At 38.8% G+C, this 273709-nt stretch overlaps 8 protein-coding genes across 10 annotated transcripts; 4 read left to right on the forward strand and 4 right to left on the reverse strand.

The window, feature by feature from the left end:
• Positions 1–55823: 55823 nt before the first annotated feature.
• On the forward strand, positions 55824–74552 carry rgs17 (regulator of G protein signaling 17). The gene is made up of 6 exons (XM_084735800.1): positions 55824–56339; positions 61315–61691; positions 65631–65761; positions 72117–72191; positions 72295–72526; positions 73459–74552. The coding sequence occupies exons 2-6, from the start codon at positions 61689–61691 to the stop codon at positions 73645–73647; spliced, it is 630 nt and encodes a 209-aa protein (XP_084591926.1). The 5' UTR covers positions 55824–56339; positions 61315–61688; the 3' UTR covers positions 73648–74552.
• Positions 74553–84380: 9828 nt separating this feature from the next.
• On the reverse strand, positions 84381–125067 carry pcnx2 (pecanex 2). The gene is made up of 40 exons (XM_084735965.1): positions 124599–125067; positions 121815–122017; positions 119716–119833; positions 119571–119610; positions 114592–115103; positions 114265–114459; positions 112951–113427; positions 112672–112849; positions 112254–112404; positions 111985–112127; positions 111611–111689; positions 111196–111331; positions 109484–109626; positions 108113–108266; positions 107745–107777; positions 106767–106938; positions 106518–106628; positions 105854–105945; positions 105345–105454; positions 103268–103376; positions 102580–102672; positions 102309–102459; positions 101476–101617; positions 101180–101357; positions 100444–100552; positions 100219–100348; positions 98324–98382; positions 97021–97236; positions 96688–96941; positions 95985–96218; positions 95480–95583; positions 94486–94630; positions 93550–93780; positions 91789–91946; positions 91498–91614; positions 88828–89006; positions 88364–88530; positions 88179–88253; positions 87161–87337; positions 84381–84835 (listed from the first exon to the last, which is right to left on the reverse strand). Exons 1-40 carry the CDS (start codon positions 124749–124751, stop codon positions 84662–84664), a joined length of 6402 nt encoding a protein of 2133 aa, XP_084592091.1. The 5' UTR covers positions 124752–125067; the 3' UTR covers positions 84381–84661.
• A 2743-nt stretch (positions 125068–127810) lies between these two features.
• Positions 127811–157374, forward strand: map3k21 (mitogen-activated protein kinase kinase kinase 21). Of its 3 annotated transcripts, XM_084735490.1 has the most exons (11): positions 127811–128780; positions 144872–145052; positions 145156–145304; positions 145831–146006; positions 149112–149352; positions 150252–150374; positions 151796–151891; positions 153072–153222; positions 153938–154032; positions 154328–155158; positions 155677–157374. In XM_084735490.1, the coding sequence occupies exons 1-11, from the start codon at positions 127988–127990 to the stop codon at positions 156045–156047; spliced, it is 3207 nt and encodes a 1068-aa protein (XP_084591616.1). In that variant the 5' UTR covers positions 127811–127987; the 3' UTR covers positions 156048–157374. The 3 variants fall into 3 exon arrangements, with proteins under 3 accessions (XP_084591616.1, XP_084591613.1, XP_084591615.1); XM_084735487.1 differs by lacking the exon at positions 151796–151891; XM_084735489.1 differs by lacking the exon at positions 151796–151891 and having other exon boundaries at positions 154331–155158.
• Positions 157375–160009: 2635 nt separating this feature from the next.
• On the reverse strand, positions 160010–163086 carry il22ra2 (interleukin 22 receptor, alpha 2). The gene is made up of 5 exons (XM_084735745.1): positions 162936–163086; positions 162476–162657; positions 161874–162016; positions 160799–160956; positions 160010–160148 (listed from the first exon to the last, which is right to left on the reverse strand). Exons 1-4 carry the CDS (start codon positions 163055–163057, stop codon positions 160807–160809), a joined length of 597 nt encoding a protein of 198 aa, XP_084591871.1. The 5' UTR covers positions 163058–163086; the 3' UTR covers positions 160010–160148; positions 160799–160806.
• Positions 163087–170556: 7470 nt separating this feature from the next.
• On the reverse strand, positions 170557–186193 carry LOC146315581 (uncharacterized). Its single transcript, XM_084736007.1, has 7 exons — positions 185565–186193; positions 176340–176457; positions 175042–175214; positions 173903–174102; positions 173566–173740; positions 172057–172175; positions 170557–171319 (listed from the first exon to the last, which is right to left on the reverse strand). The coding sequence occupies exons 1-7, from the start codon at positions 185626–185628 to the stop codon at positions 170960–170962; spliced, it is 1209 nt and encodes a 402-aa protein (XP_084592133.1). The 5' UTR covers positions 185629–186193; the 3' UTR covers positions 170557–170959.
• A 245-nt stretch (positions 186194–186438) lies between these two features.
• LOC146315582 (uncharacterized) lies at positions 186439–193705 on the forward strand. The gene is made up of 2 exons (XM_084736008.1): positions 186439–186632; positions 192660–193705. Exon 2 carries the CDS (start codon positions 192734–192736, stop codon positions 193550–193552), a length of 819 nt encoding a protein of 272 aa, XP_084592134.1. The 5' UTR covers positions 186439–186632; positions 192660–192733; the 3' UTR covers positions 193553–193705.
• Positions 193706–220451: 26746 nt separating this feature from the next.
• olig3 (oligodendrocyte transcription factor 3) lies at positions 220452–222303 on the forward strand. The gene has a single exon (XM_084735753.1). The coding sequence runs from the start codon at positions 220707–220709 to the stop codon at positions 221586–221588; it is 882 nt and encodes a 293-aa protein (XP_084591879.1). The 5' UTR covers positions 220452–220706; the 3' UTR covers positions 221589–222303.
• A 28016-nt stretch (positions 222304–250319) lies between these two features.
• LOC146315584 (amine sulfotransferase-like) lies at positions 250320–254951 on the reverse strand. Its single transcript, XM_084736381.1, has 6 exons — positions 254696–254951; positions 253619–253827; positions 253149–253275; positions 252320–252414; positions 251992–252166; positions 250320–251867 (listed from the first exon to the last, which is right to left on the reverse strand). Exons 1-6 carry the CDS (start codon positions 254844–254846, stop codon positions 251755–251757), a joined length of 870 nt encoding a protein of 289 aa, XP_084592507.1. The 5' UTR covers positions 254847–254951; the 3' UTR covers positions 250320–251754.
• Between the last annotated feature and the right edge of the window lie 18758 nt (positions 254952–273709).

Raw genomic sequence — 273709 nt, forward strand, 5'->3', positions numbered from 1 at the left:
CTGTTTATGTAACACATAAATACACTTATAGGACACACCAGTACAGAGAAGCATAACCTCTCTGTACTGCTAACCTTAATGACAGCATGCTTGTTTGCCTTTCAGCCATTTTTGATATTAGTTTTAAACAGGTGTACTTTCTGATTTTTCTTGCAATGGCATTCCACTGTTTTGTTTCTGTTGTTGAGAAAACAGTTTGACCACATTTTGTTGAACAACGTTTTGTATAACAGTCCCCCATTTTTAATGATCATCAACCGTTTTAATTAATTGTTTAAGGGGTGGGGGAGCTAAGGCATGTTGTAGCACATAAAATGAACAAAAATAATGAAAAACTCAAAATGATATTTTCCAGTAATATTGTATTGGTGATAGTATGAGCTCATTTTTGTAAAGTGCTCCATTATACAGTTCACAGAGTGGCTGTGTTGTTATAATAACTGTAATGAGACCAGATTTGAAAAATCTACTTTTTTCATGATAGGATATAACCAATGCTTTATATAATTCATGAAAAGTCTATCTGGCATACAGTTTTTAACGATGATTTATGGATTATGGAGTTCTTATTCGTTTTTATTTACAGTGAAAGTCCTCCATATGGCCTTTGATTCAAAATCATCAGCAACAAAACACAGCACAGTGCTGTGAGGGTAATTTGATCTGACCAAGTGTAAATGTTGAATATGCAAAGTGCATTTATTAGCATTGAAAATGTCTTGAAATGTTATGAATGAATGAAAATGAATGGGATGGAATGAAATATGTGGATCTGTGGACTTTTGTGGCTGCATCCATGTTTTACTATAAAGTGAGATATTTGTACTGTTTGATTTTGTAGCAATCTAAAACTAATTCAAAAGCTTTCAGATTAGATTACATTTTTGTATGCTCCCAATCATAAAACATGCAGTGTCATTTGCATTCATTACCTAAGAAATCTGCCCAACCCTGCTTTACAGTCACTTCAAGAAGGAAACGATAATAATATAATAGGGCAGCACTTTTGAGGAAACATGAAGTCATGTCTGCAGTGACATTTCTGGGAATTTAGTGGTTTTAGTTACCTGAGGGGAGTTTACATCCTGCAGTTAAAACTGACAATTTTTAGGCTAAATTTCAGAATTGTTAGACACAGCATTCTACCAGGATTTAATTTCTGCCAGTGTGGAAACAAATGGGAACATTTAACAAGTCAGTCATTTCGGAGGAAGATTTCTGTGAAAAATGCAATCCAATTATAGGAAGAATCAAGATTCAAAGATTTTTGTCAGACACTCATATTTTCAATGTGTAAAATATGAGCATGTCATACTCCAGAGGATGTGCTAAAAGGCTAATGTGCAATAATAATCCTAAGAATAAAGGAGGAAAGTTTGGGGAAAATACTGTAAAAAAGATAAAACTAAAAGCAAAAAAATACTGAAATATTAAATGATGTATTTCAGTCAGACTTTTGTCAGCTGTGTTTATTTTATAAGCAGCCGTTGATTTTAGAGGCTTTTAGAGGGACTGTTCTGTTTAAATAAAACTTGAAGGTAAACAAACAATGAAAAATCCTCAAATAAATAAAACATTTTGAACAGCTCAGTATTTTTAAAACCCTAGCTACAGCACTGAGACACTATAAAGAGGAGGAATGATTGTAGCAACCAGTAAAACCTTTATTGTACAGTACATATGGGACTGTGAGGCATACTTGAAAACAGATCTTCTAAGAGACGTTTAATGGCTTTGTTGCATTAAGTAAGAACAACCTTTCAGCCTTTGCTAAGACTAGTGGACTAGACTCTTGTAAAGTCTCATGTATAAACATTATTTGACCTTTATGACACTCATTCCCTCAGAGATACTCGACTTTGAAGAGAGAAGCTGTTGATGTTTTTGAAAAGTAAAATTCTCTCACTCTTTATAAACTCTTTGTAATATCACTGTTATTTCCTCTGTCGCCAGGTTGGTTACAGTGGCTGGAGGTTGGGGTTTCATCCTGTTGCCATGGTGAGGATGAAAATTTCATTTCACATGGGTAACACCTTCAGAGGCTCCACAGGTGAACTGGGTATGATTGTGTGATTGTTATTAACCCTGCAGTCACAGCATATAGATTCGATATGGATCCTTCAGTGGCTGTAAAAGTAAGATAGCTCAGAACTTCGCCTGCCTGTACAAAAAGGATGTAACTGCAAGTTCAGTCAGTGCAATATAAAGTCTGCTTGTCCTGGGGAGGGTTTAGACCAAATGCAGAGTGAACATTTTAGCTTGAATTCAAAATTCACACTTACCCAAAGAAGGTACAGAGATGGTCCCTGGTATTGATGGTATTCACCATTGCTCTCGTCCCTCGTTTCCTGTCCTCTTTCTACTGTCAAAATGCTTCAAAAATGAGAGAGACATGAAGACAAAGTAGAGGGAGTGGTGGAAAACAAAAGAAGCAGTTTGATCTCATGGTCAATTCTGATACAGTTTACACACACATGCACAAAGTTGTTAGCTTACAACAGCTAACCTCTGTGGCAAATAAACAAAGACTTAAGACTTCCAGTAGCCAGGTTACCATCCAAATATAGCTCAAATTTGAAGTGAATTTATGGAAAAAGAAAAGTGCAAATTAGACGGGAGGATTATTAGACCTAATCCAAAAAAATGTTGATCAGTATCATATGAAACATCAGATCTGTGTGTACCAATGGGGAGACTGTTGTGCAGACCTTTCCGTAACAGTTTAATGACCTCTGAGTGGAGAGTCAGCTCCACCGACTTATATCTGACCTTGTCTCAGGTCATGGTACTGGTCCTGGTTACTACAAACCAAGGGTTTGCTAAATGTGATTCAAAAATAATCGTTCTGGTCCTTTATTAACTCCAGAGAAATCAAGTTTTCCTTTTCTGTGTGAAATCCCATATGACTGACATGTTTTACATGTACTTTGACATGTGTCGCGCCAAGAATCAAGTCCCAAACTATAACTAAAACTGGCAGCAGTACTGGAAAATATTCGGGTAGGCACCGCCTTCCTGTGATTCGTGTCTGTTACCAAACACAGAAACAGACACGTGTATCACCAGATTCCTCTTAGCAGCCTCACAGTGTTTTCTCAAAGATCCCAGAACTCATATGTTTTTATACAAGACAAATATTTATTCATTCAAGCTGGCTTCACCTATTTGTCATATTGCATTTGATGAAATATGTTTCATCCGTGGATGTTTATGTAAGCGTCTTAAGGCACGAGGCGTCTGAATCACACATTGCATGGTTATTGTGACGTTATCTCAAGCAACGAGTATTTTGCATTTGGAACAAAGGCTCAAATTGAAGCATGTTTGTTCTAAGCGAGTACAAAGTGTCACAATTGATGTTTAGAGAGAGGAAGATTTTCCTTTCATGTCATGAACAGGATTGATGACGGGCGGAACATTTTAGATGTGGAATACAAAGAAAAAAAATAACAGAAACACTTCATGAAAAATGAATTCAACTCCAAATGGCAATTAGCAACATTTGTCAGCTATAGAAAAAAAAGTCAGCATAGCATTTTATATCTGAACCTCTGAACTAAAAGAGCTCTCATCTGTGCCCAAACAGGGAGTGCATCAGTCAAAAAACTGATGATTTATTTAGTAGGTCAAGAGGAACAGACAAAAATCATGATTGCATCTGACAAACAGCACTGACATGGAGGAACAATGGTCTTAAGTTAACCAAAGCATGAATGAATAAGTGGCTTTTCAACCAGAAGACCCAAAGAAAGAGAAAGAAAAAGCAAACTGTATCCTTGTGAATACTGCAGTATTATATGTACCTTTTATTTTAAAATGCATTCTTTGACGTAGCAAAACACTTAAGATTCAACGGGAAACTCTTCATACTAGATTAATTAATTTTTCATTGATCTCTTTTCTTGTCTTTTTTCTTTCTATTCTTTTTCTGTTCTGACTTGATGTTTTGTTTTCTGTTTTTATATTGTTATTCTATGCCAGCACATAAATGTACCCCTTGTGAAATAGCAAAAAACAAAAAAAAAAGAAAAAATTAAAATAAATGATAACCAGTGACAACATTGGTTATCATTTATTTAGTAAGTTTAGTAATGGTACAGAGATAACTGATCCAGAGTATTAAAATGTTTATAAGCTCCTTGCTTCTCTCATCTGGATAATGACAGCTGGACAGTTAGATGACTGTTTAGAGACATTTTTGTTGACTCATTCAAATTGTAACAATAAAAGTGAATTTTGAAAACAATAATAATATTTTCATTGTACACAGGATATGACAAACAATTAACTTGCAGTTTTCAGTAATATGACCCACCTGTGTTGTTATGTTTGCAATAGTTATTTCATTACACTGGAATTAAGGCCAACGTCAAATCATTTTTTTTCTAGGTCAAAGGTGCAAGCAGCATATTTCAACTCATATTTCCATCTATTGTTTGGCAGCGACCTCTAATAGGCATAGTGATTATGATAGGAGAAGAATAAAGAGTGAGAAAATCCACATGTGCAGGAGGTGAGGAGGATGGATGGCTCAAACAAACACAGGACCTTTAGACAGGAGAATAAAGTTCAAGTCCTGTGTGAAAGGACAGACAACGTGGAGTTATTATAAATTTTAAGTTACTTAAAGTTTGTTATGTCAGTGACTTCCGTTGTGTCAACCATGCTGTTTTCCTAAACTCACCTAAGTAATGTTGTTGCCTGAACCTATCAAGTAATTTCAATGTCTAAACCTAAGCAAACTGCAGTTGTGACCCTCACAGTAAACGTGAAAGACCCTATCTAGAGCCAGAGTTTGGGTTGTCTGTTGTGGGCTCCTGTAGAAACATGGCAGCCTCTATTGAAGAGGACCTCTGTGTAGTTATAAACAGCTCATTGTAAGGTGACAAAAAACATAGCTACTCTTATTTTCAGGTGATTTAATAAAAACATATGTACAAATTAGGCAAACTGTCTTCAATTTCTGACATATTCCACTAATAAATCCATGTGAGTCTTACACACTGGGCCTTTAAAGTAATAAAAAATAGCAGTTGATTATTGTTGACCTGTTACAATCTATTACAGTCATTCTTGGGGCAGTGAGGATGATGAAATCTGTTATGATTCCTGTGGTGATGATGATGATGATGATCGTGATGATGCTGAAGTCCTTTTGAAAGCCTGTCTGTCTCTTTGCCTCAGGCAGCTGACTTGCTGCCCCCCCCCACCCCCCTCGCTTCAACAGATTCATGGATCATCCCTTTGATGGTATATTTTACACTCTTCAAAGAGAGGGTGACACAACTTTTTGACATTGATAGCCACTGATGATTAAATATGTGACAGGCATATTATGAGCAAGGCTTTGATGAGAGAATGTGAGAGTAAGGAATGATGAATGTTAAAGGTGTAAATCCAAGGGTATTATATTTCATCCATGTTTCCAGGATTAAAAATGTTAGAAGTCACTGAAATGCAGTGTGTAAAATGTAGTTTTTACTTTGCAGTGTATAGTTTAAAAAAACAAAACAAAACAAATGACTGCTTTTATTTTTTGTTTTTTTTTTTAATGACAAGGTATAGATTTTTTTTTTTTTCTTTTGGCTCTGCAAAGTGTGTCAGAGAGTAGCTCTTTCATGGAAGTTTTTGATGTTTGAGTTGCCACTGTTGTTGTTTTAAGGTGCACCCTGAGGCAGGACATGGGCACAAATCTGAGGTGAAGTTATAATGATTTATGATGAGGTACCGGGGGGAAGGCGCTGAACTTGAGAGGAGATGATGGCTGGCAGGAGCAGACAACAGATGGATAATGGAGAGGTGCGGGGGATCACAGGCAGGCGAGCGGGCAGATGTGAGGAGATCCTGAGGCACACAAAGTAAAGACGGTAAATAAACAACTTGAAATGAACACAAATAAAAGTTCTCAGAACAGGTACACAGAAGAAGTCTTAAGCGTGTAGCCACCACATCAGTGGACAAATGATCTGGAGACGAGCAGGGGGGAGAGGAGGGGTGAAAGGAGAGGTGATGAGCTGATGGATGAGGACAGAAACCACACACACACAGAGAAAGACAGAGATTACAACAAGGGGACACAACAGAAGTGTGAAACACAGAGAAACACAAGGGAACAATACTGGAGCACGGCCATGGCCTGGCTGCTGCAACTGTAATTCTCACTTTCAGCTCTGTAGGATGATAATACACGCAGTAAGAAAAAAACAATAGTTTGTCAGTTAATATCCTCAAGCTAGGAACTTAACTCATTTTCTTTTCATGACAGCTGTATTGATATAAAACAGTAGGGTAAGCACAGGTGTTACCAGTCATGCTAATTAAGGTGAAGTTTCCAGTGACCCTGTCTCTATTTGACCTGAATGGAGTCATCGGTATCACCTGCATTTACTGTTTTGTGGAAAAATGGCTGCTGTGGAAAAACGTCTATTGCTCACCGGCACCCCAAAATGACTGCTAATTAAAGCTGTGTTAAAACAAGACTCAAGGGCCTTTAAAACACAACGCAATAATGAGACCGCTGTGCACTGTGCAGCGCGTAACTGGATGAACATGGAAAAGTGAGCGTTTGGCTGCCGGGGTAAAGGTGAAGCGTGTGGGCCCACCTCTCTCCTCTCCTCTGACACCAATCTGACGCTCGTCACTTAGCCAGCTCACCGCTTTTCACCTGTGCTCCAGTGACAGTTTATTTTGTAGACATTAATAACTGGAAACAAAACTTGGCATGGAAGAGGGGGAAACTTGACAGTCCTCTCCTTATAGCACTCAAAAAATATCTCTCTTCACTTCGGCGTCCCACATCTGCTCCTCATCGTCTCACTTAATTACTTTGGCACGCCCCTTTCCAAACTAGATAAGTCCTCCCCCTAGCCTGACAGCCAGTAGGAAGACATTTTGCCGTGACACAATTCAAACAGGTTTAGATATAATGTTAACCACGTAAACAATCTTAATTTAGCATTGAAACTGACTAACTGTAAAACAGGTGTATTGCTTTGACATCGGCTGCAACCTACTGTGTTTGAGTTGAGGGATAAAGAGCCAGCAAAACATGTTCATGCCTATTCGCTTCATTGTTAAGCTACTTTGTGGTAGCATGCTAACATTTTTAATTTGCACTAAATACCAAGAAGAGCTTAATGGGAATGACATTAGCTTTGCAGGTCTTTGGCCATAAAACAAAGTATTGGTCAAATTCAAATTTTGACCTGATGAGTACGCTAGTTGACCAAAATCTATGGATCACCAAAATGATTCAAATTCATCCTGAGGTGAACACGTGTGTAGAATACTTCCATCCAGTAGATGCTGAGATATAAAAACTTTGAGCTGCTGGTGGCGCTGGAGGAAAAGTCAGAGGATTGACCAAAGTCAGCAGGATTCAATCTCTGGGGACCTTGAATGTCTCTGTAATTACATGGTGATCCATCTGATAGTTGTTGAGATAGTTTAGACTGGACCAAAGTGGACTGACTGATCGACAGAGTGACATAGCCATCATTGAAAGCAGGTGAGGCATTCATAATCCTCTTGCATTTCCTCTGATTGTGGCTTATGACATATGTAAGAAGGCCGCCTCTGCAGTGCTTCCAACAAGTGTAAACAAGTGACACACAGGTACTTATTTGTTCCCTGGAGGAAGCCGCCTACATCAGTCTGTGTGCAGTCTTTGTCTTCCTGTAGTGTAAATATTGTCAAACAAAGCGAGGATTGCCGGAGGGGTAACCTGAGGGTCACATGTTGCTCTTCCTCCTCTTTCCATCAGTGTAAAGCCTCCAGTAAAGTGAAGCAGGAAGATTTTTGCCACTCTTCACTCCTGTTCAGCTCCATTTAAACACAGGTAACCTCAATTCAGTTAGACTCTGTTCATTTTTATACAGTTACATTCATTAGCAATTCAAATCAGTTAATTTCAGTTGAATGCAGTTTACTTCACTTTATGATGGTTTAATTATGATCTATTCTATTCAGTGCACATATTGCACATATTGAAATTGATCCAAGCAACCCATCTGGGTACTTTGCTCCTGTGTCATACCACCCCTTCTTGAATGAAAGCAACCATCTATTTTGCCTGTCAGTCAATACAAATTCCATGGTCTTTGCCATTTTAAACTCCATTGTCTTTGCCAATGATCGGCGTCATTACATGGAAAAGATTACGGGAATAGGGGTTGATGAGCGTCTGCCTCCATCAAAGTGGAAGAACGACTCCAGTGAGTGGTCAGAGGTGTTACATCCTGACGTTTATTGAATGTGTTTCTGACATCTGTCACTTTTTAAGACGCTGTTTTGCTGTTTTAGTCGTCCGTCCACTTGGGCATTATGGCAAACAATTTCACAATTGTTTTACCTCACAGAACATGGCAGTTGCTTGTCTACCGCTGCCTCGATCTCCTAGTTTGTTCATTTAATTTGGTGACTTCGGTGTTTTAAAAGGTTAATTCAGAATCTCTAAAGTCACAAAAAAAACAGTTGAGGCAGCAGCAGACTATTACTATAACTATTTTATATCTACCATGAAAAAGGTCTAAAAAATTATCTTAACTCAGTATTTTTGTATTTTCAAGGCCCAATGTGATCTGAGATGTATCACAAAGATGATTAAAAATTTAAAGCTGCACTAATCAATATTTTACCTCTCTTAACAACCTAGTTTCCAGCCACAGCAGGCTGCTCTTTCAGTAAAAAGCTCTTGTACACTGCTTGGCAGAGTAGTGGCCAAATGGCAGACAAACAATATTAACAACTAGCTGGTGAACGTAGTGGATCATTTAGCTGCTAAAAGAGTTGTGTATTTCCTTCAGGATTTAGTGGAGACCAAAAACAGAGCTAAAAGGAGAGCGAATTTTGGACTTAGATACATCAGGTGGTCAAATCCATGAAACCACATGATGCAACTGTTGCTCCATATCTGCTGGATATGAATGAATATGAATATAGTAACATTAATAATTAATAATAATTCAAACATGTTTCAAATTCAGAGAGAGACTGGGATCTCACCAGAGTGGGAGGTTTTAACTTTGCAGTGGGCAGAGGGGGGCGATCAATCAATTAACCGCAGGTCCTAGGATGTAGCCAGGCTCAACTGGATTGGATACAAATGTACATTTTACAACATCAGGCTGATAAAAGTGAGTGAGTGATAAAAGGCTCCACTTATGTAATTTAATTTTTTCCTCTTAAGGTGGGGACAGAAACATAACTGTGGAAACTCCTCAGGGTACCTTTAACTAAGCAAATAACTTTTACTGTAAATAAGAGCACACTCAGTCTTAATTATTGACATTACACAGGCAGTTAAACTCTCCAGTAATAATAAAAGCAGTTGAAACAAAACATGAGCACTTGCACCACGGCAGTCTTACATTTTATAGTCACATCTTGCTGTTATTCCTGCTGAGTTTTGATGGATTTAGTGCTTTGAATAAAAATATCTACCAAATGAATGTAATGTAAAACTTTTATTGGATTCACACTTAATTTTTCACAATGCGTATTTAACATCATCTGTTTTTCTCAAGGTCAGATGCCCCTGGGTTTTCCCTGTCTGAAAACAAATAAAGACACATGTCCATAACACAGCGATGTGAAATGCTAAACATGTGTTTTGACATCAGACTATGAGCGTCCCCTCTGCATGACTCTGTAAAAAACACTTCAGGGACAAATGGTCACCCTGAAGTCACTTGTTGTGAGTTATGGTTCTCTTTCTCATTAAGCTGCACATACTGTAAGTGTCATTGTGCTGCCGCTCTCCCTCTCTAAAGTAATGGTGCCCTTGATAAAGCCTGTTTCCTTGATAAATGTATTGAATTTCATTCTGTGAAACCGCCGCAGCCTTTGGTTTTTCATTTTTTATTTGCACCTAAAAGTGATGAAAAGAACGTGGTAAAAGAAAGAAGAGCACTATTTGTCTGCTCAGATCTCACTGCTGCTGCTGTAACTCTGAAGCCTCCCCAGAGCTGGGTGAGCAGTTTCTTTTATTTCTGTCTAAAGAGATAGAATAACTCCTCCTTATCAGTATGAGTTGTGGAGGGATAGCTACTTTAATGTAATTACACTGTGCAAGTTTGTTTGTGTACACTTCAAGCCAGTACACTGCAAAAAGTAAATCACACAGAAATTGACTTTAATCAACATCCAGTCAATCTTTTCTCATTAACTTAATGGAAATACAAGTTTTATTTATTCAAGTTAATTAAACTTCTCAAATTATATTTCTAGTATTTATTTTCAGAACACTGTAGAATGTATAAAACATGAGTTCTTCTAACTTGAAGTCTTTTGACTTGAAATAATGAGGTGAATGAATGTTCAATCAACTCATTAAATCAAGTTTCTAAAACAAACATGATCAGCATCTTTGCAGACTTCCCAGCATGCATTTCTTGAGAGTTAAAACTCTTCCCAGACCCCTCTTTTCACAGTTCAAAGAAAACATTATTAAAACTTGCTGCACGTCATGTTTGCTTGTCAGTAATGAAAACGCTTTGAACACGATGAAGGTTGACATTGAATTCAGTTGTTTGTAATGTTTGTCAGAGTGACTGAAGAGTTGCTGCTTCGTGTCTTAAGCTTGTTGAACATGTTATCTCAAGTGCAGCTGAATTAATATGAAGTTTATTTGGCTGGAAAAATTCATTTTTACCTCAACTTATCTTTCAGATTCTTCCAACCTAATTTTAAGGCAGCCTGGACTGTTTTTTGAGCGTCTATTTTTACAGTGCAGGCAGCGTAGACATGAAGAAGGACAATGGTAACCATAACTACACCAACAATGAAGCATTTAAAACTGGGGAAAACTGATCAATTTATTTCCTTTTCTGCTTAAAGAGATGAACAAAGGAGAGGCATCAAAGGAGTGTTATTTCTTTGTGTGAGATTCAGGCACATGTTGGAGGCAGGGGGTGTGAAAAATTAGATCAGCAAGCATGTGCGCACGTTTTATTCCACAAAGGTGTCCTTTGTTGCAAAAGAAGCTGTCCAAATCGGTTTCACCAGCCGTTCGGTTGCACACGTGGCCTTAAGGTAAACAGCATGATGACGGGATCAGAATGACTCATCCTGCGAATCCCTTTGGCATTGTTATTGCACGTACCTTGCGACCTTGTGTCACTATTATATACACAATAATAATTCATCTTTTGAGAATTGTCAGTGTGAATTTAAAGCAGCACATAAGACACACAGAGTCCCTCTTACTGTAACAGGTGATGGTTTTGACAGTGGCTATTGTTTAATTTTAATTATTTCACATATCAATGCAGCCATCAGCACTATCAGTGATTAAGTGAGACCACTGGACAAGCATCACCAGTTCTGCTGCTGGCTTGTGGCCCACATCCGTCAGTCTCTCCAATTACTGCTCCTCTGTGTAACAACCGAGCAATCAATTCAAGCTTCAGCTCTTTTCTAACTGCTCCCCTGTGTCCAGAAGAAAAGAAGAAGAAAAAAAAATATCCCCACTGTAACACAATAGGCAAAGTCTTGCTTTATTTGTCAGATTTGTGTTTAGAGTCTGATGCTGACAGTAATGTTGAACATTTTATAGACATGTTTCACGTAAAGTAATTACGACCGAACCACATCTCCTGAGATTATAGTTTCATACAATTAATTTGATCAACAAATTTATGCATCTGTTTTCTACCAGAGCAAAATGTTCAGACTGAACAAACTGTCCTCGGTGAATTTATTCCATTATCAACTGCTGGCAACTAAAACATGTTTTATTCACCAAACGTTTTTGGTTATTTGTAGAGTCTGCTGGACTGTATTTATTCTGAAACACTGGAGATGTTGTTGAAGGGTAGAACTGTTGAGGTCAAACTCAGACTGATTTTGAATAGAGTTATAAATATTAAAAGATGGACGTGATTTGAGTTTACTGTGTCTTCAAAAAAGAGGTTGAAGTAGATAAGTAAATATAGTTATTATGTACTTTTTTTCCCCAAAGGATGATGATAATGTTGTTTTGTATTTATCTTATTCTATGCTTGAACTAGCTGCTTCCACATTACATCATTTTGTGTCCTTACTTCCATTTTAGAGCGGAAGTAAAATTAGCCAGTCAGCATTTTTCTCTTGAAAAGATGTTTAAAAGATGATTATAGTCAACAGTTAAAAAGCACTGAGACATGGTTCAGAAATGAAGGTTTTTTGAACATGTTGATTGAACATTCACATTTAAACTATATTTAACCGCAACAGTGACATATTCATCCTCTATAATGTGCAAATAAAAGACCTCTGTCACTTTGGACCCTCACTAAGAAACTGCATCCAAATTCCTCAGTTCAAAGCCAGAAAAAACTGCCTCACATAAGACTCAAACCAGCTGCCTGGATGAAAGTCCTGTGTTCAACACATTCATCCACCACATCCTCCTCTTTGTTGTAATTTTTAAATTACTCTTTTGTACTTCATCCCATTGCATATACCAATATGCTTATACATGTGTGCTAAGTAACAATATAGTGATAGCAGTGATTAAATTACAGGAATTAATTTGCTTGGTAATGTTTCCTACTAATTAGCAGATTGGCTATAAAGACAGCAGCAGTAAAGTTAAGTACAAGCATCTCAGAAATGTATTTCAGTACTGTACTTGAATAAATATCTGCCACTGGAGTGGTGGACATTTACTTAAGACTTAAAGAGACCACATCTGAATCTACTAATTAGAGGAAGAAGAGAAGAAGAGCGATACATATAGACAGAGAGATGGATATAGACAAACCAAGAGAATCAGAAACACACAAAGCAGAACTTATTTCAGTACTGTTACACGGTGTTGCACCATCTATCTGCACCTCCATCATCCCTCCATCCATCATCATCATCATCATCATCATCATCATCAAGTATTCTCTCCTTTACCTCATCCATCCTTCTCTGTATTCATACCAGCACTGCACAGATGTACTTCTGAGCTCTTCAGTATTCTCTCAGTCACTTCACTTCAGCCCTGTACCTCTCCGCTTTTTATGTGCACACACTCCAGTGAAGGAAGGAGAAAGGAGAAAGGAGAGGATGAGTTATATCTCCATTTACAGGTAAAAGAGGCAGATGTGAGTGGACTTCACTCACTGTTCCCTGTGAGAGGACACCCAGACTGAGTCAGCATGTATAGGACGCTGCAATAAACCCTCATAGTGAACGAGAGTGCACCTTGAAACCATCATTAAACTCCTCTGATGTCAAATGAAATGGTTGGAGGAAGTTCCCTCTTCAAGAACAAGTTCACTAAAAAAAGACGGCTAGGACTTAAAACAGCTGATTATTTTAACTTTATTCTTGAAATCTCCCAAACTCTCTCTCAAACTCAAAATTTATTTTTATTTTACTGCATGTAGCTTCTCAAATTGCTTTAGTTTTGTAAAACTGTTAGTAATTGTTTGTGACATTCAGAAAATTCAAATTTTGCACTTAGATTATAATTACAATGTCAGTAATTATTATGATTATATTTGATTACATTAAAACGTGGCAATTTTAAAATTATGAAACTTTTTTCATTATAACTGGTGCTCTACTAACTCTTAGACAACTGCTGCACAAAAAAAGAACTCTAAGAAAACATGTATTTTATTTGAATGAAAATGTTTAAAGAGAAAAAAAGATATTGTGGAACTCAAATGTTTAGTATATTACAATATTTTCAATGTCTGATTTTGAAGTAATTCGAAAGTATTCAGATTTGGTCAAACTGTTGGATTGAACATTATGACTGAAAAATGTGATGGATATTCCTGTGCTCTATCATGTCTCATAAATTGTTGCAGCAATTTTCAAGTTGATACCACTGATTGCACAGTTTTGGTGTATAATTTAACCATTTTTGACCACTCAAGAATTCATAAAAATAGTCAAAAATCACTACAAACCACGTTAAGACACCAAGAACTTCAGGAACATTAGAGGAAAAAAAAAATGCTGTGATTTTGTATCACAAACATTTGACATTTAGAGATTTCTGTAAGAATTGCATTTTTGTGTGATTGCTTAGAAACCATCTTATTTTCAAAATATGCATAACAATTGTCTCTACTTTGTGGTCTGTAGTTTGTGGGTACAAACATAACATTGGGCTCTCTGAATCCATAAGAGTCTCAGTTTTCCAGTCCGATTCAATTTATGCAATTCCAACACTTTTTAGGGACCCCATCACGCCAGAATATTCAAATAGAATGGGTGAAAGCTGGATTTGCATGTCTGTAACTGAGCACAGTACAACCTCTGACAGATTGTAGTGCGGACAAAGATGAGGGCATCTCCATGGATTTCATCAATTCAGCTGTGAGAGGCTGTTTTTGTGCACCTTTAATATCAAGCGCCCTGTCTGTTGGCGGTGTGAGACTATATGCAAGAAGAAGGCTGTATTTTCTGCAGATGGTGCTATTTTACATCATAGAATCGGTCCTTACCTCCTCACTGATTTGTTGGTGTGGAAATCTCACAGCAATCAACTGGGAAACACTGTCAAGGCAGCTGTAAAAATCAGTGCTAAGCAGCAGCCTTCTGTGTCTGACATTTATAGCAGACAAGTCACACAGAAAGCTAAATCCATCATATCAAATCAAAGCCATCCTCTCTTTGAGGGTTTTGACATCCTCCCCTCTAGATGGAGATGCAGGTTTCCATGTGCAGTAAATATATCATGAACTGCCTCTTTGTTCAATGCACAGCTTAGCATTTTATGTTTCTTATCTTTATTCTTCATGCTGGAGCTTGTTGCTTGCTTTTGTCGTAAACCCTTTGTTTTATTCTGAATTGTGTACACTACACAGCACTTTTAATGTCTTTGTTTGTTTTGATTGTGTTTTTTATTGTGTTTACTGTGTTTGTCTTTTTGCAGCAAGAAGAATTTCCTCTTGAGGAAAAACAAAGATGTGAAGTGAACTGATAGAGAGACATGATGAGTGATTGAGGGAGGGATTTTGCACACTAGTTAGACTCTAGTCATCAAAGGCTCAACTCTCAACTTTGATCCTGATGACTTAAAAGGATATTTCAGATTTTCTGACATGCAGTTTTATGAGGCACTAATCCATATCTGTGCATTACCTGCAGTAGATGGCAGTCGACACACCAAACCGTTTGGAGAAGCAGCAGGAGGACTGGTATAGGAACCAAAACAATGTATTGCTGTGGACAGGGTCAGCAGCAGCAAAACACATTTCAGTCCCGTAAAAAAGGTCCACCAAAAACTCAATATCAATATGTGCTATATTAAGAATACTATCACTGCTTTACCTCACCACCAGACAACTTTTCCTTTGAGAAATTGCTGTTATAAGAGCCAAATCTCTCTCCAAAGCCAGCAGATATCATTCATGAAATCAGTAATTGTACCTTGCAAAACACTGGAGTTTGTTTGTGTTATTGTGTGACGTGGGTGAATCTAAACTAACCATTTAAAAAAAACAAAGTCGGGCAACAACACAAACAAACTAACAGACTGAGGCAGCAGTAAAAGGTAGCAGTGTTAAATTACTGATTTTGCCCATAGAGTTTAGTTGGCATGGAGAGAGCAATATTTGGCTTATATAACAGCAGTTTCCAATCAGAAAAGGCTATCTGATGACAAAGTAAAGCTATAATACATTTGGCTGCTGACCCTGTCCACAGCAGTACTTTGCTTAGTTTCCTACAGCAGTACTTCTCTCTGCTTCTCCAAAAACTGGGGCACGCTGACCGCCATCTACTGTAGGTAATACACTGACTATGGATGAGTACCTCATGAACATATGATCGAAAATGTCCAGACTATCCCTTTAAAGTTCTTGTACAACCACGCAGCCAATCAGCTCTTCATTTTCACAACAACAGATTTACTGAATCAATCCAACAGCAGCCAGTCGCTCTGCACCAGCAGGAGGGAAAGGTACGTTTTGCATTGCAGGCCAATAGACTGACAATCTATGACACCTCAGATTGTCACATTCAGACGTAATGTCATGCTACATCAAGTCCTTTGATATTTTTCTTGCAGCCACCTGTCACATTTCTCCCCTTCATTGGATCCATGTATTCACTCCTGCCTTTGTTCTGGGCTACAAGCTGTTGACTCTCACCTCTTTTCAGGAATTAATCAACTACAATCTGACCTTCGCATTCTCCCTTTATTCTCTCACTTTCTATCATTATTTCACCACAGCTTTTCATTTTACCTCTTTGGTGTCAGCATGTCCTTTGCTCAAAGCAATGGACCCGGTAACAGGTGGGTGTGACTGCAAGTACACCTGAAACTGTCTAAACACACGTCCAAACCTTCATCCACCGTCTATATTTTACTTTTCTCCACACGGATATTATATAATTGTTATCACTTCATTGTTATAATAATTTCTAAAATATTTTTTATTACTTAAAATGGAAAATCTCTGTTTAACATCAGAGTTACTGACACATCTGGCATCCTGGATCATTTCGTTATACTTAAAACTTGACAGTTTTTAGTATCCTATCTGACTTTTCCTTGACTCTACAACACACACACACACACACACACACACACACACACACACACACACACACACACAGAAAGAGAGATTGGGGCTTAACATACATCCTGTATCTCATCATTTTTTACAGTTTAATGAGTTTTAATTAATAACCTTTGAAAGAGTTTGTGTCCAGACGTGGTGCTCACCGTCTGCAGAACAGGAAGGACGTTAATTAATATGAACTTATGAACTCCACATTTCATTACTGTTCATTAAATAATTCAGTTTAACGCCGGTGTTGTCAGTGGGTATATAGGTGGATGATGACCACACATCACACAGACACCAGAGGGACTTCAATGAGCCAAACAGGCTTATTTTGAAAAATGATTCTCTAAATGGTTTCAGAAAACTGGAGCCCTCAATGAGCCCTTTAGCCAAGGTCAGTTTATTTGTATTCCGGTCCATAATTGCTCTCCGTAAATCTTTCCAAAGTCATTTTCTGCCTCGCAAAACAATTGTGTTGCACATTTAAAAAAAAGAAAACAACAATAAATTATGCCAGTCAAATATATTCAAAAACTCTAAAGACAGAATCCTACAGCTCGAGGTGGCACAAAGGAGAAAAACAATGGGCAATTTGTCATTGGCCAACTGGCATATCCATCTGGACCAATAAGATAATGGAACTGAGTGGCAGGCAAACAGCTTGGCCGCCATTTTGTATACACAAGGTAATCAGATTATCATCCACAACAACAATCAAGGTGTCTGGTGGTGATTTTTAAATGAGGCTTCCTAATGAAGCCACAGCAGAAGGCCTTCACTGCCTGCAGACAGCTCAGCAAAGTGTAACTGATTAAATCAGGTTGTTCTTTTACTGTTATTTATTAAATAAAATTACAATCTACACTCTAAACTGCTTTCCTGGATATTAAATATTCTGTCGGTTCATTTCTAATAAGGTGGAGAAATTTTGGCAAAATGAATTGGTTTATTGCAAACAGGCGTCTTTTTTCTGAATTAATACATCTGTTGTCATCCATTTTCACTGCCACACAATCAACTGTCATGGTCACTTAATGTCCTCCAGTAAACGCGTTGCTTCCCTCTGCATCTGCAAATTCAATTTACTTCTGAATCACGCTGCTGTGTTGTTGTTGTTTTTTTTATTTTAGCAAGGTTAAAGAATGATAATCAGTTATCCTTTGAGGCAGTGTTTATAAATGTGAAACCAATTTGGTGTACCCATGTTGAATCGTTTGCGTTAAATTACAACCACATCCTCTTTCCTTCCAGGAACTGAAAAGCACCTTTGTTGAGCTGAAACAGAGGTCAGTGACTGAGTGGAGGAGGTAAGATATCAACTCAGTTTATGTGGATAAAAGTCTGACGTCATAACTTTCTGCTAACCTAAAGCTACAATGCAGTTTAGCTCCTACCACCAGTATGCAGGGTGCGCTTTGCTGTTGCTTCTATCAGAAAACCATTCATCAGTCACACTGTTCCTCACTCAAGAAAATCATCTCATCTCTCACCTCTTTTCTTGCTGACTGAAACCACAGTGGTGGAGAGTGGATTATTACTGGAAAGAGGACTAGCATGACTGGAAAAAAGCTGGTCATTAGTCAGCGAGCAGATTTTATAGCTATTGTATTATTTCTGGACATTACTGATTACCTCCACCCAGCACCCTTTCACAATAAAACTACAGGGAAGATGAAACATTAATATAACCCTGGCAGAATATGATGTTTTTTAATGTAGCGCCTTTACTGTGGCAATTTTAAAAATTGTCTGCATTAAAACAGTGGGAACTGTTCTGATGGGGTTATGATTCAAAAAATCCAGTCTGAGTAACAGAGTAAAGGAATAATTTGGATTATCTGGTAGTATTATGTGCTCACCCATAATCAGTGTATTATCTACAGTAGATGGTGGTCGGCATGACCCCACTTTGGAGAAGCAGCAGGAGGACCAGCATGGAAGATAAGCAATGAACTGCTGTGGACAGGGTCAGCAACAAAAGGTACTTTAGCCACTTTAAGAGGGTCCATGTAAACAAAATCAATATCAGTTTAAACCGCTGCCATACAAGTCAAATATTTCTCTTTCTGAACCACCCAACTTCTACAGGCCAAAGAAGTAATTTTACCTTGAAGAACACAGGAGTTGCTGGTCAGCCTTGATTATTACTCGGTTTGTGTTATTGTGTGACTTTGGTGAATCCAAACTATCACCAAAGTCACACAATAGCACAAACTAACAGATCAAGGCAGCTGTAGACCATCATCTCCTGTGCTCTGTTAGGTAAAATTTGCCTAAAGAGAGTGTTATTTGGCTTGTAAAAATATCCCAAATATAGCGTACACTTAAACTGATATTGATTTTTTTTTACAGTCTAAAATACATTTTGTTGCTGACCCCGTCCACAGCAGCACACTGCTTAACTTTTTACTGGTGCTCCTCTCTGCTCCTCCAAACTGGGAGTATTTCGACCGCCATCTACTGTATGTAATACACTGACATCTGATAATCACCTCATACTATCCCATATCAAATAATGCAAACTCTCCCTTTAATGTGTGTAAAGGCTTATCAGACTCATTGTACAATGGTTTGTGACACGCACAGACGGCATTTTACAGCTCTGGAATGGCGGCAACTATTTATCTATCATGACAATCATGAGGTAAACAGCAGAAATACACAATTAACATTACAAAATCATCTACCTAGAAGATGATCTTGCATGTATTTGATTGGGCAATCTAGCACCTCGCCGGATGAAGAGATGTTGCAGCAAAAGTTGAGCCTGGTTCAACATTGTTTTGCTTCCTTACACAATAGCACTTAGCATTAAGGTACAGAAAAATGATAAAGTCCTCGCAATATGCAGGCTTATTTTCACCAGTATGACAATGTTCTCTTTTAGCATGCAGACTGGTTGGTCTCATCCTGTCTATGCCAAACTCAGTTTGCAGGCCTCTAGAGAGGTTGTAATGCTTTTTCCTTCACTTCACAACCATGTATTGTCACCAATTATGCTGGGATAACCCAGACAGAAATAATTCCTGCGTGAATTATATTTCTGCTGCTGGTACAGGCTATAGCTGCACCCACAAATGTACAGCGCTGTTGTGCTCTCCATACGTATGAATCACTTTGATTATATAGACAAAGACAAATATCAGGCTGTAAAAGCAGCAATAAAACTGCTTCCTGTCAGCTTTCAGCATATGCCAGAGTGTGATGAGAACGAAATGTGAGCAGATGATAATGAGAGAGAAAAGCCTCAGTTATATGTCAAACCGCAGACTGCAGTGTTATTTGCAGAAATGTGTTGTAAAAAAAGGACAAAGAGAAGGGCGAAAAGCCTGTCCCACATGATTATATATTAAATCTCATTGTTCAGATTTTGCTGAGTTTAAATGATATGTTAGGCTTTAGTGTTAGGCATTAGGTGGTTACATCCAGCAGGTATTCTGGTTATTTTGGCTGATTAGACAGTGCTAGATATTACATGCGGTCATCAGACTCTGAGTCTCATTTTGACATGTTGCTGTGGGAGAAGGTGTAAATACTAACTGAATCATGGCTGAGCCCTCGCACTTGAATAGCACAGAACCCTCGGTAACGTTATTACTAACACCTGTGCTCTTCCTAACAAGTTGAAATGTCTGCTGTGAAGAAGGTCTGCTCTGTAAGACACTCTTGATCTGAGCAGGTCTTCACTCTGGGAAGGGCTGATTAGTTGAGTGGGTTGTTGATGTAGATTATTGTCCCACAGCAAAAAGCATTAAGAAAATGAAGAAGCTCACAGCTGCAAATCATTAGAATAGATTGTGAACAGTGGAAAGATGGATCCAGAAAAAGTTTAGAAACAACAATAACAAAAATTAGATTTTTCTTTCTCTCTGTTAATTATAATTGGCTGTAGTTTTCCAGATTTGCAGTTTGTCTGACATTTGGTAGTTAACATATTGTATATTCTGTTATTATAAATAAGATAGATAGAATAATAATTATTATTATTGTTATTATTATTATTATTATTATTATTATTATTGTTGTTGTTGTTGTTACAAAGTACTACAAAGGAAGATTAATGAGAAAACTTGTTGAGCTGTACATGAGCAGTGCCACCAAACAAAGCCATGTGATGTACAGCAGCACAAACCGTATCCATTGCATTGCCATGGGAACCTCAGTTGCTGATGCAGAAAATCTTTCTATCCTGTTTGCTTGAGGTTGTATTAACACTATAAATTTTACACAGCATATCATCCACAGAATGACAAAGCAATTACAGACACTTTGAATGATGTTTTTAAGCTTGATCCTGATTAGCCGCCAAGTCCACTTTACACTGCTGGGACTGCAGCTCAGAACACTGATTAGAAAATTGATGACTCCCATTTATCACGGATAACACTCACTCAGAATAATCATCACAGTTTGATTTGGCCAAAAACTAAAGTGGCTTCCAAGTGTCATTCATTATGTGTCAGACTGATAAGATCATTTAAATTTGTTGTGTCAAGTTTAAAGTTAAATGTGCAGTTGTGTGCAAGAAATTCTCTCATTTTATTTGCAGCAGCAGTGTTGGTTTTTTACCATGATATATTTTTATAGTCTTCATAGCTCTCTGTTAATAACCTGTTTGTCTTGAATGAAATAGGCATTACACAGTCGGTCCATTTTCTGCAAAAGAAGAGTCAAATGATGCACCACATGCCCCTTTTTATATGAACATGTGCAGATCCCGAAGAAGAAACCCTCAGTTAACAATGCGAGTTGATAAGCACTGTTGTGACACTCGCTATCTCTGACTGGGGTTCTGGATTTTGTCGAGCAAATTCAGGCAAAGAAAGCCTGGATGTGTTGAGCTTCCTTCATAGCACAGTCCTCACGAAATGGCAGCCAGGAGCAATAAAAACGTAAAGCCACACAATATAAAGTAAGCTCTTACAGCTGGTGAGAAATTAACTGTGTCCCATATAATCAACATGCAGCATGGGTTAAAAGGACAGAAGCCTCATGCTGGGTATAAGTAAAGCTTTTATGTAGGAAATTTCTGATGTTTGCAGTGAAAATATTCCAAACACTAGATATGTGCCTGATGTCATACTAGCAGTTCAATGCAAAATGTCACTCATAATAAGATATGTTAATGCAAGAATTAGAAAGTATTATTGATCAGCCGCAGGGGATCATGAAACGAGATTCTGCACACCTGTTTGTGGAAAGAGTACTGAAAATCTCCAAGTGATGTAACATTACTAAAATATTATTCAATTACAAGTAAAAACACTGGTGTTTGAAATTACTCTTAGAAAATGTGCAAAGTATTCTCCTAAATAAAACTACTCAGTGAGTTTTTGTTTCTCCAAACCTTCTATCTAAATTACTCCCAACTCCTGCACTATTCTGGTCAGTATGAGTAAAAGTACTGAACACACTTGATTACAGTAATTTCAGTATTTGTAATTAATTACTTCCACCCCTGCCTGTTTGAGATTTGAAGTTCAACAGCATGACACATTTTCTTTTCAGAGCTGTCTGCACCTCTATCAGCTACTTAGTCCCACAATGAAACTCCAAAGTCATGTTACAGTTATCAACAAACTATTGATCATAGATCCTCACAAACTTTGGTGCAATTCATTCAACAGCCACAGTGTGAGCTATTTGACCTTAAAATAAGTGTCTCTTCCTCACATGCAAAACTATTCACTGTAAAACCCAGGGCTCTGACCACATAATGAATCTTTTACATGATACTGCTATGAAACAGAAGGGTACACACACAGGGGCTCCATTCCATTTAGTGTAGGAGAGTCTTTCTACTGAGCCAACATGCATAATAGCAACACCCTAACTTTGTCTGACCTGAATGGAACAGAACTTTACCTTAACATCAGTCACCGGTGTTTTCCCTACTCTTTCATGTCAAAGTGGCTGCTGCGAAAAAGTTCTATTACATCCAGACAGGAGCTAACAGAGAGGCTTTCCTCTTGGGATATTTATCATTTTTCAAGCATTACTTTTCGATTCCTGCAGTTTATGGCACAAACACCATGCCCTTGATCTCACCGTAAGCTCTCAGTCATTCTGGAAGTCATTCTCCCCTCTACCTGTGTGCCTGTCATACATAATGACATAGCTCAGAAATCCAGCCTATAATGATATTAACGGTGTTTAGCCTCCACGAAGCTAACAGGAGAGATGATAAAGCACAGTCTGCACACACCCACACAGTCCTGAGAAGAGGTCTAATCAGCCTGCATAAGTGAAAACATCTGTGTGGGTGTCACAGCTGTGCAGGGCCTTTAATGTCAGAGTACAGTGAGACTGCAGGGAATACAGGTAAGCAAACGTCCTCCTACTGTAAGTATATAAAGATAAATGGCTGTTAACAAAACTCTGTGTGTGTACCTGTAAATTGTCCATAAAGTATAATCATTCTTTGTATGTATGCATGGCTGCTGAGTTAATTTTAATTAAGTCAGTGATGTCGTCAGGGTGTCAGGATGCATTCCATTCGCCTCATATTTCCTGTGAAGTGGACTACACTGGGCGTTCTGCAATGATAAAAAAGTGCTACCAGAACCATAAAGGGTTATTTGGCTTGTTCCCTTAGGAGTCCTGCTAGAACTGTTTATAATGGTGCCGCTTAGGATGCTCTCAGAGAGTTTGAGGAATCTTTTTAGGTCCAGACGTGAGTGTATTTTGATTGGTCAACACATGAGCCAATACAGCACCAGCAACCACCATGTTGTTGCTGCATTGCATTGGCTTTTGTGTCTGCCATCTTGTTTATTGTTGTCATAGTAACAGTTGTTGTTGTATGTCGCCCAGAAGTGACAGTTGCTTTACCAGCCGCCATCCCCTTAAGTTTCCTGTTGACAGTGTGAATACAAACAGAAAAAAAAGTCCCTGAAGGTGTGTAGTTCTTAAGGAACTCTGTAATGGGTAATTCCTCCTTAAAGAGTCCTTAGAACGGTTTGGACCGAACACACCTGCAGAGGGTTATACCTAGAACCATCGGTAAAAGGGTCCATCCTGAACCTCCTATGGGAGGTTCTGAAGGAAAACAATGGTTCCACCCAGAACACTCTCTGGGAGTTCAAGGCAGAACTTCTCCACCTTCTAAGGGTGCTACCAAGAATCCTATGGAGAACCCTTTTATATTCCAGTGTTTTTACTTAGAACCCTTCTATATCACGGTACAAAGAACTCTTGACGAAAAAGTTGTTGATGAACTTTGTCTTCCAAAAAGGGTTCTTTAGATGAAAAGATTTCATAATGAAAGCAGTCCCAGTCCTGCAAAGAACCCTTGATGAAACATTCCCTCTGAAGCAAATGGTTTTGGGTAGGATCTCAGCCTTTCAGGAAGAACCCTTTCTGCAGCCCCTGTTTCCAAAAGTGTAGGGAGCAGAAAAGGCTCAGTTCAAAGAGAACTGTGAAATGTGTAGGGAGGAACTAAACCACAGTTCCTCACTTTGCTGGAAGTTGACGAGTAAAGTTACCCAGCAGTCACTGCACCAAAAACAAACAATGGATCTTACAGAGAAGATTATAAGTAATATAGGAAATTTATTTATTTATTATAGTTATTTATTTTCTCATTTACATTTCATATTTCTCTATAGTTTATATACGTCTGTGAGTTTGTCATCGTAAGTAACATTAGTCATTATTATCAAGTATGACATAATTGTCATTAAATAATCAACATAATATGACATGATAATCTGTAAATCTGTGTAATTTTGATCTCTTTAGGAATAAACAGCTTGTAAATGGATCAAATCTCATTTATTCACAAGTAACACACATTTCAACAGAATAATTTTATATCAGCTTTGTTTTGTTTGTTTTGTTTCGTTCATTATTTTATTTCAGAAGAATAAAACTTCCACAGTTGCAGCAGAATGTATCCAGATGCTTCACATTACCAGGGTAATGCAGGGAGGACAGATGTGTGTGTCTGTGTAGGTGATGTTACAGGGATTTCCGAATGGAGAAATTTATTCACGGGTCAAGTTCCCTCAACAACATTCCCTGAAAAGGGAGCAGGTAGTAGAACCGTTTATGTATTCTGTGAAATGGAAGGCATCTTCAGTTAAATAATCTTCCTATAATAGACATGAATGCTGGTTCCAGCCCCCTCTGACGGTCACTGTATGTAAATCAGATGTGCAGCTGATTACAGAAATCCTAAAGCTCCACAGTGCAAGTTGATTTTTCACCATGAAATTACATATTATACATCACCTTTAGTGTGTGTAGGAGGGTGTTATATAAATGTAAGTGCAGGCACGTGTATGTTGGTCTTGAAAGGCTAACTAGAATAACAGCAGTCACACAAAGAGGCTCTGATAAAATCAGTCTCAATAAGAACTGCAAGCTTTCAGTGTTGTACAATATATGCTCATGTGTAACACTCATGTAAAATGTATACAGATGGATGCACTCTACAAAAACATTCTCATAGAGCATTACAAAACAAATAAGCTGAGATATATTATCACAAATTAGTTTACAGTATAAAACTGAATCTCTCCTGCTGAAGGAAGGTATCATAATTCTTCTGCAACAGCAAACACAGGGGAGAGAGACTGAACTTTGCATTGTTTAAGCACTTTATCTCAGCTGTCTTCATTTAGCAACACAGCTCACCACAAAACACCTTATTTTCTAATTTATGATGCAATTAAATAATAAATCTAACATTATTTCCACATTCATTTCAGAAAAGCAAAGAGGGAAGCAGACCGGATTCTGGTTTCCGTCTCTGAAAGGATGGAGTTTTTAACAGATTGAACACATATTGTGCTTTTTTGCAAGAAACATTTCCGGATAATGTGTCCAGATCAATACTTCAGCAAGGTGCAGAAACACAAACAAAGGCCAAAGAAAGTGCCTACGAAGAGACTCACATTTTGTGCATATTTCTTTTTCTTGTTTTGTGCTGAGGTGAATATTGTATGTACTTTTTTCTCTACTTTATTTATTTAACAGTTAAAGCTATGTTTTTAAGTAACAATAAAAAAATGATAATGATCATCTATGATACAGTGTTATAGTTCATGTCCAACCTTATATATATTGTTTAAATTAGCTCCACCTAAATCAACTGCAACCTTAAAAGCTTTGATGCATATGCAGTGATTGTTTAACAGAAAACCTTTTTTCACAGCCACTGTATTGAAATAGTAAGGAAAACACATGCAGGCTGTAGCAATAACACCAAATAAGGCTCCAAAAATTGAAAAGGATGCACAGTTTCCAGTATTCAAGTCAACATTGTTGTCATATACTGTCATTAGAGTTGATTATATATTGTGATTATGGCCACTTTAAGTTAAAGATCTGAATAGTTATTTCATCACTGGCAGAGGATTAAAAACAGTCACCTTTTCTTTCTGGCTCAATCCACAAGGCCCCAGTTTGTAAATAAGGCTACAGGAACATGCTGGACCAAAGCAACACGAAATCTGCAGATGAAGACTGATCTGATCGTGCACGACTGTCTGTCTGCAGACTGCATGTGTGCAAAATCTTACTCTCTTATTTACCTCTGCACAAATACAGTTACAGCCATCAGAGCCAGCAAGGCCGTTTTAATTGGCTGGCGTGTCTCCATTCAGTTTGACCAGATTCTCACACAGACTCACTCGTCTTCTCTGGATAAAGGTTGATTTAATTCTACATCTCCAGCAGTTTCTGATGTGAACTCAAAACACTCCAGATAATGAAACATACCAACACGGGTCATCCGCCCCTTCTACATCCCTCTGAATAGTATGGTTATGTATCCATGGAAACAACATGCTGCAATCTCCCAAGCTCTTTTCCTGTTTTCTTAATATGAAGCTGATTTTTGGGCGGCGTTGTGTTCTGTACAAGTGTGTCATGGGACGTGTGGCTTGATAAACATGTCAGATAATAATAATAATAATAATAATAACAACAACAACAACAACAACAACAACAACAACAACAACAACAATAATAATAATAACAATAATAATAATAATAATAATAACAATAAAGGTAGTAGTAGTATTACCAAACTCAGCACACACACGCACACACACACACACACACACACACACACACACACACACACACACACAGCCAACACCTCATCTCGTTTTGTCAGATCTGTGGACATGTCAATCTGTCCTGTGGCTGATTGGAGCTGACACCGAGGAGAGATGAAAAGCCCAACAGAAAGCCTGGTTACATTTCCAGCAGGTAGAGAAGTCAATATCTACTCCTCACTGTTCTTCATTACTTTGTCACTTTCACTTCCTCTCTTTTTTATTTTTCCTCACTGCATGAACATATTCATGAGCCCTAGGCGACGGCTGGGGTTAATAATGGAATAAAACTGCAGTTCAAGAAAAATGTTCTGCCTTAAAAACTTTATTTTGAAAGCACATGTTTTATTGTATGGTACGTTATACATTCTGCATGACTGTATTAAATAAAAATAAACTGCAGTAGTAGCTTTCCAGCTTTTTTCTTATTACTGTACTACACTTTTTGAGTTCTTTTTGAGTTAGAGAAAACACTGCATCAGTGTGGATATATTAGCCAAAAGTCATTTCACAGCACCCCTCCATTTTCTGATATACTGCAGCAAAAATATTAATTTATTAGATTAAATCCAGCAAAACATGCGACTTAATAAACACTTTTGCTCCATATTTACAGTCATCCCCTCTGAGTTCACTGCAGCTTGCTTCTGTTCTGCTGCAGCGTTTAGATTTATGTTGATTCAGAATGTTTTTTTTTTTATTCAAGAAGAGGAAATACTCAAGGATGTCAGATTGTACTTAAGCACATAATGATGATTAAGTGTTTCATCTGTATACAATTATTATATTTATTTTGGACACATTTTCAGAAATGTGTTTTCATTTTAGTGACAAAAAGGTCATCAGACAAATTGCCCTCATTCATTTTAAAGAGGGAACCGTGTAAATACAGGACAGTGACAGGATAAATGGGCTCATATTGCGATCACAAGGGCACTCTGACTCATGCATATATTAATTCAGATTTATGAGTACATCTGTGCAAAGTTTTATGGTTGTAGCCTTTTGTTTAAGCTAACAGCCAAATTGATTTTTCCATTCAACTTCCAATATGTTGAATGCATTAATGATGATTAATGATGATGATAAAACATTTGCACTGCTGACAACGTGAATCCATAACACTGTGTAAGAGTCACAATGTCTTTGTTGAAGACATCTCAGTGAATCATGAAAATGTGGCAACTTTTTTTTTGCTAAAACTTTCTTCAAGTTTCTGTAAAACATTTCACATTTAAAACCCACAAGCTGCCGATTCCACAAAATGTGAATTAGTCTGGAATCTCCTAGTTCATTTTCAACTTCCAAGGGGCATTATCAACACATGCAGGCCAACATGCCTCTGATCACTGGATAGACCAGACCAGCCAAATGTGTGAGTGACACATGCAAGTTGGCATGATTGCTTGGTCCATTTTCAAGCAGGAAAAACTGGTGGCTTGGCAACAAACTTTCTCAAATTACAGCTAAACAGTTCACTAAAATGTGTTCAGTAATATATTCTTGATTCATATTTGATCATGACCAACAGTTTTATCTGAGTTTCCTGAGACTGGTGAGTTACACTTGAAACATGTTACTTTTCAAATCTGGACCGGTAAGACTTTTTTGCCAGTCACCATATCAAACACACCCTATGTTAAATAAATGGATTGATTGTCCCCAAGAGATCCAGGTGGAAATCCCTGGTCAGATTTCCAATCTGGCCAAAATAATGGAGGCCAGACGTATCAGCCAGAGCAGATGAAACATGAGCTTGCAGACTTGTCTGCTTCAGGCAGGCTAGAATTTAGGCAGAAATTGCTGTAAAATAAAATTCTAATAATTAGTGAACATGTAAGCCTGACTAATACCTTAGTTTATGATTAGTTTATTAGGATTCCCATTAGATAACTCCATGACATCAGCTAGTCTTCCTGGAGTCCAACTCAGGTATTATAAATTTACAAAACATTAAATACATGCAGCAACAACACAATACTTTACAAACAACATGAAACATGTGGGGTTTGTTCATACGGTTATTTGAGGGTAAAATAAGGGGCAAGTGAAGGGACAAACATAACTACTTCTAGCATAAATGTATCTTAAAAATTATATTTCAATCACTGAAAATGGAACTGTGCTTTGAAAGCTGCACTAATCAATATGTTTATATTACAATGGATCAAATGACCATATAAAATGAGACCCACAGATTATTATCACCCAACTTTATAGTTCCCCTCAGCTCTACAGAGCATTTTAGTGTCTTGTTTTGGATTTCTTTAATATTCTGGGATTCACCAATCTCACCAGTTGTTTTTTCTGCAGTAGGTACGTCTTTATAAAACAGCTTGTGATTAAATAAATAACTAGTATGTGGAATTTATCAACAACATATTTACTGTTCTAGTTGGATATTTAATAAAAATTTACTATACCAATTTCATGTGCTAAAACTCTCTTGTTGATCTCTGATAATTATTTATCAGCTAAAGAGACAGACACTTTCTTCAGGTGTTGGTGGAGACCAAAAACAGAGCAAAAAGTAAAGTGAAAATTTGACTCAGCTTCTTTCTGCAACCAGGCATGACTCCAGATGAATGCTAATGGGTAAACAGGCAACATGTTCACCATATAATCTTTATAATGTGATAATATATCATTGCTGTGTTTGCAGCCTGTTTTAGTATATAGTTTCAATATATTTCATTCATGTGGTAAAAGTTAAAAAAGATATGATAGACAAAGAAGATAAAATAGATTGATTATCCTCTTCTCTGTGACCCTCTCACCGTTCAGTCATGCAATTTTAAAAAATAACAGAAAGTAAGCATCATGTTCTTTTTCCTGGAGCACTTACAGTAAATACCTGCCTCAGTTTTAAAATATGTTGGCAGGACATGACGCAGGCTTTTATGCTGTGTGGGAGAGTCTTTTCATCACTGTGGCATCTGGGTCATTACAGGCTGAAGTCAGCAGCTACGGTTGTCAGGTGCAGAGTCATTTTGTACAATACAACCATCACACAGTGTCTGAGATTAGAGAGGAACAATAAAAACGGAAGGAGAGAAGGACATACAGAGCACCCAGAGAATATAATGACAGACACACAGTGAGATGCATGGATGTTTCAGTGAAATCTAATAGAGTTTTCCCGGCACCTACAACAATGTCGTCCCTATATGGACCAACAACATCCCTTCACACACACACACACACACACACACACAGATACAGACACACACGCACGCAAGCTGACTGTGTTCCAGGAAAACAGCTTCAGGGAGTCTCTCCTAATCACCTACGCAGCCAAGCTGAAGAGATGAGGGTAATAAAGCCCAGAGGATGCTGACTCATTTTATTGATGAACGTACACACACACGCACACGCACACACACACACACACATGCACACAGACAAACAATACTAAGAGCTTCTGTCTTTGCTTCTGTTATTGCTGATATTTAATCAACATGTTTTTGCCTGCTCATCTGAACCGCTGCAGTTGAAGGTGTGCAGGAGATTTTCATTGCTGTCCCAGCAGAATTATTTGTGAGTACAACAGAGGTGTAAACTTGGTAGGGAAAAGGAGACTGAGTGCTTATGTGAGGAGAGGTCTGAGGAGAGGAGACTGTCAACAGGATGCAGACTTTTCTACTTTAAACTATTTTCATTGGTCAGTTTGTGAAAATCAGAGGTGATCAAATACCAGTTTATAGAGATTCAGTCACATCAGGTCACTGCAGCACTGGTTTTCAGAAAGACAAATAAATACAACAATGTGGGGTTCTTACATGTGCTGGACATCCTTAAAAAACACTCGAGTTTTAATGCAAGTTTTCAAGTTTTCAAAAGTGCTTGTAAAATGCTTGAAATTGTAATTGTATCACTTTCATAATAAATCACTCTCTAAGTGAAAAGTCTGCATTTTAGATAAAGAAATAAAACAAGTCAGAGAGAGCCTGATTGCTTTTGCCTTTCACACAAAATCAGAACAACTCTGCTCACCTCTCTCGCTGCTGATCTGTCTTTGCTGAGGTGTGTCCTCTGATGGCACAGTGAGTGTGAAGCTGACCGACAACAATATACCAGGAGACTGCTGTTTCAATGAGCATGATGACAAAAAAGAAAAGGATTTTATTGAACTTGATGTTATTTGTCTGATAATTTTCTGAGTGATTATTTTATATTGTCTACTTACAGACAAGGGACATCTTTTTTTCATTACAAAACATAATTTTTGTTGCTCATAGCACAATAACATCTGATGTAAAAGACAGATTTAGTAGCATCTGGTCTTGAACACACTGATTGCAAACACCTTGTCTCACTCTCCCCTTCCAAGCGTGTAGGAGAAACTAAGGTGGCCATGAACCCGTGAAAAACTTGAAAGTCCGTAATTAGAGCCAGTGATTGTTCTTGTTTTTTTTTTTTTTTGGGGGGGGGGGGGGGGTTTGTTCTGGGCTACTGTAGAAACATGCTGATGCAACATGGTGGCCTCTGTCTGTGTTGTGGCAGAAAAATCTACACCTGATGTTTAAAGATAAGAGATACTGCAAATTTTAGTAGGACAAGTATGTAAAGTGAAATTATGCCTGAGAACTAGCCGAAATCTACAAAGACCGGACACATCAACAACAAACTGCACAGATTATTTTCTGTCTTTGACACTCAGGAGGGAGCACAAACCTCATGAGTAAATGCATCACTGATCAGTAACCACTGGAGTTCTGGCAGTAGATGCTCCCACAAATCCTGTGAGACCACAGCTTGTCATTTGTTCATGTACCAAAACAAACATGGACTGCAACTGGCAGCGTGCACTATCTATATGCAGAGCAATGCACGCCAAAAAGAGTTAAAGTGAGATCCTCGATGGGGAGCGTGGAGTGTCACAGTTCACACCTTCACAAGTCTAATTTTGGATTTCACAACTCCACTGTGTTGAAATAAGTGAGGATGGTATAGATTTTTAATCGTAACTGCTTTGACCATATGGTCTGTGTGTGTGAGTCTGCTTAATGTGTCATTATGACAATGATCACAAAACTAAATCTGAAGATCTGCTCCAGATGGCACAGGCCTGAAAAAAGAACTCTTTCTCCCTCCATGATTTCCTCAGTGTTGCACTGTGGCTTTTTGTACTGTTGCAATAATTCATCCTCAGTTTCTTTTTTTTGTCCCATTAGTAATTTCATATTATAGGTACATCTTCTGGATTTACTGCTTCACATGACATTTGAAGAGGTACACTGGCATTTAGGAGATCTCAAAGACATTTACCGTCTAGACGAAGAGGTCTCAGTAATATTTTCATTTATCATTTTACTTTTTAGCCACCTTGGCCAAATGGCAATTCCCATTGGTCAGTTGGCCCACAACTTATATATGTCTATAACTACTGGATGGATTGCTGTTAGGACAGATGGACTTTACAGATGGTAAACATTATATCTGCTAAACAGCAGCATGTTAGCAAAGTCATTCAGAGTGTATTCACATTATTTTTGAATTGTGGCCCATATTAGATCCCTGTGAGCAGGTCGCAGTGCTGAACCCACATGCACAAAAGAACAATAATGGTGTCCTTTAACTATTGCGGGGTGCTGTAGGATTCTGGCTTGTGACATTAAAATGCACAGCTGATAGGCTGAGAGATGGACCCATTTGCATAATTTCCCCATGATGCATTGCAATACTCTATGAACACCTCAGGTTGAACTCCAATACTGATTTTAAATTCAGTCAGCTCCATCTTCATTTATAAGTTTCATTTATAAGTTGATGTGCAGTGGAAGTAATAAAATTAATGAGAAGATGATGATAACGGCAACAGCAAGGAGAAAGACAAACAAATTTTTAATTACAGATTTTTGTGGATCAGTGGCTGTTACTTCTGCACTGAGGCATGTGTGGATGCAGATTCAGAGCTGAGAGTGGTGGGACTGATGTGAATGGCTTCACAGAAAGAGATTTCATCCAAAAGATCAGGCTGTCGATGGGCTGCTTTAAAATACATCTGGCAGTGCCTCGTCACAAATATTTCAAGACACCATGAATTTTAATTTGACTGTTCACACTTGAGGTCACATTCCAACAAAATTAAACCTGTATCTGATTCAGGATCATATATGAAAGCGGTCCAGATCTGATTTGAAAAAATCGGATTCCATGTAACTTGTGCTGTTTACACTGTCATGACCAGAAGAGATCTGGTTCACACAGGAAAAAAAAAAAAATCTGATTTGGCCCATTTTTGCCAACATTGTGAACATAGCTTTGGTTGTTGTGTTTCATCTGCGTTGACCTCTGTCCTCCACTGTCCTAAAGACATGTGGTCATCTTCTTACAATAGTTAATCAATCCAGAATTTAAACTCAAGCTTAAATGACTCCAAAGCAGTCCTTGCTGCCTGATTAACTGCACCAACTTAATGTGAAAGTGACAGATCAGTTAAGAGGTAAACACACTAATCTGTGAGCAGTTGTTTGCCACAACAACCCCTCTTTCGTTTACTGCTGCTCAAGCGTTGCATCTAATTATTCAGTATGGAAGTATTGTTATGTTGTTATGTGACATTCATCTTTTTGTGTTGGTGGAAAACAAGATGCATGTTGTTTCTTCATCCACAGTGTATACAGTTTTCACTTTAGTAATCTCACTGTAAACATGCATGGAACACAGCCATTCAAAGTCACTGGAAACAACAATAAAAATAACAAATCCAAAAATTATTGTTGCAATTTTCAGTTATTAGCTAAGATTTCTAAAATATTCTGTCTGTTTTATTGTTGTGCAGCTGACAGAAGGGAAAAAAGATTTAGCTGAGACACAACAAAGGCCTTTAATAAATATTCTTACTTGAAAAAAAAAAAGAAACAATAAAACAACACATAAAAACTGTTGTGTTTATGCATCATGAGTCCTGTGTGGTGCTGTGTTTAGTTACTGGAGAAATACACCAAGCAGCTCAGTTAAAACAGATCCTGCATTAATATTATACAAGATGATGTTTAGCAAATTCTCTCCTGCATCATCGTCAGTAAAACTGACAGTAAGGACTGTGTGTAAGACAATATTTTAATAGCTAAAAATTTCAGTAATGCATAAGTGATGCAATTAAATATGTTAATAAGTCACCAATAGATTTTTATTTTCCACTATGCCATCAGCAAACCAGTCATCTGTAATTAAAGAAGTTAATAACTAATTAATAACCAGTCCTTTCAATAAATGTTAAAGGAACACTTTGTCAATTTATAAACTATGTTAAACATTAAACTATTTTCTCATATTCTTTCCAAGTGTTCGATGAGGAGATCAATACTAATATCATGACTGGTAACTATTTATTGACTGGGTGCAGTGACCAGAAGTCTTGACCTGTTAGGGCGAGACGAATTACAGCTTTATTCATTCCTCTGGTAAATGAGATTTGGGACCAAATAAGGTCACCTGCGAGGGTGTTCAAAGGCATTAAATGTTCAACGTTTATTACTTCATCAGGCTGTTTCTCACCTGTTTCCAGACTTTATGCTAAGCTAGCATAATCTCGCTCCATACCTGACACAGAGACATGAAAGTGGTACTGATTTTCCATCTAACTCTAACAACTGTTCCTTTAATAACTTAGAATGAATTTAGATTCTCTGCCATGTTTTCTGCAAATTAAGTTGTCAAACTGACAATTTCTTGATTAAACAAAGAGCTAAAATGACGAACAGGGAACTGGGGCCCAGAATCTGTCAGGGGCCCATGTGCGCTGCCTCCGTGGCAGAAAGAATAGTAGAGCTTACTCAGGCAGGAGTTTGGTGATGATAAAAGTAAGAAAAACACAGTTTCATTTCAGTTCAGTTCAATTCAGTTCATCTTCATTGTCATTAGCACAATGTGAAGGCAGGTTGAATGTTTGACAGACAGCACAGCATCGGCAGCAGCACACAATGGACAGTGCAATTTTTGTGTTTTCTGTTGGGATCATTTTTCCACACTTTCAATCTGCAAGATCCCAACCACACTTGAGATCCAAACACGTTTTCTATTAATTGCCTATTATTGATCTACAAAGCATTCTTCATTTCTTTAGCTACCTTTAAAGTGTCCAAATCAAATCAAAAATTCATATTTCTCCTCTGGCCTGCAGTGCTATTCATCCAGGACTGTTTTTGTGTGAGTTGTGAGAGATTTCTGTCTTCTCTGCAATATAATGAGATACTAGGAAGAAAGTAGCAGAAGTCTGCAGGTTTTTATTACAATCCAGAAAAAGTCCCTCTGCTACTGTTGTTTCAGAAAAGATCATCCAACTTAAGCAGATGTCTACAGGTCAACCCTCGTTCTTTCACTTCTTCAAAGACTGTGTGGTGTGAAGACGACAAACCCGGCAGCTCAGTCTGAGGAGTGTGAAAGGTCTGATGTACAGATGTGCTTCTGACTGACTGGGCCTGTGGGGATTTCTGAGCTGAGGGGCTGCAGCTGGCCTCTGTGAATGATTTACTCATTCCCAGCATCCTTTGCGAGACATGTTTCCCTCATGAAGTAGTTAATTAGTTTGTTAGGAGTTAGAGAGACTGTTGCAGTGGATGCAGAGGCAGTCGCGATGATGGCTATCGACTCAATCCCACCTCGGCTCCGAACTCCCAGCAGAACGCCAGTCTGTCACGCTGGCGACAACCTCGCCACGAGAGGTTTCTCACGATTGCCTCCCTAGCCCTCTCGTCTCTTTCCCCCTGCTCTGAGTGGGCAGACAGGACTCAGAGGAAGATCATCCCTCTGGTTTTAATTAGGCTTTTTAATTACAGAGTGGAAATGCTTGTCACGGTGGCTTGCTATGCTGAGGTAACAGCTGAGCAGAGGCGATAGCAAAGGGAGAGTAACTGTATCACTGAACTAATAGATCGCTTGTTTTGTTTTGATGAAAAGACTTGGAAAAATCAATTCACTGCAGTCTAGGATGACTGAGGGGTCCTTAAGGGTAACAGAAAGGTAAAGGTAAAAGTCATTCTTTTACTTAATATCTGTGCTGCCTGTTTTAGAAGAAAGAAAAGTCCCTGAGGGGGAACAGTAGAGTACCTGACCCCTTCACTTTACCACCATCTCTGGCAGTGTCATGGGCTTTTAGTCATGCCTGAGTCATACCAGTACATACAACTTGTTCTAATCATGAGCAGTATGTTGCACCAGTAATGGACAGAGTAATTGAGCGTACGCAGGTCAGAAATTGTAGCTCTTAAATACATTTCCTGTCACGGGTGGATTACTGGCATATGAAATTTTCATAACGTGCTCTGTATTTTGCTTTTATGTTGTTTTATTTAGACTGAGGCACAGTCTTTAACATTTGATGATTCATTTACATCAAGTGCAGTTGTGGGGGACTGTAATTGCTTGATGTGATAGTAATTGCACCTTTTTGTGTGAAAGCAGCGCCTCTAAGTTGACTGGTGGTTAATGCAAATTCCAAGGTCTTTGCCAATTTCGTAGTAATAGTGCAGTGCCCAAAACACGCCTGTTTGGCCTCTGGTGTATCTGGAGAACAGCTCATCCAAACACTTCACATTCCTCACCGACTGTATAGGATTACGTTAACATTAAAACTCAAAGTAGATAATGCCTGGTTAGACATAAACAGTGCTGTAGAAAGACAGAGTTAACCCAGCCCTCTCTATATATGGTTTTGCTGGCCAATAAAATAAGCATATTGTAATGTTTTTTTTAACTATTAGAAGCCCAAACCCTATGGCCAGTCAGGCAAACAATTCCTTCATAATGTACATCATAGTGGTGAAAAAGTTTTTCTCATTTCCTATGTTTTGTCAGTGTTTAACCTTCAGTCTGTTGACCTCTGTTGGCCACTGTTGATTCTTGGGTAGGTCACTGTCCTCCAGTTCTGATACAAGTCGAATAAACCTGCTAGAAGGAGCATCCATTTTTCAGGCAGTAATGGTGATTGCCACTTGAGACAGCAGAGCAGACACACCCCCAGCATTTCAGAGCAAAAAAAAAATTATTTTAAATGCCAGTTAGTTTATGGCTGAGACAAACCATTAGGGCTGCAACTAATTTTAATTATCAATTAATCTGGATTATTTTCTTGGTTAACTGATTAGCGGTTTGATCCAGAAAATGTCAGAAAATGGTGAAAAATGTCCCTCACTGTTTCCCAAAGCCCAAGATGATGTCCTCAAATGTCTTGTTTACTGTCAAGTTTACTGTTGTAGAGGACTGAAGAAACCAGAAAATATTCACATTTGAGAACCTGAAATCAGAGAATTTGGATATTTTTTTCTTTAAAAAAAATGACTTGAAATAATTAATTGATGATCAAAATAATTGGCAACTAACTTAATAGTCAATTAATAATTGATTCATTGATTCATTGTTGCAGTTCCACATACCATCATCTTTCCCTAAACCTAAAAACAAGTTGTTTTGTTTCATAACCTAACCAGGTAGTTTGATGCCTGAAGCTAACCAAACTGCAGCTGAAAACTGACAATAAAAAAATAAAAATGTAAATAACATGTACCACTGACATGTCATTTCAGACCACTGTAATATCTTGGAGCCCCACTCTTACTTTTCAGCCCTGCTCTTCTGCAGGAAAGCCGTGTGCTTTGTCTCTGCTTATAGCTAAAATAAGGGGGTTGGGTATGAAGACCTGAGTAGCTCTCATGTGCCCATTTCTACCCAAGTGCAAATAGACTGTGTGTCTGCATGTATGCATCATGGGACAAAGTGCTGTGTTGAGTTATTGGAGGAATACACCAAGCAGCCCAGATCAAACAGATCCTGCATTAATATTTCATAAGAGGGTTTAGCTGCTCGGAGCCAAAATGCTATGTCAGACAAGCAATTATGTTATGTTGTTGCCGATCACTGATATGAGAAAAAAATGAAAGAAATAGGGGTTGTGTCCTGAGTGTCCTTTCAGTCTGCTTCCATCAAAGCGGACAAAGCATCTACATCTACCTTAAAGAATCTCCTGGTGATGTATTTCTGACGACATTACTTTGTTGTTTTGGTAATCTGTTCATAGACGTTATTTTAAACTAATTAGATCTCTGACCAGAACCACTGTCTTTATTTTGATTGCCTATGTTACTTTATGCTGTTTAGGTAGGTTAACTCAGTATATATGAATTATTAGCATTAAAATATCCTCTGTTCTCAGCAGTCTTTGGAGTAGACAGACTCTTAAACCAAACTCCATTCTAAAAGCAGGTGTTTTATGCAAGAGTAATATTTTTCACAGTGAAAACTGTTTGCCACACACAAATATGGGTCCCACAGTCTACCATTTCCCTCTCTGCAGATTGCCTGAAGCCTTCTTTTCCTGTCCTTTACTCTTTGGGGGAATAAAGAAAATTGTACACTGGGGATTTATTTTATTGTTTGACATGCAAAATGTGATGCAGATGCTTTTAAGCACGGTGCCACTAGTTTTTTTTTTTCAATTTGGCATTGGCACTTGTACAGTGCTTGTTTTCACCCAAAATGGACTGTGGACATTCTGACAGCGAGAAGTGATGTATGACTGCTCTCATGCATTGTATCATGTACATTCAAATAATGTGAAGGTCTGGCTTCAAAAAACCTCCTCCTGGCTGTGTCACACTACATCTCTGCTCTGAAGAACTCTCTTTCATTTGTCTTTGTAGCCTTGATGTGATTGTTTGTACTGATGAGAACAGCAGCACACACATTTTCACGGTTTGTCCTCAGAGGTTTTCCTGCTCAGATGTACAAAAGTGACAGAATTAAGAACAGCTTGAGAAAATAGTTTAAATCCTTCATACTTTCACATATCCACATGCTTGGTCAATCCGCTGTAGAAGGACTGACTGACGGAAATTGTCTATTTCGGAAAGTCACAAAAATTGCCAGATGCAGTCTACTGATTTCACGGAGAAAAGGGTGTTTCAGATGGTGTTAGATGATTCTTCAAGCACATCCTGGTGCTGTGTTTTTTGTGTCCACAGTCTCAGAGGTAATTGTGTGCCATGATTTTGCATGGTTTGCTTGTCATTGTCATTTTTGGCAGCATGAATGCAGGTCAGCCAATAAAGGGCAATTCTGTGTATTTATTATTTCCATGTTTGAAATCCACTGTATTAATATTAATATTGTAAATTCATTTTAATTTTAAACATTTTCCGATATTTTGCAGTTGTCTGGATGTTTAGACCAGATTTACAACCATTATCTCTAACCACCTGTTTTCAGTCAATCCTTTTTACACAATACTTTCTGACAAACTCTACTGTGGGTTACAGTAATTTCCTCACAATCTGGTAGCGAGGCAGAAAAAAATTAAGAATTTTGTTGAATTGGTGGAAGTGAGAGAAGAGCTGCCACATTCAGAGGAGGAAAAATTGTACCACTGTTGGTAAAGTATTTTTTTTTTTTACATCGAAAAGGAAATTTCTTCTTGTGTTTTCAGGTGATGGTTTGCCAGAGTTGGAGAATGCATAATGGATGAGAGGGTAAGGAGTGGGTGTTTCAGGTCTCAGGAGCCAGATCATCCAGATGTTGAGAAATGATATTTGGTTTGAAAGAAAGGAGGCTGTAAAAGCTGCTCTGAGGCAGGTAGAAATCGATATATGAGCTGGGTGAGGACTAGGCTGAAGAAAGGGGCAAAAGACGAGCACACTGACAAGAGGAAAAGATGGAAGAGCGTGTGATAAAGGGCACCGACAGGAGAGTGGAAGAGATGAGTGGGAGGTTGAAGCTGCACCAACAACAGATATAAACTTGACTGAAAAAGAAAAAAATAACTCAAACACAATGTCACATAAAATGTGAATACCAGTGAGGCTTTGTATTCTCTACACAACTGGTGCAAACAAAGATGAAGAGGAAACTATAACCCTGAAAAAGAAGAAATAATAACACAACGGCTGCAGTGAAGGTAATATACAATAGAAGAAGAAAAAAGAAAATGTGAATAGTGAAATAAAGATTAACATGAAAGCATCAGCATACTCCTGTTTGTTTATTTTCCTACATAAATCATATTGATTTAACTTTGTTTCAGTATATCTTCCCAGTTTGGGAACCACTGTTGGTATGGGATTTCTAAAGTTATGGTGCTGAAGATTTCAGCTTACTGGTGGTAACAGCTACTATAAAGTACAACACAAGAGCTACTGGTGTATCTTTTTACAGTGTATCTTTAAAGTTGTTTACCTTGCTGAGGAGTTGGAGCTCACTGTGGCTGCTCCTTCTTTCATTACTTCATGTGAAACTTAAAAATGAATGAAAGCTATCCTCTTTTCAAGTTGAATGTAAGTATAATGTATTGAAAAGTATAATGAAAAATGTCTGTCACTTCAGTTCAGTCATTTTTCTTTCTTAAACAGAAAAGTGACTGCAATCGACTTGTTCTGTTATCAAACTTGTACAATTAATATTGAAAGAGAAATGCAATGTACACTTACTGTATGTACTTTGGTCCAAGTAAATGAGAATATTCAGTTGCACTAATAATAACTTCAATATAGAGAGTAACAATATATAGAAAAACTCCATTGTCAAAGTCTTTAGGGTGACCCTTCATATTGAGTACATTGTGTGCTTATGACTTGAGGAGAATGGGGCATAGGTTTGTTTCTGCCTGTACTCACTGCTGTTAAAGCAACTACATTGGATTTAGAAATCCCTCGACGATCAGTAGGCAGCGAGATCTCCAGATGTCTGGTTATCGAGACATGAATTTTGACTGGACCAACCAAAACTTTGTTAAACTTACATCTGTCTGCTACATAACCAGACCATTTAAAGATGATTGCATATGAAATATTGTTCCCAATATGTGAATGTTAGATGTCAGATGTTGCAACTGACCCCAACCCTAAGGGCGTTTGCAACATGTTAAAAATACATCAAACTTCACTCATTAACTTTTGCTTTTTGACTCCTTAATATTCAAGTATTCTGAAAATATTTACTGATTTATAATAATATTTGAATGTTATTTATTTATAACATTTTGTATTTTGGGGAGTTATCCTTTTATGTACCCCTGTTGCAACTGTCCCCAGTCTACCCTACCATATAGGAAGGTAATTACTGAATGTAAATACATTAAATGGTTATCGCTGAAAAAATGGCCTCCGTAAATAGTATCAAAAGCAGGCTCAGATTTAATTAAAATATAAAACTTTAATTATTTCAATAATTATTAAATGTTCAGTGATAGTATTAACTGAGTGTGAAACAATTCATTTAGACCTTTAGAGATCATGTGACCAAACACACATAGGGGGGCGGTAATGTGTGAACAGAGCAGCTACATAATTTCCTCTGCAGGATATAATCGCAGCACCTCCAGCTCTGTTTTTTATTTGACCTTTTGCTCATATTAACCTGCCAAAATTCATTTCCAGAGCGAGTCATAAGTGTCAGAGGTTTCAGGTGAGGATGAGAGGACATGAACAGAGGAAGAGGGAGATATGAGAGAAAGACCTGAAGACCAGAGTGTGAGAGGAGGTGAAAGGATAATGGGCAGGAAGAGAGGATGGAGAGAAGGGGAAAAGGACAATTATTAGTTTATTGATGTGTTGTACCCTCCAGTTGGTGAGATAGGCATGAGCGTAGCCATGGTAACCAACAAGAGTATGAGTCATGGGTAGCAACATTAGGGTGGGGGGGTGGGCAGAGATTGAGCGAGGCTCAAATTATTATCAAAGGCACCATAAAACGAGTCGGAGGGAAATTATTGTAGTTAGAGTCATGATTCAGGTCTGTCCATGGTGTTTTCAGAACTTCAGTTCAGTATACTGTTTTTCATTTGGTTTTACAGATAAATGTGTCTCAAGGAAATACTGAATTTAATGAATTAAAAAATCTAAAAAGTTATTGCAAATTGGACCCTGTCATGCACCTCTGTGAGTTCTAACTGACCTAAAACATGTCAATTAGCAAAACATTTTAGGTAGGCGATAACGATTAATCAATGATCGATGAAATCGTTATTAAGAATTTTATTGATCAAGTAAAATCTAATCAATCTACTATCCAATAAAGATCTCAATGTTTCAAAGGCTAGAATATGCAATATGTTGCTACAGAGGCACCCAAATCCTCCTCTCCACACTCACTGAGCCTGGTATCTCAGGATCTGCCCTCTGCTGGGTCATGCCCCACCTCTCAGAGAGACATTTTGGAGAGGGGAAGTTTCCAAACTGCACAATTCATCCACAGTGGTTCAGCACGGGTCAGTGCTTGGCCCTCTTCTCTTTTCAAAATACACCACTTCACATGGTGCAATAATCCACTCCCACTCACCACACAAGACATATATATGTATATATATTTTTAAGAAATCCAATCTGTGCACATCGCCAGCTGCACTGCCTGTAGGCACATCATCCTGGGATCCTGTCAGACTTAATCATCCTGTCAGACTTAATCTTTGCTTCATAGCACTTACTCACGTTGTTCTCTCCTGACTAGATCCTTGCTTGTGTTGTATCAGCTCTCAGATGTACATCACATTGGATAAATGAGATTGTAAGATTGTAAGCAACAAGTGAGCTTAATGAGTGATAAAACCACACTTCTGTCATTATAATAATGGCTTCTTGTGACATAAGCACTGCTTAAAACTGAGTTGACATTTATTATACAAGACCTTGTAGAAATGTGACAGAAACTGCAATTTAAAACTCTCCAGACACATAATCGCACAAATAAACACTTAACAACTTAACATGTTTCCCTGATCTCTGATGACATATTGTGGCCATTTTATGATTTATTACAGTAAATATATTTCAGATTTATCCTTTAATGAATAAGCTTTTGAGCCAAGTCTTCAAAGCTTTTCATCCAGATTTATTTTGCAAAGAAAATTATGCGCCTTTCCAACGGAGAAAATGTGATTAAGTGCACTAATGGGTGACCTTTCGGCGGAAAAAGTGTGATGCAATGTCGTATATGCTGTAAGAAAAGGGTCTGGAGCTATTTCACCCGTGTTGCATTTTTGTCTGCTCTGTTTGGTGTGTGTCTGAAAAAAAAGGCACTGCATTAGAAAATGTCTGTGAACATTTCAAGAAAAGTGGAATTATATTTCCATAATCACAATGTTGAGGAGCAGTCTTATTGTGTTTTCTAGTTTATAAATGTCAGCTATAATTCATCTGCAGGCACCTGTCTGCAAAGTTTGTTGTTTCTTTAAAGTCACCAAAATGCAGTTAACAAAGTCTAAGAAAAAAACTCGCTCAGAACCCTCGCTTTGTTTTTTGAGATCCTCCCTGTATTTGAGATCTCAAGTACAGGTATATGGTGAAACAACTTGGGAATGAGAACGGGCTGCCGTATCCATATTTGCAATACGAGAGAAAGGTTGTAGTAAAAACTAAAGCATTATTATATGTTGCAGGAATCAAGGGATACAGCAGTGATGCTTTGGTTATATCTCCCTCTAAGTCAAATCAAATCATTGTGAAAAGGGGGCACAGCTCTGCTTTGGTTTTAACCATCACTTGACCTTTGCTGTGAGAGATTTTATAACTGGAATTAATTTGATTTCAGTTAGTCATGTGTTCCAGCCCTTCACAGCACTTTATGGAGAAAGCTGGTTGTCCAAATTTAGATTAACGGTGTGGTATTTTACAAAATGCCATTTATTTTTCTTCTCCTAGTTACTCTGTTACTGTCTTGTCTTTAAATAAATCTAGACAGAGGCTGTGGGGTAGGCTGCTGGTGAATTTGAAAATCAATTTAAGGAAACAAAAAAATGATGAAGCTGTCAGAGCTAAGTAGGTTGTATCATTCTTTTATGTGACAATGATGCCTTTGGACAAGTCTTTTTATTTCCGTGCCTGATTGTGTGAGGGTGTGAGGTGTCTGATTTTGGATGACATTCACAGCTCATCTTAATATTTGCAAAGACAACAAAAGGTCTCAAAATGTGGGGGAAGTTGTCTTTCCGAACAAAAGAAATAAATCAGATGTTCAGAGTTCCCGAACTCACAGAGTGTTGACTGCAGTTCTGCTCAACACACTGTTCAAGCAGTCAAGCATTACTGAAAACTTATTTAAAAGGAATAGTTTGACAGTTTGGGAAAATGTTCTCACATTCCACCTCCAAAGCTGAGTACCATCTAGTTCCATTATATTTGAGAGAAGGCAGACATCTCTTCACACCACACCAAAACTATCTAGATGGATAAACAACACTGCAAGCATGAGGGGAAAAAATATATTTTTAAATTTGGGGTGAACTGTCCCTTTAACGTGTTTTCTTGATCTTTAATGGCATATCATGGGCATTTTATGATGCATTACAGTAAACATTCAGGTCTCTCCTTTAAACTCTAGTCAAGATTGTTAAGTTTCCAAAGATGCCAAACGTGTCATGCAGAGAAATGTGGATAAAAGGATGGAAAAGACGGAGGTGGAGGATCAAAAATATGTTTCATTTATCTCTGAGTGAATGTGTACATTTGCATGTTTTTAGAGAATTCAAAGGCACTCAGAAGGAAAATGTTCATTGAGGCTGAATTTGTTAGATGTATCTGATATTTTGCATTTTGAAAGTTTAATCACGACAACAGAGATGTTTACCTCAGATAGTTATCGTCCAAATTTGGTAATCAGCCATGAGCAGATGGGAAGCCTCATTGACTTAAAAAACTGCTGGTAAATATTATCACGTGTCTGCAGGCAGACTCAATGAAGGATGAATTTGAAGCACGGCTTTGCAGCAGTGAAGATTAATAATTTAATGTAGTTTTAAGGAGGTTTGTCAGAGAGCCTCGGAGAGAGACAGGGCCAAATAGAGATAGTATATTAATGTGTGTGTGTGTGTGTTTGCATGTGGGTTGATGCAAGCAGAGAGGTTTTGACATTTCACTGATGAGTGATGAGAGGTGACAGCTCCAGAAGACCGACTTGTCTCGCCTTACTGCAGAGCTGAACTTCAGGAATTCTCTGAAACTGTGCTTCTCTGCAGCGTCGCTGTGTATCACTGACGTCTCCCGTCGTCAAAATGTCAGCTTTTTAGACAAAACTCAGTTTTAATCTAAGAATGACGCCTAGAACCGCTGGAGAGTATCAGTTCTGGGAAACACATGCATCACTAGAGAGTTTGCTCAAATGTCAACAACATGAACATAGAAAATATTATTAGATGTGTGTCTTGTTTTTTTAATGTAGGTTGGAATCTCCAAGTTAATTCGATATATTCCAAATGTTTGGATGATTCTTTTGGAGGTTCAGTTTGAGGCTGAGTATGTCTGATTCTAATCATTTGTTATTTATATTATGAAGATCAGTTCTCGCTGTCATCTGGTGTAAAACTGGTTGAATGACATTATGACATTATGACATTATGACATTATGACATTATTTGATTGATAGCCTAATCAGTGCAATACATGTGAAAACATATCAATAATACATATTTTAGAAAAGCAAACAGGACATTTTTAACAGCTAAAAAAGGATTTATAGCCTACATGACTTATTTCATCAGAATATTTTCATGGATTCATATGTAGTTCATACAATCTGTCATTCAGGATGTGGGACAACTGCTTGTAATTTGGGACCGTCCTGAATTTTTTCTATGTTAAAAATTCATTTATGTGTTTGAGACAATTCTTTTCTTAAGCCAAATAAACAATTTATAACTTCACTGGATCATCTGAGAAATGGAAAAGCTGACACCATGTCTGTTTTTCTTAACTTCTGAAAGTTGATATTTTGAAGATAAGTGTTTCACTGGACAGCAACAACATGCTGGGAACTATTTTCAGCTGCGGATTAATACACATTAGATGAGGTAGTTTTTGCAGCAGCAGGATGGTGTAACTACAGATATTGTTCGTAATGAAGAAACATATCACCCAGTTCACTGCCTTGTTTGTTTTATTTATTTATTTTTGTTGTTTTTTATGACAATTTTGGGTTTTTTTTTGCATTGTTTTCATTAATTTTTCTAATCTTTTGTTTTGTTTAATTGATCCTGTGTTATTTTAAATTGTTTGTTTTTACTGTTATTGTTTGTTAGTCTCCAAGATTACCAGACACTTTGTGGAGACTAATAGGCATAAACAAATCCCTAGAGCTTAAAAAAATTAAATAAATAAAAATAAAATACATATTACAAAAAAGATAATATGCTACATAATGAATATTTTGATTCCTCACCAAAACTGACTAAAAACATTTCCATCTGAAACAGTGCAAATTGCATTGAATTTAAAATTCTGATAAACATTTAACCTGATGCAAATGAAGAAACAAACATGTTGTACCACTTTTACTCGTGTCTCTGAATGTATTGTTTTATCAACAGATCACGTACCTGGATGTTGTATAAAGTTAGATAAAAGCAGCTCTTTAATGAATGTGCAGACTAAGCATGCACCTTTTGAGAAATGCATCCAGTTGCATGAGAAACACTGTGTAGGGCACACTTGGGCAAGGATTTATTTCCAAACAATCAGAACTTGAGCTAACTTTAAAATAACCGAGGGCAGCATCCATAGAAACTCATTTAAATTTCTAACAGTGCTGTATTTTCTGCATCCTGTGCTTCACAAACAGGTTGGGTGAAAAATGCTGCGTTCTGCCTCACCACCTCTCAGAGTAAAACTAATTCTCATGTGGGATAGACTGTGACCATGAACCTGCTGGTTCAACACACCTCTATAATCCTCTGTTTAATGCATTTCAATTCTACTTTGCATTTGAACAAGGCTGTGACATTAAAACACGACAATTCTACATGGTTTGTAGAGCCTTTAATCTTCCCACTTATAGTTTCAGCCTCTAAAGCACAACATGTACAGGGAAATTCTTTGCTGATTATATCAATTAACCATCTGCTCGGCTGCGTTGTCTGAACATCAGCATCATAATATGCTGCAGTTTTAGCATCAGAACAAAGTAATGATGGTTTGTGTTTGTGATGCAGAGAAACGCAGGCTTTGTACCCACCGAGGTTACACGCTGTCTCTCGTCAAGCATTTCTCCTCGCTGCTGCTTTATATTACAATGCAGAAAGTTTGATGCAAAAGAATAATCGCTGAAAGAGGACTGGAGGGTGTGTGTGGTAAGAAGATGTTTTTCCAGTCTTGAAAAACACCTTGGTGTTGTAGATGATATATTTTTTGATATGCGAGATGTCGTTTTTATCTTCCTCTGACCATTCCTCTCTCTCTGAAAAGTTTCTTAATACATTGTGGGAACCATGATTCATATTGTATTGTATTATTCTTCTATCAGCAGACAAAGAAGCAACTCAGACTTTCTTTTACAGTACACTAATAATACATAACAAGATGTGTTTTTTATCAAATTAGACTAGAAATAATATGTTCTTTATTAGACAGTATTAGGACCTTTTTTTTAGACCCCTTTTATTTGTTCTTAGAGGGTAATTAGGGGCCCATTACAACAGAACTGTACTTTAAACCAAAGTTAAAGTTAAAGTATTATTTCCAACTGTTAGACCCTTATTGAGATATGTGATTTCACTTGTGTTTGCAGTACCATTCAATTGTAATGTGCCCCAAATTACCCTATAATAAACTTTCATTTACAGAAGAGTTATTTTGTAATGGGTCCTTATCCTTTAATTAAGTCAAATGGGGTAATAAAGGTTCAAAAATTATGTCATCATCTTTTTTCTAGTTTTTGTCTGATTTCATACAAAGTACACCTTGTTATGTCTTATTGGTGTTCTGTAAAATAAAGTGTGATCAAGAAATAAGAATAAGAAATGTGTCTGTGCTTTTTCACAACCTTTACACCCATTAATGATCCTTTCATACTTCCTTTGTTGTGGACAATTCACAGGCCATCCCCATTTCTCTCACATAATAATAATCTCATCTTTAATTAGTGCTCACTTTTGACAAATCAGCTTTAACAGTCAGGCCTCCGGTCAGCAGCATGCAGAGACTCTGTGGGAGGCAGCGGTAAAATCCCGTGAAAGGGCAATTTCAGAGCTGTCACATTGCTTCACTCAGATAAGATTCCCACCAGGTAACTGCTGCAACAATTCTGCGCTTGAATCCAGCCTGGAACCATCGTTGCCTCGACCCACTATCAATCCTTTTGTCTGTGTCAAAGGAAGCAGAAATGCCATGGAAACCATACTTTAAAGGACATGAAATTATCTTCCCATTTCCCGTTGGAAAACTTCTTTCTAAAATGATCCTCTGTCGGAAATAAGGGGAACAGACTGTGATCATGATTATATGATTTAGAGTGTGAGCTGAAATGTATCAGTCAGTTAGGAAAATGACACATAAAACAGATGAACAATGACTTATTTAAGATATGAGTTTATTTTAAACCACTATGACCACACACATGATACGTTTAGGTTTGGTAAGAAGTTAATACAGAGGATTGTTCAAGAGGAGGCTGTACCACTGTATGTTTAACTACTGTATAATAAGGGACCACATTTGTAAAGGCTTGTATGCTCCATATAACCACCAACAAGGCACCAGGATTTCTGTATACCCACTTAAAAATACACAAAAATACATAACAATATAATTTTGCGACACAACTTTAACTTCAGCCATTTGTTCTTGCAAATACTGAGTTGTGAAATGTGACAGAAATTATTGCAAAATAGGACAGCAGGGACATGTCCCTATCAGTAGGGACTACTGTCCCTTAGAATAATTTTGATTAAAAGTGCATGCTGCAATTTCAGCCAGCACTCGTCTTACAGCAGCACATGTACCTCTGTGTCCCCTCACGCTGTGCGCTTCAGGCAGGAGACTGACAGCTTTTGCTATGTAGCTGATGACTTATTGTCCCCAACAACCGTGGCATGAAATATCCATAGTGACCATAATGCGCTAAAATTAAGGATGACATCATTGTGGGTTAAGGTTTTGTACTTCAGCGTAGTTTTAAAAAAAATGCATTGACCTTCACCATTCACTGATTTAATGCACCACCCAGCAAAATAGCTCAAATGCTCTCGATGGATCCTTCAGCTGTGTGCAGAGAGGCTGAGAGGACTGGTAATATTGGAACAGAGGGGCTAAGTGGACTGGTTTTACTGGGACGGAAAGGCTGAGAGGACTGGTTATATTCAGACAGGAGAGGCTGAGTATACCCACTACAACACTACTGCCTTATGCATTTAGAAAAGGAACCAGCAAAGAACAGTAGGAGGCGTGTTAACAGAAGTCATGTTCAGTTGCATTCAGGCTTGGGAGTAACAGGTTACAAGTAATGGAATTACATAACTAGGATACAAAAAAGGTGTTAAGTGCTGTTGTAATGGTAGTTCATTGTAGTATAACATTACAGTACAGTGCCAGTTCTGCTCTCCAGCTGTGAAAATACTATCATTCAATAACATTTACTTTACAGAGACATTTTTGCAGACGAGGGGGTTGGCGTGAAAGTGTCAATGAGGGGAGAACAGAGAAAAAGTCAAACAACGTCACCTGGGGAATTTCACCCCAGGAAATAATTTACAGAACTTTGAATGCTGTCTAGAAAATAGATTATAAAGCACACAGGGTCGTAAGAGACATAATTCATTCATAATTAAAGAAAATGTTTTATTTATAATAATCAAAGCAACAAATTTGCAGGGACTGGAGTTGCTGTGAAGGAAAAAAAAAGATTAACAGATAAAATAACCAAAAATGAATGTGGTGGACAAGATTACTTTATTATAAGTAATACTAAAAAGGCCTCAATATAAATTCTTAACAGTAAATGTTACAAAATATAACTTGGTCCAACATAAAGTAACAAAACTAAAGAAACTAAGCCGAGACCACTTGTTGAGAGAATTTTCACAAAAGTCATTTCATTGGTAGAGTTCACTGTAAAAATGAAAAAGTTGAGAAAACTCAAAATTTCAAGGCAAATTCTAAAACTCTTAAGTTCTGAAAGAGTTTTACCAACTACTAATCTTAATATTTTACTATTTTCAGTTAAAACAATCTAATTTTCAGGCACCCAAATACAGACAAAGCTCACTGTGACCATTTCTTGAAATATTTTTTTGGAGATTCAAGTTATATGAGAAAAATAAATTGTCTCAACAAAAGTGTTGGCAAAAGTTTTTTTATTTTGGTGTTATTTCAAAACTTACCAACTTGAGTCGGGCTCAAAATTCAAAAATAAGTAGTACTAAATTGCCTTGAAGTTTTGAGTTGTCTCTTTTTTAATTTTACGGAGTTGGCCGAGCTGTTGTAAAGCCTGATGGCTTGATGGGGACAAAGGATCTCTTGAAGCGTTCAGTCCTGCAGTGCAGCAGGATGATCTGTTTGCTGCAGCTGCTAGTTTAGCCTGCCAGGATGTCGTAGAGGGGGTGGCTCACATCGTCCAGCATCATGGCATGCATTTTCCTCCATGCGCATCTTTCTACTACAGTCCTCCAGTGTGTCCAGCATCCTGCCAAGCACTGGCTGAACCAACCTTTTTCAGCAGCTTTTCCAGCCACCTAGAATCCTTGTCTGTCAGGCTGCTTCCCCTGCAGACTGTGGCATAAAAGAGCACTTGCCACTATCGATGGATTTTGCATTTGCATTTTACTGCAGATGTAAAAGGACCTATAGGCGTCTGAAAAAAGAGCAGAGTCTTTTCTTTTTGGTAGAGATTTTGCAGGTATTTGGTCACAAACTAAAGCACTGGACAAATTAAAATGTTGACCTGATGATGACATTATATGAAAAGTTTATCATGAGTGGGACATGAATAGATGAATCAAATATATTGACAATCCATTCAACAACTGTGACATTTTCAATCAAAACCATAAATTCCCAGTTATTCCCTGACTCCTGTAGGGAGTAACTGGGAAAAATGAATGTCTGCACCACATGTAATGGCAATCCATCCTATAGCTGAGGTATTTTAGTCCAGACACAGTCCCCAAAATCCCTAGAATCACTATTCCTGTGCGACTAAAAAGATGAGCAACAGTGGTCTTCCTAAAAGTAAAATTTGTAAAGCTTCACATACAGTAAAGAGTAAATAGGGGAAACTTGCAACATACATATAAGGCAAACTGCAGCTTCACAGCTGGTTCATGGCCAGACGGAGGAGTACTAAGCCTTATATTATCAACCTTTCTCATGAAAAAAATATAAACTCTTCACACTCGCCTGGGCAGGCTTCAAATCCATCTCTGTGGAAAAGGGCTATATACTGAATGCATTACTGAACAGAAGCCTTCCAATATGACAGATTTAGTGAGAGGCAGCCTTTGCATCTTTAACGGCCATCTAATTTCTTTTTCATGAGTTTTTTTTTCAGTGTGATTTAAATGAAATTCAAAATATTCTCACATCTCTATGCTGAGCAGTTGAAAGGGAGGTAAGACATATGAACAAGGTTTTAACCGCTTATAATGACTGTAAATAAAGCAGTAAAAATACTCTAAGACAAGTGTTAATATATATTAAATTTGTGTTTAAAGAAGGATTCTTTTGTCTTGCTTAGCTCTTGTGCTCTAAAAACAAATGTTTTGGCTCAACAAACAAAAATTAATGCAAGTTTGAGTTTGCATCAATCTTTTTGAGTTGTGAAGTTATGTTTAAGCAAATAATTAGGAGCCTTAGAGTTAGGAGAACTTTTCCCCCACAATTAAAGGTATTTTTAATTACAGAGCAAATTCCAAGCACAAATTATGACACAATATTAAGTTGATTTTTTAATTACCAACATTAGTATATCCACGACTCATCAAAATAATATTGGCAACTTAAAAGATTTATTAGCTAAATCAATAAATTAGTATTTTTTATCTTGCAACCATGCATTTAGTTAAATGGTGGTTATACGTCCCCTGATTGACTTTTTAGAGTTGCATCTGGGTTGGACTCAGTTCCCCTTTGAGTTTGTTCATGGACTCAGACTCAACCCGGTAAAATCGTTTTTTTCTGGAGTTGCCAGAATGCACACACATACACACACACAAACCCAGAGAAGAAACCAGACCCTTGCTGTTCTCGTGAGCTATTGATTTGCCCAACCTGCTCTGCTCTTGTAAATGTGCATTCAGCCTCTGTGATTCCTCTGTGAGACTTTCAGACACGTGCCATGAGTACAACTGCAGGCTTCAACCAGCGTGGCTTCCCCTCTGTGTGCATCCATCTGTCTTTCACCTCCTTTCTTCCTGTCCCTTTCTGTATCTTGCTGATTCTCACACACACACACATAAACACACATGAACAACAGTCAAAAAAATTAACTCCAGAAAAGAAAAGTCCCAGATGGCTGTCTGAGCTCACCTTGATAAATCACACAAACACATTGTCCACAGGGTGAAAGACAACTGACAGACACGTCTTGGAGCAGAGATGGTATTATAGTCCGCAGGTTGACGTGTGATTGAGGAGACAACCTTTTTTTTTATGGACAGCAATATCAGTCTGTCAGTTGATCCACCATGTCGGTCCACAATATCTCAACAACTGTTTGACTGATTCCAAATGAACTTTGTTTACCTGAATATTGTTGTTTTACATAACCTCAGACTACACCAAAGGTCTGGCCAAAGGCATTTATTAGTTTCTGATTCTATCTTTAACCCCCCTCACCCTCTCCTCAAGGAGGCAAAATTATCACCCATAGCATCAGTGATCTCCATGGCAACAGCAGCACATGCAGATGCCACAGTCAGAGCGCCTTCAAACTTTGCTACCTTTGTTTTAATCTGTTATTTAGTCTGTTCAGGCTGAACTGAATGCCAATCCTGGTTAATGTCCAGTCAGGAAAATGTGGACGGCATGGGACTCAGACTGGCCAAGCGACAAGGAAATAGAGACTGTCGTGTCCACATCCAAGCCCTGCTCCACCACAACATCCTGGATCAAGCTACAGCATTTGTCTTCTGAGTTGACAGGACACAATACACAAGACTCTACCAGGACAGGAGGAAGTGGACTCTGGTTTGCATCAATGATGCTTCATGCAAAAGCACAGTCAAAACTGTTGGACAATGTTTCCCAGATTTTTTATGTGACCATGCCGACCATATTATCATCACTATTTTGTTTACACTGCCTGAAATTCAAAGAGTTGTTTCTATGAGCTGTATCTATAAGTACCTTGTTGACACCAAACTGCTGCCTCTACACATACTGTTTCTATAGTAAGCTTACTGCCCTGACACCTACAGTCTCTATCTACAAATTCTGCATCTAGTTCTGTCCCTAAGGTGGCTTTCTCCCACATTATTACACTGAATATTGTTTGTGTATTGATTGGGTTGGCACACCGCAATATAGTCAGCCCTGCGGCTTTAGTCTGTTCTCTTTACAGCCGAGAATGAACTGAAATTGTCCCTGTATCATACAAGTGTTCGGCTTTTCTTTTGGTTTCTTTGGTTATATTAGATTTTTATTTTGCTGTGTTCCCATTTGGTTAGTATGTGTGTTTTCTGCATATTCTTAGCAGTGTGGTTTTATTTAGTTTTTTAGTTTCAAAATTCATTATTAAATAAATATTGAACAAATTTATTTGGGAATCACGTATGTGAACCTGTGTGAACTTTTTGGTATTCTGAGCATTACATATACATATAAGTTTTTACCTAGGGTGCAATTCTCCAGGTGGCATTGTGGAAAACCTAAAAACTAAACCAATCCCCCTCTTTTTACATGAAAAAAGAGGGCTTGAAGAAGTTTAAACCCTGACCCCTTTCTTACCCTCTCATGCCTCACCGATCGCTTCATAATGTGGGTGTCAATGTTGCAGTGTGGGTATTGGAAAGTTAGTTCCTCCCAGTTCTGACATTGGAAAAGTGTGAGAGGGGAGGGGATTTCTAAAGCTGTCCATCCGACAAGCAATTCTGTTGAAGAATTGTGGTCCCCTTTCGTCTCTAAAATTGCAGCCACATATACATCAGTAAATACTTATCCCTTTTACGCACACATGCTTGCACTCATTTTTGATGATTAATCACAATCCATTACACCTGCAGAGCAAAGAAGTTCAGTTGCACAGCATGTTTGTACTCGTATTTTTATGCTCATGTCTTGTTTATTTGACTCTCCCCTCTATCTTCTCTGCAGAGAACTCACTGCTGCATGTTTGAGAGATGCAACGAAGCCGAGTTGTGCTTTTGTAGCTCCTGACCTTTTCACATGCAAATCAGCGCAACACTCCTCAGCGCGTGAAGAAAACAGGAGTTGATCCAGGCCACTTCAGATCCCTTTTAATGAGCCAACAGTGTCACGAAACGTACACGTGTTCGATCTCGGCTTCCCTCTCATGACCTTTTCATCATCCTCCCTCTGGAGAGTTCATTCTATCTACATACTGAGTGTGTCTGATGCATAAAGAAGGAGGACTACCTACCACATAAATCAACAGGTTAAATAAATAAATCCATTCACTTCAGTCACTCTACATACAAACAGCTGCCACAGGAAATAATTTTAAAAGCATCACATCAGGAGACGGCCTTCGTTTATGCACTCTGGTTTGTTATTTCTTGACAAAATATGTTATTTGTCAGCTAAAAGCCTCTAATTGTCACTGTGGCTGTAATAATGTTCTTGTCCTTTTCTTTCACGCAATCTGAACAAGCAGATTCAAACACTTTCAGATTTGTCACTGCTGCATCAGAGCAGGTGTGTTTGTGTGTATGTGTGTGTGTGTGTGTGTGTGTGTGAGAGAGAGAGAGAGAGAGAGAGAGAGAGAGAGAGAGAGAGAGAGAGAGAGAGAGAGAGAGAGAGAGAGAGAGAGAGCAGAGTTTTGGTGCCCCCCTGTGTAGGAAAATATAGTTTGAACAATCATCATCACTGATGCTTCCTGGAGGGGAGTCTCTGCCTCATACTCACTCTGCAGATTCAAGCTGAGTGAAACATCCAAAGAAAAACAAAAATTCAAAATTCAAATGTTCAAAATGTGATTTTTAAGTGAATAAAAATAGACTGTATACGTTACAGAAAGGTGCAATAAAGATGGTCTAGTTCACCTTGTGTAAACAGACTGATATATCACAGATAAATGAATGAATGAATGAGAGGATGAAGCGTGGAAACTGTACTCAGTTTCAAGTCATAAGTGATATTATTGATCTTCTTGGGCACTGGTTTAAAATATACCTTTAAATGTCTTAGGTTCTCATTGAATTGTACTGTATTTTCCTGCAGCTGTGAAAATTCTCCATTTAGATGCCTTGCTGCTTCACGTCAGACAAAGTGATGGGCAATTTAAAAGACATTGCAGAGAAGGTGTTTTTGTAAGAATCTTTACATTTTAACATTTTCTACTGAATGAAACAGACTGGTCTCAAGCTACGTTTAACTGGCTTGTAAGAGTGATACACAGCTCCATGCAGGTTATAATTACTGTAGAAAGAGAAACTAGGGAAATAGATGTTAGTAAAGAAGCCATGGACAGAAAGGAAAAAGTGATTTCATGTGAAATATTCTCTATTTCCATATTTAAAATGTCTGATCATCTGCTCTTGCCTGGATCCAGACCTTGAAATCCGCCCACTCCATGGAGTTGACTGATGGATGTGTGGATGGAGTGCAATGAGTTTACAGTTCAGTCTCATATCAGGCAATATCTGCTCACGAATGTCCTCTAATTCATGTACAACTACCGCAAAATAACTACATAATGCACCATATGACCATTATACAGAGAACGTGTTATAAAAATATTTTATGAAGTATAATAAGTTCATTATAAAGTCAATGAATATGCACTCTGATAACGTGGTCCACAACAATAGGAGTCTGACAAACAAGAGGAACAATACAAACATGTTGATCATTGTTTCCCAAAGCCCAAGATGACGTCCTCAAATGTCTTATTTTGTCCACAACCCACAGATATTCAGTTTACTGTAACAAAGGACTAAAGAAAGCAGAAAAGATTCACATTTGAGAAGCTGAAATCAGAGAATTTGGACATTTTTTCCATAAAAGAAGTGACTCACGATAATTAATTGATTGTCAAAATAGATGGGAATTGATGAAATAGTTGGCAACTAATCAATTAATCGACTTATTGTTGCAGCTCTACTATTTATATTAAGAAACAAGAGGAATGATAAATATTACATATTAAATCACAAAAGACAGCAACTCAACATTAAAGATTTAATGTTTATTGTCAGTCCAGTTATACAAGTACAAATATGTCAAAAACTCAAAAAACATTAAAGACAGCAAGTTATGTAACAAAAATAAAAATGATTTAAGTAATTAAAAACAGAAAAAATAATTAATATGATAAAATTATACAGTAATAAAATAAAATGTGCATTTATAATATAAAATATACAATAATAAAATAAAGTTATACAATTATGAAACAAACAAAAGCGACTATTTCTTACAGAAACTGTTCTGATGTAACAGTACAGCTGTGAGTGAAGTTGCAGGTGGTCTTCTTGAAATGTTTGGTAGGTTATAAAGGCATTTTTATTCTTTTTGTTGTAAGTATTTTTATGCATTTATGTCTTGCTATAGGTCATCTCAGTGCAGCAGCGCTTTTAAATGAGCATCCTTTGTTTTGAAACGTACTTGAGTTGTTGCACAGCAGCAGAGATGTAATGTGACCCTCTATGTGCATGTCAGACTGTATGTTGAGCCTCAGCAGTGCATCTTCTCACCGACTGCAGCCACAGAGCAGCGGTGGCAGCGCGCCTGCGCAGTGCATCCAGGGGCTCGGCGGCGTTCGGTGCTGAAGTGGGGCGGATGGCAGAAAAACAGCGGCGATGGACATTACACCGCAGGATTCCCATTTACGATGTCGTTAAACGAGCATCGGGACGCGGCGTTTTCACCCCTGTCACCCTAGGACACTGACAGCCCGGCAGAAAGCGGTAAGATGCTGATTATTGTGCGCTAATGCTCCACACGGGCTGGCTAGCTGCCGTTAGCACGGCGCTAGCTGCTGCTCAGCTGCCACCTCCTCCTCTCGCTGCCAGAGATAGCGGATCTGTCGGCTAAAGCTAGCGAGCAGAAAGTGGGTGGTGTTTGATTTGTGAAAAATGTCGGTGCGACAGTCAGCGCCGTGCAACCCTCTGTCTAATCGCGTTAGGGCTCCGCGGTGTGTATCAGCTGTGAGGGGATCTCCTCTGCCCTCCTCTCCTCCGCTCTCCTCCGCCTGCTGCTCGGACCTGCAGCGGCTGACTGAGCTCAGATGGGTCGGAGCAGCTACAGGAGAAACCATGCAAAAACAGCCAGCTAGCCAGCGCTGCTAGTGCACAGAGGCAGAGAACAGGGTCCGATGTGCCTGCCGACTTCTTATCTGAAGATATGCACAGGCCTCCAGGCAGATGCAACAGATCCACTGCTGCGACATGCATCCACCAAAACACTATCCTGTCAACTTCGGCGCTTTAAAGTTCATTTTGTCGCCGCTTAGACTCGTGTGAAGCCCTTTTACTCTGCTGTCATGCTCAGGAGAGAGATCGTGTAGTGCACAGCTCAGGCAGCACACTCACTGCAGTTTCCCATGGGTGTGTTGAGTCAGAGGAGCCCAGGTTATGTTGCCACTACATCCTGGAAGACTTCCTGATTCATCTCATTCAGCTTTAACTCCTCACTCACAGACGTTTTGTAGAAAACCTGCTGTCTTATCGACGATCGATGATATTTATTCGTAGGGTGGAGGGATTTCAACTGAAGATGAATAATTACCCAGCACTTAACTTGTCCCTAAACACACTGAATGATATCCTGATTGTTCTCATTGAAACTGTAGATTTAACATGACTAGAAGACTCAGATAGTTGTGACGTGGATTTATATTTGCTATAATCACCACTAACATGATTTCATGGTTTAATTATTTATTAGACAGAATTTGTCTTTACAGTTTTGTGTTTAAATAACTTTCACTGTCGATTAATCAACCGAATGTTGTCTTGATTAATTTATCGATGGGTTCTTCTGTAAAACAGGGGTTCTCAAAAAGTGGCCCATGGGCCAGTGGTGGCCCTCAGAAACATTTTGTGTAGCATATTTTAATAGTTCCTTTTCAGTACTTTCACCTCAGTCGCCTACATTTTATACAGTAGCATCTGTCAGGTTTGCAGTGACATCTTGTAGAAAGCTACTAGTTGAATGGGAACGAGCGGCACCTTGTGAGTGTCGCAGGAATTGTGTCTCGTCAAAAGTCGCCACGAAAAAAACACTATGGTTGAGGAGAAAAGGAGGTTTAAGGAAAAATGGATCAACTTTTGCTGCATTGGACACTTTATCTGCATACAGATGAAGTGACCTGCCTCACCTGTAAACAGGTGAATTCGGTGCTCATGAGATTTAATGTCATTATGAGGACAATCAAATCCTACGATGAGTTCATGGGTTGTCCTGTGCGGCCTTTGAGATGAAATGAAAAATTCCTTCTTAACTCTTTTAGATCATGTTGACCCTATTTAACCATATATGGCAAAAAATAATAGAAAAAACAATTTTTGTTGTATTTATTGTATTTTTTCCTCTGTAAAACAAAGGGTGTGCTTATGTGAGCTAGAAGCAACCAGTTTCAACCAATAATATCTTGGCATGAACCTGTCAATCAGTCTTCAACTTTTTGCGATGCAGAGCCATAAAGCTAAGATTTATTAGTTATATATGCAGCAGCGTGGTCCGTTCACCAAAATAATGTGGTTACAGACTGGCTGGCAACAGTTTATCCACTTTGGGGAAGGTGCTATCTGTGACAGCAGATTATGGGTGAAACTGGATATTTTATGGAGAAAATGATTTCTAGTTTTCCCTCTGATGTTCTCCGGCTGCTCATCTTCAACCCTGGGTGAGAGTTTCTGCAGGTGCTGCAATTAGCGGGTAACGGAACCAGACTCAGCAGCATCTGAACACATCTGGAGTGAGACTGAACACTTTCTCTGAGACTGACAGGGAATACAGTACCGAGGTCATTTACTGATATGCTTTCCTGAGCATCCTGTTACCTTTACTTATCGCTAAAGTAGCTAACTGCTAACTACCATTAGCTCAGTTAGCCATGCAGCTAAGTTAGCTGACTGAGCCCTGGGATGTTAGGAGCCAAACCTCACAAGCAAACCACCTTTGTGCTGTATTCCCTGTCGTCAAACCTCTGTCGGTTACTGAGGCGGTGTTCAGTCCCAGTCTCACCATGTTTACTGGGAGCTCCCAGTCCAGGAAGAGTCAGCCAGGTTAATGGACCACTGCGCTGGGAGGGGATGTTACATTAACATTTATTCAGCACTATTGCCTATTGCATCAAGTCCTTCCCTAAGTGCCTTTTCTCACAGGAAACACATAAATATCCAGAAGCAAATAGCACTATGATTTCCGTTTCATGTCGACTTTCAGTAATATGCTGGCTCCCTAAATTGGCACTCTGAAAATTGTTTTGTTTAGCCAGGTTTTCAAAACCTAAATATTTTCAGTTTACTGTCATATAAAGCAAATAGAAGCAGAAGATATCACAGTTTAATAGGGTCTGACTTTTTGTTTTTGCATTTTTGCTTTAGAAATTGCATAAACGATTGGTTGATGATGAAAATAGTTCCAGATGATTTTACTGTCAATTGACCGACCAGCATCAGGATGCTTTATTTTCTCTTCCACCTTGTCAGCGCCCCAAAAAACTTTGGTAATCCTTTTCTTTATTTAGGGAAACGTGTTACTAAAGTTATTCTTAAAGGCCATCTTGCTCTTGGGAACAGCCGGCTGAAACTCTCACAAGTACAACACAAAAGCCTTATCTTTGCACACAGCTATGCAAAATCACTCTTCATAGAGTTTTGATATACAAGGGACACTTTTGTTTTCAAACCAGTTTAAACTGGCATGAGTGCATATTGAAGCTTCTCTCTCTAAGGGAATGGTTTTACAGTAGAGCGGTACTGGCACTGCATGCTGTGTCATATGGGCCAGATGTTAGCAACGTTTCAACTCTTAGTTTTGTTACATTTGTGATACAATGGCTTTCTTCTTAATACAAATGTTTGATAGAATTTATTTAGTAGTAGTAATATTAAATATCTCTTATTATCATTGTCTTTAACAATGGAACCTCTGACAAGCCTAGCATATAGTATATCTAAGTACAGAAAACAGAAAAGGGGAAAAATGACCGTGTTGAAGTGTAATATAAGATAAATGGCCAAATTCCTGTTTGTTTTTATGTATTTATTAATAGGTATACATTCTCCATTTTTTCAACAAGTTTGGCTGTTGGGCATGTAAAACGTCTGCGTTGTTTGCTAAGGTGCCGAGCTTTCTCAGCTGTTATTGGAGCACAAAGCGAAACAAGGCGGGAATAAGGAAGGGTCAGTTGTTAAAAAGCAATTCAGAGATTTTCTGTTCTCTCCTCTGTTGTTCTTCAGTGTCTTTAGTTGCTAAATGAAGTCACTGGTTAGTGATAGTTTATTAGATAAAGAGTCTTCTAAGTCTGTTTATGAGTAAGCAACTTGTTGGAACTGTAATTCCTATGTGAAAACATGCAGCATTAGAGCAACCGACAAGCTTCTGTAGCCTTGAGGGTCTTACAGTTTTCAGCGACAAAATCCTGTTAATGGCATCTGACTGTGAAGTGTTTGGTTGTGGCAACTTTGATGGGTTTAATCTATTTCATGATGAGTGTTTAAGGTAATTGTAATGATGATGACAGTACCATTAATCATTTGTTGCATCCGGTTAATTTCCTGATTGGGTTTATTTTATCTTATTTTGACCACATCCTTTAGCTTATCACTGATATATCTGTGTCAGCCCTTAAACACTGTGGTCATTAGGATACATGTTTTTTCCACCAGAGACTGATAACAAGTTTATTTTTCAAGTGTTTCATGCAGTGTATGTGTATATAGTGTTATCAAGGAAATGTATTTCTCATTATACGACACAGGATTGTATAACCGAATGCAAGTTGTAGTCCTTTCATGCTGCACACATATAAAATATATACAAATATTTGCATTAATAGAATGCAATATAAAAAAAAATTATAAGCATATATACATAAATACAACACAGGTAATAATTCTGAATGTAAACAGCAGCAACAAGATGGTGAAGATAATAATTCACACAACAAGTCTGACATTTTGTTAAACATTATCCAGTAGCTTTTACTGTGGTTTTGCATAGAGAACCACCAGTGTAAACACAGAGTCCTCCTCCCCTCGTCCTGCTGGAGTCTCGCTTGTTGCATTCTGTCAGCTCAGAACTGCTCCACTTACAAAGTGCAATAGCTTGAGCTGTAACTTGATAACTTACACTGGGTGCAGACTACACAATATTATAATATCATCAATATGGTTTCTATACATTCTTGTTCCAGGAAGTCAGAACTGATGATGTCACATTGGTTTTGAAAAACAGCAAACTATGTGTGGTCAGGGGAACAGTGTGTAGACTGTGATTACGCTCGGCCAAGTCACAGCAAGAACTTGTCATTTTATAATCGCCTAACCCGACACATCGATCATCTTAACAGATAAAATATTGTGTCGTCTGAATCCAGCGTAAGTCATTTTTTAACAAATTTAAGGGATTCTTATCAAAAAGGTTCATGTTAAGAGGGAATGGTGGCTGATATATTGTTTTTGGATATGAAGGGTTATACTGGCCCTCCAAAATCTAGCGCTTAACAACCTATGGGCTAGGTTTTATGAGTGTAGTGGTATGAAGTGTATTGAAAATCAGGTTTCTGCTCTCACTGTTGCATTTGCTGGTGTGCACTTATGTCATTATATAAGCAGCAGATATATTTCCACACCATTGTCACTAAGGATGAATTACTTCACCTTTGGTAGATAAAATGATTCTGTGAAAGCCTGTCTTTGTTTTGTTTTTCAGATGCTGTTCTTTCACTGCTCCCTCTACTCTCAAGTCCATAAATGACCCTTTCACCAAGATCTAAGGAAGCCTAGGCGGTGACGGCGAGTGAAACAAAAGTGAAATAAGGAAACGGGGATAGGAAGCGGTTACATTTCACCTCAACTCTCGTGTCCCTTTCTGTGCCCGTCGGTCAGGGATGGTGAGACCAGTGACCTCTCTTCCCTGTGGTAAAAAGAACGCCCTCGCCTTGCGCTGCATCTCCAGTGAGCTACACAGACGCTCAGACAGTCCACCAGTCAGTCACTCCGTCAACCAGCCTGCTATCGTCCAGCAACCTATTACCTCACGCCATGACTGCTCTGTCTGACCTGTTTTTAGGAACTCACTAATTCATGGTAAGTTTGACTTCTGTCCAACATGATCTGTTGTTATTAGAGGTATCTGGATGAGCCGTAATACACTTGGTATTAAAATGTGACCTGTATCTGGATAAGTTTTCCACATTGTTGCATTTTCACCTACCTTAGATCCAAACACAATGCAGGTCAGAGTACCTCCAGATGTGGTCAGGCACATTCTGGTCAAGAGGCATTTCCGCCCATCTGGATAACTTATCTGGGTACAGATCACATTTTAATATCGGGCATCAACAGGGTGCAAGGTTATGTCGTTTGAATGAGAGTCTACATTGTTAGAATGAGAGGGAAGTAAGAAAGAGGTGCTTTATGTTTCCCTCTGCGAGATGTAAGATGTCTCATAACATAAAACACCATGCAGCTGAACTAACAAAGTAAAAATGTATATGTTAAAGCCAGTTTGAGTAGTTATGGTTGAAGTTCTGGAGGCTCAAATTTTCTTCAGAACAACCAACATTCCTTTAGTGCCGTTATTCCAGCCCAGAGCGAAGTTACAGAAGGAAACACGGCTGTATATCTAACCTGCTTCCTCTGATTAACGGGTCGGCCTGTACCCTACTCCAGGTGCTCTATCCATTAAAAAGTTTGTGACAGCAATCCCACAGTAATAAATTACATAGAGTATATGATACCATTTTCAATACCCGTACCTTTAAGTGATACCAATGCCAATAGAGTATTTCATTTAATACTTTTCTCAATACCCATCATCTTCATGATCAATGGAAGCATTCCTGAAATAATCTTTCCACATTTTCTGCATTTACTTTTATCAAACACCACAGTGGTGGCATGAAATGCAGGTATAGTTTGACCGGAGAAGTTTCAATAGTTATTTCACTCGATACCATAAAGTTTTGGAGTATCGATACACAGCTCTATATAGATATGTGTATGTACTCTCCTTCATAAAAATTAAAAGTTTGGCTACTTTTATGATGATTGGGTGAGTTCAAGGCTCTGATTGGGCTACTTTTTGTCCATCACATCTGGCAACACTGCTAGTAGCCCACAGTAGTGTGTAATCCCATGATGTAGTATGCTAAACAATACAGGCAAATTTTTGCCTGTGTGTTGTTACTCTATAACAGACTCTTAATATTATTTACTGCTCATTCTTATTGATTAATAACCTGATAGTGAAGCAAGGTGGAAGCTTTAAAGCAGAGCTCCGCGATTGGATAAATACGCTGCATGCTTTATGGCTGCTATGATGTCCTATATTTTGATAGAATTTAATTTAATAATAATAATAATAATAAATTATTATTTTCTAATGAATAAAACCAATGCATGAATGACCAGTCTTATAGCTCTCTTTTTCATCATCTCTTTTTTCCCCTCTCATCTCAGCGTATTTGTATTTCCAGTCCATATTTGCATGTCCTGTAAATGCGGTCTCCTTCTCCAGGTTTAGAACAAAGCCGTTCCCTTGCTGTCGTTTGCATCTCGCAGCCTGTTTTTCCACGGACGCTGCCTGGTAGCTGAATAACTGATGGCCACTCCACTGGCCAGGCGACGACATTTGCATATCATGCAGGTCGTCTCAGCCTTACCTGCCATGTTATCATCAGTGTAGTAAACGTGTGTGCAGAGTAGAGCGAACGGAAAAGACGGGAGAAGGTTCCTCTGTTGGTACACAGTTATTTTTATTTGGATTTTTAAGTCTTAAATGAGGAGTTTATTTTGAACCATGACTCTAGAGGTAAGAGTTCTATTTAATGTATTGTACTTTTGATTCCCAGATGACAAGACTGTAGTTAAATAGTGCATTTTTCACACTACATCTCATGGTGAAGTTAAGCTTAAATGCCCCAAATTGTGAAGTGGCGTCTCCGTTCATTAGTATCTCAATAAAAGAAGAATTATTGTTGACATGGCATCATCTTCTTAGCTGATTTTCATAGTATTTCCCAGTGTAGATTTTGGGCTATCTGTGGGAGAACTGTTATATTTAGAGCTCACTGCACAGTAAGATAAGGGTTTCCCCGGCCTATTTAGCTCACAAGTAGCCAACTGAGTGTTATTATCTTCTGCTTAGAAGAAGATGAATAATAGCATTACTAGACTATACTTTATGTTATAATCTCAGGTATTAAAATTAGTTCTGAGAGAGTGGTACTTCTATTTAAAGTAGCCTAAAGGGTTGGAAATCCCCATCAGGGCTGTTGTGTAGTGTTAAAGTGACCCTTTACTCGTCCTCTACATGCAAGGCCAAAGCCACTGGCACATTCACCCTCAAAGCCTCTCTAACGGCCAGGGAAAACAACAGGCGACTGCACAGGATAGTCCACAGCAGCTTTAAGGAAGCCCTTAAGGAGTGGGACTATGTAGATGTTAAGAAGGTGCACATTTTAGTTACTTTAGTTACTCATAGAAAATAATTGTTAGTTGCAGCCTGTAGTAAGATTTGTGCATTTTAGAGCTTGTTCGTGAAAAGACACGTTGCTTGTGATTTTGAGTGAACTGACCCTTTAACACTGACGCTATTGTTCTCAAAAGTTTCCACAATTTCAACAAGTATTGATTTTCATTAGGCCATCAGATAAACTATATATAATGTTTTGATCAAACCCACAGGCAATCAGCTTACAGTAATATGGAGAATGGAGCCAAATATCACATTATAGAGGATTAAACAATCAAGTGTTTTGAAATGGTTTGGCTCGAGGGATGCTGATGTTAGTCTGTTGGTTGGTCCACCATTTTGGTCCAGACAGGATGGACTGGCGTGATATTTGGTCATACAGACGATCGTAGTCCCCAGGTGATTTGTAATAATGACTTTTAAGTGAGCGCTGTCATGAGTGATTGGATGAGCTGAAATTATTTTGGTGATTCCTTCATTCTATCATCATTCTGTAGCGTCCCATTAGTGTTGAAACACACAAACGTTCAGATTGTTGTTGAAGTACCCACTGTGTGTTGTAGCGGCAAACTGCTCTTTTCCCAAATCTTCCTAAAACCATTTTCCCATGTGACCCGACCTAGGTTTCTGATGATGATGATGCTAGGTTGAGGGAGGGGAGGGCATCAGTGCTCCAACCTACACCATTGCATTTTGTTAACAGCTGATTGGGAGTTTCCAATTTAAAACCTGGAACTTTATGATCATGCACCTGCAAAACTAAGGACATTCCCATCAGCCTTCTCTGTACTTTGTGTACGTGTCCTGCAAGCAAATATTAGCATGTTCACATGCTCAGTGACAGTGATGCCCATGGCAAACACTGAACCTGCTAAACTTCAGCATGTTAGCATGCTGATGTTAGCATGAACATGCTCATGACCTGTTTGATTCAAAGCATCAGCAGAAACCACAGTACTCTGCATCTACGATGGAATGAAGTGCTGGTCTCATTTAAAACAAATCAAAGTCCTTCAAACAGCAGCAGTACATTCAGTGTGACCACAGGGCCAGTCTCTGAACGAGACACCACATTATTGAAGTTTTTGTGGTGTATCCCTGTTTAAATCCTCATTTCCTGCCTGTGTACAGGATGCTGCACGTTCTGAGGCAACATACAAGTGCGTGCGTGTTCATGAATTTGTGTATTTACCTCACACGTGTGTCTGTCTGTATGATGTGTAGAGCCCTTTTCTCTGTCTGTCTGCACCCGTTGAAACCTATGTGTAGTGTCCGTCAAAGTGAAAGACTCGGCTTAATGCCAGAAAATCTCGTACCATACAAGGAAGGGAATCCTCTCTGTCCTGCTTGAGTGCTCCTTCTCTCTCGCTTCATCACACACTCACTCACACACACAGTGTCTTTTTTTTCCCCCTCTAATAAGATATATGGCTGGTGAGCCATAAGTAAAACATGGGGACCAAATTAGAAACTGAACTCTCTGTTATATTATTATTAATTTGAATGGTATTTAACTGTGTTTACTTTGTGTGTGTGTATCTGCTGTGCAGCCCCGGAGTGTGAGTGGAGTGGAGATGAGAAAAAGGCAGGCGGCACACATCGAGGCCCCACCCCAGGCCCCTGGACAGCCCCGACCCAACACCTGCTGCCTCTGCTGGTGCGGCTGCTGCAAGTGTCTCTGGTAAGAAAATACTGTAACAACTATATTATAATATATACTCTGTGCCTGCCGAGTGAATACTACCTGACGTGGTTTTCAGGTAGACTGTAGACTGTACTTAAAGCAGCTGTAATCAATAAAATTAAAAGGACAATGTATCAAATGACAGTCAGTTATGAACCTACAGATGATTATCAACTGAATGGAGAGCTCCCCTCAGCTTTAAAGAGCTTTATTTGGAGTTTCAGCTCATTTTCTGGCTGCAGCTTTACTGTTTTGGTTCACTCTCACTTCTCTCATAGAGTTTCTTTTGGCCACAAAAGGCAGCTATTTTCAGCGAAAAAGCTCTAAAAAAAAAAAACCCCAAAAACCTGTACACTACCTGCTGAGCACCAAAGAGCAGACAGACACTTAACGATAACTCAAAAAGAGAGTTAATATTGGTCTCACATTCATCAGGTAGCCAGACACATGACTTCAAATGAAAGATACTGTTGTTCTGTAAATGCTGTATGTGTAAATAAGCAATGGTTTTCTAACACCTTTGCCACAAAATGTCAAGTAGCCCAAAGAAAATATTTTACTGCAAGCTTAAAGTTATATGTGATAACTTGGACAGAATATAAGAATTTGCAGCTTCAGACATTTTGTTAGATGATAAACAAGGGTATGGTTTTGAAAAATCTACCAATGTCAGTATTTTAGTATTAAGTCTCATCTCATCGAACCAGAAGTTGAAGTGGTAATCAGCTACACTTCTATGTAAATTAATGTTAATTTTACTGCACCACAGTATAACCAAGAACAGCTTTACCAACAGGCAACAGTGTGGCATGACATCATCTGGTGACTTTCAGCATGTTTTACAGCAGGCAGTAAGTTTTAACAACATTTAATTGGTGAAGAATTTACAACATTTCTTGTGGCTATAAGAAAAGGTGATGTTTTGAAGCAACGAGTATAAATTAAACCAACCAGACCAAAAGTCCAAATTAAACACATTTGATCATAAGCTCATATTAATAGATTCCCAGTATACAGCATCGTTAAAATTGCACTGTTGGACAACTTCTTTACTTTTGATTGTTTTTTTGTATCAACAATGTGCTAAAAAGTGGATCTGCATTCACTCTGCAATTTGATATCAACAGTGTTAGTTGTATTAGGGAACAAAAAAATACCCCTGGTGCCTGAAACAACAAACAGTTGGTCCTGCCCTTAATCCTGTTGCCTAATCTGTGATCTTTCCCTGATGTTGGGTTTCATTGACGTTCATTCTAACGCATTGCTGGTGTATAATCCAGAGGGTCTCAGAGCTAGTAAATCTTAAAACAGACCCACGTTTTAACAGCTTTCAGAGTTGAACAATTATGAAACCAGATGTTCAAATCAAGTAATTTGTATCTACATATTGGCCAAAATCACAAATGTGCCTTAAAGGGCTTCTGCTATCCAGAGACCCTCATTTTGAATAATGAAGACACAACATAGGTGGTGGTGGATCACATAATTTGTAGTAAGTTTAAACAATGTTTTCCCAGATATTACGCAATTATACAGTGGTGAAACCTTTTAACTTGCATTGAAAGAAAATTAGTCACCAAGTATTTGGATACTTGTTCATTTTTCAACAAAAATTTTCACATTTTTCCACATTTTCTGGTTGCAGATTCTTAAATGTCAGGATTTGCTGCTTTCGTTTGTTGGTTATGACAGTAAATGAAGAGTCTTTGGGTTTTAGGCTGTTGGTTGGACAAAATAAACAATTTGAAGACATCACTGTCGGCTAGTTTAAATAATCGGAAGATTAATCGATAGTTAAAATAATCATCAGTTGCACAACTAGAATGTTTGAAATGGTATTTGGTGCCAGCAGCTCCTGTACTGTCAGCCTGTCAGTGAGTCAGAGGTGTGTGTGAAAGGTAATTCTGGGAGTATACAGGGTGATTTTATTTTTTCACAACATATTTTATCAACAACCTTTAAGCCCACAAGGACGGTGACTTTCATTTGAAGTGACATGCTTTTGGGGAACTGAATGGAAACTATGCAAAATTACTTATATCAAGTACATCTGATAAGATATAATGTATTTGCTTAGTCTCTTGTTATAGGAAAATTTAGAGGGGCGGACATGCAGACCTCAGCACAGTGTCTTTAGTTCAAGGATGACCTGTCTGTCTACTTATTATCAGCATGCAGGTGTTTCACAGTAGGGTCGGGCGATTTATTAAAAATTTGTAATTGGCCTCTGTCACCTCATCAACCGGCGATTGGCGATATATTCATCCCCCATCCCACCACCACCCTCTCCTCCGGAGTCTCAGCTGGGAGATGTGTGTGAGCGGCGAGTTTACTATGTTACGTACGCTGCACTTCGTCCAAAAAACAAAATAATAATAATAAAACAAAATAATTTATTCAAACCTGACAGAAAAGCATGTAAAACTCACCAAAACCATCTTTGTTAGTTTTTCCACTGTCCCAACAATCACAGACTCTGTTTTAGTTTACATAAATTCTTATTTCACCATGTTAGATGTTTAACAATGCCCATAGACCTTTTTTATGGCAGACGTTGATATGAACTAGTAGGATAAACACAGGTGTTACCAATGATGCTAATTAAAGTCTCATTCCATTTAGTGTAGCAGAGCCTTTTCAGTGAGTCAGCATCCACAATAGCAGCACCCTGCCTCTGTTTGACCTGAATGGAACTGAACCTTAATTAGTATCATTGGTAACACCTGCGTTTACCACGTTATTTTTTGTTATGTTAAATTGCTGACCTTGAGCTTTGAAGGAAACCAGAATAATTTGGGAAATATGCTTTCTTGCTAAGAGTTAGATGAGAAAAAGTGATACCGCTCCCTTATGTGTGCATGAAGATGGAGCCATTAGCCGATTAACTTAGCTGAAGACTGGAAAGAGCTTGAGGTGAAGAGCCACAAGCGCACAGTTACACAAACAGGAAGGTAAAAATAAGCTTTGGATTTACGAGGAACCACCAGAATATCCAGGACAGTGACTTCCTGGAGTCACTGGTGGTTCCCCGTAGGACAAATACTAGTTCCAGACCGGCACGTAACTCCACATAAAACAAAACACACCTTCTAAAAATATGAATAGTTGTTTTTCCTTAGTCCTCTATGACTACAAACTGAAAAGCGAAACAAGCAATTTAAATATAGGAAGTTGTCTGTTTTCAGTTTGCCTTACAAAGATGAGGGGGCAGTGAACATGTCTTTTTAACTTATGAGCTATGAGGTATCAAAACGTTTGTTATCTTCTGTTATCCTGTCAAAAATAGCAATAAATAAATGTATAAATAAAGAAATATGTCACTCAGTATTTAAATGTATCGATAAATTGAGAAAATAACACAAATTAAAAAGTACACAGCCAACACAACAAAAATACAGACTGCACTGCAGGTCAGACGCAGATTTGCCCCTGAGCAAGGCACCAGAACCAGTCAGTTAGTGCTGTGTGGCTCCTGCAGCTGCCTCGCTGTGGCTGCGCTCTTTCCGGGAGAGAGCAGTGAATGAAACATTGTTTTCAGGCAGTGAATGGTGAATGTGCTGCTTCTTTCACACCACTTCATCTGAAGTGGTGGCAGCTTGTGGACCGGGCCCATAGTGAGTGCTCTGTGACTCCGCTCTGTGTTTCTCAATCAAACGCCGGTGTCAGAGGCTCCAGAACGAGCCTGGAAAACTGTCTTCAGTAGTCTGTGGATTTATTTATTTTCGTTTTAAAGCTGGGGGGGTATAATTTCACCACAGGTTTGTGTTGAGTTGCACATAAACCACTGAATGCTCCCCGTGTTGCTTTTTTTTTTTTTTTACTATCATGAGTCAAGCTTTAAAGGTAGTGAAGTTTTAGAGAGTTGGGGTGTATTAAAGCGTTAATGGGTCACGACTTTTTTGCTTTTTCTCTATTATCCACCCTCCCTTCATACCCTCTAACGCCTCCTAACCCGCCCTCACACAAGGCCCTTATCTAGCCGGGGTGCCTTCTATTTCCATCCACACATCACATGCAAAACAGCTGTGAAGAACAGCCTGTATATTTAGCCGTATTGTGAGGGCGCCGGGGGGCTGTGGCAAGCTTAGCCCATTACTGCTGCACAATGGGGACTTTGACAAGAGACAGCAAGAGGAAGGAAAGATCCTCCATGGCAGGACAAAAATAGATGGCTCAGTGTGTGTGTTGCATTGTGGACTCAGTAAGTGTGACTGAGCTACGATAGACAGAGGCTACCGTGTGTGTGTGTGTGTGTGTGTGTGTGTGTGTGTGTGTGTGTGTGTGTGTGTATGTGTGTGTTTCAAGTGTTTTCATAAAGGCTCTAACTGAAGCTTTATTGTTTCCTCGACTTTGAATATATGGCAGCATTTACTGTAGATTATTTTCATTGGTTGAAGCTCACACTGATATTTCCCACTGCGATTAATAACTGAAAGAAAACTGAACAGAGCTGCAACAGTTGCTTCTGTTATTGACTGAGTTATTTTCTTGATCAATTGATTTATCTTTTGAAGTATAAGATAAAATGTAAAATTGTAAATAAAAAAGTGTCTCAAATCGCTTTCTCTGTCTGACTAGCAGCCCAAAACCCAAAGATATTCAGACTGCCATGATATATGGCAAGTAGACGCAACAAATCCTCAAATGCAAGAAGCTGTAACTGGATAATGTTTGGATCTTTCACTTGATTAATTAATTGATTATCAGAAAAGTTTCTGTGAGCTGTGGATCAAAATCTTTTTGGGTAATGACTGTTTAATACTTAAGTTCCACATGACAGGCTACAAATAGTGGTGACCAATTTTAAGGTGTACTCCCGTAGTTCAGTACTTGCATAAAGTTAGGGAACTTGCAAGTGACTGATATATATTTTTTTAATGGTCAAAATTGATGTAACAAAGTCTGTGATATTCTCTCTAATAGTCCTCAGAAGGGGCCAAACTCTAAAAACACTGGATCTTTCCAGGATTTCCCATAATGCAACTCAATAGCAGGATGTCACTTGATCATTCATTTTGTCAGATTTTGGAAAGCTCCTCCAGAGCCACAGAAAGCATCATAAATCGATGAGTAGACTGAACTTCATGTCTGACATCGACGGACGAGATCACTTTCACCTTTTTAGTTTTTTTCATTATCAGTAGCCACAAGGCTTTAAAAATGTGAGTATTTTGCATGAAAAAGTAGAATTTAAATGTACAATATCTAAATATTGCCACAAAGTAGTGTGGGAGTTATTGTCTTCAGTGTTTAACATGAAAATCTATCTGAGGCGACCACTATAAGTCATATTCATGGACACAGTGATGTATTGAAGTCGTATTCATGTTGCACTTATGGTCGCTGACTTCTATCCACATTCTCTGTGACATATCTTTTTATTTTTAAAGTTATAGCAACTACTAACTAACTAACTAGCGGCTTGGTGGAAATGCACCATTACCTTGAATAAAATATGGATTTTTATGGATTTGAACATTATTGGAAACATTTTAGATAATGCAAGTACACATATACACACATATTATAACTATTATAAAAAAAGAAACATGTTTGAGACTAAGACCCTCATTATTAGCATAGAGGACAGGTGTATGAATGTGTATTATTAAGGGGTGTATGCAGTGAAGTAATGGTGAAAAAACAAACCAGTTGACACGTGTAACATCTATAAAAATGCCTGTTACTTCTGTTGTATATCTGAGTCCTCATCTAATATTTTTTATCATGAATCTCCCACATATCCCACTGTAGTTTTCCACATTGTGCACAGTGAAAATCTAGCTCAGTGTACATGAAAAACTAATGTAATTCTGAGCAGCTCTGTATAAAGTTAATGGGGCCTGCGTCATTGCTTTTGTTTTAGCTGTTTCCAATTTAATTTTGTATGTTGTGCTGTAGTATTTTGAATGATATCAGTGGAGAGTGAAGTTAGGAACTGTTGTGGTCTTAAGGTTTAGATGGTATATAGAGTGTTTATTATTATTATGCATGCCGGCAGTCACTGATGGACACTGTCAGTGCTGTGTATTTGCTTGTTTGGCTTCGTGGTTCACCTGCTCACGATGCCGTGCATTATGAAGTGATTCCATGGTCTTAACAGAGTGCATTTGTGTATTTTGACCGCTGGTGTAGCCATACAAAAATAGAAAACTCGACCAGCCTTGATACCAATCTTGATTTCCTCCAGACATGCCTAATCAGAGGAGAAATTATTAAGTTGTTTGACTTTTCTCCCTTCTTCTCTTATTGATCTCAGTGTGTAGTTGCAGCCTTAACCGTACATTAATATAGACAACGACCTTCATGTCAAATATGTAAATGAAAGTGATCCATCCTGTCTCCAATCCAGGAATGAAGACAGGATGGAGAGGAGTGAACGACAGACCTGCACCAAGATGGACAGTATTGAAGCTACAGAAGAACAGTAAGTTGAACCATCGTCCCTCTAGTCTGGCCTGTTTGTGTCAGCATGAGTGTGTGTTTGTGTGCCTCTGTCAGTCTGATACATGCACGTATTAATTTTTTAGACGCCCCAGTCTGGAGGAGGTGCTGTCGTGGTCACGGAGCTTTGAGTTGATGCTGCGCTCGTTGGAGGGCCGGGAGGTCTTCCGGGAGTTTTTGCGCTCAGAGTACAGCGAGGACAACCTGCTTTTCTGGTTGGCCTGCGAAGAGCTGAAGAAGGAGACGGATTCCTCAGTGGTGGATGAGAAAGCCAGGATCATATACGAAGACTACGTGTCCATATTATCACCCAAAGAGGTACCAATTTTTTGTGTTAGCTCAGTAGAAGAGAGTTGGTTTAAGATTGCTTGTGAAATCTATCTAATCTATCTAATCTAGTTTCCTCCAAGAGGACAAAAAGAAGCTTAAATCATTTTAACTGAGAGAGAAGAAGTGATTCTGAAGTGACCAAAGCACATGAAATTAAGACCTTGAACTCTCACAAAATACTCAAAGACAGCATTAACCATGCTAGCAGCGCGTGCTCTAGGGATGGCAGTTTCACTCTGTTGTTCGGTCGGTCCATTTTGTTGCAGGCTCTCACCAACTACTGGATGGACTGCTGTGAAATTTCATACAACTTTTCATAGTCATGCCACCCTGAGGTTGATTTTAAGTGAAAAGTCTGAGACATTCACGCCCCCCATCAGGATGAATTCTAATCTCGTCGCTGATTTCCTGACTTTCCATGTAGTGTTGTCATCATGTCGGAATTTAAATTTGTCCAATACATTGGTTCATCATCAAACACCAGCAAAACTAATAATGTTCCCATCAGCTTCAGCTTTGCTTTGTGGGAATTGTCATCTTCATTGCTGATCAGCCACCATTGCTCAGGCACAAATGTTCAGACAAGATAATGTATTAAAGTTTAATTCACATAACTTTTGTCATGTTCACTGCTTTCCTGCCTCACCCTCTGATGTGTCCGACGCAGCCAGTGTTTTCACTAAAGTTATAGCAACTAGCAGCTAACAGGAAATGCACTGTTACTTTGAATAAATTACAGATTTCTTTGGGTTTGAGCCTTGTTGCAAACATTTGAGATAATGTAAATGCACAAAATGTGAAAATGTTACATATTTATTTCCATTAACATGTCACATGGACCCTCGTGCATCCATGGTACTGTACAAACCACTTACAAAGCTGCCATTGTTTATGAATCAAGTTTGTTTACTTTACCGCAGGTGAGTCTGGACTCGCGGGTCAGAGAAGGAATAAACCAGACCCTGACGGAGCCCAGCAACCTGATGTATGAGGAGGCCCAGTTCCAGATCTACACCCTGATGCACCGCGACTCCTTCCCTCGTTTCCTCAACTCCTCTGTTTACAGAGACCTCCTGGCCAACAGGAGGCGCACCTGCCTCGACACCTAGACTCCTCCACCCTTCTCTCATCACCATCGTACGCCAACAAGACTACTACTTAAACTTCAAATACTACTATGGTGCCAGAAGTCGGGTTTGGAAAAATCTCTCCCTCTTTCTTGATTGAAAAGACTGAATGACATCTGAGATAGCTGGTTGTTTTTGTTATTTATATTTTTTAAGCAATTTATATCCAGTTGTCCACTGGAGCCAGGTCGGCCTTTGCTGGTTGGTTATTGGTCAGTTTGAGACCATTAATGCTGGCCAGTGATTGTTTTGCTAGCAATTTGTGCTGTTTGTTACGGTTGACTGGCCCAACCCAACGTGTCAGCTGTCGGTTGAAGTGTCCAACCTGATGGCCAGCTGTTGATTAACTGTGGATGAGGACTCCTCAGGCGGTGGGGACAGAAACAGAGAGAGAGAGAGACAGAAAGGACACGCCAACTGTTCCTGTACTGTAATATTTAGACCTCATGCTTTCTACCCTCACTTTAATACTCTCTAACTTTCATCCTCTTTCATAGTTTTCCGTTTTTCTACTTCTGTCCCATTCCTCAGATGTGTTTTAATTTCTTTACGGTCCAAACATGACACCTAGTTGTTGGTGGGAGTTGGGGCGTCTCTGCCCAGTTTAACCAGTAGAAGCACTGGCTCTTCTGCATGTAACTCTCTCTCTTTACAGTAGCTTGACGATGTAAGCCGCGGACTGCAACCGTTTTTTGAATATTGAGATGTATTAAGACGGGGGACGTGTCTCTCTGTCTGGCTGTCTATGTTCAGTGAAGGGAAAACTTCTGCCAATTTAAAGCTTACTGCAGTTTTTTTATTGAGGAGGTTTGATGGCTCCTGCAGCAAAAGCAGCAGCAGCACCTACACATCCATCCATCCACATGTCCATCCATGTGTCCGTCCGTCCGTCCGTCCGAGCACTTTCCTTCTTTAGGATTCTTTAACTGGGAGAAGTAAGGGCTAGAATTGTGGTTGGGCAGCTACATGTATTATTATTACATTACATGAACTTTAAACAAAAAAAAATCTCTCCACTGAGAAAATCACAATGCCTTTACGTGTAAGAAAAAGGCAGCACAAGCGCTGCTGCGGGAGTTTTTTCTGGAAAGCAACCACAGTTTGTCCAGCGATCCCTACGTCCCCATCTTTTTTCTTCCCTCCTCCTCCCTCCTACTCCTCCTCCTTCCTTCAACTCAAACCATCACAGCCTGACAAGCACAGGTGGGGGGGTAAAAAAAACACACCGCTGGAGAAAATAAAAAGACCCACATTGACTCCAAATAGTCATCTACATTTTGAAATTCTTGAGCAGAAAAAGAGGGTTGAACGATGAATTGTGGGAAGCTGGTTCTGCTCGGAGAACTAACGCAGCATGCACTGAATTAATAGAAAGGGCTTTTGAGCCCCGGCCTTTGTCTGTAAGGCTTTAGCTTTAGATGCTGTAGGTAACACGACAGTCCCCGGAGTTGGACGTCCAATATCACACTGCAGATTTGCGACCCGGGTGCCAAACATGATGTCAAAGATGCTGTGAAGAGATATTAGACACAACTCAATGATTCTGGTGCATGTCTGTTACTCCAGCAAAGGATGCTGGGAGAGGGTATGGTAGTCCTTCGGTTAGCTACTGACCATTAAAGACACTCGTTTTTTTAACCAGAGCTAGTGAAGAGGGTTGGTGTAATAATGCTAACATGCTGCCAAATCAGGCTAAGATGTTTGCATTAGCCATGCTATGAGCTAGCCCTTTCGACGAGGCTAACTAGGTTTCAGCATGCTGTAGGAAAGCGGTTAGCATGCTTGTGCTAGCCATGCTAATCCTCCATCCCACTGCCAGCCCTCACACACTCTGGTTTGTTTTTCTAATCTGACTTTGACAGCATGCAATGATAACAGCTATGTGTGTGTATGGTACAGTTACACACTTAACTGAAACTTTTAGAAAAAAGAAAAAAAAAATTTACGGGGGTCTTGCCAAACGTCCCACTAACATCTTTAGTATATAAGAGGACATTTTGTTTCTTGATGATGTGAACATTTGAACATGAACTTTGTTCCTGGCCTGTGGATGTGCAGTAGAAAGTGCATGAGTGCAGTATATGCTATTTTTTCTATTATTATTATTATTAACTGGGACTCCAAGTAAATTGATTATGTCACATGATGAAGAGCAAACCTCTTGTTTGGTTTGGTGGTTAGTGCAGTCTTAAAGTGTCAATGAAACAGTGCCACTCCTCACTGACAAATGTAGGCATCCACATTGCCACCTCCTCTAACTACCTGAAGTTCACGTGCCAAGTGTGGTCTGTATTAAATTTAAGAGTAGACACTGCAGGATATCCAGCAGACTATTGAAGTGCAATTGGATGTAGCTAGTGATTATTGATTGGAGTCTATTTGAAGCTGTGTCCCACTCTGGTAGACTGGTTTTGGATTGTAAACTACTAATCATGACACCTTACAGGATACTCAAAATGTTGCAATGCCACTGATAGCAGCTTTTCACACTGCATATTGTTAGCCCAGGGCTAAAGGTAGTCCTGGGCTAATTTTGTTCCCTTTCACCCAGACATTGTTAGCTGAAGGTTTAGCTAAGCCTGTGGCTATATGATTAAATTTTCATCGGTACAGCAACTGGTATGAACATTTTAGAACGTACCATGGCTTCTCCTTTGATCTTTAAGTCCATCTTTTAGCTGACGCTGGCAGGTTTTAGCCCTGGATTTAATCAGTTTTCAGGGGATAACCCCACAAGCTCCAGAGCAGGGCCAGCAAGCCCTAGACTAAAGTCAGGATTAGCCCACTTTGGAATATGCCAAGATTGTGCCAGAAAACTTTCTTATCCTGGGGCTAACAGCTCCCTCAGGCTAGGGCTAAGTCAATCGTGAAAAGCCCTATGGTTAGCGTTGAGTTCTGGGTTAAATGTCCGTTGGTACAGCAGCTCATGTGAACAGCCCAGTTTTACACTGGCACCTTTTTAGCCCTGGGTTTAGTTGATTTTCAGGGGATAGCTCTGCAAACTCTGGGCTAACTCTTCTCCAAAGTAGGGCCCTAGGCTAAAGTTAGAACATGCCATTGTGAAAGTAGAGTGAAAAGCCTTTAAAATGGCTGCCTCCAGTTAGTATTTGTGATTTTTACAAGAGAACGTAAAAAAGGAAACGTATCCCATGGAATCATGGGGTTTTGAGTTTTCTTTCAGACTTATTTGCAGTGTTAAAAGTGCTAGCTACATGGTGTTGCCAGTTCAAAACCAAGCTATCATATGTCTACAAAAGCTTCCAGTGGAGAAGTATTGATAATAAATCAGTAAAATTGACACTGTAAAGTAAAGTAGGAAAGTTAAAACCAGTAATCACAAAACAGTTTTGAAATAAACTATATTTAACCTTTGGCAATACAGTACACACATGCAAACTACATTAATACCCATGAGGTCTTGATAGATGTTGCTTAGCTGCTTTAATGAAGAGCTGTGCATGCATGCGCTCAGTTGATCAGAAACAGAGGAATACAGAGTAATTAATCAATCCTGATACTGAAGGATCAATTTTCACACTTACTCTTTTGGAGCAGTCTTTATTTCCAGGAAACATTAAGCATTTTAGATGTTGTATTTGAACAATTCTGTAACTTAATGACTCAGTAGAAGAATCCCTGTCACGCATAAAGCAGACAAATCCCTCTTCTGCACAGTTACAGCTCTGTTTCCTTGTTGCTGAGTCTATACAGTAATTAACATGAGAATGTTTCACCAAGAACCAGATAATGAAATCATGGTGCAATTAAATCAAGTTTACATTTGTAAATTGTGAGATGTGTTTTACCTTATTAAACAGGCGTAACAGCAGAGGAGCCAGCAGGTTTAAAGGCTGGCAGGAGACGCTGCCCTGTGCTGACTCTGTTAGCACTTCACAGGGTTTACAGGGAGGACAAACAGCAGAAACCCAGGTAACAGTGTTTTACAGGGAGGACAGACACAGCAGAGACTTCTGCTTATGTCCTTTCCTCTTAATTTATTGTGACTTTTACACAGTGGGGGGAAAGTACACGGTTGTTTATTTTTAATAACTGCATTTCAAATGTGGATTTTACAAGCAATGATGATGATGTGAAGTGATGTAGTGTCATCGCTGAGTTTAGATTTTTGTCTTTAAATTTACATGGGTACCAAGTGAGCGGGGGTTTTTTTTAAACGTGGCTGTGGTTTTATCGACTGAAAACAAGGTTGAGAGCTGAAGTGTCCTGATAGGTTGGAGGAGGTTTGCGAAGCTTTGGCCTTACTGACACGTTTTATTTTTTTTTCCTTTGTACAAAAAAACAACAACAAACGTCTCTGTAGGCTTTTCACTACCTCTCATGTTGGTTAATTTATTTCACATCTAGTTGTCAATGTACAAGTTGTTTTTAGATCTACTTGAAGCCTAACACTGTAAACAAAAATGTGCACAGAAAAATGACTATGTATATGACAGAGGGGTTAAAGAGAGCTTGGCCTAGTTGACATTATTTTTTGTTTGTATGTATGTTTGTTTTAATTGTGTTGAGCTGAAATAGATTTTGCATCTCTGTAAAGAATTCAGGAATCCACTGTCTAAGGGCTAATCCCATTTTTGCCTATGCAAATCTGTTACTGTGGGTGAGTTGGGAAAGGGCGAGCTACCGCACCTTTCACCTGTTGTAGATGGACCATGGTTTACATTGCCCTTTGCTGATATTCTTCAATCTTATTCAGCAAAAATGTACGCTTATTTTTGTTTCTATATAAATATTATATATATATATATATATATAAAAAACATATATATATATAAAACAAGTAATATACAGAGAAAATAGTATATGCCTTCGTGATGATAAAAAAGAAACCTTGCTGAAAACAAATAAATGTGTTGTTGTCTGACATTATGTGGCTGTGTGCTGGAGTCTTGGTACAGTATGATGATATAGACGACTGGAAATCTATGACGGTTTAAGCGACTGACTGAAAAGTTGAATGACTGAAGAAAACTCATTACTCAGACTACGACACAAGTAGCTGACTCTGTGCAGTATTTCCTAACTGAGGGGGAAAAAAACTTTATTTATTTAAGGAACTACCACATCATGACTTTCTGTGACAAATATTGTTATCCAGCCCCAGCCTGTGAGGTAAAGAAGGTATTCGGGCCACACAGTACTTGTCCTTGTCGATTTTCACTGTAATGATTGGTCATTTTTAAAGCAAGACTATGTAACTTTTGCTAAACAAAAGCCGCTGTTGCCACAGGTGACAGGTGAGGGATGAGGGCAAATGATAAAGTGTGTGAAAAGTAGCACAAATGGTGAAGTCATGAAGTCAGAAAACTGATGGGGTATGTCAACTGACCCTTCCTATGTCCTGCCCCTTTTTGTTCTGTGCTCCAATAATAGTTGAGCAAACTTGGTAGCTTGGTCAACTTACTCCTTTTCCTGTAAAAGCGACATGATGCATACTGTCGTATGCTGAGGCGAACATCTTTGCTATTGGTCAAAGCTGTGACTCTGCTCCCTCAAAGTCCACCAAAGTTTAACTTGTTGTGAATAACGGATGCAAATTCGTGGCTGCATGGCCGGGCCATAAAACTTCATAATTTAGTTAATAATTTACTTGTATACAGTTTGAGGTGTCCTCTCAACTTTATTTTACAAATGTCCCTTTTATAATGGTGGCTCATGGGGAAAATGCTGTTTGGGCCCCAGCGTAATTTTTCGCTGCAATACCGTGAGTCGCCAAAAATGGAAAAAATTGGAAGCATTTGCTTTTATACAGTAGGTCCTCCAGAAACATTTTAACCCGTATCAAAATTTGTTTTTCCTTTCAAGATAGACGAGCCTAGCACATAGCATATGCCTGTTTAAGTACAGGAAACAGTAAAGGAGGAAGTTGACTGAGGTATCAAGCTTGTTCAGCTGTTATTGGGGCACAGAGCAAAAAATTACATAGCAAGATGTGTGTAAAGTTTGCTAACATTAGCCTTCACAATCTAGCGGTCACACCAGACCATGTAAGGCTGCAAGTCAAAACTTTGGACATACTGAATTGAGCAAAAGTGTATTTTACAGCTTATGAATTTTCATTTGTAAGAGTCGGGCTGTATTATTTCTTCATTCAAAAGTTACGTAGTCTCACTTTGAAGGGCTGACTTGGAGCAAACCTGGAAACAAGCTAAGTTATTAATGGTATCTGCCTTTGAGATGTGCACTGTCCGAACATAATTCACATTTTATATCCAGTAATTCATTAATGAAATAAACAGTTACACTTGCCATGAAATAATTAACATTTTATGGTCATCATCTTTTTGTTGTTTGTCAGTGGGCTCTGCACAGCTGTTGTGAATTTGTAATTATTAAATGTGTGCAGCACCATGTCATCAGCAAACAACAGCAACTTATTTTTCTATTCTTCAACTTGTTCTTTTTGTAGCCACATCCAGTCAGACTATCACTGTGTTAATACAGTAGCGTTGATGCAGAACATATTAGCAGAAGTGTTTTTTTGTTTTTTTTTTGTTACTCTGCTGATGCGAGATGTTAAGAAAAGTCAGTAAGATAGTTATGAGACCATTCACTCAGCTCTTATGAGCCTCTTTTAGCCTAGACTTGAAGATTGATTTAGGTCTAATAATTTATTTTTATCTTTTTTTTTTTGTACAGAAAATTTAGCTCCTGGAAATAGGCGGGTTGATGTATAGATTTTTCCCACAATTCCTCACAGTGCATTATGGCTAAAGAAAGACAAGTTTATTGACTGATGTTGGTTTGAAACCTGCTTTGTGTGTTTCCCTCAGTTGGATTTGGTGCCTCTTTATGCTTCACAACAGACCTCAAGATCTCTTTCCGTCTCTTTCTCTGTCTGTCTCACTTTCTCTCTCTTGGGCTCTCACTTCCTCTCTCTGTAAAATCACACAGCGGTTAGAGCAGAGACGGCCCCGATTTACAGCAAAAATCACACTGATGTTCGTTCCTCCTACATGAATACTGTCACCCTCATTATATCGTCTCTTTTGTACCTCTTCCGGAGGTGTTTGTGCTACTTATGGAAAGAGATTATGTTTGTGCAGGTACTGGTTGAAGTTTCAACAGTTTTAGGCAATCACTTTTCTCTTTATTGATTTAGATGCCTAAGCCTCTTGGTTTTTGTCATGCCTTTGTAGATAGATCACAGTCGTCGAGAGATGATCCACAGGTGAAAATAAAAAGAATTTTACCGTCACTTTAGGTGATTTAATAAAGTGACTTTTTTCTATTCAGCATGCTTTTTGCTAAATAAATGAAATAATTCAGTTATTTGCTATAAACGATACTGTATGAGTATGTATTCAAGTACTGCAGTATGCAGACAATTAAAAATATAAGAAACTCTTTTGAGAGGTTCATATTTTTCTTCTAGTATGTTTCACTAATATTGACGGTTATGGGTTCTTAATTCTTGTTTTGAGTGTCTTATGAATTGCCAGAATGACTAAATGACCCTCTTTGTATTAACAAATATAGACTATGGTTGGTTATTTCCACATGCATGACTTGCAGAGCAATTTTACCAGGACAGTGCTAGTCCACCGGGCTTTGTAATCTAGAGTTCGGTCAGCCGAACTCAACTTTTCACTATTTTTCACTGGTTGCTTGACAACTTTTGATGACGACTGAGATCCTGACTGTTTTATTTACATCAAGGCAAGTGAAAGTGGTCACTAAGGGTCAACATCCCGCCACACAAAGCAAATCTGACCTCTAGTTTTCTGATTTAAAATGAAATGACGTCTGAGCTTCAAACATCTTCCAGTAAGAGTGATTTCATTAGACTGTGCAACTTCCTCAAACATCTCGGAGCACTGTGTCCCAAAACGTCAGGGTCGCGCTGCCCAAGGATCTGATTGCTTTTCGTCATGACTTTGAATTTTATCAAAGGAAACTGATCATCAATCCTTGATCCACAGTCAGTGGTATAAGTGCCCTGAGAGGCAGGAATCCCTGAAGTGTAGCACTGAAAAGACTTTTCTATCTTATTAGTCCAACTTTGACGAAACGCCGTCCTTTGTTGTGGAATAGCACAGGAGGGACTCGTCTCATCCAGCCTTGTCTTACAGGGAAGTAAAGCTCAACTTAAGGACAGAGCTGGTACAAAATTAACAGCACTGAGCATTAGCAAATTTGTATATTGTGACATTTAATTTTGTCGGTATTGACAATTCTCTGCATGATAATACAACACAGATGTGACTATAGTTTTCACCAAGGACAGTAGAACCAGGATTAAAAGAATATTAACACCCCAGTCTACTTGAGAAAATGTAGGCTTTTTTTCCAAGTTCATAAATTTACAGTAGCTGTGAAAAACTGTCGTTAAAAATGTGATGGTGTAGAGAGGTGTTAAAGAAATAGTGAAACATTTTTAGGAAATACACTTTCTTGCCCTGAGTTAGATGAGAAGATTGATGTCACGCTCAAAACTGTGCGCTAACTATAATGCTAAATTCAGCAGCCGGTTAGCTTAACTTAGCTTGGACTAGCTAGCTAAGAGGTGAAACTGCTAGCCTGGCTCTGTTCACTTCTAAAGCTCACTTATTTTATCTTGTTTGTTTAATAAATACAAAAACAAGTGCAAAAACAAGTTATTGTTTTATGAGGGGTTGTATGTCAGACTATTCCAGGATGGCTCAAGAAATAGTTTTGCTAGTTAAGCTAGTTGGCTGCTGCTCCAGCTTCATATCTTCTCAATAATGCTAACAGTAACTCTTGAGTGAAATAATTAAGCGTATTTCCTTAATGGCGAGCTATTCCTTCAAAAGAATATATGAGAAATAGTTGAGTTACATTAATTTTTATAAAAAAAAATAAGGAAAAACAAGGTTGAATTTGCCTGACACAGTGTTCAATGCGACTGTCCAAGTACGTACAGCAATGCTTCTTTGGTGGCTAGTATGTGCCAAACTTATAATCTACCTTTTGTTTCAGTGTAAAGGGGTCAAAAGAATTGTCGGAATATAAACTCACATGTTCTGTTGGACTCAAAATGTTCTTTACAAAAACACATTTTGTTATTTGTCTGTTTTTCACGTTGCTGTCGTGGGTTTGTGTCATCTCTCTCAGTCATCTGCTTCATTGACATGTAACCAACAGACGTGAAGACTTTGTAAACAGGCACTGAACATTTTGAAGTGTGACTGATGTGGACTACAAGCAACCATATCAGACACAACTGAAATTGTAACGTCGTCACAAAAAAAATGCTGTTCACTATGTTTTATTTGTTTTGTGTTAAATTATTTTAACAGGAGGCTTTTTTGAGTCATTGTTTTTTTTTTTTTTTTTGTTTTATCTCAAAAGACAAAAATTGTTGTTCATCAGCCTTTTACTTCATATGAATTACCATCACGTCAACTGCGTGTTCAGTTGTGGTATGTTTTGATCTATGGTTCAGTCTCTGTCTTTGTTTACACGACAACATCTTGCATTAAGAGAAAACTCCAATCTATGGTAACTGCCCTTGAATATCTGTAATTTAAATAGTGCTGCTAGAGAAAGAAATCTAAATGTAACAACTTACAATAAATACTTAATAGATTTTTGCCAAGTGTCACTGTGTCTTTCTTTGACATTTCCTCAACACTTTTATGAGCCAAAAAGACTTTTAGGTTGTGAAAAGGTAGCGGTATGACTCCAGGAAGGCTAATGTCTGTCTGTCGATCTTTCTATGCCACCTATTCTGTCCAGACTGAAACATCAAAACTCATTCATGGTTTCGTGGACATGATGTCAACTACTGACTTTTGTGATCCTCTGACTTTTCCATGAGGTTGACATTTGAGGGCTTTTAGTGAAATGTCTCTGTAAATGTTGGACATTGAATTTGGTCCAGGCACTAATGTTCCCTTCAGGTCAAATGTAACAACCTTAGGTCTGAATTACACCTGCAAAACTAAACTAAACTTTCCCATCAGCCACACCTGTACTACCATGTTAAACTAAGAACACATTAGTAAATGGTGTTTCAAAGCTTTTACCACATCATTAAATTCTTGGCAGTAATGCTTAACACTGTATTTATTCAATTTAAACAAGCTGAGTCTCCAAATACTAATACTGAATCTCCATGATGTGTAAGTTTTCAGACATGAATTGTATTCTGTCAGCTAAAACCTGGGCCTAATTGTAAAGTCCAAAGTTGATCTGGATATCAAGTTCCTCCAAAATATTTTTTATTTTTTTTAAGTTCCACTGAGCCACTGAGTAAAACTGTTTATCACAAGTGTTAATTGTCAAGGAGTAGTTTTCAAAAGTGTTTCTTTTGCCTCGGGGTAATGTGTTCAGAGGAGGTGAGGAGCTCGGGATGCTGACTGGAGGACAAAAGGTCTCAGAGATCACATCACATGCCGTCCCAAACAAAATAAATCTGGAAAGTTCCTAGAAAGCAGAAGCATATACAGCATTGTTTGCCAGAGACTGCATTGGAGGGTGTGTGCTTTGTATCATTTGAAATGATATAGGATGATTTAAAGTGAGACGTTCAAATCTAAAACCTTCCAAAGGATGATTTTTACCGAGTGGGTAAAACCACACTTCTTCTATAGTGTCTTAATGAACAGAAAATGGTCAAGAAATTTAACAAGGCCAACATAAGTATTGAACTATGAACCTCTCATCATAACACACACGTTTAAATTAAACCTCTTAACTATGTGTGACAGGACCAGTGGTAGAAAGAGGCAGCGTCATTTAAAAACGTCTTTATTTCATCAACCGGATCTGAGATCATGTTTTCAGACTTGTTTACATTCAGACAGACTGGGTGAGACCACATGCTGAGGACAGGAGACGAGGCAGGTTGGTGTGCATGGGTGCTCTCTCAGACAATCGTCTGCATGGACGTGTTTATGTGTAACTTTTCATACAGTCCTCTCTGTATATGGGCATGTGTGTTGGGCACTCTCATCTGTGTGTGTGTGTGTGTGTGTGTGTGTGTGTGTGTGTGTGTGTCTGCGTTCTCTCTCTCTCAGACAGTCTTTTGATCTGACGCCTCCGGAGCTGTTGAGGCAGATGCTGAGTCCTCCTGGGTCTTGTCTAATCCCTGGCTGCAGCCTCGGTCACCTGACTGCACGCCGTCTTTCACTGTGATGGCAGCGTTGGAATAGGACGCGTCTATACTCTCATGTGGTTCTGACGTCCACTGAGGAAAAAACACCGGAAGACAGAGGAGGCACATTAGAGAAATATTCCTGGTTAAAACTTAAACTTCAAATTTTCAGACAATGTAATAAGTGAGATACAGGTGCCATGTGACCTGTCTGAAATAGACAAGACTTTTAAATTTGAAGCCCCACCAGTGGCCCCTGGAGGCAAACATTAATTGCACTTCAACGTTACAAGTTTTGGATGGATTCAAAGAGCATTTTACCATTATAGGGTTAGAAATGTACATTTCATCTGGAGGTTTTACCCCCTCTGTCAGTTTGATTATGAGCCACAGTGATGTCGTGTGCAACACTGATATTTTGGTAGCATAAGAGGTTTGTGTTCTTTAACTGGAGAGCAAGACAGTTAGCTTAGCTTACCCTAAAGGCTAAACATGGAGGGAAACCTATGTGCATACAACATATAAAGATTTTAAACTATTATTTAATTTAGTTGTATAACATGGAGGTATATGAATATAGGCATATACCCACTGTATGTGAATATGAACGGGCATACAAACTATGATTTGCATCATTTTCATTGGTCATACATCTTTTTAAATTTTATTTTTATTGTGCTTTATGTATCATATATGTAAGCGAGTCAAAAAATAAGTCAAAGTGATGTCCACTTATCAATGATATGTACAGACAATATTAAGTTTGAAAAAAGTGTAGGGAAACCACCAGTCTAGCTGTCCCCTTAAGTAAAGAGAAAATGCCTCAAAAACCACTAAACTGAACAATGAAATATTGAGTGTTGCACTAAGTCAAAAAGTTGTGTTGGTAATGAAAAAAAAATAAACATCAAGTGCTCTTCAATGATAAGGCCAGTAATTATATGAAATTAAAACAAACAACGTCTGTCCAGTTTGCTGATAATGCAAGTGCAACGTAATAGTTATAGTAACATATATCAATGTTACTGAAGAGGAACGTTTATCGCCACTAGTTTATCCTTAATTTCCAGTCTAATGTGATTGTATTCCTATTTTTATATCTTTTCCTCTTTAGTTGACATGGGTGTTTTGTTTTTGTTGATTGACTCATATTCTTTTATTTTTTAATCATGCAAACAAAGTGCCCAACACTCACGGGTTTACAAGACACCAAAAACTACAGCTGCTCAAACAGTTTCCTTTCAGTACAAAATTACATCTTACAGCTCAGCCTCAGAATATTTTGCCCTCTTGCTCAAGCTTGACAAATAACATTTGCTACAAAAAAGGTTTTCGTTCTCTTTCTTTGCCAAAAGAAATCAACATACATAAATACAGGGCATTTTAGTAAACAGCACATCTCTTATGTCCTTGTAGGCAGGAGAGCAAAATAAAAAATAAATCTCAATCTCAATTTCACCAAGCTCACTTCGCTGAAGTGGCATTAAACTGGCAGGTCTCTAGGGCTCATGGGAATGTTCCTGAATGTTAACTGTGCACATGGAGAACTTTGTTTTTTATTTAAGTTGTACTTCACATACGGTTCTACATGATTTTTTTTTATACCACAGATCAACAGACCATTTGTCTCTATAAATGAGAAACATTTTACTCCATTTATCACCTGTCAAATAACAAGCAACTTGTTCTGGAAAATAAATGACAAATCATTCAAACGGAAAGATGATTTCATCTCATTAGTGCAGGGATGATAATGTGAAGTGTGCCACTCATTTTCTGTATTTGCAGACCAAAATAAATTCTAAATTCTAGAATTATAATCAGTATCACTGCAGTACAGTAATAAGTTTACAATTTGTTTGTTTCTGTCATGTGCGCTGCAGAACTAAAACATCATGTGACCAGGTCAAATGACCACTTGATGAGTTTTTTTTTTCATGTAACAGCTTGCTGTTTCTGCCCCGAAGAAGCCTGAGCTGAAACGCGTTGGCGTATCCATGAATTTATAAAGCATTTTTTACATTCATCATCAGAGCGCCAACTATTACTTTGCACTTTAATTATCAGTTAGTCATTGTTTGTTTAATTTTCATCAAATCTGCCTACTAGTTCCTCTAAAGTTCACTAATTAAGACGTCATATCTTGTTTGTTCTGTATAAACATTGACCAACTAGTTGTGGTTTTAGACGATTTTGTGCCAGACTATTTCTTGGCATGGAGCAGGTAGTGGCATCAATCTAACCCTCACCAAGAAAGCAATTACACATATTTCCCAGGATGTTGAACTGTTCCTTTAATGGATAAAAGGATTAGGAGGAGTCTTGCTTTTTATCTTTTTAACTGATCAAAATCAAGCTATTAGCTCAGCACTGTGTATAAAGAAACTTTTTATGTCGACCTGTTGATTTGTTTCATACCTGTGTGGCCCTGCTGCTGGACCTGTGTGACGGCCCCATGGCGATGTTGACGCTGGACGAGGACTGTGTATCGGTGGTGTTCCCCCCTTCAGCGGCGGACAGCCCAGAGATAACCAGACCACTGGAGAAACTACGCTTCCCAAACAGCAGGCTGAGAGTGGACGAAGATGAGGACACCTGGACGAAGACACCACAGAGGAAGACAAATACATCCTTTGCATACAGTTCTGTATGGTTGGGACTAAGATGGTGCATGGAAGCACAAAACATGCACAAACAATTATCAGAGACAGTGTCTAAGAATAACTTGTTGTCAATAATACACTATAATAGCACACTATAATCACAAGCTGTGGCCACCAGATGTGAAATGGTTTCTTGGATGAGTTGTTGTGATAATGACAAAGATGAAACCCTGAACCTCAACTTAAACTATGCAGCGATAAAAACACTGAATCGCTAAACATTTGCACAATCAAAATGCAGCGTTATTCATGGGTTTTACTGCTGAACATGGTGCTATTTTAACACACAAGACTGTAATGGCAACTGTGGCACATAAGTACATAAATCTTTTCAACTAAGGGACTTTTTATAAGTTCCTCTTAAAAGCTGAGGCAGTTTTCTGCTTTTCACTCCCTTTATGTTTCCCTTTATTATTATGCTTATGAAATAGGCACTACATGTCTCGGATGGGCCGTCTATTTATAGTTGTTTTGAGCAAAGATCTGATATGGAGCTGTATATGTTTTTGATATTTAAGTATAAGATGTTTTAAGTAAAATACATCAAATTATTAAGTCTGGTGTTCACTAAATCTGACTTTAATTTGAATAAGTTGCATGCAGTGTTTTCATTTTATGTGAATATGAACATTTCTATGTGGTTCCTGTTGTGTATTTGATTTTAGTCTCAGATCATTTATAACATGCTTTGTTTAGTTTTAAGTAACTATCACAACCTTGGTGTGTTGCCCAATAGAAAGTGTGTATGTAACAGAAGAGTACTGAGTTGGTACCTGGCTGGAGCGCTGCTGATGCTGCGCTGCCTGGAGCTGAGAGCTGATCCCACCGGCTCCTGAGAGACGAGGGACCTGAGGATGGACAAAGATTTTCTTATTTTTGTATTCTTTTAGTAAATAAAGCAGGCACACCAGAGTGAAGATGGCTAAACGTGTGTATGTGTGTGTGTGTTTGTGTTTACCTGGGAGAATATAGAGGCTATGGACGTGTTAAAGGACAGCTGACTGTTGGACAGGCGCTGGACGAGCCCATGGGTGGAGCCTGAGTCCAGGATGGGCCCTGACTGGCTGCTGACGGGGGGGCGCTGACTCTGAGGCTGAACTGAGCGACTGCGGTACTCTCTCCTGGCTGCAGAAATACACAAGAACACGCCCAGAAATACACACGTTTATAATACAATATAAAAATAAAAACCATACAGAATAAATCACATGATTAAATATATTTTATTCATGCTGAGGCTGATTAACCAGTACTAAAATATGATATAACTACATGAAATCAGACATATCAGCATATTCATAGCATATTCAACCAAAATGAGAATTGTTGTGTTTTCAGTATCAGAAAATGAGCTGGTTTCACATTTTTGCTGAGATTTTCCACAAGGATAGTGCTAGAGTGTGTGTGTGTGTGTGTGTGTACCTGCGTTGTGGTGTCTGTGGCTGTGTGTCGTCCGGGCTCTTTGCTGGTAGAGGCTCAGGCTGTTGGATGTGACGGAGGACGGCCGGTTGTGGCTCAGTGAGGACGAACCACCAGCACCGCAGTCCATGTCCTCCATGTTCACACCACTGTTACAGCTGGTCAGGTTGTCCTTACGCACCCTGCACAACACACACACACACAGCTCTGATTTATTTATTCATGTTTGCATCAGTGCAAGGGACACAAGCTGGCAAAGGGCCATCAAAAATTTAGCAAGGCCCGACTCTTCCAGCTGGTTAAACACACACACACATAAACTCACACTCACAGAGGGAGAGATGTTACGTAACTGTGCGAGCATATGTGACACACACTCGTGCAGTCTCCCTCTTAAATTAGTTAAGTGTGTTCTGGCTGACAAGACACGACCAATCTCCCCGCTCTGCAGCTACTTAGTGAAATTAAGACAACACCTTCAAGTCAAGGCCGATGAAACAGGATTAACAACCTAATCTAATCTGAAAGGAAAACTCAGCCTCCTAAAAAGCTTAGAGAGACACAAACACACAAACGCACACACATATACACACATACAAACCATTAGCTGACCAGCAGAGGTTAATGCACAGCCTATACATTAAGCTATGCTGATGGTAATGTATGAAAGATGGATTGGGAAAGAAAAAGAGAGGATAGAGGGAGAGGGGAAGAGAGAAAATGCTTCCTCTCAAGTGTGCACTCCCGCTGTCCCCGTACATGTATTTAAGACCACATTAAGTTGGCGGGGGAAGTCTGCACCAACTTCCACTAAGTCAATATCTGTAAATCCACTGAGAAGCACTCACTCAGCAGGCAGCCGGAGCATTACACTGCAGTCTGCACATTATCCACAGTGATTTACATCAAATACAACCAGCTGAAGAAGTCAACACTGTGAAGCTACCCTCATCTCATGTGTCATCATCACACTTTTTGCCTCGTAATCATCTTCTTAACTATAATGTTGCTCTTTCACAGCTCAAAAAACACACATAAAAGTTTTTTTTTCAGCCCAGCAAACCACTGTGGATGTGATGGACATGTAAGTATTGATGCTGCAGGTAATCAACTTTGGAGCAACCTTGTGACTCCAAATTTAACAATATTTTGTCTACCCTGATACGTCTACATCTATGGCCTCATTACAGAATACAATCCTAACTGCTTGTCTTATCTTATATCTAAGCTCTCCCAGTTTACTGTGTTTACCATTGTCTTATTATATTGTCTTATACTTCCCACATTGTGGCTGATTAATTGGTTTTTAATATTGTTAATTGTCCTGTTTTGTGCTACTGTCTTGTTTGTAAGCCATGTTGTTTGTGGTAAAGTCAAACACAATTTCCCACATTGTGGACAATAAAGTTTTACTTAACTTATCTTCCTATTACAGAAGCAATTCCTAAACTCATGGCTGTGTCCTGTCCGATCTCAGACTTTGCATATTATCTTAACTTAGTAAATCCTCTTTTGAGCTGTAAACTTGATTCTTCAATCTGTCACAACTCAAGTTTTTAGGCTGTTTTTTGTTTCATTTATTCATGTTGTGTTACCTGTTTTTCTTTGAATCTCACATCCCCTCTCATTTCAGATCATTTTACTTCCTGCCCCTGTGTTTTCCGTCCTTTTCTGATGACTTCACCTGTGTCTGATTGTCTGTCCCGCCCTGATTAGCTTCACTTGTGTCTTGTTATCCTTCTGTGTACCAAACTCACTTTTTGACCAGTAAAGACTGTGTAATTTTACCTCAACTGTCTCTAGGGTCTTGTGTTTGAGTCCACTTTCACCTGGTTCACCAGTTGTATCACAATCAACACTCATCTTGTCATGCCTGTATCTGCGTTTAGACATTGCACAAGACTGTCCGTAACCATGACAACGGCTATCAGGTCTTGAGTCACTTGTCACTAGCTAGATACCTTGCTGTAATGGACAAGATGGGTGTTCGAATATAGCTTCGATACGCCAGAGGCACTATTTTTGTCTTTGGAGGAGAAGAAACTTTAACATTTTGGAGAGTTTTCTTCCCAGTTACTGGTCCAGAATAAAGATTAGAAACAAATCTGTCAAATTCAAAATTAATCATCTTGACAGTTGATATATATCCATTAAGACACGGTCTGGGAAATCTGAAGAATCATCTTTCAGTTGTAATACTTCAGTGTTCGAGTTGTTTCCCATCTTCATTGCCATTGCCAGGGTCTACGCCATCCAAACTTAAGATTCCTAACTTAAAAAATTCTTCAATTGGGATAGCTCAATTCCTTTCTAAAGATAAAACGCAATTTTTTCCAAAATGCACCCCTGATCCCGAGCAGTAACCTTCAGCAGAAATTGATTACATATGGCTTCTGAGGCTGGATCACTGTTAGAAGTTTTTACTGCAAGTGTCTGCTCAGAATACTGACAAATAAATTAAGCTGAGTCTCTTATCCATCTCACTCAAGGACCCACAGACACTGATTCTTATTCCACTCCACCATGAAATTCAGTCACAGTATCATCTTTTTAACTACCAGACTGAGCTAAATAAAAAATGATCGGAGAGTCTTTTGTGTCTTTAGCATGTGAAGAATGTTAATTGAGAAGCTCAGTCACAGTGGAAGTAATCGAAGTTTTTAAATAACTGACCGTAACCATTTAGAGCAGAGCCAGGAGCGAATGACATCCAGGCTTAAAGCTCCTCCTCCAATGCTGCGCAGTGTACGGTGTGTTCCTGCGTATGATGTTGTTAGAGGTGACACATACCTAGAAAATGATAAAACAAACGGCAAAACTGTTAAGATGAGGAAGTTAAATTTGTCAGTCAGAACAGGAAGTAGAAGATTTTTTTGAATCATCAATGCAAACTTAAAATTCAGTCCTAACACTTTAATGCCATGTTCTACACAATGTAGTGGTGCAGCTGTGAAAGACACGTACATGGGGTAGCCCAGCGGCTGGTCGCAGGACGAGTTGACCATGTTCCTCAGCGCTTGCTTTGAGTTCTGGATGCTGCCACGTTCTGGGTTTCGGTTCCGTAAAAACACCAATTCCTGCTGCTGGCCGGCCCACAGTCCTCGCACGCACTCCTTATTGATCTGCAGACAGAGGAGATCAGATTACGCAGGAGTTCACAGTTAAACAAGAGGGAAGAAAAAGGAATTCCTGAAGAACATGACAGTGACATTATAGACAGCATGGCTGGAATATGAGGATGACAGCATGTATGAAATCCCTATTTTCTAATAAAGTTAAAGGGAAATGGTAAAGGTCAGATATGAAATTGAAGAGGTAATATATTGGCTTCATCCATGAGACTGGATATTTTAACTTTAATATCATCCATCCATCACAAGTGAAACTTAATGTAGCGAAGGATTATCAGGAAATGAGTGCACTTAAAGAAACTGCAGAGTCAAAAAGATTGATTAAAAACCCCATTAAAACCCACACAGATTGTGCACTGGGCTGATAAAAACCTTACTTAAAGGAACCCTTTGACATTTTGGGAAATAAGTGTGTTTGTTCTCTTGCTGAGACTCGACTGAGAAGATGGATATCATGCTGATATTTGTTGGAAAATATGAAGGTACAACTAGCAGGCGGTTAGCATGGTTCAGCATAAAGACTGGGAAAAGAGGGAAGCAGCTAGTCTGGCTCTAACCAAATGTATAAAAAAAACTTGCAATTAATTAACACATTACACCATGTCTATTTAATATGTATGAAAAGCAGTAAGTAAAATGACACATTATGGTGTGGTGGGATAATGGCTTGACTGAGCCAGGCTAGCTGTTTCCAGTTTTTATGCTAAGCTAAGCAAATTACTTCCTGTCTACAGTTGCATATCTAAAGGACAAAAAAATGACATTTTTTGAAATACATTAATTTCTTCTCTTACTGAGACTAAGATGAAAAGATGTATAGCACAGTATAAATATGAAGCTACAGCTAGCATGTGGTTAGCTTAGCATAAAGACTAGAAATGGGGAAACACCCAACCTGGCCTATTTCTGTCCAACAAGCTCACAAATTAACATGTTACATCTCATATGATGTCATATCTCATGTGTTTAAAGTTCTGGTAGGCAGATTTTATTCATTTGGACAGCGCCAGGCTAACTGTTACCAGTCTTTGTGCTAAGATAAGTTAGCTAGCTGCTGCCAGTACCTTCATATCTAGTGAGAAACATGAGAGTGGCATGGATCTTCTCTTCTACGTCTTCACTAGAACACAATTAAGTGCATGTTGGACTATTCCTTTAACATCATCCTTTAATGCGTAACAGTTCAAACTGTAAGTGCTCAGAGTTGAGCACTTAACAGCAGAGTAACTGCAGAGTCAGAAATATTGATCTTTCTGGTCATTTACAATGGGCTGAAAAAACTTTTATTGTGAAATTCAAATTTGCAAGCCTGCACTTTTCAGGAGACATGCATGCATGCTAGGAAACCAAAAGATATTCACATTTAAGTTGCTGAAATCAGACACTTGACTTTTTCCTTAAAAAAATACTCACACTAATTAATTTATTATCAAAATAGTTGGCAAGTAATTTAATAATCAATCAGCTCTAAACTGCAGGAGCTTCTGAACAAAAAGGCACATTTGTGTGATTCTGACCTAAAACTTGCAACCTGAAAATTGAAATAATCCCACATACATAAACTCCAGGCTCTTTCCACCCTCAGCCCTCTCACCTTGATGACCTTGAAGCTAAGGTGGCGTTTGTACAGCATGATGATCTTATACTCGTCCGTGCCGTCATCGATCATGTGTCTCAGTGTGAGCAGCGTGTCGCGGCTCGACAGCACCGCCTTACGCCAGGCGGGGTCACTCTCGTGGCAGATGACCAGGCTGCTGCGGTAGTTAGTGATGGCTTCGTACAAGATGGACGCCTCCTCCGTCTCCTCCAGACAGGTGAAGTGATCCTGAAAGGGAAGGCATGATGGAGGACTGCAGGATCTGATTAGATTTTAGAAGAATGTCTGCTGCAGGGTTCAATAAAGTCTTGTCTGAAAACTACAATAATATTCTGTATCATAAATTATTTGTTGACTGTGCAGTATTTTCTCAATTTAATCTCAATTGGCAAAATAGTTCATAACTAAAATCATAAAATAAATGCAGTGGAGTAAAAAGTACAGTTTTTTAAAGTACTGAAATGCTGAAGCACAAGTACCTCAAAATTTTACTGTAGTAAATATAAGACTTAAATACTTATAAGTAACAGTACTCAGTTCCTTTTCGCCACTACTCCAGGATTAGAAACATTACGGTTTTTTTTCTTAAAAAGAATTACTTAAGCGTATTAATTGATTAGCAAAATAGTTGGCCATTAATTTAATAGTTAACAACTAATCAATTATTCTTTATGGCTCTATACATGAGTAACTGTACTTAGTTACTTTCAACCACTGCTCCAGGGATGACAAATGATATCTTGATAGAAATGTTAAATGAAGCACAAATGTCTATGTATTTACAGAAGAGCAGATTTAGTGAAAATTTTCTTTCAAACTGCTCTGAATTGTAGTCAAAAATGTGGATGTGTCTGAGCAGGAGAGGAAACATCAACACAAAGACAAAGACATGAGGACACAGCAGCAGACATTTAAAATCACATTAAACTCTACCTGATGCAGTTTGAGGCTCATCCTGACAGCAGGAGCCACCACCTTCTGCAGGAGGTCCAGGTCAGCAAAAACCCACTCGTCTTTGGTGGCGATGCGGAAGTCTCCTTTAAACAGGGTGTTGAAACCGTACAGAAATGATTCCAGACTTCGTGGTGGCAGTTTGTGGAGAAAAAGACAGAGACATAGAGAGACAAAGCATTTTTAAAATATAAATCACACAAAAACCAAAAGTCATGAGAGCAGAGACAGAAGTCTGTTTGAATGATGTGTGTTGTTAAAGATTTAGCTGCTATTGCCCCCTTCTGGTGTATCTGCCACACTGCAGGAAAAAAATATTCTGATTTATAAAAGTGTTTTACAGGTTTTTTGCAGCAACTTTGCAACCAGCACCAGGATAATTAAGTGTATTTTTTCATTTATATAAAACATGAAACAGATATGTTAACTATTTCTCAATTAATTCCTTTATGTAGAAAAACAAACTTAATGCTAGATCCCATATTACTGTAAGTTTAGATTAACAGTATTACAATTTTGGTGGCATATTGCTATTTTCTTTGTGTTTTTTAAGTTTTTATTAGGGTTTGTATTATTTTTAATTATTTGCATTGTATTAATCAGTTCATCAATGAATTCAAGTTTTTTTTTAATATGAAAATCGCAAATTTGTCTCAGAGGGCTTCACAATTTGTAGAATATCAAAATCAAAGTTGCTTTTGTTGTCTCCTGTAGAAAAAAAAAAGTTTAACATTGAAGGAATCGGTGCATTAAAATATAAATGTCAGAAAAGAAAACATACCCCACCCCATAAATAAATGAAAATGATCTAACTTTTGAAACAGGATACACAATAAATTGAATTTGAAATCAAAAGTAATAAAACACATTCTTGCTCAGTAAAATATACTCACAGCCTTACTGATGGTGACAAATGTAACCAAATTAAACTACATGTCATTGTATCACTGACATGACTGGCTTGAGCAAAGTTTACCTGTTGGACATGTTGTGTGAAGCTGTGCCCAGAGATCTCCTGCCCAGGACGGACAGAGCGTAACACAGAGTCACCAGAGGAGAGTCTTCATCACTGTCCACAGGCTGGACACAAAGACAAACACAAAGACGGGGCAAACATGAAGAGACTGGTGCATGGGATGAAGATAATAATGAATCCAGATTCTCCTTCAATACAACTGACAACAGAGAGAAATTTTAATTTTATGATTGATTAATCATTCAAGTCGTTTTTCATGTGAGATTCACTGGTTCCACCGTCCCAAATGTGATGTTTGCTGTTTTTTCATGCTTCTATGACAGTAAACTCAGTATTTTAGGTTTTGGACAACCAATGTGAGCACTCAATCTGGCCTCAGGGAAATTCTGATGAGCATTTTTTGAAAATGAAAATAATTCTCAGTTGCAGTCGTGATAAACAGGAGTGAAAATCATTTTCTCAAAGCCCTGACAACATCTAACTGAATAATCTTTAAGTGACGTACCGTCTCCATCTTCCCAGCACAGTACTGGATCCACTCCAGGTAGACGTTGCAGAAGCTGGCACGCGTCACCCCCTGCAGGCAGTGCACGTAGTCTTCATCGATCTTCACGCTGAAGACCTGAGGGTCGCGCTCGATGTGGTGCCACTTGGTGTAAGACTGCAGCGCCTCCTGGACGCTGGCGTCCTTCAGCCACGTGGACAGTTTGGGGGAGTGGATCAAGTAGTAGATGATACTCTGAGAGGAGAGGAAGAGGAAGAAAAAGTGAAATACTAAACACAAGCAAAGCGAGAGAGAGAGAAGGACATCTGGAGTCACTGTTGGCAAGCTGCTGTTTGTAATTATGATTAATATATGAAGCACTTCATCTGCCAATCAAACTCTTTAACCCTCCGAAAGGCAAATCTTTAAAAGCCTAAGAGAAGTGGATTATTGAATTTTGTGTCCATCACTAGAGAAAAGTGAATGAATATGTAAAAAGTTGATATATAATATAATAAAAAATCAGCTTAAATACACAGAAAAGAAGTAAAAGGGGTCGCGGCACATCACATGTAGTTTACTCGGCTGTTCTGACTTGTTTTGATTTTTGTCAATTTTTTAATTGCATCATTTTTGTCAAACAGCTCTATTAAGTCAAAATTTGCACAATTTTCTGTAAAATGCACATACAGTACATATACAGATGCACACAACTGAAAGGTACCTTCAGGTAGTAGGTGATGAGCAGCTTTCGGAGGTCGTACACTTGCAGCATGGTGGCGGCGTTGTTCTCACTGATGCTGTAACCCTCCAGCAGGTACTTGGTGGCCATCACCTCCCAGGCCAGCCAGCGCAGGTTGAAGGCTGCGTTGCACGACAGCATGTGGGGCAAGTGACCCGGCTCGCAGCAGCAGCACGCGTCATCTTCCTCCACGCCCTCGGTTATGGCCTCCACCTCTCGCTGCTGGCAATATGTACCTGAGAGATTGAAGGGGAGTTGTCGGTTTGTCGTTCATGCAAAAAGAAGGCCGGAAAGTAGGTGTGTGTGTGTCTGTACCTCTGAACTCCAGACCCCTCAGCTGGAAGGTGACCAACCCGTTGCCGATCTCGATGAGGTGGACCAGGGCATTGAGGTAGTCAGACGCCAGAATGAAACAGTCTCCGGCGCTGTAGTTGCCCCATCGGCCCAGCAGGAGGTCGCCACAGAGTGAATGCTGCAGTGAGCGGGTCAGATACTCGTAAAAGATGGAGTTCAGGTTGCTGTCATCACACCCTGTGAGAAACGGACAGCAGGAGAGGGTACAGTCAGACGGATGGACGGGTGTCAAGACAGGACAAAGACAAAGTTTAGCTGCTTCTTTCCCTAAATCACAAGACATTCATTTATACGTTTTGTGCTGAGTGTATATGAAAAAAATGATATTTTCACAATATCAATGAAGATATCAATAGAATAATATATACAAATTTATTCTTGAGCTTCACAAGTAATCTTTCATATGTGACTAAATGGGCCTTATGCAGAAAGCAATATAAATAGAAATTTACTCTTTTGTTTATATCCAGTTTGTTATTGTTTTGTTGGTACCCACTGATATCTAGGATTCACAGATGTTTTATTATTTTTGATCTTCTCTTCAGTGAGAAAAGTCAAGAGCACTCTTATCAAAATAAGAAAAAAAACATCTTGTTCTCACAGTCCACAAATTGCTTGTCTAAGGTAAGGAAACAGAAGTTAAAATTATTAATGTATTTCTAATTATTGATTTACAATCTAAGCATTTGCATTTATATATTTTATATATTTATATAAAAATAAGAAAATACTAAGTGTTTCCCCCATGTTAACAGAATATCTGGACCAGTTTTTATCTCTTTTTTTAATATCTTAAATTTTAGTATTTCAGGGTTTTTAGACTGTTGGCCAGACAAAAGCAAGTAATTTGAAGATTTATGCAGCTTAGAAACTGATATAATAATATATAAATAAAAGGTCATTAGACATGTAAAAACTATAACTAAATACCTTTATAAATAATACTGTTAAATACTTGAAATGAAAAATATCAGAAAGCATTTGTTTAATCTCCCAACTAATTGAGCAAACACATTTAAGCTGAATTTATTTAACTTTAAGTCATATTTTTAACTTCTTCATTAATTTACTTCAGTTACTGTGTGTCTTACTGCTGACACAGAATTTATAGCATCACAAATGTTTTGCCGTTGCTGGGTTGAATTCTCCTACTTTTTCTCTTAACAAAAAAGACAATGTTGCTGCTCGAGGCCCAAGAAGCGAACAGGACATTTCAAAAAGCTGCAGCCTTTAACTGATGTAAGTGCAGGTAGAAAGAACTCACCTGTCTCTTTGTCCACCTGGGACACCAGTCTGCTGTTAGAGTTGTCAATGCGCTTTGTGCTGCACCAGACAGGAGACAAAAAACAGTAAAAACCATATGCGGAGACAGTCAAATCAAAAGGTACAATTATGCTGTGGTGATAAAACTTCCCCAAGTGTCTGTCATAAATAAAAACTATACTTTTGAAAAAGATGAAAGTTAAGTGAAACACTATTGTGTACATACAAAGCTAACCTAAATAAAATTAAAAAATATATATACAGGAAACGTCTACATGACTGTGAGTCAATTGCTTTCACAAATTGTTTTTGTGTTTGTTTTATAATGCTTATTCTGAACTTGTTAAATCTTGTTTTTAATAATTTTAATAAAAAAAACAACTGAAAATAATACTTAAAATAATAAAAAATTAAACTAAAATTAAAGATTTCAACAAGCAAGATCACTATGGAAACTAAGTGAAACTAACTGAAAAACAAAACAAAAACTGATGAAAAATAAAAAACTGTAATAACTCTGCTGTTGATACAGACAGTATATTATCCTCTTGAAATCCTCTGTGGGCTGTAATACAACTTTAAAAACAAATGTAAAATAAATGAATGCCTCCACAGGCACTGACACACCCAAAACTAAATATTTTAAGACTAAACTATTCTGTCGTTGTCCATGTTAATTTTTTGTTGTCATGTCTTGGTGTTCGCATTGGCAACCTGCCGAACTGCTGCCTAAAAACACAGAGATCTGACTCCAGCACAGATTATCCTGCTTCAGCTGTAAAACAAAGAACACCGTCTAAATATATTCAAAGGCTGCTTCACGTCAAATCTCTGAGATTTGCACAACAAAGCTACAGGAGTATTTTTGGATTGCTTTCAGCGAGCTAAAGCAGAAAACAGTCTCTCACATCAATAAATCAGAGGGAACAGAGGGGGTCACGTCATGTGAGGAGGAGGAGGAGGAGGAGGAGGAGGAGGAGGAGGGTCTGTCTGATCTGTCTGCTCAAAAGGATACAATTCATTTCTCCTTCAAGAAATTAAAGAAAAATACACACAAATGTTGATTTTATTGTTACAACTCATTCATTATATAAAATAAGTCGTTGGTCCATTTCTCAGTACTTTCAGACTTTCTTACGGTGCCTGTCGCTCTCAGCCAATTCATTTCTATTGAAGCAGTAAATATTTTAAAAACAGGTCATAAATATGTGCTTTTAGGGTTTATAACAGGCTTTCCTGAGCACACATTTGGAGCACTAATGAGTATTTACAGCAGCAGGACGGTGTATGTGGATTGATTTTAAAATAAACTACAGTGCCCATGTTCACAGTAATGAAGGAACATGTGCAGCAGTGTTGCTCACTGGTGTATTTTAATAGTTTTTGGATAGCAATAGAGATCTATGGCACAGAATAATAAACTATATCAAGTCAGCTAACACTTGTTACACGGTCAAAAAAGAGAAGAAAAGTTGAGAAAAGTCAAGCTATCAAGTTTTTAAATAAACTAAACAAGGTTTTGCTCACTTCATCTTTTGTTGAGATCATTTACTTTTCTTCTTCAGCTAAACTTGAGTCTTTGATTTTTAGAAACCCCAAAAAACATGTATTTAAAAAATTCACAGTAAGCTGTGAGTCTGATTTGTCATTACTTTGTGCTTGAAAATTAAATGGTTGCCATTGAAAGGATTTAATTATTAACCATTATTCACTTCAGTTAGTTTACTATTTTTGAAATGCAATTTTTTGGGGGAAAGTCAAGTTTAGCTGATTAAATTATCTCAGCAACAAGAGTTTGAGTCGAGATCAAAACTAAAAAAATTAATAAAGAAAGCAGTCTTTAAATTTGACATTTTCTCAGCTTTCTCAGCCAGTACGATTAACTTGTTGCCTTACTTGTAGTTTCGCTCCCAGAACTTGATTGGCCGCGGATAGGAGGAAATGAAGATGGCACTGCCCAGGAAAGGAGCCAGCGGGGTGTAGAAGACGGTGGTGAGCAGAGTCTGAAGCAGCAGCATGGCTGAGTCTGGACACACACACACCAGTCAAGGACAGAACAGCAGCTACTGACACACTCTCGATCACACACACACGCACACAAAGGTGTTAGAGAAAGGATACGAGGCACGGCGAATGGCTGAGCGAAGGCGTGGAAGGCGCTGCCCCAGGCGATCTGCCACGGAGCGATGTAAACAAGGATGAAATGGAGCTTCAGCAACAGCTCACGCATCTGAAACAACACACAGTCAGTCAAATAACCTTTGAAACAGAAATAAAATGAAGTGATATCTATTATATTCCTCCACATCACTATAAATGTTAATAAACCTGCTGTGGTCAAATGTCAGCATATAAACTGAATATATTCCTTTGTGTATGTAAGTGACACAAAACAAAATAAAACAAAAAGCAGTTCAGTTGAAAATGTCACCGTATAAATGAGAAAAAGAAAAGTTAAGAAAACTCGACTTACTTTCAAAGATTTTTTTTTAGTTTTGAGCCCAACTCAAAAGTTTTCTCAGCTAATAATCTTTTGTTGAAATAATTTATATTTCTTCTCCAGATAAACTTGAATCTTTAAGTAAGAGTAAACTCACTGCAACAATTTAACTGTCAACATAAAATAACAACAAATCTGGTTCTCAACAAAAAGATTATACGTCTGCAAGAGTTTCTTTTGGTTATGTCAAAACTTAGTTGTCATCACGTCTTTTTCTTGTTCTGTGAACTTTATGACCTCGTCTATTTCTGAGAATCTATCTTTGAGGCAATTTTTGTGTCAGGATGCCTTGTACACACACACACACACACACACACACACACACACACTGTGTATCGTCAGACTGTGTCCTCTCACCTTGTGGAAGACGATGGACATGATGAAGAAGTCGAGCAGGAAACTCTCGGAGGCGTGCGGGCAGTCGAAGTGGAAAAAGACGAGTGTGAAGAGCAGCGTGAGGAACTGGAAGCTGGGGTCGCAGAAGGACGAACGCAAGAGTTTGAGTCCAGCGACGGTCGTCAGGAGGACGTCACAACTGGAGGAACAAAGAAGACGACAGATTCAACAGGTGGTTAAACACACACACACACACACACACTCTGATGGACAGGCGCCGCTGATATGGGAAATTATATTTCTGTGGTTCCACTCACTGGATTCCCAGCTTCTTGCGGTGACTGAGGGCGAAGCCATCATTAGTGAGTGCACTCAGTATGATGGCGGGGTACACCACGTACTTCTCAAAGCACAGGAGCCCCACGTACAGTCGCTCAAACCACATGAGCACAGCGTCCTCTGTAACACAGGCAAGAATCACAAAATAACACAAGCAGATCAAAATCACAGAGAAACCATTCTTTCTAGAAATATGTCTTTTTTTGTTGTTTAATATAAAAATTCAGTTCAATTGACTTTTCAGTTAGGGAAGTCAGACTGATTCGTCATAATATTGACAACAAGACTCATTATTAACAAAGTATCTCAAAGACTAATGAAAAGATTGAGTGAGATTTGAAATTTTGGCAGGAGGAAATGAATGTTTGTATCAAATTTCAGGGCAAGTTGTTAAAACATTTGACTAAAATTCATAAATGTCAACCTCATAGTGGCAAAGGATCTTCAAAGTCATTAGGATTTATCATCTAAATGCAAAATGTTGTAGCAGCCCCTCTAGTAGATGAACATATTTCACTGGATAAGTGAAAACTGAAGGTTACTTAAGGTGCATTAGGAAAATAACGGGGTCACCAAAGTTGGTGGGATTCATTCTCCGGGCATCATGCACACATTACTGTCAATCGCTATGTGGATTTTTACTTTATGCAGATCAGATGCAGATGAAACATTTCCAAACGTTTTGTATTATCCACATAATACATTTGGAAAATTGTATGACCTTGATGTTTGTGTGTTCTGTCTGATAGTTTTCTAGCTGATCAAGGGGTTTACATACAACTCTGGACTATAGCACAGCAGGCATGCTGACCTCTTGGTTCAAACTGGTGGTACTCCTTGGTCTTGAGGACTGGATGGGAGATCCACAACCAAGGGTGATGCTTCCTCAGCTGGGGGATCAGGTAGTGGGTTACAAACCCCACCGTCCCCGCCAGAGCGTACAGCACGATGGTCACAAAGGGCTGGAGACACAATGAAAATTAATAATTAGACAAAACGCTTGAATTAGTATTCCTGCAAAATATGACAGATTAAGAGTAAAAGACAGTTAATAGAAAAGAGGAAAGAATCGAGAACCTCACCTTGAGAGACAGAAACACTGTGCTCGCAGTGATGGCGAAGGTTAAGATGTAGGCGAGGGAGCACACGACTAAATCCGACAGCAGAATTTCCTTCTGCGGAGACACAAAAGGGAGGGAGAGCTGCGATCATTAATAATCCACACCGAATGAAGACACATTTGTTTTGTCAGACTGATTTAGATGTGCGATTATTTCTGTCTAATCACTCTGAGCCTTCAGTTTTTGGAGATCAAAGACGCAGCAGCTGGAGAAGAGTTAAGAGCTTCACAATCCCCATTAATACTGTAAAAGACGGCAGGAGGCGTTTTTCTGCAATGCATAATTCCCTGTAATCACAGCCAGTGATCGACAGCAGACATTGTTTTATTATCCTGCATGCAACGCTGAGTTTAAAACCATGTGTATGAATTCCAAAACTCACGCAAAGTGCTAATGAGTATTGATTTTCTGAAGGTAATTAGCCTGAGCTGACTTGAGTTAATCTAGCTCTGGGCTGCTGCAATCAAAACAATAAAAAAAACTGTTCAATTAACTCTCAGAGGGTAAAATTAACAGTGAAAAAATGTGTTTATGCCTTCGCAGAGATAAATTATCCATAAGAATTACTTATCACCTTCAACTAACTACATTATTGCTCAAACAAAGATATATTACATCAGATTAGTTCAATATAATCCTCTTTAGTCACCATCGAGTTCTGCAGTTTCTCAGGCAGAGGGTCTTTGCTGTCCATGTCTTCCTCCTCCTCTTCCTCACTCTCCACCAGAGCGGGCATTATCTTCGACTTGATCAGTGATCTGGAATTACAGTGTGAGATGTGTCAGACAAGATGATGTTGTTTGTTAAATAACATGCACAGATTTTTATTGTTATAAACTCTAAAGCAACTGAAAGCGGGAAAAAATGGAAAAACTCTTCACCTCCATGGGACGGTCCACGTCCCCGGCCAGTCAGTGTTACTACAAACTATCAGTACCGTGTGAAACTATAGTACCAACCATGCTAGATTGTCTGGACATTGGCTAAATACCGCTCCAAGGTTGGGCTAAATTTTGTGAAAGACAAGCATATGTTGTGAGATCATTTTTTGAAACTTGATCTCACTGTTTAAAATGACTGATAGTGAGATCTAAGATAATCACAGCCTCATGAAACTTCACAACCACAAACTAGAGAGTTGAAGCATTCAGCGTACGTATGACTTTCTGAGGTATATTCACAATAAGGGGGTCTTAGTGTGGTAGTTTTGTGAAATATCCAATTCTTGAATGATGAAATATGGTTAATTTTGCACCAAATCTGTATCATAAATGGTATCATCCAAAAAAACTGCTGCAACGACTTAAAATACATGATAGAGCTTCAGTCATAATATTCTAAGCTGTTTTATACTTCAAAATGTTAGAGTTGCCTAAAGGAAAGCCAATGTTTATTATAGATTTATGACTAGAAAAACTTGGCACAGAGTGCTGAGCTGCTTTCAGATGACATTTAATACTTCTATGTGTGATACACTGCTGACCTGATATCTACACCTAAACACCCCTGTACCTCCTTAAAAATGACAACAATAAGTGTATGGTAGTGAGGGGTGGAAAAGGTATAAAGCCTCCTTCCTCATTACAAAACTCATACAGGTTTTTAAATGTGAAATATTTACATTTCCAATGATTTATGGAGGAACATCACGCATGAATTTCCTTGAAGTTTGACCTTCTATCATGTATTTCTCACCTTATCTTTCATTTCATCTTAAAATAAAACTGCTTGAGCTGAAAGAGTAACAGTGAAAAACAATCTTTATGAAGATAATTTTCTGATTGGGTGAAAATTACTCTACGAATAATTAAGTATACAACATTTTTCATCTGAAGCAGCTTATATACAGTACATCTACCATCTGCCTTCATTTTCTCATGTTGAATAATTCAGCTCTTTTTCCATGCACCACTCTCATCTTTAATTCAAATATTATTACAGACAATTAATTGTGTGCATTAGGGCTGCAACTAACAATTATTTTCATAACGCTTAACCTGTTGATCATTTTCTTGACTCATCAATTTGTTGTTTGGCTCAGAAAACATCAAAAAATGGTGAAAAATGTGATCAGTGTTTCCCAGAGACCAAGATGACCACAACACAATGTTCAGTTTACTGTCATAGAGGAGTAAAGAAAAATCACAGTTAAGAAGCTGGAATCACAGAATTTGACATTTTTGAGATCAGAATGATTAATCCCTAGATTCTCAAACTATGATCCAAGTACCACTGATGGTACTTAAGCTCCCTCTAGTGGTCGACTGGGGAATCTCCTAAAATGTAAAAAATTAAATAAATGAATTTAAATACATAGAATCAAAATACTATGAAATTTCCAGTGGAAATAAATACTCTGATATTACTGAAATGTAATTTTAATAGACCAATTAAATGATTAAATAGGTTTTGTCTTTCCTGTAATATTTTTGTTTCTATATCAGCCTGTTATGAAGTCACATTAATGCACAGAGCTCACAGTAGGCTACGTAATCCATGATCATTTATGAACTGTATTTCTACAGTATTTTAATGTTTTAATGGTGGTACTTGGAGGTGGTACATGGTGTAAAATGTCTGAGAAACACTGGATCGATTAGTTGACAATAGTGAATGAATAGTTGACAACTTATGGATTCATTGATTAACTGACTGATTAATCATTGCAGCTGTGGTGTGCATGCAAACTGACATGCACACACACACACACACACACTGGCACTCACAGTAGCACGGAGGGGTCACTGCTCTGTCGGCTGAGGTGGTAGGAGAAAACTACCAACAGGCCACAGAAACCAGAGAACAGAGCTGGAGTGTGCTGCTCATCCCACGGCTCCTGTAACCATACACACACACACACACACACACACACACACACACACACACACATACATCAGTGTGAATCATACCATCATGTACCTTTAAAAACAAGATTCTGCCTATTTTTGATCTTCACAGTTTAAAAGCATCTTCCCACAGCTGCAATGTTGTGGCCATTTTGAAGGAGGACTAACAACACAGTTTGTTTTTCTGCAGCTCCACTTTAACTCCATCACTGAAGCTGCCCGGCTATTTATAACTGAACTCCCCGTCTTCTTCTACTCCTTTAACCAAGAGGATGACCATGAGCACACATTCAAATCAAAACGCAGAGGAAAAACAAGAAGAGGAGAAAGGGTTATATTCACATCTCCTGCCTAAGCTCTGTTTTGTTTTATGTGCAGTTCATTTGTACCTTGAGAGCTCCAAAGCAGAAACCGTAGAGCAGAGACAGAGCGATCAGACTGCGAAAGATGCTGTAGACTGCAGAGATGAGACTCGTAGCAGCTGAGACACACAAATTAGAGTGAATGTGAAATATATGCAGAGAAACAAAGCAAAGCATTCACTGTAGTCTAAGTTTATGCTTTTTTAAACTAAGAGTGCTGGTTTCATACATAAACACACAATCTTTAGCCAAAGTAAGAACCGTTTGGATATTTTAATGGGGCATTTCTATTTTTATTCTTGGAGAAAGCTGACGTCACATATTTCCATGCACCAATTTAGCAACATTTGAATCAGAATCTAATGGACTGATCATTATCTATCAAATCTGATTAAATCACACCCACGTAGTCCTGACAAAGCAGGTTAGTCAGTGTGTGTCATGTTAAAATTCTTATTAAATAATAACTAAAGCCGTTTTTATTATGAATATTTGATGTTACAGAGAAATACTTAGATTGAAAGCCAGGTTTTCAGGGGCTTTAAACATTAAACACATTACACACACAGACATCAAAGCAGAGCCAGAAATGACAGTTGTTTGCAATAAAAACTTAAAACTTAAACAAACATCTGTCTATCATGAACAGATGCATGACTGAAATCATAAGATTAGAAACAGTTTTACCAACCTGTCCCTCCGAAAAGGTGCATGTCAATCTGCTCCAGCAGGTAGATGGTGAAGGTGTTGATCTGAGGGAAGAGGCCCACCAGGAAGGTGATTGGGAAGCAGTAGGTGAACCCTGTTTTGTGCATTAAACAAAAAGACATTTTTCAGTATCACTCATAAACAAATGGTGAAAAATATGTTTAACAGAAGCTGCAGGACTGTCTGAAACAAAGCCCACACAGAAGGTTACATGTGGTAGATTTATACCTACCCACTAGCAGGTCCCGTATGAAGTGCAGCGCATCGTGGCAGACGATGGTGACTCCATACAAGGTGGAGACGGGCAGGTCCTTGCTCCTCAGCAGCTGCTCCAGCACCCAAATCAGAGCACAGAAGATACAGAAGTAGGCCGCTCGGCTGTAGGCCACCAGCTGGTTGTGACCCTGAGGACACGAACATGAACGCACAGGAGAACAGTCAGGGGGTTTGATAAAACACAGCCGCTCAATATGTTATGAACTGCAACATAATACCACCATCGGTTGGAATCACTATTAAATACTGCTACAAAATTTGGGTCATTTTAGGCTAAATGCACCTTTACGTGTTTTTACAATACCAAAAACTCGAGGTACAATAATACTGATATGATAAAGTCATAATAGTCATAATACAATATATATCGCAATATTAAAAAACAAAGAAAAATGACAGCTTGAAAAAAAATTTTCTTAAATAATAAATCTGTGTACAGCATTTTTTGTTTTTCCTTTTAACTTCTGCTTTCCTTCTTTAATAAAATAAATTAAAATAAAAGTGGTCAGTTATGATCTAAGCATGTGCAAAAAATGTCATATTTCTTTGAATTACTTGAATTATGTGTTTAATTGGAAAACATCAAACAATGCAACAGAAGCAGTCATTTTATTAAGCAAAATAAAAAATAATAAATGAAACAATTAACCATGTAGTATCACTATATAATACAATATATTCACAGCCTGGTATGGTATTGAGACTTTTTTTAAAAGTCAAAACACAGCAAAAATTATTAATGTTGAAAAGAGAACTGTTTTCAAACTCATGACATCATGCCAGAGACTGACAGCATGCATCAGTAAAGAGGAACACCGGTCACAAGTAAATGTGGCATCATGAGTGTATAAGTTTCCAAAATATTGGTAATTATCATGCAAATTGATATGATTCTTTACTCTGGGACTCAGTAACAAAGTGACATTAAACTCACATGTGTTGGCGAGGCTGCATCTGGTTGAACACTCTGGAAAACAAAACCACAGAAGCCAAGAATGAATCACCATTTGTAAATATGAACACAAATGAAAATAACTGTGTGACTTCTTTAGCAGGGAGGAAGCGAGTGGGAGCAAACAGGAACATGCAAGTCTGAGGTCAGTTTTACTTTTCATCTGCATGAGGTCACCATGATAGCACACAGCCATCATTCTTTTCTCAATTCAGCGTGGTTTTAAGTGGCAAAATGATTTTCCTTTGACCAGTAAAGTGCAACTTCTCAACAGTGGTTGTGTTGTAATTCAGAGGCTAGGGATTACACGCTGCCCTTCACAGAGATTTTATATTTCTTTATTTTTTTACCTTGAGTAAGGAATATTGGCAGCTGGCGATGACAAGGCAGAACTGGAAGACCCAAAAGTCTTTGAAGCAGCCGTGATTGAGAAGCACAAAACCCAGGAAGGAAACCAGGAAGGCCATGAAAACTGCGACTAGATTCTCCAGAACGTCTTGGTTTCTGCACAAAAACGGAACATACAAAGACAGGTTACACTATTTCTTTGCTCATGAAGTGCATCCTTCCTATACAAAACTGACAGACAGACATTATAGCTGGGTTGCACCAACAAGGATTCATTTTTAAACAAGGTGAAATCATGGTTTAAATTTAAATTACATTGAACCAACTTTTAAACTACATTCAAATTAAGGATTAAATTAAGACCTCTATTTAAACTTCAATTTAGTTTTTACTCTAAACAGTTTAAATTTGTTTCTTTAAGCTCAAATTGAAAATGTTCCAGTATTAACGTTAAACTTACACTTACACTTTTTTAACTTTTAAAACCTTTTAAAACCTGAGTCAACGAGTTTTATAATGCATGATTTTTTTTTTTCAAGCCTTCATCAGTGGGCTAATTTGCTAGCATTACACAATTTTTAGTTAGTTAAAAATAAAGTAACATTTTGTTAACTTTTTAGGTAGCTAGCAAACAGTTTAACATTTTATTAAGGAATACAGAGCTGCCAAAGCTAATGCCTCCCCCAGCTCTCTTATACTCACTAGGTGTCAACAGCATTCAATTTTTTTATTTATTTTTTATGCATTTATTTATTTTAACTTGGGTCAGCAAGCATTTCCATATTGATTACTATTATTTAAGTTTGGTTATATCACTTAACTCGGTTTTTACTAAACCAAGATTAGTTTTCAATTGTTCAACAGAGCTCTGCCTAATATTGATCTGGATTTACTCACTTCAAACCCAGTTTTGCTAAAAACTAATTTGAACAAATCTGAGATTAAAGTAAGTGTTAGTGTAACCCAGTCTGAATTGCTGCTAAACAGACATGACATTGACAAAATAGCACAAAAGAACAACTAAAATGACCAAAAATTAAGCGATACTGATGGAAGGGATGGTTTTAAAATGTACAAAAGGTTTTTCAAGCGCAAGATGACAAACATCCAGTGACCAGCATTCTTGAAATCAGCTTGTTTATCAGAATTTAGAGGAGAATGGAGACAATCATGTAAACCACTAACAACATGAATGTCACATGTTGCAAAAAGTGAAACAGGAAGTTTTTTTCATTAGTTTCTCAATATCTTAAACAACATCTAATCTCAAGATTATGTTCAGAGTATGATCGTCCCAGCTGAAAAATGTTATGATTGAAAGTTTGATTTCTAGACACTGTAAAGAGTTTGCAGGGAGGTTGTCTGTATATTACCTGTCCAAAAGAGCAAGTAGGGTGAGTCTGTCATACAAAATGTTGATCCATTTTCCGGGAAAAAGTTTTAGTTTGTAGTAAATCTTCCTGGTGGGTTTCTCCTGCGTAGAAGTCTCTGATGACTCATCCAAAGAGTCCTCTTCCTGGAAGACACACAAACACAAATCATTTGTACCAATGTAAATTCAACTGCAACTGATATATAAACATGATTTCTCATGTAGGATAATTTAAAACCCAGTCAGGATCACTACAAATACACAGTCACAACATCTTTTTCACGTGGTGCAACGCAAGTCCACACACACAAAGTGGTGCATTAATGATTCAGCAGCACAGAGTCTGTGTTATTTCAGCTTCAGCGGCTGATCCCAGGCAGCTTATGTCAGCCCTGCTGCTCTGCATCCAGCAGCAGACTCATTCAGGACTGATCATTTGGTTCGACAGCAGCGATGACTCACATTTTTTTCTGTCATACAGTGTGATGGGAAAAAAAAAAACACTAATCTGATTTACCAGTTGGTAGATTATCCGGGAGACTCATTGTGTAAAACCTTGCCAATCAATTCTATGATGAGAACAGGTAGAAAATACAAATAAAAAGGGAATCAGCAGTGTAATTTCTTTGTTTAAAACCTGTATTTTTACATTTATTTGTGGATTCGACTAATTTGTAAACTGTGTTGACAATGATTGTTGTGTATGTATGAAGTGATTTAGATTTGGCCTGTTCTATTTGTAAATTAGTATCTGACCTGTCCTTAGCCCCACCCCTTTTTTGCTCTGTGTTCCCGGAAAAGAAGAAAGTTGACCGAGGTACTAAGTTTGCTCAACTGTTATTAAAGCACAGAGCAAAACAGGACGGGGCTTAAAAAGATTGAACTGCTAGAAGTTGTTATTTATGAATCCTGTTTTAATTTTACAGATTCATTTCATGGATTAATTTATTAATTTGTTAAATCTCTATTAATCCCTGTTTTAATTATTTACTTAAAGGTACCCTGTGGTGTCTTTTTTGGTAAACAAACGGTTATGTTTACATTCATAATTTCTCACCAAAACACATCATGTGTCCTTGAGATCTAACAAACACAGTGAAAACATTTCAACTAATTAACAGTTGAGGGAAAAAAAATTCTCAGTTCTCAATTAATTAAACTGCTGGTGAGCTGCTCAACTGTGCACCGCGGCTCAGCATGCTCTTGTCCTGATATTTGTTGTCTATAATGTTGCAAACGGAGCTGCTATTATGCAAGACAAATTTCAGACTTGTTCTGAAAATTAAAGTATCAGTCAATCAATCAGTCAATCAATTTCTGTCCTCATTAAACTTTGGCAAAACCAGCTTTTGAAAGAATCTGAATTCTGCATGGTTTACATCCATGTTTGTTTGCTAATAGTCTTCTTGTTCATCCCTTTTTCTTGGCACACTGCTACCTTTCTTGGCACATTACCACCACCAGCTGTCGATCGGTGAAACAGCATAAACCCATGGGGAGAACAAGCTATCATGTCACATGCATGTACAAAAAACTCACAAGGTACCTTTAAATATCACCATCAACCATTTTGAGGACCCCGACTCCATACGTCCACGCACACGTAGAACATGCATGTTTTGTCCTGTTTTAGTTTTGGCAAATCGGGTTTAGTAAATCATGCAGGCTATTGGTATGCAGAACAAGAAAGAAAAGGTGAAAGCAGATGGACACCTGGAAGATCTCTGGGTGCGTCCTTCGTGGTCGAAGCCTGTGCGCAGGGATGATGCGTCGTTGAAAAGGGCAGTCAGCGTGACCACCTGCCAGGCCGTCCTGACACTCTGAGTTTGAAGAAGTTGACAGCAGGTCACTGAAGACACACACACGCACACACACACACACACACACACACACACACAGACAAACAAGCAGACAAGCTGATGTTATTATGTGGAACAAACCTCATTACACAGGCACTGATGATAGTTTACGAGAAGACAAAAAACAGGGTAAGATGGAGGCAGCGGGAAAAAACATGCAGGTAGACAGAGCAGGAAAAGGAAGAAAATGAGATGAAAAAGAGAACTTGTTGCAAGTACAGGAAGAGATGATGAAGCAGGGGAGTGTAATAAAAATTTGACAGCACTACCACATGTTGCCCGTGATGAGCTCTGCTCCCAGCGGCAGGTTGAGCGCTCTCTCTGCGTACAGCTTGCGAGGCCTGTCTCCTGTTGAGACAGACAGTCAGTTTCTCTACGGATGGGTAATGCGCAATAACTGACATCCAACTGATGAGCAGTGAAATCCATTCTGGAATATGTATTTAGCGTTACAGGCAGACATCTGAACTATAGCTGAACAGCTGAACATCTTGGACCCGTTCCAGAAAAATGTCATTTAATCTCGCAGCTTTTTGAGCTTTTTCAAAAGTGAAGCTGCTGGCAGAGACTTCTGCACATACTGTATATTTTTTCAAAAGATCAAAATATTTCCAGCACAAATATATTCCTCAATCCTTCTTACTGTGCACAGTGTGGAAGGTGTAGGCTTCTTCTTTGTTGGTAGCCTCTGGTCTGCAGATCACCTGCAGCATGGAGCTCTCTGACTGAGAGGTTTGTGAAGGCAGAGAATCATAGTCTGGATCCTTCTCTCTGTCCGTCTGCGGACTGCAGACAGGAAACACAATAAACTGGAGATCCTGGACACGGGGGGCTCAAATACATGTGTGTGCGCGTTTGTGTGAGCTGTGTGGATATTTTTATTGAAGCATGTGAGTGTAGAGGCATGTGTACCTGTCAGGGGAGACTATAGGGATTTGTGTGGGCGGTAGCGCCTGTAGTGTGTCAGTAGGCAGACTGGTGGGTGGTTTGGGTCTCTCTGGTTTGTTGTCTGTGTTGGTCTCTGTTTTCGCCTCATCTGGCCTGGAAGTCACACTCAGATTCTCTGGAAACAGATCAAATGGAAGTGCTTTTGGTGAAATTAATAGAAACAGAAATTTATTTTGATTTTATTTTATATTTTTATTTGGCTTATATAACAGCAGTTTCTTATCAGAAAAGGCTGTCTGATGCCGAGGTTTAAGCACACTGGCTATCGTGAAGTATCTTATACAACCCCACTTCAAGTAATCTGAACTATCCCTTTAACTCTGACTCTATATATTATGTAGATAAAGGAGGTAAAGGATTAAACCCCTTTGCTGAGATTCACCATCTTCTGCAGTTCTCGCTTCTTCTTTGCGTTCTGGCCCCTCATCTTCATTTGCACTGGCACCTCCAGCTCTGGTACTGAGGGACCCCAACAAGGACACAAACTCCAAGAAGTTGGATTCATTGGGAATCTGGCCCTCCTTCGCTTCCAGATCTGACTTGGAACTGGTCATGGTGGTCTGATAAAGAGACAAATGTTTGTGTGTATGCATGGACAGATGGATGGAGATGACTACAATAAACATACAGAAATAGAAACAGAGCTAAACTGCCAACATACTGTGTTATGTGAGCGGTCTGAAAGCAGCACTGCATCTTTCCCACTGTCCATGCTCAGCCCGCGGATGTGAGTCCTTCCTCCAGGCCCATAGCGGGCTAAAGCTGGCGGCAGACGCAGGAAACCTTTTGAATCCACATTTGCATCCAAAGGGTCTGTGTCGTCAGGGTGGGAGTGGACGTCAATACCCGACGAGCTGTTATCATTGGTCAGCTGCGGGCTTGGCGTGCTGTCATTTGTCATTTGCAGGCCAGCGTGTTCCTGGTCTGGATCCGGACACTCCAGCATGGTGAACTCAGAACTGGTTGTTTCTCTACACAGGTGGAATTCCTCACTTTGGCTTGTTGTCTGTTTAAGCGTGGGGTCGTCCTCTGAGCCGGTCGCTTCTTCTCCTTCTTCCACCTCCTGCTTCTCCTCCTCAGGAGAGTCGAAGGTGATGACAGGGATCTTGATGTGACACTCTCCTGCATCTTTCTGAGCCTGGAAAGACCCACAAAGACATGACACACACTGTCTTTTCTAAATAGAACAACACAATCTTACCACAAGCAGCAGTCATGGAGACATGAGCCTAAACATCAGGACAGATGTGCTAATTTCTCCCACGTGACTATGACTGTAGGTTGTCATTTTAACCTGTGCTTTAAGCCAAAGTACCCACAAGTATTATTCAAGGTTCTGTTAGCCCATATGCATTTCCAAAGTGATTTAAAGACTCGCTAAGATTAGGACTACATATGAAAAAGCGATCACTATGTTCCTGTACTTTTAGAAAGCACTACCTCAATCAGGGACATTTTGGGAGGCAAAATAATGTCCCTAGAACTTAATTTGGTGGAAATGCAGCTTCAGACTCAACATTACAGCACTGGGGTGATTTGAAATACTGAACCTCCATATACACCAGGAGACTGTCAGACAGCATTACAAAAGATGTCTGGACTGTTTTCATGCTGTCCTGTTCAATCATTCATCGAGTCTGCGAGTAAGCTCACGCAGACTTCATTCAGACTACCACAGTATTTGGTGTTTGTCATAACCATGCCGACAAGTGAGGGCTAAATTTACACCTCATTTTGCATTTTATCTCCGCCTGGACTAATGACAGGGAACACCCGTAATAGAAAATACAGATCAAGCCTATTAAACCCCACTGACCTGCTGGAGAGTCATTAGTTAAACACTTGGGTTTTACACTCACCTCTTGGGTTTTAAATATTTGACTAAATATAAACATCATATATAGATTCAATGCAGATTATTGAACAGCTTTAAAGCTTCTTAATGGGGAAATACATGGGAATAACATATTCTTACCTGTGCGTTCTCCAGAAGGCTTTGCTTGACGCTCTCCTCCAGCTGAGCAGCAGTCTGAGGGTCACAGCTCATGGTGATGATGATCTTGACTGTGTCGTTGTCATCCAGGTGAGCCGACGCAGGCCCGGGGCCAGAGTTGTCTACAAGAACCACTTCGATCTCATCAGAGCAGTACGTCTCCTCCACTGCCTCAGCCTGAGAGGCAACACAAGAGACAGACGAAGGAAAGAGCTCTAACCACGATGAAAGTTTTATTGCCGTCTATTAAAATATTCAAATTCAAACCTCCCAAATATAACAACATATTCCTCTATCAGTGAGTCCTACCTGTGCAGGAGGCTCTGGGATGTCGATGAAATCCTCTTGGTGGTCCTGGGGTGTCTCCAGTGAGTTATTGTTGGCATCTGGGGACTCTTTTTGCCCCTCACTCTCCACCTCGCTCTCATCTTCACTTCCCTTAGAGGGAGGCAGACCTTCATCAGCTGTTTCCCTGTCTGTAACCTCTTTATCCTCATAATCTTCTTTTCTGTCCTGCTCTGAGTCTTTATCTGTTTTTCTCTCCTGCTCTGATTGTTCTCTGTCATTCCCCGTCAAAGAGCCCTGAACGTCCACTCCTTCTTTCACAGCAGCAGTTTCAATTATTTCCACATCCATTTTTCCCCGTCCCACCGGCGGATCCATCTCTTCTCTTTCAGCTCGGGATGGGGGCCTCTGCTGGGCCTGCAGCAGGGGGGCGGCCTGGTCGGGATTGGGACTGGAGAGGTCATCTGGAGAAGGCTCTGGGCTCGGCTGCAGGCCTCCATCCACAAGCTGCTCCTCTGCAGCACCCTCACCCTGGCCTGGAGTGACATGAAATGAAAAATGTTGAGTTAAAGCATAAAACTGATAAAACTGCTCTAATCGTACACTCTTAGAAATAAAGGTTCAAAAAGGGCTCCTCCTAAAGGGTTGAGGTTCTACCCAGAACCATTTGCAGTTTTTCAAGTACAGGAGATCTTTGAATCTTTTCATTCAAAGAACCCTTTATGGAGGAAAGAATTCTTCAAGGATTATTGAAATCTTTGCAAAAGTCTTTTGTCAAGCCTAATAGACCTTTTCCACAAACGAGGAACCAGCCCTGTTCCAGTTAAAGCACCTAATTTTGAACCATTTTGGGCATTGCCACCAAAAATGAATTGTTTTGGAAACGAAAAAGTTGGTTCCTAGCTGAACCATAAAACAACTGGTTTTCCTTGGGAACCAAAGTGGGTGTGTCATATTCTGCACTATTATAATGATTTCTCTCAAACCTGGTGGAAATGTGGGCTGGTTTACGAGACAGCACAGGTTCTGATCATCTTGAACAGAATCAGTTCAAGAACCACAAGTGAAGTGAATTGTTGGAAAAGGGCCCTGACAAGCCTTTTCCACCAACACGGAAGCGGTCCTGTTCCAGTTCAAACATATAATTTTGAACCGTTTTCCTTGGGAACCAAAGTGGGAATGTCATATTCTACAGGTTGCTGTGCACTGTGCAATGCCTTCTGTTGAGGACATTCTTGATTACAATGGTTCTACTCAAAATTGGTGGAAATGTAGGTTCACTAGATGACAGCAAGGTTCCAGGATTTTGAAAAGAACCAGTTTAAGAACCAGAGCTTATTTGGTGGAAAAGGGCTGTGAGTGTGTTCAAGATAAAACCCTTAGAAAACAAAGAGCTTCTCTGTAGAACAACCTGGGTGGGTTGCTGTTAGCACCATTAGGAGATGGACAGGTTCTGAATAAGACCTCCAGAGAGGGTTCTGGTCGGTACTATTGCACCACAGAAGGGTTCTATGTGGAACCGTGCATAGGGCATCCTGGGTGAGACCTTTCACAGATGGTTTTAGGTATAGCCCTTTATGCTCAGTTCTCAGTAGAGCTCTCTGAAAGGATTCCAAGTGGAAGATTAATAAAAGGTCCTACCTGAAACCAAAAAGGGTTCTCCTATGGACACAAGCTAAAGAGTGTAAAAATTCTGCCATGGACATTTTGTCATCTCTTATTTGGCTGCAGTGACACAAACAAACAGGGACAGATAAACATCTTCCCCTCACAATAAAATGAACTGCAGAAAGCGGAACAATCAGAATTAAACACAGTGTTTATATCCTATTTTCCCATAAGATGACTTTTTTTGACTAATCACCATTAGGTCATACTTTTACTGGAAGCAGTCAGCTGGTCTTGTTGGCTGGCTGCTAGTTCTGTGCTTGTCTGAGCTTATTTACAACAATGATGTGTTTGCAGAAAAGGAAGTTGTCAGTCTACATTGCCCAAGGAGCCATCGAGTGCATTAGGGAAGAGGAACAGAGTTGGCTTCCAGCTGAGACCGATTCTGACAATAAACAACACAGAACACTTGTTTCCCCAAATTACACACGAGGCCTCGGGAGCTGCAACAACTAGAGATTAAAGTGATAGTTCACCAAAAAATGAAATTTCACTCAATATCTACTCACCCCTGTGCTGATGTGAGGATGTGCTGCGAGAGCCTGTGTACCCGCTACAGGCATGTGCACGCGGATCCTGTCTGAGAGGCTACAGTTGACATTTAGGCTAAAAAACATGGTGTAAATGGTGTCTTTTTGGGTCAAATTTTAATGTCGCAGATTATGGACACTTGGCTTACACCACACGAGCAGTATGGAGACAATTTGTGCAGTTTTTGTGTTCTTTTTTTACATTTTAAAACTGGTCACCATTCACTTCATTTGTACTAAATTTGGCTGCAACGCTGTTTTCCGCTGAAGCTCCAGGAGTGTTTTGTGAACTGGAGATCTTCACCCATCCTCACATCAGCACAGGGGTGAGTAGATACTGAGTGAAATCATTTTTGGGTGAACTATCACTTTAATTGATGATGACCTGTGGGTGAAGTGTTGCTCTGCAGCTGGCTGTCTCTCTACATCCTGTCTTATCACTTAGTCATATTCTCAGGGTTATTTTTAGCATCCCACAGAACCACTAAGAAGTCATCTTTGGAGAAAAACTGCTTCATGTACAGTTCATTTGTTTCACCTTGGTGCCCAGCTGATGGAAACATTTTTGCAAGTTACAAAGAACATCAACAGCCAGATACACTTAAAGAGAAAATTCTAATTTTTCATCCAGGGTCTGATATCATTATGTACTACAGATATAAACATTTTTTGTTAAAAAATAAGATCATTTTGTTTACCTAGGAGGAGCTGTTATATTGCTCTCCTCAAAGCCACCAAACTAGTAATTTTACCTCAAAGATCACTGTAAAACACACTTCATTCAAACATAAATGTCTTGCTTCATCTTTTCACTGTTCTAACAATCACAAACTCTGGTTCAGTCTAAATAAACCCTTACTTCACAGGCTTGGATATGAAAATATTCTGTCACTACACACTGTTTCTCCCCACTGCCTCACTGATGCCTGACCTCCCTCTCACTCCTTTCCACTCCTTACCCACTTAAGTTTTGCTCCTTTTTGTTCTGTGCTCCAACACCAGTTGAGCAAACTTGGTACCTCAGTCAACTTTCGCCTTTTCCTATAAAAGCGACATTAAGGCGACATCTTAAGGTGGCTAAATGTTAGCAAACTGTTAGCTAACTAGCTATCTAATGGTTAATGTAGATTAGCTAGCAAGTTAGCTCATATTTTGTGAAAATGAGCTAATGTAAGATGTGCATATATGCCAATTTTACAGGTCCTGCAGCAACATCTTTTAACCATCTTCAGTAAAAACCCATCACAATAGGTTCCAGGTTTCAAAATACCAAAAATACCAAACCTTTAACAAATGCCAATGGAAGATTCTACTTTTGTAGGACCCCAGAAACATGTAATCCAATGTTTGAAATACAAATGGGGAGAAGAACCTCCACTAAGCCATAGTATTTCCATGTGTCTCTCTAGTGTGGCGTTTTTGTTTCTATTTCTGAAGTCTGATCAAGAACCAGATCCTTTACTAATCGACCTCAGCTCTTTTGAATCGATGCTAAACCACAGCCCAGAAACTCATTTGGTGTTATTCCCTCATCTCAGCTCAACGTATTAATACTTACATACAGCAAGACAAGTCCTGCATCAAGCTCAAAGTGTGGCTAGACAATTAATACCTGCTTTTAGAGAAGATTTGGTATGCTTAAAAAAACAAGTACTAATTAAGTACCTAAAGCTTGAAATTAGAAGACTTTATTTTACACCTTTGTAATATTTTAATTGGGTGGGTTAGGGTAACAGATGAATTATCTAGGCTCTATTTTCTTTTTATGTACTTTTCTAACAGATTTTTGGCTTGCAGATTTTTGGATTGTTATCTGTCTGTGATGCAAGCTACATAAAAATATATATAAAAACCTCCAAGGGCAAACACTGAGCCAGACAAACCTTCTACTGCATTAAATGCTTAATCAGATTATGCATCTTTATCTCATTTCTACATAAAGTCAATCATGCTGACTTTCACTTCATAGTGGTTTTATGGAAAATTTCACAAGAAATAAAATGAGGAATTATTTTTAAAATGGAGCACACAGTTCCATCTACAGATGGGAAAAAATGAAACGAAAAGCACACATTAAGTTTCTTAGGAAGGATTTTGGTCACCATGAGCTGTCAGAACAGATTCAGTGCTTCTTGTCTTAGTCTCACACTCTACTGGAGAAATGAATACTATTATTTTAAAATATAGTCCCTCCCTTTAGGTGATGGTGGTGAAGAGTGATTTCTAACATCTGTCCAAAATCTCCCATAGATGTTCAGAGGCCATTTTTACAAAGATATTCTAGACTACAAGTTCTCATGTGTTTCCCTTGTTGTGTGTTTGTTTTTTAAGGATGTTTTAAAGTTTGTTAAGTGCCTAATCCTGTCCCTCTATGTCTTAAAAGTCTTACGTTTATTGTGAACGTTGTCCGGAGTCACCGGTATTCCCAAATAATAAAGCCCACCTGTGAGTTTTTCCTGGGATTACAATGGAATACCCAGAAGATCATATTCACTCTCTACTGGATCATAACCTCATTCAGGATATATTTAATGGGACTGATGTTGCATGATGTCAGGAAATGATGAGAGAAAGGTGACGTGTCAACGCATCAGGAAGCAAAACCTTGGTCAGCAATAGTTTGAAAAAAATCTCTGCAGGTCTGTGCAATGGATGAATTTAGACGTCTATTAGTTGGAGCTAAGCTGCGATTCAGTCCATTCTCCCTATGGAAGCATTTGTTGTTTCTCCACTCATTTATCCATATTTTTCCTTTGACAGTTACCCATCTGTATCTCAGTCAAACCAAGAAAAGATCAGCATCACCTTCACCAGTCTTCACTCCCTCGTCTGACTTCGAACAGTCCTGCACGGAAGAGAATCCAGAGACACGTGAATAAAATGAGGACATAATGTAGGTTGACACTGTACGTTCACATTGGCAGGAGTCCATCTTTTTATTGTCACTCACCACCCCAATCAGTCCCGGGTCAGTTTCAGTCTGCTTCACTGTCACCTGGATCACCGGGCTGGGACGTTTCCGAGCCAACATTGTCATGGCAACACTGTCTGGGACTGTACTGCTCTTTCTATTGGACAAGGGGACAAAAGACAGACAAGAAATTAAATGACAAGGGAAAAAGGGACAGAGAGATGAGGAATATGTCACTTTCATATGAAATCATGTGACACTAAAAATAAACTGAGTTATAGAGAAGCACTAAAAATAATTGTGTCTGGACTTGCTGTTTCATCTCCGAACAAACATGTCAAAGATTATAAAGAAATGATAAGAAATACATTCATCTAGGGAAAAAGGAAGTGATGTGTCTTCTTTTATTAGTCTTTGAGCAGATCAAATGTGTCAGAGCGGACTGAAGATCACTGACCTCCCCTCATTAGCTCGTTCATTTCACCAAAGCTGTACCGAGTCTTTGAAATGAAGTGGAAACTGTCTGCATCCCACTCTGAGATACTTGATCTCCAAACCAATCAGATGTCAAAGAAATAGAGGAGGAATGAACAAAACAGACACATACAGAGAGAAAGCTGCGAGGAGGCTATAAATGGTAAAACAAAAAGAGGATGTGAAGCATGCAGTTATACTCAGTATTGTGGCATTATTCTAAAAGGAGGTGTCAGGCCTAAATGTACAATTTCATGTTAATAATTAAGTTGTATCATGAGGGATTTAGCCTCTGGCCTAGATTTTGTAATGACTAACCCAGCAGGGGAGCAACTTGAGGCACAAGGAGTAAAAATCTCAGTTTGTTGAATGTATATAATACTGTATATCTCTCTGAATGGCCTCTAGTAGCTGATTTGTTCATTTTTAACAGGGGAGGAGTCCAAAAGGGAACACCCTGGTAATAGAAGAACAGCTGTTTTAAGTAACCTGTTTCATTTTGTATTTTTTTTTAGTCTACAGTTTAAAGAATATTACAGATCCAAGGGGGAACTGACAGAACGCCTGGACTGAGAGAAAAATACACATCATAAATACATGGGCACAGTTAGCTACTCATATTTCAGAGCCATGGTCAGGGCCATAAATTCTAATTTGCACAAACCTCAGTCCGATAAAGGATCATTGAGTCAGACAAGACTGTTCGACTAAACCATAGTTGGCAGAGTAGGGTTGGGTGATATGACGGTGTGTGTCCATCGCTAGAAACTAGAAACCTAGAAACCATTTCCCCCGTGGGAGCTATTCACATGTGATCTTGTGAGATCTTGCAAATCCAGCTGCCTTCCAAGGTAACATGATTCGGGGAGCGGGACTGCTTACCATGTTCTTATGTGATGTGAGAGCAACAGTTGGTGGCAGTTGTGCATCTCTAATAGTGGAAGAGAGTGACAAGAAAACATGGACTCCAGAGCAGGAGGCATCCCAGCCAGGTTGGTATTTATTTGCACCTGTTCACTTGTAACACTTGAAATTATTGTTTTAACTGGGAACCTTAAAGCTACCCTTTTAAAAGCATGTTAGTTTTACTGTTTTGAGTCTTTAGTTTTTACTCAAGTGTTGTCTTATAAGAGGCAGTTTGCATGGAAGTTAAATTAAATGTGATGAAATATGGTGAAGATTATTATTTAGTTATTTCATCATATCGGGATACATGCCATTACGGTGATATAAAATCAAAATATGCCGTGACACAAAATAGATAACTTTTTGAAATGAAAAAGGGATGTGGGAAAAAACCCAGGTCTAAAGCATGTGATGACCCTGAATACATTAATTCTAGATTCATAATAGCAGTGATGCTGAGCCAACAGCAGAAGTGGGCCCTCAGTTACAAAAGGTTGACAACCCCTGATCTGAACAATCCTTCTGCCCCTGCACTCTCCCTGCTACTGGGGCATGGAGAGGGGCAATGGCAGGTCAACAAGGGGATGCAATTTGCTAACAAGGAGGATGGCATCCCCTGTCACCCCTCCCTCAAATGGCCTGCTGATGACCTCCAATACTTCTATAAATGTGAGACCACATCTGTAGTCTTGAACAGGAACTTTTCAATTACTTCAGATTGATCCAGGATTACATAAACGTGTGTATGTGGGGTTTACCTGATGCTGGCGGGCAGGCAGGTGTCCGAGGCGTTACTTTTCTTCTCCGGAGCCTTGCTGAGATCAGAGAGACTGCTACGCACCACCGCCTCGCCCTCATCGAACATCAGGTGCAGCCGGTAGTTGGCCAGCTTGATGAGGATGAAGAAGACAGTGATGGAGGTGCAGTAGATGCTTAAAGCCATGGTGGTCGGGGGCAGGGCCTGTGGAGAAGAGAGGAGAAGAAGAACCTCATCATATTCAAATCGACATTTCCAGAGTATCCTGCAGTAGCCAGAGAGGCACCGTCTATTTCTTTTCATCTTATTGTGCATAGATGAAATTCTGCAGAATCTAAAGCTTATTTGGTCACACGGCCAAGAATTGTTCCCTGAGTGTATTACAGGCTCAGTGAGCAATCAGATCTAATTTGATTAACTGGTGGATTAATGAAGTTTATTGATCCCCAGGGGATGAATAGCCCATAGCAAAGAACAGGGAGATTAAAGAAAACCCATCTGCATCATGCTGATACATGAGTCATACTGGTTTGGACAGAGTTCTTGCTACTTACTCATTAATATCTACAGGTACACATTTCTAGTCTAAATCTAATAAGCCCAGTGTCACTGTGCTTTGATTTGATTGTTCCTCAACTTTCTGCCACAATTTATCTTGCGCTGTGTTTTGTGTGTGTGTGACCTTCAGATAAAGTGCTCCTAAACTTGAAATTTGAAACATCTCTCCCTGAAAGCTTGTGTTGTTTTTGCAGGGGAAGCAGGGGGTGTTTTCAAACAGACTGTGAAAACTGTCTGCAACAACATTTTAATGTAGCTTCAGTGGCAAAGCTCTAAAAGGTCTGAGTTGTCACTCTCACAGCAGAATCACAATCTCATTTGTGGATGGCTAGTTTTTGGGTTACCTGAACACACAGCAGACGGACACACAATCAGCCCTGTTTGATTGTACTGAGACCGAAAAGCAGAGATGTATGAAGCAATCACATCACAGAATGATAATCTGAAACATTTAATATCTAATCTGGATAAAACTGGTGGGAGTGATGATAATACAAAAGCTGTCATTGTACTGTAGGCCAGGACTAGGGAGAGCCCCATACCACTTTTCCATGTCTGATACCGCAACCGTAAGTATCTTAAACAACTAAGCTGTTAATAATATATTTGTATGGATGCACTTTACTTAATCGTTCCATCTTAAGGACATCATACTCAAACTAGGAAACACATATTCTACTCCCATGAAGCAAGAAATACAGAGCCCACAACATGACTTACTTCTGCAATACTGCTGCTTCTTTCTAGTTTAACTTTTTTCACAGAGAACTTTCAGCAGCTTTTTTGGTTGATCTGCACCATTCAAAAATCCACAATTCAAATACACTTCTTTTCTCTATGGCATGTAGCTCAAAGTTTAGTTAAGTATTTACATGATAGATTAGGCTAATGGCTCATATCAAATAGAAATGAAAGGGTATGAACATTTCATATTGTATTTATAGTGACCAAAATTATCACGGTTATCATTATTATTGCAGTACTATTAAAATATGTTGAAAATGTTCAAAAAGTACTGATATACACACTGAAATCAAAAATTTTTATATTGAAAAACTCTCAAAAATTTGAAATGACACCATGGTCTTTGTGATGTTTTGATATTTTAATGATGCAAAACAAACCAATGTTGGCAAGTATTCAATATGAGGTTTCAATGTGTGGTAATCAAACAAGGTTATCACAGTAATTAAAATTTAAAACGTTGCTAATCATGTGGGATTTTACTGCGGTTTATCGTGAAACTGATTTTATCCCTAGTATGACATTATACTTTTTTTTTTCCTGGTTTTACCTCGCAGAATGCAGGAGATGCTGTATTAACCCCTGCCTCAGTCTCTTAGTTTGTGTTATTGTGTGACTGAATCTGAATTATCCTTTTAAAACACCTAAGTCACATAATAACAAAGAAACTAACCATCATCTCCTGTGTTGTGCAGGTAAAATAACTGATTTTGCCTTTGGAGTTTGGTTGTTCTTTCTAAGTAGATTTTTTTAAAGTGGCTAAAATACCTTGTTGAGGCTGGTCACCACAGTTTTTCCTGTTTTCCATGCTGATGCAAAATGTTCTATTCCTCCTTTTCACGGAAACCCCTACAACCCAATCAAGGACCCTTGTTGGTCCCCAGACCCTAGTTTGAAAACTGTGCATGTAATGCACATGGCTGCTGTTGCCATTATCATCTATTCATTTCAAGAATTATGCCACTTCACTGTGTGTCATCATTCACACGTCATCACAACTAAGGTCAGGATGTTTGACCTATAGCAGCAACTCTTTATCCATGCCATCATTCTGCAGTGAGGCTGTTATTCCCTCACAACTACTGTATCTCCACAGAACCGTCTTATGGGAGTTTCCCATCCAGGACATGAATGCAGTCTGTGTTGCAGCTATTTCAAAGGCCATGACATGAAAATGTGAGTGACCCACAGTTTCACGCCTCCTCTCCCACATCCAGGAGCAGCCATGCGTTCCGTCACCGCATGCAAGGAAAAAATACTGCGACAGTGTTTTTTTTTTTTCCAGTCTATATTTCCCTCAGTAGCACCCAGACAATGAAGGGAGTTAGATCCTTCCAGAGCCACAGCACGTTTACCCCAGAAAGGATAAAAGGGCGCATGACAGATAAAAAAAAAAGACGTTACCTAGGCTATAGGTGCCGTGAGCAGCGACCTCACACCCCCTTTGAGGCCTTGGACGTCATGTTCCCTGATAAAAACTCACCAGATGGAGAGACAGAGGCAACATCAGGAGAAATATCCACAGATAGAGGTGGCAGGAGTTGTTGAATTTGTTCTGGTCCGGGTCGTGGTACCAGCCCCCGGTCAGAGATGCCCAGACTCCCTGACGCAGGGTCTGCACAACCTGGGAGCCCATCTCTCCTCCTCCAGTCTCCTCCTCTCCTCCGCTCAGGTTGGACGGACGGATGATGCCGCTACTGCTGCTGCTGCTGCTAGGCTACAATGAAATGATCTCCTCTAATGCATGCTACCGTCGCTACGCCTCCATGTTGAGGCGATACAGCACGTCTCCTCCTGACTGAGCCCTCTCTCTCATGCCTCATCGGTCTTCCTCGGCGTCGTCCTCTCGGCTGCCTTTTCTCGCCCCAATGTCGATTCGTCCATTGCTGCTGCCGCGGTCCTCATCTTCTCCTGTTCGTCTCTCTCCTTCTCTCCTCTCCTCTCCTCTCTAGCTGCCTGTACAGATGCGCAGCTCCCTCCTCCCCTCCCTCCCTTCCCACTCCTCCTCTCTGCCTCCCCTCCCTCTCCATCCTTGCCTATTATATGATTCCCACCTTCAGTGTTGATCTGCGCACACACGCAGGCAAAATCAGTCACACAATGAAACCACATTGTGCATAGTAGGTTTATGATGACTTTATGCAAGCCTATGCATTTGTATAAAGTATTGTCACAGAGGTAATGTGTATGTACATGCATGTAGGCTCAGAGCGCATTTATATTGATAGAGAAACCCTAATTATTATTATTAGAAGTAGTAGTGGTAGTAGTAGCTGTAGGGAGACTGGGGGCAACTGTACCAGGGGCAATTGTAACAAACTCAAGCCCTCCAATCAGAGACAAGCTAGAGTGATGACTCCTACGTTGTGTCCGAAATCACATACTATGCACGGCATATGTGCACAATCATTCAGCATACTTTTGTGTAAATAAACAGTAGTATGTATCTTTTCTGTCACTCTGTTCAGCATGTATCATGTCACTTCCTGAAAGCCTCCTTGCTGGACTGAGACGTGTCACAATGGTAACCAGTGGCAACTGAAATAATTTTCAAAATATACTACACCTAACAAAGTGAAAACTTTGTCATATTTAAACTGAAGCATTACTGACTGCCTTGTTTGCTGTTCCATCTGTCTGGTATCTTGTCATTGTTGTTCACTGCTGCATTGCATTGTGGGATATTTACACCAGCACAATGTCTAGTACTGTAATATTTACTAATAGTATGCACCTTGCATGCTCTTTGGTTCATGGTTTCAGACATACTAAATATTCTCACAGACTGTTTAAGCCTACTAAATAGCATGTTAATATGAAATTTCAGATGCAGTCTTACTCTGCACATGCTCAGTAGGATTCTTTCTCTCCCTGTGGCACGGGATCAGTATCATTTCACCTTCAACAAAAACATTGATTTTGATGTGTGAAAGTTACTTTTGTACATTTTTTTTCTTCTGCTGTCTTAAGTTTAGAGGGCAGCAAATTTAAGCTCAACAATTTTATCTCAAGGTGTTTGGATAAAAATTAACATGAAATACTTCTGCTAATGGAAGTGTTGCCAGCTGGCATACAAGATTTCAATATGGCTGCAAGAAGGGGGCAATTTTAAAGATCCCTTTATTTGAAATACAGTGGATTAATATGACCTATATTGTCAGTGTTACAATTGCACCCCACCTGACTCTGACTTCTTGCATTAAATTTTATATTATAGTCTTGTCCTAATTATGGAAAACATATCAAATGTATTATTATTGCACATATATTTGTTATAACAAAAGATGACTTGTATATTTCAAGTAGTATGTGAGTTATGAAAGAAAATGTAAAGTTACAATTATAGTTGTAATATTATGTAGTAATCATAATTTATATGTAATTATAATTGTATATTGTATTATTGTTACTATTATTATTAGTAGTAGTTGTTGTATACTACTAATAATAATTGTATATGTATATGTTTATATATGTTTCAGGCTCTTTATATTTAACATAGTGGTCATTGTGGCTACTGTGTATCGTTTTGTACATTTGTTCTTGATACTGTGTGGGAACAACTACACTGAGAGCCACTTGACACTGGAGTCAAATTCCTTACAGGCCTAATGCCTAAATACGTTGCTAAAATCGTATAGCAGTAGGCCTAATGCAAGTAGTAGTAGTGATATTTTCATAATAAAAATTCCCTCTCTTGTTCACATGGCTGTTGGTGTTTGGAAAGGACTAAGAACCTGTGTGTGTGCCTGTGTGTGTGTCATGCTACACGGTCCACTATTCCCATAATTTCCCTGAAGGCGCGCTCTCCTCACACATTCCTATAGTAGCTCCGCCCCCCTCCCCCCTACTGCTGCGGCCGTCACATGTCACAGAATCCACCAATCAGAGCGCACCACAGCCAGCAGCGAGAGCAGCAGCGGCGTCCCCCAGATCTTCGGTACAGCCACTGCTGGGTCCGACTTCGTCTGGCGACAACGGCGATGGGGGGTTGTTTTGATTAAAGTTGACGATTTTTTTTGTCATGTTTTTATTTCGGTATTGTTGCAGTAAAATCCAGGATGTTTGCCGTGCTTTCTACGAGTTCAACCGTCGGCTGTTCTTCACGTCCCCGAAGGAGAGACAAAGTTGGGAATAACCGATCTTAAAAACTGAGGAGCAACTTTTCCAACTGCCTTACTAGTCAACGGGCTGACCTATGCTAAGCTAACCCGCTAGCCAATGCAGTTGAAATTCTTGTTAAAAGTCCACAAACGAGCAAGTGAACTTTATATCTCGGGATTTGGCGACTAGATGAGATTTACTGGTGAATTTGTAAGGGAAACCTGTCGCTCGGAGCCTCGCTTCACATTCTCACAGTGGACGGTGCAGGTGCACCTCCTGCGGCACCTGCGACAACTTGGTAACGTTAACTTAGCTTCATCGTTAGAGAGCTAACTTTAGCTTGTTCACGTTAGCGTTAAGCAGCAGAGACTAAATTGTTGACTAATGTCTCTCTCGTAGTTGAGATTATTTAAAGATATTCATGTCCAACTTGGTACTGTTGTTAAACCCGCAGCTCATGAAGTAGTGACATTAGCTAAACGTATTTCGGCTAACCGTAGCCTGGCTAGTTGTTGACCCTCATACAGTTTCACCGGAGTGGCGACGTGGATAACGTTACTGGGCTGCAGACGCTCTCTCTCTCCCACAGGACTTTGGACACGGTTTGACTCTGCCGTGGGGTGTACAGAGAAGTCTTCTCTCTTCTCATCGGCTAGTCTCGTAGATGTGACAGCATGAGGATTTCTAAAAGTTTCCTTTCACGGTTTTAAAGTTTTCATTTTGTTCTAAAAGCTCTGCACCCTATGGTGCCGCTACGGCCACCGAGAAATGGATGTCTCGCAGGCCGCTTTCCCAAACGGTGAAGGGCGGCCGGGAGGCGGTGGGACCGGGGAGCATGCCTGGACAGATTCCCCCACAGTCCGGGCGTGGGCTCACTCTGCCCCGCTGTGCCCAACTCGGTCCCTGTGGACAGCCGCGTATGACTACGAGGCAAGCGGCGAGGACGAGCTCAGCCTCAGGCGAGGGGACGTAGTGGAGGTGCTGTCCAAGGACGCAGCGATCTCCGGGGATGAGGGATGGTGGACGGGTAAAATCAATCACCGGGTCGGGATTTTCCCTTCCAACTATGTTACCTACCAGCCCGCTATTTACCGTCTCCCCGCCACGAGTGGGTCTGTGGGGGTACCAGAGCGAGTGCCGAGCTCGCCCGTCCAGATCCCTTTCAGTGAACTGGTGCTAGAGGAGATAATTGGTGTGGGTGGATTTGGCAAAGTTTACCGGGGCACATGGAAAGATCAGGAGGTGGCCGTGAAGGCGGCCCGGCAAGACCCAGACGAGGACATAACAGCCACAGCCGGCAGTGTTAAACAAGAAGCGAAACTTTTCTCCATGCTGCAGCACCCCAACATTATTAAACTGGAAGGAGTGTGTTTGGAGGAGCCCAACCTGTGCCTTGTCATGGAGTATGCCCGAGGCGGGACGCTGAATCGGGTGCTGACCGGAAGACGCATCCCTCCACACATCCTGGTCAACTGGGCCGTGCAGATTGCACGCGGGATGCACTACCTACACGAGGAGGCCGTGGTACCCATCATCCATCGGGACCTTAAGTCTAGCAACAGTAAGCAAAGATCCAAGTGTGTATGTGTGCCTGTGTGTGCTTAGATAGATGCTAGATAGATTAATTAAGAAGACCAATCTAACTTTCCTAGTTCCACCATCCACCTGTTGCACATGCAGCCCATCCTTCATAATTATTTATAGTTTCAATCAGGTCACTGTTCAGGTCTATTTGAGTAATTGTGAATATTAATGAACTCAATAGCCTCTTATAAAGCAGTTACTTTGTAAGACTCATCTATGCTAAGTAATCCCTCAGTTTAATTTGGCAACTGCACGTGTGAACCTGTCACACAGATGGTGATAGGTAACTGTCATATTAATGACTTTGTTTTAGAGCTGCTACGATTAGTCAGTTAATCAATTGGTTGTCAACTACTTAATTAATTCTCAGTTTATTTTGATAATAGATCAATCACTATGAGCCCCTTTTTTAAAGAAAAAATGTCCAATTTCTCTGATATTCAGCTTCTCAAATGTGAATATTGTCTGGTTTCTTTAGTCCTCTAAGACAGTAAACTGAATATTTTGGGTTGTGAAGAAAACAAGACAATTGAGGGTATCACCTCAGGGATTGTGAAGCAGTGATACATTTTTCACAATTTTCTGACATTGTATTGACCTAATTACAGTTGGGATATCCCTGGCAACTAATTTCTCTTTCAAACTGACATTGTAATTTGACTAGCTACCGAGTCTAAAGGTAAAAAGCACTCAAAGTCAAAATTGAGCACAGTTTGTTAATTGATAAGGTGAAAGTTATAAAAACGCATGTATTAAGAACCATTTGAAACTGTTAATTACGTCCCTCAATAACCAAATAGTTTTAAATGTCACTAAAATGTGTCTCTGTATCCTACATTATGTACATATTGCACATCATCCTTCAAAACATGACAACAACTCACTAAATGCGTCTTTTCAGACCAGCAGCCTGCTCTCCTTGAATTTGACCATGCATTGAGTGGTTGAGTGGTGATATGCTAGCTTACTCTGACATGGCCTACATACAACCTTATTTTCATATTCTAGATCAAAATACTGCCAAACAGTGCTGGTTTTATGACATGTTATCCGTCCCGCTTTCAACCTCTCTGGTTTACATCTGGGCATTAGTACAGGGAGTCGGGGTGACTGCTGTCTGCTGGAGCTGCTGCACCAACCAGTAGTGGGCGGCATAACATCTGAGAGGTAGCAGTTATATGGTGTTGTACATAAATAAAATAATTAATAGTTTTGCTGACTAGTATTTCCGGTGTTGACTAGCAAAGATTGTGACGTTTAATAGTTTAGTCAACTAATCGTGCACATTCCTAGAGCAAAAATTTGGTTGAGAACATTTTCAACAGGTTAATCGTTAATGAAAATAATTGTAAGTTGCAGCTCAACATTGTTTACCTCATTTTTTTATTATGAGGAAAACATTTTGCCATTACAGCCTAAATGGGAGGTTTCTAAAAACTCTGAATAATTCACATATTTCACAGCATCACTGGTGTAGCACTGCCCTTTACGCAGAATAGATTTAAAAAGGTGTAAAAGGTCTGTGGGTGTATGAAGTAGTGGGGGATACCATCAAGAGGATGTGAAATAAAGTCAGAGTTTGCTCAGCTGGGCTGCCCCCCCTGGACTCACTCATCCCCCTCATCCTTTAAAACACACACAAACACACCTTCCCAGCCCCCTCTCTCCACCCCAAGCTGAAATCTTGTTCAAATAAAGTCAGTGATTTACCAAATACATAACCTTCCACACTGTCAGGCCATGTGCTTGACCAACCAGAGGTAATACTAGAGGTCATAAGATAAAAAGGAGTCAAGACAACCTATCAAGTTAATAACAGAGAAAGTATGCGTGGGGGTGGGGGGGTTCTGTAGTGCAGGGCTGTAGGAATGATTCATGTTTGAATGAATGAGATTGAAATTAGATTAAGACTCTTGAGGTTTACTTGCAGTTCTCACTTTTGAGTTTCTCAGTAACTTAGCAGGATCATGTAGTTGGAACTTGGTTCAGTGCAGCAGGCCAACAACTGTGCTAGTTCCTCCGTGGACTGGTAATTGACAACAGGCCAGCAAACTTTAGTTTCCCAGGACTGAATAATGAATGGACAGGACTCGATGTGAAAAAGAGTCTGAGTCATATACCCTCTTACACATGCTACCCACTTCCACCCAGGTGTGTTTATGTGTGTAATGTGACTCCAAACACTATTTCTCCCTTTGTGACCAGAGACTCTTATCAACCTGGGGCCATGTGGGGAACAGCTCTGTCTACTGTTTATCTCCAGCTGTGAGAGTCAAAGTGTGAATGTAGAGACAAAACAAGATAAATCTACACAGACCAGACCTCCACCAGACTCAGACATTTTGATTGGATTTCAAAAAGATAAAGATTGTCTCTTAACATTTTTCAGATATGGGGGATAAGGGGTCATTAGTAGATTGACTATGAAAAATCTGTGCATTCAGGTTAAACACACGCATGCCCAGTGATTCAAACATTTGTGTTCTGCAAATTAGGGCTGCAACTTACAATTATTTTCATTATTGATTGATCTGTCTATTATTTACACGATTAATCATGATTAATTGGTTATCTGGTCCACAAAATGTCAGACAATGGGGGAAAATGTTGATCACTGTTTCCCAAAGCCGAAGGTCTTGTTTCATCCACAGCCCAAAGATAATCAGTGTACTTGCATAGAGGATTAAAGAAACCAGAAAATACTCACATTTGAGAAGCTGAAATCAGAGTCTTTGGACATTTTTTCTCAAAAGTGACACAAAGCTATTAATTCTACTATTAATATTGTCGATTAATAGTTTACAAGTGATTGATTGATTGGCTAATAATTACAGCTCTACTGCAAACATGACCTCCATACATGGTTATAGTTTCAGTTAATAAAGGCAGAGATAATGCAAGCTTGACAAAAAGGTCACACCTTGTCAACAGTCTACTTATCCTCAAAAGAAAATAGTAAAAACAATGGTGGTAAATCTAAAAAAAACATTGTTCAGACTTGATACCAATCATTTAGAATACATATTTTTAGTTGATAAGTAATTTTTCTAGCTAAGAATGAAACTGATTCACTCTCTGAAATGTAATTCATCATATGTGGACAATGAATGTGGACAATGAGTCATTATGTCTGGAGAAACTTTAAAGTCAGTGTACAAAATGCCTGGTGGCAATCATGGGGTGCCCTCTATGTAGTGCTCCAGTGTTACTGCTGAAGTCTTACACAGAGTGAATACGCAATATGCAAGATTTGGGTATTTTTAATCAAGTTTAACTGTGATGTCAAAGCAGAAAACAAATCCAAAGGTTGCACAGGAAAACATTAGCTTTTGCTAACTACATAACATTTGGATTGCAGACCAGAAACAACTGGGTATTTAATGACAATATAAGAGGAAACATAACAACAATATTTTTCTTTATTCATGGTTGTGAATAAATGTTTTGCAATTTGAATAATGAATGCTGGACAGAGTATGCTTTTAAAATACATTGTAGTGTCATTTTTTTGACAATTTCAGACCCCTGAGACCCCCTATATTGCACATCATGTTTGACATAATGCGTTTAACGTGAATGCAATGCTCCTGAGGCTATGAGATGAACAGTGTAGAAGAGCCCTACCCTAAAACTGGTCTTATTTAAGTTGGTAGATTTGTGTTAATTATAGGGCAGATGGAGAGAAAGGATTTAACTGCTGTTTAGATTGTGTGAGCTAATCGGATGTTTGAATGTGAACATACACAAACTCCCCCGAACAGACACAGTGCTGCAAACACAAGTCAGTGTGTTTATCCTGCCACTTCACTGTGACCTAGACACGGCATAAGCTTTAAGGAGAAAGAGGGAGAATTTAAAGCCTAACACAAGAGACCTTTCACAAAGTGCTTATTGAAGTTTTGAGAAATCAACATTTTACCTTAAGATAGTTGGCTAGTGAATAAAAGTTTTTCTGATTTTTTTACTGCACAAGAGTCTGCTGCTAAGCTATTAGCCTCAAAATTAGACCAAGAAAGACACTGAATCCAATCTGCTGGCGTCTGCAACACCACTGTTACTAGATGCAGGTAGTTGATCGCCCCAGGGTCAGAAGTCTGAACATCTGTAGTCAATATACAGTCTTATCTAAATAGAGAGAGAATGAAAGAAGCTGTATGTGTTTGCTTTGAACCAGGGCAGTGAGTTCACAAAGGACTCTCTCCTACACACAAACACACAAATGGCACCCCGTGGTGTGTTGGGTTGTTTTCCCAGTAAAAACCCAGAATAATGCAGCTTAGAGAAGTTGTTGCATCTGCTAGTGTGGGCATGTTGTCTGTTTGTCTTGGCGTTGAGTGCGTGTCAACCAATCTAAAAGGATAAAAGGGGTGAGAATTATCTACACAGGGGGTAAATATTAAAGGGACACATTGTGATAAGTTGTTGTTAATCAGCAATCTGTCACTTTTATTAATTTTTAATGAGAAAATGCCTGTTGGTGTGACTATCTCTGCTCTATTTCTGGTGGATATTTTCAAGTTGTTTCACTCCAGTATTTTTCCTCTCAGGGTAAACCAGGACATAAGACAGGTACATACTGTATGGAGAACTAAACTTCTCCATCTTCACTCAACTACTCAGCCTGTCATTTATCAACTTGCAGTGTACACATGCTCCACACAGACAAACTTACAGCTATTTGATCAATGATTAGCCTGTAAAGTAGTATGTTGGAAGTCAGCAAGATTTGTCCAATCTCTTTTGTGTTTTTCAACCTAATCTGTAAAATCCCAGCCTGCAGGGAGGAATGTTGCTAATGAGGGATAAAAGCTTAACATACGTTTGCACAATGGACTGGTCAAGCAGCGGTTGCTAGGCTACTGTGGCCAGAAGAATGGCTAGGACTCAGAGGGTCTCAAAGCCCTCGTTTTGTTTTGTTCCGTTCATATTTAATCTCCCAGAGAGCAGCGGTACTCTTTTATTGCCACAAACTGAGGGGGTTTCCCTTCTTACTTCGTTATTTTTCTTCTTACTTACCTTCCCTCCCTTGTTCCTTTCTCCTGCCACTTGCTCCTTATTATTTTTCATGTCTACTTTTTGGAGACAACACAATTTGCTAATGTTAAAGGATAATGCTGGGGTTACTTTTTTCATTTTAACATAAATCAACAAACTTTCTCAACACATCAAAACCAACAAAGAATTTATCCTGCTAACAAGTATTGTCTGTGTAGCTGCAGCCTGCATCTTGTGTGCCTGTGTGCCCTAGAGTTCCATTGTTATCCAAAAACTACTGTTTACAAATACCGCTGTATTGTTGTATTAGCATATTCATTCATTAAGACAAGTATGGGAAATATAGCAGTTTGTGCAGGTCAGTGGCTTCATGTCAGTCAGATGTCAGAGTTGTGGTTTCATTTGTTAGTTTGGCTGAGCTGAGAGGAGCAAACCACACTTACATTGTTCATTACAATGAAGGAATATGTCCACTTAATTGTTTTTAGTTGTTTTTAAATGTCAGCAGGGTCACATGGCATGAAAAGACAAGTTGTATCAGGCTCTGGCAATGCAGACAATATTTGTTAGAAGTATTTGATTCAGATTTTACTTGTTTTTTTTTTCTGTCTCTTTTTGCTTTATCGTTGTGTTATTGATTACATCCTCTCATTGACCCTTCCTTCCTTTTGATCTTACAACTCTGATTTAAACATTCTCCCTCAAGCTAGGAGTGGTTGTATGATAAAGATATGAGAAAGAAATTGCACTGAAACCTGGCCCTGAGCCAGTACGCATAACCCACATTAAGTTTGGAGTTTCACATCTTGGTGTGAGCGATAGTATGCCAGGAATGTGTGCTTGAACGCTACTGAAACTGATGGAGCTCTGTTTGGAGCGTGTGCAGCAGCATTCTCCCATCAATCTTAAGCTATTGTTGCACTTCATCACACTGTTCCTTCATTCCCCTCCCTCTCCCTGTCATTCTCTGCACACCCATCATTCTGTACATCTGTGAAGACCTTCAAAAGTCATAGAAACACTGAAAGGATGTCCTTTTGTCACTACACTGAAATTAGCACAGATAGTTTGATAACCAGTTGCAGCAACCAGGGCAAAGTCCTAGGGTATGTGCACCTGTCATTTCCATCTCTATTTGTGTAGCATACTGCATAAACATATGTTTACATTTAAATATAGATAGATTGGATAGGATTCTCAACCAGTCACATGAATCATCTCATTTCTATTAAAGGGAAACTGGTATTTTTCAGTCTAGACCATGTTTTCCAATGTTTTGTGTCTATGTGACACTAATGGGGACAACAGTTTTTGAAATTGGTCCAGTATTGAGCAAGAGTGCTGCAGCCAGTGGCCGTGGAACAGGTTGCAATGTAATCATCCAGAGATAATGTGCACCGTCAATGTATGTCCACACAAAGTGCTTGTTTTTGCCACTGACAGGATCAGATTGTTATTATAAGTGTCTGACAACATAATGGAAAGGACTCTCTAGAGAAATCTGTCATTTTTTTTACTTTTAACTTGAACCTGTTAATTATTGTGTCTAACCAAGTCTTGTTCCAAGATCTCGCAAGAGGTGACTTGTTGCAGGAAGACAATGGTGAAAATATGAGCAAGAGTTGAGAGAGAGGAGTGCCAGGAAGTTTGTTTTGGTGCACAGAAAGTACAGCTTTGTGTCATCTAAAAAATTTTTAATATCATGGTTGAATATTAAGCTGCAACAGCTCAACTCTCCTGAGACTTCAGAGCAAGATTTCCCAGTGAACAGACTTGGTTATCTATGATGAACAGAATGGATCAAGCGAAATGTGAAATGAGGACAGTCCAAATTATCAATGATATTGTTGTGGAAGTGACAAATGCACTTATTATAAGTCACTTTGGTCTAAAGTGTCTGCCAAATGAATGTTATGGAATTGTCCACAAAAGGATGTTCATGTGGCTTTATTTTCTTTCTCACTGTTTGAATTAAAACTGTCACTGTCACAACTTAGCTCTAGTTGTAATTAAAAATAAGCATTCAAAAGACAGAAATTAGGGACGCACCTATCACACATTTTATGTCCTGATACCCAAATGTAAAAAAAATAGACATGAATAGACAGATGAATGTTAATTTGCATCTTCCATTTCATTTCACTTGTCCTTCTCCTGCTGACCTAGTTATGTTATAGATTTGGGTTTCCCTGTAAACTAGGGCTGCACATTTAATTGAAATATTATCGAAAATGCAATGTGTAATATCCAAATCGCAGAGGATGTTTTTAGACACAGGTAAAATGTGTTAAATTGCATTATAATAAAGTACTGTAGTGCTGCAGAGATGTCCCGGCCTACAAATCTTGTTCCCAAGATATAAGAGAATATATTTGTATGACACAGACCCCAATAAGTAAATAATAATAAGCCCTACTGTTACCCACTCTGCGTCTGTGGGAAAAGCATTGCAAAAGAATACCTCTCAAACTCTTTTTCATTACTAGGTCATAACAAGTTCACTACATGAGAGAAAACAGTTAGGTTTGATGTAGCTGAGAACAAGTATCCCTCTAGAGAATCCTTTGTTTCCTCCTGTAATTTTTCAGTTGTATTGCTCTACTTCTGGAATAAGTAGAATCACAGAGGAAATGTTACCAAAGCTTGACTAGGTGTTGGGCAACTTTTCTCAGGCTTCCCACAATTACCCCTGGTGACACACAGACAGTTACTGCCTGTCTTTTCTCTGACGAGAGAATGGGCAGAGGGGAGAGAGGAGGAGTGGAGATGCTTTCACTGTGTTTTTTATGACCTCTCCCTGACTGCACCTATTGTTGCAGGGCAGGGTGAAAAGGAAAAGGGCCCACAGCTGAGAAGAGCTGCCTTCCGAATCAACCAATCCCCTCCGTAGCTCCCAAGCACGTTGATAGATGCTAATACAGCAAAACGCTGTGGCTGTACACCTTTAACATTTGTAATGTTTTAATTTGCCTAGTTATGGGTCAATTCAAGCTTATACAGACACAAGCTAGGAGAGGAAGAGGACAGACAAAGAGCAAGTGGCCCAGAGAGACGTGACCATGATAGATGGATTTAGCCAGCCATTAGCCCTGATCCTTTTCCCATCAACCAGAATGCCTGGGGGCACTCTCATTTCAACAGGGAGAGACAGACCAGTCGGGGAATGTTTAGCAGCCTTGTTTCTGCTTACTACAGGAAGCTCTCTTGCTCTCATGCTTAGTCTGTTGGCACAGTTAGGAAAATACTGCCACGTCAAGTTAGGAGGCTGCACTTTACACCAACCATACTACATCAATACTTAGTTATGTCACTAACAAAAAGGAGCCCCAGAATTATGCTGAAAATGTAATGCTTTAGTAGTAGACTAGTATACCATTTCTGATTTAGTTTTTAGAAGTTGTATCAAATTGTTAGAATCATAAGGGGCACAGTTTGCCACTTCACTGTTGCTAGAGAGAGACAAAGAGATTAATAGATTTAACTGGCTTTATGGTTTGTTGCACTAAATACTGCTTCAAGGCTTGCTCTTGCTCCTCTTGGCCATGCATATTTAATAGACAGATACACAGGCCAATAGTAAGTTAGATTGACAGTTAGTAGGGCTGAACAATTAATCAAAATTTTATCCTTGTTGCAGTGTGACATACTGCATATTGTTGCTTAAGAAAACATCTTTGTTTGGTACACATCTCTGCAAAAGTCACACCATAAGCATTTAAATATGGAAATGAAAATAAGAATGATGATAAAAGTTATGATGCCCTCTAATATAACAAATCATTGCAATTGCAATGTCAGCCAAACAATTATGATGATTTGGGGAATTCACTGTGTGCTATTTAGCATTTGTCAGATAAAGAAACACATTTAAACAACAGCACCAACAACAAACACCAACAGCAGACCTATCAAAGTGCAGTGAAATACTGGTATGGATGTTGTCACATTTGTCTCTAATACAAAGTACTAGACACATGATGGCAACTTTTATCTGTATAAACCTATTTTAAGACATATATATTGCTGAAAATGCAGAAGTAAATTGTATTGCAGCTGTGCTTTATCTTCCAAAGATTTTTAAAGCTACCTAAAATTTAATCACTGGTAGTTTGTGAAATTTTAGCTTCTGTAGAGTTTCAGGGAGTGTGTTCAAGATATTTTTAGTTTGTTGATGACTGAAGAAATGGTTAAGTTTTCCCAAAAAGTTAGTTTTTTTTCTTTTTAGCTTGAGGGAGAGAAAGCAATGGGAAGAAGCGTGGGATTTGCTTTGAAGGCAGCAGACCTGCTTCTGATCTTCCCACTGTTCCACCATGAAAGATGGGTCTGCCTGAAGATCCACTGTTGGAAAGGGGAATTAAATGGGGGTTGGACTGAGGGTGGGGTCTGCCTTGGAGGCATATCCATCTCCAATTGCGTTGCACTGTTGTCTGCTTCAAAACATTTTCTTTTCAAAAGAGTAAGAAAATATAGACTGAGAGAAAGCAGTGGAAGGACAGAAACAACATATAGTTTTAATCTTTTCAGACATGTTTTAGGACCTATTTGTAATGCTGATGACCAGTTCACAACAGAAAAACAGATTTTCAGTCAGTCTTAAAGTAAGCAGAAAGTAGAATGTCTGATCTATCTAAATATTCTTTATCACGCCAAACAGGTTTCACAAATTACCTGTAGCTTGTGCAGCTGGCAGCTCTAACAATCTAACAGTAATAATAACATAATTGTAGGCTACACACAGCTGCATTTTGTATTGTCAACTATAGTCAGTGTAAACACCAGCCTTGGCCCAAGTTTATGTATTTGAGGGTATCACCTTTTTATGTTTATGGAATTGAGTAGGACAGATGACAGAAGAAGACAGAAGAACAGACATGTTTTCATGCGATTGTTATAATCTTGGGCTGTTTTTCCACTGGCTTGTAGTAGTACTTAAGTATGCAGTTCTTTAAAATTTACTAGCATGACCTACTTAGACAGGGTTAAAATCATGAGATGCACAAGTAATAATTAGGTTACAATTACCCCACCTCCTCTTGTCAAACATCCTATCTGATCAGGCCTTAGATTGCCTGTAGGAGCAAAACAATACTCAAACTGACTAGCCACAGCTAGTCAGTGCATTAGCTTGGCTATGAAAGCTGGGTCTCTTTCTAATAGAGGGTGGGGTTTTGGCCTGGGGCTTGAGTTTTAGGATGACCCCAAATAGAAATAAAGAGCATCTTTTTCTGCTCTTTTTTAATGCAGTTTTGATGCTACATGTATAGACTCAGCACCGTTTTGCAGTTTCTGCATAATTACCTGGTTACAGAAGTGAAAAAGAAAAAACAAATGTCTGAAACCAGTGAGAAGTTTTAAAGTATAACTTCATCTCAACCTAAATGTTATTTTTAACCTGCAATGCTGCTTCTCTGCTCATCAGGTTTATGTTACAAGGTTAGACAAAATAACTTATCTATATGGAGCTTCTTGATCAAAAGCTACTGAGATTAACCTGTCTCAGAAAACCTTAGAAGTCAGAAGAGGGTGAAGAGGTCATGGGAGATGGACCTCAAAGAAGGGCTGGAGGTGAGCTGTTAGTCAGTGAAGAGGAGATCATGATGACTCTCTCCTTCACCACATTTCATAAAGTATAAGACCATGATGCAGGTCTTAGTTAAATGAGACTGGTCCAGTTTTATGATATTGCTTATTATTTACAACATTAAAATTTGTGATGTACAATGCTGTAAAAATGGTTTCCCTTCAGTTTGTTTATTTTGTTGAGCTGCTGAATGGCCTTTTGAGTCATATGCAAGTTTCAGTTATAATATCATTACCATTAAATCATGAACAGATGTTTGTTTCAATTTGACAAAACTTTGACAAACAAAAACAAAAAGGAAAAACCCCTGAACATTTTATTTTTCTGATTCACTGCTTTGATCTGGCTACCTGCATTCCCTCTCGTAATTCACCCTGTGTCCATCCTCTTTATCATTTGTCAAGCCAGGGAGGAGGCGCCAACTTTGAATGGTGCGTCTAGATGGTTTAGATGACAGATTTGAAACATTTTTTCCTGTTGTAATAATTCTGCTTTTTAGACAACAAAAGTTAGTAACTGATGTGAGTGGTGTGCGTGGATGTTTAGGCTATGGACACATTTAAATTCAGAAAATGTGAGATGTAGGTTATGAGAGTCATTTAAATATATTAATAATTAAATAGTAATTCACAAATCATGCATAAACTGCAACACAAAGGGGTTGGACTCCAAAGCCAAACATGGTTTTAATTCAAGGCTTTGAGCTTTAGGAAAGACAATTTTAGACAATTTTATTATTTCAAGACATTTTACAGAATAAACTATTAATTGGTAATCACTTTTTTTTAGTTGCAGCCCAAATAGCTTAATTTTATTGAACCTTCTATTGTATTTAGTGAGACTTTGTGTCATTTATTATATATTTATCTCCCATTCATTCCTTGGTAAGAGCACAGAGCTAGTAAAATACAAAATGTATAAATGGATAGATTTATACAATGGATTAATATGTGTAACACTATCAATCACATGACATAGAATCACCAGAATAACTAGCCGTTGCTATGTATTGTGTTTGTGTTATTAGCTGCTAATAGACTCAAAAAATGCCTGGCTGGGGTTCAAAGGTGTTTTTGTGGCATAACGTCAGCATGGAGTCATGTAGACAGGAGCTAGGTCTTTTATCAGACATTTCTAGAGGGCTGACACTGAAGTATCATGGAGCTCCAAAGAAAGTATTTGGCATGATATTCTATAGGCCAATCAACGCAGACGGGTTCATCCCAAAACCACTGTTCTTCAAGGTTGTGTAACTAAACCATCATAAGTCATTATGTACCTACAGAGCCTGCTGGAAGGAATCTATGGAATCACTGAGAGAGGACTTGACAACAGGAAGTAGGAGTATATCATTGGTCTAGTGAAACCTGTTTGTAATGGAATTCCTATTGTTGCAGCCTGGGTAAAGGATCCCCTCTGTGCTTTAGGCTAGTAATAGCACCAATACCCCTGTTATAGTGGAGACCTGTTGGAGTTACACTACAGTTCAAGTGCTGCTTGAAATCATTGAAAATACTTGTGGATGCCCAGAAAAAACTTAACCCACCCACACCCTCTCTAAAGGTGTCTCATATATTTTAATTGGGATTGTAGTTGAAGTAAAATGGTTGCTTTTCTATTTGCAGTTGTGTTTGCAGTACACAGACCAAATGTCCTGGGTGACTTTAGTCAAAGTGCTAAATGGATGAATGATGCATTAATGAATGAAGAAGAAACATTTGAAGAATACACAAACTTGTGAGGACAGCTGTAGTAATATAAGAGGAAAACATTTATGAACACATTTTATGTGCAACACTAATGTTTATATCATTATTCTAATTTCGGCTAGACTTTCGAATAGACTCTTGTTTTGGCAAGAAAGATGTTTATAGAGTATATCTCTGAGATGTGACAGTGCTGTGGGAATTAGAAAGGTGTCTTGAATTAGAAATGTGATTGGATTTAAGGCCTACCTTAAATCATATCAAAATCAATATTACTTTTGGGAGTACTGATCATGTATTCTGATCTGATGGATGTAATGAGTGACTAGTTGTCAATATCCAGTATAGTGAGACAACATGTTGTATTAGCTGTTTTCAATAGTGCTGCCTGCTTGTGTTGCATCTTGGGCTGCAGGTGACTCAATTTCATTGCCTATTAATCTTCTAATGTTTTTTGGGATTAGTCAATTGTTTGGTCTATAGAATTAAGGGTGTAGTCAACCCAAGAAAATCTTGGTCAACTGGCATCTACCCTAGTCTTGCTTGGGTGATGGGGGGGTAGTACTATGTTATCTTAACCAAATCAGACACAGTGTACTCTGCCCAATAACCTAAATTGGGGCTAATCAAAGTTACTAAGTCTACACAATTAATCTCAATGTTATTGAAATAGCAATACGGCCAAGTGCATACACAAATTGCAGAACCAAATCATTTTTGTTTGGTAGGTTGTTTTTCTGTTGCTGTTGTAGTGAAAGGAAAAATGTGGGATAAAACAACTTTATAATGAAGAAATTTTGTGCTACTGAGATGCCCTGACCCAAAAATCTTGTTTGTCAGATAAATGAAAACATGTTTGTTTGGTACAGACCCCAACAAATATCACATCATCATTAATATTACAATATCAGTCCAACATCGCCCCAGCCTGTGGCAGTAGCCACATCAGCAACATGCCAGCACAATAAACACAGGAACAACACAGAACAAGGAAAAGTGAAGTCAGGTCACACCTTCTTTAAAACTGTAACTATAGACTTATAACAACACAATCTGATAAGTGCCAGGACTGTGTAAGATTGGAAGTCTGCATGCTTGTTTCAGTTTTCGTCATACACAACACTTTGGAGTCTCAATTTTATGCATCTTCTGTTCCGTTTCTGACCACAGTATCTGTTCATGAAGTCAACTATCTTTCTCTCCACCCCGCCTACATTTTTCAGTTGATTAATTCCAGTATTGACACATTTGTTGTGTAATTTGACACAATGTATTCTTAACTAGGATTGAAGGTCAGTATGCTTAATGTAGGTAAACAATAGCAGCTGGGTCTCACATGGTTACAAAAGCAGTAAATAAGTGTAATATAGGTGCATGTTTGTGCATGAGAATTGTAGAAAAGGTGTGTGAGTGCGCATGCGTGTGTGTGTTGGCAGGTTTTAGTCTGGTGATGCTGTGGAGGAGTAAGTCCAAGGTCAGTGAGTGATACAGCAGTGCAGCTACTTTATTCAAGAAATACTTGCACACACACATTAAAGAGCCTCTGCTGAAAACTTTTAACAAATAGCCTTTAAACTTTATCAATACATCTTTTTTCCTGTGGGAATATTGCCACTGAGTGTGCCAGCAGTGCACTCTGGTGTTTGTTTTAATCCTTGCTGTTAAAGTGTTACACCTTAGTGCCTCTGTCAAACCACCTAAAAAGACATTTAGACTCTCATGTTTTAGTTCCTAGTTTAGTTGGTGGATTTGACGTGTTCATCGACCCGCAGTATTAGGACTGCATGTACATAATGGAATGGGGCAGTTTGTAATGTGAGGAGATTTTGGCAGAAACAAAAACAAATGTTGAAAATAATACGAAGTGGATCAAAGGATCAAAGAGTCTGTTTTGGCTGTTGATGCACCACTCGTGGAAAAGACTGTTTCTTGAATATTTGACCGTGGGTTTATTAGTACATAGAGAGTAGGTTTAGTCCTGTTGAGAGGGGACATTGGACAGCAGAAAAATGTTAGCCCACTACTACCTGCTCACCATGTCTTTAGTAGAGGAAGAATGATGTTCTGAACATCTCATTGATCCCTGTGTGTATTAATGATGTAAGGATAAGTGACCCGAGTTACTCCTCTGACCTGTTTGCTCTACTACACTGATAATTCACTGTGATGTTTGATTGTTCAATGATATTTTTGCTCATTTTTCTTTCTCTTGTCTCTGTATTAATCACTGAAATTTGTACAGCTGCAACAGTAGACCTCTTTCACATCAGCAATGCTGATATGAAATAGGGTAAACATTGGCGTTACCAATGAGACTAATCAAGGCCCCGTTCCATTTAGTATAACAGAGCTCTTCCAGTGAGCCAACGTGCACAACAGCAGCAAATTGACTCTGTTTGACCCGAATGGAATGGGACCTAGTAATTGGTAATTAGTATGAATGGTAACAGTTCCTTTTACTGTACTATTTCATGTCACAATTACTGCTGTGAAAAATGTGTAGTGATTAGTCAATCTTTAAAAAGTTTAATTGGAATTGAATCGTTTGAGTCTTGTCTTTTTTTCCTTTTGTTTTCTTTTGTCCTTTTCTTTTCTCTGTATGTCATTTTAAACAAAGTTATCTTTATGTTATAAACAGTTTTTTTTGGACTGTCCACGTTTTAAGAAATAACATTTTTCACATTTTCTGACTTTTTATAGAGCAAATAATCAGTTGATCAAGAAAATGATTGTCATTAATCAATAATGAAAATGATTGTTAGTTACAACCCTACATTTCACATGAATTTGATTCTTTCCTATTTAAGTATTATATTTTCTTTGTAGCTAGTCAGTTAAGAGTAGCAAACCTAAGTTTGTTGTATCGTGACTAAACTGAATTGAAGTAACGTATCTAGCTGAGATGAAACTGGTTGAAAATGATATGCATCCTTTTACCTAAGAGTACTGAGGGATTAGATACAATGAGATAAGATGAACCCTTTACAACATGAGATCCATTTTTTTTAAACAAATGATAGTGACAAAATAGAATGTTATATGTGTCATGTTGTTTCATGTGTTGTTTTGGATTTGGCACTGTACTAGTGTTTATTTTAATCTGTACACCCCTGTCCCTGAACAGGATCAGTTCAAGATCACATACTCTTTGACCTGAAAAGCAAAACTGACCTTGTTACAGCACTAAAAAAAGTGTTTAAAATCTTGCTTATCTGTCTCAAATTTATTGTTGTAGAGTCATCATGGGTTTACTGTTTTGTCAGCACCCATAACCAGTTAGAAAAATGTATGTGCATATAAATAGTTTTATGTTTTTCAGCACATGATTGGCAGAGGCTCTTCACACGTCAGTGGGTTGTGGCTTCACTGTGGCAGGGCTCTCAGGCCAGGTGTAGTGTTACAGGCAGGTTTGGAGGGTTCCGGCTGTCTTTAATGTGTTAAACAGTTTTAGGACCCGAGGACAGGTGCTTTGTAGCGCTGTCAACCTTCTGTTTCTACAGTAATAAATGACCTGCATACCTCTGTTGGCCCTGTTGAATATCGACTATCATCTCCTCACCTGCACGGTTGTCTTTTTCTCTGTCCTCCTGCTCTTTGTATCTCCCTTTCTCTTTCACTCATCTTTCTCTTTTACCCCCCCATCTGTCACTTTCATCCCATTCCTCTTTTCACTTTTCCTTTTTTTCTCAGTCACTCTTTGCTTGTTATGCCTTTCCCATCATGTATCTTTATTTATCTTCTTTTTTAATTTCTGATGTATCCTTTCTTTGTCCTCCCTCTTTTCAGTTTTATTACTTGAAAAGATTGAGAATGATGACATTGGGAGGAAGACCTTGAAGATCACAGATTTTGGCCTGGCCAGGGAGTGGCACAAAACCACAAAAATGTCAGCTGCAGGCACCTACTCCTGGATGGCCCCTGAGGTCATCAAGTCATCCCTCTTCTCCAAAGGCAGTGACGTCTGGGGGTACGACAAACAATGCACCACACACAGATCCAGAAAAATGAAATATCTACTCTCACTCGTTTGTCTGACATTATTTTCTGTTAAATATTCCTTCCTTCACCAGCTATGGTGTCTTGCTGTGGGAGTTGTTAACAGGAGAGGTGCCATACCGTGGGATAGACGGCCTGGCTGTTGCTTATGGTGTGGCAGTCAATAAGTTAACTCTACCAATCCCCTCCACCTGCCCTGAACCCTTCGCCAAGCTCATGGAAGGTAAATTAACAGACAAAAACATACCACTTTATAAAAGATCGTTTAAAGATTGTTTTTTGTCAGTCAGACTGCATTAGAGTCACAGGATGAAACGGAAGCTTACAAAAAATGTATTGTATCTTCAGTCTCAGCTAAATAACATGACAAGCAAAGCCTTTTCTCCTAAACCTTTCTGTTTCTATGGCTAATGGTAATGCACATAAATGTAACTGTACATGCAGGGATTTTGACTTAAAGTAAAATTCTGCTTCACATAAAGCTTTCCACTCAGTAATTACTTTGCATTAGACAATGTGTGTGTGGTAGTGGGTGTAATACAGACTCTCCATTACAGATTTTGTGGCGATAATATATAAAAATATTATCGTCTTACACATCTTAATTTTTCCATTGCAGTAATTACATGAATTGCTAAGTTCTTCTTTTAACAGGTTTTGACTCCCAAAGCATAGATGGAACAATACATTGATACATTGGTGACTTATTATTCATTTGTCAATCTATACATTGTAATGTGTGTGTCCAGAGTGCTGGGACCAGGACCCCCACGTACGTCCCTCTTTCTCCTGCATCCTGGAGCAGCTGTCTGCCATCGAGGAGGCGGTGATGGCTACAATGCCTCAGGACTCTTTCCACAGCATGCAGGACGACTGGCGTGTGGAGATCCAGGAGATGTTTGATGAGCTCAGGACCAAAGAGAAGGTTGGGCCAGTGATAAGACACAGAAACACACAAAAATATAAACATCCATATATGGAGCCACTGACATGACACTTTACACACAATATGAGGGCTGGCTGATAGTTGGATGCATAAAATATATCTTTTGTTTTCTCCTGACTCCCCACTGTCTCACACAGTGTGGGAAGTTGGAAACCTGGCATTCAGTATATGTAACAGACCTCCTATCCTTGTTCTATTCTCTGCTCTTTTATTTTTTAGTCATGATACATGTTGACTAATCTATTATAGAGATTAGATGCCAAATCATTTGGGACTGCTTTAACGGACTAAAAGGTATAAATGGTTACTTTGAGTGGACAAGCTAATCGCGCGTTTAACAAAACAAAGTCATTAATGCTGAGTTGCTTTAGCGTACTTCCCCTTGTTAAGACCTTAATCTGCTTCCTGCACAAGTCTCCCATCGCTGGCTTAAAGAGGAGGGTTAATTAGTGTTTGTAGAAACAGCAGGATCAGCACACAGAGCTGGGTTAACGAATGGTGAACTGAATGACACAGAGACTGAAGACTCCACAGGTGTCGTTTTTTGTTTTCAGAGACTTAATTTGTGCCGTACATTAAATTATTATTTTCCTTTGTTTTATATGTTGATATATACACTGCCTGGCCAAAAAAATGCCTCCTGGATTTAAATAACCAAAGAGGTAAGAGCCTTCCATTGGAAAATTACTGCAGTGATTAATATGTTTCAGCTGACATTAAGTTATTTAACCCTAACTGATGCAGTGAGTAGCTTCTCATTTCTTAAACAACCGTGTCAGAAGACATATCCAGTGGTCATGGAAAAGATGTTACCTTGTTTCTGAAGGGTCAAATTATTGTCCTGAATCAAGCAAAGAAAACAATTAAGGAGACTGCTGAAAAAAATTGGGTTAAGAACTGTCCAACACATTATCAAAACCTGGAAGGATAGTGGTGAGCCATCATCTTCAAGGATGAAATGTGGTTGGAAAAAAATCTTGAATGATTGTGACTTAAACGTTTGGTGAAGTCAAATCGTAAAAAATCAACAGCAGAACTCATGGTATGATATGTTTAATAGTGAGAGTAAGAGGATTTCCACATGCACAGTGTGAAGAGAACTCAAGGGATTGGGACTGAACAGCTGTGTAGCCTTAAGGAAACCACTTATCAGTGAGGCTAATCGGAAAAAAAGACTTTAGTTTGCTAGGGAGCATAAAAATTGGACTCTGGAGCAATGGAAAAAAGTCATGTGGTCTGATGAGTCCAGATTTACCCTGTTCCAGAGTGATGGGCGCATCAGGGTGAGAAGAGAGGTGGATGAAGTGATGCACCCATCATGCCTAGTGCCTACCGTACAACCCTGTGGTTGCTTCAGTTAGTCAAGTTGAGGTTCAGCAAGATTATGTGCCCAAAACATGAGGTCTGCTCACTACCTGAATATACTGAATGGGCAGGTTTTTCCATCAGTGACTTTTTCTTCTCTGATGGCACAGGCATATTCCAAGATGACAATGCCAGGATTCATTGGGCTCAAATTGTGAAAGAGTGGTTCAGGGAGCATGGCACATCATTTTCACACATGGATTAGAAGGCTTTGCACAGTGGTCTGACTCTCCCATCATCAATACAAGATCTTGGTGACAAATCGCATAAGCTTATTGAAATGATGCTATGGTGACTTTTTTTTTTCTTTCTGGTCGGGCAGTGTATATCTACCTGACTCTAATTTATCAGTTATACAAAACTATGTTTTTTAATATGTACCCTTGTGGGTTGTAACATTCAGTTATCATGTTAATCATTCAAACACTCAACTGATATTATCTGCAGCTGTCTCACTGCAACACAACCCTGTAAAGTTTGCTTTATAGTTTGATTTCATGAATCATGAGAAGAAAAAATATGCATCTTTGGGCATTACCTAACATTTTCCCATCACACATTTCATAAGATTACTTGCAGAATTAGCCCCTTCATCAGCAGATTTCCTGTAAACATCCCTCAGTAATCTGTGTCTAGGTGGGTGGTTGAAGGGGCTTGACTGTAAAGCTGCTTTATGGAAGTCATCCAGTAAGGATTATTATTACTCAGCTGAGAGCAATTAAAGAGAAAAAGTGGGAATGAAGAAAGCTAAACAGTCCTGTCTCCTCCCATGGCTTACTCCACGTTAAACAGCCTGAAACAGCAGGCAGTAATCTCCTGAAACCAACTTGTTTGAGACAGAGTTATCTAACTCACAGCTAATACTCCTGTTGTCTTACAGATCTATGTACAAGAGCTTCTCTCTTGTTTTAAGGGAATGAGGAGATGTATTTCCACCTATTTGTCTTTCTGCAATGCATTTTCTCTGTCTTAAAACAGCATAGTGTCTAATATCTAACAAATCCATGTGTAAACATTAGGAGGAATATTTACCCCTTAGGGGACAGTTCTGGCCCACAGGCCATATGTTTGACACCCCTGTTATAAATGTTTGTCTGCTAATTTCAAGAGTACTCCACAGACTCAGCACTGCACACCGGTAACACTGTCAGACTCGCAAAGGACAGATAATGTTAAAAAATGTATAACAAATTACAGCAGTAGGTTTTTGTCAAAATCTGGCACCTACATTACCCACAATGTAACTTGACAGGTGGTTGTTCAGTCTGAGTTTTTGGTGTATTATGCTGGTAGCAGCTAATGTAGCCTCGAGCTGTAAGCCTCAAGCAGAGATGAGGACTTGAGCAACAGACTTTTTAAACTCCACACCCCCAGATTCTCACCACTCCCACTGGAACCACAAAAGATGTTACACTTTTGTCACATATGTAATAGAACTCCCCAAATCTGTGGAGTTCCCCTTCAAGAGAAAATATTTTTAAGAGTGTCCATGTACTTCTATCTCGTCAGTCTGCTCTACCTGAAACAGGCCTCAATGGAGCAGAAGATGGTCTGTCACATTCTCTAAACAAATATTTGTCTACCTCTACTCACCTAATGTTGAAGTTCAATTCCAGATGACGCAAACTGATGCACATCATCCTTGAGCAAAAAAATCTTAGAAGAGAAGACTGTCTGCCAGTTTAAACATGAATGTGCTTTAATACCCGGTTCTTCCAGGAGCTACGTTCCAGAGAAGAGGAGCTGACACGGGCTGCCCTTCAGCAGAAGTCTCAGGAGGAGCTGCTGAAGCGTCGGGAGCAGCAGCTAGCGGAGCGGGAGATCAATGTGCTGGAGAGAGAGCTCAACATCCTCATTTTCCAGCTCAACAAAGACAAGCCCAATGTGAAGAAGAGAAAAGGCAAATTCAAACGTTCCCGCCTCAAACTGAAGGATGGAAACCGCATCAGCCTGCCTTCAGGTGAGCAAAGGTCTTCAACATAGTTATCTTGTGTGAGTGGTGGGGAAATAAATCTACTGTGACCGACCTTGAGATGGAAATTACAGGTAGTTAATGTGAGATGTTCACTAACTAAAGCAGTGCCCAGTAGGTTCCCTGCATAAGTAAATAGCATTTTCATGCTCCTTTGATTAGGTGACAGTATAGTTGACTGTGCCTCATCCCTTGTCGGAGACAGTCTACTGTATATCTCTGTTTTCTAGTGTACAGTCTGATTTAGCCCCTAAACAGCAATAATTTGTAAGGAAATACTTAAACTATTACTAAAAAAATATGTGCCACTCTGAGTGTCTTGTTCCAATGGTTGTATCTTCCCATAAAAAATGTTGAAAAACTGGACAAATTTGTGTTTTCCCCTATCAAATGGCCAATTCTGTAATAAAGACTGAATAAACAAAGTTTTTTATTGTCTCGTGCATACACTGGAATATGCAACACCGCTAATTCATGTAAGTCATACCCAGAATACTATGTACACCATACTAATGTCTTTTCAAATACAATAAAAAAGTGCAAAAGGTGACCAATTTCTTTAATTTTCCAGGTCAGAATTTCAGACATTTATATCTACATTTACATTTATATTAACACCCATACAACCAAATCAAACAACTACTCCGATGTTTGATCATAAAGCAGAATATTTCAGAGATTTGTTAAGTTCCTAAAAAAAATGTCACTGAAAGCATCATAGTATGTACAGAAGTATGTGTGCTCATGTGCTCTAGTTTGTTGTTTGTACCTGTGGTGCAGTATTTGCATAGTGTTGGACATTTTATGAAGTATACATGTTGCTGTGTAATCTCTGCAACTGTAATGATGTAATCCACCTGTCTATGTGTGCATGTGGCATTTTGCAGACTTCCAGCATAAGATAACTGTGCAGGCATCACCTTCCATGGACAAGAGGCGAAGCCTTCATAGCACCAGCTCCTCTCCTCCCAGCAGTCCCACACTCATTCCCCGGCTACGAGCCATTCAGCGTAAGTTCAGCTTTTTGTTTTTTCATGTTTAAGTTCTCCTCTGTGCAAGGTCTGATTGTGTCCTCCACATCTGTGTCAGTATTCTTTTGGCTATGAGGATTCTGAAGAAATCACATCATCTCTCTGATAGTTTGGGAACATGGGACAGTGTCATTCACAATGACGAGCTGTTGGAACAAAAGCTCCAGAGCCATGAGCAGTCAGCCAGTTGTTTGAACAGTTTGATAATGTTGTTAGTCACGCACCAACACCCTTGCAATAACTGGTACAAATTCCTCCTGAGCATTTCATGGTAGATCCTGGTATTCAGATAGAGGGCACAGACTGTTGCTTGAAATCACTGCATTTGTTGTGTTGTTTTTTTAATATAGACCCAACTATTTTTTGTCTTATCAGATGCTTTGAGTTACAAGATTACTTACATGGTTCTAAGAGGGAGATTTGTTGTCACAGCCTGTATATATTCCTCTCACACTTGATTAGTGAACAAGCCTTTCAATATGGATTCATTCCATGCATAGAAAAACACATTTCTACAGGAATTATGAAAAAAAAAATATTTTAACAACCATAAGATTTTTATTGTCCCAGAGAACATTTTGTTTTTCGTCTGTTTTACATACAGATACATGCAATGTAGACAATATACCTGTGGACATGAAGACATAAGAACACACATACATTCATGTCCTTACATATGTATATACCCACATGTACTTTTAAATTACAGTAATACATCTCAGCTAGGCCTGTGATGTAGCTGAGAAGTCTATCACAATAGTTAAGTTTCATATCGGTAAATCAATAATTATTGATCATGTAGGTCATGATTGGTGACATGTTGTATACCCAAAAGGGTGGAAGCAGCCAAAGTGATCAAATAAGTTTGTTGTATCACTGGTCTTAGTTGGGAAGTTATTCCTATAGTTCGCACATAATGCTGCTCTGGTAGTTGTCCATTCATCCAGCTGAGGGGTCAGTCACGGTAGCAGTAGGTGGAGCATGAGGTCCCTCTGTCCAGCAATGTTTTCCAGCTCCACTGCCCCAGGAGCGGAGGTGTTGAGAAGTTGTGTATGATACGCTGTTCATAAGCCAAGGCAGGAACACACTTGGGGTCTGTCTGTTAAATGATTGACTGTGTCACTTGTATCATTATCATGGGATATGACAATCCACTTATGAGCCAGTGTGTAGTTGTTATGTGCTTTCATGGTGGTTTGCATTTAAGTGAAAATGTCAAACATTTCATTGAACTACTTTCTTATTGCTGTTGATGACGTGTCTATCGCCAAAGCAGGCCTTTCATTTTAAGGTTAAATGTTCTGTTTCATAGCAGGTGCAAGTTAGGAACATGCCAACTCCAGTACTTGTTTCATAACGCTCATGTTGGTCAGAGGTAACATGAATGTTTCCCTCCTCAGTGACGTCCCATATGCGGAGGGACAGTTTGCATGTTTACCAACAGGATGTTGATCTGACCAGCGAGCTCACAACCTATTGTGGGTGCAGGAGGAAAGGCAAGCAATTGGTTACCCACATGCAGTGTGGGTGTGACTAACAGCACCAAGCGCTGCATGCGATGTTTTGCTAACTTTGGCAGTTGAAAGGGTTTGATGCCTGGCTTCCTGTCAGTGGAAATTTTTTGTGCTGACTGGGAAAGTTTTCCTGATGTGTGGATTATAACAAGACTTTGGTGTTTGCTGCTGGTTAAAACTGTTTCACAGTTACTCAACTTAACCTGAAAACAAACAAGTAAGTGATGAGGTTTTTTGTCACAGACCTGGGCCAGTCTGCTGCTTACATTTGTTTTCCAGTCATCTCATGTTATGTGGCTTGAAATGAATAATTGGTGCTATAAAAAAACACATATTAGTAGTAGTGTTCAACACATTTTCCTAATTGTGAGAGTTCTGGCCTTAGTCTGTTGCTCTGACACCTTTGGTGCATACTGCCCTCTCTTCCACCCCCATAACAATTTCACAATGACTAACGCACACCTGTAAGACGCCTTTAATAACAGCAACTTTTTGGGTTTTGCTTTCTGCTTTTGGGCACTTTGATTTTACATTGGTGGAAGTTAATACATATTGCTATTTTTGAGCATGAAAAGGTTCAAGGTGCAGGAAGTGATTCTGGGGAAAGACAGTTGATGGTTGAGTCTCATTCCCAAAACATCAGTATTGATGACTCAACAATCAACTATATTATCAGCCTGTGATTGGCAAAAGTCTCCTGTCACGAGCTAGATTTTCTGAAGCTAAAAGATTGTCAGGAGCAGAAGTCTAATTTTCTCTCAGACCACTTGAACTACATTATGCATATTATGGAACTTTGGCCCAAAAGATCCCAAAAACTTGAAATTTTCACTCTGAATCTTCCCAAATCAAACTTGTTAATATAAGTAAAGGCTTATATCCATCCAGCTCAGAATGGCCTTAAAATCAGTTTTTAATAAAGAAAATTCATGAGTTATTTAGACTTTTTAACAAGTCTTTGACTACAAACTTGGAGAGAGAAACAATATAAAAATAATAGCCCACCTATTGAAGAGAGAGATTACTCCTGGGATTTTACAGATGACACGACAGCTTTAATAGTTTCACTAACATGTCCACACCAGATCGTCTGTCATGGCAGAGAAAAGCTTGCTGCAGTTGTTTGAGTCTGTGGTAACACTTGTGGTCACTGTGTCAACAGTCACTCAAGATGAGAGCAACCGTACATGGGGCCGCAGCTCCCTCTTCAGGCCAGAGGAGTTTGATGATGTGAAAAAGGGAATCAAGAAGAAAGGAAGGACCTGGGGCCCCAGTTCAGTACAGAGCAAAGAAAGGCCTGCTGCTGCTGAAAGGTAGAGTTTATGCACACACACGGATAAACACAGAAAAAAGCAAGCTTGACAACTATACCATCTGTGTGTGTTCCTAAACAACAAAAGCACATACTCATGTTGAAGTGTTGATGTCTTTTTGACTCATCTCTATGTATTATACAATAACATAGAACATAAATATAATATACTACAAAAACACTGCACACTTATACTTAATTTCAAAAATAATTTCAATACATTTATTGTATATTTTCTGTTGCAGTTGGTTAATTCTAGATAGGTATCTGTTTGTAAGCCTCTCTGAATGATCACAGTTGGCTTACAAGAAGAACTCTGAAATGATCTGTTAGCTGTTTTTAGCTACATTACTTTGTGGAACTGTAACAGAGACCTAATTTGATACTCACAAGTAATTTAAAGATACTCAGTCAACAGCACCATGAGTACCTTGAGTATTTAGGATTAGTTATATCTGATCAGGACCTTTAAAGAACACTGTTGGAATTGTAAACAATAAACTTTGTTCTTCATTTGTCTTTCTAAACCTGTGAGGACCCTTGTTGTCACAAAGGCTAACCTCAACCCAATTCTCTCTGTAACCTCAAAACCAAGCCTTAACGTTCAAACAGTCGTTTGAAGTAGGTTTAAAACTGAAATTCAACCTCACAAAGATAGAATACAAACCCACAGACACAGACAGTCTGTTTCATGTTTTCTTGTCTGTGGTTTTCAGAGTGCGTCCTCTGTCAGATGGCAGTAACCCCTGGTCCACCAGCCTGGTCAAGTCCCAGAAGTCTGTCCCCCTCGCCGCCCTGTTTGCAGATCAAGGTGAACTGAAAATCCATTTTGATGTTGTATGTTTTTAAAATGTGAATTTCTAAAGAGAAAGTGTAGTTACTGTGGAAATGTGCTCAGCATTTTTGTTGACATTTTGTCTAAAGTGACTTAATAACCCTCTGTTTTGCTGAACAGGCTTTAAAAGTTTTTTGAGTGCTTGTTTACGTGTGAGATTTAAAATAAGGTTTAATGACCTCAACTTTATCTTTCAGTTTTAAGTGATTTGTTGTCAAGTGGCATTCGGTCATTTTATCATAATGTCTGATTTCTACTTCTATATTTTCAGCAGGGGCCGGTAAAGATGAGGCGTTCCCCCAGGAATGTCTTGACAGCAGCTCCAAGCCAAAGCAGCTGAAGTTCCCCAACCAGGTGTACATTGATCTACCTCTGTGGAGGGACGAGCAGCAGCCTCAGAGCCCTGGTGGGCATTGTGGGCTGGGAGATGCCGGGGTCGGGCCTGGAAGTCAGGCAGGCCTACCAGAATCCACGGAAGACCCCTACACCACCACATCCACCTCGTCCACCTCCACTACCCCACAGCTCACCCCCACCAATAGCCTGAAGCGGACATCAGCTCGACGCAAGACTGACTCTGTGCTGTACGGCTGCGGCTCGCTGCTGGCCTCAGTCGTGCTCGGTTATGACATCAGGGAGGCTCTCAAAAACTCTGCCCCTGGGGACGATTGCGAGCCCCAGCGTGAGGAGAAGGAGAAGAAAAAGAAGGAGGGCCTGTTTCAACGTGCAACCCGGTTCCGCCGCAGCACCTCACCGCCAAGCAGTCGCTCCCGCAAAGACGAGGCATCGTCAACCCACACATCCACCCAACCTGTTAATCTCCTCTCCATGTCAGCCATTATGGAATGCAACTCCACCAAGTGTCTCCTACAGTCTGAGGCGGAGGTGTCGGAGTCTAGCCCCGGGAAGCTTGAGCTTGTGACTGTCAATCATTACACAGAGCCATCCAGACCCGGCCCAGTAGCGTCTACAGAGGGGCAGAGTAACAGGACTGCAGCTAACACACAGACACCAGTGCAAACCCAAAGCCAGCCACCAGAGCAGAGCAACCACAACACAGGAACACGTCTACGCAGAAAGAAGTACACCACCAACCACAACAGTAAGTAAAGGGGTACAAGGGAAGTAAGCATGCATATATGGTCTGATTCCTTTTTTTTCTTAACTCATATTTAACCAGGATAATCCCAGTGAGATTAAAAATGTCTTTATCAAGGGAGAACTGGCCAAGACAGAAGCATAAATAAGGTCACAAACAACAATAACCACAATAAACATAGGATATATCCTGATGTGTCAACATAGTTAAAAAGCCTTTTCACATTAACAAGAACCAACCAGTTCTTTCACCACTGTACTCATAAGGGCTGTAACACCAGACAGCGAGATCGAGTTCAGTTTTTTAGTTCTTTTTGCAGGCTGTCTCAAGTTGGGGGAGGAGAGCACAGGAAGGTTTGCTCTCCCAGTTCCATCCATACACTTGAAACACAATGTAACTCTAAGTAATCTCAGCTTTTTAAGAATATGATGAACCTAGCAGGCATAGGACAGAACCTTGTGGTACACCATTACAAATATACCATTACAGTTGTTCCAAAAATGTATCTTCTCTGTTTCCAGCCAATGGCCCGCCCACTCTGCCTCCTCCAGCCACACAGAAGAAGCAGGAGAAGGAGAAGGATGGAGCATCAGAGAAGTCCTCCGGTGGGGAAGCCTTCTCCAGACCACGGCCAGTGTCGTTCCGGGCCAAACCCCACGCCTGGGCCCTGCTGCGAGGACGCAACAAGAGCTACTCCCTGGGCCACTACTCCGGAGAGAAGACGGCACAAAACCTAAACGTGATGCTGTCCTCAGAGGTGGGGATGGGCTGCTCCCTGCTGGACATGGACACAGAGGGCCAGAAACGGGACTGCACTGTGCCGCTCTGCCGCATTCAGAGCTCCCCGGCGCGGCCCTCCGTCTTTGAGCTGGAGAAAGAGTTCCTCTCTTGAAAAGTGTGCTGTGGTCGTAGTTGATCCCATACAATCTCGAGTGTTCCAGAACATACAGACAGAAATTTTGGCCTAAAACTCCTGGAGGGTTTAGAACCAGGCTGCCTTTTTTTCCTCTGTTTTTTTAAAGTTCTATAACATAGAACCCAGCCTTAGTTCTAGAACATAGTGATGTCAGTGTTCTAGAGCGTTACCAAGTCTGAGACTTCTAGGAGACATCTGTGTCACAGAAGTTCTAGAATGTGCACCCTCATCTCAGTGTGAGAAATGCCTTACACACTGCCTTGTCTCATTCTAGAACACACACACACACACACACACATACACTTACACATAGTTCTGAAACCTGGGCAGAACATTCCAGAGCTCAGTCAGCAGCTCTTCCTCTCATCCCTCGGTGCTCGACTGCCACCTTTGTTCACTCATCTCTCTCCTTCTCCCTTTGTTACCCTCTTCCTTTCTCGTTCTGTCGGTGCAGCTAAACGTTGACCGCTGCTGCAGCTTTTGCAACACAATACCCTCACCTTTTTATTTATATATATATTTTTATAGGTAATTTAATATGAAGAGACTTGACCTTACCTTAGCAACCAGCAGGACATACATTCCATGTCAGTTTTAAAGTTGTGCGATCACGCTTTTAGATTTTTTTTTTTTTTTGACTTGAGAATCATGCATGCATGTACCCTTAAAATGTTGAACAAAAAAAATTAATTATGCCTTGTCTGTAAATATTTCTTTTTATTCATTATCAGCCTAATGCTGGCAGTTGTTTTTTATTGCATTTATGCTGTTTTATGACTGTTTTACAAGTCAGCGATGCTGCAGTACAGTTTGTGTTCTGGGGACAGGTTACACACTGGATCATAGCAGGGATGCAATTGCGTTTTCCTCCCAGTATGCTCTGAAGATTTTAGAAATGCAGGTAGAAAAACACTGGAGGTCCCACAAAGCAAACATGGAATCTTTTCACTTAAAAGTTGGATCAAATTCTAAATGACCATTGTCGTCATGTGTTGCTAATATGGATTTTTCTAAGAGTATTTATAGAAATGTTTTTTGGTTACTATTTTCTACACTCAGCACACTGCAGCAGGTTAGGGGGACCACTTCAGCCACACATGTTAATGTCAGGAAAAGCTGCTCCAAATTAACTAATGTGTAATCTAATAATCCCCCTAAATGACAGCTGATTGGCTTGAACTGTAATGACACAGCATAATTTCAGATTTAATTTGTGGAAGGATTACTACGCAGCCTGGGAAAATTAGAGCCTGACCGGTTTTGGGGCTCTCAGGTAGATCTGGAGACACTGGAGGACAGAATTTGACGAAAGGGAGTGAAGACACCATTTACTTTTCTTTATCATAGAGCTAGTTGAAGTGCCTCCTCAGGACTAACAAAGGGCTTATTATCCTGTTTGTCTATCAAGTTTTTCTCCAGATCTCTGTGAACTTAGCAGCGTGGAGGTCTGACTATGCAGGATATACACTATACATACTTCCATGGTCACTCCCAGGCCCTCTCGCTAAACATTGAACAAATTAAAACATCCATTCTTAATTGTTTACTGATGATCATATTCCCCCAACGTTTTTTTCGCTGTCTTACTTCAGTCTTTGAGAAGATCATTAGAAAATGTCCACCTTTTAAAGGACAAAACAAGGGCTCATTCACAGCAATGATACGAATTCCCAAATGGTGTAAATATAATTGTGATTCCTGATACGTATATCACTGTGGCATCTTATGATGATTTAGAATGTGAAGTATCCCATGTTCTGTATTGTATGACCACTGACTGTCAAGCCAACACTGTAAAGGCCTTACTAATCATCAAGCTGTTAAAGGTGCAGTTTACAAGCCAAGACATTGCTGGATTTACCCATTTATGAGTTAAGGGTAATCTGTAAATACCATAATGCACTGGTTCTGTACATTCCCCTTAAAATATTGTATTTCAGTTTGAAGCTGAAGGCTGCAGTTTGTTGTCAACAGTCACAAAACATTGTTCACAACTGGTTACCAAAAAGATTTAGTCTATTAAAGTTATAAATAAATAAACATTCCACTACATTTGACAAACTGCAGCAAGGATATTTGTGATACCAGTTATTAATATGGTGCATTCAGGCTTCCTCTGGCTATGGGACCAAATTCAAGTCTACCAGCACTAAGGCTTCTCTGTCTTCAGGACCAAAACCACTAAATGAACTAGCTGCTAGTGAGGAGTTCTTACAAAGAAAACTACTCTGTATGAAAACTTCTCCAACAACCATAGAGGCGCAGTGCGGCGCTGTTGCTATAAGACCCATCACCTTCTGATCAAATAACGAGACTTCCTTTAAATCATTGAACATCTCTGTCACTTTGCATGTGTCAGATTTATCTTTGAGTACATCTGTTTCTGTGAATGGTTTTTGTTATCATTACAGTATTGGTTATTTTACACCTAATTGATCAAGAGTATCAAGTTTATCAACATTTTGAATAAAGTCAAAATCAAGACTAATGTTGCCTTTTTGTTTTTATTTTCAGGCTCAGTTACAAGTATTTGGTGCTCTTTTCTCTTAAATATAAAGCAATGGGGGGAAAAATATTAAAATTAGTTACATAAAGTAAAAGCAGCAATACCACAAGGTAAAATACTTGCAATGCAATAGTTCCTGTTATTGATATATATGACATTATTAGTTTATCAGTAGCGATGCATCAATGTGCATGTATCATTGTCACTGTTGAAGCTAGTTTCTGCAATTTGTTTGCTTGTGAATACAAAATATCTCACAGTAGATAAAATAATGTATAAAAGAAGTTATTCAACTCTTAAATAACATTTGATGTCAGCAGTGTTAAGGTTAAGCCTAATGATATTCAATATTTTTCTTAATGTCAATAAATAATGAAAATATCTTTATTTTTGTCCAAAACGCATCAATGATCTACACCACTGCACTTGGTAACATGCTGCTTCATTACCATAAACATTGGCATCATAGTTTGTTTTGAGTTATTCCCACATTCACTATTCTGCTGCCAGAAATACAAGCTAGTGCACCAAATGTGTATTCATCCACAGCTGAAAATAGTCCCCAAGAAATGCATTATCTTTCCCTGTTTTTGTGCAGTCGATTAAAAACTACAGTGCCCTGTTTTTTTTTAGAAAATATTTGAGAATGAAACTATATTTGTTGGCTGTATTGAGTCTTCAGAAGGAACCAGTGGGTACCACAGACATGGCAGGGAAGTCAGAAAGCATTAACAAACAGTATGAATAAAACATTTATGTCCTTTCATAGGACTGGTTCACAATAAGAAACATAGAATAAGACTATCCTTATATTACATTTCAACACAGTAAATAAAGGTTAACCTACACCTATGAGACAGAATTAACCAGTATAAACAGTGTCTTTGGCTTTTAGCCTAAATCAAAAGATGGAACTGGAACATGTCATTCATGTATTTCTGCACAAATGAACCTCTGGTGCTTTTCTCTGCTCACAGTAAACAGACAAAGATGTTGAGATAAAATAAAATAAGATTAAAAAAAATAATTTAAGTGGTTAAGTAGAAAGCTGAACAAGATATTAGTGTTTTTAGTATCTGTGATTCACTGATGTCACATGTAAATTCCTGGATATTGAAGTTGGTTGGAAGAATAAATTGAGTTCACTGTGTTTGCTGTGTCCCTAAAATTAAAGTTTAGAAATGACAGAACAAACCAACATAAAAAAAGCTCACAAAAATAATCTGAACTGAAGGTCCACTCACTAGGCTTTTCCAGAGGTTTGTGCCACATCTCACTGTCTTCATCAGCAGATAGACTTTTCTTAGTGACCCTCAAAAACCTGCTAATTGGACCTTGAGTTGAGATTGTAGCTACATGCATGCAGCTGCAGTGGTCTGCAGGCTAAAATCCTTCAAGTCAAAAATTTACAGAGACAGTTCACACCACATGCCAGATTCTTAAGCTTTTACTAATAAAGTGCATCACTTTTATTGGCACGGATATTTCTGGCTGCAGCCGTCGAGGTAGCGATGAATCATTTGAGCTGAACTGATGGAAAACAAGTCCAGTCATTTGTTGATGGAGTTTGTCTGCAGAGAATAGAGGAGAAAAAAGGCAATGGAGAAGAGGGAGGGAGAAAATTAATGAAGTGCACAAAGGAACAACTGTCCAGAATGACATTATCACCGTTCCACACATTTGTCGCAGATCTAAAAATAGTGAACAGGGTGGGGTGAGCAGAGGTAATTATAGTCATTGTGGAGAAACGCTCCTGCTAAGATTTCTCCTCCAGGAGTTTCATTTTCCCTCCCTCTTTCTGTCTCGCTGCCTCAGGCGGTTGTTTTGCGACAGCTGATACTTGACTTCTCATTTGGTAATCTTTTGTTACAACAGAGGTTTCCTTTCACTCGCTGACGATACTGTCCAGCTGGTCTGTGTGCAGCACAGACACACACAAAACAGACGCTTGTAACATATTCTCACGGATGAAGTGGCCTTTTTCCAGTATGGAACACATCGGCATGGAAGACAACACGGGCCTCATGTGAAAAATCTACTTGACCCCCAAGAGCAAAGTCAGAATAATAAAAAAAAAAAAATCTGTGACCGTCTAACTTAAACTCTGACAAACTGGAAAAACAAAAGAAATAATGAGAAAGATGTGTTTCTGTGCTGATGTTTCACAGCCACAGAAGAAATCAGCACTACAAAGTGTGGATGTGAGTGTGTAGGGTCACACCTGTGTGATCAGAGTGTAGTGGCACACTTCATCGAGCCACGGGTGCTACTCTTGGCCTGGTGGGGGATCATGGTCTGGGCTTGGAGGCAGTATTTCGTGTTGTGGTTCAGCTCTCTGAGAGTCAGCTTGTTGAGACAGCAGTCCAGCTCAAACACCTCCTGGAGAAGACAGAATCACACAGGAGACAGATCATCAGTTTAACCCCAGGACAGAAAAAAAAAAAACCTTAATCGTGCAGTCTGTCTGCAAAGTCAGCCTTAAAGGAGAAATGGAGGAAGTATATGCTAAAAATGCTGTTTCTTCATGTTGTTCTTCTCTTTCTGTTGTTGTTTCTGTTCTTGTTTTTGTTGTTCTCTTTCTGCCCTTCCTCTTACACCTCCTCACCCTCTTCTTCTTCTTCCGCTTCTATTGCATACCAGCAGCAGTGGCATTTAAATCTATTTTGTTTCTAACACAAACATGGAAGTGCTGAAGTGAAAATCCAGTCTAATAGTTTTTTCACTGTTAACAAACATTTAGAAACATCAGTTGCAACTTTGTAAAACTCATCCAAATAATGTTTATAGACGACACGTTCTACATTGCAGATGTGCCTCCAGCATTACTTTTGCATGTGCTGGGCTCTGCTGTAACATCAACAATAATAAATATGCAATATATCCAAACACAGGCACAAAAACTACTTGGTTAAGGTTAGGAAAAAAATATTCTTTGGGTTGAAATAAGTATGTTGCTTATTTAAGTTCACATTTGGAAAGTAATGTAAATATGTTTTATAATCATCAGCTGTAACTTTATAGTAGCAGCCAAATAATGTTCAGTTTACAAACTAAATCACAAATAACAAAGTGTTAACAAATTATTTTATATCACACAAACTAATGATATAATAACATAAATGACAGTCTCACCAATAATTAGTAAACTATTAATTAGCATTTTATTGTCTGTTATAAACTATTAAATAAAGTTCTTTATTAGTGATGGTTATTATAAAGTGTACAAATAAGAAATGTAAGACATATGATGGATTTTGTGTGTGTGTGTGTGCGTGCATGCGTGTGTGTGTGTGTACCTCCTCTCCATTGGTGTGTATGAGGTAGATCTTGTACTCCAGACTGCTGTGCATCTTCCGGACGTGCGGTTTGGGGGACTTCACACGGACCACAATCCCTTGCTCTGTGACGTTCAGCTTTACTACAGGAGGGCTGATTTTGGCTGCAGATATGAGGATCTTGTTTAGTTTTTCGTTTCATTCTTTCTTTTTTGGAACAATGACGAAGCACAAAATCAAAGTCACAAAAGAGTGAAAAAGGACTGCAGAAAAGACAGGAAGCTGAGGAGCTCATTTTGTAGTTGTTTTCAACATAAAGAAGGAAGTTGACCTTTACACTATGTATAGAAGTTCAACTACTACACAAAAAGCAATTACTACTACTGTGTTGTTTCATAATAAAGTAGTAGTGATTGATTCTTTTTTTTAAAATAAGCAGCATTACTTGCGTTTCTCTGGGAAATGCAACTTAATATTGTTGCATTGAATCTTCTTATTCTTGAGTCAAATACTTAATATTTTTCTAGTAAATCTAAATAAAGAAAACTAGTTTTATTAGTGTCTGTTTTGAGTGAACAGTGAAAACGGGATGTGTTAGGATGGTGAGGAGTATAAGCACTCACTGTCCCAGCGAGGGCTGAATCTCGGGGAGAGGGTCCAGGCTGATTTGCTGGATGGCGGAGAAGCAGCGTGCACTCTGGCATAGTACCACTCTCTGGTGTCAGAGGTCTCACTGCTGAGGTCACACTGAGGCTTCTGGATCCCCTGACAGCCGTCCACGTCCAACCACTGAGGCTCTCCATAACTGAAGTGTGGACACAAACACAAAAATGAAAAAAATAGCATAAGTAATGTACAAATACCTCAGAAATGCACTTAAACACAGTCCTAAAGGATTAGGACATTACTTTACACCGCTGCTTAACAAGTAGTTTGGTCTTAAACGTTCAAAACTTTATTTAAAAAGATTTGATTTATCACTGTGGTGAGATTATTCCTCAAGTTAATTTGATTTACTGTACTCGAATGCCTATAGTGTGTGTGTGTGTGTGTGTGTGTGTGTGCGTGTGTGTAACTCCTCACATCTTCCACTGGACGTAGTACTGCAGGGAGGTGGAGGAGGTGCTGTTGGTGGGTGAAGTCCAGCGCAGGATGTTTTTGTAGTCCACAGAGTCGAACCTGACCTGACTGGGAGGAGCGAGCATCACTGGAACTGAAGAAGTTATTGATAACGTGGTGATTTATGAGCAGATAACAGCATCAATTAAATACATAAAAAGAAGTGATTGATTAGTAAAATCATTGCTTTACTTTACAATAAAACTATAATAATAAATGATTCATAAATGGTTATAATTAATTAGGTTTTAAACTGTTTATAAATCATTAATAAACAAGTTAAAACACAGTTTTCATACATTTATGTGGGATCACTATTTAACAAGATCCAGCTGCTGCTTGCTACTAATTAATCTGTTAATGAGTTACTAACATTTATATCATAAGGTGTTCAACAGTGTTTAAGTCAAGATAAATAAAATACTGACAAAGCCTGAGTGTATGAATCTGGTAGTTTGATATTTTAATTTGATGCCAAATGAAAGTTTGAAGATTGCTGACAGTAGTTAAATTCTTGTAACTGACAGGTGTACAAGCTGCTGATGGAGAACACAAAGTAAACTCAGCGAGCATCTGAGTCTTAACTGTACACGTAAAGGAACAGGCTACTGCTGCCACCTTGTACCTAATGTGTTATTAAAGATTTATGAAGTGATTACAAGTTAATCTATAACCATATTTTACACACACACACACACACATACATATATATAGTCACATCGCATAAATACACCTACATACAGCAGCAACAACAGCATACTGTGCCTGTACCACATATATATATATAACTATAGTGATGGTCAATAACAACTCATATGGATTCTGTTGCATCCAAATAGCAACAGATTCCATGTGGGATCTGATATTATATGAATAATTAAACGTCTGGTTGGACAGATGTGAGCCTCTGAGTGACTATTGAAGGATATAAGACAACTTGTGGAGAAAAATGTCTGTTTTTTGAACTGTGGTCTTGGTTGTGAAATGATTTAGTCCACAATAAATACAGCAACATTTTCTTTGGTGTATTCTATTTTGCGTCTGGATCAAAAGTTTATCAATTATTCAGCTTTATGGAGCTTTTTCGGTGCTTAGAAAAGTTTTCAGACACAGCAGCTTCATCAGTGTGTACCATTAGTCCTAAAAACACTTGTCTTTTTTTTTTTTTCTTGGGCCAGACCTAAAATAACTAAAATTTCTACTTTGTTCTTACCTTTAACAAAGCAAAAGCTATTCCCTCTTTTGTTGGCAATTGATCATTACTGACATTTTGTTTTACAGTCTTAGAATGATTTAGGGGCTAAAACTTTCTAATTTTCTAATAATTTCTAACACTATTTGTGATTTACTTACACACTTACTGCTTCTTTAAGTCCTATTCTGATGCTTTTCATGTTGTTCTGTTGTTTTTTTTATTATATTTTATCCTTGACTGTAGTGTAACACAACACGCCATGATGCTTCAGTAAATAATAATAATAATGTTCAGATAAAGCAGCTGATCACAAGCGTGCAGAAACAAGTATTTATAACTTCTCTTATCTGTAGTTTTTATAACAGACCAATAAATCTGAAGGTATGTCCATAAATGTCAGCTGAGTGTTTTAAACTCAACAATGATTTCCAGAACAATAACAGTGATCTGAGAGACAATCTGGAGATTTTAAGGTGGACAGAAGTAAATCAGTGGCATCAAACCAGTGAAACAATAACAACACTGATCCATATGACATAAAACATACATTTTTTCAGAGGTTACCTTGCACTGTGACACCCAGGTTTCCCAGCAGCACGGCTCCAAGCAGCAGACGGGTCATGGTGTTGATGATGTTGGTGGACAACAAACAGGCCGACAAACACTGGACTGATGCTGCAGAGAGCACCGCCTCTTTAACGTGCCATCAACTTCCTCTAAAGTCCATTCCACGAGGTGCAAATATGTCCATGTAAGGTATGGATGACATAACAACACTGTGACATTATATTCTTTCTCTCTCGTACATATTTTTGACAGAAGTACATTTTTGTGCAATTTACACGTGACAGGTGTCGTTACAAAAGAATAACGGATCACTTTACTAATGTTCCAACCTTATCTGTGCCATCAAATACTGTTGTGATGCATTCACTGACTGTACTGTAACACCTTTTTCTACTCTCAGTCTCCTGTTTATCTGACCTAGACATCTTGGAGTTGACTGACTCCTTGTTTATGTGTGTCTTTGTGAATACTGGCAGGTGTAACAGTTAAAACAAACTATGCATGTCACACAATAGCATACACTAAAAAAAGAGAGAACAATGAAAACTGGCAAATAAAAATGTAAAAAATGTGTTTATTCATTGCTCTGCATGTTGGTTCTTAAATGCGATCTGTCACATCCTCCTTTGAAAGCTGAACAACACGTAAAATAAATCAATTTATACTAACCATTTAAATGGAAAACTACTGACATAACAAGCTGTGTTGTAATTTCATATTATTTGATCACATTCCCCCTCATCTGTTTGTGTTAAACTTTGTCCAAATTACCTCATTTTGAGACACAAGGTTTTCCTGTTAACACTGACCATCAGAGCCAAGAAGGTTCTTCATAGTTTGTTTTTTACTTTATTAGCATCACTTGTTTTTCTCATCTCAGGTGGGAAAATGTCACATATGAAATAAAATAAATAAAAGTAGGCATGAATGTTTTTCTTTTTCACAACAGACATTTTGGCTTGTCACAGTAGGAAAAGCACAGGTACTAATAACATTAATAATGGCTCAGCATGTACAATGCAGGGTCCCTGGAGCTTAAGTGGCTAAATGCAATTTAACCATCTTTAGTTTTATTACTTACTCCTGCGCTTTCCTAACTGACAAAATGTCTTCTACTTCATTCATACATTCATAAATGTTTCTCTTAACAGCCCTTTGTTTGTTCTCTGATGGTCAGAGGAATTACTACACCGTGTTTGTTACTGGAACAAGTGATACCTGTCTGATGTCCAAACATTTTACTGGAAACATCAACAGTTTACTGGAAAGGTGTTACATAATCAAACTCAGTGACAGTGCAAAAAAAAAAAAAATACTGTTAATGTGTGAGTGAGAGACAGAGAAAGAAAAGAGGAGGGGCGACATCTTATCTACCTTTTACTGACTTCATGTTTCCACTTCATGTTAATTATTAATTATATTGTCAATGAGTTTATAAATAACATTTACAGAAGCTGCTGAGATTATATTGCTATTGTCATGTCCTGCAGAATATGAGCCTAAATCCTGACTGAGCTCTCACACTGACTGTCAGAGTAAAGACAAAAATGCTAAAACCTAACATTTAAAAAAGAGTAGTGTAGTGTAGTGTACGAAAACTACCTAGTGAATGAGGAAGTCTAACCAATAAGCTAAATGTAATTTTTCAAACATATAAAATAGCTTGCCAAAAGTAAACGGTGAATGTTTCAAAACCAAAATCAAAAAGTGAATAAATGGTTAAGAAATGAAGAAATGGATATGGATATTTAAAAATATAACAAAAAGTCACTTGTTGTTGACATTGCTAGCTTGGAGCAATGGAAAAATGAATAAAATTCTTAGCTAAAAGTAGTGGTTAAATGGCTAAAATATTGGCTAAAGAATAATTAAATGGTTGAAACTTCACTAAAAGTATAATTGATGATTTATGGTTAAATCATTTGTGTTAAAGGTTAAAAAAAGGTTAATTAAAAGTAGTGATAAAATGTCAAAGAAAGGTCAAAGAAAAGGATAAATGGTTGAATAGTTTGCTAAATTTAGGAAAAGGATTTGAATTTTTGGCTTAAACAATGGATAAATGGTTGAAATTGTTAGCTAAAGTAAAGAATAAATAAATACTTGCAACTGTTAACTAAAAGTAGTGGATAGATGCTTAAATCGTTAGCTAAAAGTATGATTAGTGACTGAAATCACCAGCTAAAGTAATGGATAAATGATTTAACGATAGTTAAAGCATGTGACTCCATGTGGCTCAACTGCATTATACAATGCATTTTAACAACAAACATATTAATAACTTTAAATAAACAGCTTAAATTCAGTTCATATGAGCACATTGTGACTGGTGGTGCAGATGAAGAGGTACTTGATTTCATCTAACAGTTATCAGAGAAAAGAGGTCGGGAACCACTGCTGCAGATTACCAGAAACCCCGAAGTACCGAGAACCAGTTGAGGATGCACAGAGACTAATGAAGCCTGTTACTGGAAACACAAAGGTATAGCCCACATACTCCCACACACACAGCAAAGAGGAAGGAAGCGTAAGTCACAGACATCTATGCAAACAAACACACAAAAGAGGTCTTCCTGCTGGTTCCAGAGGACGGAACAAAGTGGACTGCTCAAATGTCACGAAGCATCATGACATATGCGCTTCTTCCCTAACTACATGACAGAACCTGACGAGGTGAAACGAAAAATGGGTCACTTCACTCACAACTCACTGTTATTTGCTTAATTACGCCGAAGTAGCAACTTCCCTTCCTTTCATGAGCAGAATTTCACATACAGTAATTTAATGAACACAACATAAGATTTGGAAAACTCATCTTTGAGTCACCAACTTCAGTTCACATCTATCACAACTTCTTGTTTTTATCCACATCCTTCATTAAAACAGGATACAAACAGAGAAATATACATTTTAATCTTTATTGAAATGGTCAGACAGAACAAAAATGTTTAACAGAACAGGACACATTATGTGGACAAAGGCACAGAGATGACAAGATGGATACAGCAACAAGACAAGTTGTAACCGAATTAGAGATTGAAGCGTTTGAGTTTAATGGCTTGGCCTCTTTTCCAAATCCAAACATTAACTAAACAACATATTTTATCACACACTGAACAGAACAGGCCATTAGATGGTTTTTTTTGCCAATTTGAAATTGGTGAACAAACATTTTTCATATACAATTCACATTTCCCTGCTTCATTGTCAGCATAATTTAAAAAACAAAACAAAACAACAACTGGATTACATGCTCACAGAGCTTAATATATGAATACAAAACAGCTCTACCATCAAAATAAAAGTAAACAACATGTATGCAACTCAAAAACTGACCAGCGTATAAGGCACAACGTCAGATTCAACAGATTATCCTTTGGTGCAAGAGCCACTCATTTGATGAGAAATTAACTGCAGGTCTCAAACTGCAATACATGTATTTAAAAGATCAAATGTAACTAAAAACACTGTTACAGGTTATAATCCTGTGTCCCCCTGTTTACTTTCTAATTATATCTTATGTGCCAAATAAATGTCAATAATAATTTTTGATTTTTTTTTTTTGACAACTCATCTTGTTCACATTAAACAAATGTAATTTGACGCAGTAGTTAATTCACACATCCTAAAAACTGATCACATACGTTTTGTAACTAAAACGACCCCAAATATTCTATTTCACTCAGAAACATTTCACATTACAGAAGTTAGGCTTTAATTACACTTTAATTTCAAGCACACGGAAGTGCAAATAAGCAGCATTCATAAGGCATACACAGATGACCATCGAGCAAAGTGACTGACGAGTATATAGTATTAACAGGTGCAGATGGATGAAGTATGATAGATATTTATAAAGAAGTGTCTGAATATTATTTTGAGTCACCGTGTAGGATTCACCAGAGTTGCGTTTGTACATAGAATCGGGATCGGTTATATTTTTTTATATATATATTTATATATATATTTTATATATTTTTTTAAGCAACAGCTAACTTAAGAAAAATGTCAGAAATGCTTTATTAATGACCTCAACACGCCATCCTGCAGCTCAGCATGTCCAAACTCACTGATGTCTCATGTACACACATGCAGTGTTGGGTGGTAACACCTCAGTAAGTCGTTACTATACCATAATATTAGGACTTTACCCAGTAACGAGTAGTATACGGGATTAGAATCCAAGTAACGCTTCATTGTGATCCATTTTTTGTCCTAAGAGGTAGACTTTGTTTCCACCACAGCAGACTTCTGGACGGCAAACAACAAAAGCTTTGTGTGTGTAACAGTTCACTGGATCAGCAACAAGTCTGACAACAAGGTACAAAAGTAATATTGTAATATAACGAGTAACACAACTAATTACTTTTGCTATCAAGTAATAGGTGAACTAAAGGAGTAATAATGTAATTCTAGGCTCGCAGTTGTACGTCTCCACCAACCAGTACAGTTCCACTTTACATCCACGTCTGTCAAGACTCATACAATGTATGTATTTAATAAAAGGTATAAAAGTATATTTTTATCACTATATTGACATGTGACTCCAGTGAATAATGTCCACAGAGAAACATGCTGACTTCACTTTAAAAAAACCCAAAAAAAAAAACCCAGAGGAGTACGGTGGGCTGATAGAGAGCTGAGAGGGTGAAGTTGACCTTTGAACTTCTGGATATAAAATGTCACTTCATCATTTTATCCTCTTTGACATTTACGTGAAAGTTTGTCAAAAATTGGTGTATGAATTATTGAGTTATGGCCAAAAATGTGTTAAGTGAAGTCACAATGACATTTGAGTCCCCAAATCTAATCAGGACTTTAATGCAAGTGCATGTTTGTTCCAGATGTCATGTCATGAAATTCCCTCCAGGCATTCTTGAGGTACCGCGTTCATGAAAATGGTGATGAATGTGAGGTCACGGCGACCTTGAAATCTGACTTTTAAGCACCAAAATCATAGACGTATATATGCAGACGCAGCACTGAACCATTTTGGCTTGTCGTTGCATTCCATCAATGTCACAACCATTTTCGTCAAGTCAACACTGATCTTTGAACAAATGGGAAAGCTGTGTTTTTTTCTAGATGAAAAGTACTATAAAGTTTATTCCTCAATGGATCTCAGTGAGTTCATTGAGCTCACGGGGGTATGACCTACGTGGACCAAGTAAAAAAAACATTTCTTTCTTCTTTAGATCATAAACCCACGTTCATGAGAATGGGGCAAACAGAGGGATGGACAAACTGAAAACATAATACTTCTGGCCATGGCTGTTACTGATATGGAGGCATAAAAAGTAACTTCCAGAGCAACTTGCCCACCACTGCACACATGTACATAATGACCCAGGAAGGCAGGACTGGGCAATATGACTTATTACTAATATCGTGGTATTTTTTGGCTATACTGATATATAGGATATATATCTCTCTAAAATAACATCACGTAAATTCATAGATAGCACATACATATGATGACGCGATATTGCAACATTATAGTAATAACAACTATTGGCGTTTTCACAAAATATCAACACAATGAGATTTTTGATAATGATCAGAAATGTGGATGTACTGATTAAATTGCTAAAGGAAAATAATAGAACATCTAGAACAGTCTGTAAGTTTAAAAAAAATTACATCACTTCACTGTGATGCAGCATCTATTTAGTCAGAGTAGGAAAAGACAACACTTAGGCCATATCACCATATAACACAACTCAAAATCTGAGACAATATGTCATGTCTTATTGCCCAGACCTGCTGTTATTCATCCAAAGTTTGTGACTGAAGCAGAATCGATCACAGGCTGCAGAGGACGAAACACACACGTTAGATTGACAACATATCTACACTGCTAACATTCTGGTGAGTGATCTGATTTGGCCATCGCTTTGATCGATTTTATCTCACAACAACAGTCTGACTCTAGTTGCAGCTGTTCTTCGACAGTAAAAGAATTGCTAGTTGTGTTCCCTAAACATATTAATGTAAAAAACAAAGAAAAATGTAACTGATATCAAGGTAGACTAACAAGTGGCAAGCTCCTGATCCTGCTTTTACTTGGCATAAGGAAAATCACAAACCTGAAATTTGTAACTACAACTCCCCTACAGGTTGCCATTCTGATTAATATCATCCTAGTCTTCTGTTTTAGTGGATGCAGGCTTGCAGGTGTTTGACATAATGTCAACCATTCAGTGTCCCACAACACTAAATGGTCCAGCCTTCAGCCCCGGTAGCCCTTAGCCTGATCATCTGGAGCTAACTCCACAACCAAATCACGTTTCTCATAACCGGAGGAGGGTGGTGGCAGCTCATCTTCCTCTTCCAAGTTGTTGCCTGGCATGTACCCTTGTTGTCCTTCATCATTCTCTCCCTCCACGTCTTCGGACACGCCTTCATCCTTGGCCGGCACTCCGATGGGCAGGAAGTCAAACTTGCTAGAGGAATTTTCGGCAGGTGCTGATTGCTCCATCTCCTCTGTGGTTGTTAGCAGAGGTGTGGGTGAGGTAGGCTCCATCGCCGGCACAGAGACCACCTCTTGATCCGTTCCAAAGGTCATCTGCCTCAGTCGATCTTTGAATGTCTGAAAGACACAAAGAGGAGCTGTTAGGCTAGTGCTGAAATTTAAAAGGGACAGTTCACGCCAAAAATAAATATACATATTTTTCCTCTGGCCTGTAGTGCTATTCATCCAGCGAGATTGTTTTGGTGTGAGTCGCTGAGTTGTTGAGATGTCAGCCGTTGAGACATCTGCCTTATCTCCAATATAATGGGACTAAATGGCACTTCTGGCGCTCAGAGTGCCAGAAATAAAAATTCAAACACTTTTCAAGCATATTCAAGGAGCATTTTACAGCTGCGGTAAATGACATATTTGCATGCATATACTTCGAATGATTATTTCACTTCTTCAACACATTAAATCACATGCTACTGTGCTGCAATGAACCAAAATTATGTTTTGTAATAGAATTATACAGAAGGGTAACAAATTAGAAGAAAACACAACAAAGTTTCATGTTTCAAAATGTGTCCTTTGTCTGTAAGTTGACTTGGAAACCTATACAACCTGGCTAAGCCAATATCCAACTTATTTATTTCTTTATCTAAAAAGCAAACTATTTAGTTAGGTAGCGATATAGTAGGAAAGTACAGTATTATGTACTGTAATTCCAAGTAGTTTCAAGCGCCTTATCCAAAATCCAAGTAATTTTCAAACCTTGAAAACACTACATTAAAATTCAAGGATGTTTTCAAGTATCATTATATTCAAAACAAAAGAAACAAACATCAAATAAAACCAGAGTTGAACATACGTACCATAGAGGTTGGTATAGCACTTTGGGGTTTGGTCTTTTTCTTGTACACCATGTAGAGGATAAGAGCAAACACAAACAAGGCCAAGAAGACGACCACGGTGATGTAGATATAGGTGTTATCTAGACAAGACAGATGGACAAGTAAATACACTGACAGACAGACCAAGAGCCATCAGCACACACACAGTCTAACCAAGGATACCAGAGCTCTGATTCACAATGATTTACTGAATCACTACACCCAAACAAACACATGAACAAGGCCCTCTATAATCCCATTTGAATTTCGTTACTTATTATTTTTAGGATTCAAATGATATTCAAATTTTAGTTCTCAAATTTGTGAGGGAATTTACCAATTTTAGGGATCATACAAAGGCTTGGAGTCACTCAGAAGCCCGCTCTAATTCTTAACAGACATATAGTCTCTCTTCTAAACAATAGACGCAGCTGTTTTCTCCTTTCAGATAAACAAGGAAATAACCTGATAGTGTTGCTGTGGCGGCTAAGGTCGGAGACGTGTTTGTCTTGTCCCTCTGAACGGAGAAGACGTAACAGTAATCTGGTTTGGATAACACCGATCCTGAGCTGAGCTGTGGTCTCAGACCTTGTGTATTCATAATTCCTGTGTTTGGATTTGCAGACCAACAGGCTGCTTCTAGATGCTGTAATGTGTTCGGTCTGGCCTTATTTGGGCGTAGGTTCATCAATGACCCATGACTCACCTCATCTGTGAATCTTTAAAGACTATGCTGGAGAACTGAAACTCCAAAATTGAAGGGAACATGAGGACCAAGCGTGTACTGATTTATTTCTTCATTCTCCTTGGCCAAGTATTATTAAACCAGTTTCAGTGTAAGACATATTGGACTCTTGTGCACTTCCTCCTTTTGATGTATGGGCAAAAGATAAAATCTATGGCAAAATTTATCATATCATTAATACTGACTATGTGCATAAGCACTGCATACACAGGCTTATGTATTGCTGAGGCCACTATCAACATGTGGTTGTTAGATGTTCTGTCCACTAGAGGTCATTCTCTCATTTCCAATAAACACTTGTAATTACCAAGAGGTGGTGGCTTTCCAGATGAGCCTCATGATGAGGGTACTCGAGTGACACTGCATATTGTCAATGTTGGGCTTGTATCTCCAAATTTCATCCGTTTTTTCGTAAACCAACGCAACTGATCACGCTTTACGTCCAGTGAGGGTTTTACAAACATGAGACCAATGAAAAGTATTTTAAAAAGCTTGTGACTACTAATCTCATAAACCCGTTGGATCGTCAAAAAATGCAGCAAAACCTCATATCTCCACGCCTCCATCTCTACACATTGTACAAACGGAGGCGTACACATGATAGAAGCGCTCATTATTTTCCACTAACTGTCGACAAACCATAATTCTCTAAAGCTGATACAGCAGCATGAATGTTGTGTATCATAACAATCTTAAGTGGAAAAACAAACACACCAAAAATATGAAATGAATAATAAGTACTCAACCGTTTGGTTTGTGTGGCGTTATGAATGGCAGGGCGCAGTAGTCTTGTGTGGCTCGAATTGACATTCTCCTCATCTCTCCTGTGATCATCAGACAGGGTTTCTCATGCGTAGGCTCCACTCTAAGGGTCCCGTTACACACCATCTTATCACAGGTGAATCCCTGGTGTCCGTCCGACTGCAACACAACAAAAAGTGGGTCTCCTTTTCAATAAACAGTAAGACAACCGACTGATATTTACATGAGGTAACTGACACGTCTACATCTTATTCCATCTGCAGTTGTTGTTTCATGAATGTTACGACAGACTATTGAAGATGTTAAACTGTGCAGTCTGACCTGGTTGACGATCTCTACGTCATACTTTAATTTAGGCAGCGGTTCCATGATGTGTGTGTCATGGTTTTTCTTCCGCCTGGCATTTCTCATGGGACCGCTAGAAAACTTGTGGTGGTACAACAACCAGGGATGCGTGAACTGGATCTGGACCTTGCCATCCTGTTGGGTAGTGACGTTAACTGCTGGGAAGTCCAGAAAACCTGAAACCAACATGAACATGAATCTCAACATCACGTTGAGGGCTGAGACGTACTGTGAGGGTGAACAGATAATCTTTACAGCTGAAATATATGAAGCACAGACATAACATGACGTGCATGTCATGTAGTTTAACTAAAATGTTAAATATTGTCATTGTAAGCTTGATGAATACTGACATCACTACCAGTGTTGTTTTTGCCAGCCATTTTTGATTTAGTTTTAGTCTTAGTCTTTTGGATGAAATGCTTATTAGTTTTGGTCACATTTTAGTCATTTCTATCCTCGATAGTTTTAGCCGATGAAAACTAAAAGGGTTTTAGTCCAGTTTCAGTCATTAATTTTAGTAAAAAAAAAAAAAAAGACTTTAAAACATTAAATTAGGCCAATTCAGATATAGGAAATTGTAATTGAGGTTGACAGGTTGTGTTGCAATTCATAAAGCAACAGTTAACACTTTTGTATAATAACCAGATTTCTTACCAGTTTGATAGCGCGAGCTAGTTTTATTTTCTACTGGATTATGTGTAAAGTATATCCATAAATCATCACGTCTTTTCCGCCCACATAGCCCTTGTGCTGACGTTGCCGCCATGGTTCATGAACTGTGTGTGTGACCGGCCCGGTGTGCACTGTGCCCGGTGGTGGGCGTGAGCAAACAAGGACGGGATGCAGGTGCGTTGCTGATATCTTCAGCATTTGGCAGACAGATTGCACGCACAGTTGGAGGAAATGCATTTTGATAGTCCTATAGCCAACCCACAAACATTTTCATCTCGTCTCCTCTCGTCAACAAAAAAAACCCAGATACGTCTTGTCATATTTTCGTCATCAAAGAGCTATGTTTAGCTCGTCACCGTCTCGTTTTAGTCATGAAAAAAAGGTGCATTAATGAAATCATTTCGTCATCGTTAAGGAAAACAACACTGATCACTACTTACATATCTGAGGTGCTAGAGAGTCCATGTAATAGCTGAATTTTATTCTAGTGTCAGCCTTAGTTTCATTCTCTCCAACCACAGCAGCCACAGAAATAAGGTATTCCCCTTCTGGATCAAGAAAGGAAAGATCAGCTTGCAGGGTTGGTGGATTCACCGAAATCTCGCGAGGAAGACTGGAGAAACAAATAACACAAGAGAAACTTTGTCAGCCTTTGTCAATACAGAATAATGAGCAAAAAAGCAATTATCAGCAAACAATCCTGATAATGTAATACTAAGTTCTCAGTTTGGGCTTGAAGTCCCAAATTTATTTATTTACTTATTTTTTTACATTCTGGGCTTCTTTTGAGGTTTTTGAAAATGAACTTTAACATATTTCATGATGTCATCACCCTAAAAAACAGTGAATAAAGTGATTCATCTGAATATTATATAATTCATCAACATAAATATAATTTCTAGTATTGTTAGACTGCCCTGCTAACACAGGTGTGTGCAGCAAGCGGGAGAACCTACTGCAGTGAAAATGTTCTTTTTGAAAGACTAAATATCAACAAATACAGATTGGACAAATATTTCATTAGATTAAAACTTTTTTTTGTAAATAATTAGATATTTCATTCAGAAAATTTTGACTTTTGGACTTCACAGTGCTCTGGAGTTATTGGAAATGTACTACACTGACTGGTCCGCCTCCTCTAGCTATGAATTATTCCAGCAGGGTGCTGTTGGACATTGATTATTTACACAGCAAACCTGGGGTGTCACAATTTCAATATTAAGTTGAACATTGAATGAAATGAGTTTTCAATTTCAATTAAAAACAAACAAACATCAGAATCAGTGATTTCCAAGTATGTTTTATATGTGTTTTTTTTCTCTCCACCGCCACCTACATGTTGCGTCTGACACCTGTCAAAAAAAAAAAAAACCTGAACACTTCAAAGACGACACAGCGTAGCTTAAGAGCTGTTATATCACTTGACACCATATAGATTTTCTTTTTAAATAGGAATTTCTGTTGATCAGATTCAATAGTCAAATCAGGATTCAATAGTCTAACAATAAAATAGTCATTAGTGCTAAAAAAAAAATGTTGAGAAATTGAATTGAAATTGAATCATGGATTTGGAAAAGTGTGACACTCCTACAGCAATGTCAGTGTGTATGATCTATTAACTGTATATTTAGCCTGAAGGCCTGATCCAGCATTATTTAGTTATCCGGATAAAATTCAAACATATAGCTTTAAACAGGCAAACATAATGTGTACAAAGAGAAACCAATTTATATCTAACCTTGAAATAGAGCTAATTCTGACTTTAAATGTAAGTCCAGGCAAGAATTGGCCGTAACTCCACTCCAGAGTGTTGATTAGATTGCCACAGCGAAGACTCACGTTGGTCGGGGGCTCAACTGTGGAAACAGAAACACAGATATGTCAAACAACAGATATTCTGAGTCGTTCAGAACATCAGAAGAGCTTTCAGCATCATTTAGGTTGTTTACAGACTCTCAGCTCAACCCTCACACTGCCCGTCTTGTAAGTCTGTCAAAGTTAGGGATGCTGCATATTAAGTACAATGACTTACTGATAGAGGGCACTGGTACACAATATATACCCCTTGTGAACTTCTGTCAGCAGGCAGCTTCACTTCTGTATTGGATTCTTTAATATACTACCAAAAACCTTATGTGAAGTCTCTTTTAACTGGGCATGAAATGATCTGATACTGGCAGAAATCACTGGGTTGGATTGGGGATCCAGCCTAAACTATCATAAAAATTGTCTTCACTAAACTTTGAGTGACATGCCATAAAGAAAGACGTGGCACAAGTAAGACAGATAATAATTAATTTTGAATCTTTTAATGGTGCCAACCAATTAGTATCAATATTGGACATGGAAAAGCCATCCATACTTTAACACTGACTTCAAAACAGAAAAACAGAGAATGAAAAAAGACATTTCCTAAATGTCCTCTCAGTGCATGCACTTCCTCAAATCCAGAGCAGCAAAAGCAGAGCACAAAAACAGTTTTTTGTTTTTTTTGTCTTTAGAAATGAATCCTCACTTCACTGCAATGACTTACAGTTTAATTTAATTTCTGCAGCGTAACATGAAGACTTAATGAACTTAATGGCATCAGAGCTGTGGCTACCAGTTCTTTATCCAGTGCATGTTTAGGCAAGCCTGACATTTCATCCTTTACAGGAAGGACATGCTTCATTACCTGCACAGTTATAGTGCCCACACACTGTAAACATACATACACACACCAGTGATTCCTCTGCTTGTTTTGTTTTGAGGTCTGTTTTTTTTTTTTTGTTTTTTTTTGTTTTTTCTTAACCAAGAATCAAATATAAACCCTCCAAAAGTCTTCCTCTTATTTTCACTTTTTGTTTCAGAGATAAACACAATTTAAAAAGCAATACTATTTCATATTATGATAGATAATAAAGCCTTTTTATCATTGTTTTCTTGTGGTTAACTGAGGCAATACTGCTATCATGTTTGCACATGAACGTAGAAATGCTTCTGCATGTAGGCACTGTGGGGCTTGTTCTTTTAATGTTTCTGTCGGTATAAACAGAACCAAAGCAGTTGGTTAAACACTACACCGGCTCAGACATCATCAGACTATCACACTGATGATATGTTCTCTTGAGGTGTTAAAGAAAGAAGAGAGAGAGGAGGGGAAAAAAGAAAACTGTCAAACTAGGCAGTGCTGATCAAATATTGATCAAAATGATCTTGCTTGAAATGTCTTCAGAAAAATATTATTAATATGAAATAAATAAAAATAATTAATATGATTAATATTAGCGACAGTTTAGCTGTAAGACAAGAAAGATCCTAACCAGGTGGCTGTCATTATGGTTCTCATGTCTAAAAGGGAACCCCAGAGAGAACTTGCGAGAGTATTGTCTTATTATTAAACATAAATCATTTGTAAGATGTGCACAATGAATAAACAGTGCGTATAAATCTTCATGATGAATCATGACTTTAACAAATGGATTCCTCTCGATACACAGCTGAAACTGAAAACTGAAACAACAGAAACTCCTGAAACTCAGATCAAACTGTCAAACTAAGCAATGTTAATTAAAAATGTCTCAAGATTATATTGTTGTACCGCCTATTTCTCACCTAAAATGTTTTCAGAAACAGAGAAGCTCAAATAAAACGCACACACACACACACACACACACACAGGGAGTGTGATGCCATAACTCCACTAGATCTTTACATAGAAAACAGTTGTTTGACATCTGTTGATGCTGAATGTTGTATTTAGGTAGAAAATGTGAGACTTTGGTCTGATGTTTCACTTTAGTAAAGGTTTTAATAAATCTTTTTGGCTCAGTTACTGAACACACCTTCACAGATACTTATGAGTCACCTCTGTCATCAAACACAATCATCAGGAAAAAAAAGTACATTTCAGTTTCGTTTCCTCTGTGAACACTCATTTACGTGCATGCACGTGATAACATAGACACACTCAAACACAGAGAGGCCCAAGAACAAACTGACATGTGAGTAAAACAAAAATCACAAATGGAAACACGCACTGTAAAGAAGTGATAACCGCAACAGCAAAATTGGTCGCTGAGGGTTGTCACCACAAGGTAGCTGTAGGCCCCCACATACACACACACACACACACACACACACACACACACACACACACACACACACACACACACACACACACACACACACACACACACTCACACTCATATACACCATTTCACAATTTTAACTTCCGCTTTTATCTTCGAGCAGTGTGACAGACGTTTCTGCGCAAAAGTTGAAAGTGTGAAAGTAATCATATATCAGGTTAACCATTCGATAACCATTATTGATTACCTAGATTTATAATTGGGGAACTGATTTTAATTCAAAAAAAATTTTAAAGTCAACTTTGGGAATGAGTTCAGCCCCCAAAACTGAGGAAAAGTAGAAATTATCTACTAAACACTAAGCTTGTTTATTTCAGTGAAGCAGATTTTAATTGTCACCTTATGAAGCCAGAAAACAGAAGCAACAGCAGCAAGATTTGTGCATACAAAGCAAAAACCTCTCACAGAAGCAGGAAGAGAGAGCAGATGCTATCAGGCTTATAAACCAGGTCAATGGAGTTGTGTGTATAACATATGCCATTTAGTGTGCATAATAATGCACACTAAATGGATGAAAATGTTTGCGGGTGCTGCTACAAAATTAGTTCATAAACCTGCATATATGCACAGTATATGAACATTCATTTTGCACAGAAAGTAGATGTGAAAATAAGTCAGACAACATGCAGTGCATTAAAATGTACAGTGATGGGGCGGCTGTTCAGCTCCGTTGGTAGAGCGTCTGCTGTCAATCCTCTGCAGCAGCTGCATGCAATTACAATAAGCTGACAATATCTAACACTTCCAATATGCCTTCACATTACAGTACTTTTACTTTTTAACTCAGTACAGCATTTTGATATTATATTGATATTAAAATGATAAAAGCCTGTCTTTCTAGATATTACTGTAAATTGTACATTTGCTATTTTCTATTCATATTCTTGTATAATTGAGTACTTTCATATAGTTAATTATACAGAAACTGTGCAACCAACTGGAGATGCAACTCTAAATTTCTTCTCCTGATAACTGCATCAGAATGAGAATTCATCTCAACCACAGCCACCCACAGTGACGCAAAATGCTTGACGGAAGAAGTGAAATGGAAGAAAACAGAAGAGATGGACAGGATGATAAGGACACGGACACACACTGCACGATGCAGAAGTTCACAACATCAAGATAATGCCAAAACATCAAAGACATATTAAGTACTTAAAATCATGCGTTAACAGTAAGGCCAGTTACACAACACACATAGCTTTCCTGTCACTGCTGCATCTCAGCCATATGAAGTTTGTCAGCCATAGACCTTTATCACTGCAGGCCTTTTGACTCATAGCATGAAAAGCACTGGTATAATTATTAACATCAGCAGCCAGAATAACAGAATGCAGCTGTTCAGATGTACCAGGGACCAGGGCTCCAACACTGGCTCTGTTCCATTAAGTGTCCCAGTAAGGTATCAGTCAAGACCCAGTCTAAAACCAAACATGTCCTTCCCATCCAGCCATGGCAAAGCCGGCCAGCTTGTGACCTAACTCCCAAAGATGTGTATTAGTTGCTATGACGTAAGCAGTTAGCATGCTAGCTAGCACTGATGTGTTGATTGTCTAAACACAAGCAGATGCACAAGATTTTTGCATAAATAAAATTTGTCCAGTACAGATTAAATTTAAAATAAATCAGCAACTCTGATCAAACAGAGTATCAACAAGATTACTGACCTAATTAGACATTTAAAGCCGGCTTTCAATAGTTAACACTAAGGTTGCAACTAACAATTATTTTTATAATGATTAAAAATGGCCACCAACAATTTCTAAAGCCCAAGCTGAAAATTTAAGATTACTTGTTTTGTGTGACCAACAGTTCAAATCCCAATGATAATCTAATTAAGATATTAAAAAACAGAGGAAAAAAAGAACCTCTTCACGACTCAAAAGCAGAAATTTGGTCATGTTTGGCATTTTTATTGAAAAAAACTTGAAAGATCAATATCATAATAGATGCTGGTTCGTTTTCTGTCAACTAATTCGTCAATTAAGCAACTATCAGTTTCTGTTCTACTTGACCGTTTTCGTTTTTGCGCAGCGTTAGAAGTTAGGATTCCCACCCACCCTCAATTTCACTTCTTGTAAACTGTCATGCTGGTAAACTGACATCTGCTCAATATGTCATTAGTTGCTTTCATTGTCCTCCTTCTCATGCTGCAAGTCTCCACAACAAGCACTGTGGTGAATTATTAGGTGAGACATATTGTTCCAAGGCATAAAGGAAAGCAAACTCAAAGCGTTGGTGCATATATCTCGGAAAGCCCCACTGGCTGTGCTACTGTTTACAGTGACTCATCACCATTATGTACATGACTTCAGGGGAATGCATTCAGCTATCTCAATACTTTTATCTCAACCACACATGATTTAAATGTCAAGACACAAAATTCTCACATTTTATGACCTTAGCTGCATAAACACACCTGGAACTTGTGAAAGCCACAGTGCCACAGTTCAAACCCATGCAGTTTTTTTTTAATCATATACCAGAGGTGCACAGATCTGTGCCCACAAGACCCCCTGTACACAGGATACAATAATCACACCATTGCCACAACACACTGTATCAGGTCACATCACGAATGACAGGATGTTGAGGAACTCTCAGTCTTACAAACTGTGTAATTACTGTACACCGCTCATCTATGCATGAATGCAGAGTGATTTTTCTAAGTTAGATTTACAAACTGCACTTACCCCTAATCCTAAAAGTATGACCAAAATATGTCACTGTGAGAATTTATGAATTTATCCAGAATGTGTTAACATCAGATAGGATGAAGAGCAGGTCAAAGCAGGCCAGGAAAAATGCTTTCTGGGTACTTCTAACAGGATTTCAATTCCCCTCACAGATTTCACTTCATGTGTCTGGAAACTTTAACCGCTGTTGTGTTAAACAGGAAAACATACACTGGCCATGGAGACAACTATTTCACCTAAGGAAGATATGCTCATTAAAACTTTGTCAGACATGTTTGATACTGGTAAACTGTCATGTATGTATGTCTGTATATCAGGGCGGTACTGGGACGATAAGACATTTGGACAACTCAATAGAGAGACAAATACACCCACAGAAATATACATGTTCATTGTTAAATTAAGAACAATATGTCAATGGTTCACATCCAAATATATCACTGTTAAAATCACGCAACTGTGTTGGAATTTAAAGGAATGTCCGTGAAGAGGGTTGCCATTTTTTGTCAATAATATGGCTGTAACATTATTTTCATGGCTCACATTTGAGAGGCTAGCTGTAAATTTGACTTTGATGATTAGTCTATTTTCAAAATGGTTGTTGACTATTTTTCTGTCAATTAAATAACTTAAGTAGTACACTTGAAAAAAAAATGATAAGAGGTTCTTTGAGGTCATCGAAGATAAATGTGTGCTCACACCACTCTGCTGACCGCATACAGGCTGCCGCGTACTCGCCATACAAATGTATTCTTAATGCAATCTGGATGCACTAACACTTGTACTAATAGCTCTTTGCCTCTGATCACAACACTGAAGATGCATTTGAGTATCAAGTGTGAAGCACAAATACCACAGAGAATCCATATATATTCACTTGATGTCTCTTTAATGCTAAAGTAATACACTGGTTATGTTCCAAAAATGGTCATTAAGGGTTTTTTTTTCCATCAGCAACAGCCCATGGCCCTGTTTCAGGCATCCAAGCACAACAACAGGTATAAGAGCATAGGGCTGACGTAAGGTGAAATGCTAGTTTGATCAGAGTGTACACCTTTTATACAGAAGCCATATTGACATGAGACAGTAGGGTAAAGACAGGTGTCATCAATGGTTCTATTGAAAGGTCCCGTTCCATTTAGTGTAGCAGAGGCTTTCCAGTGAGACAACATGCACAATAACAGCAGCCTGACTCTGTTTGACTTGAACAGGACAGAACCTTAGCTAGAATCATTGGTAACACTCTTTTACTCTACTATTTCATCCGATTCATAATCTTAATAAAAAACTATAATAAGGCCTGGCTGTAACCTGGAGGACTTTGGAGAAAATTTAAATAGTATTTAATGAATATTTAATAGTCAGTGTCTTATTATGAACATCCTATTTAATTTTTTACAAGAAAAGTTGCAAAAATGTTTGTGAATGCTGTCAATTACAGTTCTTAGAAAGACTGAAAATCGGAATCAGACAAAAACGGAATCGACAGGGCACACCCTTCAAAAATTGAAATCGGTGCATCTCTAGTAAACATCCTCCCTGATCTATGTTGCTTCCATGCCCCGAGTTCTGCATTTTGTTTTCATTTGCCATCCACCCTCCCCCCCTATTTATGAACTTTTCTGTGCAGAGTTCCTACACATTCTCCAATGTCAAATTCAAGAATTTTTCAAGCTTTTTTAAGGTGCATTTTCAAGCTTTTCCAGCACCTTACAGCTACAAGCTGTAAGATGCTGCAAGAGAGACATGTATATGTGCTTTATAAATCATTTTAATTTTTTTCACTCTCTCTCTCATTTTATTTCTTTATTTTAAAAAGCTAAGTTTTCTTTCAGAGAGTGGTATATTTTGAGAGCAATGCAATAACAATTTCAAGCAGTTTCAAGCACTTTATCCAAAATCCAAGCACTTTTCAAACCTTGAAAACACCACATTACAATTCAAGTATTTTCAAGGATTTCCAGCACCCACAAGAACACTGTCTGTGTGTCTTGAAGCAAAATGACAAAGGTGAAAGAAGTGTTTCCGATTTTGAGCCATTTCTAAAAAGGAACAAATGCGTGAATGTGAAACAGATGTGTCAGTTTGAAGTAACATGTGTGGCTTATCCTCATGTTGTCTTAGTTAGAAAACTGGAAATCTCTGCTTGAAGAAATGCATCATACAAAGTTTCTTGGGTAATACTAAAAAGTACAAAGAGGAAATATAGCAAACCCTAAAAAGAGAAGGCAAATTTGCGTCATCGGGAGATTTGTTCAAGCAATCACTCATACGTGAGCTTATACATGCATAAGCCTATCTGATTAAATGACGTTGAACATAATTTTGATGTCTGTCAATTCATTTATGAATATGTGGCATATTAAGAAGTTCACTGGATGTTCACAAGGTATGCAGACAATGACTGTGCAATATATTAATATTATATTGATTGTGATGAGTCTAGATATCATCCTAGATTTTAAATAACATTATATCTAGATATGGCATACGATGACTACCAATTCTTATTAGTTAAAACTTTGATGGTATTAATATTAAGTACAAATAGTCTTCCTACAATACTGTTGCAGTTAGGCTTGAGTGGTATCAAGCTATTGTGGTATATCAGGGTATTTAGAAATGCCAGCTGTATTATTTTGAATACAGTAATTGTGAATGAAGTTATCTGAAACACAGAAGTTGCAACATTTTTTTTAATGGAAAATAAAGATATAAAAGGACATTAATTTACTACAATAGGGACCTTAGTCAACAGAAGTATTATTTGAAGGTAGAAGAGAAATAATTGTCTGGTTATTTCTGCTCTATAACCTGTGTCTCCTTGCTAAATAATTAAACATGACAACATGAAAATATTTAACTTCATATTTAACTTAATTTTGACATGAATCAATTAATCTTCCAACTATAAAAGCAGTGTATTAGCCACATGATACATCTGTAAATCGTTCAATCATTCATTCAGCTGATGTGTTGGGATCTGCAGCAACAAGTGTCATTGGGTTCTTTAGCAAGAATCAATGGAATAAGGGTGTTTATTTCCCATCCATCCATTGGTCTATGGGCCGTAAATATTAAACCCAGCAAGACTTGTCTCAGAAGGCTAACTACAAACAAACTACTGTAGGTTAGACGACGTCATATACAGTACAATAACCTCTATCACAGCTTTAAATGATTTGTTTTTTCACACAAATACCATTATATACCGTGTGCCCCAGTGAAATGTCAGAAAGGTATGAAAAAATAGATACTGCATCACGTCTAGCTGCAATATCAACAGAGGAGTTTGGTCAAAAATGTCGTGATAGGCCTATTTGATTTTGTTCATATCACCCAGCCTCCATTTACATTCTTTGGGGTAGTTTAATATACGACAATGCATCCCAATCAATAAGATCATCACTATTTGAGAGTTTATGGTATGTTAATCTAATTTAATTTAATTTAATTTAATTTAATATATATATATATATATATATATATATACACATATATATATATATATATATATATATATATATATATATATATATATATATATATCTTACATCGGCTTACAATATTATATGAGGCATACAACCCAGCCGTTAAACAGACTTGCTAAAATGTGAGATTTTCTTATGGCTGCTCTGTAACCTAATTAGACCTTTTCCAGTTGTTTACATGCTGAAACATACTGTGCTGTAATAGGCTATAGCACAGTATGTTAGCCGGGTGGAGCCTCACAATACCAGCCTCGCTTGTTGTTGCGTCTTGACGTGATAATAGCTAGGAAAGGCTTGTCGTGAGACTTATAATATCATCTTAAGCTTACAACAGTGTGTTTAAACAGCAGGTTGAGGCGGTGTGTTACAGGAACCCCTTTATCTGCCTGTTGATAATGAAGACTGGCGGAGCGCTGCTAGTAGCTCACTGGGAATCACCGTGTTTCCCAGTACCGCTAAGGCTAGGACCGTGTCCTCATCTCACCTTCCCACACAAAACAGCACTCATATGCCGCATACAAGCTGACACTGAAGCTGGAATGATATTTCGTGAGTCGTGCGGCTCTGACGTGTGAAACCAGGTTAATATAGTGATTTTAGCACGTATTCATCCAGTGTATGAGGAGTAACGTAGCTAACTTACCTTGGGCCGCTGCAGACGGGAGCCAGACGAGAAACAGGAAAAGAGGAAATCTCACCATATCCATTGTTAACCTTTAACCGAGTGCTAGCTGTTTTTCGTCAAGGTTTTATTAAAGATGGAGATTAATGAAAGGTTTGTTCAGTGAAGCCGCGCTGACGGAACAACAACACGTTTCCCAGCCGCTCCTCTTTCCGCCTGATGTCTGCTGCAGGACGAAAGGACTGCCTTTGCTGCCTATCCGGGTCGTCGGAATTTTTTTTTACCCTTGCAAATACATCGCACGTCAATTTGCTGTCATTTCATTTGAGAGACTAGGTCGCATTCACCTGAACACCAATCGTTAATTCGTCTTGTCCGTCAACAACTGGGGTGCGATTAAAGCCCCGCCGTCAGGTCGGTTTTTCACTGTGTCTGCGTCACTCATTCGCGCTGAAGTCCAAACACACATATGTCCGACAGTTTTTGAATGCCGCTAAATTGGCTCATGCTGATATGACGAAACCGGGGAATTGCAGTTCCTCTAAAGCTTTTTCTTTGCTCGAAAAATGCCTCCTTATCCGGTTAGGAAAGATACTCATTCTCATGGTAGCACAAACTAATGTGTTAAATGACACGGATAAATATTGACGGACACATTGTTAATACATACATTATATGTAGTTACTGTGGTAAATATAACTTTCATTTATAGGATGGAATATGTTTTAAAATAAATTTTAACAAAATGCTATTACATGACCCTGTGATTTCTATTAAACAACCTTTTGACAAATAAATAGCCTATATGAGATTATCTCTATTGTACCATGCAAACTACTACAAGACTATTGAAAATAAAGTCTGTGGGATCCTCTTTAGTTCACGTTTGTTCTAATTAGAACAAACATAAAGTAGCCTATGCTTGTATGCAGCATTTGAAGCTGAACTCAGTCTGCACTTGATGCTAGTTACAGCTTTGTCTGTGGGATACTTCCCACATCCTGACGTCAGCTGGATGTGTGATTTTTCCTCCCCATCCCAGCCTCAAACTGACGCATTCCCATATCAGCTCTTCAGCAGCAACTTGGGGTGAGTTATACACCAGAAAACTGGGAATCTTACTGTATACTACCATTTAAGACTGTTTAGTGTACTTTAACAACTGTTAAAAATGTCTATTTGTGTTCTGCAGTTAACTCTTGTAATCTGTAAAAAGGAAGAAACAGACAAATCTGCTGTATATCCTCATATTACATTACATAGCTTGTGCATTCCTGTGTTTGAGTTATGTAAGAGAGACATTCTCGCAAATCTAGTCTCGTAAAAAAACGTTTCAAGTGCTTGTGATGCTGGATGAAAATCCTCTATTTAACTGTTGGGTGTTACTTGTCATCCAGTTGTGAATGTATTTTCTCCTGAGATTACATGAGAGTGAGTAGAAGTGGAGAGTGAGCTCATTTCAGTGATGTTTAATAAGGCAAACATCACCCCTGACCCAAAAAAATTACTCGATAGGCTAATATTTGAGGTTTGAGGCGCAAGTCCAAGACAGTGATTCATAGCTCAGCCAGATATGTGGTCAGACACTCATTCATTTTTATCTTAATGGGCAGAGAGTTTTTTCAGCCAGGACGTGGAAAGAAATATGTTTCCCCGTGCAGGACTGTGATACTTACGTTCTCTTGACTGGAGAGTGAGCAATTTTGGGGCCTGAGGGAAAAGCAAATAGTGGCACTTTGAATCCTGACGCTCACCCTTTTCTGTCCACCAAGTTGTGTTTTAATGCTGGTTGGCATTTTCCTCATTTTTTTAAATCTGACCTATGCTCTCAACATTTGTTGGCATACAAACATACATAGACTACTATGTATGTGGCTGTGATTAGTAGTGAAGTTTTGTTTTGATAGAAACCCCTCATAAACACTACAAGCAATTCAGTTTTTTTTTCCATTAAAAAAGGGTCCAAAAACTTGTATCAACTTATGTTATAAAAGCATAATTATCTTTGATTCGTTTGTTCTCTCTTTGCTACTTGGATACTTTTTCCCTCATGTCATTCCTCTTAAAGTTCAGTGTTGCCGCCGAAGACAAGTGCATTAGCCCAGGATAGCTTGACTGAGTAAGGGAAGGATTTCATTAAAGTAATTTGTTTTTGCAAAAACAGAGATGTTTTTCAAGGAATAGCTTGACATTTGGAGAAATATGCTTATTCTTTCATGCCAAGATGGTTGATACCCCTCTCATATCTGCCTGTATAAAGCCTGGAAACAGGAAGACAAAAAGTGACAGTTTTACTGGGCGTCACATTCTGGACTATTCCTTGGCTGGTAGCAGTAACTTCCTGCATTCTCCACTGGTTTACTCCCAAAACCACAACTTGTGACCTTTTTCACTTCACCTTTTTTTTGTGTGGATTGACTTTCACATGTTATGCTGTTGTAATAACAGTTTTCTGTGGTGGATGTTCTTTCTAAGGAGAGATGGCACGAGGAGATCCGTTCAGCAGTTTATTACAGGCCTGGGTCACACAACGTCGAAGATGAACAAACTGTGACAAAGAACTTTTCTGCAAGTACTACAGATATAGTGTAAAGATGTCTTAACATCTGGCAAATATCATATTGCCTGTTCTCTAAGGTATCCCTTGCTAGGAGTCACCTAATCAATTATTCTGTCAGTGGGCTCAAACTCTATGGTGCCATGGGCCCCCCAACTACCTGGGCACATGTGGTTTTTCTTAAAATCTAGTATAAGCTTTCTCAACTTTCTTTTTGTGTTTTACCACAGACAGAATTCATTGTTAAGGCTTTCTCTCACATGCCCTTGCTTCTAGTCTTTGTGCTTTGTGAAGATAATCACCTCCTGGTTAGCTTGCTTACTGTACAGACCTAGGATTGATATCTCTTCTCATCTAACTCTCAGAAAGGAATAAAATTAGTGTATTTTTCAAAATGTCAAACTCAAGCAACAAGTCTACCAACATCAAAATACATCTTGTTCATGTTCTCCAAACACGGGCCACAAATATACAGTAGAAGTCCATCTTTTAGAAAGGGTTACTTGTTTTTAAAACAGCATTAAATCATTACTCAAACAGCAGCAAATAGTACATTTGTCAGGGAATATTTTCATCTACACATTTGGTACACTGGTGAGTAATTGAGACAGCAGTGTGGTTTATGTGGGATCGACTCAAAATAAATGTTAGTGCCTGTGTTCATTGTGCTGTGGCTCAGTTGTGTGTTTTTAATAGTTTTGGGTAGGTCTTTCAGATAAATAAGCTTTGCCTACACAGACTGTAAGACAAAATCCTTTATGTTTTGCAAGAGTTGTTAACATGACAGAGAAATACAGATCATAATTTGATTAATCCTGTAAGCACAACTAATTACATAATGCACATAACACTGCAGTCATCTTATGACTGTAATTGGTTTAATAGCTTAATTTTCATTATTATCTAACATTTCCTCATACTCCATTTGATCTGCTGAGATATTTTTATGAGGAAGCAAGCAAAACACAGAAAAATAAAGAACCCCAAAAGCCCCTTTAATTCCACTGGTGGTTCAGTCAGTACAAATTCATGCAGTGCAGCCAAACAATGGTCAAACCCACAAAACTGTTTTCAATTTTAGTGGAGATCCCCAGTTTTTCAAATATACCGGACTGAATTTTGAATGCGAGTTATACCAAGCCACAATCTATGTTTCCATTTCCAAAGTCCAAAATTTTAGTCAGTGTAAACAGCATAGAGCTTCAATGAAGAGCTGAAGTGAAATGATACAGAATACATACTGATGCTACTGTCAGACAACATGCATTTTTTAAAACTCTGAGGCAAGATAAAAAAAAAAAAAAAGTGGAAAAGTATGTTAAATATACTGTAGATGATCATTTTCTTCTGTTTAATGTCACACCAGGCCAAAGGAAGAATGTGGTGGTCAGCTGTGCTTCAAAATGAGGCAGAAAGTCATGTCCCTGGTCTGATATTACTGCCAAACCATAAAATCTACCCAGACTTTTATAAAAAGCCAAGACTTCAAAACAATGTTTTCCCTGGAATCTCAGAGCAAAATCCACAGTTATAATTTTCTAAGTGTGTGTGTGCATGTGTGTGTTGGTGAAATTCAATGTGGGCTTCCAGTGCCAAACAATGTATCCTTAACTGTAGCGCAGGAAGAACACACCCATCACAATGTGTGTGTGCGCTTGTGTGTGTGTGTGTAACAAAGTCCTGATCCAAACCAGCTGTCATTATGTCCACATCCCTTCTCTTCACGTCCTGGTAAGAAAATACTTAATGGATGAGAAACGCACAGGGGAGCGACCTCACAGTGATTCACTCCAATAACAAGAGTCTCCTGTATGAAAGATGACCTGAGCTGATGAAAGAGGGTTGGGTCTATTTACATGACCCAGGCAAAGCATTTTATTTTCATATAAACACTGGTGGAAGAAGTATTCAGATCCTTTACTTAATCCCACACTGAAAATACTCCACTACAAGTAAAAATACTTTATTCAATGCCTGTAAATATGAAAAATAGAAGTACTACCTAACAATCACTAACCTGGCTAGCGTATTTTGCAAATACAAACAGTGCTGCAACATGTCCACAGATTGAACTTGGACTGCATTGTGTGTACGACTGATTTAATGAGACGCACATTAAGAGAGAAGTGCTAATAAACAGTATGCAGCTCACTGTTGTGGCTGAGCCATCTTGGATTTTGAGGTTGGGGCTGGTGAGGTTCATCCAACTTTCTGAATCAGAAATCCAACTTCTGTTCCAGTTGAAATTTCCAGCTGGTAACTCTGGCAGCAAGAAGCCATAACAGAACACTTAATCATTCTGTTTATCAGAAGAAATCATATTCAAAATCATGAAAGCTGGAGACACAGGAAGAGCATGAAAACTGTAATCTGACTAGATAACAAGTACCTAAATCTGTGAAACACATGTAGTGGAGTAAAAAGTACCTTAGTATAAGGAGTATAAGGTTGGATAAAGTGAAAATACTCGTAAATTATCTCAAGTTTGTACTTAAGTAGAATACTTGAGTAAATGCACTTAGTTACATTTCACCGCTGTATTTCACTCCGTCATGCTGGATTTAAGCAGTTCCAGTGTGAAGCTAATTTTATTTGATTATGTGAACAACCCACAGCAACATGGAACAAGTTCACACCTGCTCCCTGAGGTTTGTCAAAAGTTCTAGTTGTGAATCATTACTGCAGTAACATTCAAGGGTGAAAAGACATTCTGAGGACGAACATGTTACCAAAAGATAAAATTATGACATAAAATCACTCCTGGAATGCAATGAACAGCAGTGGAAGAAATATTTACTTAAATGGGAATTTCGCAGATTTCCGCAGATCAGTCTGGGGAGTACTACTGCATGCATGAAAAAAGTTGTATGAAGTCTTGGTGTAGAGTTGGAAAGAAGTGACTTTACCAGACCTTGGTTGAGGCTAATGGCTCAAGACTACAAGCATAACCAGGATCAGAACTGGGTTTACTGTCAAGTGGGATGTCACATACAAGAATTTACCTTGTTATGTTGGTATGTAACATATAAATAAACATAGTAAAATAAAATAAAACAATATATAAAGCACATACTGCAAAGTAAAAAGCTGTATAAAACCTATATATATCCCATACTGACTGCTGACCACTAACACTCTTAATTTCTTTTAACCAGCTGGTAGGGGCTGCAAGAGATCAACTGCTGTTAGGTGGAAAAACAAGACTTACCTACTTACAGTGTTGCGGAGTAACTAGTTACATAATTAAGTTACAAAATAAATTATAATCTGTTACAGTTACTGAGAAAAATGCGTGAGTAAAGCACAGTTACTAATCAAAATGTTGGTGATTAAAAAGGGGTTAAATCCAAATATTTTCATGTTGCCTGGTGGAGATCTGCAACCTGATGAGTGACCTCCTCTAATTTATGTTAAAATAAGATTCTACAAAATAACTGGTCCCTACAGGTATCATTAGAGGAGTAAACTATACAGTATGCCTATATATAAAGTATCATACTCATACTGATGATGCATCCACTACAGTTTTATATCCACAAAGGGTCAAACATCAACACAGAGACTCACATCTCACAGACAAGAAAATAAAAACATTTATCTGACGCACATAGAGCCTGATTAACAATTTGAGATTCAGTCAGGCATCAGAGAGCTTCACATCACAACAGGCAGTCCGAACTAATGATGACAAATAGTGTCTGTGTGTACTGTCGGCTCCATGTCAGTGTTCCTTATAGCGCTGGAGGTTTTGGCTGATATAAAACGAGGGCTTTTATAATCTTGCCATGGACAAATGTCAAATCTCTAAGAAACTGCCAAGAAAAAGCCACTGAAAAGAGTAAACAAGAATCTTAGTCTGTCAGTAACAGGCTGCAAAACAACTGTAAAAAAAAAAAAAAGCCTTTTCCAAAACTTCCAAAACCACACCAACAAATTCTCATTTTAGGATTTCTCAACCCCGCCACACATGAAGCAGACTTTTGTATTTGCAGTTGTGGCTGGCATAACAAAACTTTTTTTTTTTTTTTGCTCTCTGCTTCTGTGTCCCATTCACTTTCTTTATCTCTGTGTAATCCTTCTCATGTTCATTAGTCCAAAAAAAAAAAAAAAGTAAAGAAATGCATGCAAATGTAAGATGAAAGAAAGGCATATTTTATCAACCCCTCTTGGGCAAATTTACTGCAATTGCTGGAAAGGCATCAGGAATTATACTTTCCACAGTCCCTTATTAAAGCATTAACCATCATTAAGACCATTTAACAAAACAACCTTAAAAGTGATATTCTGGACAATGAGCTATTTTACCTCAGACACATTTTTTTGTTGCAACACTTCTGTACTGGCTCCAAAATAAACAAAATATTAAAGCTCCTTGTACTTGCTTTAAATGTAACCTTTACTTGTAACAGGTATTTTTACATTGTGACATTACTACTTTTACTAAAGTAAAGGATCTGAGTACTTTCTCACCACTTGTTGCCTTTGCATACACCGCAAACTTAATGATGAATGACTCAATAATGTGACTTTTTCTGATATTGTATTCTTTTTTTTTATAGGCTCAGGTGTACATACCTGCATACCCACACACACATCCACACATGAGTACCAACAGTATGTTCCTGCAGCAGTGATGTCTGCCTTCAGCCCTCCTGCCCCTCTCCTCTGCGTGCTGCTGTGTGTGTCCATGGCTCTGCAGCGCTCTGACCTGCGCCTGGCTTATGTGACCCACAACAGCTTTTTCTACTACTCCTGCAGCCAGGATCCGCAGCCCTGCAGCGTCTCATCACTTGCAGACTGCAGATGCAAGGACATCCAGCTGTCCACGCTGCACCGTCCCCAGTCACACTCGTCTCCTGTTTTCCGGATGAGACGTTTAACCGTTTGGTTCACGTCACAGTTAAACACGGCACGTCTGCTCAACAACTCAGAGGTGAGGCACCTTACCCTGATCCACTGTGGCCCCGGGGGGTCCAGAGGGACACCGTCATCTTTCCTGGAGGGACACTTTGCTGTGCAGCACCTGGAGAGGCTGACGGTGGTGAACATGCCACTGAGGCCGGTTCACCACTGTCCAGATGTGAACAAAGCCAGGAACACAGACTCACTCAATGACCCAGACAGAGACAATGGTGCACATTTGGACACTAATAGATACAACAGGGACAGAGACACAAACATGGACCTGATTGACATGGACATGAAGAGTGATTCCTTGGCTTTGTCCTCAACCCAGGTCCAAGACCTCTTATTGGGCAGGGAGCTGGGAGCAGCGTATCATGAACAGGCCAGACTGGGAATCATTCACAGCTCTGTGCTGGAGTGGGGAGCAGTGGTCAAAGCCTACACAGTCCAGACACACATTGACAACGACGGCGTGCTGCCTTTCCCCGACCTACACCTGCCAAAACTACCAGAGACATCTGTCATATATGTCAGCTTTGTCTACTGATGTTACTCTTTGAGGAGGGAACAGGAGGGAGATGGAGTTCAGGACCAACCTGCAAATAACAATTTTCTTTTTTCCCTGGGATCATTTGGACTATATGAATAATAACTTTATTTGTGTAGCACCTTACTTACAAGAAATACAGCCCAGAGTGCTTTAGAAATTAACCAAGATCTTCTAATAAAAAAGAACTTAGAATTAACGTAGAAACTTAGTGAGAATGCCATAATTAATGTAAAATAAATACATAAATAAAATAAATCATACAAAATAATAATAATAATAATAATAATAATAATAATAATAATAATAATAATAATAATAATAATAATAATAGAGTGAATCAAAAGAAGTGCAGCAGTGCATAAGTGTGAATCAAAGTGCAATAAGAGTTTCAGGGCCATATAAAGAAAGTCATAGTTTGCTAAGGTTAAACAGAAGATTGTTGCAGGCCTGTACCTCTGATTAACAAACCTCAATTTTGTGTAAAACTTATATAAAAGATAATTAAATGATTTTCAAATACTTAGTACTAGATACTAGATACATATTTAATTGAATACAGTACAAAAACAAGATATTTATGTTCAAAGTTTCTAGATGTTGTTAATATGTAGCTTTTGCTTTGCATGGTAGAGTCTTAAAATTCATAATGACTGTTTTCAATGCAATGTCACTTGAGGGGTCAAAGGTCATATCAATCAGTATCAGTCTTTTAATTGTTGTCTTTTGTTCACCCATTACATTTTTTTTAAACATGTTGCAGGCATCAAATTAAGAATGAGTGAATATTTTTACAAAAAAATTATAAGTTTATCACTTTGAACATTTCTTATATTGCCTTTGTACTGCACTCAACTGAATATAGGTCTACATTGCATTTGTTTTCACTCACAGTGGTCATTAGTTTACAGATCATATTGCATTTAAAGTTAGACTCATGTTTCTTCAGAGTGAACATAAAGATACAACAAACCTGATCAAGGAACATCTTAGCCAGTTTTAGATGCAAAACTGCTGTGACTTTCTTGAATCTGGGAGATTTGTGATTTGTTTTTACTTGTGATAACACCAAAGTAAAAGCATAATAATCAGAATTTTCCCAAGCAGCACAGCTGTTTATCAGCATGTCAAAACAAAATGTGTCAGCTAATGAGAGACCCTCTGAGGGACCAGAGTAGCCTGCCAACCCCCTCTAGCTTGAAAGCCCTTTGTTTCCAAATGTTGTTTATGTTAGATCGATGGTGTTACCCCCAAATGAAATGAAAGTTGTGGTTTGTTCCTGTGTTTTTCCTGATTATCACAAAGATAGAAAATGTGAAATATTCCATCATGAAGTACATCCCAGCAGTTACACTGCATACTGGTGATGACTGATTCTTTCCAGACTGATATGTTTGTTCTACTTTTCATGATTGTGATTATTGTTGTGGAAAAGATGCAGTGTCCAATGTATTTGAGTAACAAGAGTCATGTGTTAAATTTCCAAACATGAGAAAAAGATTTTCATGTTGACAAAGTTGAACCACAAGATGGCAGCAGATACATTGGACTCCAAGAGCAAGAAGTGAACTGAAGAGGACTGAGCTGACTGACAGCATGAAGAAAAAAGGTTGTTCTTTTCCTCTTACTATTTAAGTTATGTAAAACAAATCCAATGAACCATAAATCTGACAAATCTCAGCACTTTAAGAGCGTGTGAGGAATATATTTTTTAGGACAGAGGTACTTTTTTGAGAGCTTATAAACTATGGCCTAATATTTATTTGTTATTTTAAAAAATGAAATAAAAAATGTCATCACTTGCATTTGTTTACAACAACAAAAACAGAAATAAATGAATTACTTATCACTAATGGCTTGTGAATTTAAGATCATGACTGATTATTTTTTTTAAATGTTGTGTCTGTACTTGATTTGTGCAAATTAAATAACCAACAAGAGTAAGAGACATATAAGATTTGAATTTAAAAAGGAAAAAAAAAATCCTATATTTGACCATATGATATTGTAGACATATATATATATTGACATATAAACCACACTTATAGTGGATTAACTGTTCATAATATGAAGTATAACAGCTTTGTATGGGTCTGTAGTAGGGGAAAATCTATGTAAAGTCACGCTTTAAAGGTGCTGCCAGTCAGCTGGAAGGCTTGATTTGGTTATATGATTTTTTTATTTTTATTATTAATGGATACTTGTATTACATCAGTGGTCATTATGATGTACAGCTGCATTTGTCAGGTTAAAACCTCCTGTGTCTATGGTTACATTAGTCGATTTGACAATAATTGCAGTCCTGTTTAAAGACACTGCACGCGAGCATACATGTGAGCGCGTGCATGTCGCGAGCGCACGCGCGCGTGTGTTGAGTGTGTGTCTGACACCTGCCAGAGAGCTGCTTATTTGCATGATAAACATGCAGCCCATCTTGTTAAGCAGCCTGTGAATGCAAACTGATGTCGCCTGTTGATCCTGCACCTGAGAGGTCAGCACCCACCCGAACACACACACACACACACACACACACACACACCGGGGGCAATTACCGGAGGAATCACCGGGGGCGGTGGAGGTGGTGGGGCAGAGGGTCTCCTTATGGAAATCAGGCCTAAAGGTCGGTGTGAACCATGACCTCCACTTGGGCTAATCTGAAGACAAACTACCGCCAGTAAAAACAAATCAATTACACGTTCAGTGTGATACTCGTGATGTATAGAGCTCTCTGAATGCACACTGTAAATATTTATGTCAGTCTAAAAAGGTGGACAGGCCGAGACTAAATTGGATTGATTTTAGCCGGGCTCTCCCTCCTCCGCACCCCTCCAAGTGAGTCTTTAACCACGCTGCCGCCGTCTCCTCACCGGCAGTTTAGCAGTAAAACATTTTTATAATCAGACGTTATTGTTCACCGCCTCCTTGTGGGAGATGCGCCCATGTTCATTTTTTAAAAGGGCAAATCAGCCATAATTCAGTTTATAAACTGCAGCGCGCAGGGGAGAAATGCCTGGATGAATATTCATTAGAGTCGGCCTGAACTGCCACGCTCCGTGATTCATTGGGCATATGTAAATATCACTCACTTTAATTGCCCCTAAACTGACTCAACATAATGTTGTCATTAGCAAATTATTACTTATTTGTGATACTAATGGCACGGTATGGCGCGCAGTGCTGAGGCTCCACATATATGATTGCAATTACAGCTCTTTTTATTCACAGGGTGACTGCGGAATCTGATGGATCTGCTCTGTGTGTGTGTGTGTGTGTGTGTGTGTGTGGCGAAGGTGCCAACAATTAATTTCACTGACACACACATGCACATTCTTGAGTCGATCCAGCCATTATACACAAACACAAAACACATCACACACACACACACACACACACACACACACACACACACACACACACACACACACACACACAAACTGAACTCGGTTTTATGGATGTTTTAATGTATTTTTAATGCATCCATATCATCTGGACTGACTTCAGAATTAACGAGAAATTATTTCTTCCTTCAAACTTCTTAGGCCTAAATTCAGTTTCTTATATCAGTAATTATATCACTATTTAAATTTATTTAAAAACGACAAAAAATAAGGTTAATCTAATTGATTTCCTTTATAGAAGAAATTTATTTCAGTATATGCCACAAGGAACACAAAACATCATGCCGGATAAAAGCAAAATGCATTGGTAATTTTGGGCATTATTAATACATAAGAAAAATATAGTTTCCAAGAAAAAAAGATAGAGAATTAAAATGTTTCTCTTCTTAAATAACCATGAATACAATACAGATTTTGCACTACAATTTCTAATACTGATTTATGCATCTAAATTATTCAGGAACTGATGTTTAACTGAAGTCCTTTAAAAGTGCAGTTCAATTAAATTTAACTGGAATCTGCATTAAAAAGGCTTATGAATTAAATTACTCTCAAAGAGGAACAAAAAACATTTTGATCATGCACAGTCTGATATTTATTTGATTGTAATGTATATCTTGAATGAATCTTCATCAAACATTTGGACAGAATAAAATGCACAAGAAAAAAGAGAGTTTTCCTCCCCTATCATGCAAATAGTGTGCTTGGTCCTGATATTACTGGTCAAATACAGTGGGTTTACTTTTGGTCAATTATGAGCAGGTTACCAAAGACAAGTTTACCCAGAGTCATGGGTACAATCTTAAATACTGTGCTAATATATCTTAAATCCATTCAGTTCTCCTGAAAAAGTGACATATTTTAAATTAATTTGAAGAAAAACTGTCAGAGATTGGTACTTTGTGGGTTTACTGTTGTGAGATTTATTCACTTACACACAAAGAAAAGTTTAGCTTCAGAAAACAAAGCCCTGCATCAGTTTTCTGACATTTACCTAAATCCTCTGACTCTAAACTCCTCCATGACTCATACTGAAACCACAGGCTGTCGCATTTTTTAAAGAATAAACTACCGTTTTCTTCTTTTTAAAAAAAAAAAAAAAAATCCCTCCCTGCTTGTCACAGTGTGCACAACACGCCACAGTTTGGAGTTGTTTTATAGAGGCAGCAGCAGTTTGAAACAACAACCATGACAAAACAGGCCCACAAAACAGAGGGAGAGAGAGAAGGACAGGCAGAGACAAATAATGGTGTGTGTGTGTGTGTGTGTGTGTGTGTGTGTGTGTGTGTGTGTGTGTGTGTGTGTGTGTGTGTGTGCGTGTGTGCGTGTGTGCATCTGTGAGAGAGTGTGAGGGAGCTAATAAAGTAATGTGATGGATGATCTCCTTTCTCCCAGAGGGACCAGCACCATGTAAATTGGCCCACACAATGCATTATGGATAAGGCAGTTGAGATTATAGCTTGTTAATGTGTCCCTCCCCCATCCCCTCCCTCTCCTCTCTCCCCTCTCTTCTTGCATCTCTCTCCCACTCTCTCCCTCTCTCCATCCCTCTGCTTCAGCTCAGGCAGTGACATGGTCACCTCATTGTCGGGGCGCGTGGGTCTTTTAGATGCAGATGGAGAGGGAGAGGAGCTGTACTGCAGCGATCTGCCAAGCTTAGTGGAGTAAGTTTGTGTATCCGTGTGCGTGTATGTGTGTTACATTACTCACACTGTGGAAAAACAAATGTGTTCACACACCTACATTACGAGGACCCACCTCCAATCATTTGGGGACAAAAATCAGGTCCCCGCAAGGTAAACTGCAAATTTGTAGAGTTAAAAGAGCAATATGTAGCAAATGTGTATCCAAAAATGAGTACTGCTGTCCCAGTAATGAGTTGTAGCCATAGATGATATAGACAAATCCAGCAACCGATTTGTGTGTTCTGACATCTGGCGGCGCCACCATTACTGTGGTGGCATGTCGTAACGTCTGTCACTCTGTGTCTGCTGGTCATGTCTCGAAAGGGAAACCAAGATTTGTGAAACTCTCACGAGGTTTGAGTTAAAATTGCTGGATCTTTTGCAGGTCTAGGGTTGTAACCCTTCTAGACATCATGTCTGCCATTGCCTGTGGACAGTAACAGCATGGACAATTGGACTGACGATGTTAGACTCTGGCCCTCAGTCAATGATGCCCCCGTCCCAATTAACTTTTTTGGTTGGCAATATTAACGTTCTACAAATTTTGTAGTAAATGTTTGTTGTGACAATAGCCAGAAACAGATATATTTCTGTTTTCTATTTATATAATTTATATGCAGGCATTCAAATGCTCAATATTTCTTGGAACAAAGTCCTTTCTCTTATAATATTTTGATCCATCTCTGGCAAACACCCAGGGAATCTATGTAGAGTGTAAGATCTCAGACAGGGGCACGCTTCATGAAGTAAAGGCTTGCGTATTTTGCTTTCCATTTGTTCCAAAGTTTAAGTTTTACACTACTGGTGGAGCAGCTGAGGACTGCAAAGGTTCTTCCTGACTTCCTATTAAATTTACACTTCTTATGACAGCTCACATTCCAGCAGGCGTATACTGGAGGGAGATGCCACCAGAGCAATGGCAGCTTGTTTACTTCCAGAACTTTAAATAGGCACAAGTATAGACCGCAATAGAGATTTCAGGAGAACATGCTGGCTGTAGTGTTGTTGTCAGAGAGCCGAGTATTTCAACTTCACGTTTCCATAATCCCTGATAACATATCATGTTCATTTAATGATTTATTACAGCAAATATTTCACAAATTTCTCCTTTAAAATGTGTTTTTTTCTGGTTACAGTTAATGCAAGTCAATGCAATGTCCTCCAAAGTCACAAAAACAAGTTTTTGTGTGTGTGTGTGTGTGTGTGTGAGAGAGAGAGAGAGAGAGAGAGAGAGAGAGAGAGAGAGAGAGAGAGAGAGAGAAAGACAGCAAGCCAACCACCAGGCAGCCAGCAGAGACAGTCCGTCGGCAGGGGCCAGGGCTGTGGACATATGTCTCCTCCATCCCTCACCCACCCCACACCCCCCTCAGTCCTCCTAAGAGGGTGCCAACCCCCCACAACCTCCCTCCGTCCCCCTTCAACTCCCCCATACTCCCACACCCCTCCCCTCCCTCCACCTTGCAGGCCTGTCCAGGGACCTGTCGGGCCATCTGTTGAAGCAGGACTAGAGAAGCTGGTCTAGAGGAAACGCTACAGTACCATGGCTATGCGGTTAGCCTGGCTGTCGCTAACTAGCAGGGATATTTTATGTGTTAGTGTGTGTGTGTGTGTCAGGACATCCCAGGGTGTCCCTGACATTTCTGTCCAACAAAAATAATTTTTTGTGTATTTTTGGGGGGACTTTTATCCTCTGAGCTTGGTCGTAAAGGACCATGTCATTAAAAAATGTGCCTAGTAAGTTATTAATGAATAAACAGCACATTATTTCTCTCTTGTATATGGAAATTTGAATTTATAAGCAATTAAACACAGAGATAAATTTAATATACTTTTTTACAATCCCTGTCAGACATGCACCTCATTATGAAAATCAGATGATGACTTAATAAGTCAAGTCTCAGGTCTGAATAATACCATAGTCAATTTTACATACCCCAATTCCAAAAAAGTTGGGACACTCTGTAAAATGTAAATACAAATATAATGCAATGATTTGCAAATACCAATATATTCAATAGTATATGGCAAATATATTTAATGTTCAAACTGATAAACTTAATTGCCTTTGTACACATACAGTCATTCTGAATTTGATGGCTGGACTGGTGCATGTTTACCACTGTGATACAACACATTTTCTTTTAACAGTCAGTGTTTGGGAACTGAGGACACTAATTGCTGAAGTTCTGAAATTCTTTCTCATTCTTGCGTGATATGCAACTTCAGGTGCTCAACAGTCTGAGCTCTCTGTTGTCGCTCCACGCATAGACAGTTCTGGACTGCTGGTACTGCATTCTCTTTTTATTAACATTTTGCATAGCATCTGAATTTTTTTTGGAACTAGAATGTGTATGTAATAGTCACGCTGGCAATTTTGGGTCAGACTGAGGAACCTTTCATTATCACTTTAAAGCACAGCACAAGTCTGAAGACCTGAATGTCAGATTAACGTAAAGGCTGCAGCAGTACCAGGTTAAACATCCAAATTAAATTGTCTCATGTGTACAAAATCTATTAAATAATCAAGGAAACACTTTGAAAAAAAGCCAGTTTTAAAGGACCAGTGTGTAGGATTAAGGGATATCTAGTGGTAAGTTTGTAAATTGTCCGAGACAACTGATCAGACCAACTTCGGTGTGTGTAATCTAGAGACATTGGTGGTGAAAAGCTATTAAAAGCAATGCGTGGTTGTTGTGTGGCACTCAATTTAAATGTTTCAACATAAAAGAGGAAGTTGTTGTAACATTGTCCAATCACCCAAAATTGCATGTGTGATAAGAGTTGTGGCCTGAGAGCATCTACATGCCAACAGTCATAGTGCCACAAACTGCCAACAGGAAGTAACCCTTGAGTGACAGCCATCATTTAATTACCATGAAATTTTCATATTGCGGTTTATACTTGATATACTGGAATATAACATATAATTAATGGGTGTTCTGTAGTGCCACCTAGTGGAAACAGTAAGTGAACTTAGTGCAGAAGTCTTGACTCTTAAAATTAAAAATTCAAAACCAGTTTATTAGTGGATCAACTGATGGAAGAGAACAGAACAGAAAAGCTTAAGAGAACATCACACTGACCTTTTCATCACTATCACAGTGTTAATGACGTTACCAGTCATTTTTAATAAAAAAGTAAAGAAAAAAATGTTAAATAACATAATTTTACAATATCCTACTTGTAATTCTGTGCCTCAAACACGATTACGATTTTTGGAAATGACATTCTCTTATGACACATAAAATCAAGGCCAAACTCTACTCTCTTCCATCCATCCTGAACTAAAAAACAGGACCATCTGCATCCACGCAGATGGTAAACAGCAAATGGAATTGGAGCTGAGGAACGCCTGTGTGTTGTGGGGTTACAAAAACTATATGGGAATGAGAAAACGAGCACTTGAAGCATGATCTGCTGATACCAGCCGGGCAGAGGTGGACTAAAGGGAGAAGATGGAGAGACTGGAGGGAAGCTTTCCAGAGGGATCACAGTGGCTTCGGCCACGGTGCACAGGTAATCAGACGGTTAGAACTGGAAAAAGACAAGCAACAGAAATATTCTTCAGTAACACAGACATGATTTCCATGTCATGGTCCACTGCTGGTCTGTTTATGTCATTTGTATGAATGTGTGTGGATAGAAGTGGTGCAGCAGATTTAAGCTCATGTAGATCCACAGGCCTGTTGAAGAATTTCATACACAGTCACATTCATTGTACAAAACACAAAATTCCTCTTCCTTTCTTTGATAAAATGTCTGATAGATTAAGATTAAAGGGGCCGTCCACCAACTTTGAACATGGCACTCTTCAGTGAGGACTCTGTTAATCTAGATTCAGATTTGACATGAAAATCACAAGCATGCTTTTTTATGCACTGTTTCCCTCCTTTGGTCCTAACTTTGGGCAGTTTAGTCCACAGGCCAGACAAGGTGGCAATACTTACTTATAATTCATGGAAATATACAAGTAGCTTTGTCACAGTAACCAGCTCATGAAGGTAACTCCAGGAAAAGATGCACCTTAGATGCTGGTGTCTATCCTGTTTTAGGCTCATGGTAAAAACCTTTGTCAATGTTTTTGAAATCATTTTAAAAGGCACCCTATTCAAGTCCGGTTTTAAACCATCATTCATTATTAAAATTATTTTCTCCACATTTTTTTTACCTAAACTATATACACACTTTCTTTTAACCATGCAGTCTGTAAAAATATCCCAAAATACAAAAGCACAAACTAGAATACTTACAGAGATCAAGGAAATGTAGAAAACTGACCTGCATTATTCCAGAGGTGATTGTGGGCCTTAAATTAGAAGAATGACCATGGTAGAAATATCATAGCACTTATAAACATATGTTTTCAAAATAAAACCAGAAATAAATTTCGTTGCCATGACTGGTACCAAGTGAAATCACAGAATGTATATTATAAAGCTTATATTGATTGAGAAAAGCTGGAAATAATTAGCTATTATTTTGTAGTTGTTCATCGTGAAAAAGTGCAGGTCAATCATCAGCTAAAATATCAAAATAGAAAATTTACAAGTGAAAAAGAATAATAAAGAATAAAATAATAAAATAGAATTAAAGAAATAAAAGATCAAATATTAATGAACTAAATTAAAACATAATTAAAAAATAAAATAATAAAGAAATTCAGAGCTATAAGCTATATTTAAATACTTTATGAAGAAATATTATGTTTTATTTCTTATGAATCAGTACATTTTGTTATTAAGCTTTCTTTTCTTGTCATTTGTTTCTGAAAAGCTGATGATACTGAACTTGGTATGTGGCATGCAAAGGTATTTTTAAGCAGTGTCCAGATTTCAAAGTGACCTGTCCCTACTGATCAAATTTAGGCAGATTTCTTTGATCAATTTAATTAATTCTTAATGTTTTCATTGATTTTAGGTTGCCAACTTTACATCTGGCTAATGAAAACAGCCTTTTGGCTAATTCTAGCATATTTACAGTAATGTTTATTAATATGCACTGTCTCTGGGAAATCAATCAATTAATTATTTTTAATGAATTAACCCCACACCCCTCTCACCTGGCCATCCTGACAACCAATCACTTACTGACTTGTTGTCAAAATTTAGAGCCGATTAGAGCCTGTCAGCTGGTTGATCAGGTGACAGGCAGACTGTGGCGCCTGGCTCTAAAAACTGCAAGTATATAAAAAACTTTGGGCGCCTCGGTCTCGTGAGGTTATCGTTGCCCACGTGTGCAGTGACATCTAAGCAAGTCGGGATCAAGTCGGTTTTTGTGTTACCTTGTGGACTGAATTACACGGGACTGGACTGACCTAGTTTTGTGTTCTTTAATACAACATGTGAAATTTAAACTGATGTTGTGGGTTGTTTAAAGAGGAATTAAATAATTTAGGAAATTTTTGAGAATTGATATTATGTGCACCAAACATTATATGTTTGATAGGAGTCCCACCCCGCACACATCTACATGACAATGAGGACACAGTCGTATCACCACCTAGTGGACATAGGCAGTGACATTGAAGCATGAGAAAATTCAGCACCTCGTACACCACTTAGCATCTGGCAACACGATCATGGTTGCAGCAGCCTCCGATGGGCGTGTGGGTGTGAGATCCTGTACAAGGCTGGTTTTAGAGGTTCAATAAAAACATCATCAGCTTTATGTGTCCACTAATTGTGCTAAGTGAGACAGAAAAGTTATTTGTCTTATAATAAATTGCAGAATACAGTATAAATAAACAGTGATGTGATTTCCTTAAAGGAAAATCATTTTAATTTTCTTTTGGCAAAACACACTGAATACAATTTGTATTATTTCAAAGACAAATAAATTGTAACTTTCAGTGACTAACTGTATGTGAAAGTAAACATTATCTATGTTTGGAAAATCCCTGTTTAGCCTTCAATATCCCATTTGTACACATCCATAAAAATGATGATGTGTATTTTCAAACATAATTTCAGACAAAATTAAATTAAAAACAAAAACAAATCAGTAACTGAATACGCCATAGGGGTCACAGACTCTGTGTTGACGACCACTTATGTTTCCATGCACACTAGTGTTCCACTAATATTCAAAATATGACGATATTCTGAATTTGACAAAGTTCATGTAAACAGCATATTCTGGTTGGATATTCTGAATCAGGCTTTATTCTGTATGGAGCATATGCTGATTAAGACGTGGGATATGCTGGTATTATTCTGGTTTTAGGAGCATTCTTTGGACATGTAAACCGAAAATCCAGAATATGTGTCTCAGATGGGGTTTTACAGCAGTTTGTGACACAGCCTCTTCTGATCTGTGCTGTAAATCAACCACATAGCCAACAGTTTGCAGGACTGGGGTTGAGATACCTGCATAAAAGAAAATCTCATATTTGTGATCGGTGGGAGAAACACACCTACTTTCAAATATTATTTTAAATAATAATAATAATAGACATGTTTTTGGATATGCAACATATTGCAGTGCTTTTCAAGAAGGTGATATAATGAATGACAGATGGAGGCTGAGTTTACACACTCAAACATGTCCGCCACCAGTGGAAAACTTTGAAAAAAATACTATTTTGGCAGAAAAAAAGTGGCCACAATCAGAGTATTCACAGCTGTATGACTGAAAAACAGACACTTACTCACCCAGAGACCATTCAGCATTACTAAAACTAAACTAAAACACTTACATTTTTTATATATATACTTAAGTATTTAAAGGTTCAATAAATTGAATAAATACATTTTTTTTTTAAATAATAAGAATTTAAAAAGTCTTCATTCAGTGATGCCTTTTGATTTAGTGTTGATAAAAAGTACAGCATGCTGATTATTACAACAATAATTACAGTACTTTGATTATTACTGTAACAACTTACAATACTGTGAAAATGACTGTAATAACACTTATAGTATAGTGGAACTGTGATTAGATTTACAGTAATCATACTGTAAAATGTATTTACAAAAGCATACCTCTGAGGTTAAAGCATCGACTGAGTGAAAAGCCGATCTTAAAACTTGCATGACTTGGGAAATGGTCAGCAGGGATGTGAAACATATGCAATGTGTACTCAACTGGCCAACAACATTCAAAACCAGCTGTACGGTCCTTTAAGCGGTCTAATAAACAAGTGCACAGGAAGCTGCAGGAAAATGGCCGAACGATCCCACTGAGAGCTCGACACCTGCACACACTCAGCTCTCCAAAACAGCTGCCAGATACACTGCAACGTTCTGTCCTCTTTTTGAAGATCTGCTCGGTAGATGCTGCTGTGTTTACTCTGTGTGACTTCAGGGCACAAAAACATGATCACTTTAAATGTTTATATGGGATATTTAAGCGTAGCCATGACATTCAACAGTCTCTATACATTTTAGATTATAAAACAAACAAACAAAAAAGTTGGGGCATGCAAAAATGTTAACAATCTCATGTGAAAATAGACTATAGAGGTCATTTTGTAATGATTCAAAATAAATAAACTTTGCTAATCAAATATACGTGACATTAATTCAGTTGTACTTGAGAAAACATGTTCACTAAGCTTAAGATATTAAATTGAACCAACAACTGTTCAGTCACACTGGCAAACATCACAAGTTGTATGAGAGACCTACAGCATACATCATCATATTTGTTTTCTTCAAACTATAAAAAAAAGTGTCAGGAGAGTTTTAACTCTCATACAATGCATGCTGGGAAGTCATATGCTATTCATGTTTCTGTAGGAACTTAATTTAATGAGTTGATTAAACTCTGTACAGTACATTCATTCAACTCATCATTTAAAGTGAAAAGAATTCAAGTTAGAACTCACCTTCATAAAGTCTTAAGTGTTCTGAAAAAAATTACTAGAAATTTCAAGTTTAATTAACTTGGATATAATGTTAAAAGTAAAGATTAGTTGATTCCACTAAAATTCTGTATGATTTCACAGTGTCAAACCTCACAATTACATAGCTGTGGTTAATCAACTCTAAAGAAACCAAACAGGAATAAAGACATTTAAATACTAAAACCCTAATTTTCCATATGTAAAATGTCTCCAAATTGTTTGTTTTCTTGGACCAAATGACATAAATCAGAGGAAAAAATGCAAATCTCAGAACCTGCAACCAGAAAAATGCGATTTCACATTTAATTGATTATCAAACTTTGTGGCAAAAAGGTTTCTGTCAGTTGACTAATGAATTGATCAACTAATCATTTGAAAACCAGACAAGTGTTCTGACTGTCAGGGCCTTGAAAACCAGTTGATAAGGGTCATAATGGGGGTTTAAATCATGCAGCATGTTCCCGACTCAGTACGTCTTATTCAGGCAATCTAGACTATGCCAAGGGAGTTTAGTGAGGTCTGGTGTGTGTGTTTGTGCGTGTGCATGTGCGTGTGTTGGCTGGACCCTCCGCGGCTGTGTGTGTGGGTGGTTGCCTCCACCCATTAGAACGGGTCATCTCTCCCTCATGGAAAGTTTTCACGGCTGTGGAGCGGATTAGGAGCAGGCAGAGAGAGGAGGAGTGAGAGGAGGAGAGATTATTGGGCAGGCTCGAAGGAGGATGGAGAGAATGACAAAAAGAGAGCATTAGCATCTACACTTCAGCATTTGTTTGTGGTATGTAGCGGACACTCATCCAGAGTGTCTGGGTTTACAGTGGGTACAAATGGAGGAACAAGTAAATGCTGGCATCTCATCACAAGTGGCCTTTTTAACAAAGACGGGAGAGGAGAGAGGAGAATGTTGGGTTAAAGAGAGACTATCCTAACACAGTTATAATTACATATTTACACAATAGCACCACAAGTGAAAGGAGAGGGAAAAAAAAAGATGGATGTTTCCATCCGACTGTCGGGTTACCTCTACAGAAACTTTAGTGTGTGACCATGTTTAATGCTTCGATTCAAAGTTCAAAGCCAAAGAAATGCTGCAAACAATTATGTGTAATATTCTCACAGTTAGCTATGTGTCCATGACATTTGTTGAGAATATTTTAAAGGATTTTATTTATTAAAACTAATTCATCAGGCCATCACCATTATCAATACTAATTATCAATCAAATATATTGTTAAATGCTGCTAATGTACTGTCATGTAGGGGAGAGCGATGTGCCATGATTTATGAGTTAAATGTGTCATCAGTATACTACATCTAAATACAGTTTACAGCCATTGGCTTTTAAGGAGAGAATAGGGAGCAATTGACCCCTCGTAAGTCCCGCCCCATTTCACTCTGCAATCCAATGACAGCTGAACAAGCTTGGTACCTCAGTCAACTTTCTCCTTTCCTGTTTCACGTACTTAGATATGCTATGTGCTCGGCTTGTCTATGTTGAAAAGAGAACCAAATTTTGATAGCATTTTGCTAGCATTAGCTTAAGACTGTATGTCACTTTGACAGGAAAAGGAGAAAGTTGACCATCATGATTTTACTTGTGTCAGGTAAGATAGATTTCCATCTGCTATGGTGATTGCTTAACAATGATGACAACAGCTCCCATGATCCCTCGGCTTTGTTGAAAGGTCATGAGAATATATCGAATATGTGGTTTGTAATTAAGTATCTAAACTACATAACCTAAAAGTACTGAGAAAGTAACCAAGATATGAATGTAGTTAAACTAACACACAACTACTGCAAATTGTAGTTAAACTAATTGACATACATCCCAACACTGTCTGACGCTGTGCTGTAGTGCTGATACAAAGCCACATTATGCCCGTATATCCTTTAAATACACTTTCTCACATATACACATGAGAAAACACCTGTCACCATGCCACATCACACAGTTCTCTGTAAAAATAAATAAATAAATAAGTGACAAAACCTTAAAGTGCCATCATGCCCCATCTATATTCATAATGAATTGCTGCTGTGATTTTCAGAGCTGCTTTAACGAGAATATACGACTTTCTTTATGGAATGTTTACTTCACATCTTAGTGGGTTTCTGAATTGAGCCTGAAGGTGATTAAGACTTAAAGTGAACCAAACATTAAACCAGACAAAGTTTCTCATTTACAATTAGAGTTTGAACTATAGTCTTAACTGCTGTCTCTCTCGTTCACACGCACACACACACACAAACAAACACAGACACACACATATACACACACGAGGAGCATCAGCCGCCAGTTGGTCTTAAAGAGCCAAATTCCTCCGCAGCATTTTCTCAACATCGTAAAGCGTCTGCCGTTAAAGCAATGTTTTTTCAATCCGTCTGCTCTCCCTGACATTTCCAGATAATGCTGGCGTTAGGTTGATTTGGGGGAATTTGCACACCATATGCTGCTGTGTCAAACACCTACATTTAAGCAGGATATGGCTCTGCATTCCCTAATAGCAGCATCATTGGAGCTTGTTTATCTAATGCGCCTGTTAATGTTATTTATTGGGAGTCTGCCCGCTATCCAGCTCCTCCATGCATGCTAAGGAGACAGACATAAGATATGCAAATGCTAACGTCGGCCCAACTTCACGGCAGTAAAACAGAGCATTTGCATTTGATGTAGCACATAATAAACTGGTTATTAGCATTTTAAATGCGTCAAACAAACTTGAAAAATGTGGCCTGTGCTGGTGTGGTTTTTATTATTGCTGCGTGCAGTCAAAACACACATACACCCGCCACACGTGCCTTCAAACACGTAGAGAAAAGTGTGCATGAGCAGACGCATAAATATAAAGCTGCCGTACACAAGAGTCACAAGGCAAAGAGTCACAGGACAGATGATGAGTTTGATGAAGTTGTTTCTTCGCTCTCTCCGTCTCTTTCTCTCCCCGCACCATAAACTTTCTCTTGGAGCGTTAAGATATGCAGACGATTCATAACATCCATGATTTGTCCTTCCAGCCCCAGCAAAGAAGGTCTGGCTTCTGCTTTGACAAGAAATGAGGATGAACAGTCTGAGTTGATAGTAACTACTGCTGCCTCTGTACCACAAACCACAGGGCCTGCTGCTGATTCATTAATAGGTCAACATCAACCTCTGGAAAACTGAAGAAAGTATGACATCCTCTGAATAGAAAAGCAATTCAAAATTGTTTTTTTTTTTTATTTAATACACACATGGAGTACACAGCATACACATACATATACAGCATTTCTATGGGCTGCTGGTTGTCCACATCCTCAGAAATGAGCTCAAGAGTGGAAAATGTGAAGTAAAAATAAATGATCAAGTCCTATGATAAATGTGAATATTGCATTTATTTATTAAAACTCTGTCTGTAGTGGTCATGTTGGTCAAATATCCACCTCTTACCTGAGCATTAATGTTAGCCCCATCAACAGCACCGTCATACTGTACCATCCAGATAGACATGTCTGTATTTCAGTTCATTTGCAGATAACATTAGCACCAGCTGTTATTTCTTCATTATCAGGGACTGGAGAAACTATTAGATGGTCTAACTATATTTGAGCAATATTTAAGTCTTCTTTTTGGGACCAAAAATAAAGTCAAAGTAGCAGTAAACAAGATTTGCAAGCTTATCATATAGCACTTCATGAAATAAAGCAACACACAGCTTCTCTCTGTTTTATACACTTTTCTAGGGGAGTGCCATACTGTATCATTCATGATAATATTGCCAGAAGTTGTTTTATGATTACACAAAATTCATATAATGAAAATGGCAGAATTTGTTTATAAAATGGTATCATACCATTGGCTGAAAGTGATAGTAACATTGCTACCGGATTCACGGTGGAGTTACTTCCAAAAGGGGAGTGACTTCAGTATTGTGGAAGTATTTTTGTCACAAAAGATCAGATGTACAACAAACCCAAGTGATATGTAAGAGGCGCAAGAAGACTGTCTGACAAAAGGAGCAATACAACAAATTAATTTCACCACCTCACACAGAAGCATCCAGTTGAATATGAGGAGAGACAAAAGTCCTGCAAGGAGAGCTCATCAGCTAGTTCTAGTGAGTTTTAAAACCAAAAATACTTTTCAGTTTTGTGTCATATCATCAAGAATCTCATTTACACAGAAATGCCCTTTTGTCATATTACTTTGGGGCCAAATATCCTAAAGAATAATCATCATGGTCTTGATAAAAAGAAAATAGAAACAGACTTGGCAAATAAATCAGGATATACCTTTTCAGAGAGAGATTAAAAATAGTGACAGATGAAAATATCAGATCTGTGTGGACTAAAGAGGAGCCCGTCCTAAAATAAATACATGAAATAAACATAAATGTTTTATACATGGTTGTCCATCATTTGAGATAACTGGTTAATAGCACCTGACTTGAGAATCAGCACCAATGTTCTCATAACGGTAGTGGTTGAAAATGCCCATTAATTCACATTTTGTCTTGCTGAGAAAGTTGATTAAAGTTTGACCTACATCAGGTGTAAGCTTGCCTTCTCTTCATGTACTCCATTTAATAGCTGGTTCTCTTCTCCTCACCTGCCACACTGATTTTTTCTTGTCTTACCAGCCAGCCCTGCTCTTTCTGCAGCTTTTAGCTTCTTCTTCATTATACCCATTCATTTTTTTTTAATCATCAACTTATTTAAGCTGAACTCTCTCTAAACATGGTGGTGGAAAGGCTTTTGGTACACACTGAAGTATAAAGGACACATTTTATGTAGTGCTTCTTCTTGTATAGTTTTCTATTCCTGTGTCTGTAACATAACTAATTCTCCCTGGGGATCAATAGAGTATTTCTGATTCCTAATCTAAAACAATTTAGAGCTTCAACTTAAATAACAAAGATGCATGGATAATTTATGTTTTATTGCCCCTGTTAGTGAGAAAACCTCAGACTGAGCCAGAGAAAGCGAGCACAGAGCGCAGGAGGAGAGCCGTCTGAATTGGTTTTTCATTAGCAGTTAATGATGTGATAATCTCTCTAACAGTAACCAGCCCTCAAACCCTGCAGCCTCCAGCACTCCTCTAATGGAGTGTGTGTGTGTGTTTATGTGTGTGTGCAGTCCCACATGTATGACAGTAATGTATTTGTGCATGTGCATGGTTACAACCCTGTGTGTGAGATGATCTTGTTAGATTAAGATTGAGATAGACGCACACACACACACACACACAAACACACACACACACACAGACCTGATCCAAACTTTCCTCTCTACATGTAACCCCACTCACACACCCTCACCCCGTCTCACCAGCTTAAATCCTACATGTTAATCTCTCTCCTTCTCTGTCTCATTCTCCCAAACACACACAAACATACTCCCTTTCATTCTCCGCTTGCAGAGACCCCTGCTTCATTTTCTGGTCATGTGAACCCATTGCGAGGGGGCGAAGCGGACACAAAGTGACACAGGGAGCAGTATGGGGAGGAGGCGGGGTGGTGGAGCTGTAGCCTGAAAGGAGGCGATGGGAGGTGTCTGATTGTCTCGCGCTGAAAGGGACAGTTAAAAGGAGAACCTTGTTGCAAAAGCTGGTGGGCCGGGCTGGAGGCTGGTTAAGTGCTGGTGGTGTGTGTAACTCTGCTCTGTCTGTGTGTGTGTGTGTGCGTGTGTGTATGTGTGTGTCTGTGTGAGTGTAATGAGGAGGAGAAGGGTGACTGATGACCGAGGTGAGGATGATACTGGAGATGACAATTAGAAAGGTTAAAGTAATAGTTTAACAATTTGGGAAATACACTTTTGCTTATGAAAAGATTGATAGCACTTTGTATTTATATGGCTTTGTTGAATACTCGATTCTGATTGGTCACATACAGATGTCTTTTTTCTGAATGGCAGACTGCTGCTATGGATTCAGTTCTGATCATATATTCTGGAGGACTTAATGGAAGCAATAAAGTCATATTTAGATCAATATTTTGTGTCAAATTATCAATTGTTTTTAATAATAATAATAATAAGGGATAATGTACTGTGATTGGGTAATTATGGTGAAATAAACCCAGAGACCATGATGCAGGACATGAAACAGAAGTGTCTTGAATACTTACAGTTGTATTCAGAGAGAGATTAAAAATAGTGACAGATCTTGTTACCAGAAGTTATAATAAGCTATTCCCCCCTGTTTTCAGTATTTGTGTCAAGCAAAACTGCCTGCTGCCTCATATTTAATAGACCGACTGGCCCGTTCTCATTCCCAACTTGTCAAATGCTAGATTTTATATTTTAGTGATGTCATGAGAGCCTACCCAAGCACAACGTTGATTACCTATTTTTTTAATCCTCATACACTAAAGGGTACTTTGTGATTTTGTATATGATACTGACGAGCAGTATCATTGGTATGTGACAAGTTGAGATGAAAATGTCCTATATTGTAATCGCTGTGAAACAATCAGAAAATAATGTTGTATTTCTGTGATTCACCAGCTTCCTCGCTACCACCTCTATTCATTCTCTCTCTACCTCGCTCGATCACCTCTGCTTTCTCTCTCTCTTGAACAAACAAAAGTTGTACAGATCAAACAAAGGAGATATAATGTTTTTAGAAGTGCTGGTAGGTCATTTGACAGAGCTAAACTGGCTACTTAACCTTGTTTTCAGTCTTTATGCTGAACTAAACTAACCTAGGCTGCCGGTTGAGATTCTAGTTTGACTAATAGGTGTAAAATCTGACCTTTAATCTGGATTTGAGATCTTGTGGTGGCAAAGCGTAGATCTTAAACTAAACAGTGACTTTTCACAGAGCAGTAAATATCTGTCTTTTCAAAAGACAATCGCGAAACAAACACCTGCAGTTGTGCATCGGGATGAAAAATCCATAACAGAAAACTTCACTGCTTCTGTTTGATAAAACTCATCATCAACATGCTTCAGAAAGCTTTTAGATGCCGAATTTGTATCAGAGCGCGTTCAGACAGAGAGAAATAAGAACATGAAGGTATGTTTCTTCATTACTGAAATGTTAATTTGACTTGTTTTTGCCTAATTAACGCCAATGTCTTCCAAGAACAAAACAGCCCCACAAATATTAATTAGGACCTCAATATTCATGTTGGCGGAGATGGTTGTGAGGTCTGTAATTAACGAGCTTTTAATTGTTTGATCGTCTCCTTAATTAAAGGCTTGCTATAATTTGAAGGTTTGTTTACTTTTCACAAAACAGGAAATCTTATTGATATTCTCCTTTACCCAGAATTCATGCAAAGAAAACTGAGAAGGAAAAATAAGGCTTTTAAAAGTTACCCAAACATTTCTGAGAGGTGCAGTACGTCTTTTTACTTTTCAAATGTTAAAGCTTTCATTAAAATAACATAAATCTCAGAACTACTTTTGACGGAGGCCGGACGGGTTCTGCTCGGCTTCACTCTTAGATCTCAGTATTCCTGTTGCTGTCTTCCATCTGCCGTTCGAATGCTTCAACCTTTGTGAAATCTCTCTTTGTGAAACTTCAAACTGTGGTTTGAAGGCGTCTTTGATGGGCAAAATGAAAGAAGTACAGATCAACAGTTACACATGCCTTTGACACAATATACTGCAGGCCTGCTCAAGACTCAGTAGAATGATGTGGATTTTATTCCAACAAGTACAAGAGTGGGAAAAGCCTTAAAATTCAGATTTCAGGTAAACAACACAACCTCCGTCGAAAAAGACCTCAAATATCCCTACTGTACAGCCCAGTCCATTTTAACAGGTTACTCTATGTCTTTGGATCACAAGTACACATTACTTTATTTTAACAGGTCATAAGCCAAAAAAGTTTAAAACAACTTCTTGGTGTCCGGACCATCCTTCAAATAATGGCAGCAACAAGTTCCCCTAAACAGCAAGTAAATGAGAAAGTAAGGTGACATTATTATATTAATACATAGTACTTTTTTAAGCATGACTGTGTTGTTCTCTAAGTTTAATAACCAAATCCATATTTATTATAACCAAATCCATAATCTTAACCTAAAGCTAATCAAGTTGTTTTATGCCCTAAACCAAATCAAACTTAAACCAAGTTAGAGTTAACGTTGTTGGATTTATGGAGCTTGCTGTCTAAGTCTCAACATTTAGCCTGTATGTCTGTTTTGAAAGGGAACATGTTTACTCCCTCCTGCTGGAGCAACTACACAATGTAGAGGAAAAACTTTCTGTATAAAGACATGGACAAACAGACTGTTCAAAATGTGAGCGATTTAGACGTTTGTATTAGAGAGGATGATATTAGAGTTTAATGGAGTTTTATTTTCAGTGTGATTACACAAATATGGTGAAGACAAATCACTAACACAATCAAACTCCAGTAATAAAACAGAAAGAATGTGCTTGAATGAAATAAGTTCCACTGAGACACTTTTCACATTTATTGGATCCTGATTGCCGCAGATGATTACTGAACTCATTTTCTGTGGATTTTATAATTATTTCCAAGATGTGTGAATGTGACAGATAATGTTGCAGTTTTTATAATAGTTACACTTATAAAGCAGCACTGACACCTTCGGCTGTGACCTGGACCTTTGTCATATTGTCTCCTGTCAGCTCAGAGAGTTTGTGTCCCAGTGATAGTGAGACGGCTGCTGTTGACTTCTGTCTACACATACGGTTGGAGGGACTCGTCCGTTGACTGTTTACTGCCCTGAGATTATCAGAGGACCCGGCCCACCCAGGAGGGAGAGAGAGAGAGAGAGAGAGAGAGAGAGAGAGAGAGAGAGAGAGAGAGAGAGAGAGAGAGAGAGAGAGAGAGAGAGGAGATTGGTTGTTTCTGAGGAAAATAGGTTCATGTACTTAAATATTACATGCATTTTCTTTACACTTTTTTTTTTCAATCATGATGCCCCAGAATCCTAAAACAATGACAAATAATGACAACATTTTTTAGATCTTATGCCTTACAAAATAAATATAAACCCCCTCATGTGTGTCCCTTGGAATAATTTGATGCAGCCTATTGTTTTTTTAAACTTCTATTCCAGATTTAAAAATAAAAATATTATTTATTGAACAATGAGACCCCTTGGAAAATAAATGAGTAAATAATAGCTTTTTATTTTCTTTTTAAATATCATGGTAATTTAAATGAATGCATCTGCAAACTTTTCACAGATGCTCAGACAGAGCACAATGGACCTTTGGAGGTCCCTGGACCCCTGTTTGAGAACCACTGTGTTAGATATATGAGAAACTGCTCTGTCAGCACTGTCACACTCATAATATAATGTTCATTTTCAGAGTTTCTGTCACTGAAATCTGCCAATATTCAAGTCTTACTGAGATCATATATGTTGTTCTTCCTTTTTGTAGTCTAAAATAATTTCAGCATTTTAAGAAGATATATTTATAGCTGATTTAGATTTTTGTTATTAAAGAAAGCAAGATCTTTGTCTGTTTTTGATTGACAGCAGCTGACAGGCTGAGCTCCAGTACTGAACTCCAGCAGGTGAACAAGAGAAAAAGTAAATAAACTTGTGCTTTAGTTAACAAATCATGTGCAGACAGCATGTTGTTAGCGGTAGCACTGAAGAGTTATAACTACGCCAACATCACAGGTAAGTTTACATGCTTTTTAGTGTGTTGCAGCTGATCAGCTAATTAGGTTCCTAGCCTACAAACTGATGTTAGCGGTGCACTTTTCCCCCAGTAATTGTTTGTTTGGCAAACCATTCAACAAGATGTGTGTTCATATTTGTAAGTTAGATAAGAAGGACACTAGTCCAACATCCAGCAATTATGGAGCAACATTATAATAAATTTGGAGTCATGTTTCTGTCCAGTAAGTCCCATATTTTAGCAATAATTTCATCATGTGATTGTGCATTAATATTTAGAACACTAATTCACATTCAGTATGAACAACAGTTACTCCTGTGGTGGAATTATTATCGGGATGACGGTTCTTAAGATGGAGAATTAAATTTGTTGAAGGACACCGATCCGGCTCCTCCATGCGCAACTGTTGCTGAATAATCATTGCAAGTAGCAACTTTACTCTGTTTTGGACACTTAAAAAAAAAAACACTCCTCATGACAGACATACGTGTGTCACATTGAAATAATTACAGCATCATCTTATTTGTCTGTCATGTTGGCAGAAAAGGTCATTCAAATGTTCAAATGTTGCCCGAAGGGTCACAAGAAAGATCGGAGATGTTGTGAGATGATTAACAGGTTTGTTTGTTTTGTTTTTTTTAATCTGAGTTAGTGGATAATGACTAACATAAAACAAGTCACAAAAAAGTAGGAATTGCTTTGTTTTAAGGGAACCATGTGGTCTAAATCACATTATTTAGCCTGAACTCAATTAAGACTGTGTCAACATGTTTATTATATCTTGGAGGAGCACATCACCATAGTGAGTAAATGCTCACTATGGCAATGTTGAGGTAAACTTTACCCAGCATCCAAGGATTTTTTGACCCACTGTTACTGTAATTTTCTTTATGTAACTATTGGGTAATTTACCCAAACTACATAAGAATGTGATTAATTTGACCCCGTGTTAAGGATTGGTATCAAAAAACAGTACTAACATAAACAGCTGACAGGATGAAACGTTCATGTGACGTCACTACTGAATTTAGGCCTAATGAAAATGCAGCTCAATGCAATAACTCTGGAAACAAATTTACTTGTCACTTTTGGAAAAAAGAAGTGAAGTGAAACTTTTTATATCATGTCTGTTTTTTGCATCAAATTATGGTGAGTAGTGTCAAGAGGAGTATCAATAAGTATCAGTGTCAATACAGGTATCAATAAAATCCTACCAATACTCATCCTTACTCAGTGTTACACACATCAAGCTCAGGTTTTACCTCATAACTGTCACAAACAACATGCACATGACATTCAAACATGGAATCAGTAACAAAAAATGACCCGAAAGTTTAAAAAGAGCTTGATGATAACAGTTGACCCTGCAGTGACATAAAACATAACACAAACTCTGAGTCAAAACCCAGATTTTTTTTTCCCATTTTGACCTGGTGACTTTCAGTGAGTAACCAACTGTCCTTTTGCTGCCCAGCAAACTGATGTGAAAGGGCAGAGAGCCACTTGTGAAAGACAGAAAGATAAAAAAGTGAGAGGCTTGCAAGAGAAGAAGAAGCCAGCAGAGCCAGGAGCTGGGGAGGAGAAAGCGTCGAGAGTGTGAGAGTGTGTGTGAGAGGAGGAGAGAGGGGAAGAGAGATTAAAAAAAAGACATGAACAGAGGAATGAAAGGAAAGCGAGGAGCTTACGCAGTGAAAAGAGCACATTAGGGGCGACCTGCTGCGACAGTAGTGTGTAGAACGGTGAATAACTGCCTCCATTTAGACCAGTGTCCTGGTAGTGTGGAGCTGGGGGCCTCAGATGGACACACACACACACTGAAAAACACCAAAAATACATAAATAAATCAAAAGAACCCAACTGAAAAGCATGTGTTCCTGCACAAATTGATACCTGACACACACACACATGCTCCCACACACACCTCCTCCTAGCTCTGTCCCCTCTCATTCACACATTTCTCCACATTGGCCGGATTAGGAACACTTTCTCTTGGGTGTGCGAGGCTGCCCCGCACACAAAGAAACACTTGGGGACAGGATTAGTAGGCTTACAGCGGATTCACATATGTCCAGTTCAAGCAATTGGTATTCAAAGCTTTACACTTTCAAATGCCACCAAGAGAGAGCAAAGCCGACCAGCGCTTTTCTTTGCATTGGCAGCACCTTTATGAGGAGGGCTCTTTTGCTGGGCCAACAATGAGGCCGTGAATACACATTTTTACTGTTCTACCAGGGGGATCTCATTGGAGAAGGATCGAGAGCGCCGAGAAGAGTTTGAGACAGACTTTATTATTTGAAGTGCTGCAGGGTGGGTGGGTGTGCAGACGGACGGATGGATGGATGCATGGATGGTTGGAAGGATGGATGGATGGATGCTGAGGTGGTGGTCACACGGAGGAAGAGTGCTTCTTCTGTTACTTCCACATGTTATTGTTTGTGGCCCGTTCCTCCACTCCACCTCCACAAAACAGATCTGGAGTAGACTCTTCAGAGTGGAGAGAGCACTCTCAGCAGCTCAATATACACAATACTGACTCAATTTAACGCTTTCATTCCAATAATTTAATACAAAATCACCTTTGGAGATCTGTCTGTTCACTTAATCAATCAAGAAAATGTGTTTTATGATAAATAAATGTTTGTATTAATGCCATAAATTGGTTTTAAAATACAGTTTATGGCTCATTTTGTATTTTTTCTTAGTTTATTTTGTTTCTCTTGTTGAAATTCATCTGTATTTTAGGATGTGAAACAATCCTACTTATGTTGCATTTTTTGATGGTGTGTATTGGTGTTTGCCTAAAATGTAAAGTATTTTGAACTAAATTGAATTCTAGTTACTCTTTGACTGAAATGACAGTATTGAAGTACTACTGTATTGTATTGCACACCATATACATGACATGATATTATTGTATTGTATTTTAGTATTGTATACACACAGTTTTGTTTATTATTTTGATTGCCATCTGATCACATTTTTTATATAATTAAAAGCTGAAAATTATACATAAAGAAAGAGTCCCCCCCCCCCCCCATTTTATCTTCTGAGATAAAACTGTGAAAGAACAGAATTATGTGCAATCAAATATCTTCCTACTTTCCAAATTTTCTATTATGCAACATGGGCATAGTAATGGAATAATCTAGAAAAATATTTTAAAATTAGACACACTTGTATGCACTGGTGAATTTAAAGACATAATAAAGAATGTGTTTTTTCTTGAGAGGCCATTGTGTTTGAAGGGCTGTTCTTGTTTTGTTGTGGATTTTAGAATATCATGTTTTTTGTTGTTTTTGTTTGTTTGTTTGTTTGTTTTTTGGTTTTTTTTGTTGGTTTTTTTTTTGCATTTTAATATGCTGTGATTTGTACGGCTGCTATTCGCCAGAGATTTTTGGATCTCAATAGTAAAATAAAAGTCAAATATAATGAGATAAATGAGAATTATTATTAAATCAATACTACTACTACTAATAATAATAATAATAAATACAAAACTGAGCCTTCAGTAAGGCAAGGAAGCGATGAGAAGTTTTAATTCTGACGGACGCCCACATGCTGCCATATGGCCAGCAGAGTGCCGGAGTGTCGGAGCGGGCATGTTACCTCTGTCCCAGCGGAGGCCGCGCTCCCCTGCGGCACCGGGAGCCGCTGAATGGGAAACCAATTTCCCTTCTCATTCCTCCTCATTCCCTCAGGCAACCAGCGGCCGGAGCGCGGAGAGGTTGGTTTAAAATTTGACTGTCCGATAATAAAAACCCTGTGAGAGGCTAACGAAGTTTTAAACACAGCGTGGTTTCCATTCAAAAAAGAATATGTCTGTCACATAAAATAAATTACATGTTTTGTGATGTTATAACAATATTTTTTTGTGCGTAAAATGTACATTTTTACGCACAAAATGTAAATGTACAGCTCCTAAAATGCTCAACAAACAAGACAGGCCACGAAGAATGAAAGAAAGTGTTTCGTTAGCTTTTTTAAAGAATAAAGTATAAGATGCTCTCAAACAACTTCTATGACATAAACATAAAATAAGCATTAATAAAACTGACCAGCTCGTCCCAGGAAGAGCAACTTTCTGATCCACGAGAAGAGGAGAAGAGAAGAGAAGAGAGGAGAAGAGAAGAGAAGAGAAGAGAAGAGAAGAGAAGAGAAGAGAAGAGAAGAAGAAGAAGAAGAAGAAGAAGAAGAAGAAGAGAGCAGGAGATGAGAGGCGCGCTGTGCCCCCCGACAGTGTCCTGACAATGGCAGTGAATGGTTGCGCACCGCGGTCACTGGGACAGTCAAAGCACACCGCCCCCTTTCTAACGGGCACGTCATCCTCCTAACGAGGCGTTATGAATAGGAAAGGCGCTTTTGTCTGCCCGCATGTATAAATACCCACAATCAGTGTCCTCCTCACCGCAGAGACACACAGGGAGAGAAAAGACAGTCGGCAGAGGCAGAGTGGTCACCGATGTGATAAGACGGACAGGAGCGTGGGACAGGAGGCTTCAGACAATATCAGGTGACTAAAGAAAGACAGACAGAGAGAGGGGGAGTAAAAAGAGAGAGTGAAAGTGAGGAGAGAGTGAGAGAGTGAGGGAGGAAGCGGCAGCGACCTCCTACCCATCAACCTCACCCAGCGAACCCATAAAATGAATTCAGACTCCAGCCCGAGCAGCAGAGCCTCTTCCCCGGACATGGACGGCATGTTTCTCCGAGACCACCACCACCACCACAACCATCACCACCACCACGTCGGATCCTCAGTGTCCTCCTCCACGCAGGGCGGCGAGCAGCAGCGGCAGAAGATGAGCGGCGGCGGCGGAGGAGAGCACCTGCGCTCTGGAGACGCCAAGTCCGCGTCAGTGGGGAGCAGCAGAGACAGCAGCAGCAGCAACAAGTTCAAGATGAAGAAGCAGATCACCGAGGAGGAGATGTACCACCTCCGCCTCAAGATCAACGGCCGCGAGAGGAAGCGCATGCACGACCTCAACCTGGCCATGGACGGCTTGCGCGAGGTGATGCCCTACGCGCACGGGCCCTCGGTGAGGAAGTTGTCCAAGATCGCCACGCTGCTGCTGGCCCGGAACTACATCCTGATGCTCACCAGCTCTTTAGACGAGATGAAGCGGCTGGTGGGGGAGATTTACGGAGGCCAGCACTCCGCTTTCCATTGCGGCACGGTGGCGCACGCCGCTGGGGGACACTCCGGGGGCCCAGCGGCTGCCGCTGCTGCTGCGGCGGCTGCAGCCGCGCACCAGGTGCACCCTCTCCTCGGGAGCGCGCTGTCCTCCTCCACGTCCTCCACCCTGTCGAGCGCCCTGCCGGGGCTCACCTCCATCCGAGCGCCCCATTCCCTGATGAAGGGCTCCCCGACCGCCCCCCCAGCCTTGCAGCTGGGCTCTGGCTTCCAGCACTGGGCCGGATTGCCGTGTCCCTGTACCATCTGCCAGGTGCCCCCTCCTCCACACGTCCCCATCACCTCCACCGGCCTCACGAGACTCACAGTGGAGGGCAAAGACGGGATGAAATGATGGTCGGAGCGTGTGTGAGACATGCAGAGACTGAGAGACGTGGCGGTGTTTGTAAATAGAGAATTCAGGGCATGAGGGCGGGTTTGGCCTCACTGGTGCATGTTGTTGTTTAGTCTGTTTTCTTGTTTGGCGTATGAGAAAAAAAAGTGTTATTTTCCTCCTTGTAACAAGGACTTATAAAGACTGATGGTTTTGCCAGTTGAAGGTAAAAAGAAAAAGTTGTGTGTCCTGCAACAAGATGCAGTTTTAGTCTCACACCACAGTGTGAAAGGTGAAGGAGGCTGCATGAAGATTTTCAGTTAATTTTCCTTTTATTTTTAATATCAGGCGTCATTTTGTGAAAACGAAGAATGCTCTCTGTGCCTTGTACCAAGGATTTTAAACTTGAGTTCTATATGAAAATAATGACGTTAATGTGTTTGGCTAAAATGACTCTGCCACCGCGGAAATTTGATTTCAAATCTAAGTTTTTTAGATTTATTTTGTGGCTCACTGTACGTCAATTTGTGCTCTGATTTCCATTTTTTAATTTGTATTTTTTTTCTTTTGCATGACGGTATAATTATCACAGCATGATTGTTTTTGCTGAACTGAATTTGTTATGCCCAGAGACCCCGTGTCTTTATTTTTGTACATTGTTGATGACTGATGAAATATTTATTATCGCCCAGCGTCCCTGGATGAAATTTCAATAAAACTGAAATTATGGATCATATTTACTGTCTTCCCCCTCTTTTTTTAAGCATTCAGCTGGGACTTCAAAACATTACAGACATCATTTATCATGTCAGCTCTGTATTAAACTATTATACTACTATATTATTTATTCAGATTTATTTACTTTTTCTTTTAAATGGGTGAACATTTGCAACTCATGTAGTCCCCCAAATACACAAACTTGGTTTAAATAATTTGAAAGTAAACCTTTATCTCTCTAAATCCACACATTTATTTTAACCATAGCATATTTAAATTTTCGCACATTTTTCATAATTTTTCATCATTTAAATGTTATTTTAAACACACTTTGACACATTTTTGCGTAATACTCTAATACACTACAACAAGGCCTCAGTGGGACAGAGACACAATATGTTGACTTTTGCAGGGTCCATGTTTCGTTTTTTTTTTTTTTTTTTTTTTTGCTTATTTCCTTATTTGAAATAAATGAAAATAAATATATTAACATACTATACAATATTTTAACAAGAAATTGGTCAAATATGTTGATTATTAGTATTTAAAAGAAAAAGTAAAAATGACTCAGATGTCTGGCTTTTTTTCTATTTAAAATATTCTTACCGATATTGAATTTCTCTGTTTATGAATCACTTTAAAGATTGTGTGTGTCTGTCTGTTAAACCAAATATTACATTTAAATATTAATATTTAATAATTTAATATTTTAAATAGGCGAGACATCTAAAATTAATTGAAGAAAGCCCAAAAGCTACATAGGTGGATCTTCCTCATTTAAACTACTTTAAAACAATTTCCAGCCTTATTTTATATCATGTGGTAATTTTTATTTTCCCCTCTGTCCGTCTCATCCTCGCACCCACAGGCCTCATGTTGCACCATCAGCTAATGATGAGTTAAAACACACACACACATGGTCAAACAGCATTTATTTAACATTTCCGAGCAGCTCGCAACAAATGTTAAGAAGCAGAAAACGAGGATGAAATGAGGGAAATGAGGGACTGGGCTGCAGCTTAATGGAGCCCAGTTGAATTGTAGCAGCTAGAAAGTGATCCGCCTCGGGGAGCGCAGAGCAGTTTGTCCGCCGGGTCCCTTGGGCGTTCCTCCGTCTCATCTCTGCAGCGACAGAATGTATGTTTGTGGAGATTACAAGTTAATTGTTCATGGGGGACCGAGAGGAGAAAATCACATCACAGAAAGGCGTCGGGATTACAGGCTACTAAATGCAGAAGATTATACATTCAGACCCCCTCCCTCCTCGGCCTCGGCCGCATGCAAATGAGTGTGTGGATTAAAAAAAAAAATAAAGAAAAGACAGAAAAAGAAAAGGAGAAGAAGCCCTTTTGTAACTTATTTGGAGGGAAGAAAACACAAGTTCTGTGGCGAAGTTGAGAAAGAGTGAAAGAGTTCATTTTACACTTCTTTTTTTTGTCTTTAGGAATGAGTATAGCCTGTCTGTCCCTCGCAGGCTGCCAGATGGGATGTAAATAGCTGGGTAGCTGCAATGGCCTTTTAACCACACAACACTGAGGAGGATGTTGTCAAGGGAAGCTGGCGGTTTGCGAGTTAATAGTCATGAGTTGGGGTAATTACTTAAGGTTTATTATGCTCTGGTTTCAAAGGAAATGGACTCTTCAATGGGCCGAGAAATACTTCTTAATTCTGGCTAATTAGGAGCTGAGCAAAGCAGAGACAACTGCTGCTGCTGCTGCTGCTGCTGCTATCAAGCACTGCTACATTCATGGAGGGCCAAGCCACAAAATAATGCACAAAACAATCATGCACATGCAAATAACATGCACAGAAACAAATGCAAACCTGGGCAGTTGCATATTAAAGAGGCGATTGTAAATCACTGCCTTTTCTGTTTTACTCTGGGAGTGTAAATCTGGTGGATGCACACCACAACAGGAGTATTTATTACTACAGGTTTGCACACTGAAAATTTCTGCTGTAATTCAGCTAAAATCCTACAAGTAAATGAAAAAGTAATTTGCACTCTTGCAAACAATGATTGAATAATGCATTTCCTGTCACTGTGTTTATCATGGCGGGGCTTATCTTCCTAGCAGGATTCACAAAAATCATCCTCATTAGACTCAGACTTTTATTTATACTTTTACCTAATCATGTAAATCCCACTGTGATTCAAATTCCTCTTTTTTATTAAGGGAGGCCTAAGTTGGTGATAATGATAATGATGCAACACAACAAATAAAACAAAGTAAAAAAAAAACAACAAAAACAAAACAAAAACAGAATATATTAAATTGAAGATTAAAATACTGATTAAAAAAAAAGAAAAGAGATGTAGAGAGCTGTGGAAAACAGCTATAAAATGCAGAGATGTTTAATTTCTTCACAGGTAACCTATTTGAGCAACTTTTTTGTCAATTGAACTGAAGAAGCACTTATTTGGCACTTTTCTTTCCATCAGTTCTGGTTTGTAAAGTTTCAGTTTTGTGTAATGCAGTGAGCATCAAAACCTTTCACAGATAGATCAGTTTTGAATGAATAATGAATGAATAATGCAAAAGGACAGACAGGACAACATTCAACACAACAGAGTAACACAATCATCATACACATTGTGCATGAGGTAAATAAACAAAAATATAAACACAACAACAAAACAGAATGGGTATTTCATATATGGCCACAGATACAATTTTTTCTCCCAGGAGGGCAAAGTCATGGTCTTCCCTTCTCTGTCTCTGATTGGTTTACACTCATATTCTTACCTAGCAAGTACTAACCAATCAGAGATGGAGTAGGGCAGGTCCTCACTTTGCCCTCCTGCAATAAACATGTGGTATCTATAGAGCTCTGTGAAATAACCAATGTTCAGTTCTGAAATGTCTTTTTCCAAGACAAAACTGCACATTTTAGAGTGGCCTTGTATCGTCACCAGTCTGAGGCACATCTGTGCAATAATCAGGCTGCTGCATCGCCGGTGGATCGATTATCTCGGCAAAGGAGACGTACTCAGGGGAACAGGTTTCAACACATTTTTTGAACAAAATTTGAGAGAAATAAATGTTTCATGTACACAGAAGAAATCTTAGTTTTTTCACTTCAACTCATAAAAAATGGGAGCACAAAGAAAAGTCTTGCATTTATATTTTTGTTGAGTGTACATGGATTTAGGATTGTATTAGGATGCCGATTAGCTGTTGCAGAATATCAGTTACGCAAAACATTAAAGCATGACAACAGATAAGACACTTACAGAAAAAACAACCATGCTATTAAAACTCAAAAAAGTGTAACCACTCTTTCTCACATACTTACTCTTATTCAGATTCACCTATACCTATACACTAAATTCTTCAGCTCTGAACATACAAAGTGAAATCTTATACGATATTCATGCACACTTTGATACTTCACTATAAAAAACATGTAAGAAGTCACATATGCAAAACATCATAATAATTACAAAGACAAACATAAACTTAAGTAAAATACCTTAAAGTGTTCAGGAGTATCCCCAGGGAAAGCATTTCTTTTAAGATTTAAAACAACATCCTGCATATATAAATAAGAAGGGACTGACACACACACTGTGAATCAAAAACATAAGTTCTCCTGCTGCCTTAAAAAATGTGAATTGACTGAACTTAATTTAAATAATCAGTTCAAAGTTATCCCCTTTGTTCAAATTGAATTTTATACGTTGAATGAACTGGGCCATGAATTTATTCAACTCATCATTTCAAGTCAAAAGACTTCAAGTCAGAACAACTCATGTTTATAAGTTGTGGAGTGGTCTGAAAATAAAAAGTAGAAATTTGAAGTTGAATTAACTTGACATTACTTTTTTTTGTATGTTTATGTCAACTTAATGAAAAAATATGATTTGACTCCACTGAATTCAGTGTAGGGGATTGTAATTTATCCAGACATCCTGTGTGTTTTGTTCTTTGAGGCCGGTCAGTGATGACTGAATGGACTTGTGGCCTTCAGCTCCTCTTTTCATGAGGTTTGACAAACGACTGGTCCTTCACAGAGCACACACCTGTTACTGGGAGCCACTTGAGGTTTATCACTTAAAGCAACACTGCTTTGTTCACCCCCTCACACACACACACACACACACACACACACACACACACACACACACTAACAGGCCCCTTTTCACACTTTAAGACACAGATGCTAACAAGGCAACAAATGCTGTCAGCCTGACTTGGTGGCCCTGTGACCGAGCTGCCTTTTCCAGAAACTTAACCTCAAAAATCTGAAATCTGTAAAGTTGTTTTAATCAATTTGCAAACTTGTTTTAATTAAAGCTCACAGATAAATGACGCATAAAAGAATGTTAGTGTCTGTGCTGCCTTAAAATTTTAAGTTGGTCAAATTTGAAAAGACAATTTGAGGTAATTCTGTAATGATTCAAAGCAAATAAACTTTTCCAGTCAAACAAGCATGATATCAATTCAGTTGTACTTAAGAAAATATGTTCAGTAAGTTGAACATATTAAATTGAACCAAAAGCTCTTCAGTCTCACTGATGAATATTAACACACTGACACTTTTAATTAACTAATTAAATTCAATACAAAACTTCATCATGGTTGTGGTGTTTTCATAATTGTGAATACATGCAACCATGACTTATCTTAAAGTGTGTTAGAGACACACAGCAAGTTTTCATCATCAAAAGGGGGGTGGTGGGACTTAAATCTGAAATATTGCATGGCTGGAAGTCTGCTAATATGCTGATCACGTTTATTTAAAAACTTAATTTAATGAGTTGATTGAACTCTGTACAGAACATTTATCAACTAATTATTTCAAGACAAAAGACTTCAAGTTAAACAAAACTAATTTTTATAAATTCTGACATGTTCTGAGAATAATTTCTCAAATTTTTAAGTCGACTTAACTTGAATAAATAAAACTTGTGTATTCATGTTAAAGTAATGAGAAAAGACTAGTTGACTCCAGTTGGATTTTTCACAGTGCTCTTGGACACGGATGCTAGCAAGGCAACAATGTCAGCTTCCTTTTCCAAAACCTGACCTCAAAAAATCTGAAATCTCCAAACTTGTCGTAATGAAAACACACTGATGAAGCTCGATCAGAGAGTTACAGAGCTGAAAATATAATGCAGCTTTTTAGTCAGATATGTACAAGTGGTTTAAGGCTTTTATAACTCCACAGTTTGTATAAACATCTCGTTTGGCAATCGCAGACTGTTGTTGCATTCAATCTGTAGAGAGTGAGTGTGTGAAGTGAAGTGGTGCGCTGCTGGTTTGTTTACTTGCTCGGTCAGTGAGCTGCCACAGGGCCGCTGCCTGAGGGCAGCAATTGAAAATAAATTTCAGTTGAATAAGGGGCAGCGGCCGCATCAGCCGAGCTGCTGCTAGAACAAAAGCAGTTGAGGGGATAAGTTATTGACCAGGCTGACAGGCTGAACGAGGCTGATTATAACTGCCTGGTCCTGCTCTGTGTGTGTGTGTGTGTGTGTGTGTGTGTGTGTGTGTGTCTTAGTCATAGTCAGTGAAGCAGGTGCAGGGGCCATTCCCTCTCTGTGTCTACCTCTCTGTCTCTCTGTCTCTCTCTGCCCTCGGGGAAGCCTCGGGGCCCTCTGCCCTCCTGTCCTCAGCTGATTCCACAGACTAATGTTTAACCCATACTGCCAAAACAGAAAGCATATTTCCATCATAAGAGCGCTTTGCCATCGCCATTAGCGACTGAGCTCATTTGCATGTTAATTGTGCAGTTAGAGAGGTGGTGTTGACACTTCCCTTTGTCCACGCAGGGTCGCGGGAAGTGAGAGGATGGGTTTGCAGAATGACGTCCATGTGCATTATTGTTTTAGGCTGGTTGTATCATCTGTTACCAAGAGACTTCCAAACACAATGGAAATCACATCACATTAATTTAATAAGTTCTTAGTTGTTCTGTAACATTCAGCTAAAAGCTCATATCCGTAACATATCTAATATAAAAAATATGAAACTTGTTAAGCTCAAGTATTTTTTTCCAGATATAAATGTGTTACTATGTAAAAAAAAAAAAAGAAATGTAGCAGTAAAATAGTACATGCACTCAAGTACTTTACTTATGTATAATTCTTTGTACTATATATATATATATATATATATATATATATATATATATATATATATATATATATTCAACTCAATGCTATGCCAAACTTCTGTTCCAGTATATTTCAAACACATTTATGCACTGAAAACTGTAAACATAACTAGCAATAGTAAAATGTACTTACAGTGGATCAGAGTTGCCCTTACATTATCATATATTATAATATTTGATGCATAAATGTATAGACAGTATTTTACTGCTGTAGCAGTCAAATTGGAGCTACTTAATATACAAGTAACTATTACTTACATATAAACATGTGTGGGGTGAAAAGCATCATTATTTGTATCTGTATCTGTATTTATCTGTATCTGGTCGGCCAATAAAATGATCTGTCTCTAAATCTGTATTCGGTTAGTAGACCAGAAGTGGCAAATCTCTTATATCTAACCTTATATTCATTGGCACTGAAATTCTTGTGGCTTCAAAGAATCAAAACCATTTAATATTGGCATAGAATTAATTATGAAATATACTATACTTTTTATCCCTCTCTATTTTTTGTTTGAGCTATACTAAGTTTTATGAACTGTCTGAAGCACACCATCACCTACCCTTTGACTGGGGGGATACTGAAAAATTAGATATACAAGTACATAAAAACATCCCTCAGTTTAAAGCAAAAATATTAATGCATTAAATCAATGATTGATTGGACTATTTTTTAAACTATGCCCAGGTAATCATGGAACTGATTTTATGAAAAATAATGAACAACTTAAGATAGAATAAATATCTGTTTCCATTGAATTTCTACTGCCTATAAAACGGCTAAAATTACCTCCCCCTTGATCAGCTGCACATTAAACTGATGCTTGAATAATAATCCAGTAATATGCTTAATTCAGTGTTTAGATGGTAACTTAACAACAGACACAAGATAAATTTCCACAAAAAAATTCACAAAAATGCCATAGATTCATTTCTTTCAGTCTCTCAAATGCGAGTATTTGGTGCTTTTGTCATTGTTATATAACTTTAAATTGAATTGTTGAGTTTTTCGCCTGTTGGTTGAAAAAAAAAAAGGTAATTTGAAATCCTCACCTTAGACACTGTTGTTTTATTTTTTAGGGGGAGCTATTCTCTTACATTGTACATACTAAAAGAACAAAAGATGAATCAATAAATAGAATAAAGATGCAGATTTTCATATCTATCATAATGTAATGCATAATGAGCACTTTTAGTTTTGATACTTTAAGCAAAAATTGCTGATTGATAACAAGAATTTTTACTCAACAGAGTAATTTTAAATTATGGTGTTGCAATTTTTAATTGAATAAAATGTCTGAGCTCTTCCTCCAGTAAATCACCACGTGATCCTGATCATTATCAATATTATTAATCATGGGCCTGTAAAATAAAGAAAATATAACACACAGACAACCCTACCGACCAAACGGACATGCTGTGTTTACACAGCATGCAAAATATGCACAAGAAGACAAATACACACACTCCCACTTTCATTTGTTCACACACACACACACACATACACCAGTTTTGGTGTGAATTTTGTATAATAGATACAGATTCAGCCAGACAGAGAGAGAGAGAGAGTGTGTGTGTGTGTGTGTGTGTGTGTGTGTGTGTGTGTGTGTGTGTGTGTGTGTGTGTGTGTGTGTGTCAGCAGTAATATCCTCCTACAGTGACTGACAGATGGCGTTCAGTGTTTGGCCGTAAATGTGCTCTCTGAGTGTTTGTCTGTGTGCCAGTCGCCTGTAGTTTGGAGACTCCCCGTGAGAGTCTAACTGTCCTGACACTGCTCAAAACCAACTGTCCTTGATTGTCAACCATGGATGAACCGCAGCGTATGTGTGTGTGTGTGTGTGTGTGTGTGTGTGTATATATGCATGTGTGGGTGGGTGTGTGTGTGTGCAGTGGCCTTCTGGAGAGAGCGGAGCAGGCCAGGGGAGCAGATGTTAATGGGAGAGATATGTCTATCTAAATCTCTGGCCACCACATGCTTCAAATCTGCCCGGAGGAACGAGTCTCTCAGCAAGATGACATGGGGAAAACAGAGCAGGAGAACTTTTTTCCCTTAAATATAGGAGACGAAGATTTTGTGTGTGTGTATGTGTGTGTGTGTGTGTGTGTGTGTGTGTGTGTGTGTGTGTGTATGTGTGTGTGTGTGCCAGCTTCGGGCCTGGCACAGTGCTGGGTGACAGTCCCCTCTCAGCAGGGAGAGTCGGGCGACAAAGTGAAACATGGTCGTGAGGAGAGCGAGCCACGACTGAAGCCAAGAACAGACAACACAAATAGAGAGATCAGACCACCTCTTTGTGACGGTCCAGTCCAAAATGAAATAAAAACCTGTTTGATAATGTTCCTTCACTGAAAACAAAATGAAAACAAGGGGAGAAAAAAAAAGTTCTGAATTGAAGGGAGTTTGAATGTGGACCAAGTTGTTTTGGCTTTGAAGGCAGCATGACGTCCTTCTGTGGTTGATACAGTAAATGTTTTCAGTGGTCGACGGTCATTAACACAGACAAATTTCACTCTGTCTTTGCCTGCTGTGAAATTATTTTCATGGTTGACACTTTCAAACAACCTGTGATTTTCCACGACACTAAATTTAACCATTTAGCTTTTTTTAATCAGACATTTTAACACAGCTGCTATGTTGAAATCATCATTAATTTAAGTTTGCAGTCAATTATACCAGTGAGAGTTTAAGAATAAATCTGCTTGATTACAAATCAGTTCCTTTTTTTTAGTTTTAGTTTTAATTACATTGTATTCACATAGTTAATTGCTGAGATCTGGGAATATGGCAACAACAGTGTATTGAGGAGCATACAGGTTGTAAACCAACCTGTTATCTATTCAGATACCAACGACTGATCACCGCCCCTCACTGATTCATACAGATGCACACAGCACCCGTCAGTACCAGGCTTTCAAGTCACCCATCTGTGACTGTATGAAACACACCAGGTTTTAGAGGTTGTATAAAAAACAACAAAGTCTACTTCTGGAGGAGGTGGGGTGCATGGATCGCTCAAACAAACACAGGACTTCCGATCAGGAGACTGGGGTTTGTGTCCCATGCGAAACCAAAATGTTATTAAAAGTTTAATGGTAGATAACATTTTAAGGTAGGTAACATTACTTACCAACCCCCAACATGGTCTTGTCCTAAATGACTAAACCTAACCAAACTGCAACCGTGTACAATGTTCACCACCTGTAAAAAAATTAATAAATAAATAAATAAATTATGCTTTAAAGGAGTTGTTTGACAATGAGGGAAATGCATGTATTTCTTGCTGAGACACAGATGAGAAGATGCTTCATCCAGGAGCTTAAACTGAAAACAGAGGAACCAGCTAGTTGATTAATGGGTCTAGAGGGGTGTTTTATAAAGCAAGATGAATAAATCGGCCATTCAGGAAATTTTGTTTCATAAGGAAGTTCTAAATCAATCTAGCCTAAGTTACCATGAAAATTTTATCCTTTACACATCCCACTGTAGTCTTTAGAAGTTAACTTACCCATTTACACAAACTTGGTGAAAAAGCGCTGAATCTTTATTGTCATCTTCATCACTGAATCAGCATTGGGTACAAAACCTTTTTGTTTTTTTGGGATGTACTCAATTACGAAAGTAACATTATTAATTAAAGTTAGGCATTTTTTGTGTTATGAGAATTTTCAAATTTCAGCATAAAAATCCAAATATAGTTCTTCAACTTTTAAATTGACTCCCACCTTCATGTAATCATGTCATGTAATTATGTTTGGACTATGGTGGACTTTTATTATGTATATACAGTATATTTTAGCTTCTCTTTGTTTTGCAGCTGAACACAAAAAAGTGCGATTCAAACAGGCCTTTGGGAGTTGAACAAGCATCTCTGCTGGCAGCAGTATAAAAGCAGACATTACACCCTCTGACTCGAGGTACGTGGCTTGGCATCAGCCCACATTTACACCCTGCAGCCAGTCTAACCTTCTTGTGTATCATGAATGAGTTAGCGGTGTATAGATTACACCTCTTTGCTCTCTCTCACTCTGTCCAGATGTTGCTTCTCTTCCAAACGCCAGCTGATCTAATAAAAGCATCTCTGAAAAGGTCTCCTGCAAAGAAACTCAGTCACCTTTCAGGTTTCTCTGAGGACCTTTTCAATGCATTTCCTCAGGTCTGTCTCTGAGTGTGTGATCTGGCAGTGCTGTTAACCCAGGCGTTAGCCCGCTAGCTAACCCTCTCTGTGAGCTGGCGGTGATGTTAAAGCAGACATTAGCCTCCTCCCTCTGGCCTGGATTCAGCTGGCACGCTCGGACCTCATTGATGGCTCTGCCAGGCGGACTCCATCACAGTTGGTGATTTTGATCAATATCAACGTTAACAACACCCAGACAGCTTGTTGGAGAACAAACAAACATGTAAATAATGCGTCAACACGTTCTGATGTTCTGGACGGGGTGGTTATTGGTGGAGAGGTCAAAGATAGACACAGTTATTTCACCTCAGAGATCAGTGTGTGAGTGTGTGTTGCTAGAACGTGTGTAACATGCATATTTCCATAAGCATTTGAAAAAATAGTGTCACTTCACTTAATCTCACTTCATGTTATCATGTCTCCAAGGCAACGTCACCTTTTTCTAGCCATTAAAAAACACACCAAGAGACATTTAATACTGTATACCTGTAATACCTCTAGAGACCAAACACAAAAACCCAATGTTTACATTTATCTTCTCTTTCATAGTTCTCAGTCTCTTATATATTTTTGGTCAGACATGAAGAGGGTGTCTCCATCTTAGTACAGGCTATTGTGAAAACACTAGCAACAATGATGATCCAGGACTTAACTGTTCCATCCAACAAAGTCTGACATGGTGAGTTTTATAAATATGTCAATAAGTGTGCTACCTATAACCAAACAAAAATTCAACCTCAATATTCAACATATATTTTGCAGCTTTTCCCACACTACTCTGACGTTTTACAGCAGCTAAAACAGAGATGTATTACAGTTTAAAAACTCCGGACACTCCGAGACTTTTGGACATTATGACCCAGACGTCCATGTGTGTTTCCTGATTGGGGCTTTTAAGTTATTTCATTCCTGCTATCCTGACAGACACAGGCAATGAGGCTGGCTGTTGCTCGATGTCTCTGGACGTCTAATTCATAATTCCAGTTTATTAAGGAAAACGACGTTCATCCATTCTGTGGTGAACATGAACAGCTGACCAACAACCAATCTACAGTTTGGTGTTAATTTTGGAATTATTAGGTCAGTTGATGTTAGTATGGATTGAGATTATTCCTAAAATCGTGCCAGCCATATTAATTTTTATCAATTTTATCATTTTAATAGTAATAAGCAAGTTTTCTTGTTGCTGCAAGAACATCAGGGTCAATCAAAGAACGGAAACCTGGAGCTGGAGAGGCATCAGTGCTACTCAAAGTGAAGCAAAAGCAGAATTTAGGTTTACCAAAAGCATCTTGACACAAAGATCACTGAGCAACAATGATCTCACCGTGTTGCTGTGAAGACAGACTGCCCTGGCCGGTCCGCACCAGCTCCGCTTGGCAGGGCTCAGCGGTGTGAACGCAGCACCGGCGTGGAGAGGGAAACACACAGGGAAAGCACAGCTCTAATTATAAACAGGCATTATCATGGGTGTGAAACCAGAAGTGACAGCAGCAGTGGGCAGCCAGGCAGCCAGGCACACACACACACACACACACACACACACACACACACACACACACAAACAACGTCTGTATGGGCCAGAGTCATCATATGGACAAATCAAAACTGCTCTGGCTCAGTAATGTCTGGCAGATGTTAACGCTTTGTACTTAATGACTCCCTCAAGACCTCACCCAATCAGACAGGACACAGTGATAGGCCGGGGGATGTGTGTCTACTGTGTGTGTGCGTGTGTGTGTATATGTGTGTGTGTGTGCTGTAGTAGGCAGTGGTGTGATGGAAATGATGATCTTCAAATTCATTCATGTCATTAAACCTGGTTGAACATCTGTAATATTTGAAAGTTATGTGTCTCAGTTTAATCGGAGGTTTCAGATATTTAAAATGTCTGATGGTGTGTGTGTGGGTGTGTGTGTGTGAGTGAAAGAGAGAGAGAGAGAAAGAGAGAGAGAGAGAGAGAGAGGACCCTTCTGCTACCAGAGAGTAATTTCATGCTTGACTACTGCATATTTCAAAGAATAACTAGATTTTTATTGCACATCACAGCAAAGTTCTGTAAAATAAAATGAACAGAGCAAACAAGGCTGGACATAAACACATTTACAAATCTTACTCTGTGATGATTAAAGTAATGACGAGCTTGGTTGTTTTATAGAAAAAAAAAAAGTAGTTTTCTGTTGTTTTATACAAACTAATCTGAAGTTTCATTACCAGTCGCGACAGCGTCTGTGAATCTGTGTGAGTGTGTCATCATGGTAAAATGTGGTCCTGGAAACTCTTACCATAGCAGGAAGTGTTTCTTCGTCGGCCTGTCTGTATGCGGACAGATTTTGTCGACGTGATAGCATCACGAATGTGCAAGATGCAGTCACGAAACTTCAACGGTGTGTAGTTGAGAAACTGAAGGTGGAGTCTGCAGATGGGTGTGGTTCAAGCATGAGGGCTGGAAGCAGAGGGGTTTAATTCATAACCATGAACAGTTGCTACATACTGTGGAAATCACAGGCTCTATACTCTTATAAATTGCTCTAGCAGGTTAACCAGGACCAGCTCATGAGGTCAATAAGGTCTTAAGATCTTGATGGTGCTAAATTGTTAAGCTTGTCCAAGGTGACGGGTCCTGGAGCAGCCTGGTTTCACTCCCATCTCGTTAGAGCCCTCAGTGACTCATACAGACGTACACCAGGTTTTTGATGTAGTACAAAGAGCAGAAAAGTCCACATTCACACATATCACGTGATTTTTTGTCATATGACTTTTGTCTTGAAAGTTGCTTCAGTGACGTCCTGTGACGTACGTAACATACTTACTTATTACCAACCCTAAAGAAGGTCTTATCCTAACCTACCAGAGTAGTTTTTGTGCCTGAACCTACCCAAACTGCAACCATTTCACAACATTAGCCACATGTTAAAAAGGCTTTCTGGGTGCGTCAGATACAGCCTCTAAAGGGTTTGCTTCAGCATGACCAATTGTTTATTGAGTTAGTATGAGAACGTGTTGCTTGCAGACACGCTGCAGCAGGAATGGCCACAGAAACAGTTTTCAATACTTTGCCAGGTGATGTAATAATGTAGTAATGATTACTGTCTACTCATGGGTCAGAACGTCAACAATTTAACAACATCTTGGCTGGGGTGTTCAAATTGCAAGATGGTCTTTATTTGCTATTATTTTGTAGTATTTTATTTTGTTTGCTTCATTTTGGATTGTTGCTTTATGGTGGATATGATCCCGTCTGCTAAGGAAGAGGGTTTTCCTTTACCTTTTCCCATGCAAATAATGATAATGGGGCTAATGATAGCAATTACTATTTTTACTAATATGTTGGAGCCTAGGGTTGACTGAATCTTGGAGCTCCTGACTGTAATTTTATTTGTTTATTTTCTTTTTACTGAGTCAAAAGTGTCTTTTTCTGTTTAAAAGGTTAATGGAATAAATAAAGAGAAATGTGGCAATGAAATTCAAGAAAGACCTGTTTCTTACCCTTTGCTTGTGTATTTGCTTGTGTGGTGTTCTGTCAATAGATCCGGAAAACCCACTCCCGAAACTTGCTTATAAATCTTTCCATCTCATCTGTGATGTCCTTTCTGTGAGCCTGTCTTCTTCTGGTGAAGCTCCTAAGGATAAGTGTAGCCAAAGCAGGCAGATGATGTTGCTCGACTGCTTTCAGGTGGTTCACTTGGATGGCCACTTAGCAGGTGAGTGAAGGAACATATGCTAATACTGTCTCTAGTTATTGATCCACATTGAAAGTGAGTGTTTTAAGCTAGATCAATCAGCATATAACAATCTTTGTTCCTAAACTGCAGCAGTGTAAGGTATACAGTCTGAGATTATGGATGCAATTCCTTTGTGTACACTTTTTAGACTGGGAGAAAACACAGATAGTGCTACTCTGTAAAAAAAAAAAAAAGAAGTGAAAGTAGCTTTGTGCAGCAATCTTTCTCTCTAGTACATAATGTCATAAAAGCAGCAGTGCTCTGATTTGCTATATTGAAAATGTCAGCAGCAGCAGATGCTGTGCTAATAGCCACTGGATGCTGCACTGGAATCTAGCAGCTGGTAACCATGACACTAACTACCACCAGGGAGAACGGCCAAGCTATCCACAACCCTGTTGCAGTCGAGTAGCAGTATACAACACTTCATCACAGCTTGTCGGGGCAAAGCAATACATAAGTCTCAGTTTATACTTGCTGAGCAAAATGGCTTAATGGGTAGTTTTTGTGGGGAAAGAAGGGTTTGTTACTGGTTATTATTAAAAACATTTTTCTGCCTTGTCAGAACTTGCACCTACAATACCCATAATGCAACCTGACCACCTACAGTTTGGCCAGAGATTCAGGTGGGTTATGCTGGTAGCTGCTAATGTAGTCATCTTGTAATCTTCAACTTATCAGACTGTCCACACAAAAAGGCTTTAGTGAAAATTTTCACACATACAGAGGTACTAACTAAGACCTGTAAACAGACTTTAATCTGTAAAATTGATGGAGCTCAACTTTAAAGGGGTAGTTTAGATTAATGTACTGATGTGGACAATGTATTTTATCTGCTAAAAAAGGTCCACCTAATAAAATTAATATCAGTTTAAGTGTACGCTATATTTAGAATGTTTTCACCCTTTTTACTTCACCATGTTGACAGTCTTTTGACAAGAGACCACTGTTATACAAGCCAAATACTGTTATCTTCAAATCAACCAAACTCCATGAGAGAAATCAGTAATTTTACCTCACAGAACACAGGAGTTGCTGGTCTACTGTTCCCTCAGTCAATTAACTTGTTTGTGTTATCATATGACTTTGGTGTTTTAAAAGAATAGGTCAGATTCACTGAAGTCACACAATAACTTGAGGAAAACAAACCAACTAAGGCAGCTATAGACCTGCACGTCCTGTGTTCTGTGAGGGAAAATTTCTGATTTCACCCATGGACTTTGGTAGGTCTGGAGAGAGCTTGTATAAAGGCGTTTTCCAGCTGGAAAAGGCTGTGTGCAGGCAAAGTGGAGAGGTGAAAATATTCAAAATATAGTGTATATTTAAACTGACAGATATTTTTTAGGTAGGCCTTTTTTAAGTGGCTAAAATACCTTTTGTTGCTGACCCTGTCCACAGCAGTACTTAGCAGTGTTCAGCTACTTTGCTGGTATTCCTCTCCACTTCTCCAAACTGCGGGCGAGCCAACAGGCATCTACTGTAGGTAATACACTGACTATTTACAAGTACCTCATACAACCCAACATTTAATAATTCAGATTAACCCTTTAACTTTGGCTAGATCTATATCAGAACCTGAATGTGAAAAAAACACGCATTGAAACTGTTGTAACAGCTTCAACAACAAAAAAAAAGGTAAGACTGCCAGGAGAGGAAAAGTTGCCCTCAGTAAATACACCAACACATGAGCACTGTCGCTTTCTGATGCCCCACTAAGAGCTGTCACACACACCCCCACCCCACCCTCCACCTTTCTCCGTCTGTCCGTCAAACAGGAAGAGCGCCTTTCCCCCCCTCCATCTGTTATCATCTCCCCTTCTCCATGAGTGCTGGGGGGTCGGTGGGGGCCGTCCACGGGCTGGTCATCCCGTTAGAGGCCTATTAACAGTCCCCGGGCTCTCTGCTGGGGCCTACTGGAGAGAAATCCATATCAATACCTGTCTGTTATGCCTCCCGCCGCTCGACACAGCCAGGCTGCCTGCCTGGCACAGACAGCGCTGCATGGGCCTCCTGTCGAGACACAGAGAGGATGGGGTTTCAATGCGAGCGTGGCACTTGAGTGCGGACCTCCTGTCAGTCCTCCTGTTGCACTGATGGACCTAAGTAGACAATGCAGTTTGAAAAGGCACACTTCCAAGTCCTGTTGGTGTCTTTAATACCATCAGTTGTCTCTTTGGATCACATCTGGCCTGCAGACTTTACAGCATGCCGCTTCCTCCAACAAGCTGACAAAAGGGGGGCAAAAAAAGTGGAGAGAGAGTGGGTGAGGGCAACAGACCTACATGGAAACAAACTGTGATGCTGATGAGTTTGTAAAATATGCAGCAATTCACAATACAGTATGTTTCCTGGAGAAGGCATATTGTGGAAAACAATTAATCACAGACTCAATTCTGGTTAACTGATCCACAAAATAGATAATTCTATCATTTTGACCACTTGACTTTGACCATTGTCTATCTCTCTCAGTCTATTCATACTTTTATTTATTTAGTTTTACTGAAAAAAATCAGTCAGACAGCAGCTAACTTTAAATATTTTAATCTTTTAACCTTGTTGGTGCCTGCTACCATCCTCATATGCAGTGATAACAGGTGCAAGAGATACAACAGATGCCTGAAATATTTAAATACACTTTTCACTCCTCATGGAGTTTTTATTTTATTGTGCAAATCAACAACATTGCCAATATTGTATTTAAAACAATGATGCGTTGAGTTTCAGACTTCATTGATGACCTTACCTCAAGGTCCATTTAGTTGCTGTTCTGGAGCTTTTGATCATATCGTGTAATCCTACTCATTGCATGTTTAAATTTAAATTTCCATTTTTTCTGAGCACCATATCACTACCACTGCATCTGAAATCACACACTATGCTGTACATACTGTTAAACATAGATGTACAGCTCAGCATGTGTCATTTCACTTGTATCATTTCAGCCTTGACATTATGCCAGAGCTGCCTCGGTCTTTATCTGTTTTTGTCTGCTATGTTGTTGCTGCCATCACTACTGCGCTGCATTTTAGGATATTTATGCAAGTTTTTATGAATAACTACTAAATAACTACTAAATAGCATGTTAGCATGGGATTTCAGATGCAGCCTCTCTCTATCCCATGTTGCCATAAAGTTGAGTTTTAGAGTTTTAGAGATTTGAACATTTACATCTCCACAGTGACTGGGTAAACTCCATCTACTGATGAAGATAATGTTATATGATTGAAAGCTCCAGAACAGCAACTAAATGAACCTTGAGGTGAGATTGTTTTGTCTAGTTAGAGTGCCCACTTCAGCAAAGTAAACTGCTACACTCTTATTTACATCTTTATTTTTATTATCATTATTAGTTACTGGCAATTAATACACATAGTACTCACAACAATATGAAGTTATAACAATATATAAAATAGAAGACATATAAAGAAAAATAATTAAATTGAAAAATCCTTTCTTTATAAAAATAGATGCAATACCAACAACATTTTAAACTGAAATATACTTATGACAGATAGAGCATGAGCTATTTAGTTTTATATAGTCCCACACTTCACTAGAACAAATCTTTTCCCATTTCATATCATGATGTTCTACTTTGCAATGGTTTGTAGCAATTATTTTTTCCAAAAGAAATTGTTTTTGCACTGTATTGTTTTAGGAAACGTAACTTATCTTCATTATTATTAGTGTAATAATAAAAAAAAATGATTACTTTTCAGTGACACTTTGGTTCTGTTGAGTGCTTCAACCTGACTTGTAACTCTCATACAAATTTCCACAACAGAAAATTAACATTTAAAAACTTATACCTTGTTTACACCTGCAATTTTCAGCACAAGCAAGCACACTTCTAGTTTTTATAGATGGTGGCTGATAGTATGAAAAAGAAAACAACAATGTGAAAAAGGTGCAAATGAAAGCTTTCTCTTGGAGAAACAGTAGCCTTGGTTCTATTGTGCCATAAGAATATGAAATAAACAAGAAAATAATCCTGAAAAACCTGTTAACACTTTCCAACCATGCAATTACATTACATCTTTTAAAATTAAATTTAAAATTTCTTCAATAAGTCATAATAGTACCTTTGATATGACATAAAGATCACTACCAATCACGTCTCCAAATCTTGCCACCCAGACCAATCAGAGCCTTTCTCCCATCTAATCCGTCATATCAGTTGGACGTTTAAAACAAACATGTCATGTGTGTCCATCTGTCTTGATGTTAGCAGAGAATAGAGGTCTGTTTCCTCATTAGCAGCTTATTAACAGCCCCGGCCCAGCAGAGAGCACTCTCCCTGGAGGACAGGGGCCCGGAGGGAGGGCATTCGAATGGCACAGAGTGCTTTGTTTCTGGGTCTGGCCTCCCAGTCCGGCCCCCTGTCCGGGCCTGCCCAGGGGACGCTGTGTTATGCATGGAGAGGATAAGGAGAGGGATGGAGAGAGGAGGAAAAGGAAGGATGGAGCAGGGAGGAGATGGAGGGTTGACTGGAGGTCATCCATCAAACCTGCTGTCAATTTTCCCACCTCCTGCAGAGACATAGAGATGGAGAAAGATGGATTAAATGCTGCTGCTATAAAAACAAACCTAAACAAGTCAAGCAGATTTTTTTTTTTTTTCAGCATAAATATTGTTAGTGTTTGTTTTGACTTGTGTACTTATTTAGTCAGAATTGTAATTACCAAAATGAATTAAACAAAAAAATTAATATAGAAATTTTATACTGCTCGGTGTCACTCTGACATTAAAACAATAACAAAAGACAAATTACATCACAAAGAAGTGTGGGTTCATGGAAGTTAATCTCATCATTGTTAAACAATCACCAATTAGGATGAAAATCTTTTGTGCCAGAAATCACAGTCATGGACTTTTACTTCTACGTTATGTTCAGTCATGTTAACCAACTTCCTTCCTCACTCTCTGACGTGTCCAACATATCCTGTGTTTTCCTGGAACTTCCAGCTAGTAGGAAATGTACCGTAACCTTGAATAAGTTACAGATTTCTCTGGGTTGGGCCATTGTTAGAAATATTTGGGATAATGTAAGTACATATCAAAAGGATATATAATAAAAGTTTAGGGCTTTTAGACATTTATTGCAGAAATATTATTTATTATAGCCTTAAGTTCTATTTGATAGTGCTGTTGACATTACTGTTGTCCACGGGCTCAGCATTGTAATTGTAACCACACCATGTAACGCTTGTCAGATAAGGGGAAAAACCTTCAGGTGTTAACATTTGATGGCTACAGGACTATGACAAAAGTGAAGACAACTCCCATGAGCCCACGCTACTTCATGACATCATCAAATGCTTTTGTTACTGTTTTAATGTGAGGGGCAGAATTTACATATTTAAAACGTGTCTCCTAGCAACACCAGCCCTGAAATGTTGATTTTGTGAAAAATGAAAAAATGAAAAATGACAATGAAAATCATACACAATAGCTGCAATCTCATTCTACTCATATATCCTAAACAAAAGTGCAGGAGAATTTCAGTTCAGTTTGCCTTTCAGGATGTAATACATGTGTTCTCATGTCATTTTCCCTCTTGGACCACCCTAATAGCTGTGACGCCACTTTTAAGAGAGACTGAAGTCCTTTTCTTAGCTGGTATTTGTCCCTAGATTTGAATAACACATCTGTTCAGTGTGTGTTTGTGCCAACACAGACATGTGTTGACCTCTGACTAAAGCTGGACCCTGCAGGTCTCATGGTATTTGTTGGGTTTGTACTGGTGATCAGGAAAACAGGGTTCAGGTCTCTGTTGATCACACATGTGCAGTGCCCATCTGTCCAGCATGCAATATGTACTGTACATGTAACACTGATGAATACATACAGTACCACAATAGACACAGAAAAAAAACACACTCTGTATGTTCGCACACACATATGGCCGGCTTCCCAAGATGCACACATTTTAACAAGAAAAGCACCATATTCTACTAGTTAACTGCCTAATTATACAGTCGTCCTCGTATTTACAGTACTGTAGAAGTGAAAGGCAGATGACACAAGCTGGCAGTCCCTCACAATGCTTTACCGGGCTCTGTAAGGCAGCTGGTTAGCAGAGGGCCTGAGTAGGAGGAGGGAGCTGGCAACAGCTGTTGGAATGAATGTGAGTAGTTAAACACAAGTCCTCCAGAGGCTCGATGTTCCCAGTGATCACCTGAAGCTTTCTATTCCTGTGCCATGGAGACAATAAGATGAAAATGAGAAACAGAGTAAAAGATGGCACAAAATAGTTTCATCACATGAAGTCCAAATCAAACAGAAAATACACTGTCACTGCCCTTTAGAACTACACATTTCAAATTCTCCTGTTTAAAAAATAAATCAGTTTGGAAATAATTATTTTCACTATCAATTAATATGACTGTAGATTGTAGATTGTAAAAAATGCTCATCAAAGTTTCCCCAAGCCCAAAGTGATGTCTTCAAATTTCTTCTTTTGTTCAATAAATAAAACTCAGAGACTCTTCACTTACTATTGTAAATGACAGAGAAAAGTAAGCGTTTACTTTTAAATAGATAATTCTGGTTATTTGAGGTGGGGTCGTATGAGGTACTTATTGATAATCAGTGTTGGTGGTCGGCACACCCACAGTTTGGAGAAGCAGACAGAAGTCAGCATGGAGGCCAAGCGGCGTTTTGCTGTGGATGGGCAGCAACAAAATGTATTTTAGCCGCTTAAAAAGTGTTAATCTACATAACACAGTATCACTTTATGGGTACACTATATCTTGAATATTTTCAATGCTTTACTTCCTCGTCACACAGACTTTTCTGATGGGAAATCACTGTAAAAAAAATTAATTTCAGTAATTTCACCTTGCAGAACACAGGAATTGAACAGCAGTCTCACTGACGCATCCATCCACCTCGACGGACTTTGTTGCTCTATAACAACATCACTTGACTGTCTCCTTTGCTTGCATCATGAGTACAGTCACTAGAGGGCGCTCTCACTTGAACGTGAACATACTGAGTGTATGTCGTTCTTCTTGGGAGAACAGTCTCTTTTACACTATACTGTGTATGCTGAGTAAATAATGTTGTTTGCGTTAATTCCAACTTTACTTTTTGTTCCTGCTGTCTGCTGGTCCTGCTACTATTCCACTGTCCTCCTCCCCCACTCTTCTGCAGGCTACCCTTCCCTTCCCAGCCTGCCTTGCGAGCCCGGAGGCGCCAGCCGCACCCTGTCCCGTGCAGTCTCCTGCCGTCCCGCTGAAGACCGTGAAATCGGCATGATTAATAATTATAATTATTGGCAAACGTGCCAGCTGCTCTGTGGCAATGGGCACCTCTGATTTATGGTTCTGTAAACGCAAACAGTCATTGTCCATATTCAGAGAAGAAAGGAGAGAAGGCAGGAGGGGAGACGCAGGCAGACGGGGAGTTTTGGACGCCTGCCCTCGAAATATGATTTTATCTTCGGAAGTCAGCAGCCCTGTCCTGCAGGCATTGTCCTCCGTCCCTCCCTCCTTGCTTCCAACTATTCGTCTCTTGTTCGGCCCATGCTCCTCACCTAGTCTGTGCTCCATGGAGCATTGCTTTTTGATCTCAGTGGGCTTCAAAGGAGTCTGGGGCCACAGGGTTTCGAGCATTGTGCATGCAGACTGCTGGCTTTATGAACAGCCTATCGTTAGCATTGTATTATCACAGCCTTAGCTCTCAGTGTTGAGGTGTATGTCCACAAAAAGCTGGGTGCAGGGGTTAAGGACAATTAATGATTTAGTAAAACTTGCTGTCTGTTATAGATAATTCATTAATTATCTGGCCATAATTAGATGTTTCTGATCCTTTAATAAACTGGAAGACAACCAAAAGTCTGTCACAACTCTGACGTGGAGTTTGCACTTTTTATTTGTGTTACCTGCCTGTGTGTGTGTGTATTTATGTGTGTGTGCTTCTGACTGATGGAGCTGCACAGTCTGTTCATCAGGCTCTGGGGGTCTGCTGATGTGTCTATCATTGACAGAACGAGACTATGGATTACCTCGCTCATTAATCACCATCAACGTGGCAGCTCGCACACACACACTCGCTCGCACAGACTTGTGTATCGCATACATGCAAGCTCACACAAGTACGCCCTCATGCAAACACACACATTAATCTCTCCACACACAGATAGAGCAGTTGTGACAGCTACTGGCCACCAACCTGTCCACAGCCTAATCTCATTAGGGTCCTTCTGGCATCTGGGCCTGTTCTGCTGAGGGATGCTCTATGATGGAGTGAAGAAGACAAGGCGTTCAAGCGTATAATAGATGTCTAAATCATCTGGACTCAGCCAGCGGGTCCTCTCACTCTTTCATCTAATGCTCCAGAAGTATGCAGAGGAAACACATGAGATAAAGAGAGATGAAATGAAAATAGCACCTGAAGTTTGTGTAATTCTGTAAAGTTTAAATTTCAGGGGGTTAAACAAGGCAGCAACAGTAATAAACTCCATGTAAGTGTGGTTGGCGGTGGCACACTCATCACACCTGTCTGCCACTCTCCAGTCTGCTGCAGGCCTGGCCTGTCCTGTCTGGTCCTGGAGAGCAGTGTTGTACCTGTCAGTGTTGTGCAGATGGGCTCCAGCTCCCCCAGGTACCTGGGCTAAATACCCGTCATTAATCACCACATAAAGCCTCCCCAGCGGGAGATGCCCCAGGTTAGACCACATCAAGAAATAAATTGGCTGAAAAATGGCTCTGGACGAAAGCTCCGTCCCTGGAGAGGACAGGAGAGGAGAGGAGAAGAGAGCAGAGGAAAAATCTGAAAGCCACCTTCTCGAGCCCACTAAGTGATCTGTCAGTGAGTTAAGCGACATCATCATTCACTTGGCCCCGATCGTGTTCCCGCGGTGCTGACAATCTCGGCTGTTTGCTTTCAGATTTGTACACATTCATCTTCTTTATTTGCCAAAGTGGCTATGCTTAGACGGAGGGCTGAGCTTTAACACTTCGAGTGTGGCGGCCCTCAGGTCCATCAGGCTGTGAATAAACACTCCTGAAAGATAGGACAATAACATGAAAGCACTGAGAAAGGAGACACAAATAGAGAAAAGATGCAGATGGCACAGGAAGTTTCTATCATTTTAACCTCCATATGCAACGGTCAGTATTGCATTATTATTCTTACTCAACTTTCTTAGTTTTGGGCATCTTTTGACAACACAAAAGTGTTTTTGTTGTAACTTCAGATAGCAGCACCTCTAAAGTAATCCATATTAATCTTCCTCTGACCCACCTTGAGGTCATGACCCAATCTTAGGACAATATTGCTTTGGGGCTCACACTGATTTAGGGGCCAATAACATCAAAAAAGCTAAATTGGGACAATGCCCTCTGTGATACTGGGTCCTATCAGTAGAGGAGAGACCTGTCTTCTTTTAGCAGTTAATCAATCAATCAGTCAATCAATCAAAATGTATCCACACATGTTTCAGCCATTATGGGGCAATAAAATAAGCAAAAAGATGACACTCGAGTGTGTTAAGAAACAACGATGTTAAAAGAAATCAGAAAGATAATGTAGATAAAAACATGTATAAGGTCAAGGACGTGTTGTAGTGCAGTGGCCCAGACGTGTCCACCTCAGAGTAACGTGTCTGTCCAGTCTTATGATTAATGACCACAGGGATTCCCCCGGTCAGCCACTGAACCTCTGCTCTATTGACACTGGTCCACCTCTCACTGGTGATGTCCTGCAGCACCTCAGGGCCTCACAGAGACTTCAGTGGTAGTCTGCTCTGAACGAATCTACTCAGACATTTTATACATTAAATATATAATGAAAGAGCCAATTAGAGTTCAGTGTTTTCATGGTTAATTTATCAGTGTAAAGTTTAACTGATGCTACCTGTTTTGTTATGTATGTACCTGTTCCTTTTCGTTGTGATGACACTTTATGTCACTTTATAACTGCTAATTCCACTTTCTGCTGATTTAAATCACATGCCAGGGGCAGAAGCTCATTAAGTATATTTAATTAAGTACTGTATTAAAATACAGTTTTTAGGTAGCTTTGCTTTGCTTGAGCACTCTACTACATTTCAGCAGGAAATATTGTACATTTTATTTTACTACAGTTATCTCATGGTTATAGTAAATAGTTATTTTGCATATTTTGCAAATTATGTTCCGTACAAGACATCTCAACTTCTGAAATTAAAAAAAAAAAAACTCTCCCCCACATATTGAGTATTTTGTGGAGATTTTGAACACTAAAATCTAATGATCCCTTTCAGCGCCTGGCAGAGATAATAATAATGTTGTAAAACACAGATGTAATAATATAAAGGAGGGAGGGAGGAGGAAGTTCTAATTGTTGTTCAATGCTGCACACCAGTGTTTCCCACACTTTTTTAGTCCTTCAACATCCAGCTACATAACCCAAAACCAAAAAGTTGAGCAAATACAAAAGTTCAAGGATTTCAAGGCAACTTACTTCAAGAGACTTCGAGTTATGAGCCCACTTGAAGAAAGTTTTAAAAATACTAAAAATATTTTGTTGAGATAATTTGTAATAATTTGTTGAGATAAACTTGAATCTTAAAAAGAAAATTTTTGTTTTAAATTTCAATTTTAAAAATGAGTGTTAATCTTAATTGTTTCTAATATATTTTCTGAGTGTTGTGGATGAGTGGCATGTGCAAATAAACTGATCAATAATATAAATGGAATAGCAAAACTCTATGCACAACAAAAAATTAACAAACGTTACTAAAAGCACTACTCAGTTGCTGGGGTAGTATAATTAAACTCACAGTTCGCAGAAGCTTTCACAAACTGAAATCTGACCATATGTCAGTGCTGACTTTGAGCTGAAACATGGCCTTTACCTCGACATCTCTGCACTTCTAGTCTTTAACAGAACGCACACTTAAAAGGCATAGCAGAGGACCACAGGCCATTATTTATTTTAAAAAGAGGGGCATGGTGAGCAGCCAGGTTATGCTCCTCTATTCTTCTTATTCTTCCTTCAGCAGAGCGGTCGGTGTCAGTAGGAGATGGCGGGACAATGGAGGTGATCTCTCTGATCTCTGTGCTTCTATTGTGGCTCGTCATATTATTAATGTTCATCTCTGAGAAAAGCCATGGCCTCTGCCTCAGTGCTTCTGCATCGCTCTGTCATTTTCTCTCTGCTGGACTTTCTCTCCTCTCTCTACTTTATCTCCACACAGCGCTGACGTCTCTGTGCTATATTCTCGCAGTCAAACACAGTTACGCACACACACAAAAAAACAAAACAAAAAAACAGTTATTGTTTCAAAATCATCATCAGTATCAATTCTTGGAAATATGTCCCAGACAGAAAACAGTTACAGAAACAGAAACACTTATTGTAATCTTTCCATTTTGGTGGATTCATTTATCTCCTCACTCTCATCTGACTTTATTCCTGCTCATTTTAAGATGGCAGCAGTGCAGCCTCTCAGCTATTCTCAAAACTGTCATTCCTTGCAAACGCCCTAGTCAAAGTCATTGCAGAGCAGAAAACTTTTATGAATGGCAGTGATCTCTTTAAAAAAAAATGTCAGTGTGGTTTAGGGCAGTGCGTAGCACAGAAACTCCTGCTGGATCTGTTTGCAGCTTTTGACCTTGTTGATCATGGTATTTTAATCTTAAAAATTGGGTGGGCATCTAAGGTTTGGCTTCAGATCAGTTTATCTCCTCACATCTTGGACCTCTCTCATCATCCCTAGCTTCTGCAGATCTTTGATAACCACCCCAATTTAAACCAGCATATCAGTTCTGTTGTTTAATCAAGATTTTTTTTTTCAGCTCAGAAAAATCTCTGCCTCACACAACAAAACCTCAGTAAACTTTGAGACTCCCCTACGAGCCTTAGTGCAACCTGAGATCATTTGGTAGGTCATTACCTTACCATACCTCGATCAAACCTTAAAAGTAAAGGCCTTTGCCATTAGGGCCCCTCGGTTGTAGAATGACCTGTCGGAGAGGATCAGGGAAGCTACCACTTTGTCCTCTTTCAGATAACTTTTAAAAACACTATTTTACTGTTTGTTTTATTGATATTGTTGTGTTTTATTATCTTTCATTATATCTTATTAACTGCTCCCTTTGCCCTTTTCATGATTGTATGTAAAGTGCTGTATAACTTGTTGTGAAAAACACTATATAAATAAAGGTATTATTATTATTTTCCAAACTGCATTCATCAGTTGTAATAATCAGACAATATGTCAGATATAGGATCTTTGTGACACTGATAGCTACAAAATGTAATGCTGCAGAAAGGTAAAATGCCTTCCCAACATGACTCCCCACATTCCCACTCAATCCCAAGGTCTTTGTACTCCTACAATTGTGCAAAAAACGGGAACACTTTGAAGGTATGTTGCCCACTCTCCTTTCAAAACACACAAACGAGAGAAGCCCCGGTAGCTGTCGGTCATTTATCAGCAGTGCCGTGGGCTGCCCATGCCTTGCTGTGCCGTGCTTGGGGTCAGGCTTGCTTCACTGTGGACTCAGAGTAATTATTAACCTACTGGGATTGTCCCGCAGTCCTCCGGTCATCTGGGACTGCTGGGTGTCAATCGGCAAAGGTCATGACAAGGCAACACAGTGATGAAGAAGTAGCCAGAGAGTGAAAATAGACAGAGAGAGAGAGACTGACTGATGAATTAAAATCAAACTGGAAAATTAGACCACTTTGATAACAAGAGGCGTAGATCATGGATTATTCACTCTGTTTCTCTGTGCAAACATTTTAAGGATAATTGTGTTTTGACTTTTTACCTTACTGTCAAAACAGTAAAACCAACAAAAAATAGTCAACAATAAACTTCACATGGGATTCAAATCCAAATCTCCTGGGTGGAATTCCTGCCCATTCATCCACCACGACATGCTCCTCGTGTGGATTTTGTCACTCTTTATGTCACTTGACTTAGACTTTACAGTCCTTTCTGGCTCCTTGTAAAACCACTTTCTCTTTTTGTTTTTTTGTTTTGTTTTTTTTACACATGTTAGATAAAGAAAATGTGATATATGGATGGGGTAGAATCTCTGATGAAGTTGGGCCAAGAAACAAAAGTAATGTGACTAGTTTCTTTTGCTATTGAGTAATTAGTAACACAACATGATTACTTTTTCATTGAGTAATATGGAATGATTATTTATTTTTACATTTTACAGTATTTTTTTTTACATTTTACAGTACTGAACACTGTCCCTTTGTAACATGGGCCTCCATTGTTGTCCAAAAACTATTATTTTTGAGTCAATCCCACATTCTGAGTCGTGCGGCAGTATATATTTCGAACCTGTTTTTAGATTTCTATTTTCAAATTTTAAAGCTAGGGATGTCAGATGGTAGTGAGAGGTGGACTAACACATTGTTGAATTTGGTCTTTTCATGGGATCAGGTTTACTTTACCAAAAGATTTTAAGATTTTCAGTCTTTTGTGCTGTCTTTATACACAAATGAAACACAATCAAAATGACCAAATCAGGCGCATACTGCCTGCTTCCAACTTTTTTACTCAGTTAGACCCCCTGTGTGTGACATAACCTGGGAAATAGTGTTTTTTTAAACATATCATGGGAAGAGCAGGGTGTAGACATTCACTACATAAAACCCACCACCTCAAACTGAGGGTTATTTATACTGCTGCAGTGGCATTGTGGCCCACAGAGTCTTTGTCAGGCGGCGTACAACACATCTTCTAAAGATGTTTGGGTTTTGTGGGGAATAAATTGTGCAGTTCGTCTGCAATCCAGCTCTATATCATATTCGGTTAGCTTGTCGGTGCCACTGAGGTGGTGAATGGGCCGCCAGAGGCCCAGCCACTGGCGGGTGGTCTGACACAGAAAGGTTAAATATGGTTCAGCCACGGACGCTCTCAAAGGGCCTTGCTGTTAAAAAAATAAGTTATGTGGGTTGTATGTCTTCACACAGTCAGGAAATTGACAATACTGGCGCAGTGAGGCACAAGGCTGTCCCAGGGCTGAACTTCATGCTTGACCGTCCAGCTGAAAAAAAGAGTCACAACATCACTTGTTTCCGGTGGATTTATTGACGGCTCATCAAAGCCCTGGCTAGACAAGAGGTATAAAATCAACACAATGACCATGCGTATATAATGGTTATATTCATTCAACTTCTTTGTTCTCAGAACTATGACGACAAACTTGAACTCTTCAGTGACTGAAGGAAAAAAACTGAAGGAAACAAAAATGCAAAACAAATGGTTAAATGGCTCTGCTTACACACTGCTATAGTGATGCATTGTATTATTTAAATGGTTAATTGATCATTTATTTCTGCTTTGTATTACAAGGTCAGTCCACCCAAACTACATAAAAGTATATTTTCACACATGGCATGAACACTTGTTATCACAAATATTTTTTTAAATTCCTTTTTCTTCCTGTAACTACTCTAATTCTACAACCAAACCTGAGTAAAGCTACTGCAAGGAACTTTCATATTTTGTTGATTTTGGAGGCCCATATGGACAAAGATGTTAGTGTTTCCACTGTAGTAACTATAAAATTTGACGTAAAAAATAACATCAAAAAAAAAGAAAAAGAAAAAGAAATCTCCTGCTTCTTTTCAACTGCCTAATGTACAACTCACTGTAATTTCTGTAACTTTGCCTGGGAAAATGACAGCACAGGCTCGTTTCATAAATTACTGTGTCACGACATGGTAAAAACTCCTTGTAGTAACTTCAATGAAAATTTAAAAAGACAACCAAGCCTTGAAGCCTTGTTTGTCCACGCAGGTTTTGGGACCTTTGTCGTCATGGTTGCAATAATAAACACGTGAGCATGGTCATGTGAACAATGTTGGCCATCGGTTTGAAATGAACAGCAGTCTTCTGCTTTAATTAAAGTCTCATGTTTTGTTGATCCATCCATCCCCTCTGACCTCCTCCCTAAAACAGTTTGTCACTCTATAACTTCACCTGACATTCTCTTACCACAACCACTAGAGGGCTCGGTCACTTTTAAATGGGGATACAGACTTGGGGGAAAAAACTACAACCAGCTCCCACTTTGCAACTCTTCAGACAAGATGTCTAAAATCCTGGATAAATCTAACAAGCAGCCCATCCTCACCAGAAAAATGCTGGCGTTGGAAGCTGTGCAGAGTGTTCCGACTAATATGTACATTCACTGTTAGGCGATGCCCCCTTTTGGACGTAGCAAGTATGACAGGAGAAGTATAAGGAATGAGAAAGTCAACATTTGGAAGTCCAAGACTTAGAGTTATTTAAAGTTTTAAGTTTGTTCAAATATAGTTATGGACATGGTTGTGTAACTTCGGTCACATGAGTGATTACATGATATCTATAAGGTTGTTATTTGAACCCAAACCGCAGTCTTTTCCTAATCCAAACCCTGTAGTTATTAAGACTTTGAGCTCATGTAGAAGGAGACTCTCTTCAGCTAGAGGCTGAGCTGAATTTAAGAGGAGCTACTGTTAGACCTCCCAGGTGCAGATCAGCGGAAAGTCGCTCATCTTCTCCTTGAACACTTTGTCAAAATGTTCATTCTGGGCCACTGTGAAGAAATTCTTCCAGTCACCTGCTGCACCTGTTCAGTTACAGAAAAAGTGAGATGTTAATGTAGTGTTCTGTTCTGTACTGGTCTGCTGCTAGTTTCTCTCAAAAAACATTAGAAGTTGCTGTCAGAAATGTGTGTCAGTGTGAAAGCAAACCTTTGCGCATGGTTTCCTTTGTATAGCGGTTGATTTCAACTAAGTCTTTGTAGTTTGCGTTTGGGTTGGTCTTCATGTTTTTGAAGGTGGACATCTTCACGACATGATCAATGGCTTCATCTGTCAAGTCTTTTCCCAGGAAAGCACAAATCTTTACAACTTCCCCTCTGAGATCCTGTCAACCACAGATGTATTTTAATACTTTAATGTGGCATCATTTCTAGCATTGTGCATAAAACATAAGCTGCAAATTCTGCAGCTTGATTATTCTTATCATGTTCCTTGTCAAATGTTCTATTAAACATAGAATAGAAAAAAGATTTCCAACCTTCAACAAGCTCTCATACTGAATAAAATGTATGTTCAGTTGTTCTTGTGCTGCATGATATTCTCTCACATGATCAAACCATGATCCCATGAAAACTGTTGAAGAAAAAATATGTATGTCAGTGTTGAAAATGACTGCAAAACTTATCAGTCTTACAACAATAAAACCAGATTTACTTAACGTATCTTTTATGAGATAGTCACAAGTATTTGCTGTGTCTTACAAATATATGTTTTCATTTGTGCATCACCAGCTACATGTGGAATGTCTTGCATTAATTACAAATTTTTAAGATGTTTCTTACACCAAGATGAATTAATTTGGCTTCATTTTGTACTTTAAATGTACAAAATACACTGTAAATCTGCTTTGTTTAATTCATTGTATTATTACTGTATTCCCAATTGTTCTTACTGTATAAGCTGTATACAGTATGTTACTGTAGATTTTCAGATGCTGGGAAAATACTGCTGTAAATAGTATAGTAGTAGTACAGAGTAATATTAACTAACTGACCATGAAAAACAACCAGAGAGCACCATTTCAAAAGCAAATACTGTCCTGGATTTCAGTGCAAGATTTTACTTTATTGTAAGTTTTAACATCAGCACTCAGGAAATGTTTTGGGACCCAAAGATTGTCTGTTCTGTTGGATCATTGTGTTTTCTGTCGACTTGATGCCTGCTTCATTGTTAATACCTGGTCAGTGGAGAATCTTATTTTTATACAAACAAAAATTATTAGATATTATTATTATAAATTTATTTAAAAATGTAATGGTATAAACAAAAAAACTTGTTTTGTACATTTGATTTTACATATAACTCACCGTCACCATCCAGGAACTGCTGAAAGAAATCCTCAAAGCTGTGAGGTGTTTCCAAGGAGACCCAGCTCTGGGCAAAGTGATAGTAGGACACCAGGATGTCTTTGGGGTTCCTCCACACATACACAACCTAATGGAAAAACATATACTTTTTCAGAAATAAAGATGCTAACTGGAACCATAAATGTTTCTTCGGGTTTTTCCCATAGCAGAACCCTTTTTGGTTCCTTGTAGAACCTTTTATAAAGGTTCCATTTAACCAAAACCTGTCCACCTTCTAAATGTACTATCAAGAACCCATTTAGGGGGTTCCAGTGAGAACCTTTTTATAGCACCTGGCCTTTATCTAGAACCCACCCTTTTGTATTATGGTACAAAGAATCCTTGACAAAATAGTTCTTCATGGACTAGTTTCTGTCACTCTGGCCACAGATGGATGCTTGAATCAATGCTTGAATATTGCAAATTGCTACCTTAACTTGTTTATCTTTCACCCCATGGGGCAACATGTCAGGGGGAAGATGTGAGCGAAATATCCGAGGATCTGGCCTCTCTCTGAAAGGATCATCTACAATTCTCCCCTCCAGCCAAGGAACTCGTTGCCTGTTGGTGGTATCCTCCTCCAATTCAGGATGTGCAGCATCCATGATCTTTATCAGGACCTGCTGCATCCACACTGTGCCTACAGAGTAGAGTAAAATATGTTGCAAACAGAAAAGAGGGGTAAGAACATATGCAGTGACACCCAACTGATCCCATCTACCTGAAAGCCGGCCAAGTGTCATTTTATATGTATATATGTATATATATATACATATATATATATATTTGATGGTTTTAATGTTAAGTGACAATTAGGCTGTGATGTATTTGAAATTTCTTTGAATTTATTGAAAATGACCCTATGAAGGCACATTAAAACATCTGTATAGACTGGTAGAAAAATAAAACTCTTTCAACTAAAACGTTTCTACAATGAAACTGCTCACAACAAGGTCTGTCGATTATCTTGAGTAATGTGGTCATGGTTTTTGAAAAAGAGACACTGGTTTTGAATTTTTCAAATGTAAGGCCAACATCTCCAAAACTCTGCAACTCACGCCAAACAATGCCAGGGAAAAAATAAAACATAAATCATTATTATTATTATTATTTTTATTGTTATTATTATTATTATTATTATTATTATTATAAAACTCGTATTATGCTGCAACAACTCATTTCAATTTAGTGGTCTGATAAACAGAAGTCAGACAGAAACCAGTTGGAGACAAGCTGTAACAACATGCACTTGTTATGCAGAATTTAATCAAGCGGTTCATCCTGCTGTAATGACATGAATATTAGATATAAATGGGGTCTGTATGGTAAATAAATGTATCACTGGAAAATATACAGAAAACTGTCTGGATAATTTGTGATCACTTCTAGTTAACTTCATATAACGTTAATGTATTTACAAAATTTTAGTAACACTTTATTTGGATTGTCTACATACAGCTGCAGCAAGCATGTGTTGAGCTTAGCTAAAATTATTGCAAGCAACTGACCTGACTTGGGGTATGTGAGGAGGAAGACATCAGTCGGACGGATCTCAAAATGCTGGAGAGCGTCAAGGTCCTCAGGTTGCACGTCATTGACCAGAAAGTTCCTTCTTTTGTACCTGTACAGGTAAGGGCTCACCAAGTCCAGAGAATCCATGGATGCTAAAATTAAATAAAGAAATTAAACTGAAGTCGTTAAAGTATTCTTAGTTTTAACACTTCATTTTATCTGCTTTAACAACAGAGTAAAATGTGCTACCTTGCAGCTTGTCAGACAAAATGCTTTGTGTAGGCTGTATCTGCATTTTATAACCTGACTTGTTTTTCAAGTTACAGCCAAAAATGCTCAGCTTACGTCACTGGGATGTAAGTAAACATTGAATTCCTGTAACACCCTCTGAGGGCTATACTATGAAGTAAGCTCAATACAGCCAGGCTTTCTTTGCACTTGCATTTGCAAGTCTAAAACGGCAATAAGAAAAAAGAGATAACTGGTACCTATATATAAAAGGGGCGTTTGTTGCGTCATTTGACTCTTCTTCTTATAATTATGAGCTGTGGAAAATATACAAAATACATTACAGCAAAAAGCAACATTGTTGCTGCAAATAAAGCAGGAGAAGAAGTATGATGTCAGGAAATGAAATGCGGTCTTAATGCTGCTGTTTATTCTAACACAAAAACTGCACATTAAACAATAAAACTCCATACAGCAGATTTAAACATGATGAAGTCTGTCTGACACTGTCCTATGATGACAGAGACGTGGACATCACAGAAGTTTTTGACCAAACCAACGTAAAATGTGTGTAAGTGATTTAAGACTGTCTGTGATAAATGATGATGAATTTTCTAATCAGTGATCTGAGCTGCAATATCACCAAGACAAAACTGATAACAGTAAAAAGTATTCAAAGTGTCTGTAGTTCATCATTATTTTAGTGTGTGGATTATATACGATGTAAAAAGTTAGTGTTAATATGATCTGGAGCAAACGGGAAAAATGACTCTGCATCACCAAACGGAGGTTATCATGACAGATACAGTTGGTGCTGCTGTTACATTACATTATGTTGCATTTTTACATTATATGGATTCGTTCGGTGATATTACGAACATTCAGCGCAACAACACTTCATTTTTAATGTCCTCCATCAGTTTAAAAGCTATATCGCTCATAAACAACCTTGTCAGGACAATAATTAGTTAAAGAATGCCGCTTTTTACAGACGATTTAATCTGAAACTCTGAACATAACCTGCTCCCGAACAGGTTATGAGATTAGCATCAGTTACCATGGTGATCTAGCCAGGTTATGTTAGTTAAACATTCCCTGAATCTAGTAAGTCTGGGACAAACAGTGGTGTGTTCCTATAATTTTTTGGTTTTGTTAGACGGGATCACTCAAAACTGGTTTTGGCTTATGTGGTTACGAAACTGCTCCCAGTTTAACAGAATCCTAACATACGCAAAAACTGCTTTCAACCGGTTTGTCAGGTGTGGCTTGTGTGACTTGTCCACTGATACTTTTTCAACTAATGGCTCAAAAGACTGTTGAATGGGGTGCATTTAGAGCCATTCCTAGACTAACAAAATAGACCAAACTAATCCATGAGAAATCCTTTGAGCTCTGGAGAAATGGTACACAAAACTTACATTATCGGTTAAAAAAATTTAATCAGTTGAATTCTTAATGGTGATGAATTGATTAATGATTAATTGTTAACATCCCTAAAAATAATAGAGGCTGTTTTGATGCACACTGTTTGGAGGCAGTGTATTTTAGCTTTTAATCTTCATGCAGATATTTGTGCAAATAATTCATTCATGTCCCTGCTAATGACAGGCAAGTATTGGAAATATGATTACAGGCACACCCTGAACGGTTCAGTGCTAAGATTCTGCGAACAGGTGTGTACTCAGGTAAATGTGTGTAAAAGTCAAGTGTTTCCCTGATTGAAAAAACAGGAGAAATAATGTTAATAAGTTTGTTTGCCTCTGACATGGCAAGGTAAAAGTTGTCTAATGTGGACAGAGGTGGCAGTGGGAATTTGAAAGAAGGTGTGTTTTTGTGTGTGTGTGTGTGTGTGTGTGTGTGTGTGTGGCGAGGGGTGGGGGTGGGGGGTGTTGGGGCAGTGAACAGGATGGGATGGAGCTTCAAAGGCTGGGGAAGAGGTCCCTGGCCCCCCACTGCAGCCTTGTTCACATGAGAATCAATCTGGTGCCAGCGTTTGATGTGAACCGCAGATAAAAGAAACCAAACAAAGAATGACAGCGGGGAGATATGGAAAGATGGGGCATGAACAGACAGAGAGATTAATGGTTGAGGCAGATAAAAAATGTAGAGGTATGAAGAGCTGCCAGAGCTGAGTGCCACATTCTCAGAAGCCTTATCGATCCCCATAAAAAGCCTCATAAAGTTATGGCAAAGAGTTTTTTTCCTTTTTGCTAATTAATAATGTTAGAGATGTATGAGAGTATGCTTAGAGATTCTAAGGCTAAAAATCTCATTGTAATGCTTAATTCATGAGTGTCTCAGGACCATGATCTTACTGTGTATGTGCAGAAATGATTGTATGAGAAAGTCACCAACTCATGTAAACAAACAGCTCAGCAAAGCGGACACTCCCAGAAAGCACAAAAGGTGTTCTATGTACATCAACATTCTCCTGCTACAGAATAATATTAAAGGGCAATACCTACCTGTTCACTCTGCTGCCATCTGGTAAGGGATACAGAAGTATCCGCTGCCGTGCCACCAGATTTCTGAACAGCTTCTTTCTTGAAGCTGAGAGACTTCTTAGTTCATCCTCTGCACTTCACATTGACTAAAATTGTATTTTTATGACTTATTTGTTAAAGGATTGAAAAAGGGGGAGAACAAGGGACATAGAGGCCCCATGCCTGTGTTTGCCTTAAGCTTCAAAACGACTACATCTGCCCTTGCAATCATGCAGACATGGAAAGATGAGGCATGAGGACGTCAGACATGCATTAGGGAAGAAACTAAAAGGCAGACAAAAAGATCTAACTGACTGACGGAAACATGTAAGTAGGAGGACAAAGTGAAAGACAGACACAGTCTTTCAGTCTGACAGACACGATCCATCAGTCAGTCAGACACTGAAGGGCAAAAAAAGGTTCAAAGACAGCATGGTAGACAACCAGTGCACCGTCTCCTTGCACAGTCGCCCTGTGACGCCAGGAACTGGCATTAGCATCACAAAGCAAACTGCATTATCATCATCACCATCACCATTATCATGAAAAATGAAAATCATATTGGGTTCAGAGCAAAGCTTTCAGCCTGGCAGCTTTCGATAAAGGATTCACCCCCTCTGGAACGTGGAGGTTATCTGTCTGTGTTTTGGTTATCAAGAGTCGTAAAAACACAGAAAACACTCAGAAAATATTCTCATACTAACATTCCACTGCTAACATACTGTGTCAAAGGTAGAAGAACACAACAATAAATCAGAAACGCCCTTTTTAAATCTGAGTCCCACATGATCAGAGCCGAGAACTTCCCCCTTGTTGGTCCATCAGTCGGTCGTCATGCTCCTCATGGAACAGTGTAGGAATGTTGTTTTATTTGTACTAACTTGAACAGAAAAGTCAGAGCTCTGTTATCACGGGACAATGAGAGGCGGAGAGAGCAGCTTTTGGGTCTTTTCTTGTTTTTATTTCAGTCGAAACAGGCTCTGACATTGTTGTTCTTTCTGCTAATTAAGCTGTTAGAGAGAGGGGCTGGTCTGACAGGGCCCTGCTTGGCGGGGAGGCAAAGAGTCAATGGGCTGAAGCTGAACAGGAGACATTTATGGGCTGCCTTAAGCCATTGTTTCCCCCCACCGAGGATCTTTTCAGGCCGGCCGCCTCTGTCTCGGTGACCTGTACAATGAGAAGAATGCCACTCCGAGAACCCCGAGCCGGCCACAAAGAGCAGCCCCGCAGAATGAGGATTTCACGGCACTGGGACGAATCCGGACGCTGCCAAGATTCCACGGATGGTTCTCGCTTATTCTGATCATCACAGTCACTCTGTGTCACTGTGTTTGTGTTTATCTTACAAAGGTCAGGAAGTATATATATATATATATATGTACATATATATATATGCATATTCAATGACAGATAAGTTTAACATGACAAATGAACAACATGCAACAGTTAAAGGTTACGTGTGAAACATTCAGGAGGATCTATTGGCAGAAATGAAATATGATAGTCACATAAATGTTTTCATAAATGTATAATCACCTGAAAATAAAAATCAGTGTTGTCATTACCTTATAATGAGCCAGTTTTATCTACATAGATTGCAGGTCCTCATTCATGTTGCATCACCATGTTTCTACAGTAGCCCAGAATAGACAAACCAAACGCTGACTCTAGACGTGGCCTTTTTCCTACTTTTTGTTTATGTTTGGCAGGTGAGTTATTTGAAATCTGTGATTTCTCTGCTAGATGTCACATTTCATACACACTAGTCCTTTAAAGGGAAAATTACCAAAATCAAATAATGATCAATATATCAGATGTAGAGGTGTCAGCACTGTAAGAAAAAAATGTTTTTAAAGACATTTACCATAAATACACCTTTTTTTCTCTTTTTCCCAATAAGAGAATATAATTGTAAAATACAGGAAAGTCATTTTTTTCAATAAATCTACAATCAAGTACAAAGTCTGTAACTTGAAATTATAAGAACCTTCCATTGTATAACACAATTGTACAGTGTTAATTTACTAGTTAACAGTGTAAAAAAATACATGCAATAAATGTTGAGTTAAATTTTTCCTGTTTGCTATTGTTGTTGCTGTTTTAACCATGTTTGATGTAAATTCTAATATCTCCAAAACTCTACACGTCACACCAGAGCTGTCAAGATGGATAAATAGCACTACAGGTAAGAGGAAAAAATATATAATTTTGATACTGGCGTGAACTGTCACTTTAGCTCAAATCCCAGTTCATAAATGCATTCCATTATGATGAAACCAAGGATATTTTTCTGACAAATGTCCTATTAAAATATTCATCATGGTGCTGCTGCAAGAATTGTGAAAAGTTTATTTTCCATCAAAGTGTTTCAAAGTGTAAATTTCCAATTAATATGCTGAAAAAATCAGATTGGGGCTTTAATCAATAGAATGATGTCTGTAAGTTTGTCCAGCAGCAGTTGTTTGAGCCACCTGTTCCTGCTACAGAAGCTGTCGCCCAACCTTGCAGATTAAACAGGTGAGATTAAGGCAAAGCTCTGGGCAGCTTGCAGAACATCCCCTAACACAGGCTACAAACACCCCTTCTGTGAGAGTGTTGACGTGTGTGTTTGTGTGTGTGTGCATGCTCCGGTCCATTTGATGGTCATCCAAGCATCTCTGTGTGTTTATTTGGTCGGCGAGGCAGATCCTTCCTCTCTTGCCGAGTCACACAGCTCTGTTGCTGGCCTGAAGATGAATTTGTGATCTGCTTAGTTGTTGCACAAAACTTTCCCTTTTTTTTCAAATTGCGGTTTTTCTAGTGACTTAAAACAAACCATTTCTGTGTCAACACCACCTGCTTATGTCTTATCAGTGTGCCAGTTTCTGCTCCTTTAGCAACTGCCATGTGTTGTCATAATGTAACTCCATTTACCACAAAGTGTTGAACGGCACTTTCAGACGAGCCAGCACCTCGCACAACAAAGCGGCCCAATTATAGAGCCATTTATGTGTTTGTCAGGGGCTTCAAATGGGCACTGGTTTCTCGGGGTAGCCATATTGGCGAGGTCAGGCACAGCATCTGAAAAGGCAGCTTTATTACAGAACAACCCATCCCTCTCTTAGATGAACGCCCAAGAAGAAAAAAATGACAAAAAAAGGAAGAAATAAAAAATGACAACTTTGTTCTTTATAACAGTTTGGCTGAGCCTGCCTGTCTGGCTGCTCTGCGGAGCGCAGCAGCATGTGTTTCAGGGATTGTCCTGGAAGCGGGAGTGCAGAAACAGCAGGGAGCAGAAGACAAACAGGCAATTCGTGACTCATTAAACACGGCGACGGTGGCCAGCACAGTGGAGGGGTGTGAGGACCCGCGTTCCAACCGGGCGATAAACCCCCCCTGTACCAGCTGGAGCAGGCATCTGTCAGCCGCACGCCGCACCACGCCACGCCACCGATTATCAGCAACAAGCCATATCTGAGTTGCCGGCCACAGCCATTTTCAAACACCCTACACTTACATAACAGCCCTGATTGGCTCACATGGGACCCGCAGGTCCGCTGACAGGCTTCACATTGGAAAGTTGTTGCGGGCCGAGCCGTGCGGGGAGGCAAAGCAAGTCTCTCTCCATTCTCTCTGCTACACCAGAGGTCAACTCGTGTCATTTTGTCATTTTATTATGAGCAGCAGGTTGGCAGTTTGGTTTGGAAGGCCGTCTGCTAACAGTGGCCCAGAACACCAAAGCAAAGAAATGACAGCAAACCCAGAATAACTACCTGCTCCCAGAGCCAGAGTTGAAATACAGGTAATTTTAACTATAAACTTATGGCACACACATCTGAGACTAGTTTGTAATTGGCCATTATGCTTTTATCTGTCCTTGAAAAAGAAACACATCTACAAACTGCACTGAGTGTGAACTGGGAAACTGGTGATATAAAACAGAGAGTCAACAAGACAACTTTTAAAGTTTCATGTATGAGTGCAAAATTGGGATAAAGTAGATATAATCTATATTTTTAGAATAAAATATGTTAAAAGGGTAACTCACAAACCTCTTTCATACATGCACTGTAACTCTGCACTTACCTGGACATTACCCAGAGGAGCTGTATGTGTGCATCAGTTGCTCCAGACTCAACCCCCTTAGGCTTCTAGTGCAAAATCCAGGTGAGTCTTGTGTGAATCAAGCAAATTAAATTGAGCGAGTGAGCATGTTCATGACATTGCAAAGTGTGTAGCTGCTTCTCAGTCTTTTGTGTTTGCCTGTATCACTTTCGACTCTTTCATTGGTTGCTTTGTTTTCATATAGATTATCTGCCTATATGAGTTTTTTAGCTCATGTTTTAATGCCTTTCTTCGTCATCTACAATGTGAAAACACCAGGTTACAGTCAGATAACATAAACGTGTGTGTCCTGCAAATCCCAGCACACAACAAAGTGATTCTGCCAGACAGACAGACAGACTGGATTAACGCTACCCTTCACGTCTATCACTTTCTCCACTTCCATCACAATTAGGGAATTTTGAGACTTGGTTTGATATGTTGTTAATATTGATATCAAAACAGAAACAGTCATCATTACAGTGGACTCATCCTCCCGAATGCTCTGCAAGTGCAAGTGCCAACCTGTATCAAAACCATATGGAGCATTTCCAAGGTGGGAGAATAAGTCTGATGAGTTACTGGAGACCAAAAACAGGACTTGCATTTAGGGCTTGGTACAAAACTATGATACTTTTATGGTGCCAACTGAATTAGTTTTATCCTATCATGTATAGAAAAAATTCTTTGTCATTGAGAACCAACTTTTGATACCTAAGGAGTAAACCTCATTACTGTCAATTAGCCATTAATCATGCTGCATGCTTTTAGAATATCTAATAATGCTGATCATTCACTCACAGAGAAACAGTTCTCACTCTGCCACTATTTCTCAAAACCACAAATGTCACCCACACAGGCCTAGCCTTCGTCTTCGGCAGACTACTGTTTAGTTTTAATGCTCCTTTTCTTCATGTAATACAATTATCCAGGTTGAGTACAGCAATCAGGGAAAAATTGGCTTCCTCCTTTGAAGTGTGTGATTGTATCATAATGTATAATGTAATTTTCTTTTTGTTAAAATTGAATTTATAAAATTGGTATCAAAAAAGTACCATTTAGGAAGGTATCTATATCTGTACCAGTATTGTAGATTTTTGAACAATACCAAGCCCTACTTACTCCAAATGCATCCTAATGTTAGTTCTTGTCTGTTGATTGAGTAAATAAGCAACTGTTTCAACAACAATTTTGCCATATTAACCCTAAAAGATGATAATATGTGAGTGTTGTTTTCACAGCATATTTCTGCTACCCCCAAGTGGTCAAACAATCAGTTATTGCTGGTTTAATAATTACTAAATTCTTGCTTCTTGGGAGCTGTGATACCATGTTTAAGTATATAATTTGGGCCCGAACTTTCATAATCACACAGCGATGAGACTGAAAACTAGTGTGGAAGGTTGTACACTAGAGACTCCAGTGCCTTTAAAAACAATTTATTCCTCCATCTGTCTCAATGAGAACAAGAAAAAACTGTCAGAAGAGAATATTCTCCCTGAAAAAAATGAGGTGCTAAACCACAAAGACGACATAACTCAATAATAACTTATGACACTGTGGATGCAAGGTAATCAAAATCTTCCATCGCCTGGAAAAGCTCAACATCAGCACAACTTTGCAACGAGGTAAAAGTTTGCTCTCAATAGAATTTAACGAGCTGCTAACTGCCTAATTAAACGCTGAGAGCAGATAAAAGCATGAAATATAGATAAGCTGGAGATGCTGCCTATAGCTCCGCGGTCCGTGCAGAGGAAGACGAGTGATGTCTCCTAACGCCACAGCTAAACCATGCCTCGTCCTCCACCCGGCTGTGAATGTTTAATAAGAAAATGAAGCTAAACATGCTGCCTCACCAGCCATGAATAAGACTGAATCGTCTGCCAATAGAGCAATGTAAAAAAGTGTCGAACTTTCAATGAAAAGCCGGCGTTAATGTGGTACTTCCGAAGCCCATGGCACTTTGTAGGACTGAGGGATTGGGGCTTTAACAGCGCTCATGGTGTGACAGAAGGGGCCTCTCCCTCTCCTCACCAGTGGTAGCCAGGGTTGTAATTCTGACTTTAGCAGCCTTTACGACTCCCTCTCCTCATTTCTCTGGAATATGAAAACATCAGCATATGGCCGCCAACAGCAACGAGGCTAAGGAGTCAATTTCCCCTAAGTAACATTGGGACGGGGGTGACATTCATTTCAGTACTGCCCCCCTGGCTCAAAAAGAGGACAGAGGAGAGACAGGAAGAGAGACTGAGACAGAGCGGGAGGAGACAGATGGTGAGACGCGCAAGGACAGAGAAATTCAGATGGAAAGAAAGAGACAAAGATGGTTTGACTCTCATTTTCTCGTAGCAGCAGGTCTTCATCGCCTCTCTGTCTCAGTGTGTTCAGTGTGCAGTTCACAGAGTTTCATGTGGCTACCAGGAACAGAAAATCTGTCCGTCAGCTGCCAAAGGTTCCAGCTCCACTCCGTTCCTCTGAGCGCTCTTAAAAACCCGCTGTTTCACACCCATGAATTACACTATTTATGGCCCTGGTTAAAATGGGCAGTTTCTGGGCACGCTGCATGTGTGTGCCTCTGTTTCTGTGTGTGTGTGTGTGTGTGTGTGTGTGTGTGTGTGTGTGTGTGTGTGTGTGTGTGTGTGTGTGTGTGTGAGTGTGGGTGTGCCATGTGGCAGATGGGAAGCAATATGGCACACCTCTGCCCAGACAGATGTGGCACAGCACATCACAGCGAGCTGGGAGAGGGATCGCAAACCTCAGGAACATCTGGACCTGTGGCAACCTTCACCCTCAGCCAACAAGCTAACTTTACCTAGCTGCTAAGGACCTGGGAGGAGAGGAGAGGAGAGGAGAGGAGAGGAGAGGAGAGGAGAGGAGAGGAGAGGAGAGGAGAGGAGAGGAAACGCTGGCTCCTAACATGTCATCAGTTCCTGCAATCCCTCACATCGCGTCTTCATCTCCAGTGGCATTTTGACTGACAGATGAAGAATCCCACCTCCCTCAGTGAGGGCTGTCAATCATTTGCTCTGTGGAGTGGAGCGCTGAGGCCTGTCCCAACATGGGCCTGTCATGGCCTGCTGCACAGGAGAACATTCCCACCACTCGGGGGGCAACGCGGCTGGGGCAGACTGGGGCTCATCGTAGTGAGAAGTGGGGCAGGGCGAACCAGGCGGGAGATGATGGTGATGATGAGGACAGGAGACAAGACTGTAAACTGTTTGTTTACATTTTTATATACTGTGAGAAGAAAAAAGTAAATATCCAGACATACTCATCACCTCTGCACTGATTTATTTAAAAAAGTGAAGTGAATGTTTGTACAAATGAAATATTGTAAAAACTATGGATTGGCACAAATTTTTATAAATAGATTCATGGTTACCAGGTGATATATATATATATATATATATATATATATATATATATATATATATATATATATATATATGTATATGCACTAAACTAAGATGGCGAGCACGGTAAACATAATACCTGCTGAACATCTGCATGTTAATATTGTCATATTGCCTTGTTAACATTAGCATTTAGCTGTGAAAGGCTGTGCTTAAGTAGCGCCTCAAAGAGCTGCTAACGTGGCTGTAAAAAAAAGTCTTGTTCTTGAATGTAAAAGATTTCTGAAGGGCAGCTGCATCCTGGATCGTACATGTTAGAATATATAGATGAAACACCCTAACATGCTTTCCTGTAAGAAATCAATCAAAAAACATATTTTTTCCAAAGTTATTGTGGAAAAGATATCAGGTGCAATTTGTTGATAGAGGGCTATAGCATGGCCTTAATCATGATGCATTAAATAATAATTATTATTGACACTGAAGGTTAATGAAGCTAAAAATGTGCAAATGCAAAGTTTGTCAGATCTCCTGGATCTGAAACTAATTCTAAGATTTGAGAAGAAGAATAAGTGGTTTAGTCATTTTGAAAACAAGTTTCCCTCCTGCCAAGACTGTGATGAAACAAAAAAAGTATTTCAGTGCAGTGTGTTTCACAGATAATATTCAACATTAGGTAAACCATAATAACACACTGAAGCTCAATTAAACAATCAGAGAACAATTTCACAGTAGAGCAGACAACAGTTAATTAGCTGACTTTCCAGGGTAAGAATAAAACAGACAATTGTGTTTTGTTTTACTGTAACATGCGGGACACAGAGACGGGACGGCAGCATTAGATGGTCAGACGGTAAAAGCTGTTTTCATGATCTCTTGGGGATGATTAATTAAATTGTTGTGTCTCTCTGTAGGTTACAAGAAAAGTGTGATTTTTCCTGCCATCGTTGTGTTCTCCTTGTTGGACTACACAGTACTGGTCTCACTATAGTCTCCACACAAGTTCAGTACATTAAAAACATTTTTGGGGGAGACCTATTTTTTGAGGGTCAGTTCATGCGGAGAATATTTAGCCTTCTAACTTCATCGCAATGTTTTTCTTAAATCACTCTGTTTAGAAACAATAAAAATTCCAAAGCACAGTGAAGTGGAGTAAGCAAGAAGACGTTCACTTGAAAGACAAGGTGTGGTGCATGATGTGTGTTAAGTGCACCCCACTTTTTACACACAAATTTACAGATTTTTTTTTTTCTGGAATAAATACACACATTGACAAGTGCTTTACTAGTATCTTATTTTTTATGTCAGAAAACTAAACATACAGGAAAATGAACACTTATACACAAAAAGTAGTGATACTGAAATTGTGATATTTCACACTGCCTCTGAATATGTTAAATGAGGATTTCCAGGGAGCTCATGTCTCTTTCACAGGAGCCAAGCTTCCTGCAGATCCCCATATTTTGGACCTTGGTTTATACTGTATGTAGGTACTGTATGTTGAAGGACTGTAAGTTGTATTCGTTGCCACAAAAGAGTAAAAAGCTAGTACATGTCTGGACTGTGAAAAGACAGTTTGCCTTCGAGCTACAAGTCTGGCTAAAATAAACTGAAACCGCCTAAAACCAGAGATCTCCTGATCTTAGCTCAGAGCCATCGACCTGGAAACACAACATATGCAATCACATTAAAAGCAACAAATGTGTCAAACAGCAACACAAAGTGGATGATCGATCACAGAATTTTTGTTTTCTTTTGCGATTATATTTTGTTCGCAGTGGCAAAACATTACCGGCAGAAACTCTGGATATTATAGCGACAACTACCCCAAAAAGCCCAGACTGGTGGAGCAGGCCGTAAATCATCCTCACCACAAACAACATCTAACATCACATCTTTTGTCCCTTCACTAGCCCCTTCAAGATGCCACTGCTGACAAAACTGAACTGAAAGCTGAAGATCAGGAGCTCAAATGGACAAAACTCCACAAATCACTCAGTCCAGGATGTTGACTGTCCAATGCAACTAGTGCTACAGTGCTGCACAGTTTGTTACGTCTTTTACATCACTTTCATGTTGACAAAAGTCAGTTATGTCTTCTTACATCATTTTGTCTTGTTACCTTTTTTTACATAGTTTTTGACTTATTATATCTTTTAGATTAGTTTTGTCTTTTTATGTCTTTTACGCTGTTTTTATCTTGTTACATTGTTTTCGTCATTTTCGTCTTTCACATCATCTTTTGGCTATGAAATGCACTGATGGACACACCAACGAATCATCTCTTTTATATGTTATTCTCCCATCCATGTAGGTTGAAATTAGTCTTTTTGGATTTTGGGAAGGCGATATGTAATAACAATAATTAATAATTCCCTTGAAATGCATTAAAACTAGTAGGAGTAGGGGTGGGCAGGGCAAAATAAAGTACAGATTCCTGAAAAATCTACTTAAGTACAGTAATTCAGTATTTGTACTTAGTTACTTCCCATCTCTACAGATTGTAGATTGATTAAAACTCCTGCTAAATGTTCTATCTGCTTTTCTTTTCTTCTCATCTGCGTCCTCTGCGTCCTGGCAGTGGTCAAAGGTCACATCATCTAATGGTATTTTATTATTTCCCGTGCCATTTAGGAAGCTCCTGTGGGAATAAGAGCAGACATATGTTGGACAGAGGTGTGCTGGATGCCTGTAGACTGTAGTCCAGATGTCCTCCTGTTCACACAGAACATAGTCAATATGGATCACATCCTCTCGCTCTCACTTCAAACCAAAACATCCCAAACTTTAAGGACTTTAAGCAACCAAATGAATATTTTGACAGTTTTGAAAGAAGGAATCTTTTCATTAATAAAATATATTTGCTTGAATAGATCAGTTTCTCGCCCTCTGGAGTCCATCTTAAAAATATTTGGCCAAATATTTTTAATATGTTTTTAGTTTTACAAGGGATACATAGACTTTCAGTGGAAAAAAATAAATATAAAATTTATTTTACATATAAACTGACTTTATCACATTTAATTTACTGACAATTTTGTATTGCATTTGTGTGTATGAATAGCAAAACAAAACTTTCCAAAACCTAGAATGTTTCTATAATAAAAGTCAGTGTGATTCTGTCTTAGGATTTGTATATTTTTGTTGGTGCTTGTGTCATTTGACATGGGTTCCTGACAAATTCATACTTGGTTAAATTGACAAAATGAGAAGTCAGAGTTATAGCTGAGTAAAATTGGATCCATAGAAAGTCCCCTTGGTGTTTACCGACTTGTATGAGGCAAAGTGTAATCTCACATTACATTACAGAAAGAAAACCCACCGACAGACACCTTCTCAAGCTCCTCAGCTCCTCAACTTCTTCGCTCTCTCTCAGCTCTTTGAATAATTAGTGATGTGTGTCAATATTGTGGCCCATAGTAACCATATGGTGGGTGCAGGCAGACAGGCCATTGTTGGGAGCTGTGAAATATTGTGTATCCCTGCGAGGGCTGGAGCCAGCAGAGGCAGGAAGTGTTGTCGGGACTGACAGGGACATTGTGCGCTTGAATGGGCGAGTCCTCGGTGGCAGGGAGCACCGCGGACCCAGACAGAAAGTCTTGACCCTGGCGAGAAAGGCTGATTAGGCATGGTGCTGCAGGCCTCTCCTTCATCCACCCCCACCAGCACCACCACCACCAATCCCCCTCTCATCCACACCCCCAACTGGAAGCCGTTAGAGTCCCGAGCAGAATACAACAAGGCCACTTAACTCAGCGGCGCCTTTTCACTGCGCACATAAAAACACTCATATATTCATGTCAGGGCTGGAGAGGAGAGGAGAGGGACAGGGTCTCTGGGCTGCGCAGTCAGTGTGTGAACTGATTAGAGTGCGTGTGATTTGTGGGAATGACAGTGTGACATAGAGAGTGTGAACCCAACAAGTGATCTGATGCCACTTACACTCTAAAAACAAATGTTTGGGCTCAATAAAAAAGATGCAACAGCTTACATCAATCTTTTAAAATTATGACAACTATGGAATTAAAGCTACTACAAGGAAGTTTTATATTGATTATGGAAGCAGAAGCATTTCCACCATAATAACGACAAAATATAACATCAAAAATAAAATTATGCAAATAAAAATCTTCTCCTGCTTTTTTTTTAACTGGATAACATGAGACTCTCTGTAACTTTGCCTGGGAAAACTTAAACACAGGCTCAGTCAAGAGAATCTGACCCGGTGACAAACATTAAGAATAACGTCACAGAAGTAGCCAATCTTCTCACGGATTGTTTTATTAACTTATGTAGGTCATATAGAGGCGACAGTAATAAATTTAGACTGTTTGATAACCAGTGAAAAACTTCTTGTAGTAGCTTTAAGTTCAACCAACAAACTACATCGAGTTAGGAGAATTAGCTTTTCCTCTACAATCGAAGGTATTTTTAGTTTTTAAGTTGATCACTTCAGTTTTTCCACATTATTTAAAATGATTTTTTAAATGTCATGTCTTAAATTACCATAATTGTGGACACAAGTTTTTAAGATGACAACTGTTAAAAAAAATTAAGTTGCTCTAATTAGATTATCTTCAGTAGTTTAATGTTTTTGTCCATATTGTAGCTTTTTCAAAAAAAAAAAAAATCATTCAGTTAGTGTTAGACAGTTAACTGCTTTTTGTGTATTTTGAAAGTTTTGTTTTAAATCAATTAATGCAGAAATTTGAGTTTAAATTACTGACAATATTAAGTTGATATTATTACCAACATTATTGTGCCAACACGCAACTCAACAAGATAATGTTTTCAACTTAATAGGTTTATTTATATCAGTAAATTACCATTTTTTATCTTGCAACCATACATTTAATTGAGTGGTGGTAAGAAGTTTCTTACTTTTGAGAGTGTAGGTGGAATAAAGTTGTTATTTCAGATTTCAGATCATTTTCTTCCAGCAGTCCAGACTCACATTTGAACATGCATCAAAACTAAGTGATGTAATTAGCGTGTTGTGTAGAGGACAGATTGGAAATGATGCTAAGCTTTTGTTTTACAGTCCTCATCTCGCCGCAGTATAATCAGACAAACACATTAGTTCAGATGTAATAGAAGGAGGCCAACATTATCCTGTCACATTAACAAGCTGTGGAGTGCAGGAAAACTGAGCAGCTAGTGCTTCCTGACGCTACACAAATCCTTAAAATATCATATAAAACCCAGACTAATACCCGACTCTTAACTCTGCAAACATTTAAATTCAGGAAATCCTTCAAAATGTCGAGGGGAGACATTTCATGTGGCAAACATCTGAGCTTTATGGCAAACATTTTATTTGTTAATGAAGCGTTTAACAAATTAAATATTTAAACTTTAACTTTAAAAGTTGCACAGAAAAAAGTCCATATCACTCACAGGACCACTGAATAAATCAGTGTAATGATTAATGAGGATTAAACACATGATACATTTTAAATGATTATAGGCACTAAAGAGGATGTATCACATTTTAAATTTTATAAAACCGAGCACTGAACTTAAGCAAATGTTATAATTTTTCCCCCAGAATTGATCATATTAGGGATATTTACGAAACAGCCTGGGCTCAGTTGTGTGTTTTGTAATTGTAGATGGGGGGCTTATTTTCCTTCTTGCAGAACAAGCTGGGTAGCTTCAACAGAGGAGCGAGTTCATCTGGTTCAGTTTCATTCCACCGTCCTCTGAGTCTTCTGCTCCTCTCTGCTCCATAACTGCCTGATCAAATACGCTTCCATCTCCTCCTCGTCTCTCCATCCTTCTCCTCTTTCATCCCGTCCTCCTCTCCCCTCTCTGCCAATTATCTCTCCGTCAGTCTGTCACACTTTGTAGTCTAATAAAGGCGTCCTAAATTGATGCCCATCCCGCCTTTATCCCCCTGATAAAGCACAACAATTAAGGCTCATGTCTCTTTGCTCAGGGCCTTTGATGGCACACAAAGCTGCATCCAGAGAAAGAGGGAGAGGTGGTGGAGCGACACTCATGTTAGCAAGCAGCTCTCTCTCTCCAGTGTGTGCACACAAAACACAGGTATGAACACACACACACACACACACACACAGGAAAATCTGTGCATAACAATACATATGCAAGGTGTCGACTCAAGTTGTGAATCAGATGACGGACTTGATAAAATTGTACCATAACCATTATTAATAAATGGTAAATTGATAGTTAATTAAATTGTAGTTAATAGTTAATTTACATGCCAAGAGACTTTCAACATACAGGCACAAAAATGACATGGGTGGGTTTAGAAAAAAATCAGCTTTGGGTTAAACAAGTATGTTAGTCACATAAATTCATGTATGTAACACAAATAAGTTATGCCCATAAAAAAACATGGTATTATAATCAAAATTTTCAACTTTATAACAAACAAAACCAAACAAATAATGTTTATAGAAGGTTTACAAATTAATTATTAACCATTAACATGTTTCAAATATCTGGTCCAATCAACCCAGCAGTTACTGCTCACTCTGGTTCCAACAACCCGATGAGGAAGAATAAAAATACCATCCAACCTGAGAGAAATGAGTTAATTGTCCAGTGAGCTGATAGATCACTGTCACTGGTTCTGATGGGTCAGACATGTCTGCACAAGTCTAATAAAGGTGACAGAGAGTCCATTTTTCATGTTGTAGTTGGTGTTTGACACTGAGACAGTGAAGCAGATGCACCATCAGTGTTTCAGAGTAGAGAAAACTGCCATTTTTTTCATGATTTTTGGGACTCGTCTCATATACATGGCCATTATTCAAATGTGGCAGTGTGGTTAGTGACACGTTTCTGTGGTGCCTCAGAAGCATTCATTATTGGATTTCCACAGACTTTAAAGTTTTACGACCAATGTAGTTTTGTGTATTTGGCTTCTGATTTTTGTTCCACTTTGTTTCACTAATCAGCTAACTCATCTTGATCAACCAGTGGTACCTGAACCATATGCCATGAATGCCCTTCCTCCAACTCTCACTCTCTCTCAGCCCTTTTTCAACCATTTTTTTTTCTCTCAGTCAAACTGTTTAACAGTGCTTGAAATGTCTATGCGACTGTTGTATTTTACTTAAAAATCAATGCACCTGTGACCATATCCTGGGCCACAGCAACACAATTTTACTTATAGAATACTGTGTGTTTTAAAACACAGCATGATTTACCTTTTACCCTTGTGCATTTACAAAAAATCACCATGCACAAAATATTCAGCAAAGGAGAATCTTTACAACATAAAAACCTCTCTTGTTTGATTCAGATTCAGAATAAACATTTAGAGGCTCAGGAGGTGGAGCAAATCGTCCATCATCGTCATCAGAAGATTGGCAGTTTGATCCTTGGCTCCTTTGGTCCACGTGACGAAGAGTCCTTGGGCAAGATACTAAACCCCAAACTGCTCCTGCTGGCTCGGTGTGTGAACGTGGCATGTACTTGTAACGCACTTCGTGTGGATAATAGACTCTAAAAGCTATAGAGAATGCAGACCATTTACTGACATAGTCATAAAACTGTAAAATGTAGAAACAGAATGACAACACTGAGTGAATGAAGACCAAACATGATGCTGAGTAACTTCTAGTTGATGCCAAGCACTATAGCCTCAAAATACCAAACAATTGGAGATCTCGCTGCCTACCGACTGTCACAGCTGCTGCAGAGGATACATACCGTGTGTATACGGGGCGTGCGCTCTACCAACTGAGCTACCAGGTCACAGATGCAAGGTATCACAGATCACACAATGTCACTCCTTGAATATGAAGGGCTTCAAATGTCAGTGGAGTCTTTTTTTTAACTGTATCAAGTATCAGATATGTGATTTCACTTTACTGTACAGTTCTGTTGTAATGTGTCCCTTATTACCATCTAATAAAGTCTAATAAGGGTCTAATTAGAGTATAACTACTGTCTAATAAACAACGTATTATTCCTATTTTTTGTTCAATTTAATACAAAGTACAGCTGGTGAGGTTTTATTAGTGTACTGACAAATAAACTGTGACCCCAAGTTTTCTCTTTTCTTAACAAACAACTGATGTGTCAAACAAGAAAGAGAGAAAAAATGCCAGTGAAAGCATCAATAATGATGTGAGTTTATGTAGTGTAATAATATGAGGAGAATGTGTTATTATATTCCCAGCTATCTTGCTGTGAAGAATCAACAAACTCTTAACTTCTTTCTGAGGGGAGAACAAAAGTTTCTGTTTTTGAGGAAAAGAGAAAATTGTTCGGAAATGATTGATAAGAGTGTTGAAACAGCAAAACGTGGTAAACAATCATATTTCCTCAGGGTATTTCAAATTTGGTTGATGAGAATTAAAGCATAGATAATTACTGAGTAAATGCCAAAACATTTAGAACAAAAAAAAAAGGGGGAACGTTTAAAAAACACAGCGTGATTCCTGCAAGAATGTTCAACATGTTACCTCTTTGTTTATTGAGTCGGGGGGGGTTTTTGCTATATGCCATGACACCAGGGGGTAAGCTGTAAATTTGAATAGTCAGTGGAAGTAAATGGAAAGGTGTGAAGGAAAGCAGAAGACACAACGTCGTTAAAATCCATCTTCGGTCTGTGAAGGATTCAGATACACAAGAGTAGCTCTGTTGTTATGCTAGACGACTGAAATCAAATCTGCACCCTGTTATTATACCGCATCTTTTCACCAGAGATGGATCTGACGAGAAGTGAACAAACTTTTCTACTCAACGAAACAAAGTGATGCAAGACTAAATATTTTTTCTCTGAATTATTCACATGTTGGATTAGAATAACATATACTTGAAAAGTTGAACTTACCTGTTACCTTTTCTGTTCCTGCCTTTACTACTTTACAACTAAATAAGGACA

The sequence above is a fragment of the Lutjanus erythropterus genome, chromosome 14 (genome assembly GCF_056507025.1).
Source record: "Lutjanus erythropterus isolate fLutEry1 chromosome 14, fLutEry1.hap2, whole genome shotgun sequence".
In the NCBI taxonomy this organism is placed as follows: domain Eukaryota; kingdom Metazoa; phylum Chordata; class Actinopteri; order Lutjaniformes; family Lutjanidae; genus Lutjanus; species Lutjanus erythropterus.

Bases quoted from the DNA above. Each gene is read 5' to 3' on its own strand.
- rgs17 (XM_084735800.1), top strand. The intron at 65,762-72,116 runs GTAAGAAAATAC...TCTCCAATCCAG, and splicing joins GGCTGCTGCAAGTGTCTCTG to GAATGAAGACAGGATGGAGA. The intron at 72,527-73,458 runs GTACCAATTTTT...ACTTTACCGCAG, and splicing joins CCATATTATCACCCAAAGAG to GTGAGTCTGGACTCGCGGGT.
- pcnx2 (XM_084735965.1), bottom strand. From the start codon at position 124,751: ATGGGCTCCCAGGTTGTGCAGACCCTGCGTCAGGGAGTCTGGGCATCT. The intron at 122,018-124,598 runs GTGAGTTTTTAT...TCTTCTCCACAG, and splicing joins TGCCTCTGTCTCTCCATCTG to GCCCTGCCCCCGACCACCAT. The intron at 113,428-114,264 runs GTAAGAATATGT...GGGTCTTTCCAG, and splicing joins GCCTTCTGGAGAACGCACAG to GCTCAGAAAGATGCAGGAGA.
- map3k21 (XM_084735490.1), top strand. From the start codon at position 127,988: ATGGATGTCTCGCAGGCCGCTTTCCCAAACGGTGAAGGGCGGCCGGGA. The intron at 128,781-144,871 runs GTAAGCAAAGAT...CCCTCTTTTCAG, and splicing joins GGACCTTAAGTCTAGCAACA to TTTTATTACTTGAAAAGATT. The intron at 146,007-149,111 runs GTTGGGCCAGTG...CGGTTCTTCCAG, and splicing joins AGCTCAGGACCAAAGAGAAG to GAGCTACGTTCCAGAGAAGA.
- il22ra2 (XM_084735745.1), bottom strand. From the start codon at position 163,057: ATGCTCGCTCCTCCCAGTCAGGTCAGGTTCGACTCTGTGGACTACAAA. The intron at 162,658-162,935 runs GTGAGGAGTTAC...TCCACACTTCAG, and splicing joins TACTACGTCCAGTGGAAGAT to TTATGGAGAGCCTCAGTGGT. The intron at 160,957-161,873 runs GTACACACACAC...TGTCTTCTCCAG, and splicing joins TACACACCAATGGAGAGGAG to GAGGTGTTTGAGCTGGACTG.
- LOC146315581 (XM_084736007.1), bottom strand. From the start codon at position 185,628: ATGGATATGGTGAGATTTCCTCTTTTCCTGTTTCTCGTCTGGCTCCCG. The intron at 172,176-173,565 runs GTTGAGTACTTA...TGTCTTGTCTAG, and splicing joins AACGCCACACAAACCAAACG to ATAACACCTATATCTACATC. The intron at 171,320-172,056 runs GTACGTATGTTC...TGTGTCTTTCAG, and splicing joins GTGCTATACCAACCTCTATG to ACATTCAAAGATCGACTGAG.
- LOC146315582 (XM_084736008.1), top strand. From the start codon at position 192,734: ATGTCTGCCTTCAGCCCTCCTGCCCCTCTCCTCTGCGTGCTGCTGTGT.
- olig3 (XM_084735753.1), top strand. From the start codon at position 220,707: ATGAATTCAGACTCCAGCCCGAGCAGCAGAGCCTCTTCCCCGGACATG.
- LOC146315584 (XM_084736381.1), bottom strand. From the start codon at position 254,846: ATGGATTCTCTGGACTTGGTGAGCCCTTACCTGTACAGGTACAAAAGA. The intron at 252,415-253,148 runs GTGAGTTATATG...TTTCTTCAACAG, and splicing joins GCAGTTCCTGGATGGTGACG to TTTTCATGGGATCATGGTTT. The intron at 251,868-251,991 runs GTTTGCTTTCAC...GTAACTGAACAG, and splicing joins AAAGGAAACCATGCGCAAAG to GTGCAGCAGGTGACTGGAAG.